The sequence below is a fragment of the Sus scrofa genome, chromosome 1 (assembly GCF_000003025.6).
Source record: "Sus scrofa isolate TJ Tabasco breed Duroc chromosome 1, Sscrofa11.1, whole genome shotgun sequence".
In the NCBI taxonomy this organism is placed as follows: Eukaryota; Metazoa; Chordata; class Mammalia; order Artiodactyla; family Suidae; genus Sus; species Sus scrofa.
The window spans coordinates 185,390,981-185,679,338 of NC_010443.5; the positions used below are offsets into that span (position 1 = coordinate 185,390,981).

At 40.6% G+C, this 288,358-nt stretch overlaps 1 protein-coding gene across 1 annotated transcript; it reads left to right on the top strand.

Annotated features, from left to right (window-relative positions):
- Nucleotides 6,827-213,180, top strand: PELI2 (pellino E3 ubiquitin protein ligase family member 2). Its single transcript, XM_013993445.2, is given in 7 exon segments — nt 6,827-7,196; nt 59,270-59,399; nt 179,421-179,522; nt 187,096-187,293; nt 187,667-187,855; nt 208,235-208,427; nt 208,430-213,180. Coding segments are annotated over 7 exon segments (1,260 nt in total). The 5' UTR covers nt 6,827-7,119; the 3' UTR covers nt 208,801-213,180.

A 288,358-nucleotide genomic window follows, 5' to 3' on the forward strand; every position in this document is an offset into this window, starting at 1 on the left:
AGTTAGCAGAAGGAAGGCAATAAAGATTAGAGCAGAAATAAATAAAATAGAAAAGACAAAAACAATAGAAAAAATCAATGAAACTAAGAATTGGTTTTTTGAAAAGATTGACAAAATCAACAAGTCTTTAACCAGACTAAGTAAGTAAAAAAGACTCAAAAGGGGACAATATTACCACTTCCACAGAAATAAAAAAGATTATGAGAGTACTATGAATAATTGTATACCAACAAATTGGATAGCCTAAAAGAAATGGATAAATTCCTAGGAACATATAACTTACCAAGACTGAGTCATGGAGAAGTAGAAAATCTGAACAGACCTATTACTAGTAAGGAGATTGAATCAATAATCAAAAACCTCTCAACAAAGAAAATTCCAGAACCAAATGTCATCACTGGTGAATTCTACTAAACATTTAAAGAATTAATAGCAATCCTTCTCAAACTCTTCCAAAAAACTGGAGAAAACACTTTCAAACTCGTTTTATGGGACCAATATTATCCTAATTCCAAAGCCAAAAGAAGACATTACAAGAAAAGAAAACTACAGGCCAATATTGCTCATGAATGCAGTTGAAAAAAATCCTCAACAAAATACTAGCAACTGAATCCAGCAGCCCATTAAAAGTTTCATATTCAATGACAAACTGGAATTTATCTGTGGGATATAAGGATGGTTCAACATAAGAAAATCAACAAATGTGACCATATTAAAAGAATGAGGACAAAAATCTCATGATGATCTCAATAGATACAGGAAATCATTCAACAAAACCCAACACCCTTTTGTGATTTTTTTTTTTAAAAAAGCAACCCACTCAAAAAAGTAGGAATAAAAGGAAATTGTCTCAAAATAGTAAAGGCCATATATGAAAATTCCACAGCTAACATAATACTCACCAGTGAAAAACTGAAACATGTCCCTCTAAGATCAGAAATAAGACACGGATGCTCACTCTTACCACTTCTATTCAATGTAGTACTAGAAGTTCAAGCCAGAGCTATTAGGCAAGAAAAATTAAAAGCATCCAAATCAGAAAAGAAGTAAAAAGTCTCTATTCACAGGTGACATGATCTTATATGTAGAAAATCCTAAAAAATTCCACAAAAACACTACTAGAACTAATAAACAAATTCAGTAAAGTTGAAAGATCCAAAAATCAATATGTACAAATTTGTTGTGTTTCTATAAACTATCAAGGAACTACCTGAAAAAGAAATTAAGAAAACAGCACCTTTTACAATAGCATCAAAGAGAACAAAATGCTAAGGAATAAACTTAACCAAGAAGGCAAAAGTCTTGTACACAAAAAGCTACAAAATATTAATAAAAATATTAGTGAAAGACATGAGAGAGGACACAAAGAGAAAGATATTCTGTGTTCATAGAATGGAAGACTTAATATTGTTAAAATGGCCAAAGCAAATTTGACCCAAAGCAATCTACAGATTCAATGCAATCTCTATCAAAAGCCCAATGACATCTTTTATAGAAATAGAAAAATAATCTTAAAATTCATATGGAACCACAAAGGGCCCCAAATAGCCAAAACAATCTCAAGAAGAACAATGAAGACCTCATACTTCCTGATTTAAAACATACTGCAAAGCTATAGTAATCTAAGCAGTATGGTACTGACATAAATATAGACATATAGACAAATGGAACAGAATACAGAGCACAGAAATAAACCCACACATATACAGACAACTGATGTTAAATAAGGCTGCTAAGAATACACAATGGGAAAGGACAACCTCTTCAATAAATGGTGTGGCAAACACTGGATATCTCCGTGTAAAGAATGAAATTGGACCCCTATCTCACACTGTACACAAAAATCAACTCAAAATGGATTGAAGATTTAAACATAAGACCTGAAACTACAAAACTCTTAGAAGAAAGCCAAATGGGAAATCTTTGTGATATTGATCTTGGCAAAAACACCAGCAATGAAAGCAAGGATAGACAAATGGGACTACATTAAGCCAAAAAGCTTCTGCACAGCAAACAGGCAACCTACAGAATGGGAAAAATATTTGCAAACCATATATCTGATAAGGGGTTTATATCCAAAATATATAAAAAATTCATATTACTCAATAGCAAAAAACTAAATAACCCAACTTAAAAATGGGCAAGGGAATGGAATAGACATTTGCTAAAAAATAAGCAAGTCACAGAAGGACAAATACTCTATGATTCTACTTGTATGAGGGATCTAAAGTTGTCAGACTTAGGCAAGTAGAAAGTACAGTTCTCCAGGGGCTACAGAGAGGGAGAAATGAGTCATTGTTCAGTGGGTACAAAGTTTCAGTTGTGTAAGATGAAAAAGTTCTAGAGATCTGCTGTACAACATTGTGCTCATACTTAATGATACTATACTCTAAAATTTTGTTGAGGGTAGATCTCATGTGTTTTCTACCACAGTTACTTTAAAAAATGAGTGCACCTCATACTAGCAATCAAAGAAATGCAAATCAAAATTATCACCTGTCACATTAGGGAGGGTTTAAAAATGCTAGTGAGACTTCCCTGAGGCAGGCTTTCTCATTTACTACAAGTTGCAGTATAACTTGGCAGGCGTGATCATTTTGAAAAATGCTTAGGAAATATGCATCAAAGGATCTTAAAAATGTTTATGCCCTTTGATGTAATAATTTTGCTTGTAGAAAACTGTTCTCATGCAGTAGTGGCAAATGTAAATATGTTTATTGTTTAGATGACCTCAAATTCAAAATCTTCCCAATGTTTCATAAGAGGGGGATGGTTAATAAATATTGGTATGCATGATGAAACAACAAAAATGATTATGAGGTTTTAGTAACAAAACCATTCACATTGTAATGCTAAGTGAAAAAAGGAAGGATAACAAAATGTGCAAAAGGTGAATATATGCAGTATTCTCACTACTGTGTAAAAAATTAAAAATAAAAAAGATGAAGGAAATACATCAAACACATTGTATAGGTTTGTTTCTGGGTAAGGAAACTATGGATGATTTTAAATAAAATAAGATTTTTAAAAAATACTTTTTTCAGTGTTCTCCAAACTTCTAACAAGGACCTTATATTACTTTCCCAATTAGGAAAAAATGTGTGAGTGAGTGTGTGTGTGTGTGTGTGTGTGTAATTTTAAAATTAAATGCCATCTAAGAGTTCATGAAAAAAATAATTTCTCCAAACATACATTTTTGAAAGTATCTTCTTACTCTTTGGTCTTTGCAAACATAAACATGTAAGGTGACTGCAAATTAGACTCATTATTCTAGAAATACTGGAAGGTGTTTGATTGATTTTATTTAAGGTATGGGTGAGACATATAAGCTTCACTAAATCTTTTTTTTTTTTAATTGTTATTTCCCCATACAATGTTTTTTTTTCGACTATACAACATGGTGACCCAGTTACACATACATGTATACTTTTTTTTTCTTCTCTTTTTTCTTTTATTTCTTCTTCTTCTTTTTTTTTTTTTTTCTTCTCACAAAATCTTTTCATTCTAACTCGAAAGCTACAGACCTAGCCAGGGGGTGGGCCGGTGGGGTGGAGGTGGGGGGGCAAGAGAAAGTCTTGTTATTTATTTGCGATGTTAACACGTGGCCTTAGGTACCCCAAGAAGCAGCATAACTCCCTCTGGGACACCATGGGTGGGTCATCCTCTTCAGGAATGTGGTTTAGGAGAGACTCTAATGGGATGGCAAGCAAGGAGCGAGGGTGTGTGAGGGGGTGGGGCGTGGTCTGCCCTGGCAGCCAGGTCAGTCAAACCCACCCTGGCTTTCAGTGGGTTGGCAGATGGCACAGCCAGATTGTCCCACCAGCCTGGAGCTACTAACTAAAACAATTACATTCAAGAAGAGATAAATTCACGCTACAATCAGATTCCTACTATTAGCAGGGGAGGGTGGGGGTTATGTTCTAATCCACTTAAGTTGTGAACAGGAAACTCTAATGAGGGATGGGCAAAGAAAAGTGCAAGCTGGCTTCAATAGGGACATAATTGATTCTCAGAGAAAACTGATCTTATGCCCCACCAACCTATTCTCCTTCTGGCCCTGCCATTTGATTCTACTTCTAAGGTGCTTTTGTTTGTTTGTTTGTTGTCTTTTTTATTTTAGGGCTACACTGAAGCATATGAATGTTCCCAGCCTAGGGGTCCAATCAGAGCTACAGCTGCCAGCCTACACCACAGCAGGATCTGAGCCTCATCTGCAACCTACACCACAGTTCATGGCAACGCCAGATCCTTAACACACTAAGCAAGGCCAGGGATCGAACCCACATCCTCATGGATGCTAGTCAGATTTGTTTCTGCTGAGCCACGATGGGAACTCCTGTTTTTGTTTTTGTTTTTTTAACCTTCACTTATATATTTCTTTGAAACCAGACAAAGCAAATTTGGGGGAAGGAGGGCCCAATCTAGAAAATAGACATGGTTTTGGTGGGTCCATTCTGTCTTTAAAACAAACAAGCAAACAAACAAAAAAACTTGAACGAGTTGCCTACAGTTAACAGTTGGGAAGTTTGGTATACAAATCAGGATTCGGGCTTTTTAAAAAAAGTTAAATTTAGCAACAGTAAGTTGTTGTGTTCACACAGCAACTATTAGCTGGAGAGCAGTGACTGCGCCCCTCTGAGATGGCACAGTCTCACCAATTTGCCACAGTCTTCACTCAGCCCTTTTGCTCGTTTGGATTTCCATTCCTGGCCCCTGTATGCATGAGGTTTTCAGGTGTCAGAGTGATTCCCCAAAATGCATAGCTCTGAGTTGCCTAAGATAAAAATCCTCTACTGCTACAAAAACTCGATTCAAAGCAACACTTCCTGTAAATAACTCTGATAACTGATTAAGCACTTTAAACAAGCTCAAAGACATCAGGCAGAGCAAAAGAAAGAGATGGCCCTCTGGAAGTCAGAGGTGCCCTGGGAAGTCAGAATGGAGGTCCTGCAAAGACCAGGACATCCTATGGGAAACTCTCCGCCTAATGTTTGGAACTTAGTAGGAGGTTAATAAATGTTTGTTTCCATCTTCCTAAGAGCAGATGCAGAGCACAGCAAGGAGGAAATGGAACCAGAATAGTGTAATGCAATGCACAAAAGCACAGCATGCCAAGAGGGAAGAAGGGAGGGGGTAACTGTAGCCTAGAGAGCAGTAGTAGCAACAGAACAAGCCTGGAGAAGTTAGAATGACGGAGAAGGGTACTATAATAACCGGGGCCTTTATACCTGCATCATGATTCTGGTAGATCTTTGCTAGTCTTGCTGTATGGTAAGTAAGAGCATAGAGTAGATAGATGAAGACAAAGTTAATCAAGCAGAAGTTCAGGTAGAAACTCACCAAGATACTAGTGATGAGAAAGTATTTAACACTTTAGTGAAGGATTGTTAGTTAAAATTAACAGAATACACACAAACATACGCACATTACAGAGAATATGTAAAATATGCAGAATAGCTATGTGCAGCTGAAGTATAGAATTTCTATACTTAGATGAAATGAGTTAATTGTTTAACATGTTTTTGTGTGTCTTTGACTAACCAATGGTGTGGCTTTAGTTATTCTGAAATAATTTATTTCTAAAGGCCTAATTAAAAAAAAAACAGTTATTAAGTAAAATTTCCTGCAGAACCATGTCACTACAGTAATAACCTGCCAGAGAATGTTAGAGCGTGATACAGTGCAATGGAAGGTTCCTGATGCAATTATTTATTTTTCTAGCCTTTTACTTAGGGTCATAGCCAACTACTCAGTTTTTTATACATAGGGTAGCTTTTGCAGTATTTATTTCTTTAAATATTTAACGGTCTTGAGAGGCAGTGACTGACAATAATATGGTAGAGTTTCCAGCATGCACGCTTAATAAATGGTAAAACAATAAAATCCTGCATGATGAAAAACAGCAGTCAGTAAGCCTTTTACACTCTAAAATATTTTAAAGCCCTAGCAGTAACTATTTAGAAAAGCATAAAAAGCAAGCATAATGCATTGGCCAAATTATAATAAAGAAACATATTCACTAAAAAGTTCAATTTCCTCTTAAACTCTTTAGGGGATTGAGAGAAGTGTATAGGAAAGGGGACAGAGTATGAATTTAAAAAACAACTTTTTTTGTTTGAACCATGTGGAGCTCTGCTGACGACAAACCGGGTTGCTATATCCTACACAATGGCAGGGTGCTCCTAGAGCCTTCGAAACTTTTTAATTCCCTACCAATTGTCAAAGCCCTCCAAATTTCTAGACTACCTCAAGATTTGAAGGACCTTTTTTTGGAAGAGGGGGCACCCAGGTGTGCGTGTGCGACACCTCCGGATGTGTGCCGCTACACAGTGACACCGGAAAGCAAATGCTCTTATACTCCGAGAGCAAGTTCTTTATTTACATCCAACTAAAAGCGGGAAACTAGGCTAGGCTTGGGAACCTTAACCGCGGTGCTTGCAGGATCAAGCGCAGCCTTCAGCCGCTGGAGAACTCGGCGGCCAGGGCTGAGGACCCCGCGCTGTTAAGTTTGGGGAAGGAAAGGAGGAAAAAAAAAAAAAAATAGAGCTGCTCCTTTAAGAACTTCCTTTCCCTTTTACTCTATGTTTACATAACACGGGGGCGATCCACCAAGGGGCCCGAGGGGGGCGGGGAGTGGATGCTGGCCGCCCCCACGCGCCAGGGGAGGGGGAGCCGGGTGGGCGGGGGCTGCGGGCGTCTCTAGGAGGGAGGGGCAACTCCCACCTGCCCGTGCGCCTGCGGGGCGGCTCCGTGGTCTGGCCCCCGCCCCTCCCCCTCCAGCTGCCCCCGCCCCTCCCTTGCACGCTCGCTCCCTCCCTTCCTCCCTCCCTCGGGGCTTCCGCGGCTGCAGCTCTCGGCGCGGGTAGGTCCCTCTGCTGCCCGGTCCCATTTGTTGCCGAGTCCAGTGCGGGGCGGCCGCGGCGTGCGGAGCTCCGGAGAGCCCGGCAGGGCAGCCTCGCAGCCACGACGGAGCAGCCGCGGGACTGGCCGCCACGCGCCCCCTTCGCCGCCGTGCCCTTCCCCGGCGCGCTCACCCCCTTCTCGGGATGGGATTGTAGCGGCGGCGCGGACTCGGCGGGGATCGCGGCGGAGGCGGCGGCGGCGGCCGAGCGGGGCTCCATGTTTTCCCCCGGCCAGGAGGAACACTGCGCCCCCAATAAGGAGCCGGTGAAATACGGGGAGCTGGTGGTACTTGGGTGAGTCTGGGAATCCCTGACCCAGGGAGCTTGAGGGCGGACGGCGAGCGCTTCGGGCTGAGTGGCCGCCGCGCGCCCGCATCCCGGAGTAGGGCCAGCGGGGTGGCTGAGGAGCTCTCTGGGGATCGCCAGGGAGCTTGGGCCGGCGGGAGCGACTTGGGGGGCCGGGACTGCGGGTTCAGGGGAAAGATGCCCCCATCAGGGCGCGCGGGGCGCTGCGGCGGGCACCAGAATGCGCTATCCGTGCGGAGGACGGTGGCGGCTGCTGTGGCAGGGACTGGGGCGACCCCGCGCCCCGCGGGGCGCAGCGCTCGGGGATCAAGTCCTCGGCGGTACAGGGGCTCTACCTTCCCGCGTGCCCTGGCAGGGAAGTCGAGGTAGGGGCCGATGCTGAAGCACTACCGTCTCATGCTCCTTTCACTGTCGGAGGACACCCCCACCCCAAACTTGGCGAAGCTGCGCGGCTCCTCGGGACCCTCTGCCGGGGCTTACTGCGAGCCCCGGGCGCCAGAACTCCGAGCGCGGCACCGCTGGCTCTGCGGCCCGGGGCAGCGGGATCCGCGCGGGAGGCGTCTGCGGGCAGCGCTTTGCATGTTGTTGTGGTGATCGCCGTGGGCAGCCGCAGCTCGAGGGCAGTGAACTGTCTGTGACCCGGGCGTGCAGGCCGGCCCTCAGCTCTCCCTGCCGGGAGTGTCCTGAAGCGCTCAGGAACGCTGCTGCGCCAGCCTGGGCTCCAGCGCGCGGGGCCGCATCCCCTCCGTCCGTCTGCCCCGGGATTCGGCCTCGCAGGCGTCCTTCCAGTGGTGGGGAGCGCGCCCGCCTCGGCTCAGGCTCCGGCTCCCTCTCCGCTTGTGAAAACCACATTTTGAAGATAGTAATTATCTACAATCGTTAAACAGCAGCAATTAGAGACTTCATCTACTTCCTGAGTTTCCTTGTGACATTTCTATTGTTTACCCTTAATAAGCCAGGAGAAAGGCTTCGCTGGGATTAAAGCAGGATCAAGTGGGCAGTGAAAGGGGAGCAGAATGGGGAGGGGGAGGTGCGGGAAACTTGGGAGAACCAGCAACTGAGCAACTTGGGTTTAGTGTTGGAGGAGAAAGGATTATTTTTTTTCTTCTGGGATCTGTCACTGCCCGCAACCGGGAACCCGCGCTTTTGTCCTTCTCTGTTGAAAGACCTGTCTTCTTAACATCATGAGTGCTGAAAGGTAGACTTAGCACACATTTGAAGCGTCATGGGTATGGAAAAACTTGGGCACTCTGAAAAATGTTTTGAAAACCTAATACCTTAAAGTGAATGCCGACTGAAACATAATTTTAAAGAGAAGAATTTTTAATAGAAGCTTCCAGACACAGTACAGCTCAAAGTTACCTAGTCTTCCTTTTTCTTTCTTTCTTTTTTTTTCCTTTTTTTGCTGCACTATTAAGTGGAGTATCATTGGGAATCTCCTTATCTATTTTGAAGCTGTTTGCAGTTAAGCGTTTTTTTCTCACCTGCATCTAGTTGCACTTATCAGGGTTCGCTGGGAGGAGAGAGGAATGGCAGGAAAAAAAGCCAGAGTTTAGCTTGTCTTATGTAACCTAAGTCCAGCCTAATTTTGTGCAGTTTGGTTTTGTTGGTGTGGCTGGCTTCAGAGTATGTTTAACATTGTGAACCTGACATGAAAGATTAACTTAGGCCAGAACTTTATTTCATTATTTCCTTTTGAGGAAGTCGTGGCTGAGATGTTTCATAAAAGCAGTGTGTGAGTGGGCCTGGAGAGGGTTTCTGTGTTCATAGCTGGAAGTGCAGGACATTCCAAAGCCCCAAAAGGGATTTATACCCTGGATTGTCCTAATATCACAGGCTTACTCTGAAGTAGGCTGTGTAAGTGTGTTGCCAATTGCAGGTGCTCTGTCCTTTACTAATGGTTTTCCAGGAGACACTTAGTATGACATAGTATGGCACTTACATTAATATTTTGGGCTACTCAGTGGTTATTTGTGCACCTACTATGTGCTAGCACTGTTTGGCATGGAGGATCCAGCAGTAAACAAGGAGCTTTCATTTTACTTTGGAGTGGTGGGTATAAACAGAAGAAAACATGTAAACAAATGAATAATAAATGGCAATTTCAGGTGCCACCAAATTGTCAGCATTAGTTAGCTTAGGGAGTGTCTGCTGTAGGCAGGCCTTGCTTTCTTTAGCTAGGAGGTCAGGGAAGGTCTCTCTGAGGAAGTGAAAGGTGAGCTGAGACCAGGCTCTTGAGAAGATGCTAGTCTGGCTTCTGAATACTTGACAAGAATTATGGTCTTTTTCTGTTTCTGAGAGTAGGTGTCAGACTCTAGCGATACTGAACATTGAATGAGGGATGCAGCGGAAATAGTGGGAAGGTAGGTAGACTTCACTGAATGAAATATGCAGGGGAAATACTGAGAAGGTAGGTAGACTTTAAAAAGAGTCTAATTAATCATTATCCCACCTTTAGAGACAAGGCCCTCCCTCTTAAAACAACAATAATCAAATAAAAAATTATTACCAACTTTGTATGTCTGATCATCCAGAACATAAAGGCAGAGAATTTTTAGTAAATTTTCATTTTGGTAAAATTAATCTTGAGATCTAAAAATGCACAGTATTGATACCGATAGGAGTTTTTCTTTATAAAATACAGTGCATTTTCTCACTAAAAAAATGTTGGAGCTCCCTGGTGGCCTAGCAGGTTAAGGATCTGGTGTTGTCACTGCAGTGGCTCTGGTCACTACTATGGCATGTGTTCAACCCCTGGCCCTGGGAATGTCCTCATGCCATGGGTGCGGATAAATCAATAAACAACTAACTGTTATGTGCTTGTTCTTTTTGTTCTCTCCTGAATTTCATAGTAAAATGTTGATAAATCCTGAAGAGCAGTCTGGGGAGCTATATAAGTATATGTCTATATCCCTATACAAATACTTCCGTGTCTTTTCACGTGTTACACTGTGTTAAGGCAATTGCCAGCTAGTTAGGATTTTAGTAGGGTCATCAATTTCTCAGCACATTGGTAGAATTTAATTATTTCATGATTCCAACCAGTGAATGCATCATAGCCACAACTCTTTATGCCTATTATGTAATTGAAGGTGGAGAAAATGGCTAGTCTACCTGTTAGCTCTCTTTTGCTGTTAATTTTAAACCTGGCTAAAATGTTAAAGTTGAGGTGCCTCAGGATTTGAGAGGCAGTTTGGTCTAGTTCATAGGAAGAGGATGAACCACCAGTCAGGAGACCTGGATTGAATTCCTGCTTTGTTGCCCCACCGGCTTTGTGATAGTGGCTTAGTCCCTCAGTCTCTGCCTCTTTAGCTGTAATGAAATATGACTGGATTAGGTAGTTGTCAAGGACCTTTCTGGTCTGTATCCTGTAATATTGTTCATTGGCTCAAATGTGGAAAACTTATAGTTAACACAGTCTAGGTAGCCCAGCATATGTTGATTTTGAGAGCTGTGTTTTAATAGCAGAAAAGATTGATGCTGTGATTACTTTTTTGGAAGTAGACTTGTGGGAAATAGGCATTTTTAAAAGTTGTAACCGTATACATATATTTGGCACATCAATGTTAGATTGTACATGAGGGTGTTCAAAATTTCATAAAACTTTCTGTTCCACGTTGAAGGAGGCAGTGATGTTTTGAAATTAAGCTTAGTAGGTGAATAAAACTAGCATAAGGAAGAGATAATCTGATGATGAAATTTTAGAACTGAAAGGGCCAAAGAGGTCTTGGTACATGTTCAGCTCTTTAATATTACTGATGGTGAAACTGAGGCTCCCCAGAGAAAGGAGATTTGTTCAAGTTCGTAGCTGAGCAGGATCACCGTACTGCTGGCCACTGTTTCCCCACTTCAGGGCAGATTCCACAGGGCTGTCAGTTCCTCATAGCTTCAGTTTTTTTGGTAACTTGGAAGAAGGGAGCTGAATCTCCTTGTGCATTCAATTTGAAGCATGCAGCTTTCTTGCTGACTAACATCCTATCTTGGTTTTTGGAAAAATATTGCTTACTTTTAGTTTCCCTCACCTCACAGTTGAATGGATAATGCATTTTGCAAGGCTTTCTTTTTCACTTGATGCTTCACCAAATGTATTTTCATTGGCTCTCTCAACCAGAGGTTTTTAACCTGGGGTCCACAGATGGAATCCAGGGAGTCCTTGAACTTGGATGGGGAAGGAAATACATCTTTATCTCTATTGTACTCAGACTGAGACTTCGCATTTCACTCTGTTATGTGTCTAGGCAACAAATAGACCTGCTGCTAGACTTGTTCAGAAGTACATAATGTTATTGTATCACAACGTAAAACGATCTTGATAACTAAGTATAATTGATTTCATTTTTAATCGTTTGTATGGTATTGTATGCATTTAAAAATATATATATATATATATATTTTTTCTGAAAAGGGCTCAGACTGCCAAAGGGATCCTTGGAAGAAAAAAAAGGTTAAGAATTTCTCGAGCTGTGGCTCAAAAATGAAATATTGTAGTAAAAACAGATCAAGGTCTACGAAAGGCTGGAGGTCCAGGGGACCATCTCCCTTTTCCCATTTGGATTGTATAGCATGTTATAGATTAGACAGAGAGGATTGTTGCTGGAAGAGTTTATGGTCTTTATTTTCTAAACAAGCAGGTTCCAGTTTCTAGATGCCAATTTTTGTCTTAACGATGGCACTTTGCCTTGACCCTGTCCCCTTGGTAGTAAGAAACCTTAAAAATATACCCTAACGCCTTTTCTTTTCTCATCCTCCTCTCTAATTTGGGTCTGAAGACCAATTAGTATCTTTTATAGACTTTATAGGTCTTTGAACTTTTTTTTTTATTCAATAAAACCAAGTCCTTATTGCCACTCAGCATGCGGGGTGATCCTAAGAGCTCAGATCTGTGTGTATGGATGGAGTGCCTAATTTTGTGGGCTATTAAGGGTCATGATGTGACTGGCTTTGGGTTGCTATATTTTCCTTTACTAACTTTAGCCTTGTGTGGAGTATGCGGCTGTCTGTGTGGTTTCTTGTCTGACTCTCTCAGATTTGTTTCTCTCTTTAACACACCAAGCCTGAAACCTCCATTAGGACTTTTCATTTTTGGTTGGATTTCACCTTGTGATCAATATTTAGGGATGCTTTAGGTAAACAAAAATAAAATCAGATTGATTCAGGTTCCAGCAACGTATTACCCAAACATCTTTTATCAAAAGGCTAAAACGGAAAGCATGCCACTTGGTATCTTTGAGAGAGACCAGTGTCGTCATGTTGAGGCAGTGGTTTTGTGTCTGCTGTGCAGGGGTTAATGACGTGGCCTCCCCGAAGTTAGCATGCAGGCCATAGATTGGCCCTTAAGTGGAGACAGCAGCCTTTGATGGACCTTGTTGGTGTGGGAAAAAAATAACTGAAAAGGAATTTCTAAGATCATTTGATGTAATTAAAGGTTTCTCCTGGGGTGGGTAGAATTTCTTGTGTAAGAAGAAAATCGAGGTAGCAATGATTCCGTTATTCATACTGTGCTTATTGCCACCTTCATCTTCTGGAAAATAAAATGAGAGCAGAAAGTGCTTCCAATTTCTTAGATTTATCTAAATCAGCTCTTCTCAACCACTGTCTCAGCCACCTCGTATGTGATGATCAGTTTTGTGGACAGTAATTTATGACATGTAATAAAGTGTGGCTCTTTCAAGTGATTCCAAGATGTCCCGTTAATAATGTCGTTTTACCCACTTGCATTCTGCTGTGTTTCCCCAAGTGGGAAAGAAAGGGGTGCAGTTACATCAAGCAGGCCAGGAATTTATTCATTGGACAAATATTTATTGGGGCGGTACTCTTCCTGGTGCGGGGGATACAGCTCGATGAGACAGACACGCGAATTGCTCTCTTATTCTCGTCACAGCCCTTTAGGAAACAGTTATTACAAATATGCAATTCATTCATTTATTCCACAAATATTTGAACATCTGCTGCCTGTCGGATGCTGTCCTTGGCACTAAGAGGTGCAGTGGTGAACAAGACACGTATCCTCTGCTGCCATGGAGCCTATGTAGAGTGCAGTTTAGAGCTTCAACTATGATGGGGGACACATTGGCCAGGTCACCTAACCCCATGCCAGGATGGGAAGGGGATAGCCTGCTGGGGATAGAGGGAAAGCATGCGCTCGGAAGAGGATATACAATCTTCTTAGACCCAGAGGTGAGCATCCATGCTCCCTTGAGGACTGGAGAAAAGCTCCGAATGGCTGGAAGAGAGTGGTTGGGTGAAATAATGCGAGAGATGAGGATGGGTGGCAGGTCCGGCAGGATTTGGGACTTGATCCTAAGGGCCTGGGAGACTCTAGCAGGGTTTTCAGTTCCGAGATGAAGTGGAGGGAGCACTTCTGAAGAGAGGGCTGCAGTAGCAGGGGTGGGGGGAGAAGCTCAGACAGACGGGGGATGGGTGGGGTGTGTGGGGAGGCAGCCAGCTGCTGTGCAGATCCAGTTGCTGGTTCCTGTCCCTCATGAGATCTTGTCATACCCACTGCCCAGGGTTGCGAGAGACTGGCTGTTCATTCAGTGACTCAGAAATATTGGCTGAGGACCAGCACTGCCCCAGGAGCTGCTCTGCATACAGAAGCGGGGAGAGAGACACGGCTGCCTGCATGGAGCTTACCTTTCGTTGGGAGACATGGGTGGTGCAATTGAGCCAGTGCTGCAGGTAGATAGAGCACTTAATTCCAGTAAGTGCCAGGAGGATGATAATAGGATCTGGATGGCAGGGGTGGCGGGCTACTCAGGTCAGGTACTGGGGATAAGGTAGTGGGGGCCCTTGTGGACAGAAAAATCAGGGCAAACTTTTCTGTGAATGTAGTCCTGTATCCTCTGAGAGCCCCCACCTTTTTTCAGTTTTTTTTTTTTTTTCCTGTTTAAGTTGCACAGAGTGGGTTCTACTCTTAACAGCCAAAGGATTCCGAGTATTCTCTTAGTTAAGGAGGCAAACTGTATAAACAGTTACCAGAGGAAAAATAGAAGTGTAAACAAATAGAAGGACGTATATTTAACATCCTTAGACACAAACAGGGTTCAGTCTGCTGTGCTGCTTGCTGCGTGCCCAGAGTGGTAATTGCATCACACTAGAGCATTTTGAAAAGATCTGCTCTTCCCTCCAAGGAGACGTTCAGCCCTTGAGGACGCTGACCTCCCCCTGCTTTTGATGTGCGAGGTGTACCTCTTCAGGTGCACAGGAGGTGTCATGAAGGAAGGGACTTCTCTGGCACACTGCAGTGCCCTGCTCAGCTCAGAGGTGTCCCCAGGGCTCAGTGACTAAAGTCACTAAATGCTGTAGCACAGCTGCAGGTTTGTAAACAGTCCTCCCAACCTTAAGGGCTCAAGTGAAAGGCTCCCTGCAATACTCAACATGTACTTTACTGACACCAGATATTCCAGGTTCAACGTCTGTTTGTTTTTCTTTTTGTCAGTCACCTAGCAGTCGTTTTGTCACCTGCAGAAAGTTCTGCCTTGCAGGGAATCAGGCCATCTGTTCCCATCCCACCAGCTGCTCCGAGCCACACCGCAGTGCGCCAGGGTGGTGCCGAAAGGCCATGGTCATTAGGGGCTGCTAACGATGGCTGGAGAGGCAGTGGCGGTCAGGCCTCTTGGATGACAGACCTAATAAATATGCATCAGGGGCACGTTCAGCAGCAGGTTTAAGACGACTGCAAGTCATTCTCCATCAAGGTTTTATTTCCAGCCATCCACATAATGCCTCTCCTTTGCAAACACTTAACTCTGTTCATACCCTGCCTTTTTGCTCAAGCAGAATCTGTGCTTAGGATAAGAATCGTTATTTCAAGCTTTGTGCCGCGGTTCTCATTAGTACTGGTGTAACAGAATCCAAGCAAAGCAGGCAGTTGTGTGTTTGGCTTCCAGGCTGAGGGTGTGAAAGGCCTGTTTTCTGTTATCAGGTGCCTTTGAGGAGCCTCCCAGGCCCCTCCCACTCTCCAGTCTATGGCCTTCCCCTGCTACCTGCTGCATGGCTATAGTGCGCTCTGATATAATCAGAAGTTGTGATGGGTGAGCAGTGAGGGTTTTCTGGAGCACGTGACTGATGGATTGGTGATGACCTTGAGGAAAGGCCCTTTCTGCACAAGGACCATAAACACAAAGAAGAATGCTTCTTGCCAGATCCCAGAAAATCAGATCTTTGCTCTTGGGCATGAGACTACATTAGAGTTTGGATGCTCTTGTTATTACACGCTCTTGGATAGAATTCAGAATGGAATCTGTAGTTTTGCTCTAGAGCTATACGTGGAAGTTACGTGGAAGAGATAGAGAACAGATAACTGTTTGTCAGGAGTTTATGCTTCTCAACATTGTTTTCATATTCTTAAACTTTGTTCGTATAATAAGCATTCAGTTGTTTGATTCCTTAAACCGTTCAGTGAAAGAGTTATATCTAAAGGCCATGATGTTGAGGTAGACAGGACTCAACTGTCCCACTCAGACTTAGGACCAGTTGGAGATCAGAGAGCTCAGGGTTTTAACTTTGTCTCATGTCCTTCCCTTGTCATCTTCAAATACAGCCAGTGTGCTGGACCTCCCTAGGAGGTGAATCCCTTCCCCTTGAATCTGGGATATTTTGGATTTACTTTGACCAGTGTCTGTGACAGAGGCCTGTGGTTGTAGCTTCCTTTTTTGTTCTCTTTATTAATCTGCCGGGGCTGCCATGACAAAGTACCATAGGCTGGGTGGGTTGAACAGCAGAAAATGACTTTCTCTGTTCTGGAGGCTGGAAGTTCAAGATCAAGGTGTCTGCAGGATGGGTTTCACCTGAGGTCTCTCTCCTTGGTTTGCAGACGGCCATCTTGCTGTGTCCTCAAGTGGCTTTTTTTTGGGTGGGTTGCCCATCCCTGGTGGCCTTTGCTTTTCTTGTAAGCAAACTAGTCACCTGAATTAGGGCCCACCCATATGACCTAATTTAACCTTCATTACCTCTTTCAAGACCCTGTCTCCAAGTCCATTCATACTCTCAAGTGTACTGAGGGGTAGGACTTGAGCACAGGAATTCATTCTTCAGCATCTTCTTTAGAAGGCAGCCTCCATATGAAGAAGTCTGACTCCCTTGATGGAGACGGTGGCCCTGGTGGGTGAAAGGAGAAGAGGCCCGGCCAGTCCCCAGTCATTCCAGCCACCCAGCTGAGGCAGCTGACTGACTGAAACCATCCCGGATTCCAGCCCACCAAGCTGCCTCCAGCCACATGGCATGGAGCAGACCTGAGCCGTTTCCTCCAAGCTCTGCCTGAATTCAAGAATTATGAGTGCCAGTTGTCCTTTGAAGCCATATGTTTGGGGGTGGTTTGTTACCCAGCAGTGGACACGCAGACACCACAGTGGTACATTGCATGTGGCTCACTTGTCAGATCTGACAGACTAATAGGAAATAATTCACCACGGGTTTTTGTTGTGTTTGTTTCCTTCAGGTTATTGATTATTTTAATAAGCACAATTTCAGCCTTTCAGATGAGTTATTCCAACCATTAAGTACTGTCTGGCCTGAATATCTTAGCTAACAAAAGCATTTGTTAAATAACTTTATCATGCCTAAGTCATCTCTGAGTCTCTTTGTGTTCACTACTCTTCATAATCAATATCGTCTCCTGAAATTCACAGAGTGCAGGCAGTTGAGGAACGGCCCCACTGAGCTGAGAACCATGCTTCTGGTAGACCTGAGCATAAGCAGCTTTAACCCAAGGCCACTAATGCGTGACACAGATTTTCGGGCTTTTAAAGGGCCACCTGACATGAAACAATAGAACGAAGAGAGATTTGAGGCGGGGAGGTCATCTGTCCTAGCATCGGGCAAGTCCTGGGTGACGAAAAGCTCTTTTGTATGGGTTGTGCTTGTCTGTGACTGCTGTCTGTGTGACTGCTGTCTGTAGGAAGGAAGTCTGGTTTCCGAAATAATTCCTGGGTCACATTTACCTCACGGAGCCAGGTCCACACCAGGTAGGAAGCAGGCACAGGTGGAAGATGGCTCCAGTGTGGTGCTGTCAGGGCTGGGCCAGGGTGCTCCCTCCAGGAGACAGTGTGACAGTGGCCGAGTTGCCAGCCACGTGCCCCGTCCTCAGGGTGGAGACAAAGAACCACAGGCCTCGACTTCCAGTCACTGCCTTCAAAGTGAGCACCTTGCAAAAGAGAACAAGACTCCTGCAGTCTCTGCAGTGAATGTCATGTCTTAAAATGTCCTCAAATTCTGTTTGGGAAATTTTAACATTTGCCGTTTTTAGAAGAACTGAAACATGTACAATGAAAACTTCTGCATTCAGAATTTGTAAACTCAGCATAAAAGAAATTTAAATAAACTCGCAGATGGTGTATTTTGTGTGTAGCTTTATTTTTTTATTATTTTTATTTTTTGTCTTTTTAGGGCTGTACCCATGGCATATGGAAGTCCCCAGGCTAGGAGTCCAATGGGAGCTGGAGCTGCTGGCCTACACCACAGCCACAGCAATGCCAGATCCGAGCCACGTCTGTGACCTGCACCACCACTCATGGCAACGCCGGATCCTTAACCCACTGAGGGAGGCCAGGGATCCAACCTGAAACCTCATGGTTCCCAGTTGGATTCGTTTCCACTGGGTCATGATGGAAACTCCAGTATGTAGCTTTTAAAGAATTTTTGTTTTATTGAAGTATAGTTGATGTTCGTACATCAGAGTGATTCAGTTATACGTGTGTATATATATTATTTTCAGGTTGTAGCTTTTATAATTTTGTAGTTTTTAAAGCTTAAAACCACACTAAAATTTTTGGGAGACCAAATGTATAGGTAGATATAGGTATACATGTTTTATTACCTATGTATTCTGTATGGCTATATTTAATTAAAAGTGGGGGAGTTCCCGTCTTGGCGCAGTGGTTAACAAATCCGACTAGGAACCATGAGGTTGCGGGTTCGGTCCCTGCCCTTGCTCAGTGGGTTAACGATCTAGCATTGCCGTGAGCTGTGATGTAGGTTGCAGGTGCGGCTCGGATCCTGCGTTGCTGTGGCTCTGGCATAGGCCAGGGGCTACAGCTCTGATTCGACCCCTAGCCTGGGAACCTCCATATGCCACGAGAGCGGCCCAAAGAAATAGCAAAAAGACCAAAAAAAAAAAAAAAAAAAAGTGGGATTCACTGTACATACTAGAAAATTAGGCAGTATCTAAACATATGCACTAGACATTAACTACTCAGTATGTGTGGGGTGATGCTGTTATGGTTGTTGTCTTGACGATGCTGATGATCTCACATTTAGGCACCCACATAAGGGAATGCCTTCCGGGGGCCTGCAATCCAAGGCAAGACAAATAACCAAGCAACAAACTGTACACGGTGTCAAGCAGGAGTGGGTAGAGGCAGCTGTTATTTCAGGCATGCCGTGTGCCTATTTCTTTTGTGTTTTTCTCAATCAGTTCTAGGAATTCGATTTTATTAGTTGGAAAGCCAGGCTTTGGTTCAGGTAACTCTCCTTATCAGTGGCAGGGCCAGATCAGAAGGTGGGTTTGTTTTTGCTGCAATGCCTGATTCTTCCCACCAAGGTGAAGGTCAAAGGCATGCATGTTGCTGGGAGTTTGGGAAAATACCTTGGAAGAGGTGGCCTTGAAACGAAGTTTTGAAAGTGGCCTCAGTCTTTGTAGAGCAGCAGCAGTAAAGAGTGGGGTTTTGGAAAACTTGAGATGTTTGGCTAGAGGCTGAAATTCTTGGGGAAAGAGATACATTTGGAATATCATCAGCTGCTCAGCATCCATTTGTGCTGGGGATGTTGGGGGTAACAGAAGAGGTGTCCCTGCCTTCATGGACCTTGTCACCTATCAGGAGTGAGGAACTTGAATCAGATGCAGACTGGCAGGGTGCTGCTGCGAGGCACCGGGTTTCCTGAGGGTGTCCTGCAGTGCACAGAACTTGTTTCTCTGCAGAGGGAAGGATCCCATTGAAGCTGAGATGGGAAGGGTGAGGAAAAGTTAGCTCCAGTCATGGGGTGAGAGCGTTATGTGTGGAAGCTGAGGAGCTGAGACATCTGGTGAGTTTGGAAATTGTGGGGCTGGAGGCCAGTGTAATGAGGGAGAGTTAGGAGGAAGGCTGGCCTGGGCCCTTCCTGTAAGGTTGAAGCCTCTGGGACTTGGAAGGCTTGACCACATTTCCAGGAGTTATTCTGCATGGAGGTAGCAGGCAGGGACTCAGTATTCTAATCCGCAGGATGGATCTCCTTTGAAATTTGCAGTTAGGTCTGCACTTTCTCTTTTGTAGTTCATTTCCCTTATCTTTGTCTCACTTTCCCGCCCAGGACAGTGGCTTGTTCTGGCACGGGTCCTTTCTGAAGAGATGGCCCTGGTGGAATAAAGCCATTACTTGTTCACTAGTGTATTTTGGAAACTTGTGCTGGAAGCAATGAATATTATAGGGTCAAACCCCACCTGACAGAGCAGTTAGAGATTATAGAACCTTTACACTCAGCCATCTGTCCTCTAGAGCCTTGCTTTCCCCAGACACCCAAGCAATGGCATCCTGCGCTCATTGTGCCCTGGATGGAGGGGACCTGCAGCCCCATGCCCCTCTCCGCCCTGCTTCCCAGGAAGCAGAGTGTATGACTCATCTTAGGGAAGAATACTGGGCGTTCTTCCTCTTGGCTGTTAGTGAAGAGGCCAAGAGCCTGGTCTTGGTTGCCTCTGGCTGAGTTGGGCCAGCAGTGGAAGTGTGGGCACTGACTGGCATTGTTCATAGAACAGTTGCTCTGGTTGCTGGAAAGCAGAGCAGATCGGAGGTAGATTCTTTTTTTTTTTTTTTTTTTTTTTTAAATGGCCACACTTGTGGTCTATGGAAATTCCTGGGTCAGGAATTGAATCCTGGCTGCAGCTGCGACCTATGCTGAAACCACAGCAATGTCAGATCCTTTAAGCCATGGTGCTGGGGCTGGCAATCGAACCCTCACTTCTGCGGAGACCCAAGCCACTGTAATTGGATTCTTAGACACTGTGCCACAGCAGGAACTCCTGGACTTAAGAATCTTGTGATGTTTGCAATAGGTATGAATCTCTGATCACTGCCTGCTTGCCCCTCGCCCCCATCTCAACTTCTACCTTGTCCTCAGTGTGTTCCCTCCTTTTGAATTGGAGGTCCCTGGTCAGACCCCTACACAGTTTAAAATCATCCTTAAAGAGAGAGCATCAGGATCTGAGGTTTTTTTTTGTTTGTTTGTTTGTTTTCTTTTTTAGGGCTGTTCCTGCAGCATATGGAGGTTCTCAGGCTAGGGGTCTAATTGGAGCTACAGCTGCCAGCCTATGCCAGAGCCATAGCCTTGCCAGATCCGAGCCGCATCTGCGACCTACACCACAGCTGACAGCAACACTGGATCCTTAACGCACTGAGTGAGGCCATGGATGGAACCTTCAACCTCGTGGTTCCTAGTTGGATTCATTTCCACTGCGCCATAGCGGGAACTCCAGGATCTGAGCTTTTTAATCTTTTTTTCCCCTGCAAAGATGAGGAAATTCTAGCTAGGCTCTTCTACTTAGTGACTGGGTTCCTGCCTTCTTTGGGGGAGGTACTCAGAGGGCCATTGCCAGGGTGGTGATGGTGGTGTCTCAGCGTCCTGCACCGAGTGCTGGCTCTTAGCCAGTTCCTGTGCAGGTAATCATGCATGGCCTGTTTAAGTTCTGACCAAGGGAGGTGGGTACCATCACTCATCATTTTATAGATGTGTAACGTGAGCCATGCATGAGGTTGAGAAACTCATCCAGGATCGCTGGACTGTTATGTGGCAGAGCTTTGATTCAAACTCAGGCCTTTCTGACTCCAACACCCTGTTCTTAGCTCCTGCCTCTACTGTGTGGTACAGTTTTGTACCTTTTATTTATTTATTTTTTTTATTTTTTATTTTTTTAGGTATACCCATGGCATATGGAGGGTCCCAGGTTAGGGGTCTAATCAGAGCTATAGCTGCCATCCACAGCCACAGCCATGCCAGATCCGAGCCACATCTGTGACCTACACTACAGCTCACAGCAACACCGGATCCTTAAACCACTGAGCAAGGCCAGGGATCGAACCTGAAACCTCATGGTTCCTAGTCGGATTCGTTTCCACTGTGCCACAGTGAGAACTCTCCTTTTTAATTTTTAACCAAACCCTTTCTATATTAGGTATTCTCATTAAACACCATAACACAAAAGTTTCCTCTTTTATGTAGTTACCAGTAAGGTTGAATTTTTAATATATTTACAACTTGTGTGAACTTTTTTTGAGGGGGGGGTTGCATACATCTGTGCTTTGTCCACTTACGTGTTTTTTTAAAAAAATCAAATGTATGGTCACCAGGGAATAAAAACATGAATCCTCATATCTGTCTTCTTATTTACCTGACTATATTACAGTTCAGTTAATACTTGGGTTTTATAATCTATAATAATTCAAAGCTCATTTCTCTAGTTTTGAAACTGGTTCATTGAGTTATTCTTCTGATCTCTCATCTTATTAGTTGTGGCTTGAACCCCTGAAATCTTTCTTTTTCCCCTTGCCATTGTTTATGATGACTTAGGCTTGTATTTGCATGTTGTTTACAGCTTGAAAAAGGGGTTTTAAGCCCTCCTGTTGCGTGAAGGTCTGCCTTCGTGTTCTTGCGTGTTGATTTTTCCTTTGCTGTCTCATGATTTTCCTGTTAGTACCTTCCCACTCCCTCCATCTCCTCCCTCACAGCCCTGAATACAACCTGTTCCAGCAGTGGCCCTAGTTTAGCTAATCCGAAAAGCAGAGGCCAACAGCAGGGCAGGAAAAGTGCCTTTTATTTGTTTATTCTGAGTGTCATCTTCGTTCAGATGCCAACTTGAAGGCTTTGATGAAACAGTTGACTTAGACCCCTCTGATAGCTGATGTAGTTTGATTCTGGACTGTTTTGACCTTCGTGTGAGGGCGGTTAAGCCTTTTTGACTGCAGATGTGGTGAGCTGTGCACGACCTAGGGGTTCTAAAAAAAATGTCCTTGGTAAACAGGCGTCCTAAGATATCAGATGGTAAAATACCAAAGGACAAATGTAGCCTCCTGATAAGCAGTATTCAGTGTTACATGGGGGAAAGGCAGAGACATGGAAGCTCTGCAGGGGAGTAATTCAATCAGGGGGTTCTGATAATGTAATAAACTCACAGGGTGAAACTTGAGTGGTTGACACACTAGAATGCCCTTCAATTGAATTATTGTCTTATAATGGTTGTCTGCCCATGGACGACTGTTTTAAATATTAAAAAATAGCACAACTCATTTTTTCCCCCGGATAGGAGAAAAAGGACACCTGTCATCGTCACCTGAATAATTTGTGTGCCCTCCTGCCACCCTCACCCCCACCTCCCATGACTGTGCAAAAGCTCCTGTTTGGGGTTTATTCGTTGGAAATCCTGTCCTGATGATTGAGCACACAGACTCCATAATGTGCAAGAAATGCCCCAGCTCCTTGCTTATGCTGGGTACCTGTTAGCCATGGTGGTGAGCCTGAAGGCTTCTCTGGCTCCGAGGGGACCCCCTGAAAAAGAAGTTCTCCCTTTATTTGATTTTATTTTTTGGCTGCGCCTGTGACATGCAGAAGTTCCTGGGCCAGGGATCGAACCTGTGCCACAGCAGGAACAGTGCCAGATCCTTAACCTACTAGGCCACCAGGGAACTCCCAAGAAATTCTCCCCTTAACCCGTTCTCCAGGCAGCTGAGGGGAATTCCTTCTCCTGTAGCAGAGGTCTCAGACTGGCTTGCCCTGTCCTGCCTTGTCCCGCTGCTGCACTTGCACTGCAGGAGGCAGCAAGAACTCTGGGTCCCTGATAGAAGATAGTATGAGAAAAAGAGTGTATGTAATACATATGACTGGGTCACTTTGCCGTACAGCAGAAATTGACAGAACATTGTAAATCAACTCTAATAAAAAAATAAAAAATAAAATGAACATTAAAAAGAAAAAGATCTCTGGTTCCCTTGTGTGCTGTGAGAGGCCTGCACAAGGGCTCCAGCACCCCGTCACCTGCCGGGCGCTCAGTTTCCCTAGGCCTCAGAGGAGGTGATGTCACTGCCATTGGAGAGATGGGGATGTGACGATGCCTGGGGACTGAGGGATACCTGTGAGCCTGCACAGTTCCTAAAGGATGTGGAAGCTCAGGAATTTGAATCCAGGTCTCAGATTCTAAAGCCTCTGCCTATTGGACTTCTTCAAACCTGTGCATTAAAATGTATGACATAAATATCATTCCCAGTAATACCTTTGGATAGGGATCAGAAGGGTGGAACTCTTAATGTTGGGCACTAGATTCTGAAGCTGTGATAATAAGATTAGGAGGGCCGGGTTGGGGGTGGGGGGGAATGTACTGGTGCAGGCAGTGCAGGCGATAGCCCGGAGTTGGCCCTGCCTCCTGCTCCCGGCGTGGCCTCTGACACATCCCTTTATGTTCCTGTCCTTCAGGAAAGGGTCAGAGGATGCCTGTCCCCACTTTTCCTGTGGCCTCCATTCAGCTCCAACTCAGACAATAGAGCTGCATTCTCTCAGGGGAAGGGCTCCCCATGGCCCTTCACTCTCAGATGAAATGAATCATCTCCGATCTAATTGGTTTTTTTTTAATCCACTTGAATACTCACCATGTTAGTTACCAGAAGTCACGTACTCTTCACTTTTGCTTTTGTGATTATTTCGCTCCAATTTCTCCTAGGGTTAAACCGGTTTGTGTGTCATAGATTTTGTAACTTTTAGAGGTTAGTACTAATCATTCATACTAATCATTTAGCTTTCTCCCACTGATAAATGTGTAAATAGCATTTTTTTTCAAGGCAGACCATGTATATTCAGGTAATATGAAGTTAATTTAAAAAGCTGTATGCTAAAAAGATGATACAGAAAGAATATTGATGAAAATTTCAGAAGAAGGAAGAAGAACCATCCCTGATGCTAATGTTATTTTCATTTTTTTATATACTCACTTCTGACATTGTGTCTGCAGGAAAATATTTTATATACTTCATTTTGTATGTAGTATATGTGCTGCTTTTTAAAGTATTAGCTAACCAACCTTCATTTTAGGAGAATAGTTAGGAAGACATTTACAGTAAGCCAGATATATATATATATTTTTTTTATCAGAGTACATATGTGTTAATTCTGTCCCTCACCCTTTTTTTTTGAGGTGGGTTTGTAGCATCAGACTTGCCACGTGATTTCTAAGGTTTCTCTCTGGGAGACGGAGAAATTACAGGGTTACGCTATCCACTGTTTGAGGACTTTAAAAGGTCTCTGAAAGATGAGTATGTAGGCTAAGGGCATGGCTCTTGACAATAAGCTTCTTCGGTAAGTAGAGAAAAGGACACTTTGAAGGATATTAAATTCTACACTTGAAGTGCGCAGTCAAGCCCGAGGTAACTTACTTCCTTGTCCTTGGAGCCTAGTTCCCAGCCCCCCATTAGGCATTCATAGAACTCTCTCCTCTTTGCGCAATTTCTTGCCTGCATGTGGTTCCCTCTGCCTGTTGCATCCTGCTCACCTGCTAAGGCTGAGCCCAGGTGTCATTTCCAGCAGGATCCCCTTCCTGACTCCTCCTCTTTTTCCTTCAGGCTGGAGCAGTCCTCTCTGGTGAGCTGACTGCACCCTATAAATGTCCCTTCCTTAAGGACCACCCCTCAGGGCAGAGCCTGGGTCTCCCTCACCTGCACTCTGTCCCAGCACCTGGTTAGAACCTGGCACTTGGTTGATGCTCCAGGATTTGGATGAGGAAAGGCTGCCCTGGAAATCTGAGCAGGATTCTAAAGTGGATGGCCTCTTCCCCATTTTTTTTTTTTGCTCCCTGCTCTGATTTTTAAGAACCATCCATTCTTAGGATTCTTTACTTTCCTGTAGATACTTTGCATGGTTATATTTCTCTGATTTCACTTCCTAAAGAGTTTTCTCCTGTTTGCATCTTCCAAGGTAAATTGCAGTGTTTGTTCTTCAGTACGTGGATGTGATGATGAACACTCATTTCCAGTTGACTCTTTGGCCCCGAAATGAGATGGTGGTGAATTTAAAGTTTTCCTTTTAAACTTGAAGAGAGAGATGGCGTTAAAGTGGATGCGTACAGGGATGTAATCTGAAGCTTCAGTAATTTCAGCTTTAAAGGTAGCATGAAAAACCTCCCTAGAAAAGTCAACGCATCCTAACACATTTTGACAGTGATAAATCTTTACTTTTACTCAAAATTAGTTGCTCTGGTTTCTTATCTTTCCACTCTGAAGTCACAGATAAATATTCTTTCCATTATTTTTTTTCCTGATATTTATCACAACTGGCTTTTATGTTCACATGCTGGCTGGGTTTGTGTGCTTTCTCTGCATCTTCTATGTCCCAGCTCCTTTCCTTTGATTGTTTAGAGAGCTTTATGCTTATAATGTATATGATGTTTGCTGTTCAGCCAGTTTCGCTGTGTTCTTTTTCATATGCCTACAAACTTCTCTGCTGTTTGTTGACTTTTCCTCTATTCTACTATGTTGAGTACAGCTCGTTGTGTATTTGAAGAAAGACAGCTGGGGTGCTCTGGAAGCCAACTTGGGTTTATTTTTTCATTCCTCTTTTTTTTTTTTTTTTTTTTTTTTTAATCATTATCAGGAAGAACCAGAAATCTTGTCATTTAACTCTGTTTCTTTTGCGGGAGAGAGCTTTGGATAGCAGGGGAATATAAGCCATTATTCTTCCCTGGTTTTCTTTTATTCCGCCTCCCTCCTCCCTCCTCTTCCCGACCCCATTTCCACCGTGCCTTCAGTCTACAAGTTAGAATTCTCCAGTGAATGTTTGTCTCCTTTCTCCATCCCAACTTTCGTTCTTAGAGGGATCATAGTAGATAATGAAATGTCTCAAATTCAGGGTTATTCATAGGATTTATAACAAATAGAAAGGGAAATGCAGTGATATTTTTTAAACATTACATTGGAGAGCCATGTGGTGGTCTGCATTATTCTGAATTAAGGTCCTTCTTTACGGTGTCTCTGCAACCTCAAAGCCGAATTCTAATTCTCGCCACACACATCTGGTTCTGTGAGCCTGTGTGCTGACTCTCAGCTTCCCAACAAGGAGAAAGGAAATGGCCTCCTTCTCAGTGAGTCTTTGGGAGTAAGCTGCAGTCCCTATGACTTGTGAATTGTGGTTGTATAAAGTTGCTTAATTAATTTGTTCATTCAGTCTTGATTGGATTATAAGAGACTGTATTATGGTGAGTATTTGGTTGATTATTTCTGCCTTGTAGATTTTCTTTATTGTGTATTATTGGGCACCTGCTCTCAATAAAGAAAAAACTGATCTAGACATTGGAGGTATTTCCTCAAAATGAGGAATAATATTTAAGAATGGTAGTCCAGAGATCTTGGTGGAATGTTGGTGGTTGATGAGTCAGTTTATTACTAAAGACTTGTCTAAAGTGAGGTTTTTCCCGGAGCCGAACATTTTTGGCTTTCGGTTATAAATGTATCAGCCACACGTGGTGACTGTTATTAAATGGAAAACAGCCTTTATTTTTCTAATAGAGTATATTCCGAAACTGGAACACTTGTCTCTTCTATACCAGAAGTAACTGGGTAGAAATAAGACTGACAATATGCTGCTTTTTCTCTTTACTGAGAAAATTGAGTCACGTGGTTAACAACCTCAGCTTTGTACAGTAGAGATCTCCGTGAAACAGCGCTTTTCAGGAGTGGCATACACATGGACCATTGAAGTATTACAGTAACTGATAACTAAGCAGAAGTCTCTGTAGAGGGTTTTTTTTTTTTTTTTTAGTGCAATATAATTGACATCTAACACATTAGTTTCAACTGTGTGACACAATGATTTTTTGTCTGTATTGTGAAATGATCACTGCAGTTAAGCTGGTTCCCATTCATCACTATCCATAGTTACCATTTTGTTTCTTGTGATGAGAACGTTTTAAGATTTGCAGAAGATTTAAACTAAAACGACAGACTATGATGAAGCCTTTCCAAATAAAATATGTAGAATCTGTTTGAGTCTGTCTTTGATGGGTCAGCTTTTGCACAGTTGATCCTTCTCCGTATTAGCAGTCTTTGAATAAAACTGTTAAGTTTACAGGGTGGAAAACAGGACTCAAGGGAATCCTCTGTAAATCCTTTTCAAACATTGTATTCCTATAAGTAGGATTTTTAAAATAAAAATCATGTTAATGATAACTAAGTTTTCTCTAAGAACCGATTGTAGGTACTTCTGTTGGCTGAGGGCTCCGCTGGTGCCCTTCCTTCTGCATTTTAGGGTTTTCCAGCATCTCCTAAGGTGAGTGGTGGAGCACTGAGGTCCACAGCATCTTTGATCAAGCCCCAAGGCTCTGGATTTAGATAGCATGGCAACAAAATAAATGTATTTGCTTCTGTGGAGCAGGTAATTTAGAAGCATCACCGCTGACTGCCAGCTTATATTTTTAACCTTTTAAACTGGGGGTTTCTCTTAATGCACCGGGCTGTTGAAAATGAGATTAAATCAGGGTTTCAGTTGAGGAGAAAGGAAAGCTACAGATGTCATATGTGATATATCATTCTCCAGGCCGTTTGGTTACAGGGATGCCTTTTGTTTAAATAAGAATAAAAATAATAATTGAGCACTCCAGCTCGCTGACCTTGGTAATTGTGACATGCCTGGATGTAATTTATGGAGTGCCAAGTGTTTTTAATTGATGGGTAAAGCATGGAATTTATACGGGCTGCCTGCCAGTGGTCTCACTCTGAAGTTGAATGTGTGTCTTTCTTCTTCGCCCCTTTCTTTTTCTCCTCCTCATCCCCTTCCCCTCCTCCTCCCCCTCTTCTCGTAGGTGTGTGCTCTGAGATCATTCCTTTCCAGAGAGATCTTGGCCCTGTGCCTTTGGCAGCGTCCTCTAGGAGTCTCCCAAGAAGAGCCTGCCAGTGTAGCCTGTGTTCCAACACCCCCTTGAAAAGCTGCTTCACTCTTCCCTGCCCTCTGGCTGGAGGTGATTGATTTGCAGAGCTGATCCTGCAGCAGCTGGGAAGGTTTGGTTGATTGATAGCATAGCAAGGTGAATTTACCCCACCCAGGAGAAACTAGTTTTCATCAGCTGCTTACTGCACTAGAGGCGAGGGCATCAAGTTTACAAGCCAGGAGCCTAAGATGGGGTCTGCAGCCTCTTCTAAAAGGTGATTTATGGCTTTCCTTTCTCCCTCCCTCCCTCCCTTCCTTCCTTCCTTTTTCTCTCTTCCTTTCTTTCTTCTGCACGTGTGGCATATGGAGGTTCCCAGGTTAAGGGGTGAATCAGAACTGCAGCTGCCGGCCTACACCACAGCCACAGCAACTCAGGATCCAAGCCGCGTCTGCGACCTCACGGCAATGCCAGATTCTTAACCCACTGATCTAGGCCAGGGATCAAACCTGAGTCCTCATGGATACTCATTGGGTTCATTACCGCTAAGCCACAACGGGAACTCCGTTTATGGCTTTTCTTAACACAGGAATCCCACAGTAATTGCAGTCACTTTTCTTTCCTTGTGAGCGGCTATTGGCTCTGCCTAGTAAGGTGATTTGGGTCATCTTACTAGGGCGAATACTGGATCTTTAACCCGCTGTGCCATGAGGGAACTACCCCTACAACTTTTTAATCAAACCAAGTGCAGATGGTTCTGAGGATTTTTTTTTTTTTTTGGTCTTTCGAAGACTGAAAAATATTTGTGGATTATTGTTTTCTATAATTTCTGTAGAGAAAAAAACTATGACATGGCAACTACTTAACAGGAATACCATATAACAGGGTGTTTACAAAGTTGAATTTGTAAAGCTCTAACCTTGGAAACTTTGATCTATTTGGCACATTGAGAAAAAGTGGGCCTTATTATTAAACAGTAACAATGATGAAATATTAAAATTGTAAAGATTTGATCCAAGTTAGAGGAGAGAGCATTCATTTTATTTTCAACTGTACTTGCTTTGTGGCATCACATAAGATACGGTGAGCGCATTGTTTTCAGTATCTTGTCTGTCTAGTAATGACTATTGTTCACTCATCCACTTGTTTGAAGTCTCTATAGCGTGATTATGAAAATACTTAGTTCATGTTGAAACAATTATTTCTTCTGTGTTGTTGGTGTGTTTGTTTTCTCAGGTGCCTTTTCCCAGCCTGGCTTTCCCTTCTTTCCTGCTGACAAAATTGATGAACATGCGGGGAGGCTGTGGGAAAGAATAGGGGTTACAAGTGATTCAAGCTGGTCCCGCCGAGAGGGAACTAGAGGGATTTTCAGGATGTAGGCAACACAGTTGTAGGGACAGCTGGGTGGAGGTGGACTCATTGGATAAGCCACAGAATCCTTAATTATCTAACTGCAGGCTTGCTTCTCCAATACCCTAAATGACAGGGCTTTATATACCCAAGCCTTTTTCTTGGTTTGGTGCTGGTAGGGGGAGGGAGAGGGAGGCAGATGGGCAGGGGAGGTGGCTGAGAGGTGGCGGGGGGGCGGCGGGGGGGCTGTGGGGCTCCCCAACAGATTGAAAAATCCTGGGTTTTCTTTGCATTTGCTAGTTTCAAGATTTAATTGTCTGGGATCGGTTATGACACTGTTATGAAAATTTGTCCATCTATATTTTGTATGCAGTTGCTTATTTCTAAGCAGTAAGCAGAGTTAAGCAGAATACCCTGTAGTTTTTCGTGTATCCCTGTGTTAAAGTTCACTTCTTCTTGAACCAGTGCCACCCCCTCCCTGTTCTTCCTCTTTCTGTTGTTTGCCTTTCCTTCTTTCCTCTTCTTTGGGTACCTTTGCCTTTCAGTTTATTTTTTAAATCGTAGGTATACTTTTGAGTCACATGCCCAAGGGCCTTTTAAAAATGCTTACTGCCTTTTGTGTTTCTGCTTGCCTTTTTTGTTGTTGTTGTTTTTCTTCCATGTTGCAAATTTTTTTTTTTTTTTTCAAGTTAAGTTTCTAAAAATACGGTTCTGGTAACCAGGGATACTCTGCTAGCACAGATGAAAAACAGAAAAGCTCGGCCAGGAGAAGTCCTGACAATAATCACTTTACACACACTTCCCCTTTAGTTTAGCAAGCTTTCTAGTTGGTAAAATCAGGCTCTTTGGAAAGGGTGCTGCAAACCAGCATCCTTGTTAAAAAGGAGAGGTTGGATTTCAGTCTTTGAGATTTGTTATTGGCAGGGCATGTCACTGCTGCTTAAATTGGCTTTCCTCAGAAATGCATAATTGTCTGGAAAAGGGTCCTTCTCCTTACCACTTTCTCTTTGCTCTCTTGTTCACATCTTAGCTTGTGTCTTCGTGAAATGAAGGTGCAGTCCTGATGCTATCACTGAATCAGGCATCAGCCTCCAGTGTGTACTTCAGAGTGTCCCCTAACTTCAGATGTAAGTTGAATGTACTTATATCTGACAAATTTGTAGTTTTACAGAACTGATGCATCGTTTCCATTAATGTCTTCAGGACTTGTAGTAAAGAACAGTTAATAACAACCCTTCCCCACCCCAAATACAGACAAACTCCTTCTAATCCCGGGAATCTATTTTTAGTGATTTAAAATGGTACCAGTGATTGCTTTAAATGAATCATTTGAATATATTCTTGTTAGGTGCAAAGTAATCTAATTTTTTGAAAGTAGCAAATGCAACAGTAAATATGACAGTAATGGATCCTTAATTTGTATTTTACCTTTAGAGTGAGAGCGAAAAAAGAGGACATTAAGTTTAGGCAGATCTTTGAAAATGTCTCCTTCTTTGGAAAGAAGTTTCTTTTGAAAGTTTCTAGGTAAAGACTGTAACTTTAGAGCATTATGTGCACATGCAGCACAATCATCGGCAGGACCACCAGTTGGCTTTAGGAGGGTCTTTGTCAACCCCACAGGAGTGGAATGACAGCAGGAAAAGATAATATTTGAGGCTTAAAATTATATTTGGTTTTTAACTTGATGCCGAGGAGTCAGTAGTGTTTTCAGTTTGAGATTTTGGTTCGGTCACAAGACAGAAAGAATTGATGATGCACAAAAGAGCTGATGGGTCCAGTGGACAAGCGTGGGCTTGATTTGTTCTCAGGAGATGACAGTTCTTCCACAGCGAGGGTGGCAAGGCCAGGAGAGTGGGCAGATAGATGCAGGGAACTTGGGAGGTTGCTGGCCACAGCATGTGGAAGTCGACAGCAGCCGAGTGTTCGTTTTTGTCCTCCTTCCCCTTGTACTTTGGTCATTACCAAAGAATGTTAGTTCAGTAATGAAAGAATGACAGTCTTGTCTGGTTTGGTTGGAATCCAAGATACTGGTGACCAGCTTGGACCATCAGGCAGTGATGTGTGGTGCATAGTTCTGAACTGTTTGCCTGTAAATCTGGGGCTCCCAGGATTGAGCTAAAAGTAGAACTTGGTTTTTGTTGTTGTTTGTTTTGTTCTGTTTTTTTGAGATATAGTCAACATACAGCCTGTGTATGTTTAAGGTGTGCAGCCTAATCACTTCCTCTTTTGCAAAGAGATTACCATCGTCCATCATCTTGTTTTAATCGACTCATGACAAAACAGTAATATGATTCAAAAATGGAATGTTTAGCATTTTTCAGGTGTTATTATGTCTCCTACGTGTAGATCTGCAAAAGTAAATACAGAGTAGGTGTGGTCAGACCAGAGTCTCGCGGGAGCCTGCAGCGCCCTGGCTTCAGGAGCGTGTGTGGGGGACCAGCGGGTGTGGGAATGGCCAGATAGGCAAATAAACACCTGTTCCACTTCTGTAACATTTTCCTGAGGCGGAATTTGCCTCCCAGTTTTAGGATGTAATGTGTTTCATGGGTTATATTCATCGATTTCAAGTACTTTATTATGAGGGAAATGCCTTGGAGCCTCATGCAAAGGCCCTGGCCTACACAAATGCGCGGTGTGTTGTATCCAACCATTTGGTGCAGCATCAGCATGTCCTGGTCCTTTCTGGTTCTAGAGAGCTCTTTCAGGAATGAACATCTCGAATTTACCATGACTTGAACCCGCCCATCCCTCTTTAGTGGCCTTTGAAGTAGCAGGTAGCTGTGGGCTTGTGATCTGAACATCACATGTTGACAGTGTTCTACCTTCTAAATTTCTCCTCACCCTTTAAACTCACATTTTCTTGAAGTAAATAAGCAATAAGTATATCATCCATTTAAAAATCTGTGGGGCAAAATTGGGTTGTGCTACATCTTCAGTGCAGTAGTCTCCAAGGTGGGCTTTGTCCCCACCACAGTGCTGAGACAATGTGGGAGTTTGCTTCCCTTTTCCAGTGGTTGTCCTCAGATGTGTCACAGTCAGCGTTGTGGAGAATTAGGAACTTAATGCATAGAAGTGACAGCTTCTCCACTAACTCTGAGTTGCTTAGCCAGAAGATAGTGGACTTTTGAAACTTTTGGAGTATGTTTCATACAGAGCCAGGGCTTCCCATACATGAAAATGAAATCATTTTCTGACCTGTCGTTTTCCTGAATGCCATCCTTAGAAGGAAGGGTTACAATGGGACATCTCAAAGTTACTAGAAAGCTGCAGACGCAAGTTGAGGTACCTCCTAATGTCTTTTTAAAGATAATTGCCTTTTCTTGAGGAAGCTCCTTGTTGAAGATGTGGAATATACAGATGGGTATGAAGGGGAAAATAAAGTACTCAGGGGCCCCGCGGCATGGCAGCAGCCGCTGCCGGTGTGGTGTGGTTTCCCTTGACCATCCCAGGCCCCTTCCTGCACCTCTGCCCTGTTCCCTTGCTCAGCGAATGGAGAAACATGAATCTGATGACATGCCTGCTGCAGTACAATGTGAGCTCTGTGAAGCACGAGGGCTGTGTCCCCATACCCCTAGACCAACAGGTGCCTGGAATATTGGGCGGGGGGTGGTGCTTAGAAACTTGTCATGCAGTGGGTGAATAATGAATCTTTCTGGCCCTTTTCTTTGCTCACTCATGTACACGTAATTACATAGACGTTTGTCCTTTACAAAATTCTCAGTTTGACTTTTTTCCAGATTAGTATAGTTTCTTTTCATTTTAAATGAAGAGGATGAGATGATGATGGCATGGTTTTTTTGTTTAAAAAGTGCTAAAAATGGATATTGATGATATTTTTAGTAAAAATAGGAGTATGTAATCTTTCTATTTTAAATTTAAAAGATGCAGACTACTACTGCACTAGGCTTAATGTAGAGCTTTTTTTTTTGACCTGTAGCTCTTTAAAATTTTTTTTTGAGCAATTTTAATCTTCCATAAAAATTGTAAACATAGTAGAGTTCATGAACATTCTTCACACTCTTCCCTTAATGTCAACTTTCGTGACTGTAGAACGATATGAGAGCTGGGGAATTCACACGGGTACAGTACTAGACTCTCAACTACAGACCATATACATATATATATATATATAATATATATAATACATACACACACATACATATATATATACACAGTTTGCTTGATTTTCCGCTTATGTCTATTTTCCATTCCAGGATCCAGTCCAGGAGCTCCCATGGCGTTAGCTGTCTTATCTCCTTACTCTCCCAATCTGTGACAGGTCCTGAGTGTTTCACAACCATGACTCTTTGGATGAGTACTGGTTAGTTGTTTTGTAGATGGTCTCTCACCTGGGCTGGTCTGATGTGCTCTCATGAGTAGATTGAGGCTTTGTGGTTTGGTTAGGAAGTCCACAGAAGTAATGTGCCATGCTCATTGTAGCCTGTCTGGAATATGCAAAGGTGACCACTTGGCTAAGGTGATGGCTGCATAATTTCTCTTCTATACAGTTATTACTTTGCCTTTGGAGGTTTTTTTGTTTGTTTGTTTGTTCGTTTGTTTTTTGCTTTTTAGGGCCGCACCCATGGCATATGGAGGTTCCCAGGCTTGGGGTCCAGTCAGAGCTACAGCTACAGGCCTATGCTGCAGCCACTGCAGCTTGGGATCCAAGCCGTGTCTGCGACCTACACCACAGCTCCCGGCAGCGCCAGATCCTTAACCCCTGAGTGAGGCCAGGGATCAAACCCATATCCACTGAACCACAAAGGGAACTCCTGCCTTTGTAATTGATCAGTCTCTTGGGGAGACACTTTGAGACTAATTTTCACATTTTCCATAAATATCTTGCATCCAGCCTGCATGCCGCAGTTAGTTCTGTGATGTCTGTCTGATGGTGATTTTGTGTTTTCATTATTGTTTACATTTATTAATTGGAATTCTCCCTCGGAAGGGAGCCATCCTCTTCTTTATGTGTGTATTATTCCTATCAAAATGAAGTCATGGATATCGTATTTTCTGGGTTATAATCCAGAAGTATTATTGTTTCTTTTATTGCTCCAGTTGTTCCAGCTGTGTCCTCTGGGGGCTCCTTCAGGTTGGCCCCTGTGTCCTTTTGCCCTACCCCAACCTTTGTCAAGCACTTCCTTGTTCTCTGGCACCACAAGATGTTTCAGGCTTATCTTGTGTTTCTCTTGCCCTAGCTTTGAAATCAACCACTTTCCAAGGAGCCTTGGTTCCTTTTATTGGAGAAGGATATTTAGAAATCAAGATCTTTGTGTTGAGTGAGTTTATTGTCCATGGTGTATCATTGTTCCTTTGCCCTCTTGGTGGACAGAGTGAGGAAAAACATGTATATATACTAACTTATGCTTGCATATACATCTATATTTCTATATCTTCTGTCTGTATAAATACATATATCAAGAGCCATTTGTCTATACTGGCTCCTCTGATTCCAGTCCAACACCACACAGTTCATTCTAGCCTTTCCTCTTACCTTAGAACTTTTTTCTTAGGCAACAAGAAACCTGGTTCTCATATCTACCAGTGTATTTAGTTTTTTGTTCAAAACTATTGTGTCACTGAGGTTTCAACTAGAGAAACCGAACTGTAGAAAATATAGTAAAAGATTTACTGCAAGGAATTGTCTTATGTGATTGTGGGCTTGGCTAGGTGAGTCTGAAATCTGTAGAGCAGGCCATCAGGGAGGGCAAGCTGGCCCTTCCGGGTATGAGCTGAAACTGCTGTCCACGGGCAGAATTTCTTCTGTAGGGAAGCCTCATTTTTGCTCTTGAGGCATTTCAACTAATTGAATCAGTCTCATGCAGATTGTCTGGGATAACCTTCCTTAAATTCACCTGATATGAACTTGAATCACATCTACAAGATACCTTCACAGCAACACCTCCATTACTGTTTGAGTAGGTGGGAGTTATAGTCTAGCCAAATTGATGTATAAAACTGACCATCATACCTTTTATGTGAGTAAAATATTTGCAGACTTGCTAACCCATACCTGTATGAGAAAGAGTATTGCAGCATGGTTTTTAAGCACTCTGTTTTCCGAGTAAAATTGATAGACATGATGGTGAATATAATAACATTTATTGCAACCTCCATGTATCCCTGTTATTTGTAATCTTGTTTATTGTTTGTCTTCCTCACTGTACCCCTGTTCATTTGTGGCCTGTATCCCCAAGAGTGTGGATGGTGCCTGGCACAGTGACTGGCTATTGAATGAACAAAATGATCATCTCTGCTAATAATTCCTTTGTTAGCGACTTCCATCCTCATATTTCCTTATTAGCAAATTTCCCTTTCCCCATGTTGAAGAGAGAAGAGTGAAGAGGAAGACCTGGTTTGGAAGGGGGGTAGAAAGAGACTAAAAGATGGGTGTTAGGTTAATAAATCCTGGGTTCCAAGAAGTGTTTTACAGACGTTCTCTTTACATTGGGTTAATGGAGAAGTAGCTCACTGGCAGAACTCCCTTCTCCTCTCACTCCTTACCCTGCTCCTTTCTACCTTTGGGAAAAGAACAACTTCCATAGTTTAAAGCCTCAAAATAGATGAATTGAGGGCATTCCCAGACAGCAGCAATTCATGCTTTTGCCATTTAGTAGTAGCATCATGCAAACTAGCATTTTTTTCAACCATATATTATGAGTGTTTTCTCCTATGTCGTGCATTTGGGCTACAGAGAGGAAAAGATATGGACTCTGCTATTAATGTATATACGTTCTGGTGCCGTCTTTTTCTAAACTTCAGTGATAATGGTTTTATTTCAAAGGGCAGAAAAGGATCTGGCATCCCCAGGGCTGACTTACATTACTTTCGTGATAATGTTTCTTAGGTTTGTACAACCATGTAACTAAGGAATAAACACATTATGCTTCTAGCTCTTAGATCACGATGAACCAAAGCTAATTTGCAGGGAAATATGAAACTACAGGGTCACTTAAGTCCAAATTAACTGTATTAAATTAGTGTGACAGATGATGTTTTGCTGAAACAAAAGCACCATGTGAGATTAAAAAATAGTGCATTGACTCATAAGGGCCCAGGTTTTGGAGTTCAGTGTGCTTCTGTTTCCCACCAGTAGTTGCCTTTAGGAGCTCCTCAGTCTTTGTGCCTGTTCAGTGCCGTGTGATTTCATTGGGCCTTCTGCTGACCCAGATGCATCATCTGCATAGTAGGTCTGCCTCTGTTGGTTTCTCGTTAGTGCTAGACAGTGAAAATGGTCATGGTTTGCACCATCTTGATTCTAAATGCAGAACAAACTGGGACACTGAAATTAGAAAATATGCTTCTTGATATATTATGGACCCTCCAAGAATATGTCCCTGAACCCTCATTAGAGATACACTAGTTCAGTAATGGAGAGTTGTGCAAACATGGTTCCCGTGTGAGCATAGTGCTGTACAGGAGTTATGTGGAAGGTGCACTGGGAGGGTAGGAAGAGGTGTTAGTGTTTTGAGGAAAACTTGGAGGAGAAGGAGGAGGATGAGTTAGGGAACTAACAGCGTGCAGAAGGTCGTGGGGTGTGGTAGCACGGGTCGCTCAGTACTGTTGGAGTGTACACACTGCACAGGAGAACTTTCCAAGTGGATGGTGGCATTCTAACACAACCCCTACTAGGGAATTCTGGTGTTTACATGCTTACAGATAAATTTTGCTTGGGTGATAACACTCTGAGATTACAGTCTTCCTTTTTTTTCCTGTTGATGAGTAGTCTGTTTTTCTTTTTTACAGCTTTATTGAGGTATAATTTATATACCATTCCGCTTACCTCTTTCAGTGTGCAGTTCATGCTTCAGTAGGTTTATAGATTCATTTATACATTCAGCACCAAAATCCAGTTTTAGAAGACTTTCATTCCCCCACAGTTCCCTCATGTCAGTTTGTCGTGGATTCTTGCTCCCACCCCTGGCTCTAAGCAACCTCTGATCTGCCTTGTGTCCCTATAATTTTGCCATTTCTAGAAATTTCACTGGATCATAGCATAGGTAGTCTTTTGTGTCTGGCTTATTTCATTTAACATAATGCCTCTGAGCTTCATCCATCTTGTAGCACACATCAGTTCTTCATTCCTTTTTATGACCCGGTGGCATTCCATTGCGTGGATGTACCACATTTTCTTTGTTCATTCACCACTTGATGGACAGATGCGTGGATTGTTTTTTAGTTTTTGGCTGTTATGAATAATGCTGTTGTGGACATATGTTTTAGTTTTTCTTTGGTAGATACTTTGGTGTGGAGTTACTGGGCCTTAGGATAAATGTATGTTTGGCTTTTGAAGAAACTGCCAGCTGTTTCCCAAACACGCTGTACTACCTCACCAAGCGTTCAGTCCTCCTGGCAGCCTGTCACTGTGTATCTGGGGCAGAGGGATGGGCAGGATGTGAAAGTCGCTGAGGTGGGCTGGGTGTTTCTTGTCTCCCACTTTATGTCCTGAATTCCTACACGAGCACCAAATTGCGCAGGATGGCATTCGGAGGCTACTGGTTTCTTTCTGTCGGATGTTAATTTCTCTCTTTAGGAGCTCTAGTTTTCTTTGAGCGGTTGGTCAGACACTGGAATCTGGAAAATTACCCCGGTGGAAATCACTCACTGGGTCAAAACAGCATCCTCATAGTTTTTGGCCTTTCGGTAGACTCCTCTGGCCCAGCTTTTAGGAAGTTAGGGAGAAGCCAGCAATGTGTAGGAGGAAGAGTGGATGTTTGTAAGTGTGTGGTTTGGGTGTGTGTGGAGAAGGAAAGCTAGAGTACGCTGATGTCACTAGCTGTGCGGTAGGCTGATCACAGCATTGTTAGAGTGGGCAGCTTGTCTCAGAATCACATTCAGTACCAGACTGGATGTTCCAGGGTAAAGAGCCCAGGGACAGACACAGGTTGGGTTTCAAGATCTGAGAGCATGAGACGTGAAGTACAGGTTGTTTCATACCTTTTGGTCCCAAGACGAAGCTCAGCAGCCAGATCACCGTCTCTCTTCCCACTTAAGCCTACCACCTTCCTTTGGCCTCTCACTGCGAGTAAGCTGCACCTGAAGTCAGCTTTGGTTCTTCCCTCACCTCCCACATTGTATGGGTCACTAAGTTTTTAAAATTGTCTTCCTTACACCCAGCCTAACCCCTCTCTCCTGTCCCCACTGTGCCTGTTGCCTCCTAATTCCTTTCATCTCCCCTCCACTGCAGTTCATCCTTTGTTGTGCTACCTGAGATCTGTTAGCAATGGGAAGGAATTTATGTGACCCTATTAGGGCTTGTGTCAAAATGTGTGTGCGTGTGTGGTTGACTCCAGGTTGAAGTGTGAACCCTGCATGGGATGTGCCCCACCCAACCCCGGCTGCCTCTGGTCCCACACAGCCTGCACCCTGTGGACCTGCTCCTGGCTCCTCAGGTGTCCCTGGCTGGCTGGGGCTTCCAGCCTGTCCAAACTCTGCTCCGGTGTCTGAGAGATACTGTCCTTCCCCACCTGGCTCCACCCTAAGCATGCAGGTTCAACCTCCCAGGACTCAGTGGGGGTTCCCAGGCTGCCCGAAACCTTCCGAGACGCTGTTCCCTCACTGCCCTCTCTTCCTCGTATCTCACAGCACTTTCTGTGTATTTGACTTTGTCCTAGAGTGCTGTGACCCTGGTCTGCCTTGTCCTCTGGGCCGTGGACTCCTTGGTGCTGGGGCTTTTCTTGTAGGTTTGTGACCCAGGCCTCTAGTGCAGTGCATGGCACCAGGTGTGCCCTCAGGGGGGCTTTGCAGATGTGAGGGCTGAGGAGTCTGGGCTAAAGGTGGGGTGGGGGGAGCAGCGGCTACTTGCAGGGAGTGAGAAGCTGTCCATGCATGTGGTGGGGCCAGGCTGGCTCCATCACTGCATCTTCCCACAGGTTTAGACCTAGACCCACCCACTGGTTGAAAGAGCTTCACAAGAGATGCCTTCTCCTTATATTGTTTCATAATCAAAGCCCTATTCCTTAGGAAATAGGGACTTAGGAGTCCCCATTGTGGCTCAGTGGTTAAAAACCTGACTAGTATCCATGAGGATGCGGGTTCGATCCCTGGCCTAGCTTAGTGGGTTGACGGATCTGGCATTGCTGTGTCTGTGGCATAGGCTGGCGGCTACAGCTCCAATTTGACCCCTAACCTGGGAACTTCCATATGCTGTGGTGCTGCCCTAAAAAGCCAAAAGCCAAAAAAAAAAAAAAAAAAAAAGAAAAGAAAATACAGACTTGTACTTTACCCAAATCCTTTATTGTGGGCTTAAGTCCTATGTTTTTTTCAGCCTTAGTATATGTGGATTCCTTCTATGAAAGTAAACAAAACATTTAAACCAGAGTTGTAAGAAAATTGAGACAAGGATTGTGAGGTTAGTTGCTGAAGTGTGCGACCCTGTTAGACGGGCTTTAAATTGCATGTATCCATGATTACTGAAAAGTGAGGGCTTTGCATACAGTGTACCTTTTCCCGTTCAATTTTCTCTTAATGCACCGTTCTGCTTTATCCTCGTTAGATATTCTGGATGTAGCAGTTCATTCTTTTATCTCTCTCTCTCTTTTTTTTTTTTTAATTTCTACAACTTGCCCAGTGGAATCACATGTGGAATCATGCTGTATGAAATAGTGCCTGCTCTCAGGAACTTGGGAGTCTGTGAGGACAATGCTATGAAGGCAGAAATGGAAGAAGAATCTATCTCATCACTAAGTATTTCTCCACTTGGTTTCAATATTTCTAGTTTCCTTGGAGATTGGAGCCCACCTTTTTTCTTTTAAACTTCATCATAGTTGGGAAGAATCTTTTTGTCATTCTGCTAGATTAATTTTTACCTCACCTTTAGGAGTTGTATTGCTTCAGTTCATTTCCAGATTATATCCCTCTCATACCTTCGTAGCATCTGTGAATAAGGGGTTCAGATCTCTATTTAAAATACTGTGGGCTTTCTGGTTTTTTGTCCTTGGTTTAAGAGCTCAAGTATCTTTCAGGGGATAATGCAGAAATTTTGTGTTTTACTTTTATCATTTCTAAAGGAGATTTAATATCTTCCATGCACAGAACATAGATTTTTCCTGCCTTTTTCCTTTTCTAGGTGACGGTGGAAGGCTTAACAGCTCCTGCTTCCCTCTCACTTTCTTTGCTGGACCCAGCTCTGGTGTGAGCAGGATTGATGACTTTTCTAGAAATCTGTGGCACAAGACATTACCAATATTGTTGAGAGAAAAACTTTAATACCTTAGACTTGAGTAATTATGCTTGTTACTTTCATGCTCAAGGCAGGTGTAAGAATTAATAAGGTAAAGTGCTTTGATCCCCTCAAAAGCAAAACAGTTTGAGGAGGAATTATTATGGGAATTATGTCCTTGGCAAAAAGCGCTATGTGACTGTCAAGTGTCTAGTGGTTAACATTAAGATCCTGCGTTACCTGCCAAAACGCCCACTTGAAGGAAACCATTTCCTCACATGTAGCCAAAGTAAAGAAATTCATTTAAACTGAGTTAAGAATGAAGATGGATTTTAATGAATGCCATGCATGTTGACTGATCCAGTTTAATCTTATAATTGATCCCATTACCTATTACCTTATTTTAGTTTTTTTGCCCCTTTTACCACTTTGAGTATAAACACATTAGTCACAAAATAAATTTTTTTTAGGTTAGTATACAACATTAGGTGGTTACCCAATAGTAGATGGTGGACTATTTATTAATGAATTTTGGGAATAGATATTGTCCATAGATAAGATTGTACAGTTAGGAGTTCCCCTTGTGGTACAGCAGAAACAAATCCGACTAGGAACCATGAGGTTGCATGTTCGATCAGTGGGTTAAGGATTCTGCATTGCTGTGAGCTGTGGTGTAGGTCGCAGATGTGGCTCAGATCTGGTGTAGCTGTGGCTGTGATGTAGGCCGGCAGCTGTAGCTCTGATTCCACCCCTGGCCTGGGAAATTCCATATACCATGGAGTGGCCCTAAAAAGACAAAAATAAAATAATGTAAAGTTAAATATCTATTTACATATATTTTGAAGTGTTTACAATAGTTGGGAAATATGTCACCTTTTACTTCGAGAATTCTGAATATTTGAAAGGCTCTCTGATAGAAAAGGAGGCCAAGTTGTATTGCTTGAACAGACTTGTTAAGGATAACATGATCAAGAAGCCAAATTTGACTCACTGTAGGGAAGACTTTTATGGGTCCCCCTCACAACACACACACACACACACACACACACACACGCAGCCTCCCCTGTGGCTGTGTTCCACACACACACACACACACACACACACACACACACACACAGCCTCCCCTGTGGCTGTGTTCCAGTAGTGGACAGCTGGGTGGCCCTCTGTCTCAGACACAGCAGAGGAAGCCGTAGCTGGCAGTGGGGAGGTAAGGTGATGCACAAAGTTCCTTCAACCCCAGATGCTGAGAAATCTCATAGAACTTGACAAATAAGTTTGAAGTGTTGGGAGAGTAAATGATTTTGCCGTTTGGTTGTAAGAACATAAGGAAATGAGAGGTTTAAGCAAAGTCTTGGTCATGTTCACAGCTGGTAGTTAGAAAGGTGAGAATGAGACTGAGGGTGAATTGGGTGCTGCAGACTAGTTTCTGGCAGTGATGTCTGCCCACACCCACCCACGGTGCCCTGTGTTGCCTCTCTGAAGCGTCTCTGGGAGCAATTGCAGGGATTTAATGCCACATAGTTTTTAAGGCATGTTTTAAGGCAGATCAATCCCCTCTGCTTTTCCCCGCTTCCCTCCGTCTGCCCGCCCACCTGGTGCATTTTTACTTCCCATGCCATGCATTGCTCTCCAGCTTTCTCCTCTGTGACCTCTCTTTCGACCCCTGTGGCTCTTTAGCCCTTTTTGACTGGCCCAAGTGCTCCATCTTTGGAGCTCCCTTGGCACTTTATCCAGATCCATTTTAGAACAACACTCTGCATTGTAAGTGTATGTTTCTCAGGGGACTGAACCTCTTTCTTAACCGTGTTGCATGAACTTGTTAATAAACCTCAACTATGAAATGTCCCTGTCCTGCTAAGACTTAGAGTGTTCGGGTTTTTACCCCAGCTCTGTGATGGTGGACAGCTTGCTAATTACTGGTACCTCAGTTTCTCATCTGTCAGGTGAGAGTGTGAACAGTTCCTCACCTCCCCAAATAGGTTTGTTAAGAAGATTAAATGAGTTAATATGTGTGCTTAGAACAGTGTCAAGTAGGCATTTAATAAGTTATAGTTATTATCTGGACCAAAGCTGAGAACCGAATTATTAAGAAACAAGTTACTAATACAGTTTATTTAAGTAAACAAAGAGAGTCCTGGGGCTAAAACAAAATGAGGTTAAGTTTCTCTTAATAAAGATACTCCAAAATAGACCTAAATAAAATAGCTGAACTTTAATAGCTGTTTTCCTCTCTCATGAAGTAATCCGAAACAGTGTGGTCCATGGTTGCTGAGGCCACGGGGTCATTCAGAACTCTCGTTCCATTCATGTTGTTGCCCTTGGAGAGCTGGTCTCGCAGATACACACTGTCCTGTCTCTCATCTGTGTTCCAGTTAAAGGAAAGGTCAGGGGAAGTGGTTTCAACCTTAAAGAGAGGAGCCAGAAGTTTTACATAATTTATGGCCCTATTCCTTTGTCCCAGACAGTCGCATGACCACACCCGGCTGCAAGGGAAACTGAGGGGTTCCCCACCCCACACCATGGGCTGAGCCCCAGCTTTGCCACTGAATGGCTGTGATGCTTTGGGGAAGTTGCTTAAGCTCTCTGTGCCTATTTTCTTGTCTTTAAAACAGGGGTAATAGAAGCACGTAACTCATAGAATTATGGTGGGGATTCCATGAAGTCAGTACATGGAAAGCAGTCAGGATAGTGCCTGGCACAAAGGAAGAACTGCATGTGTGTCAGTGATTGTGATTATCATTTTACTAAAAGATAGAAAGGAGTATGAGTGTTGGTGGACAGTGAACAGTCTCTTCCATGGCCAAGGTTTCTGGATGGCCACAGCTTTACTGTAATTGCTGTGGGTCCCAGGAAGTTTGAGCCGCCTGTCTCACACAGGTCTTGTCAAGGTTTCCCTTGGGTCAGTAAGGTTTATGAGCTGTGTTTATGGCTTTGACCTCTCAGGTTCTCATTTCTTCAGTGTGGCATGTCATTAATATGCCCAGGAAGTAAACGAAAGGAAACATTCTATTTATAACAGTATTAATTTATAATAACATTCATTCTTCCTTAGAGTAGTTACAGTAGTAAATAGACAACTGGGAAGTGAAATCCATTTCTAGTTGATGTTAGAAAATGTGTATAAATGGGAAAGGCAACGTGCAATCCAATTGTTTGTTAAGTCCTTCTGCTTTTACTCCAGAACACTGTCCCACGTGTTTGTAGTGACGGTGGGCTGCATGGCAATGTGCACATCTGCCTTGGCAGTTCCCAAACTGGCTTACTTGGAGCGCTGGTCTGGGAAATGATTGTTCTGCACGTGCCATGAAGGGGGTATTAGGCCAAGTAAAGGGGAAATGCTGCATGCTGTTATCTTCAGCTGGGAGAGTGATAGGGCCCATTAGATATTAAAAGCCATGCAAAGAACATAAGCAGAAAAACCTGCTTAATTTTCTTTAATTTACTTGATAAACTCACTTGAAAATGAATTTTTTGTAGTTTCCGTTGTGGCTCAGTGGTTAACCTAGCTAGTATCCATCAGGACACAGGTTCAATCCCTGGCCTTGCTCAGTGGGTTAAGGATCTGGCATTGCCATGAGCTGTGGTATAGGTTGCAGATGCAGCTTGGATTCTGTGTGGCTGTGGCATAGCCCCGTGGCTACAGCTCCAATTTGACCCCTAGCCTGGGAACCTCCATATGCTGCAGGTGCCGCCCTAAAAAGACAAAAAAAAAAAAAAAAAAAAAAAAAGAAATGAATTTAAAAAATGTATTGATTTGAGTAGTGATGGCTCTATAGATACTGATTTTGACAGTATAAAAAAATCCTGATCTACCTCGAAGTTTAATACAGATCAGGCTGCTAATTGTTTGGGTTGTGAGGAATTCCTGCCCTTAATTGCATCAGAATCAGGAAACTTTAAGGCCTTAATCCCTCTTCATCTGGAGAGAAACCATCAGAAAGACATGCAAGTTTGACATTGCCTGATTAGTGATGCTGAGAATTCTCTTTTAGTAATTACTAAAATCCAGTAACAGATGTTTCAGATTTGAAATTTTCAAAAGTCTATGTCTTCAGGCCCTGGAAACCACTTCTGTACTCTAATGATAAATTACATGAATTAGAAGTTTGACTAAGATTGTGCATAAAATGATTGTGTATCTATGTCAAGACTAGTAGAAGTAGAAAACGTGGGTATTTAAAAAAAAATTTAAAAGTACAAGTAATGATAGGTGTGAAGAGTTTTTGGTAAAGTAACAGCTTCCCCAACTTCTTCCAAGTTCTTCTACTTTTGTGCCAGAGATGATATATGCATAAACAGTATTTTCAACTCCACCATTTAACAATTTAGACACATTCTGGCCTTTTCTTGAGTATAAATTTAAATCCTTTCCCATCTTCAGGGTTGGTTCTGTTTCTGAGTCCTGTTTCAGATCTAAATTGATTAATACTATACAATTATAAATTAAAACAAGTCCACGTTATTTAATGAAATACACGCTTTTTAGAATGTTTAATTCTGATTTTAAAAAGTTTACTCAACATAGATGTTTAGAACATACCAAAAAATATAAACAAGAATTAAATCACATGATGCTTTCTAGCAGTAATCACTGTTAATATTTTGGTGTGTTTATCTCACTTTTTCCTATAAATATTAAGTAGTTTTCACCTGTTAGAGATGATACCACTTTTTTTAATTCTCTGGTTTTCATAATCCTTTGCCATTGCTGTTAAGAATTCAAGGAAATATAACTTCATTATGTAGAATTACATGATCTATTTAAACCATTAGCGAACATTTAGGTTATTTGCAGTCCTTTGCCATTATAAATAATGATGACGTTAACATCTTTTTGTATAAAACTTGACTTGCATTTCAGAATTACGTCCTAAGGATAGAGCCCCTCAAATTAGAATTATTAGGTCAAAGAGCATGAGTACTTTTATAAGGGTGTTGATACATGTTGCTAAATTATTTTACAGAGATATTATATCAATTAACATTATTCCCCAATGGTATATTAGAATACTGTGTCATTTCAAAGGTTTGGTAATTTTCTTGGCAAATCATGAAATCTTTCTTTAATTTGCATTTTTGATTACTAAAGAGATTAAACATTTAAAAAATATGTTCATTAGCCAGTGTTGCTTTTTGTCTGTGAATTTTCTGTTCAAGTTCTTATTTTTCTATTGTGTGTCTGTGGCAATGTCTTTTTTTCCCTTTACTTGTAAAAACATTTACCGATTAAAGATAGTAAGCTTTTGTCATATTATTACCTCTGTTTTTTCTAGTTTTGTTGGACATGTAATTTTATAATTCTTGATATGCAGAAGTTTCAGATTTTTACATATTTAAGTGTACAAATCTTTTTCTTTTACTAAGATTTTTTTTTTACTGAGTTTATGTTTAGAATATTATTACTGACTCAGAGATATGATAGTCAACTTTGTTTTCTTTAGTTTATGACCATTTTTCATATTTACCTTTTGAGTATTTTAGAACTTGTGGTAGAATATAACATGCAGCTCCAAGCAATTTTTTTCCTTTCAAAGAAGATAATTGGTTTCTGTATGCAATTGATTGAATAATCTAATTTCCTCCCATTGACTGGTGGCCCTTTCTTCATCTTTTATTACTTATATAGTCAGGGGTCTATTTCTGGGGTATCTCTTCTCCATTGGTTTGTGGTTTTTGTTCTCAAGTACTACATTGTTTTAATTATTAGAGCAATAATAATAGTTTTTTATCTTCTTTTCCTACAGTTAATACCCCTCATTTCTATTTCAATGTTTTTGGTTAGACTAGGATTTTTTAGGAGAGTGTTTATTAGTAAAAACGATAATAATAAGCATCCTTGTTTTTTTCCTTATTTTTAACACAACTACTTTTATTTTAGTCTTCCATCTTTAAATAATTATGGAAAGGAAATAGTCTTTATTTTCAGCTCTTAAAAACCTTAATCTGGAATGGATAAAGAATTCTATCAAAAGCCTTTTCAGTATCTGTACTAAGTCTGAATTTAGAAGTTGTTTGTTTGTAAAGTGAATTTTTGTAAATGTGTCACACTTTTCTGGAACTTACATTGCAAATTCCAAAATGTGTCCCTGGAGAAAATGTTGCAGCCTCAAGCAAAACTAGTTTTTTTCGATACCAGAATGTTTTCCTTTTTTTTTTTCCCCTTTAAAAGGCAGTAGGGCATTTTCTTAATTACCAGATAGAAACAAATCTTCAGGCAGAGAGATGGAGTTTGAGACTGTCTTCTAGACCCTGGCATTGCTCTGAGGAACTCTTTTAGAAACACAGTGTCCAAAGACTTTCAAATTCTAGAAATCCTCAAGACAAAATTGAGCTAGAGTCAGGATCCTACTACTGATTGGCTGGGTGTGTCCAAAGACTTTCAAATTCTAGAAATCCTTAAGACAGAATTGAGCTAGAGTCAGGATCCTACTACTGATTGGCTGGGTGATCTGGAAGATGCTCTCGATTTGACTTGCTTGAAGTCTATGCCAGCACCGTCCAGTCACACTTTTAGTGATAATGGAAATGTTTTGTAGCTCTGCCTGCCATCCACTGTGGTAGTCTCTGGTCACGTGTGGCTCTTAGGTACTTGAAATGTGACTTGTGTGAAGGACTGACTTTTTAGTTTTATTTTAAATTGTGGTTAAAATTTAAGCAGCCTTACATGGCTAGTGGCTACCCTATTGGACAACACAGATCCTTACAATGAATCCGTATGTATCTAAGGTCATTTGCAATTGTCAAACTGTGCTTCTTGGAATATGGCTAGGAATTTCCTAAGAATCTTCTTATAATTAGGAACTTGTAACTTGGGACATTTGAAGTGGAAACCTCTGCCGTGTGCTAATTCTTGAAATCTGGATAAGGTACTCCCTATATTCAGGTTATGTACATGGCTCTTGATTGCTGTATCCATTAAAAATAATGTATTCTTTGAGGTAATCGACAAGTTAATGTATTTTCATGGTGAATATGAAGTTTTTCTTTTTCCATGTGCAGCCGGTGGGCTAATGCACCGAACCAAAATTAACTTCTAGATAACAAGCTTCTGTAGCACTGAGGAATTGGCTGTTACAAAAGTCATTTACTACAGAGAGGCTCAGAAACCCTTTTGTGTAATTGACCTGATTTACCTACTACTTTGCTGTTACAAAATGAGGTTTTAGAGAATGCTTCCACTTCTTGAAATAAACTTGATTTTGCACACATTTTTGTTTCTAAGGTCTTCTAGTCTTGTGTTTCAGCTGTTATGTGTAAGAGTTCTAGATATGGAACAGTCTTCTTTAGAAAAGTTATATGAAGAAGAGTGCATCTATGTAGCATCAGTGTGCATGATGTCAAGCCACAAGTGTATCTTTGCTTTTTAGGTCCTTAAAAAGTAGTTGTATATTTGCTATTAAAATCATCTCTGCCTGCCCATATCTGCTCTGGATAAGTGAATAAAGCTAATGTATTTTATAACAAATTATCTTGAGAACTTGATTGTTGCATACAGTATCAATTATGTATCTCTTTAGTAAGTAATTTGTCAGTGTGTTACCCAGTAATATTCAAAAGTTGGATTTGCTTGCTCTGGCATATCTATTTCCAGGAATTTCCCCAGATTCCCTATGCATACTCTTAAAGTGTAAAGTAAACATGTATTAGTGAAGTGAGACATATGGTAGGAGTTCTCATTGTGGCTCAGCAATAAGGAACCCCTGTCATGAGGATGTGGGTTCGAACCCTGGCCTCGCTCAGTGGGTTAAGGATCCAGTGCTGCCATGAGCTGTGGTGTAGGTCACAGATGCAGCTTGGATCTTGCATTGCTGTGGCTGTGGTATAGTCTGGCAACTGCAGTTCTGATTCGACCCCTAGCCTGGGAACTACCATATGCTGTGAGTGTGGCCCTAAAAAAAGCAAAAGCAAAAAAACAAGACATATGGTAGTGTGATTCTTTTTAGATATACTAAGAGAGGTATACCATGAAATTTTAAAAAAGGAAAAGAGATTGGAAGTAATAATTTTAGTAGTTAGGAATAGTTATATTAAATTGTCATAAAAATATATGTCATAAGTTATGAAGAGATTCCAGTGCTTGTTTCTATTTCTGGCTTTAATACTTACTCCCATAGTATTAAAGCAAGAAATAAAATTTCTTTTTACTATTGAGTTCTTTATTTCAAGTGCCCATAGGTTAGTACATGTTAGATGATGGGCCCAATACTAGTTTAAGATGCTGTTTTTTTTTTTTTTTTAGGCACCCTTTGAGGTGCTCACTTTTTAGAGACCTCTTACTATAGTAGAAGTTAGGTACAAACAGTTTGAAAGGACTCAGTGCTTTGCCAAATAATTAGTAATTTCATCCTAATTCTTTTATATCTATATTTGTTTTTAGAGATTGAAGCCATTTTATATACACATTAGCTTATTTGAGGGATCACAGATTTTAGTTGACATAATTTATTTAAAAAAAGATATGCAATTTGATATTGCATCTCTCGTTAAGAAGTTTGCATTAAAAAAAATCCCATTTTTTATGGCCAATTTCAAATGGGACACTTTTGGAATTATCTCTAATTTTAGCCTTCCCTTCAGAATGAAAGAGTATTCCTAATTTTAGAAAACTTTCAATGGATATATATTTATATTTTGTGTTTTTAGCCCAAAGTCTATAGGGACTGAGGAAGGTATTTGAGTTAATTTGCTTTTGAAATGCAGAGGATATTTAAATTTTGCCATAAAATGCTATGTAATGCTGTATCATCTCTGAACTCTGTGACTTAAAACAGCAGTCACTCATTCTCATGGATGAGGGTTGGTCGAGGTGGCTCTGCTCTGGGTTGAGATGGAGTGGCTTTGCCTCATGCTGCATTTGTGTAGTTTGGATCCCCTCCAAGTGTCACTTGTCCTCCCTGGCAGGCTGGCTGGGACATACTCTTCCTATGGCCATGGCAGAGATGACAGAAGCTAATTCCAGCTGCCAGGCACAAGTCATGCCCTTGCCTGCCTCCCATTTGTTAACATCCTGTTGGCTAAAACAAATCACATGGTTCACCCCAAAGTCCAGAGCAAGGAAGTGAACTGGAGCTATAAAATCATGTCAGAGGGCGTGTCTTCAGGGAGGAGTGAAGAACTGGGACCAGTATTTCAGTCTGCTGTGTATGATGTATGCACCTGTCTTACTGTAGGTGATGAGAGGCTGAAATAAGCAAGTTGGAATGATGAAAAAGGAATATGTGGATTTAATTCATTTTTTGAAATTACTAATTGGGTGAACTATTTGTAAAGCAGTGCGGAGTATTAAATAATACTTCTAGAGATTATCATATTAAGTGCAGCGAATCAGAGAAAGACAAATACCATATATCACTTATATGTAGTATCTGAAAAAAGTGATGCAAATAAATTTATTTATGAAACAGAAACAGACTCACAGACAGAAAAAAACTTTATGGTTATCAAAGGGGAAAGGGGGTGGGAGAAGTAGGAAATTAGGAGTTTGGGACTAACAGATAAATACTACGATGTATAAAATATAAATAACAAGGACCTATAGTATGGGGAACTATAGTCAATATCTAGTGATAACCTATAATGGAGAAGAATGTGAAAAATTATATATATATATGAATCACTTTGCTGTACACTTGAAACTAACACAGCATTGTAAATTAACTATATGTCAGTTTAAAAAAATGGTTTAAAAAATCACATAGCTGCTAATGGCAGAGCTGTGACTCAGATCCTGCTCCTCCCCCCAAAAGAGATGGTACTAATTCAGGAAAAAGATAAAATATTAAGTCTTTACCTGGTTCTTGAATTGTACAAATCTTGTTCTATATCAAATTCATTTCTTGCTATACTTTTTTTCCCCTTTGTGCAATATTTTCTCTTTTAGGAATCAGAAATTACTTCAGGGTAGTATTTAAAAAGTAACTTTCACCCACAGGGTAAAAAAATAGATTCTTTGACATAAATCACTGATGTTATATTACTACATATTTAATCGAAGCTGTTTTGGACTGTTGGAGCCAATGGCAGAATAAAAGACCTAGTCGTTAATGTTTTAAGAGTGATATAAATAGCCTTTCCTGTTTCTGATGCTTTGCCTACCTTCAGGTATTTGGTGGAAAAGGCTCTGCCGTTGCCCCTCCAGCAATGCTCAGAAATCAAAGATTCAATTCAGTACAAAACTTTATCCTGTGTGACTTAGTGACAGTACCGATTTGAAATGAAAAAGGGAGGAAAAACATTTCAAAGAAGCAAATGGCTAAGTATTAGATAATGTTATTCTTTTCATAAGCAGTTCCTCTGTGTCTCAGGGGCACTGGATTCGCTTTGCCCGCTGGTCTGGTTGAAGAAAGGAGCAAGTAGGGGAGTATGGCTTCCCAGAGTCATAAGGGCTGCATGAATGCAGGGAGAGAGCAGAGTGACCACAGGCTCTGCGTGGGTGTGGTGCTGATGACACTGGGCTCCAGGCCGCTGCTGTGCCAGATAGCTAGCTTTGCCCTCCCCTCTCCTCACAGCACTCTTCCAGAATCTAGGCTGTGAAGGTTAGGCCTTCTTCCTCCTTTATGGGGAGGGAAAGTGAGGTTCTGAGAATTTCAGGGACTTGTGTGAATATGATATTGGACGCAGAGCCAAGATGAGGTCTCCAACTTGCCTGCATGCTATATGCCTTTTGCTGCAAGGGGGCTGGCTGGGTGGGGGTGGGAGTGTGTGGGGGTGCACATCAGTCCTGGAAGAATGGCTTAAAATCTACTGAGTCTGGGGGCATTATTGTGTTCCTGATATAAAGAATATTTTAAAATGTGACCTTGGGAAATATTTTGACATGGGGAAGCTAGAAGACCTCAGGATAAGGAAAGGCAACCTATAAGTATAACTGCCACACTTCCACTGCCTTAAAGATTTGAAGGGTCTTTGGAACTGTAGCAACAGAAACAGTCATGAAAATAATAGCTATAAGCTTTACCCTTTTTATACTGAGTCCTGGTATTTTAGTTGGGTGAGATACCTCCTCTGTCCATATTGAATCGACATGTTTGCAGGAGGTTTGGGAATCTCTTTTTAAAATTGAAATTGTAATTGTGTGTTGCTGTCTTTGTAGCTGAGGAAACAGTTCCATCTTGGGTAAGTTCACAGCACCAGCTTGGCAAAGAGTTGTAGCTAGAATTCCTCTCCTGATCCCTTGCAACTCTGTCATTACTCATACTAATGTGGTGACTGTTTCTTTGAGCCCCGGCTCAGTTTTAAGGTCCCAATCTGAGGTGCAGGTTGGCTCCACAAAAGAATAGGAAACTTCTCTAAGAGCATCCAGCCCAAATGGAGTAAGACACATGGAGGACTGACTGGTGGTATCCCACAGGGTTTGTGTAGAAGACTTTAATAGGTTCAAGTCCCATCACTCTTGAATTACACGTATAAGATGTGCCAAGGCTTGTACCATGTCCTGATGCAAAAGTCAGTCTAATTTTTTCCATTGTGCTTTCTAGCCCACTTTAGTTAGCATTTGTCAATATTGTCCTATAGCTGTCTGTTACCTGTCTGTCTTCTTCCCCTAAGTCTATATGAGACAAAATGTCTTTTTATCTCCCGAGCCCCTCACCACACAGCCGTGGGCCTGGCTCACCCCATGTACTTTGCTTGACGCATTCTTGAATGACTATATATATGTATTTTGTGTATTTTTTCTTCTTATGGTCACATCCATGGCATGGGGAAGTTCGCTGGGCTAGGGATCAAGTTGGAGCTGCAGCTGCCAGCCTATGCCACAGCCACAACACCACCAGATCCTTAACCCACTGACTGAGGCCAGGGATTGGACCTGCATCCTCACAAAGACAATGTTGGGTCCTTAACCTGCTGAGCCGCAATGTGTATTTTATATATAAATATATTTCCGTATTCAGTAGATCTTCAGTAGCTACTAGGGGCAGTGACCGTTTCCAACCAGAAGTGGGGCATTAAGAATTTTCATTTTAATACCAAGCCTGGGAAGATATTCTGAATGAAATGATGTTGAAAAAGCTCCAGCAGGTTATTCCCAGAGGGGACAGACTGTCAGAGTGCTGCCGTAGTTAGTTCTGGGGCTGGAAACGAAAGTCTACTATTCTTGTATGAGACCCTACAATACACAGCGTTTGTTAGGCACAGGGACCTATGTATTTTTGTGTCCCTGGGCTTAAGGTATAGAGTTCACTCGGGCAGTGCGAGTCCAGATGCACATGATAGTTTAAAAAGGGAGCTGGGACTGTAATGGTGGAAAGCCGGTGTCACGCACTTGCTAGTTCATGTGATCTTACATGCATTGCGACAGTGTGTTAGGCGTTCACTATCATGATGAACGGATGTACACAGCCTTGAGCCAGGGGCGGAGAAGCAGGGCTTATCAGACTCTGTGCTCTGCCCTCTCTTGTCTCTAGTGTCACTGCCCTGTGCATCTGCCGTGTACAGCCTGCCTTGGTTACAGCAGTTGCTTGTGATTTATCTGTGCGAGTGACAGAGATGTTGCTTTCGAGGGAGGGCAGAGCCTTCAGCCCGTAACAGGAAGGCTCTGGAGTGTGGCTGATGATGACGACACCTCCGCTCCTATAGCCCACATCTCATTTCCATCCACACGGATGATGCTCCCTGCGTTCAGGCTAGTTACGATCACATGTGATGCCTCCCACGTGTGACTGGCAGCCCCTGGCACACCATCTCCTGCTGTTCTTTCCTATAGAAAATTCTTTTTGACAAAGACATTTTTAGGTGGCAGACATCAGACATCTCAAAAGTGTATATGTGTAGTTTGCCAAGAAATGCCTTGAATTTAAAAATTGTCACTGTTGCCTACTGGAAAGAGTATGAAATTTGGAGTTAGACAAAAGCGGATGTGGGTGTTCCCACACTGGTGCAACAGGATCAGTGGTGTCTCTGCAGCACCAGGATGCAGATTGAGTCCCTGGCCCGGCACAGTGGGTTAAGGATCAGCATCACCACAGCTGCAGCTTAGGTGACAACTATGGCTCGGATCTGATCTGGGAGCTCCATATGCCATAGGACAGCCAAGAAAAAAAAAAAAAAGGCTGGTCTGGATTTGGGTCCTGTCTCCTCCTCCTTCCCAGCCATGTGGTTTGTGTGTTCTGGTCATTCAAGCCTCTCAGCTGTCCCCTAGGAGCCTCCCTCACAAGGTTCCTTGGCACATAGTTAAGTGTATAGCAGATGCTACTTAAAAACATTAAATCATGAACTCTGAATTTTAAACCAAAAAAAAAACCCTATATTACTTGGTAAGGCTTGCTACAAAGATTTTTCATTGTCCTTTGCACTTCCAAATACCTTTATTATTAAGACCAGCTAGTTGCCCTGCATATAGAAAGAGCCATATTTTCATCACACGTTTACTAAATAAGTGGATTTTTTTAAGTCTCCAGATTTTTTTTTTTTTTTTTTAAATGTGGAGCTCGAAAAGCAACTTGTGGGTTTGAATCAAAATACTGCTGTTGGCAGCTGAAACAGATGTGCCAGCAGCACTGGGAAATCTTATTTCCACAAACTTACTGGCCGAGAAGTTTGCCAAGCCAGAGAACATTCTGACCTTTCATAGAGTAGTCAGCTTCTTCATCTCTGTGAGCAGAATCTCATCTTTATGTCTGGGCTCTACTCTGTTATACAAGACCCCTCTGTCACATGGTCGGCTAGGGGGGTGTCAGTGCCTGCTCTGTATCCAGCCTCTAAGCCAGGTGCTGGAGGCAGACTTCCCGTTCCTCAGAGGGACAAAGGACCAGATGGGGAGGCGAGAAGGGCCAGGGGAAGATGTGGCAACAGTATTCAGGAGGAGGTGACAGTACTTGCCTTGAGTTAGATCAGGGGTCAAAGGACAGGCTGTGAAGCATGGGAGGGAGGCCATGGCTGAAGGGCTGGGGTTTGCCCGGGGTGTCTGTTCCATGTGACCATTTATGCCTAACTTAGCAGCATAGAACGATCACCATCTTACTTATTGAACCATTCCATGGCCAGGGATATTATGGGCAGTGCTCAACCAGGCAATTCTTCTGTCCCATGTCACTCGGTGGTAGTCGGCAGGCAGATGGACTGGTCTGGAGAGTCCACAATGGCTTCGGTCACACACCTGGTGCCTGGGCAGGGGGTTGGAAGGCTGGGCTCAGCTGGGACCTCTGGCTGGAGCCCCTCCATGTGGCCTCCCCAGCCGCCTGCGGAGGAATCCCACCTGGGGTCCCATGTTTCTTTGGGCAGCTCAGGGCTCGCAAGAGACTTGGGCATAAGCTGCAAGGCTTTTTCAGACCTGGCTTTGGAGGTTTCATCACCTCACTTCCTTCCCATCCTCTTGGCAAGCCAGTCACTCAGGGCAGCCCAGGTGTGGGGAGAGGAGGTTCTGCTCACCCTCCTGGGAGAAGTGATGGGAATTTGTGGCCAGGGTTAATTGACTACACTGTGCTCCTTGATAGGAGACCCACTGAGAGACTAGGGTGGGGAGGAAGGATGGGGCGGTGGTTAGATGATGTGGCCACATGTCCTTTTAGACTTGGAAGCAAAGGTCAAATGATTGTGGGCTGAAGAGTCAGCAGTGGCTAGAAGGGGGACAGTGGGTGTGACAAAGTGACCCTCTGTCAAGGTTCTTGGCTGTGCGAAGATGGGAAAGAGGGGAGGATCAGAAGAGAGGGGCTCATCGTTGGAGGGCTTTGCTGGTTTTTATGTTGCTTGTTTGCTTCGAAGATGGGTGAGGTCACCAACAACCTGTTCTTTTCCAAGTCATACTTGTGTATTTCTACTGACTGGCCTCTCCGCTGATGAAACACTGTTGAAAGTCTCTCTTCTCCTGTCTTTGGTGATTCAGCTGTCTCCTGTTCCTGGTCCTTCTGCCCATGACTAAGAAGGGTTCATTTCTTTAGATGGTTGTTTTTCCCAGGGTCTGTCCTTACGTTGTTTATTCTGTACATCTTGAATAATCTCATCTACTCTCATGATTTTCACTTCCACACCTGGACGGTGAAGGCACTCAAGTTTATAACCTCCCTTGCTTCACACTCATTTTCCCCTGAATGTCCCTATCACTCCTATTTCTAATAATACCATCATCTTGGCCTGGGCCAGAAGGCATGTGACATTCCCTTCCTCCGTCCCTCCCTTCGTGCAGCCAAATGGGTCACCAAGTACTATTGATTTTTGCCTTTAAAATTAAGGTTCTCAACTCTGGCTGCAAGTGAGCAGTACCCATGGAACTTTTAAAAGTTCTGTCCCAGAACTACTGAATCAGCATCTCTTGAGACTTAGGTGTGCATATTTTTATGAAGCTTCCCTGGTAATTCTCATGTTCATCTAGCACTGAAAACAGCTCTCTCAAATTGTCTAATATTCCAGCTCATTTCCACCGTTTGGCCACGGCTATTACAGGTTCCCATAGCAGTTGTAACAAGTGACCGCAGGCTTGGTGGCTTAAACAGCAGACTTTCTCTCTCACGGGTCTGGAGGCCTCAAGTCTTCAAGTCAAGGTGTCAGTGAGGCTGTGATGCCCCTGAAGACCCGGGGGAAGGGTTCCTCCTGGGCTCTTTGCGATTCTGGTGGCTCCTGCATTCCTTGGCCTGGATTGTCTGACTCCCATCTCTGCCTCCATCTTCCCATGTCATCTCCTCTCTCCCCATGTGTCACTTGTCATTGGATGTAGGGCCCTCCGGCAATCCAAGATCTTCTCATCTCCAGATTCTTAACTATATCTGTGGAGACCCTTTTCCCACATAAGATCACATTCACACATTCTGGGGCATGGAGACATCTTTTGGGGGCCACCATTCAAGTCACTGCATTCCTCCTCTGGTTAGCTAGTGTCCCATCTGTTGTCCTGACCCTCATGTGGTTTTGCATCTTGCATGTGCTGCCCTAGCGATGACTTTAGTTGCAATCATGGCTTTGCTTAAATCATCCCAACTCCTGTTCCTCTTAGGGTGAAAGACCATGCCCCTGGCCAGCCACATCCCTCCTCTTGAGCCCTTTGTCCTGGAAGTTCTGAACCACTCCACTCCTCCTTGCCTCTGTACCTACAACTGCCCTCCACCCCTCATTTAGTCTTGTTCAGATTTCAGCACAGTTCACACAGCGTCTCCTCCACAAAGGTCTTCCCTAATGCTTCTCCTCACATGCTTTGTGTGGCTGGTGCATCTTGTTGAATCATTGTTTTATTATGCTTGTGCTTGTGCCTTTCTCTGCTTTTAAGTGGAGAACTCTGAATACAGGGTGGCTGACATCCATCATTGTAGCTTTATACTTGGCATCATAAATATTGAATGAATAACCTGATTAGAAACTTATCTCCTCATGCTGCTGTTTCTCCCCCTCTTACCTCAATTATTTCCGATAGGATTTTTCACTGGCCACAATGTAGATGTATTAATTAGGCATAGTCAGTAGGCTGGCACATTATTTGCTTAACCTGCAGTATCTGCGCATCTCTGCTCAGGCAATTTAAACATGTCTGCATATGTTATGGTTGACATTTCTGCTTTTTCTGTTTTCACCTTTATATTGGATATGGCTTTGGGGTTGCCAGTGGCAGAAACCAACCTGAGTTAGCTAAAACGAGAAAGAATTTCATGAATAAGGGTCAGAGTACGTCTGGGCCAGGAGAAGCCCTGAAAGATGCTATTTCCATGTCTTTTTATTGCTTTTGTCCCTGTTCATCTGCCTTGCTTCTCACTTCGCTGCTGCTTCATCATGTGACAGATTGTGACGTGCCCACAGCTCCTGCGCTTACTGTTTCCAGCTCTGGCCATCCACAGTGACTGGCCAGTTGGCTCGCAGTCCCAGCTCTGCATTTTCCTGGATGAGAATGTCATTGGCCAGCTTGGGCCGGATGTCCACCTCCAGCCATTCAGCTCTGGGGCGGTGTGGAGGGTGGTGGCCTGGCCTTTTCGTTCAAACATGCTGCCAGGGCATGCCTTAGGGAGTTCAGGGCTAGATTCCCAAGACGGAATGTCCTCGTGAGCAGATAGATCTCTTTAAAAGCCTCTGCCACTCTCTTACTAGGTTCTAATGGATTCTAGTGGGTTTCTAATGGTTGTTTTCTCAGGGATATGTTCATTATCGTAGCGATCACAAACATTATTTAAGACAATAATGTACATTCTTCTGATCCTGCCTCAGAAAAAGGAGAGGAAGAAGACTTGAAATGTCTGTATTCCAGAGACATTTCTATGTAGCTGCTGTTCCTTTGTGATGGAAGTGGAAACAGATTAAAAACACAGCAGGAGTGACTTCTGGTGATAATTTAAATCCACAGGCATACTGTGGCTACTGACGTCTACACCAAACACCACAACCCCCCTATTCCGACTTTTGCTGTGCTCAGTGGGCCTCGCATCCCCTTTGCCACCATGCTGTCTGGTGTGATGGAACAAAAAGGCAAGACTTTGTGGAGAGGTTGAAGCCACTGGAGGTGCTATTCCTGGCTTTGGTGTCCGGAGGGAGCCTTGGAGTGGTTATGTCTACCTGTGTAAATGTGAAACAATTCCTTTCTCTCTTTTGTTTCTCTTCTTGGAAAGAACTTCTGCCAGAAGGGATTTAGAGAATAGTCATGGCAATGTGACAACACGAGACAGCGGTTAGAACATACAGGGACCTGTCATCCAGAGTCAGAAAATGCAGGTGGAAATGGACATACTCCTGCAATCCTGCATTTCTTTTGGACACTGGTATTAGCTTAAGGCATTAATTCAGGAAGTCTGTTTAAGGACAATAACATTTCCCAGGTGACTTTTAAAGATATTTGATAGTGTGTGGACTACAGCTCATCTTTTTACTTTTGGGCCTTTTAATGTGCAGCCTTCTTGTAGAGTCATGTTTTATGTTTAATTTTTGCAGGCTACTTTTTGCTAACCTGACAGTAAGGGTTCAAATAGAAATGGGAATGAAAGTGGAGAATTGGGAACTTTTAGGAATGCTAGTAACTAAATTTGGTCTTCTTACAAATAAAGATCTTATAGCCATTAACATGATTTGAGCGTGAGAGATGAGGTTTAATTAGTATGCTATTTTCTAACTAGTTCATTTAAAAATATTTCTTGAGTGTTTCTCTGGGGTCCATTAGAACGCCGCTTGCTGAATTGAGCCAGCACTAATACGGCCTCTGCAGAATTCTCATTTGCTTATTTATACTCTGACTCTTTCCGAAAAGATTTGAAGAGTCTGACTTTGTAGAGTAAGAAACCCATAATTACTTTGTACATCACTCTTAAATTAAGTTTCTGGAAGTGATTTGAATTTCATTACAGCTGAAGTCTGTAAGTCTGTTTTGCAGCCTTTTCCTTTTGTGGGGTGTTTAATGGGCAATTCTTTATGAGTTTTCCTATCTTTTCCCTTATCCCACTGAACTTTTATTCTTTTTTTTTTTTTTTTTTTTTTGGTCTTTTTGCTATTTCTTTGGCCGCTCCTGTGGCATATGGAGGTTCCCAGGCTAGTGGTCGAATAGGAGCCATAGCCACCGGCCTATGCCAGAGCCACAGCAACGTGGAATCCGAGCCGCGTCTGCAACCTACACCACAGCTCACGGCAACGCTGGATCGTTAACCCACTGAGCAAGAGCAGGGACCGAACCCGCAACCTCATGGTTCCTAGTCAGATTCGTTAACCACTGTGCCACGACGGGAACTCCTGAGCTTTTATTCTTAATGCCTTACAGATAAATAAACCCTTCATCTCTGTTTATAGGTACAATGGTGCTTTACCTAATGGAGACAGAGGCCGGAGGAAAAGCAGGTTTGCGCTCTACAAGCGGCCGAAGGCCAATGGAGTCAAACCCAGCACAGTTCATGTGATTTCCACACCGCAGGCATCCAAGGTAGGGGCTCCTTGGAGTGGGGCAGACTGACGGTGACTCATGGTTACTCTGCATCAGCTGCTTTTTCCTTTGAGTCTCATTTCTCGATGGGGAAGTTTCTCAGTCTTTTGAGCTGGATAATCTTGCTCGTTGGAGGCTGTCCTGCGCTTTGTATGTTTGGCAGCCTCCTTGGCCTCTACTTGCTAGATGCCAGTAACACATCAGACCCTACCCCTCACCCCTAACCTCCCCCACCACTGGGACAACCAAAAGTGTCACCAGACCTTGCCTCATGTCCTCTGGGAGGTGGGTGGGGGGGCACATCCTTCCCTAGGTCGCCCCATAATGAATCACTGCTTTAGGATGTAGTGGAATTAGTATGTATTAATTGAGAATAGTTGTGGTTGAGAGAAAAATGATGTTCTTTAACTTGAAGAGAGTTTTGTTTTAAATCTTGGCTGTTTTCCTTCCGTTAATTGAATAGTAGGTGTTTTCACATAAACTACTTGGACATGCAATTGAATTTGTGTAATTAGTAGAAAAATTGTAAGTAAACAGATCTCAGTGCTGTAGGAAGTCTATTATTCATGTTTCCTGTTGTAAGTTTGAAGTATATAAAATGTTAATTTCTTTATGATGATTTCATTTGTTTTCTGATATGTAAGTGGAGGGGAAACCTGCATTTCCATTCTGGTTGATATATTCTATCTATTAGATTTATGATAGTTTTTCCTTTAATTAAATCAGTTAATTCATAATGTTTCCTTTTCTATAAAATAATTATATTTCCCTGAATTATTTCATTTGGGGTGTTGGCTGTATGTGTTTGTTTGTCATAATGGGTTTGGATCATCTGGAATAAGTAAGAGACTTGATTCCTATTTTTACTGAAAAACAATGGCTCAAGGAGAATAAAAGCCTCATGAAGCGCATGTGGTATTTATACTTCGTCTTAGAAGCAGATCATCCTTGTGAATGGTTTTATTTTAAAAGCTCCTGTTGTCATTTCTGCAGGAGCGCCATGGAAAAAGTTTGCTAGAATGTGCCAAGTAAGATCATCCTGTATTAGTGCGGGAATGGTTAAATCAGAAAATGTCAAACACCAAGGGAACAGGAAAGAGAAATATATAGCAACCAAGTTTTTGGCTGGAAAAAGGGAAATAAAGTAAAAGTTTTAGGATGGGAAGGACACTTGTAGGGAAAACAAAGGAAATCAGTCTTACAAAGGTTCTGAGAAAAGGAGGAAGTGAAATAGCAGCAGAATCTTGGAAGGTCAGAGAAGTATGAGAAACATTTTAGAGTCCAAAAATACTTGGTGAAGAAGGATCCTAAGACTAATGTTTTTAAGCATGTGGTGAGTGCCAAGAATATTCTAATGTAGAGGTGGTCCTTATAATTTTGTCTGTATGTTGATGTTTATCTTTCCTTCCTCTGGCTCTGTACATTATTACGTTTACTTTTTTTTTTTTTTTTTTTTTTTAAATCTCAGAGTTTATATTCACGCAGTGGCTTCAGCTATTTTAAAATACATTATGGAAATCTTTGAATACTCAGGCTTCATGTTAAGATAGACCATGAAATATATCTTCCAGTAGCTTCTGTTGGAAGACCATTGATGGCACTTTGTACTCATTTACCCACCTCCGTCTGTTCCAGTTTTAGCTTTTTATATTTTACCTTTATACCTAGATTTTACCTGAGGTTATTTAGATTTTAAGTTTTTTGGAAGCTGTCTGTCAAAATCTGTGTTGAGCAATATTGCTGACAATACTAATAGTAGAGAAAGTTGGGTTTTGGTTTTACAACCTGAGGAAAATAGATCGTCAGGGCCTCGGTTTCTTCATTTATAAAATGAATGAGGTAGCTATGGGCAGGGCCCTGCTGAATCAGGTAAGGTACTCTAGTTGTAAGTGACAGAAATGATTCTGGCTAAAAAAAAACAAAAAAAAAAAAAGAGAGAAAACATGGGGACATTATTAAAAGTGTGGGCGTTCTCCTTGTGGCTCATTGGTAACGAACCCAACTAGTATCGGTGAGGATGTGGGTTTGATCCCTGGCCTCACTCAGTGGGTTAAGGATCCAGTGTGGCTGTGGCTGTGGTGTAGGGCAACAGCTGTAGCCTGGGAACTGCCATGTGTTACAGGCCCTAAAAAGACCCCCCCCCCCAAAAAAAAAAGGTAGCCAGGACGCTTAGAATGAGTAACCAGGCTCTGTGGAAAGAAAACCACAGTAGCAACAGGAGTTAACATAGGTACTCTTTAAGGGTGTCATAAAGTGCCTTGACTCCAGCTACCTTCTGTTGCTTTTAAATGTTTTAAATTTTCAGGAGAGAACCTGATAGGTTTACGCAGGGTCATTTAAGCAGGACCAAGGGAGATGCGTAGATAAAGATTTAAGGTGAGCTGACCGGCCACCCCATGTTGCCTTTTCCTTATTCATCTTGGTACCTGTGTGTCGAGGACCTTGTACATAACATGTCATCCTTCCTGATGCAGCACCTCAGTCACAGATCCCTCATTTCTGTTCCCTCTCAAACTCCCACCCCGGTCTCTCTGCTGCTGCTGCTGCTGCTGCCACCTGGCCTGTTGTCCCCCTAGACCAAGTCTCTTATGTATTTAACCTTTCCTTCAAATGCCCTTCCTCATCCTCACCATAACTGAATCCTGGTTTTGCACCAGTAGACTTTTTTTTTTTCAGCTCATGGAACTAGAAATGATTTCATTTTGTTTCCATTTCCATCTCTTCTTTTGTAACCCTGCATTATTCACTTAAGCTATACCTTTTCTCCCTACCCCTGACTTTCTGGCCCTCCAGTGCACTCTTCTGTGTTGGAGCCACTTCAGTGACTCAGAACCTAGCCTAGCCTCTGTCACTCCCCAGGCCCCTTTCAACTATATATTAGCATCCGAGGTGCATGGCACTTTAACTTTCAATTTCAGACTCACTTCTCTTCCATTTTTTCCACCGACAGAGTGGACCTTATAGCACATTGTCACTTGTAAATAACCAGAACTTCTAGTTCATTCTGCCTGTTCATTCTATACATATGCTTTCCTTATCTGATTTCATCAATGCATCCATCCTTTTAGCCTGTCCTTATACACCATGGTTGTTGGCCCACTTGGCTTTTCCAGTTATATGTTAACGCCACCCCAGGTTTCCTTTCTCACCCTTTTTCGTGCATCCCTGGCTTTTGGCCCATTCCCAGGCCCTGCTGGAGTGTTGTTACCTTATTTCTCACTCGCCTGATTTCCCATCCAAATGCCAGTAAAAGCTGTTAGACCCTGAATTGCAGGGCCTTGCTGTGAAATTTCTGGTTCTGCAGTATTGATAATGAGAGAATTGTCTTTGATTGGAGTTGGACAAGTGAGCCCTAGAAGGGTTCAGGGTGGTTAACATGGTTAGGATTTGAGTGGTGGGCCTTTGGATTATGCTGTTTCTTCCCTCTGCCTCAGTCTTTCCCTCTGCCCCAGTCTTTCCCTCTGCCCCACAGTCTGGGGGCAGACCAGGCAGTCAGTACCCCTTTGCTGATGATGGTGACAGCTGGGAAATGGGACCACTTAGTCTTGCACGCCTCCCAGTGTCCAAGCTAAGTCAGGTGTGGGTGGCAAGTACGTGCCACTGTTGTGTCATTGCTATTTGTGTCATCTTCATTTGTGTACATATTTCCTCTTGGAATAGTAGCACTCAAAGATATTTCTCCTGTTACATAATGTGTTTTAAGAAAAATAATCCCGGAAGTGTTGTTTTACTTTTAGCAGTTCTGGTTCATGGACATAGAGCATTTAGTAATTTATTCACACATTCATACTCAATAAATATTTATTTAGCTCTTTTCTGTGGCCAGGTATCATGCTAAGTATGGGATGTACTATGAGGGGCCAAAACATGTACGCATGGAGCTAATCCTCTGTGAATAAAATAATGAGGAGTCATGCAGGTGCATTCTTATTGCATGTTTTGAAAAGCATGGTGCAGAAAGAGAGTAAGGTGCTGTGAGAAGAGGAGGAGTTTAGTCTGGGTGGACGGAGAAGGGACCTCTGAGGACTGTGAGGACTGTGAGCTGCAAGCTGGAGGGTAAGGAGGAGTTAGCCAGGCCAGCAGAGAGGTCTGGCCTCTTGTGGTCCCAGTTGGAGAATTTGGATTGTTTTCCAGGGGGAAACGGTGAAGGGTGTGAAGCAGGGTGGCATAATATGACTGAGAACTTAAGGAGATTTCTGCTCCTTTATTTACTTTTGAATGATGGAGGGAATAATGATTTTGCTCTCACTTAACCTGTAAATAGTCTGATGGCGGGGATGGGGATGGTGCCTGATAGGTAAATACGTTGCTGGTTACATGGTTTAAATTCAGCAGCATTGCAGTGGAAAACTCTTCAACATGGCTTTCCCTCTTAGATGGTGCTTTATCGAAATCTCCTTTTTGGGGTATTTTTACATTTAAAAAATAACTTAACTGTCACTTTGTTCCATTTGGCATGATTTCAGAATGGAAAATATCAGTGGTCTTGGAATGATAGTTGAGAGAAAAATTAGGACCGTTTTAATGGGATTGTTTCAACCAGGACTTCTCTTCAGCTCTTTGCACTGCAATGGCTCTACTGGAGGATAAGTTATTAAAACTCTTCCTTGTCGGTCAATGAATAATATGGTCATAACTGTGAGAAGTGGTGGAAGTAATCATATAAATTTCAGTGTGAACTCATTACTTCAAGCTAATTTCCTAGGCTTTAGTGAGGTCTGTTTTTGTATCACTCACTGTCTGTCCACCCCAGGTCTTCATGGCAATGGGTAATATATCTCTACTGTGCAAATTCATTGTGAAGCTGGAGCCTTCTCTGCTTAAAGAGATTCATCTGATTATCATTAGCCTCAGAGTTTCTGCTATGGCTTTTAAATAGTTGAGTTTTAAATAGTTTTTATTTGGGGAGTTCCCTTTGTGGCACAGCAGAAACAAACCCGACTAGGATCCATGAAGATGCAGGTTTGATCCCTGGCCTTGCTCAGTGGATTCCGGTGTTGTCATGAGCTGTGGTGTAGGTCACAGATGCAGCTCAGATCCCTCGTTGCTGAGGCTGTGGCGTAGGCACAGCTCCATTTTGACCCCTAGCCTGGGAACCTCCATATGCCCTGGGTGCAGCCTTAAAATAGCAAAAAAAAAAAAAAAAAAAGTTTTTATTGTGGTTTCTTTCCTTGTTATTGCACTATAATTCTTGCGTTAGTATGGTCTGGTGTTTTGATATTTATAAGTTCAGAATATATTATTTTATTATGAAGGAAGAGGCAGCAGTTTTATACTTTTCCGTATCATAAACATGAATCTGTCAGAGAAGATAAAAAATAGCAGTAAGTCAAAGTCCAGGATATCTCTTGACACCGTACAGGAATACAAACCTAAGACAAATCATTTGTATTTTTAGAATGAAAAACAACTTTTTTTTTTTTTTTTTTAATGGCTGCACCCACAGTATATGGGAGTTCCCAGGCCATCGATTGAAACTAAGCCACAGCTGCAGCAGTGCCACGTGCCTTAACTCACTGTACTGGGCTGGGGATCTAACCCATGCCTCCACTGCAACCCAAGCCACTGCAGTGAGATTCATAACCCACTGCTCCACAGCAGGAACTCCAAATTTGATTACGTTAACAAAAAATAGAAACGTAAACAACCTAACTTTATACCTCGAGGAACTAGAAAAGAACGAATCAAGCCCAAAGTTAGTAGAAGAAAGGAAATAATAGTGATCGGAGCAGAAATGAATGAAATAGAGATAAAAAGACAATAGAAAAGATTAATGAAACTAAGAGCTGTGTTTTTTTGAAATAGAAACAAAATAGACAAATCTTTAACTAGACTCAAGGAAAAAAGAGAAGAGAAAGTTAGAAATGAAAGAGATGTCACAGCTGATACCACAGAAGTAAAAGAATCATAAGAGACTGCTGTGAACAATTATATGGCAGCAAATTAGTCAACCCAGAAGAAATAAGTTCCTAAAAGCATGTAACCTACCAAGACTGAATCATGGCAAAATAGAAAATCGGAACAGACCAATTATTAGTAAGAGATTGAATCAGTAATCAAAACCTCCCCAAAAATGAAAGCTCAGGACCAGATGACTTCTGGTGAATTCTACCAGTCCCTCTTAAATTCTTCCAAAAAAATTGAAGTGGAGGGAATCCTTTCAAACTCATTTTATAAAGCCAGCATTACCCTAATACCAAAACCAGACAGGACCCCACAAGAAAATAAAAATGCATACTAATATTCCTGATGAGCATAGAAGCAAAAATCCTCAACAGAATTTTAATAAACCAAATTTTACAGTACATTAAAAAGATAATATACCATATCAAGAGAGACTTATTCTCTCTTGATATGGTACACATTAATAATATGGAGGATAAAACCATGTGTTCATCTCCATAAGTGCAAAAGAGACATTTGACAAAACCCGCTTGATTTGACATCTCTTTGTTATTAGAAAAAAAGAAACCTCAAACTGAACACAGATGAAATTTACTTCAATGTAATAAAGGCCATATAAGATAAATCCACAGCTGACATCATAATCAACACTGAAAAACCAAAAGCTTTTTGCCTAAGATCAGAACCAAGACAAGGATGCCCACTCTGGCCACTTTTATTCAACATAGTACTATAAGTCCTAGCCGGAGCAATTAGGCAAAAGAAAGAAAGAAAAAGCATCCAGATTGGGAAAGAAGTAAAACTATTTCTGTTGCAAATGACATGAAATTGCTTATACAAAACCTTAAAGACTCCACCAAAATACTGTTAAAACTAACAAACAAATTCATTGAAGTTTTAGGATACAAAAATCAATATACAAAAATCAGTAATGAATCATCAGAGTAGTGAAGAAAACAATCCCATTTTCAATTGCATCAAAAAGAATCACATACCCTGGAATAAATTTAACCAAAGACATGAAAGATCTGTTCATGGAAAACAAAATTCATTGATGAAAGAAATTGATAAAGACAAATAAATGGAAAGATACTCTGTGCTCATGGATTGGAAGAATGAGTACTGTTAAAATGACAGTACTATCCTAAGCTATCTACAAATTCAGTACAATCTCTATCAAAATTCTAAGAGCATTTTTCATAGGGATAGGACAAGCCATTCTAAAATTTGTATGGAATCAGACAAGACCCCAAATAGGCAAAGCAACTGTAAGAAAGAACATGATACTGGCAGTATCATGCTGTCTTATTGCAAACTATATTAATGAGCTATAGTAATCAAAATCATATGGTTTTTCAGACACAAAGATCAGCAGAACGTAATAGAGAACCCAGAAATAAACCCACATGTATATTGTCAATTTATGTCAAAGGAGTCAGGAATACTGAATGGAGCAAAGATGGGCTCTTCAATAAATGGTGTCGGAAAAATTGGACATCCACATGCAAAAGAATGAAACCGGACCACAGACACAAAAATCAACTCAAAATGGATTAAAGATTTAAATATGAGACCTGAAACCATAAAAAAACAGAAAAAACAGCTTTTTGACATTGGACTTGGTGATGATATTTTGGATTTGACACCAAAAGCAAAGACGAAACCAAAAATAAACAAGTGGCTCTACATCAAACTAAAAGGCTTCTGTGCAGCAAAGGAAACCATCAACAAAGTGAAGAGGCATCCTACTGAATGGGAGAAAAATTTACAAATCATGTATTTAATAAAAGGTTAATACCTAAAATATAGAGAGAACTCATACAACTCAAAAGCAGAACAAAAGGAAACCTAAACAATATAATTAGAAGATAAGCAAAGGGAAGTTCCTGTCATGGCTCAGTAGTAACAAACTCAACTAGTGTCCATGAGGACTCGGATTTGATCGCCGGCCTTGCTCAGTGGGTTAAGGATCCAGCATTACCATGAGCTGTGGTGTAGGTCACAGATGTAGCTCATATCCCGCATTGCTGTGGCTGTGGCATAGGCTAGCAGCTGCAGTTCTGATTCAACCTCTAGCCTGGGAACTTCCATATGCCACAAGTGTGGCCCTAAAAAGACAGGGGGGAAAAAAAAAGGGATCTAAAAGACATTTTTTTTTTCAAAGAAGACAACCAAATGTGCAACAGGTACGTGAAAAAGTACTCGACATCATTAATCATCAGTGAAACACAAATCAAAACCACAGTGATATCACCTCCTGCCTGTTAGACTGGATGTTATCATAAAGACATGAAATAACAAGTGTTGGGGTAGATGCAGCGAAAAGGGAACCCTTTGTGCTGTTGGTGGGATTGCAGATTGGTGGAACTATTACGTAAAACCGTATGGAGGTTTCTCAAATAACTGAAAATACAATTACCATATGATCCAGCAGTCCAGCTCCTATATATATATCCAAAGGAAAACAAAATCTCAAAGAACTATCTGCACTCCCATGTTCATTGCATCATTATTCACATTAGTCAAGGTATGAGAAAAACCTAAATATTCATCAGCAGTTGAAGTGATAAAGACTTGGTATGTGTGTATACACACACACACACACAATGGAGGCTTATTCACCCATGAGAAAGAAGGATATCTTGCCATTTGTGACAACATGGATGAGGACCTTATTATGCTAAGTGAAATAAGTCGCATAAAGAAAGATACTGTGCATCACTTATAAATAGAATCTAAAATACGGACTCAAACCCAGAGACTAGAATGATAGTTATTATCAAGGGATGGGGGAATTGAGGAGAGGTTGGTCAAAGTGTACAAATTTCCAGTTATAATTTGAATATGCTCTGGAGATCTCATGTACAGCAAGGTGGTTTTAGTTAATTATACTGTTTTATATACTTGAAAATTGCTAAGAGAGTAGATTTCAATTTTCTCACTGTAAAAAATGAAATGGTAATTTTGTAACATGATGAAAGTGTCAGCTGTAAGGATATGGAGGTTACCATTTTGCAATATAAACATATCAAATCAACATATTGTGTACCTTAAAGTTATTCAGTGTTATGTGTCAAACATATTTCATTAAAACTTGGGAAAAAAAGATCAGTTTCCCCAAAAAAGTCAGATAACTTTTCAAAAACATTTTATCAAAGAGTATTGCCAAAGCAAAGGAAAATATTTATGAACTACCAACACAGTATATTGTGTGGTCTAAAATGACTTTCTCACTTGAAGTATTTATTAAGACTTCAAAAAATAGTTTTTATACAAATGTATCATGGCAGTTAGAGTTATGGTCTTGATTGTTGCGAACATATCTATTAAGATGACAGAACAACTTTTTGGAAAACATAAATTAGGACAGTAAAATTTCAGTCATTTGCAAATCTCCAGCCATTTCACATAGAAGTGGTTTAATATACTTAAAATTCAGTATTCAGAACTTTGAAGGTAGGTAGTGGTTTTTGTTGATTTCATGACGTTGGAAGGAACAACATCTGAGATATATTAAACTTTATTATCATACTCAAGAAGGTGGTCTCAATGAGAAATATTTACATGAAAATTTTATGAATTTTGTACAAATGGGTATAAGTATAATGCTAGGAAATAAAAAAGTCTGAAATTCTAGAAAAACTTTGGATATTTTAATTTGATGTTTGACCTGTTACTTTCGTTATCTCTGGATCATGGCACAAAAATAAACCAAATAAGCATTTTTTTCCTGATCTTTTTTTATTTGCTGTGTAATTTAACTCTCTGGTGTTTATTTGATATATATTTCTTAAGAACTTGAAATAATGAAGTGCAGTTTAGAACTGTGCGGGTCCACTTACACATTCAATGATTTTTTTTTTTTTTTTTTAATAAAAACTGTAGTGTTACATGGTCCATGGTTGGTTGAATCTCTGGATACAAAGGAACCATGTAAATAAACGGAGAGCTGACTATAAGTTATACTCAAATTTTCTGCTGCATGGAGTGTTGGTGCTCCTAACTGCCCTGTTGTTCAAGGGTCATCTGTATTTGCCTTTGAATGGACAGCCTGGGTATGCAAATTCAGTTTGGAGATTATATAAATACTTGATTTTTGACTTTAATAGAAGTTGTGATTTAGCATTTAGAGATTTAGCTTTATTATTATACGCTCTTCTAACCATTTTTATTTCTTTGGTTTTAGAAGAAAATTTCTAATTATTAAAATGGATGGATTTCTTTGACAAATAATAGGTGATAGAACATATAAAATCGTAAAACACTGGAAACTGATAACGAAGCAGAAAATATTAGAGAAACAAATTTGAAATGAAGTAAAATATTCCATGAGAAAAATTATTAAATTATCCAACAAGTTACATGAAAATACACTTACCTGATGACAGATCTGAAGAATACAATTAACTTTTAATAACTTCTTTTTAATTTATTAGTTCTTAAAATTTGGCCAGTCGATGTTTTTAAAGTGCCGTAGATTGAACAAAATTTCGTAAAATTAAGCTAGATAATTAAATGTGACAGTCCAGTAAGTGATCTTCATAGTGGTGATAGAAGTAGTGAATATTATTAAGACTAGATAAAATTGAATTTAATTGACATTAGTTCAACATAAGATAATACAAGATTTGCCAGGAGCAGTGTTATGTTATGGGGAAAATCTGTATACCAAGACTCAATTCACCCATTGTCTTTCAGTTAAATAGGAGATGTTATTGGAAGAGTTTGGTTTGTTATATTAAATCATATCTCAGACATTGCTTAGCTGTGACAGATACATCAAACAGAGGATCATACCAGTATTTCCTAACAATTAACAGATGACTTAGAAATTATTAGCATGATTTGATGAGTAGTTGGTACTCTAACTTGAAGTTTTATTTATCCCTGAAGAATAAATGGGAATGTTGAAAATTTTTTATTTATATATTTAATTTTTATTATGATTCTGATATTTTCAGAATTGTTAAATATTGTCACTCCTAATGGGAATAATTTTGATATATCATAATTAGATGAATATCTCATGTTTTACATGAGTTTTAGTATCAATAATTGGTTATTATTATCTAATACACTTGTGTAAATATTGACTCAGTATCTTTACTGATTTTTTCCTCAATTTTTTGATCATTTTATTTATTCATTCATTCATTCATTCATTCATTTTTGTCTTTTGTCTTTTTAGGGCTGCACCCATGGAGGTTCCCAGGCTAGGGGTCAAATCAGAGCTGTAGCTGCTGGCCTTACGCCACAGCCACAGCAGCATCAGATCTGAGCCATGTCTGCAACCTACACCACAGCTCAAGGCAATGCCGGATCCTTAAACCACTGAGCTAGGCCAGGGATTGAACTCGCGTCCTCATGGACCCTAGTTGGGTTTGTTTCTGCTGAGCTCGACAGGAACTCCTTGGTAGTTTTATTACTGGAAATAGTGTTACGTGTAGCAATTTGTGAGTTGTTCTCTTCTTTTCCTTTTTTTTTTTTTTTGGCTTAGCTTTGGCTTCTGTTGTTGGCAAAGTAAGCAAAAGTAGGCTTTCTTGTTGAAGTACATTTTCTTTCAAATCATCTAAATAAAATGTTGAGAATTTTTACTGCTGTGTGTAAATGAGGCAGCTTGACTTGTACTGAGACTGCGTAATTAGCACCTTTTTTTTTTTTTTTTTTTTTTTTTTTGCCTTTTGTCTTTTGTTGTTGTTGTTGTTGCTATTTCTTGGGCCGCTCCCGCGGCATATGGAGGTTCCCAGGCTAGGGGTTGAATTGGAGCTGTAGCCACCGGCCTACGCCAGAGCCACAGCAACGCGGGATCCGAGCCGCGTCTGCAACCTACACAACAGCTCACGGCAACGCCGGATCGTTAACCCACTGAGCAAGGGCAGGGACCGAACCCGCAACCTCATGGTTCCTAGTCGGATTCGTTAACCACTGCGCCACGACGGGAACTCCTAGCACCATTTTTAATTCAGATTTGTGTGAGTGTCTTTAGGTAGGTTTTAAGATGCTTTATAGTACTTTTACAATTAAAGTTTGAAGCGTGATTCATTGGCTACCGAGAATAATTCCATAAAGTTGAAAAATACTACCTTTTTCTTAGTTTCTGCAATTAATATAGTGTGGCACTAACATTTTTGTTTTCTCTAACCCTTCTTCTAGCATGTGTGGTTTCATCATTTCAAGCAGTAACAACTCATGGGATTTTTTTTTTTTTTTCCCGTGTGTACAGAATATAATTACAAGGTCATTGCTGCCTTCTCTTCTTATAAACATTAAAAAAAATTTTTATTATAGTTAACACACCACACAGCAAAGCAGACGTTTAGATTAAATATCAATGAACAGAAGAAAAGGCACAGAGAAATGTTTAAACTTCTGCTTTGCTGTGTGGTGTGGGCAGAATTATTCATTGCTTTCTGGCAAGAGAGATACTTTTGTCTTCTTTTCTGTACATAGGATGTGGTTGGCTGAATATCTCTGCACCCCCACCCGCAAGATGCTGCCATGTTGTGATCTCTGGGACCTGTGCGTATATTGCATAGCAGAAGGGACTTTGCAGATGGAATTTAGGTCATGGAGCAGGGAGGTTATCTTGGATTATCAGGGTGGGTAGTGTAATCACAAGGGTCCCTAAAAGTGGAAGGCAAGGTAGAAAACTCAAAGATGTTGGAGGAGGAAGAACAGGAGAGTTTGAAGCATGAGCAGAACTCAGCTTGCGGTCTCCGGATTTGAAGATGGGGGAAGGAGCCTGTGAGCCTAGGAATGTGGGCAGTGTCTGGGAGCTGAGAGGAACAGTGGCCGGCAGCCCAGGGAGACGGGGACCTTGGTCCTATGGTCACACGGAACTCAGTTCTGACAACAACTTGAATGTCCAGAGGCAACTAAAGGAGCTCAACAGCCCTCCTGACCCCTTGAGTACAGCCTTACGAGCCTTAGGCAGAGAAACCGGCCAGTCCTACAGACCCACAAACCTGTGAGATAATAAATTTGTAGTTGTTCGTAGCTGCTTAGTTTTGGGATTTTTTACAGCAACAAGAGAAAACTTCCATATACTATTTCATGGGACATGAAATACACAGTACCTTGAATTATGGAGCAGCTCTTAAACTTGTGTTGTGGGGAAACAAAGAAAGAGGTGGGGAGCCATCAAAGAATTGGGAACCGCAGAAGGAGGTTTGGGGTTCCCTCCTTTTGGATCCAGATATTGGAGCAGGAAAGCTTGACTCTAGGATGCAGTGATTTAATTATTATTGTGATTATCTGCATTACTCTTCTATAATAATTATACTATTGACTTGATTCATGTATTAGTTGGAGAAATCAGATTTAATTTGTGTTGTCCTGAAAACATAATCTTATGAAAGAGTTGCTTTTAACATGTCAGTGTGGGAGAAAACTTGTATTTATACTTATAATTATGCCTTTGCTCAAACTTACTTGAATTATGACTCTGCTTCAGGCACTTACACCCATTCTGTCTTATTGGGGGAAGAGGAGACTCTCTTGCTATAACTTTGCTTAATAAAAACATGAAATATGAAAGTTGGAAGGACCTATATTCATACCGACTAATTTTACACACAGGAGACTTCAAGAAGTTTAGAGGAGCCCAGTAAGTCACTAAGCTGGGTGTTGTGTGTTGCTCACAAGCATTAGGCTCAGGTTGTAATGTGGAAAGTACCATGAAGGGCAGGAACCAAGATGGGTTTTGTTCTGATTCACGCCCCCCCACCATCAGGGGTGTGACTTGGAAAATCCATTTCTTTCCAAACTAGGACTGCTGTAATGATCAAATAAATGAATGTGATATTTGTCAGTAGAATAGTAGTTACTTTGTCGACTTAAGGATTACTAGCATTGTTAGGAGAAGCCATCCAGTTGGCAATCAGATGCTTTACAGGGAGAGCCTTTCGTACAGAAGGAACAGTGATGGAGACTTGAATTGAAGTAGCTGCAGTGGGAGTTATGGCAGCATGCAGCAAAAGGTACATCAAAATGAATTCTGTGCAGCTGAATAGAAGTCCTCGCCTTAGAGGAAGGGTCGCGGAGGTATTGTGGGCTGACCTGAACTTGCTGAGGCCTGTTTTGTTATACCTTTGCCTTTCACATTGAAGTGCACAATTGACCTTATCTTTTGTGAAAAAATACTTTGGCCTCTTTGAAGTCTTGTGCTGCTGGCAGATTCACACGGATGCCTACTTACAAGCTCTTTATTGATCATACTTGTGGCACGGGTGGCAGGTATGGCGTGCATGAGTGGCTTCAGGAACCTTTGCTTTTGTCCCACCAGAGTTTGAGTTAACAGGAAGAAGTGTGGTAGAGGGCTCCTGCTCATCCTGCTTTGCTCCTTATCCTGCTGTCAGGTGAGCCCTGCAGGACCACCCCCTTCTCCTTGTGTTTCAGCCTGATGTTCAAGGTTAATTCCCTGGGTGGCCATGTTTTCCCTCCCCTCCATGCCTCCCATGTTCTCATTTCTTGAAATGTGTTAAGCCTCGTATACAAACCTGCTCTCCTACCATCCTTTAGAACATAGCCCAGGTGTCATTTCCCCCTAGAAACTCTTTGACACCCCAGCCTTAGTCCTGCTGTCAACCCCCCTCAAGTTCAGAAAACATGTGTAAATCTCCATAAGGGCTCTGCCGCTGTGTTAGAGCTGTTGGCTTGCGCTCTCGAACTGTGGGGGCAGCAAGCTCTTTGAAGGAAGGGCTATCTTTCCTGTCTGTATTACCGCTGCTCCACATAGTTTGTGCTATAAGTGACCAGATGGTGTGACCTTGCTGGAGCATGAGCTGGGACAGCTGGCCATTCTGATGGGTCAGTGACTAATGTGTAGGGACCCTGCAAACCCATAGACACATGCACAGATCAGTTGAAAGTTCAGGCACATTTAGTAAATTAAAACAACCCTTTTCCTATCAGTTTCCAAGTTTTTTCTATTGTAAATAACATAGAGATAGCCAGTTTTGTACAAAAACTTAGGTACATCTCTGGTGTTTTTTCCTTCTGATTCTAGAAATCACGTATTTTTTATTTCAAAAAGAAACATTTAAGTTTGGCACAAGATGAGAATTGAAGGACACATGTGGGCTTTGGAGTTTTGACTTCCTGAATTCCTAGTTTCCCCCATTTACTAGCTGTAGACTCTTGGGCAGAATACTTTTCTGAGGCTCACTTTCCACTTTCCTAAAATAGAGATTTATATCAGTCAGCACAGGCCAGGTTGTCCCGCAGGACCAGACATCTCCCAAACCTCAGTGGGTTTACAGTGTCACAGCATCTTGATTATTCACACTTCATGCCTCTCGTGGATTAGCATGGAGGCTGTGTTCACTGTGGAAGTTCAGGGACCCAGGTGGAAGGTACATCCTGACTTGCATTTCAGAATTGTGGATGGAGGTAAGAGACCTAAGAAAGCTCTTAGAACTTGTCATACTTGCATTTCACTGACCAAAGCAGTGTCCTAGCCGAGTTCAGAGGTCAGGGATGCATAATCATTTTGCAGGGAAAGGCATCAAATATTTCCAAATAATATTGCAGTCTGCCTCCAGGTTAGTGACGCATGAAGGGAAACTCTTGGAACATACCAAGTGCCCCCTACAAAGGTAGTGATTGATGAATGGAAGCTAATTTTATTCGTGATTGGTTTCTCTGGAAAGTATTAATGATCTGTTGTAAGAAGTTATAAATGGGCTCAGGATATAATGAAACCTAGTGTCCATACTTAATTATGGGCAGTTTAAAAAAGAAAACTTTTATTGAAAATGCACCGACAGATGAAAAATTAAAACGGCAGCTTCATGGTTCAAAGGTAAGTTTCTCTGTAAACGTTACAATTTCAATTTATCATTTTCTTGAGGTCCCAACAACGAAGGTTTAATAACGAATAGTTTCTGAAGTATTGAATCCACTAACTTAGAAAATCAGTGTCTTTCCTCAGTGCAAAATGTACTTACAATTAGAACATTTTGGTAAGGCATTCTTATGTGAAAATGTTTCTGACCTAAGTTGTTTTAGCTCCTCCTGTGTTTAGCAGACTGCCAGCAGTAGTTTCACTCCTTGCTTTGTGAACAAAGGGGTAGTTCTGTGTTTTTTCAAAAAGGAGAGTTAAACTTTTCACATGAATATTTATATTTAACAAAAAAGACTGCTTTCCATGGTGTCTGGTTTATGAAAACTTTAATATGAATATCAGTGATTTCTGCCCCACCTCAGCATTTTAAAAAGTCACTTTTATAGTTTTACTCTGCAGCTTATCATCATAAATCCAAGAATGTAATTTTTTTAGACTTCAGAATACCATTGATGCATGTGCTTTATGAGCTAGGTAGAACTAGTGTTGTAAAATTTGTTTCCCTTAAAGTGCAGAAGAATGGGAATTCTGGTCAACAGATCTTACCTAGCATTTTTTATGTTAAGAAGATGTTCTTGGGAGTTCCCGTTGTGGCACAGCAGTAAGGAACCTGACTAGTATCCATGAGGATGCAGGTTTGTTCCATGGCCTCGCTCAGCAGGTCGGGGATCTGGTGTTGCCATGAGCTGTTGTGTAGGTCGCAGATCTGTGGCTCAGATCCTGTGTTGCTGTGTCTGTGCTATAGGCTAGCAGCTGCAGCTCTGATTTGACCCCTAGCCTGGGAACTTCCATAGGCGTGGACCTAAAAAAGCCAAAAAAAAAAAAAAAAAAAAAAAGATGTTCTCTATACAAATCATAAGCATAGCGTTGATGGATTTTAAATGAATGTACTTATTTAAGAAGTACCCAGATCAAGAAACCACATTGCCCGCACCCAAAGACCTCCGTCCTCTTCCTCCCAGTTAGTGAGCCCCCAGCCCCAAACAGGCACCAGGTGACCACCATGGAGACCTAACATCATATACTCGTTGTCCCTCTTATTGTACTTTATATACATTGTATCTGTATAGTAGGCATGTATTTATTTCTGATTTCTTTCATCCAACATTATTATTTGTGAGTGAAATATCCCACATTGGCTAGAATAATAGAATAATAGTTTGATCATTGCTACGTAGTATCCATGTGTAAACATTCATTCTGCTCTCCAATATGCTTTCAAGTTTGAGTCACACTAAAATCTCAGTTATGTTTTTGTAAATTATTGACGGTGTTTTTTGAGGTTAGCAGTTTCACTTTAGGATGTGAAATCTATAAAATGAGCAGAAGTCTCTCTCATAGCTACCAGCATTGGTACATATAGCCTGCAACAGTTTAAAACCTAGCTACTTGGGGCACACGTGAGAAATGTCTGTTTGCTTAGGAAACTGGTTAGCTTGCTAAAACAGGGATGATTTTACAGAATTGAGTATCTGGGGGGAGAACTCTAATTTTATACAAAACTTTGAGTTTTGTGGCGAGTTGTCTTCCTCTCCTGAGAAGCTTATAACCTATGTTACACCTAGGGACCTGCATGTCACATTTTTTTCACTTTTCACCTGTGCGAAATAGGGAAGCAGCCTGTTGCCTGAGATAGGAAGAACATAGAATATGTAATATGAACTTGACTCTTGACTCTTCTTGCTGACCAGGCAGCCAGGGCTAGCAATAGAGCCCTTGGGGTCTCACAGCCACTTTCCGAGTCACCTGAGGTTCCACAGGACGGCCAGTGCACACACACCCCCTGGCCAGGGTAGCGTGTCAATAGCTGTTCTTTTAGTGAAGGAGCATCGAGGGTGTGAAGACGAGGGTGTGAAGACGTAATGGAATCGTATGGTCCTTTGAACGCCACTTGGTACCCCTGCAGTACCACAGTTTCTGCTCAGCAGGAGCTAAACCGCCAACTTAATGTAATTAGTGAATTGAAAGGACTTTAGAAAATTCCCTCTCCAAGTGCCCTAGACACTCCTCAATGTGTAGTTGGATTTCAGTGTTTAAAAATGTAAACACGTCCTTAATATTTAATTCCTCACTTAATTGCACACTCAAAAAAGAGCATCTTTGAAACTTTATTCTAAAAGTTGACTGACTGTCCCCAGGTGCTCCCTTCCCTGTGGAATCTGTGTTCTAGAGTCACTCCTCTCCCCCAGCCCCCCTCATCTTGACAGGGAGGGCCCCTGAGGAGAATGTTCAGTTGCCTATGAAATGAACAGTAGTCATTCATGATTTTTAGAATCCATTGCTTCTCAGTTCATTTACATGATTTCATTGAAGCGCCAAGGTGTTTGGTAACTTTTGCCAAGAGACAGATGAAAACTTTTCTCAGAAAACGCTTACACGTGTTTTTGGTGGTTGTGTTGGTTAAAATACTTCCCTTTTTTGTGAAAATTAATCTTCATCTGACACCCAAATGGAGTCCTCCAGTGGGAAGGGAAGTGTGGCTGGTTGGTAGCAGAGAGTCACATGGTGGAGGACTAGGGGGAAGGGGACTTCCAGCAACAGTGGCCGCGACTCTGCAGTACAAGTGCCGACCAGGCAGACGTGCAGTAAAGAAGGTGGCAGAAGTCCTTAAATGCTGACATTGGACGTCTAGAATGGTTGTCTACAGCAGCTGGTGGAAGGACCCTGACCTGAGGGGTACCGCTGGTACCCATGAGGAGCCCTCTCTCCTTGTCCCCCTTTTTGTACCCTTGAGATCAGATAGACAACACTGAATTCCTTCAGCAGAGTCCTTACCCCATTACAATTGTCAGAGATTGGCACCCAGACTATAATTGAGGACTTTTCTACTTGGGCTGTGATACAAAATCAGTTTTCAAAGGAAGTTCTGACTGGTTGCTACCTTTCTTTGTTTTTCAGAATGTAAAACTTTTGTTTATTTTTTAATGGGAAGCCTTTTTTTTTGGCGGGGGCAATCTTTTTAGGGCCGCACTTGCAGCATATGGAGGTTCCCAGGCTAGGGATAGAATCGGAGCTGTACCCGTTGGCCTATGCCATAGTCATAGCAGCTCGGGATCCGAGCCACATCTGCGACCTACACCACAGCTCTTGGCAGCTCAGGATCCTTAACCACAGAGTTAGCCAGGCATTGAACCTGTGTCCTCATGGATGTTAATCAGATTCGCTTTCTGCTGAGCCACAACAAAAACTCCTGGGAAACTTTTTGAGTTTTTTTTTTTTTAATCGAATAGAGCTTTTAGCACCAATTTACTGACTTTTCTTCCACTGAGTCTTGTAATATACTGATGCATTTCTAGTGCTGTATGTTTCTTGTTCATTATTCCCTACGCTGAGTCATGCTGGACAGTGGTAAGGAAAAGAAGGGAGTATTAAGAAGTCCAAGAGTATCTGGATTAGGGTTTCTCAGCTCAGCACTCTTGACAGTTTGGCTGGATCATTCTTCGTTGTGGGCAGTGCTGAGCATTTGGGATGTTTAGCAGCATGCCTGGCCTCTAGGTACTTAATGCCAACACTCCCCCTTGCCCCCAGTAGTGACAACTGAGACATTGCCTCCAGACATTGCCGGTCCCCTACAGGGCAGAATGATCCTAACGAGGACCGCTGATTAGATTCTGGTCAGAATGTAGGCTTTGGGGTCAGATCCCCCAGGTTGAAACCCCAACTCTTCCTTGGCCAAGTGATAACCACGTTGAACCTCAGTTTACTCATCTCCAAAGTGACAGAAAATACTAATATGATTCAACTCGTAGGTTGGAATAAGCAAGTCAGTACCTGTCAAGTTCTTAGCTTTTAGAATGTCATCTGGCACGTTAGAAATACTCAATAAATGTTAATCAGGATTATTATTTCTGCTTTTAAGGAGGCTATCATATTACCTCCTTCCTTCCTTCTATTGCTGCTTAGTTTTTCATTGTGTCACAGAATGGTGACCTCAGGGGAAATCATAATTGAGAAAGTTTTTCAGCAAATTAATCTTCATTTTTAAAAGCTGCATGCTCTGGCAGGCAGTGTGGCCAAGTGAATTGATATCAGGTTCTTGTTCAGTGATTGCGGGCTACTTGGCAGAAACCACTGCTTGCAGATTAGAGGGGGATGCTTTACTAATTGATGTTCAGTATGGGGTTAATCTGCCTTTGGCCTGGATTAAAAAGGCCTTCCGGATGGGAATTTGGGCTGGAAGGAATGCTATTTTCTCTACCACCCTGCTCAATTGAGGCTCCCACTTTCTTGAATTTCATTTGTTATCTAGTCTGACAAGGACAAATTCATTTTGCGAAAGCCCTAATTGTGGCAGAGGTTGCTAATTTCATAGAATAAAGAAAGCAGGGTTGGAGAGGGGGTGGGGTGGGGTGGGGTGGACGGGGGGTGGGGAGATGGAGAAGGAACTGCAGAGATTTTGCGGAGGAAAGAAAAAAAAATCTCTAAAATCTGAGGCTGGAAAAGGAAGAGGAGGAGTTAGAGACAAGTAAGTAGTCATACATACCAAAAGATTCTTGAGATCATTTAAACCAGCACAGTGTCTCCTCTGATGATTCGTGCAGGTGAATTGCACACACTTTATAAGTTTAAAAAAAATCCATATAAATTAATCCCAAATATGTTAGAGTATTCTTTTTTTTTTTTTTTTTTGGCTTTTTTAGGGCCATACCCATGGCACATGGAGGTTTCCAGGCTAGGGATCTAATCAGAGCTACAGCTGCCGGCCTACGCCAGAGCCATAGCAACTCGGGATCCAAGCCACATCTGTGACCTACACCACAGCTCACGGTGACGCTGGATCCTTAACCCACTGAGGAAGGCTGGGGATGGAACCCGCAACCTCATAGTTCCTAGTCGGATTCGTTTCCACTGCGCCATGACGGGAACTCCCGTGTTAGAGTATTCTTTATAACATTTTATTGAGTTTTTCTGACTCTTAAGACAGTTTTGATAAGAATAGGAATTTTCAGTTTGGAAAAATATTTTAAGTAAATAGGAGGTTTTCAAAGGTAAGTCATCTTCCTTTTTTTGTCACAATAAAGGGATGTAGAATCTGTGCCTGATTGTGGTACCGTTTTTTATGTAGTATTACATTAGGAATGTTCTGGTTCATCCCAGCCCCTTTTCCAGCATGAAAACTGAGGCCTGAGACAATAGGGCCTTCCTGGGATTGCTTGACTAGCTTGGGCCTGAATTCTGAATTCTGTTAAGGCTCTGATTTCTGTTAGGTTTTTTGTTGTTAGAATCTTCATTTGGTTTTTGATAAGTTGATGAAAGCCTTTTACCACCTTATTCTTTATTTATTTATTTATTTATTTTTTTATTAGTCACTGTTTCTGCACTTCCTGGTCTCTCACATGGTAAAAGTACTGACGGAAATGCAGCTGATGTAGGATCTTTCTTACTGTGCCATGTTGCTCTTGGACCCTGGGTTCCCAGGGCAGCTAGTACCCCCAGGGTATCTCTGCCTCCCTTCCCTGTGGTACCAAGCAGGACCTCTGTTCCTATCCTGGCACTGGTTCCTAAACCCACATCTCTCGCTTCAGCTCTTCTTGTTTTATTTTGTATTTTTTTTTTCATTTTTTGATTTTTAGGGCTGCACCTGCAGCATATGGAGGTTCCCAGGCTAAGGGTTGAATTGGAGCTGCAGCCTCCGGCCTATACCACAGCAACGCAGGATCCAACCTACATCTGTGACCTACACCACAGCTCATGGCAACGCTGGATCTCTGACCCACTGAACGAGGCCAGGGATCGAACCCACATCCTCATGGATATTAGTCGGGGTTCGTAACCTGCTGAGCCACAGCGGGAACTCCCTCGCTCTGACTTTCTGAACTTCCTGTCTTTGGTCCTAGTCCCATCACCAGCTGCCTCGTGGTCTAAGTGAGAACTTTGTCATCCTGCTTCACCTTTTTTCCCCTAAGAATGCAGGCACCACCCCCCACTAGTGAGCCCTCAGATCCCACAGAACCGATATCTACACCATTCCCGAGCTCCCCTCCTCCCCATCACCACCTCTGATCCCTGATGTTGACGTTTGCAGTGGTTCTTGAACAGTCAGATGGAAGAAGCCCTAATAGTTTGCTCCTCTTCATAGACTGTGGGCCTTTCATGCCTGTTAGGTGCCGCCAAGGTGCTAAAATGCTTTTCAGGTTACGCGAAGTGCTCTCTCCTTCATACCGCTGTCTGCTCAAGGACATCACTTCGCCCCAGTGAATCCTTGAATCCTCTGTCATACACACAAGGGCCCACATCCACAGAGCAGCACGTGGAGTCTTTCACAGAGTGGCCTCCATACCTTTCTCACCACTTTTTCTCTCTTTCAAAATTCAGTCAGTGGGGCATTGTAAGGGATTGGCATGTTTAAGATCGTGTCCTTTACATATGTGAAAATAAGAACTGGGTGTTGGTCCTGTTCAGTAGAGTTCCAGGGCCAGCTGTGTAAAATTCAGATGTCCCTGCACTCACTGTGTACAGTCATGGCTTTAATGCACAAAGGAGCATTCGCTTCCCGCTGATGAGAATTAAATTGAAAGCTGTAAACTGGGTCTCATTAATTTAATGTTTTTCCTTGACGCATGTTTCTACAGCTTTCCATAAAAGCGTTTTCAAGCATTCATGCACATGCCAGCCATAGGTAAATCATCTAGAAGTGAACATAGTTCCTGTTTGCTAACCTGTTCCCTGTAACCATTCCTGTAAAAGCTGCCATCACCACCCCCCCAAAAAAACCCCAAATTTCTAAAAATCTCTGGTGGCTCAGTGTTCATACTGTTTACTTTAAAGTAATATTGCATAATTATGTTGGCTTCTTACCATTCCACCCTTGCCTGGTTTCAAGTAGATTATAGAGAGACAGACACTGCCTGTACCAGGACAGAGCTTGACCCACCCCCAACACAGCCCCCTGGCTCTTTTTCAGATGATGCTCCTATGTCCTCACCTCACAGCCGGTTTGAGGCTAAAGCCATTTTCAACAGTATCTGTTCACTAAGGCAGTTACGAAGCTACTTGGGCATTTTAATGGCCATAAAACAGAATTACTGTGTGAAAGATCTTTCAGCAATTTTGCGGAAGGCTTTAGAGGCACTGGAGGTATTTTCATTTATGAAAATTGGTGCTAATGAAACATGGGAATACCTCTCCTCAAAATGCCACAATTTTCTAGATCAAAATCCTGCAAACCACCCATCAGAAGAAACTTTCCCTCCTTTGCTCTTTTAGTTTTGGTTTTTAAACCATTTCTTAGATTTTGGAGTGGTGCCACAGAGATATTTAAATGTGAATCAGACCCAAAGTGATCTACAGATTCCGTGCAATCCTTATCAAAATGTTAATGGCATTTCTCAAAAATAGAAAAAAATTCTAAGATTTATATGAAACAACAAAAGACCCCAATAGATAAGAAAAACGAAGCTTAGAGGCACCACACTTCCATGTTACAAAGCTGTAGTAATCAAAACGGTATGGTATTAGGATTAAAAACAAACACATAGACCAATAGAATAGAATAAATAGCCCAGAAATAAACCTATATATATTTGGTTAATTAATTTACAACAAGGGAGCCAATAATATACAGTGGGGAAAAGATACTCTCTTCAGTAAATTCTGTTCGGAAAATTAAACAGCCACACACAAAGGAATGAAACTGTTTGTCTAGCTTATATATAACAAAAACCAACTCAAAGCAGATTAAAGATATGAGTATAAAGCCAAAAACCATAAAATTCTAGAAGAAAACACAGAGGGTGAGCTTTTTGACATTGGTCTTAATGATTTCTTGGATTTGACACCAAAAGCAAAGGCAACAAAAGCAAAAACATATGTGACTACATCAAACTAAAAATCTTCTGCACAAAGTAACCATCAACAAAAGGAAGAGGCAACCTATGGAATTGGGGAAAATATTTACAAATTATGTATATTATAAGGGATTAATACCCAAAATCCATAAGGAACTCATACACCTCAAAAAAAAAAAAATCCAAAAAAACCTAAACAAACCAATTTGATTAAAAAAATGTGCTGAGGAAGTGTATAAACGTCTTTCAAAAGAAGACATCTAAAATGCCAACAGGTTTATGAAAAAATATTTAATATCACTAATCATTTGGGATATGAAAATCAAAACCATATGAGCTATTAGAATGGGTAATAGCAAAAACACAAGAGGTAAGTGTTGGTGAAGAGATGGGAGAAAAGGGAGTTCTTACGCACTGTTGGTGGAAGTGTAAACTGGTACAACCGCAATGGAAAATAGTCTAGAGGTTTCTCAGAAAAGTCAAAATAGAACAGTCATATAACCCAGCAGTTCCAAGTATGGATATATTTCCAAAAGAAAGGAAAAACAGGATCTCAGAGAGAGATCTGCATTCTCATGTTCACTGTGGCATTATTCACAGGAGCCAAGACATGGAAATAATTGAAGTGTTTGTCACTGGATGAGTCAGTTAAGATATGTGAGTGTGTGAATGTTATTCAGCTATGAGGAAGAAGGATATCCTGCCATTTGCAGCAACAGATGGGCCTTGAGGGCATTGTGGTAATTGAAATAAGTCAGATACAGTAGGACAAAGTATATCACTTATATGTGGAATCTAAAAAAGCTGAACACATAGAAAAAGATATAGATAAGAATACCTTCTTTTATTGAACTTTGCTTTATCGTGCTTTGCAGATACTGTTTTTTTTTTTTTTTTAAACAAATTGAAGGTTTGTGGCAACCCAGCACCCAGCATGTCTGTTGGCACCATTTTCCCAACAGCATTTGCTCACCTCGTGTGTCTCACATTTTCATAATTCTTGCAATATTTCAAAAATTTTCATTATTAATGTATTTGTTTATACAGATACATTAATATTCTGAAGGCTCAGATATGGACACTGTTTTTAGCCATAATGCTATTGCATGCTTAATAGACTACAGGATAGGATAAGCCTAACTTTTATATGCCCTAGGAAGCAAAAAAATTCATGGCTTGCTTTATTGTGGAGATCTGAAACTGAGCCTGCAGAATCTCCGAGGCATATCTGTGCTGGAATGGTAGTCAGCAAGGGCTTGAGGGTTGGGGGAGTCAAGAGTGGTTGGTCAGCCATGCAGTTCTAAGCTCTGGGGATGTAGTGTACACCATTGGTGGTTATAGGAAACAGTGCAATATCATATACTTGAAAGTTACTAAGAGAGTCAGTCTTACTCTCATCACAAAAAAAGAAATGATAATAATTTGACACAATGGAGGTGTTAGCTAAAGCTGGGATAAGAATCATTTGGGGAATTCCTGTCGTGGCTCCGTGGTTAACAAATCCGACTAAGAACCATGAGGTTGCGGTTCAATCCCTGGCCTTGCTCAGTGGGTTAAGGATCTGGCATTGCCGTGAGCTGTGGTGTAGGTTGCAGGCGCAGCTCAGGTCCAGTGTTGCTGTGGCTCTGGTGTAGGCCAGTGGCTACAGCTCCAACTCAACCCCTATCCTGGGAACCTCCATATGCCATGGGAGTGGCCCTAGAAATGGCAAAAAGACCAAAAAAAAAAAAAAAAATCATTTGGAATCAACAAGTTTTACACCTTAAACTTACACAGTGTTCCATGTCAGTCACATCTTAGTAAAGCTGGGGAAAATCTGAATCAATTTTCCTGACGCTTAATCTGTCCTAGCTGGCAGTTTTGGATGCCATTCTTAAAGGCTGAGGACCATTGCAAGCTGCACTTTGCACGTGTAGTTGTCAGGCAGGATGTGAATGGTCCCTTGACAGGAGAGTCATTTCCGAGAGTATATTCCCACTTGGCAGGATGTATCTTTTGTTTGACTCCAAAATGTTAATTTAGGGATATCAGGGTGGGGTTGTGGGGATATTCTGATAGAATATGGCCTTTAGGCATCTTAAAAGATGAGTAAAATAGAATACAGAAATGCTTAAAATAGTAGACATGATTTTTAAATATGTTTTTCAAGATCGTAGAGGTTATATTATGTGAACAGAATTGATACCCAGTGAATCTAAACGCTAGAGAGAAACAAGAGATTCTTTAGGAGTAACTTCCCTTCTTATATCTGTTTCCTTTTAAAGCATTTGGGGGGTGGTGCTCACTGTGAGTCCTGAAAATAACGTGTTTGGCATTCATTTCTGAAGAGAGTACTTCTGAGTCTGTGTTTACTGAGGAATTCAAGACCCAGAAAAAAAATTTAGTCCTTGCTATTTTGCTATCTGGTGATAAGACTATAATTATGTCACTGTTTCTGGGTTGGTGATCTTTGCTTTGGAAAATGTGTAATCCTTTGCTTCAGACGGACTCTGCATGGATTCATGGCAGATGTGGCTGTAAGGGAAAAACATCTTCAGCTCCCGGTTCTTCCACATTCCTTTCTCTCTCTGAAGCTGTGAGGCCCATTGCACTGAGATTGTAAGCAACTGCCCATTTGAAAAGTGACCAATAGAACCATTTTAAAATCATCTTCAATCTTAAAAAACTATTTTTTATTTTGATTTTTAAGATTTCAGTTAATGTTCACCATCTGAAGGGTTAAGATGAGAATTTCTGCTAATATCCTGGCATTTATTAAATCTAATGCCTAATGTTTACGTTCCTGGCCTATTTTTGAATTGTATTTGTTTCTTCTTTAATTTGTAAGACCTCTTTGTTCTATGTCTTTTTTTTTTTTTTTTTTTTGCCTTTTCTAGGGCCGCTCCCACGGCATGTGGAGATTCCCAGGCTAGGGGTCTAATCGGAGCCGTAGCCTCTGGCCTACGCCAGAGCCACAGCAATGCGGAATCCGAGCTGTGTCTGCAACCTACACCACAGTTCACGGCAACGCCGGATCCTTAACCCACTGAGCAAGGTCAGGGATCAAACCCGCAACCTCATGGTTCCTAGTCGGGTTTGTTAACCACTGCACCACCATGGGAACTCCCTCTTTGTTCTATGTATTGCATATATTTTAGTTGTCTTTTGACTTTGTTCATGGTAATGCAATCACATAGTTGAGGTTTTCAACCTTGGTGTAATGTGTGGATTTTTTTTTCCAGTTACGATTGATATGTTTCTTGTTCGGCTTGAGAAATACTCTATCTCCAGGTTGTATATCTCCGCTTTTTTTCCAAATACTTTTTCAGTTTTGTTTTTTATGTTTAGATTTTGCTTTTGTTTGAATGTGTTGTTACTTTAAAATTATTGATTGGCAGTGATGAATTAAATGAACATGGTCCTTGCGCTATTGAAGGTTAGCGTAGTAGCGCCAGGAAGTGAATAAGTAGCTGAACAAATAAATATGCAATGTTCATCTGTGCTCACTGCCATCAAGGAAAAAAACAGTGTTGGAGAATACTGTGGGGTCCAGGGTCATAGCCTTAAGTTGTGCTGAGTTATGAAGGGATTAGTTGACATTAGCTTTGCAAAAAGAAAGGGGGAAGTATCACTGGCAGCAGGTTCCAAGACCCTGAGACAGATTTGAGGGTTGGTGAGTGGAGAGTTGGAGCTGGGAGTGAGATGGAATGGACCCTTCCGGTCTTGGACAGGGCGTTGGTTGCAATCTAGGTGCGGTCAGAAGCTGTTGGAGGTTTAGGGAGAGATTTATGAAAGAGAGCTTCAGGGCTTTGCTATGAAGGGCAAGGGTGGACGCACAGAGACAAGTTAGGAGGCTGCTGTGGTAGGTCAGCCCAGAGATGAGGTAGCTTAAACTAGAGGGACGGTTAATTTTACGTGTTTAACTTGGCTATGCAGCCCAGATATGTTGTCAGACATTTTTTTGGATACTTCTTTGAGGATGTTTTTTGGATGAGATTAAAATTTTATCAGTGGACTCTGAGAAACAGACTACCCTTTATAATGCTGGTGGGTGGGCCTCATCTAAATAGATTGAAGGCCTGCCTAGAGCAAAAGGCTGACCTTCCCAAGCAGGAGGGAATTCTAAGGCAGGTAGCTTTCAGACTTGAACTGTAACTTCAGCACCCCCTGTAGATTTTGGACTTGGCAGACTCTGTGATCACACGAGCCAATTCCTTTAAATAAACAGACAAAGAACAACAAAACCTCCTTCTATACACACACACATACATTGGTTCTTTTTATTGGATAATTCTGACTAATACAACAGAGGTAGTAGCAATGGAAGTGAACCTATTTTAAGGAAGAAACAGTGGGACTCACTGAGAAGAGTAGGTTGTAATTGAACAGATGGCGATGCCATTCATCCAAGTAAAGGCAGTAGAGAGGGGAGAGAGGAGGGAGAAATTTAAGAGTTTGGTTTGGAACCTATATTGTTTTGTTTTTCTTTTTCTTTTTTTTTTTTCTTTTTAGGGCTACATCTGTGGCATATGGAGGTTCTCAGACTAGGGGTTTAATTGGAACTACAGCTGCCAGCCTACCCCACAGCCACAACAACGCAGGATCCTTAACCCACTGAGTGAGGCCAGGACTCAAACCCATGACATCATGGATCCTATTTGGGTTCATTACTGATGAGCCACAACAGAAACTTCCATTTTGGGACCTGTTTAGTTTGAGGTACCTATGAGAGATGATTGGAAGGGTTGAGGGCACAAACTGAAGAGTTGATTCTGGAACTCAGCAGTGCAGAGAGGGGCAGAGGAGCACTGGAGAACCCAGCGTTTAGAAGACTGACAAGGGGGACTCAGAAAACTAGAAAGAGAACCAAAAGAGCCTGGTATCCTGGCAGATGGGAGAGGGAAGGGAGCAGAAGGGAGTCGCCAACAACATCAGAGGCTATTGAGTGGTACAAGAAGATGAAGACTAAAGAGAAGTGACTGCTAGATTGGACAGTTTGCAGATCGTTAGTGACAATGGCTAAAGCAAAGAGGATGGAGAGCAGGAGCAAAGTGGAGGATGGAGTGGGCTGTGGAGTCAGTGGGGGATGAGGACCAAGGAGCACACCTGTGGTTGCTCTGTAAAGTTGTGCAGTCATGGGGAGCAGCAAAACCAAGACATCAGTAGTTGAGGGTAAGGTGGTCAAGAGATGTATTTCTCTTTTACTTCTGAATGATAGATGAGAGGAGGGCATGTTCACATGCCGATGGAGATGACTGAGGAGGAGAGAGAGGGTATGTAGCTGAAGTAACAGGTCCTTGGGGAAGGGAAGATGGGTCTCAGAACACATCTAACTGCCAGTAGATAGGAGGCACAGGAAGAAGGGGAGGGAGGGAAAGGGCCCAGCTGCAGGCATGTGTCCATGTGTGTGGTGGGAATGGGGGTGAGGGGCTTCCATGTGGTGAGTTTTGGTCACCCTTATAAAAGGGAATGGAGTAGTAGAACGGAAGTTTGAAGAAAGAGTGAAGAGGTAGACTGGGGAAGGACAAATGAACTTATTTGCAGAACAGAAATAGACTCACAGACTTTGAAGACAAACTTAGCGTTACCAAAGGGACAAGTGATGGGGGGAGGGATAGACTAGAGGTTTGGAACTGGCATATGCACACTGAGGTATGTGGAATGATTGGCCAACAGGGACCTGCTGTACAGTGTAAGGAACTCTACCCCGTATTCTGTGATAATCTGTGTGGGAGAAGAATCTGAAAAAGAATGGATGTGTGTACATGTATAACTGAATCACTTTGTTGTATAGCAGAATCGATCACAACATTGTGATCACAATATGATTTACAAATCAACTATACTTCAATAAAACTTTTATTTTTTTTAATGATTTTTATTTTTTCCCCATTATAGCTGGTTTATCGTGTTCTGTCAATTTTCTACTGTATAGAAGGTGACCCAGTCACATATACATGCATATATTCCTTTTTCTCACATTGTCATGCTCCATCATAAGTGACTAGATATAGTTCCCAGTGCTGTACAGCAGATCTCATTGCTTATCCATTCCAAAGGCAATAGTTTGCATTTCTTAACCCCAAATTTCCAGTGCATTCCACTCCCTCCCCCTTGGCAACCACAAGTCTTTTCTCCATGTCCATGATTTTCTTTTCTGTGGAAAGGTTCATTTGTGCCATATATTAGATGCCAGATATAAGTGATAGCATATGATATTTGTCTTTCTCTTTCTAACTTCACTTAGTATGAGAGTCTCTAGTTCCATCCATGTTGCTGCAAATGGCATTATTTCGTTCTTTTTATGGCTGAATAGTATTCCATTGTATATATATACCTCATCTTCTTGATACATTCATCTCTGAGTGGACATTTAGGTTGTTTCCATGTCTTGGCTATTGTGACTAGTGCTGCAATGAACATACGGGTGCATGTGTCTTTTTCAAGGAAAGTTTTGTCCGGATATATGCCCAAAGGGGGATTTCTGGGTCATGTGGTTGTTCTATATACAGTTTACTAAGGTACCTCCATACTGTTTTCCATAGAGGTTGTACCAATTTACATTCCCACCTACAGTGCAGGAGGGTTCCCTTTTCTCCACACCCTCTCCAGCATTTGTTATTTGTGGACTTATTAATGATGGCCTTTGTGACTGGTGGGAGGTGGTACCTCATAGTAGTTTTGATTTACATTTCCCTAATAATCAGTGGTGTTGAGGATAAAACTTTTAAAAATGAAAAAAAAAAAAAAAAAGAAAACAATTGCTAGGTAGTGTTGAGAGCTCACTTGAGAGTTGAGACTGATTTAAAGTGACAGTAGTCTCTCTGTGTTTTTCCAGTGTAAATATTTTGCTGCTTGGCTGCAGCTATGGAAAAAGAAGAAAACTGGGTTAGAGTCTGACAAGCAGGACAAGAGAAGGGTTTTTACAGGAGAGATTAAAGTGATGGCTGGAATTTCAGTTTGATGAAAGGGTACTAATGGATAATTAGAGACACCTAAGAACTGTGGTGAAGGGATTTGATGAGAGGTTTTTTATGTATATATGGTGTGAGGTAAGGGGTCCAGCTGTGTTGTTTTCAGGGGAAGCATTTTTGTCTCAATCCTTTATTGAACAGTGCATCTTTTCCTCACTGACTTTACTTGCCACTGTTGCCATATGATACATTTCTATATAATAATACTTGGAGCCCTCTTTACCTCTCTGGTCTGTTCCCTGGACCTCTTTGGCTCTTGCTCTGTGGGCACACAATTTTTCCTTTGGAGTCTTGTAGTTAATTCCCTTTAGGCACATGTGTAATAGTTTCTTCGGACCCACCACCTGGATGGAGTTGCTTGTTAAGAAGTAAGTTCATCCTCTGTCATAAGCTATTGCTAAATTGTTTGCAAGATGTTTGTAACATTTTACCCCTTACCAGCCATATATGTTTCTATTTCTCCACATTCTTACAGATACTTGATATTGTCAGACTTGCTTTTGGGGAGACTATTTTGTTGACCTCCTCACTCCTTCATGCTGGAAGTCAGAAGTCATAGATTTTAGATAACAGATGACAGATAAATCTGTTTCTGCTCCCCCTACCTCCCACCTTTTTGTGGCTTGTGCTTTTGTGTCTTTTATTTAAATACTCTTTTCCCTGTGCTAGTGCCATAGACATTGTTTTTGATATTGTCTTTAATACATTTTAAGGTTTTGCATTTAAACCACCTAGAATTGATTTTGTGTAAGTTGTAAGCTAAGTAAAGATCCAGTTTGGTTTTTTCCGTGTTGACATCAATTCTCTCTGCTCTTCCCCCATTAATTTCCTCAGTTAAATACTAAATTCCTATGTAAATGTGTGGACCCATGTATATAGCTCTGTGTTCTCTTCTATAGGTCTCGCTGTTCCCTATACAGGCATACCTCAGAGATACTGTGGATTTGGTTCCCGACCACCACAATAAAGGGAGTATGGAAATAAAGCAAATCACACAAATCTGTTGGTTTTTCCTGTTCGTATAAAAGTCATGCTTACACTATACTGTAGTCTATTAAGTGTGCAATAGAAGTATGTCTAAAAAAATGCCCATACCTTAATTTTAAAATACTTTATTGTTAAAAAAAAAATGCTAAACATCATCTGAGTCTTCTGCGAGTTATAATCTTTTCAGTAGTAACACCCAAGATCACTGATCACAGATGACCAAACAAATATAAAAATGTGAAAAAAATTGAAGTATTGCAAAAATTACCAAAGTGTAACCCAGAAACACAAGTGAGCAAATCCTGTTGGGAAAATAGTGCCTTTAGACTTGCTCAATTCAGGGTTGCCAAAAACTTTCAATTAAAAAAAAATAAAATAAAGCAATGTCTGTGAAGTGAAATAAAGCTGGTATGTACTAACTCCACACTTTCAATTACTGCACTTTTATGATAAATCCTAATGTTTGGTAAGATAAGTACCATCTACTTTGTTCTTCAGGACTATCTTCGCTATTCCTGACTTTTCTTTTTTTGAGGTAAAGGTTGTGTAGTAGTCAGTCTTCCTATCCGTGAACATGATTTTGTTTATTTAGATTATTTTTTATGATTTTTAATAAAGTTTACTTTCACAGAGAGCCTCTCTTTTTAAAAATTTAGTCCTCTGTAACTTTTGGTTATGAGTACCACTGTAAATATATCTATTTTAAAAATTATGCAGATTTCCTGTTGTGGCTCAGTAGTAACCATGAGGTTGAGGGTTCAATTCCCTGGCCTCACTCAGTGGGTTAAGGATACGGCATTGCCGTGAACTGTGGTATAGGTCGCAGACGTGGCTCAGATCCTGTGTTGCTGTGGCTGTGGTTGTGGTGTAGACCGGCAGCTGTAGCCCAATTCAACCCTGGGAACCTCTATATGCCAAAGATGCAGCCCTAAAAAAAGGAAAAAAAAAGAAAAGAAAAGAATGTTTTATAATTCTTTGCTTGTAAAATGGAGTGCTATTTATTTTTATATAGCCATGCATATAGTTTTTGGCTCCTGTTTTCCATCTATTTTTTGATCAGTTTTAGGGATTTTATATTTTCTTTGCATATCATTCCTTTGCTCTGGATTTACTGACAAAATTATACGTAATATATACTTATATTTGTTTTAAATCATTTGGATCTATAATTATATTCTTTTGCATTCCTAATATTATGTATTTTGGGGTTTTGTCTTAAATACCTTTTATTTTATTCGTATTTTCAAATAGTCAGATTTTTACTTCACTTGTATTTTCTGCCGATACTTATTTTCTTAAATTTCATTAATTTTAGCTCCTATCTTTCTCTTTTCACAGTAATTATGTAAACAAAAACAAATTTATTACTGTCATGTGTGAGCCAGAAGTTTCTGTCTTGAGGCTCAAGGCCTTTCTCATGAGAATGATCACATGATGCCTCTGAATCATCTTTAGTGACTGTCCTGAGTGTCCCTACTTATCCATGTTTGGAAGCTGAATGTCTCAGTTCTCTGTGGGCTCTACTAGAAGCCATTGACTTCTCTTTCATTCTTGTGTTTAGTATAAACAGTGTTTAGTCTGGGGCATTTCTTCTCATAGGTTGCTGCAGAGGCAGAATCCAGTTAAAGAACTAAGAACAATGCAAATGCCAAGGTCCAAATGATCATCTAATCTCAGATGGCAGATGCCCAAATGGAATTAAAACCATTCTTTATTATTAGGAATAGTGAAATGGAAGATGATATTTAAAGCAGTATTCTAATTAAATCTATCCAACGCTTCATGGTCCTTCCTGTTGATTTCTCAGGGTGTGGTTAGCAATAAACCAGGGTTTATACCTGGGAAGTATGAGTGAAAACCCTGTTATAAACAATTAGATCTAATGGTCACTTTAACATAATTATTCTGATTAAACCAGAACCCTCCTGGTTAAGGAGACGGGTAAAAGTTGTTTTGGTAAATTAAAATATGTGAACATACATGATAAAAACAACCTTGCAGCTATTTCTCCAAAGTGTATTTACGTATAACTTGCACTCAGTTTCCCGGGATCCAGGATTGCATTTTGCTCCACTGTAGGTTCTATGTATGGTCCCGCCATACACACAGATGGCGCCTCATGACTTCTGGCTGACTTGATGTTGATGGAGTGTACCTGCAGGTTACCATCCCTGTAGAATCCACCTTCTATGTGTGGCAGCACTCGATGTGTTCGCCTGGTAGACAGTAGGTCTGTATCAACTTTCCCAGTCTTGGCAGTGAGCAGTTGAAGTAATTAACGAAAAGAGTTTGTACAAAGTAGGGAGCAATGATTTAAAGCCAGAATTCAAGGCCTTAAAATAAATGTTTGTATTCTTTGCGGTCTAGTTCGTAACTCATTTTCCAAATATTTGTTGTTGTTTTTGTTACTTGAGGAGAACGGAATGTACTTCTAGCTCCTTTTCCTTTTTCTGCTGCACCACGCTACCATACTCATAACGAGGACGCAAGTGTAGACTCTTTACTCTCTGCCAGGTTATTTTGCTAAGGGCTTTTCATCTATTTACTTACTTACCCTCTCAGCAGTCTTATGAGGTAGGGCTTTATTATCTTCATTTTTTTTTTTATTATCTCCATTTTTAGGGCGAGGAATCTGAGTCAGAGAGTGATTAAGTAACCTCCCCAGGACCACACAGCTGGTGACAAGTGGAGTGGAGACTCACACCTGGTCTGGGATAGCCAAGCCCACTTTCATAACCGTACTCCGTATTGTTACTGCATACGGTACAGTCCAGACCTGGACATGATGATTGAGAAGGAAAGAAGTGTTGTTAAAAGGGGGCAAAATAATCAGTATGAGCACTGTTCATCCAAAAATACAGTCCTCTGAATTGAAATCTTAGATGTTGGATTTTTGGGATGTTGATGATTGTGAGTGAACAGCCTCCAGTTTGGGCAAGGATGATTCTTCAGGAGAAAAAGAGTAACGGGAGTTTCTGACTCAGTTTTCCTCATCAAAGTTCCTGCTAGACTAGTTTTTAATGTTGAACCAGGCTTTAGCCAAAGAAACTATTGGCATTTTTATTAATTATCTTACATTTGCATTTCAGACATTCTGATGGTTTGGCTTCCAGATTTGGCCTGGTCTGGAGGTCCCGAGTGATTATTGTTAAATGAAACAGCTTAAGGATCTCCCAAGTATATTTGGATTTCACAGGCCAAAAGGCACACATGGTCATCTTTAATATTAAAATGCGTTTGATCTAGGCATAAAACACCAAATAAAAGAACCTTAAGCTTCGGTCTTTAAATGTGCACCTAAGGCAGAGCACTGGCCTGTGAACTTGGAGCCCTGGAACTTGCTCCCTGCTTGGGCCTCCAGATAAAGGATTCACTCAGTAAGGAAGCTGTAAAGTGGAATTGTTAGGAAGCCCTATTTCCTTCAGCGCCTCACATTTCATTATTCCATCAGAGGATGATTCTGGATTTGCTGGCTATTTTTCTATGAGACTGTTACTTAGGAGAAATGTAGAAAATAGAGAAAGATAAGCGAGAACCTGTGACAGATTCCCCCCCCCCCCCCCACTTTTCTTTAAGTAGGCTTGCAAGGTACCTTCTACATAATTTAAGATAGCCTTTCACCCTGGGAACGTGGGCAGTAATGCATCCAGTGGTGACAGTTATCCTGCAATGGTCTAGGGATTTAAAAAAGTAGAGTGGGGCACTCTGCTTTTAAATTTATGTTCCTCTGTACAGTGAATTTTATATGCATTCAGCCAACATTTCTTAAAGGCCTGCTATATAGTTGTTTTTTTTTTTTAAGAAAAATATACTTCTCTCTGTATAATTTGGTGTAATTTTATTGTCAGACTCCACCTAAAATGCTTTAGTTCTAACAGGCACTCATCCATTTAAATTGCAGAGTCCTGTGAAGTGAAGTGATGCTTTAGTGTAGTGGGTGGCTGAGTTGCACTGTGGTTTACCAAGATGCCATGAGGAATATTTACCAAGAATTCAGCTAGCTAATTACTGACAATAATCTCATGAACCCATGGTCAGTCAGTTCATAATCTCTTTCTGTAAAAGCTGAGTTCTATTGCTGAGTCATTTTAAAGTTAAAACAGGCTTGTCTAACCTTACATAGTACCAGTCATATTCACTATGGTTGCAAAAATGTATTGAACAGGTATTATGTGCTAGGTATTATTCTGTGCACTTGATGTTAACTCTTCTTATTCTCACAACCCAGTAAGCTAAGTCCTGTTTATTAGCCTGGTTAATTAATTAATTAATTTTGCTTTTTAGGATAGCACTTGTGGCATACAGAAGTTCCCAGGCTAGGGGTTGAATTGCCGCTGCAGTTGCTGCCCTACACCACAGCCAGAGCAATGCCAGATCCAAGCTGTGTCTGCAACCTATGCCACAGCTCATGGTAATGCAGATCCTTAACCCACTGAGTGAGGCCAGGGATTGAACCCGCATCCTCATGGATACTAGTCGGGTTGTTACCACTGAGCCACAACTCCTTACCCCTGTTTTATAGATGAGGACTCTGTGGCACAGACACACATGAGGTAGCTTGCTGGTGTCATACAGCTGGTGGGTAACAGTGCTAGGTCTCCAAAGCCCACAGTCTTGTGGGTTTTTTAAAAATTTATTAAAGTTTAATTGGGGAGCTATACTCAATATCATTCAATAAACCATAATGGAAAGAATATAAAAAAGAATGTATGTATAAGCAAATCACTTTGCTGTATAGCAGAAATTCACACAACATTGTAAATCAACTATATTTTGATTTTTCAAAGTTATGTATATATTCGATTTTAAAAGATTATTGGAGTTCTCATCATAGCTTAGTGGTTAATGAACCCGACTAGTATCCACAAGATCATGGGTTCTATCCCTGGCCTCCCTCAGTGGGTTAAGGATTCAACATTGCCATAAGCTGTGGTGTAGGCTGTAGACATGGCTCAGATCCTGAGTTGCTGTGGCTGTGGCCTAGGCCCGCAGCTGTAGCCCTTGATTCCACCCCTAGCCTGGGAACCTCCATATGCTGTGGATGCAGCCCTAAAAGGACAAAAGACAAAAAATAAAAATTAAAAAAAATAAAAAGTTATATATATATAAAAGTTTTATATTTATTCTTTTACATATTTCTTTGCATTGTGGTTTATTACATGGTATTAAATATAGTTCCCTGTGCTATACAGTAAGACCTTGTTGTTTATCCATTCTCTATATAAAATAGTTTGCATCTGCTAATCCTTAACTCCAAGTCCATCCTTCCCCCACCCCCCTCCCCCTTGACAACCACAAGTCTGTGATCTATATCTCTGAGTCTGTTTCTGTTTCATAGATAAGTTCATTTATGTGATATTTTAGATTCCACATAAAAGTGACATCATACTGTATTTGTCTTTCTCTTTCTGATTCTTACTTCACTTGGTATGATAATGTCTAGGTCCATCCATGCTGCTGCAAATGGCATTATTTCATTCTTTTTTATGACTGAGTAATATTCCATTGTATATATGTACCACATCTTTATCCACTCCTGTCAGTGGACATTTAGTTGCTTCCATATCTTGGCTATTGTAATAGTGCTGCTGTGAACATTGGGGTGCATGTTTCTCTTCAAATTAGAGTTTCATCCCAAAGCCCATACTCTGAACCAACTAAAATTACCCAAATGGGAGCATGTGAGGTATTTTTATAAAGAAATATTCTTATTGTTACCAGCTAACAATGAGTATGATTATAAAAATGGAAGAGAAAAACAGATAGAAGATCACCCCTTTAGCATGGTATCTGTCTATCTATCATCTATATATAGAGAGATTTTTTTTTTTAGGAAAGTTTAAAGTGTAAAAATAATCTTGCAGTTAATAATTGTTTGTTTTTGCCTAATTTTCGGTTTTTCCAGTATGCCTTCCTACTGCCTCTCTCCTGTAGAAATGTAAATCTCCCTTTAGACCATGGCACTCATCAGTTACCTGTCAGTTCTGTTTTTCTTAGTGGAGACAACCCTCCTGGAACCTCCACTCCATCACTTCACTCAGAATTTGTTGCTCTCCAGGCCTACTCACTCACTGCCAGCAGCCTGCTTGCTGACTCTGTCTCTCTCATTGGAGGCTTCCTTAAATGTATCATGACACCTGATTGTCGGTTCTCACGTAGGGCTGGGATCTACGTGGAGACTGGGTGTGGGGCAGGGGTGGGTGTCTGTGGTCTGAAGCTGTGGTAGATGGAGATGGAATGGGGCCGTGCCTTCTGGGGGCTCTCTCTCCCCAGGTGATGCAATGCCATCTGGGACACACTCTTGACATCCTTAACCCCAGTCCGATCACTGAGGAACAGCCAGACAAATCCAGACCAGGGGCATTTTACAAGATACCAGGACTCTCCGACGTGTCCACCTTTGAAGACCAAAACCTTTTTAGAAATGAAGGTCAGGGCACCTGTTCTTTATTAAAGGAGATTAAGAAGCAGGACAATCAAATGCATTGTGTGATTATTCCCTGGATCCTGGATTTGTAAAAAATGCTATTAAAGTGCAATTTTCAAATACTTGGAGAAGTTTGAATATGGGATGAAGTAGGTAATTGTTATACGAAGGTTAATTGCTTGGGTGTGGTAATGGTACAATGGATATGTAGGAAGTTGCTAAAATATCTAGGAATAACAATGTCTGCAACTTATTCTGAAGTTGTTCAGCCAAAAAATGAAGTATACTTGTGCATATGTGTACCTCTTTTTCTCTCCAGATGAAACACACAGACTATATCTATAGCTCTTTCTGTGTATATAGATACCACTGTCTGTCTATCTTCCTCTCTATCTATCCATCCATCTAGAGAAGGGATACACATGAGCAAATGTGGCAAAAATGTTAACAATTTTGAACCCAAATGCAAAATATCTGTAGGTTGGAATATGTCAGCATGAAGGTAGGTGGAGAATCAGCCTAGCATTTTTGTTATGCTGAGTCACATGGCTCTTACCCTCTGGGTCAGCTCAGAGATTAAAACTTTTTCTAACTTGGTGAAACACATATAGGAAGGAAATCAAAACACAACTTTCTGTTAAAGATGAAGAAGAATTAGAGTATGAGGTTAAAAGAGGAGATGTTATTGATTTTAAGAGAGTTTTTTTCCCATTTTAATAACTGAAATTAGCATATGATTTTATAAAATTTCACATCTGTATTGCATTGTAGTTTAATTAATAGCACTTCTTTTTTGTGTTTTAGTGTCACATTGAATTATGAAGTGTCTTACAAGAAACATGGTAATTAGATTTGGAATCTAGTATTTGGTGGCAGACCCGGTTTCTGGACATTGGAGGACTTAGGGATGGGAACTGTGTTTGTGTGTGTGTTGCTCCTCTTTTTAGCTTTTTGTGGCCGCACCCATGGCACATGGAAGTTCTCAGGCTAGGGGTAAAATCAGCAGTGCCATATCCTACCCACTGAGTGAGGCCAGGGGCCAAACCCACATCCTCATGGATACTAGTCGGGTTCATTACTGCTGAGCTACAACAGGAGTTCCTGTTGCTTCTGTTTTAATGTCTAATCCTGGTAGCGGGGCCTGGAGCCCAGAAAATGCTCAGCAGAGTGTTAGGAAGAAGTCAGTGAATGGCGTGTGTTGATTTCATGTATGCTATTTGATTTCTGCAGCTTTTTACTATGAAATGGCTGACATATGTTGATTAATGAGACTTTCTCGATTATAAGACCCAGTCTGATTTTTGGTATAAAAATGATCACTCAGCTCAAGTTGTTGGTTGAACTTCATTTCTCATATCCATTTGTAATTGAGGGAGGACTCTTGTTAATTGAGATCTTCGGTATCAGTTTTTGATGTGCACTTCAGTGGTTTTGGCTTTCTAGAGTTGTGGGCCATTCCAGCAAATAGATAATCTGATTTTCTGGATAATAAGGTGGGGACTTGCGGGAGCCCTGGCATCAGGCTGAGTGAGGATCAAGGGAAGGATGTGGGCATTTTTTTTTCTAATTGAAAGAAATTGGGCATGCTGGGAGGGTTTCAGATTGCTGATTTGTACTGTTTTGATGAGTGTATATGTAATACATGTCTATAAACTTACACAATATGTGTATTTATCTATGAGATACAGCATGTGTGTGTGATATATATGTGTGAATAACCTGTATATCTGTCAACTTCTGGGGATTATTTGATTTATTGTAAAACAATGTTTCTTTCTCAGGGTTGGACAGTGATGGACAAAGAAATGATTCAAAATTCAGTGAAACAGTTCAAACTCGATGTTTATGAGCCACTTAATAATTTATTGGGCAAAGATCCCTTGGGCACCTGCTCAGGGAACCTGTCCCATGCCAGCTGCTTATGCTAGGTCCAGTCCTCACCATCATTGACCTTGCATCCTGGGGCAGGATCCTATGAGTAACTGTGGGTGTTGTTTCTGAAAGGGATTGTGCCCCCTTTGGCCCCCATCTCATGTTTATAACAAGAGCTCCCATCCTACTCTGAAGAGTAGAGAAAATCAGCTTCTCCAGAAAGTGACTCTTCAACTGAGTCTTCTGAAGAAAGATGAGGAGTGAATAAGTATCTGAAGTGGGGAACTGGATAGAAGGATGGAGAGAAAGTGTAGGATGAAGAATAAAGAGCCAGTGCAAAGGCTTTGGGTCTGGAGCAGATGTGGGGCTTCCAGCCTTTAGGAGGCGACAGGTACAGAGGCCTGAGCTGCGAGCAGGGCCCAGCTCCCCAGGGCACATGTCAGCCCACATATCACACAGGCACTCGAGGGCTTTCAACAGGGGACTAATGGGATCAAAATTCTATTTCAGGACAGTCACATTGGTGATCTTCTTGACATCATAGAAGTGATCAGGGATTTCAGAGCTTGCAGCAGTCAGTCCAAGCAAGAGGATGTGATGTTTTAGACCAAGTCGGTGACAGTGGAAATGGAGAGAAGGGGACAGATTAGAGTGATATGAACATAGTAGATTAATTGGATGTGGCGGGTAAAGAGAGCAAGAAGGCTGGGATGACTTCTTTGCTTCTGACTTGAGCACATGGATGGATGGTGTGAGTCCTGGAGAAGGCGAGGGTGTTTTAGTTTTGGGGGGAGTCGGGGGAGGATAGGAAGAGATGATTTCTGTTTGGGATATGCTGAATTTGAGGCATTGTGAGACTTGCATGTGCTAGTATTCAGAAGGCTGTAAGATGCATGGGTCTGAGGGCAGAAGTGCAATTGGGACGTGATGAGGGAGTTTGCATAAAGATGGTATTTACAGAGAACAGGCACCCCCCTGGGAGAGCCTTTAGAGAGGGGGGGGCTATTAAAGAGGATCCAGAGGGTGGGAGGGGAATTGGAGGGCCTTCGAGACCAGGGTAACAGGCACTGAGACTGCAAAGAGGTCAGCCAAGAACGGACTGAAAAAGCCCCAGGAGATTTACCCACATGAAGGTCTGGGGGACCCAATGGAGAGCTGGGGTTGGTGTGGTATAGATGAGATCAAATGGACTGTCAGGTGGGGGGTGGGGGCAAGCATGGAAACTTGTGCAGTTTGACTGAACAGGAGATAAGGGTCTGCTGTTGATGTGGGAGTGGAATCAAAGAAGAATTTATTCAAAGTTTTAATATGGAAGAGTCTTGAACATGTTTAAATGCTCAGAGTTATGAACCTGTGGGAATGGGAGATTGAAAATATGGGCAAAGGACAGTAAGTGATTGGACAGGCTCCTAAAGAGGGCAAAAGGAGGGGCCTGAGCAAGTGCAAAGTCCTCTTCCATTAGAAATAGGAGGAAGGTAGGGTTCCACCTGGTGCAGCAGGTTAAGGATCCAGCATTATCTTTGCAGTGGCTCAGGTTGCTATTGAGGCCTGGTACCATCCCTTGTCTGGAAGCTTCCATATGCTGCAGGGTACAAGCCAGAAATACCAAACCAAACCAAAACAAAACAAAAAAAAAAACCAGGAGGAAGGAGGAAAGCAGGGAAGCATAAAGATAATGACTCAATGGAAGAAGAAAATGAATATGCAAAACCATTCACTGGTTTCAAAAGTAAATAAATTGTGTACCTTCAAATGGTATTCACATGGAGCCAAAGATACACCAGATGCTCCTGTCCAATACAGCAAGGACTTCTGATGGCTGTTGGGGGCACTTGTGCCCCAGGACACCCCCGTGCTTGGTGTTGAGAAGGAGTTGGGGGTGGGGGAGCGGTTCATTAAATGCAATTGAGGTAAAAAGATACTCTGAGTACTGCAGGGGTTATTGGAGAATCTGATTTTTTTTTTTTTTCCTCTTGTGAACTCATCAGTAGCCATTCCTTTGATGCATGAAAAGACACTGGCCCAGCAGAAAGCAGTTAGCTTGCCAGCAGAGTTCCCCCGCAGGGAGCGAGGCAGCTGGTTCCGAAGGTTACTTACTCTCTGGTGGGGGTTGAGTCCTGAAGTGACACACTTCATTTACCAGGGTGTTTGCCATGGGAAGGTGACCTAAGTAGAACAAATGAAACTTCAGGAACTTCCTAGTCTTCTGATTGCAGGCCCAGTGCCTTGGCTTACTTCCCTTTACTTGATTTGAAACGGATTGTGACTTGTTACCAGAATTAATCAGCAAAAAAACCAGTGGTTATAGTCGAATGTGGGTTTGCCTGTCACCCTCCCATGTCTCTTTCGAGGAAGTTTTGTTAAAAGGTTGTTCTTAGTGGTCGAAAAAAATCTCTTTTGCTTTGTCCTCTTTTTACAACCTTCTCCTTCACCAAATGGATTATATGCTTTGTAAATCTTTTAAGAGCCTCCTCCCAGCTTGACGTCAAGGCTCTGGTCACGCCAAGTGCTCTAGTAAATTGTCATGTCTTCATGTGCGAGGCCGGCTATGATGTTTCTATTTCCAGAATTCCATTTAAGGCCACTTGTTTTTCTGACAGTTCCACATTCCTAGAATACACAGAGTGGTTTCCCTTCAGATGTTTTTAAAATAACATAAAAAATCCTGGCGTTGACCACCAGCCCGGGCAGGACTCTTTGACTTTGCCCAGTCCTCCTAGAGCATTTTTCATTATTTCCGGTAGTTCAGTATTTTATCAAGCTAGTAGCAGTTTCCCTCTCAGTGTACAGCTCCCATACAAGGGCTGTTAACCTTTGCAGTGAAACTCTGTCAAGTGTTTGTTGAAATCGCACCGTCACGGCCACTGCTTTTATTCAAGTTGTTTGCCATGTGCTCTGTGAGAATGGCTCGCTGTGCCCGGAAGTGTGTTCCTGGGCTTGATCAATATGTGCTTGACCAGTTATCAAATTGGGGCCCTTGCTTTCCACTGATTCCACAGCTATCGGATGGTGAGTCGGTGGTGAAATCCTGCGAAGACCGAGGAGAAAGGAGTACCGAGAATTACCATCCAGGAACAGGGCGAATGTGGGGTTTTAAGATTCTAGAAGTGCCTCGTTTCTCATGGCACTTAGACACATGCGAAGAGGATGAGATCCTAATAAATAATATTCTTTGCACATCACCTATGAGGCCAGTAGAGCAAAAAATTACTAATTTGTGTAAGACCTAGTATTGTTGTCACTATCATCATATCAGAATTGGAACAGCCTCTACTGATGGCCTCTGTATCCTAGTCACTGTGCTAAGAATCTTCCACATGTTTTCTCATTTAATTGCCTTGGTAGATGTTTTTTGAGCACCTGCTCTATTCCAGGTACTGGGGATATTATGCTCAGTCACCTCCAGAAATTTATAATTTATTAGAAGGTCCCAGCAAGAAAATCCTCAGTCCCACTGGAACATGATATGGCTGAGATACATTAGGGAGAGGAACTTATTTTCTAGCAGGTTCACTTTCCTCCAGCAGACTATTTCCCTAGACACAAAGTATCATACAGTATGGATAAAACACAGTGAAGCTTTATTGTCACCTAGACCCAGTGAGAGGAAAGGGGTGGTGGCATTGGTGATGGCTAGCATGGCATCGCTCCCATGGGCTTCAGCACCATCTGACAGCCGAAGTGGGGCAGCCGAGGCCTTTCTTATCTGGCCAGAGGATAGAGGGTGCCTGCTCTGGCAGGGTCATTTGCAGAGCAGTGGCCCGACCACGAGTGGACCCTGTTACCTTTGCTGACCTGGGGAGATGGCTGTTACACTTTCCCTCTGGAAGGAGCCCGGACCCTTATCTGGATCACAGGCACAGTGGGACTTGCCCAGCACACATAAAACTCTCATCTTCTTCAGACTTACAAGCAGTAAAAGGCAGATACCTTTTGCATGTCAGGCCTGACCTTGATGCCCACATTCAGAACACTCTCTGTGCTATCAAGTTGCATCAGGCAGCTTTAGAGAGAGAGAGCATTCATTTAGGTTTAGTTGTCAGTCTGGTGAGCAAAGACTCACTCTGGAGTGCCTGCCAGGATGGGGGGCAGGCGCCCTTGGGGAGGGGGTCCTTTGGAGCTCTTTCCTGACCTCCCTGACCCTGGCGGACAGGCCAGGAGCTATGGGAGTGCTGAGCAGGGCAGCCTAACCTGTTCCAGAGGAGGTGGCTCCCAGGCGTGAAAAATAAACTAATGAGAGATGGGGAAGTGACTGTTGAGGTAGGCGCAACAAAACCTGCTCCAAGTACTGGAGGTGTATTTCCATTTGACCCAGACAGCGTCGAAGAGAGAAGAGGCTGTTAGGAACCTGTTGTGATTTGCCCTGGCCTCTGTGTTGACATTTGCACTTACGGGGCAGAAGCAGTAGTGGGTAAAACTGCTAGCACCTTAATGTGAATCCAGGCACTGGCTCCACACTGTAGTCATTTTATTCATGGCCACAAAGCTCCTACCGTTTTTTGGTTTTTTAAATGCAGTTTTACTTGTTGAAGCAGTGAACGTTATTTTTATTAAATTTTGCCCCCTTGAGTGCACACGTCGTCTTGGATTATGTATGAGGAAGTACAGATAAAGAACTTCTGTCACCTAGTGCAGGATCATAGTCGTCTCTCTGAAGAGCGCTGGTGCCGTGTGGATTTGCACGCCAGCCTCGCCACCCTAAGGGAACGACATCTTTACCTGAAAGAATGACACATACACATTCAGACTTGGGTATTTGGCAGCTAGATTCTAAAGGAAAGTATGTTGCCTGTGGCAGCTTTCAAGCACACATTAGGAAATGAGGAGATTGTACCTGCCACCAAGTCTTAATAGTTCCTAATACGTAAGACTTTTCTGATGAGCTTAGTGACAGTATTCATAAAAGTGGATTTTGAGAATATGTAATGAAACGTGTCAACACGTGGAATAGCTACATAACTCAGTGAACTGATACTTCCCAGATGACCAAAGCATGAAGTTGCATACATAACTCCTGTGACATATATTACTCACACAGAGTTAAAAGATCTATTCAGTGTATAAGTTAGACTGGTGGATTTGAATGTAACTCACTGAGAAAAGCTCATTGGTGTGATTTCAGAGTCCAATTGCAACTTATCTTTAAGAAACAACCAGTTCTCCAGTTTTGGTGTTGTATCACAAGAGTGTGATAATAGTGTCGTGATGAATGTACTTGTTTATTAAAGCATTTTAAAACGGGGGTGAAATGTCACATTTCCAGTGGTTTGGCAAAAGGAAAAAAATGGATGCATTAAAAGAGTGGGCACATGTGGTGTAATGTTAATCATGGTAAATTTAGGTAAAGGGTACACGTGTAGAGATGGTCGTGGTACTATTTTTTAAAACTTTGTTTTAAACACGATATTATTCTTTTTTAAATTTTATGTAATTTAGAAGTTTTTTCAAAATAAAATGCTGAGGAAAAATATAACAGCCAGGATAAAAAAATAAATCTATCAAAGGTTTGGAAAATAAAAATAATATCCTAGAATGTAGGACAGAAAAATAAAAGTGATGGACACTAAGGAGGGAAAAAGATCAGCCTAGGATGTCTAACAGTGAGTTAGTGTGAATCTTAGAAAGCAAACTGGAAGGAAAGAAGTTTTCAAAGGAATAATGGGATAAAATGAAATAAAATATCCCAGAACATGGGTTGGCAAGTGCATCCTAATTGCTCCACACAGTGAAGGAAGAAAAGCCACATTAAGGAGTTTCACTGGGGAAGTCAGGAGACCCAACAGTGGTTTTCTCTGGGATGGGAAATCAGTATTGAAGAAGGGATGGGGCTGAGGGTTCCGTGTTTTGTTTTAAGTCTTGTAGAGTGATTTGACTTGTTTTTTGGATTTTTTTAATTTGTTTTTTTTTAAGACTATATGTGTTTCTTAAAAGCAGGAGTTTTTGATAAGATTAGTTCAAATTTAAGATTTCCAGATGTAAACAAGTGATGAGACCCAAAGAATGGCCTTGGTAATGGTGAAAATCTTTACTATTAATGAAGTCAGAGAATTGAAAGGTTAAGGTTCCATCAGGCCTCCAGCTGTGTTGAAGTCGCCTATAATAATGGCAGGATTGGGCTGCTCAGGGTCACAGTCTTTAGTCTGGAGCGCATGGTCAGTAGGTGGAGCCTCTAGAGTTCAGCTGTTTCTGTCCGACCTATGGCTGGACATCTTCAGGGTTTTCCCTTCATACAAATGGGAAATGAATCCATATCTTTCTAAATAACGAAAAGTAACTTGAATAAACTTTGGTTGTTTTTGGTGGTGTGTATTGCTCATATCCTTGGTTTTAAGTAACTACCAAAAGTGTTGGGTGCAGCCCATGCTCTCTGAGCATAGTGTGTGTGTGCAAGGTTTCTAAGCTGTTTAGAAAGAAGCTGTGAAAGCCTTTCTCTAATTCCTTATCCTACAACGCAACCAACCAAAAAGCCACCATAAGGGGAGATAAAAATCTCAGGCCTTTGAGCATTTGCTCCATCACCTCTGCCAAGTTCTTTTTTCCTTCACGGCAGTGGAGAAGGCAGCTCCCAGCTTGGAAGCAAACCCTCTTGATGACCATGAGTGCTGCCAACTGCATAGTTGCTGGCTGGCTTGCTCTGTCGAAGGGGAAGGTCATCACAGAGTCACAAGGTGATTGGATTTTCTTGTTTGGTAGGTGGTCCTCTGAGTTGAGATGTCACAGTGTTGCTGGGGCTGGGCACGTCCTGTGAAGCCTGCATTCAAGTTGCCACCTCTCCTCCCCTGAAATCCATGGTGTTAAATGCCCACAGTGTACACATCTTGTAGAGTAGCTCATGTTTTGTATTGTTTTCCAACCTTCTTAGGATGGAGAACACATTTTATTGATATCTATATCATCAGCTCTATTTTTTTAGTGATTTTTTTTTGTATTAAACTATAGTTGATTTACGGTGTTATGCCAATTTCTGCTATACGGTAAAGTGTCCCAGACACACACACACACACACACACACACACATATTTCTCTTATATTATCTTCCATCATGGTATGTCCCAAGAGACTGGATATGGTTCCCTGTACTTTACAGTAGGACCTCATTGCTTATCCGTTCTAAAAGTAATAGTTTGCATCTATTTCTGTTTTTGTTGTTGTTGTTGTTTTGGCCATAACTGCAGCATGTGGAAGTTCCCAGGCCATGGATCAAACCCTCATCACAGCCGTGACCTGAGCCACTACAGTGACAACACCAGATCCTTAACGTGTTGCACTGCAAGGAAACTCCATCTACATCATCAGCTCTAATCAGAGACTTAGCATCTAGTGAAAAATATGTGTCCTTGGGATGGATTGATGAATGAATATAAATAAGATAGGCATTTAACTTAATATCAAATATTATAAAAGTATTAAAGGTATTATTTTTGTGTTTATTATTACCAGTAAAGTTGCCAGGTGGCTGGGTTCCAAATTGGAGGTAGTATGGGGATACTATTAAAAAGGCTCTTGAGTTTTTTGTTTTGTTTTGTTTTTCTTTTTTGTACAGCTAGCAAAGTCACTTCCTTTTTTTTAACAGGAAAAAAAAAAAAAACACATGTTTTCAAAATTCAGAACCCATGCAAATGCATACCTACTGGCCTTTCCCTGGGAGTACAAGTGTAATTCTGTGGAACATTGACATCAAAACCCAAAGTCACATAGCTGATTAGGACCTTCATTTAGTCAGCAGCGGTGTATTGAGAAGGACCTGTTATGTGCTAGGAAGAGCCCTGTGGTCACTGTTTGGGGCAAAAAGAGAAACAAGTAACCCAGCATCCAGATCACCAGCTATAGATGTCACCCAAAGAGAACATGGCTGTAAAATCAGCTGGAGGAAAATCTAGGAGGATGATTTTCATTAAGTCCGTGTCCAAGACAAACTGGTGGCCTGTATCTGATCCACAAAACAATCCTGCCTCTCACATTGTCAGGTCCTGAGAAGAAAAGAACACATACTTTTTCTCACATTATCCTCCATCATCAAATTCTACATTCCTTTGCTTTTCATAGGTATTACTGGGCTGTATTTTATCTTTTCACTGAAAAAATTCTCACTATTTCCCTCAGAACCCTTGCCAGGACTGACTTTCAGTCGATCTCAGACCCTGAGTCTCTGCTCCCTGAGGAGCCCTGGTGCAGCCACCGCTCATCCTGGGCGGCTCCCCCTTTCTCCCCTGGCCCTCCCTTTCTTCCCCCAGCTCCTGGCCCAGCTCCCACGGGGGAGGGGGGAGGCTGGGAGACACCACAGATGGGGTAAGGAAGGGGTGTGGGAGATGGGGTTTCTGAGAACACCTGAAGCTCTTCCCTGCTGCCTTAGTGATCTGGCTTTTGGAGAAAGAGAATTCTGACCTGGAGGAGTCCTATCCTAGTCACACAGGAGGGAGCTCCGAGACCAGGCTCTTAAACATCTGAGGCTGTTACAGAGAGCGTAGGTCTCACCATCACTCCCGTCTTCCTGCAGCACCTCCTTTCTTGCAGGTGTCCTGGAGGCTGGAACAGAGTAGGGACACATGTGTTCCAGTGGCCATCTGGGCTTGTACCCAGGGGCTGAGCACACACCTGTCCTACAGGAAAGGAGGCATGAGCTATGGCTACGAAGTCAAGCTGAGGCCAGTGGCCAAAGGCCCCAGAGGTGCTGGGGGTGAAGACAGGGATCAGGAGGAGGGTCTTGTCTGTGCATGCTGCGTGGGTCCTGTTGGTGAGCCCTGAGGTTGGTGGTGGGGGCCCTTTCCCAGACCTGTAGCCTGCCAGTTCCTGCCCTTCACAGATCTTATGGCTCTAAAGCTGGAAAGTGGCTTGCAGGCAGACTGGGTATTAGATGATAAGGTGCAAGAACTCTTGCCTTGGAGGCATCCTTGTCACTTCCTCAGGAAGCCTGCACAATGATATCTTTTCTCCTCCAGACTGAGTAGGTGAAGTTACAGTTTGTATCATTGTGAGTTCATTTTAAAAGCTGCTTTGCATCCCACCCACCTTTTGGGCCCAGGCACAAGTTTTGCCCCATGGAAGCAGGAGATTGGGAAAGGAGTTAGCCGGTTGGAAATCCAGGGAGCAGCATACTTCAAGGGCATAGAAGACAAGGTCAGAGTTAGCAGCGGGAGGGTGGGGACCAGCCCAGTGCAGTTCCCAGAGAGAGGAGGCAAGGAGGCAAGGGCCAGATTGCAGAGAATAAGGGAAAAAAGAGCCAGGCTTGGAGCAGTGGGTGAACTATTGTCCATAAGAGTTTGGCAGTTTGATGATGAAGGGAAGAATAGGGGGTGGTGGTGGTAGTGGTGGTGGTGGTTTGAGGATGGATGGGGCAAAACTTGAGTTTGTGGATGATGTTCATAAGCCACTGGTGGGGAATGGGGGTTGAAGTAGCCAGTGGGCTCAGGATGGACATTATTGATAATAGGAAGATGCCAGCAAAAAGCTTATCCTTATTTATTTTGTCGCTTTTCTCCTGAGGGATATATCAATTTTTATGAACAACAAACAAAGGCCTCATGCAGTGGTAGTTTTTAAAGACTCATTTATAAGGCTTAGCCTAATGTCACTATGGTATAGTTTACTCAAACTCATAGATCCCAAATTGGGATCCACAGGGAAGTTTAGTCTTAAATTAATTGGGATTCAGAGCCAGAAAATTTGTCTCACTTTCCCATGCAGGCTCAGGGACCAGGGAAGCCAGCAGACTGGGGATCTGCCACTGTGGGGCATGGAGCTTGCCGCCGGTGAGTGGGAGAGGGGCTGGGAGGCATTGTGACCTTGACAGATGCCCAGCTGAGTTTGGGATAGAAACTGATGCTTATTTTTCCCCTGAATTCATTTACGGATGTTAAAGGCACTTATTGGTTAGACTGATTGGTTTGGAGAGTATTTGGAATATCCACACATGATAACTTGCCCATGGTCATTGCTTTTGTACAGTATCCTCATTTTCAGTCTCTTCCTCTTCCCAGCCCTCCTCCTGAGTGTGTCTAGTGAGATGAATTTTGTCAGTTTCTTCTTGGCTTGTTCTCTCAGGAGGGAGACGATTTCAGACCCACATGTTAGCGGAAACTGAACTTGGAGTGGGCTACAGCTATGCATCCAGGGCAGCCTTGGAGAAGGCTGTGGGCACGGCAACTTGTGGAGTTCAAGAGATGGCTATTCACCTTTTTTAAATGGAACATTTAATATATATATATTGCATCTTTAAGATAGTCACATACTGAAAGACACAAACAGGATTTTGCAGTGCTGTGCTTGATGAGCAGGCGAGGAGGTTGGTATGAAGAGTGGACCTGGGGGGAAGACGTTGAGAATGTGTTGGATGCCACACATTCAGACATTGACTCCCCTCTGTGGTGTATTAGGAGGCTGGGGATGGATAGTCTAAAAGGTCTTACCCTCAGGGATTTCACAGCCTGGGGAGAAATGGCCCAGGAGATCAGCAGGGCAGCGCTGTGTTTCTGCTTTGATAGGGGAGCGTATAAATGGAGTTGACTGCGTGGGATCAGTAGTCTTCCTGGACACCTTCCTTTTCTCCGAGTCCCCCCCACCACCCCTTTTTAAGGCTGTACCTGCAGCACATGGAAGTCCCAGGCTAGAGGTCAAATCAGAGCTGTAGCTGCTGGCCTACACCACAGCCACAGCAACACTGGATCCGAGTCTCATTTGCCATCTCTGCCGAAGCTTGTGGCAATGCCGGATCCTTAACCCACTGAGCGAGGCCATGGATCGAACCCACATCCCCACAGAGACTATATCAGGTCCTTATGCTGAGCCACAACAGGAACTCCTGATTTTTTTTTTTTTTTAACTTAGAAATGCTGGGTATTTTATTAACTCATTTCACTTAATGCTATATGTTGAAACTTTTGGAGTAATAGTCACACACACACAGTTGACCAGTAGCTGGAGAAGAGGAGCTGTCAGTAGTGAATATCTGCCTTTTGCTTAACTGTAAGGTGCCGGCCCATCTCATTCATGAATCACACACTTGTTACGTGGTGATACAGATGACATCAAAATAGATCTTTATCCGTTTTATTTATTTTAAGGTGCAACAATTGAAATTGTTCTCTTTCTCATCCTCAGAAGTGTCCTTACTCAATAGGAAATGATCTCTAGTGGTAGACATTAATGTGTCTTGTGGGCTAACCCCCTTTCATGGAGCATCAGGGGTTTGGGGAGAGGGCATCTGAGGTTACATACCCTCCCATACTGTTGCTATGGCAATGCATCACACAGAAAACCAACTGAAGGGAAATGTTGCTGATTGCATTGTTAGTGAATTTACTTTGGTGTTGTTTTCGCACAATTTTGGGTTTCCTCAGATAGGCAGGCAGAAGGAAACAATACTTGTTTTCTAGGTTTTAGACTTATTTTGAGCTTTTTAAAAGCATTTTAAGTTCATGAACCAAGACTAAGAAAATAAATCAGTTGTTGAAATTTCATGTTAGGTGTCAAACTATAATACTATTTTAAATGAGGTCTACATTTTGGTAGCAGAATGCAGGTTAAGGAGGGTTTTATTTTTGAAATTAACTGGGTCTTCAGAATCAGTCTTGAAATGTAGCCCCAGTTTTGTAAATAAAATTTTTAATTGAAATCACAGTTGTTTAATTACACCTGTCAGCTCTTCACTGTCACCAGTGATGTGGAATTTAGGTACCTAACATTACTGAGCCTCCATCAGTGCCTTAAAACATAGTGTTAGCTGCAAAGTAATGGCACTGTGGTGGTTTATAGAAATCATGCAGTTTTATTTTGTACTCACATATCACACTATTATGATGCTGCGGAATACATGTCACATTTGTGCCAATGTTACCATTTTATTTTTCTATGGGAAATGTGTGTCAACACGACTCATGAACTTGCTTAATCTAGCTTATGTTTTGCAAAGATGTCATCTCTAAGCTTCCAAGATAGGGTTTCATTTTGCTTTTCTGTTTAATCAGCATTATGGAAAAATTAAAAAAAAAAACAAAACCTTGTATCCAGTGGCTGATTAATTTGAGTTTTATGTACCTACGAAATGGTTAGTCTTTTATTTGGTTTGGATTATGTGTGCATGTAGAAGGAGGGGTTTTTGACTGGGATGGGCTGAAACTATTACAGGTCTTGGAGGCACGTCGAATTGCATTTGTTTGGTTGTGGTGGTATTTGTTAAGGTTCTTTTCTGTTTTTTGTTTTGCTTTCTGCTTTATAAGCCAGTTGTGGAGGTGCCCTGTGCTCAATCTTCTCTCGATTCTTTTCCAAGTTTATTATAACAGTATATTAAGCTACTTGTTCAGCAGAGTGTGAACTCTCATAGTTAGATATTCGGGGAGGAATATCTAAAACACACATATTCATACCCAACGAGGCATAGGCTCTTTCATGCCACAAAAACATAGTAGCTCCTAAAGGCAGATACTTCACAGAATTGGTAGCATTTTTGTCAGATGTATAATTCTCTGTCTTAGTTGGGACATCTGAGTTTTCATACATTTGATGACAGTTTTTCAGTGAATACTCATAAGTGGTTATAAACCAATTGTAATCGCATGCATTTAAATCTAATTCAGAGGGGAGAAAAGAACACAGTTGCAGGCAGGGGCCGTGTTCAGAGCCCCACAGCTGTCAGGATTCATGACAACGAGGCTCAGTTTTCTGGCTTCTCTGAAAAAGCTAATTCAGTTTCTTTAGGCTTTAACTTACTCCACGGACAGGTGGCTCTTTGCCAGGAGCAGTTGACAGTTACTGCTTCTTCTGAGGCTGATGAGCATGCAGTGCTACAGTGTCCCGAAGAATAATTTTGCTTACCTATATAATAATTTAAGGGTTTAATCATTTCTGAACATGTCCTAAGTTATTCAGTCCTTTGTCAGCATCTCATTTCAGTTCTATAAGTTGTGTTTTTTCTTTCTTTCTTTCTTTTCTTTTTTTTTTTTTGGAGCATCTGCAGTTAATACATTAAGAAAAGTATTTCCAAATAAGTAGTTGTTTCTAATAATAAAATTCCTTACATGCTTTTGCTACTTTTTAGTTTCATGCACACATCACATGATGGAAACAGCAGTCTGTGAGGCAGAAATATAGTGACATTTTCCTTCTTTTCTTTTTTTGTCTTTTTAGGGCCGCACACTCGGCATATGGAGGTTCCCAGGCTAGGGGTCTAATCAGAGCTGCAGCCTCTGGCCTATGCCACAGCCACAGCAAAGCAGGATCTGAGCCATGTCTGCCGCCTACACCACAGCTCATGGCAATGCCAGATCCTTCATCCACTGAGCAAGGCCAGGGATTGAACCCCCGTCCTCATGGAGTCAGGTTTGTTAACCACTGAGCCACGACAGGAACTCCTCCCCTTTTTTCATAGATGAGGAAACTGAGGCTCCAGAAAGGGTAATGGTTTTGCCCACATCCACACAGCTTGCAGATGTTGCAGATCAGGTTGCAGCCCAGCTGGTCCTCCTGTGCCAGTGAACTGAGGAAATAAGAGGAGCTGTGCTTTGTGTTAGGAGAAGGGCTCCTGGCTTTGGAGGGAGGACGTCCAGCTTGGCCAGGGCCCCACTGGCTGCTGCCACTTTTTGAGTGACAGCAGAGGCCGGGGTCATTCCTTCCCACCTACACTGCCCCAGGAAGCCTTTCACATGTACCATTTTTGACGTTTGTATTAAAGCAAACACTTGATACCCTTTTATTCTGCCCCACACCAAAAGCTAAACATATACTTCATTCTAGGAAAAATAAAAAACAACAACAATGAAAGCGTGTACTAGAAAAAGGGCAATTGATTTATTTTTATCATTGCCTAACCTTTGAGACTGGAAGATTCTGTCAGCCACCTGTCTGTTCTCTTTTGCTGTCACTGATTGTGTCTGATGTGGTGGCGTTTCTCCTTGGTAGGCTTGCCTCTCTCCCTCTGCCGTGCCCTTTCCTGGTGGTTACCATCCCTGGCCCATGTGTTAAGAGACACTGTCGCTGTTCTCAAGCCCATGCTCAGTGAGCCCACAAAGAGCTCCTACTTGTTAAGGGTCATTTGCCCGGCAAGCATTTTGCTAAACACATGTCACCCAGCATCTCATAAAACTCCTCCATCACTTGGTGTTCTAGCTCATCCCCATTTTAGATGAGAAGAGTGTCGTGAAGAAACCTGTTCAATATCATACAGCTAATAAGTGACCGAGGTGGGATCCGCCTATTTGATCTGATGCCATAGCCAGTGGTCTGGGACATGAACAGACAGATGCCGTCTCTGCCTTTGGCAGGTTCAGCGGCTATCGTATTCATTATTTTCTGGGCCATCTCTCTTCATAGAACATAATCTGGGGGTTTTGTTTGTTTGTTTGTTTGTTTTAATAGCTAGCTGGTTTTGCACTGTAGGCTTTTTTTTTTTTTTTTTTTTGGTTGTTTTAATAGTTAGCTGATTTCACACTTAAGAGATTTTTCTTTTTCTATTCCAATACAAAATTAGTCTGGTATTTAAAATACAAGCCAAGAATTTCATTTTCTTTTCATTTGTACCTTTACAGTTGTAGCACTGAGTAGTTATTTCATGTAGATCTCGTGTTAATAGAAACAATTGGTGTTGAAACCCGCTTTGCTCCTTCTTTAATTGTTGCCCATTTGGACATATTTGAGGACTGTGTAGGAACCTTCCGTTGTATAGAAGTTAATGATTTGTGCCAAATTTTAAGGCTAATTTATTACAGCCTACTCTACCTTCCTGAAGTTTTCCTTTATTTTTCCCCGAGATGGAAATGCTATTCTGCTTTGTCATTGTAGGTAATTCATTTAGAAAATCAGATCCAAGACATGGTGTGTGTGTGTGTGTGTGTGTGTGTGTGAGAGAGAGAGAGAGAGAGAGAGAGAGAGAAGGAGGAGGAGGAGGAGGCAGGGAGGGAAAGGAAAAAGAGAGGAGGAGGAGAAAGGAGAGGAGAAAGAGGAAGTGGTGGGGTGGGGGGAGAGGGAGACAGAGAGGATTTGATTTACCAAGAAGATTATAAACAAAGCTACAAAAAGCGCTTGGTCCAGAGCGCTTTTTGTAGCCATGTCTGTAGCATGTAGCACAACTCACACACAGAAAATTTGGTCAAAATTAAATGTGATGAATTTGTTTTCAAAGATAATAAATACAAAGAGGGCAGCCATGTGCTGCTGTGAGCATAATAGAGCAGTGGACAGCATTCTTGTGCTGCTTCTGCCTGGACTCTATGAGATGCCTGGTCCTTACATTTTCTTGGGCATCACTAGGTTGATTTCTCCTTCTTTCCCTCCACCTTCTTACTCATTTTAAGCAGATTCCTAAGAAGTTGAAGGTATCTTCAGACCCAAGCCATTTAGGGTATCTTTGTCTCTTCAGTGTTTTTTCATTAATGTTTTCATTAATGTTGACTTTGCCTAAAGTTAAAAACCTTTTTCAACTCGAGTTCAACATTCTAGGTGTTTTTAATGTTCAGGCTCCCACCCTTTTATTATCCTTGTCTTCCCCCAGTAATTACAAGACGATTTGCTTTACCCCTTAGCACTTAGCTCCTACAGACCAATCTCACCCTCTGCAGCCACCTCTCCATCAATTTGGAACAAGCTGGAACATCAACAAGGAAGTCCTCAAGGGTCTCTGAGCCACCAAATGCTCACCAGGGACTCCTTAGCCCTGCTCCTAGGACACGTTGGTTGTTTCTAGACTATTCTTAACTGACTGATTATTCCATTGCCATTTCTGTTACCTGTTCAAAAGCAGAAAACTAGATGGAGGAAACCATATTTACAAAGTGACACGGCATACATTCATTTTATTCAGCTAGAGTCATTTGTTTATTTCTACATGTTTATTCTCTGCCCAATACTGCTGTGGATGTGAGGCCGCTGAAGTCCTTACAGAAAGTGTCCCTTGTTGTGTCTTCAAGGGATACAGGCTCCTTAAAAAAACTTGGGTTGAAAAAAACTCCTGCCGCCGAACAGATAACTTAAGCGTTCTGCTAACACTTTTTATTGCTCTGTGAATGCTTGCCAGGGGAATCCTATCACAAGCAGTCCAGGTAAACAGTGAACTGAGAACTTTCCTATTTCACCAGCATGTTTCTTATCTGCAGGCTGCAGACATTCATCTGTAGTGAGTTTCTTGCATCCACTCTCTTCATAAGGCATGGGACAAGAGGCACCCCATAGACATGTCCCAGCTGCTGGCTCCCAGTAACAGAGCACAGCACCAGCACCAGGGTGACTGCAGTAATGATTTCACTCTCTGCAGCTGGAAAATCAGATTAATTTCATTTGTGCACAGGCACGTGGGCAGGGAAGTATTTTCTATTGGAACACACAGATGACAGTCAGGCTGAAAGCTAGCACTGGGTGGGGTGGGGGGAATAGCTGAAAACAAAATGGTAGTTTTGAAGCAGTGTAGTTATAAGACACAGCATGTATCTAGAGTTTTCCTCAGGAAAAATGTCAAAATTTTCACCTTGGAAAAAAGCCCCCAGAAACCACATGGTACCCTCCGAATGTTTTGGCATTTATGGAACAGTTTGTATTGAAGGACAAAACTGTATAAAGGGATTCCAATATGGCTCGTTAATTTTGGCAAAACCATGAGAGGAAACAATTCATTGTATGTTTGTGCTTTTGATTTAACAATTTTTAAAGAGTATGACAATATAAAGGAGGGAGGGAGGGCAAAACCTGCCCTGTGATGGCAGAGGACAGTCACTGCTAGGTGGGCGCACAGCTTGAAAATTCAGCTCCCTACATGGATGACTGATAGGGCTGCCGGCGGGGCATAAAATGAGGAAGAGGAGGAAGGTGGAAACACCCCCTGCTGGTGCCAGCCTCAGTGACCGAAACCCAGAATCCCATAAGGACTTCTGGAAAAGACATACAACTGCATAGTTGAATTTATGCAGGTATCACACTTCTTCCAAGTTTTCAGAAACACATGCCCTGCCGTGGAAGCGCCGAGACCCATGCCACCTGGCCTGTGAATTAGATGGACAGTCAGGTGGGTCTCTGACCTGGACAGCAAAGCAGTCCCAGACAGAGGCCGCCGTCACCTGGGCTGTGCTTTCTGGGAGCTGAAGCTGCATCTCGGAGGCTACACCCACGACTGCTGACCTCTGTTCTCAACACCCACCGTGTGAAAGCCTCCCTTAGGCTGCTGAGGAGGGAGGGCTACCTAAGAGCCTAGCCCCTGAGTTTCTGAAAGGAGTGGCTTGGTGACCAGGGCAAGGAGTGACAGGCAGGTTGAGGTGAGGTGGCCGTAGAGGGTGACATGGAGAGTGTGGTGAGGTGACCTCCGTGCCTTGGCTCACCCAGCCCATTGGTGTTGGCAGCAGATCCTCAGGGTCTGCTTGCTACCTGCTGAAGCAGAATTGGGAACATGCACACTTTGTTTTTTGTTTTTTGGGTTTTTTTGAAGCACAAGGGCCAAATGTTCCACCTTTATTTACACATGAAATGTGTTCAGTACCATTATGATAGATGTGGTTAGTGCATAACACTTGACAGCATCAAGATCTTTGGAGGACCGGAATGTGGTCCTGGGAACTGCCCGCATATGCTGGGCATGACGAGAAGCAAAAATGGGTGTATGTGTGTGTATACCTGATTCACTTTGCTGTACACCTGAAACTAATACAACAGTCTCTGTCAACTAAATGCCAATAATGTTATTTTATTATTATTATTATTTTTTGTCTTTTTGCCATTTCTTGGGCCGCTCCTGTGGCATATGGAGGTTCCCGGGCTAGGGGTCGAATCGGAGCTGTAGCTGCCAGCCTACGCCAGAGCCACAGCAACGCAGGATCTGAGCCGCATCTGTGACCTACACCACAGCTCACGGCAACGCCGGAACCTTGACCCACTGAGCAAGGGCAGGGATCGAACTCGCAACCTCATGGTTCCTAGTCGATTCGTTAACCACTGCGCCACGACGGGAACTCCAATAATGTTATTTTAATTGCATGTGCCCTTTCTTTCAATGTCCCCGTCTCCACCTACCCACATTACTCAGGAATAATTATTTCATTTTGTAAAGCAAGCCACAGAAGCCTCCCATTTGCCAGATTCCAGACTGGAATAGGTACCTTCTCCAAAACATCTCTGCCAGGAGAGCAGAACCTTACAGCCTTCAGGGACACTGAAACCTGAACCCAGGGCTCCCCAAGATAATGCTGTTTAAGAGTTCTCCCTCCTTTCTTTTTCATCTAGATGAGCAAAGGAAAATGTTCCTGAAGGATACCTTTGGTTATTGAAACCATCAGTGACGAGCGACTCTGTGTGGATGAGTTTTACAAGCAGTCGGTGGTGTCTGTGTTCACATTTTATTTTATTCTTCTTTTGGGTGGGCATCATCTCCCTTAAGATGTCATTCTTACATCTTAACAGTGTTCAGAGAGTAGAATTGTGATGAGCTCAAGGTAGACATCCTCACAGTGTGTGGGGGTCAGAGGAGGCACCCAGCGATGTTCAGCTCCCTGCCTCATCCCTCCCACAAGGAGAACACAGAGCAGAAGTCGAGGGGTCATGGGCGACCACAGTAGCAGTTGCTTATGTATATTTCCTTTGGGCAGTGGGGCCCTAGGCTGCTCTCTTTTTTTAGTTTCAGACTGCTTTAAAATTTTTCTGCCTTCTTACCTTAACTTTGTAAGCAAGTTAACCAAGCTTCTGCTCTATTATGCTCAGAGCTTTTATCTGTGTCACCTCATTTCATTTTCACAGCAAGATGTCCTTTTCATTGGTCTGCCTATGTGCGGCTTAATGACTTTTTGGAGCTGTGATACATTTTCCCACTTCCAGCAGTTATTTGCCTGATGTGGATCCAGAGGCAGGAAAGACTCCCTTCTTTTAATTCATCTCAGGTAAATCTTTCTCGCATATCACTATAGACAGTATTTGAGTTGCTTGGCGAAGCCAGCATTGAATGGCGCTTGAAAAGGTAAGAGTAACAATGTCTCATATACTTAGTCGGAGCTTACCATGTGCCAGAAGCTGTTCAAAACCCTTTATTTATTCATTTATTTCAGTTAAAACAGCTCTGTTTGACTTAAAGAGGAACTTTGTCCATGGGAAAAAACACACTAATGCAATATTATGCCTTAAAAGGAAAAGTATTTTTATCAAAGATAATTCAGAAAGAATTTGTTTTGAGGGAAGATCTGTCTTTTCGGTTCATGATGATGACCTAAAGAAGCAGGGAGCAGAGCCAGGCTTAGTCCTGTCAAAGAGAAAATGATGTCCTCTTTGGGACGATACCGTCCTTGGGGCTTGGTACATGGGTGGTGCTTTTGTGCAAAAGAGAAAAGGCCTCCTTTTCTCTGTTAGACACAGTCCATCACCAGGGTGCATACAGGCTAGCCTTCTGCCCCTTGTGTGTTACACAGCTTGGCCTAACTGCATGGCAGCCCGAGTGCGTGCGTGTGTGTGTGTGTGTGTGTGTGTGTGTGTGTGTGTGTGTGTGAGTAGGAAGAGGAGGAGGCAGCAAAGTTGTTGATGGAGAAAAGGGAGGGAATAGATACAGGGGAGAACAGGTATATGACAAATGATACATGGTTTACTGGTTCCCAGTTAAAGGATTCCATTCAAAATGAGGGCAGGCAAGAAGGGCTGAGACCACCTCTGCTCAAGGCATGTAAGGCAGTGTGGTTCTCGAGGTGACCCTGGATGCCATGGCCTCATTCACCTCCAGAGCCTGTGGCCAAAACCCAAAGGAGGCCTCGGCAAACCCAGGAAAGTCATGTTGCTCTTATCAGCCCCTGCCCCGAGGGAAATACTTCTTTCCTTTGCCTTAACTTCCTTCCCTTGTTTTAATTTCTCTTAACTGCAGAGTTTAACCACAGAGCTTACTTTTAGCGGGCTGAGCTTTTTCTTAAGGGGTAGGACTTGCTTTTAAGGGGTAGGGCTTATTCTTAGTGGTGGGACTTATTCTTAAAGGGTGGGCCTTATTCTTAAGGGCTGAGCTTTTTCTTAAGGGGTGGGACTTATTCCTAGGCTCCCAAGGCTTTCAGGGGGCTGAGGAGTTAGAAATACTGGAGGGATGGTGTGAAGTGCAGTGGCTCTTTGAATTCTCCCCCTTGGGTCATAGGTGGGGCTCCCCAGAACAAACTGACTCCCTGCTTGCAAGTTTTCCTCAGCCCTGAGGTGATGAGAGCTGGCCCTTGGTCTCCCCCCAACCCCCAGTATTATCATGTTCCCCTGTGGATTGCAGATGTTCAGAGAAAGGCCAGAATTGTGGGTTGGATGCAGTGCTAATAATAGGAAAGCAAAATATGAAAGCAGATGTGGATTGGATGTGGAGAAAGGAAAATCTAGTTGTAAAATAGGCTGTTTATAAGAGGATACCCATCTTGATTATTTTACTTCTTTTCATACTAGAAAATATTTGATCACTTGTTATTAGCTTCCTTGAGGGCCAGATGCAGATTTCAGTACCACTGCCTCCTTTCGAAAGCTGCAATAGGCTGCAAGAAATCACAGTAGGGCTCTTAATTTTTTTTTCATGTTTGGAAATCATTTACTTTAATTTCACCAGAGTTTATACTGTTTGCAACAATACTGGAAGATTAATTTGTCAGTTTGTGTCATAAAATAACCCATTTTCCTCCTCCCACCCCACATTTTGGCAAATGGAAATGTATGAGGGTGGTGAGAGCAGTGTTATTTCTGAGAAAAAAATAACTTCATAGTCTGCAAAATAGTGGGGCAGTATAAAGTGGCCTTACGTGAGTATGTCTGTGGTCATGGCTTTTAAAAGGAGAAAAAAGGGATAGAGGAGTGTGTATCTGCATTTTAGAAGTTCTGGTTTAGAGCTCAGGACAGGTTCAGAAGTATCCAGAGTAATACCAGGATTGTTTACTGATATTTGCCTGGACTGGTTTCACGCAAAGGGCTCCATGTTCCGTGTTAGGAATAGCACTTGCTTCAGTAAAGTGATTGAATATTGCTTTCAGACATGGAGACTGGTGATTGATTGATTGATTTGCTGTTAAGGGCCACACCCATGACATATGGAGGTTCCCAGGCTAGGGGTTGAATCAGAGCTACGGCTGCCAGTCTATACCACAGCCACAGCAACCGAGATCCAAGCCACATCTTCGACCTATACCACAGCTCACAGCAACACCGGATCCCTGACTCACTGAGGGAGGTCAAGGATTGAACCCACATACTACTAGGATTTGTTTCCACTGTGCCACAACAAGAACTCTGAGACGTGTGATTTCTACTCGGAGAAAAGCAGATTCTCTGCTCTGGCGTCTGTTTATTTATTCTGTCCTATGTCCCACCAAGGGGTAACTGTGGCTTGGTGTTCTCTGCAGTATTTGTTAGGTTGGGATTTCCTAACCTGGAAAGTCCACTGCTATCTTGCCCTCTAGTGGCTTTTTAAAACTTCAGTTTTAAATTATTAAAACTTTAATAATTCACTCTGAAACTTAGCGGATCAGTTGTTGCTCTTGAGAAAAGAGTCATCTGTTCAAAGTTCCGTAAGGATGGAATTCCTATAACATAATATAACGTGTCTTGGATCTTTCTCTCCTTTCAGAAACTGAGCTCGTGGACAAGTTCCACCCACTCTAGTTTGTCAGGATTTTGTTTTCATGATTAACCTGCGAAAGCAACTCCTAATTTCTGTAATGTGTTTTCTGTTGAATAGTTTAATTTCTATATTCATTAAGTGGGATGACAAGGTTTTACTACGTTTGTGCAGAGTTTGTTGTGTTATATTTTAAGAAGGTAATCTTTTCTTCATTGGACTCAGGAGACTCATGAAAACATCAGTATGTGAAGAAGGTAGAGTTGAACCAAAATTTTAAAAGGCTGGCCCCTCATCCTCCCCTCTGCCTCTGCTGCCTTCTCTGTACCTTCTCCGGTCCACACAGCAGCTGCACTGTCTATCTGCTGGCCGGTTTCTCTGCCTTATTCAGGAGGTGCAGATACCTGTGTGTCTTCAGTATGTGCATCCCCAGAGCCCACTATCATGCGGGGTGTTTAGTATACGGAAAGTGAATATACTCATGTGCCTGTAATCAGTGTTGGGTAAAGATGACCTTGGGAGGCGGGGGAAGGGTAAAGCCTGTCTAAGAATCCTGAGCAGCTGTGTGAACTTGGGCTCTGGAGATCCGGGCCGAGTTGGATATCAGGTCATGGTTAGGAGAACAGTTTTGAAGCAAGACCGTGGGGCTGGCTTCTCCAGAAATCTGGTGTCTAAGAGCTCAGACTGGGCACCAAGCCTGGGTGGATGGAGGTGACAGGGATCTGAGGCTCTAAGGGCTAGAGGAACAGTTGGAGATGAGAAAGACAGCCTGGATGAGGCCCAGTGGGCTGGGCCCTTCCTGGCGCTCCCTGGGTGATCATTGACCTGAGCTGGTGCACTTTGGGGCAGAGCTAAGTGTGGGAAATTCAGGGTCCAGATGGTCTCCAGGGGCCCGGCAGGAGGGCTGTGTTGGAGGAGGGGAAGGTGCTGTGGGCCTGGCCCTGGTATTCCCTTGCCTGCGTTGAGTCTACTCTGCTCCATTGCTCTTGTCCTAGAGGAAACGGAAGCTACCAAAGAGGAGCCCATCACTGCGGCCAAGTCCAAGGAGGGCAGCTGTGTCAGGGGAAGAGGGAGCACAGCTATGGCTGAGGTTGGGGTGAAGAGGGCAGCCTGATGTGGGGTGTCATACTCTGAGGGGTAAGATGGGTGGGACCTGGGTAGTGTGGGTGTGGCAGTATCAGCCTGACTCACAGTGTTCAAGCCTGAGTAGAATGTGGAGGGTACCCCTCTGGGAGCCATGTCAGCAGTCAGAGACTAGATACATATGAGGAGGTTGACCAGATATCAAGGAAATGGCAGCCAGATTTCTCACTTCCAAGAAGGGAATTAGAGTTATGGAAAGGAAGAAAACTAGAATGAATGCTGTGGTGTCAGGTTGAAATTGGAGATTCCAATATGAATACATGGATTTCAATAAATGTAGACATACAGAAACCCATAGGTGTATCTTTCCACTTAGGTGCAGTCCTCAGCTATGTTGAATGACAGCCCAAGGGCAGGAACACTCCAGTGGCACTGAGCACACCTAGCATGCAGATCTTAGTTGCTAAATACCATTCTTCCCTGAAAAGAACTCTGAAAAGGACTCCTTGGAGAAATGACCAAGTCTAGGGCCCTGGGAGGGAAGGTACAACATTCTGTTGTGCAAAAAAGTTAAGGAAGTGCTCAAAAATGATAAAGACCTGTCAGAGCAGATGTGGACAGTATGAACATCAAATTAAGTTCCCTCAAAGAACTGCAGATGCAAACTGTAAATCTGTGCTGTGGCTAGGACTGTAACTAAAAATTGGGTTGTTTCCTCATCATTGCTGCTGGGATCCAAAATAATTCATCACTCCTAACAGCTTTAGTCCAGCTTTTTAATAATCTGACCTGAATTTGAAGCCCCTTTTCCAATTCTGTAAAACTGTTTCATATCAATAAATGATAGACAAAACAAGAGTTGTGTGTAAGATACAACATTTTAATTTAAAATTGGTATCTAGGAGTTCACATCATGGCTCAGAGCAGGTTAAGAATCCGACAAGTATCCATGAGGACGAGGGTTCGATCCCTGGCTTCACTCAGTGCATTAAGGATCTGGCACTGCTGTGAGCTGTGGCATAGGTCAGAGACGCAGCTCGGATCCCGAGTTGCTGCAGCTGTGGTGTAGGCCAGCAACTGCAGCTCCGATTCAACCCTTAGCCTGGGAACTTCCATATGCTGCAGGTTCGGCCCTAAAAAGAAAAGAAAAGAGAGTTGGTGTCTGACTTGTTTCTGGATTGTGAGAGGGACATTTATGCTTGTTAGTCATAGTGCCTGATCCCTGCGATCTGTGCCCTCCCTATGTCGGCATCATGTGGCCAGTGGTTAAGGCCACCTTTGCAATCCATGAGTTGATTCACACACGTGGGGGAAAAAAAAGACTAGTTAAAAAAAGCTGAAAAGTTAGACTTTTATTCTCTATATCTTAAAAAATCCACAGTTTTTTTCCAAGCCTAACTCTAATACCCTTCATTTAATTTTATTTCACAGTTAATCCTGCTGTTATAATTGAGTAACTAAAATACTCAAAACTTTATGTATGATAGGAAAATATAGAATTTTAAACTTAAACTTTGAAAAACTGGATTTAAAAAGTGTAATTTGCTAAGCATATATTGAGTTTGGATTTAAAAAGTAAATCCAAAAGCACCCTCCTTGTCAGGCCTGGGAGGGTGCTTTTCAGTCAGGGAAATTGGAAGGGGCAGTGAACAAGACACTGGAGGGCAGGGCTGGTTTGGGGTGAGAAGAGCACAGGGATTGAACCGGTTCCCTTCTGGAGCACTCGCTGTGGAGTGTTTGCAGGGGCCTTTCATTGCCCAGATTTGACAGGAGACTAGGAAGCATAATTTTTTTTTCCCCCAACAGAGATTAGAATGTATGCATTTTCCTTCCCATCACTTTACTTCCTTTCCTGAGAGTGTCTTGTTTGTTTCACATCTAAGAAAGCTGAGATAAGGATTAGAAAAGAATAGCAGGAAAAAAGTGATCATCTCTACCCCAATGTTAGGTAGTTAATATCCCTTTCCTATAACCTCCTGACAGAAAGCTAATGTACTCAATGAGATATTACCTTCTCCAGAAGACCAAGACTTTAAGAAAAAATGTTACTGGAGTTCCCACTGTGGTGCAGCAGTTAAGGATCTGGCATTGTCTCTGAGGTGGCAACAGTTTCGATCCCGGACCCGGCAGCAGTGGGTTAAGGATCCAGCATTGCTGCAGCTCGGATTCAGTGCCTGGCTGGGGAATTTCTATATGCCTTGGGCATGGCCAAAAAAGAAAAGAAAAAAAAATATTATTATAATAAATATAGTATCAGAATATATCTCTCAAATATTTGGGCACTTTCATAGAAATCTTTTAAATGCATTTTGTTCTTAAAGGGAGACAGAAACATTATGATCTGTCAGTGTACCTGGTCAGCTCTTCTCACTGGTGCCCTGGTGACTCTGACAGGGCTTTCCTGCTTTAGGATTGGTCGTAGAATCATCTCCTATGTTCTCAGGGTCCTTTTCCCAGAATGAACTATCCTGTCTTAGCTGAAAGATAACATGAGTATTTTGCTTTTGATTCCCAGCAGTTGACAATTTCCTGCATTCACTGAATGAAATATTCGAGGATTCCTGCAAGTACTTATTCTGACCCTTCTCTCTCCTTCCTTGACTAAGATCCTCTGTCTGGCATCTGTATCCCAGTTGATGATGATCTTGGCCTTTGTGATGGCCAAAAACAGGTCGGATTTCAGGGAGGGTTGCTGTGCTGTGATTAGGACTCTTTTGATGCCACAAGAAACATACTAGAGTAGATGAGGTGGGATTGGCTGGCGAGAAGGAGCTGTGAGGTCACCCCTGAGAACTCTCGGGCAAGTTGAGGTGCACCTTTCCTTTCTCTAGTTCTTGAGGATTGTTTTTCTGAATCTGCTCGGGTCTCCTTTCTCCCTCTGTCTCTCTGCTTATGCAGGTTCTCCACTCTTGTGCCTTCAGCCTGAATGTGGCCCATCCAGTCTTCGGAAACCCCTGTTCACCTTGCCAACTTTCCTCTTCTCTCTGTGCGGAGGGGTGGCATGTATGTGTGTCCCTTAGGTGACTTTTGAGAGCCCGGCCTAGAGCCACTGGCCAGCCTGCAGACTGACTGCCCTAGACTTGGACTGCCAGCCCAGCTGTGGTCCCCCGTGTACAGGGCTGGGCCTGCCAGAGTCATGCAGCCCAAGCCTCAGGCATCAGTCGGGGAAGCAGGACCTGTTCGTGGAGCATCCTGTTCATGGCAGAGCTAATAAATCTTATAATTTTATAAAAGGATGGAAGATTAATGTTTCCATTTCATGGTGGCATTTCTAATATATGAGCATCTCCTCTGCAGAAGAGAGCTACCTGCCTGGCCTTCCTTTTGGCTCATCCCATGCCTGCTTCTAAACCACAGAAAAGACACCAAAGGGAGAGGCATTGCTGCATCCTTTCAGGTGCAGGGGCACAGCCTGTTTCTGAGATGCTGGGGTGGGGTCTCCTATGCCAGTATGTATGTGTTTATATGTGTTATAGTTGTTGTTGTTTTAGTTTAGTTTCATTAGCTTTATGATTACAAGAATCAAATTCAGGAGGAAATAGATTAACTCTTAATCCTTGGATTTTGCTTCTGTTTTGGTGCTAGTGGGATTCCACCCCCTCACACCTCTTTTGCTGCATTTTTTTAGATATTTAGTGGGACGTTGGAAGAGGTTGCATTAGGACCTTTAGCTGGAAAACCTTTTAAACTTGATGGAACATTTTGGCAGGTTTGAAGCCCAAGCGTAACATTAGTTCTCATGTGTATTGCATCAAACAGATAGTCTAATAAACCTACTTTTACTCATCTCTCTGATTCATCACCATCGGACCATGACAGACCTTTACAGGGAAGGAAACATAAGAGACAGTCCGAGGATCCTGGACTTCTAGCAGCATCAGATGTCTTTTTACGAGGTCATTGAAAGCGTTGGAATGAGAATGCTGCTCACCTTGGATGATTTTGCCTGGCAGGTGTTATATAAATGCGCATTAGCAGAAAACTGTAGAGCTAAGGAAGGAGCATCAGATGATGGAGAGTCCGCTTTAAACCTTGGTTAACCTCTCCATTTGGTAGTGAAATTTCCCAGTGTGAAATTTTTAGTCCCACATTCAGTTAGGGACTAAAGACTCTGACTTGGAACCCACACCAGCAGGACCATTTCCCACTTTTTCCTCGATTGCTTTTGGCAATGAAAGCAGCACAGGATTTTAGAGTGAGGATTTCAGTTTCCAGGTGGCAGCATCTGCTACAGAATTTGGGTATCACTTTAACACATTTTGTGTTGGCTGCGATTTTTTTTTTTTAAATCAACTCTTTTGTGAGTTTGATGGAATTAAATTTTTAGAGTTTATAAATTGGACCCCCTTTACCTATGCTAGTATGTTTCAAAATAAGCATACATTGTGTTAATTTAAAACACAGGTACGTAGGCATGTATGGAAAAGAACTTATATAGCATAGTTCTAAAGCTCTTTGTACAGAAATAAGCTGTAGTCGTGAATACCAGGAAGAGACTTTTATGCTCAGGTTTTAATTTTCTTAATTTTAATTACGCTTTATATATTACCTTTTACAGCAGCTCTAATAGTAAGATGCTTTTGAAGAATGAATGAGATTTCAGCATATACAGAATCCTATCCATACATGCCTGCTGTCTCACTCTTTTTTTGATAAATGCAGTAGCGTAACTTTTATAATTCTGATTCTACACTTTGCTGTTTTTGCTGGCTCTTACTTGTGGTGCTTTGCTTTTGTGTGTATGTGTGTGGGCTTTTTTTTTTTACATTTTTACTGTGAGTTCACATTTATTAGATTTTATCTGTGGGAATTTTCTGCCACCAGAGTTGAGGGTGGATTTCCTTAGAGAAAAATTGCCTTTGCTTCTCTCAGATAGGTGGAGTCACTCCAACACCACAACCACTGGAAACTCAACTCTTAACTAGAGATCCAAGGGACCTCAAGTTATTTCTGGCCACAAACTTGTACAAGGTCTGGCTTGTGGTTCTGTATTGTTGGAGGTGCAGGAATCTCCCCCTTTCAAGATGTGAGGCAGGTGATTGCTTTTGTAGCCCTGAGGTGTGACTTTAATGCTATTTCTCCCAAACACTGAGGTTCTCTGGTAGGTCCTAATAGATGCTCCACTTTGGGAGTTTGCTTGTTTGTTTGTTTTTTCCTGCCTCAATCAATGCTATGAAGCTGTGAAAACAAAAGCTAAAGTTCACCCAGACCAGCAAATGCTTCCAAGACAGAAAACACTTTTAGTCCCCTCCCCCTTCACATCTTTCAATTTCCTGCTTCCTTTAATCCTTGGCTTCTTATACTCCTTGCTAAGCATCCAGGTCCTACCTAGCTAACTATTTTTAATACTTTTCCCAGCATTTTTAGGTTTCAATGTAAGGATCAGTCAGATAGCTACTTGGAAAGACCCCCAGAAATTGATAGAAATCCTCAGTCAATTCTTAAGATGGCTTTGAACCTTTCTCAATTTAGCCTGTGTACTTGCCATGGCAGGGCCAAGCATCCCTTTTACAGAATTCATGACAGACAGGCCTCCAAACCCACTTTACTATTCAGTGCTCACTACTTGTTCAGAATCTCATTCCATTCAGACAATTCCGATTTTTAGCCCCTTTGTTCTTACGTGGAACTAAATTCTAGCTCCCTTTAATTCCTCCCAGTTGTTTAATATTCTACTCTTTGAGGCAACACAAGATAAATCTTCCTTTTCCATATGGCATGATTTGAGATCTCCATCCCCAAGTGTCAGAACCGTTGCTGACTTCCCTCAGTTTGGTACCTAGTTTGTCAGCTCCGTGGGCATTGAATATTCAGAGCAGCATCAGATATTCCAGATACGGCCCCACCATGTCACAATGCACGGATACTCTAGCTCTTCCTGTGCTCTCTGTGGCTTTCTGTACTAGCTCTGTCACATGGCTCATTTCAATTCACTGAGCTAAGCAATTCTTCCCTCCACTCTCTTCTGCTCCGACCCCCTAGTCTGATCTTTTTCATGTGAACTGTTTGAGGCCAGATCTTAGTCATCCTGAAATTATAGCTAATACGCATTTTAAAAAGGTAAATTGATGGACTTTTATCCGATTCCCTTTAGAACAAGCATATTAAGCCCTGATATGATTTTATTATCTTTGCTGAAGAATAGTTTCCTTGAATATAAAATAATCTAGGATCTCAAAAACTCCTCAGTTTGGTTTAAAAACCTAGCACTTTGACTTGATATATTGCCAGTCAATTCTGTCTGCAGATGTTATGCACTTGTAATTAATAATAACTTAATCTATTGAATTAATAATAAGCCTCTTGCAATTATAGTGACTCTCAAAAGATTTTATAGAGGCATTTCATTTACAATCATAGGGAAGAGATTAAAATTCTTGAAATTTAATTTTGTCCACATTTGATGTCAGTTGCTCTTTTATAATGACTGAATTAATTAATTTCCTGCTGATTTTAGTCTTAGAGTACATTATATATCAAAAAAAGCCTATTAGTTATAATTTAGATTCTTGTCATAAATATTTTCAGGAGGCTCTTCCAGCAATGGTAGTAGCTGTTTGAGGTGTTAGAGTCTTCTTAATCCATTTCTACAGTTATTTTGCTCTTCTCAGAATAAAATCTTGGTCCCTCTTTTTCCTGTTGTGATTTCTTGACTTCTGACTATGGGGTTCACTAGTTCTGTGCAGATTTACTGTGATCACATTTCTGACATGATATGTTCTAAATTTCCAGCAATGAATTTGGTGTCTAATACTAAGATGATTCATGAAACTAATTGTACAGGGACATAAAGCATGTCTAAAAGACAATGAGTGGCAATTTTAGTGCCTGTGAACATACTTGACAAAGATTAACCAGGAGAATTTGTAGGTTAAAGTGATTTTAAGGTTCACATGAAAGGATTTGTTTAGTGAACTAGAAAAAAAAAAAAATCCTTACCTAGAGATAAGAGATTAGAAAGTAACAAGTTAGGAAGGTAGCTGAAAACTTCTTGAAGTAATTAAAGCAATTCAAGCAATAAATTAAACATGCTTTATTGTTAATGGTGAAAAATGTTTTTTTCATTGATTTTGATTGGAAACATGAATTAACTCTAAACCTTATCTATTTTTTGAAAAGGACGTGTTATGTTGATAGCTGTTAGTGCGTGACCTGGAGATATTATTTTAAAGCTTAAATTCATCTTAATAAAAGGGCTAAAATCATAGAAAACATTAGTTATTATTCCACAAATGACAGTTACTGCCAGCCTTGGTCCGTCTGTATAGCTTCAGAGCTGCAAAACAGTTTGCCTTAATCGGTGTGAGATACTCTAGAAAGATGTAGAATATGTGTGCTTTCTTTGATGTTGAGAATCTCCTAGAATATCTACTGTTTGGTGGGGGGGGTTCCCATTGTGACTCGGCAGGTTAAAAACCTGATAGTACCTATGAGGATGTAGGTTCTATCCCTGGCCTCGCTCAGTGGGTTGAGGATCCATTGTTGCCATGAGCTGCAGTGTAGGTCCTAGATCCCGTGTTGCTGTGACTCTGGTGTAGGCTAGCAGCTGCAGCTCCTATTTGACCCCTAGCCTGGAAACTTCCATGTGCCCCAGGTGTGGCTCTAAAAGGACAAAAAAAAAAAAAAAAAAAAAAAAAAGAGCGAGAAAGAGAATATCCTGAATATCTACTGTTTTATTCTTGAGCGGCTCTATAGGAGAAAGCCTACTTTGCGTCTTTTGAGTTTGGGAGTCCTGCCTGACAGGCGAGAGACAACTTATTAAAGAGAAAATACCAATGCAGTAATGCTCTCTTTGGTTAAGCATGTCTAGACTTTTAAACATGCTTTTGTTAGTTCTCATAACATATTTGTAGAGTCCTTTCCTGTTTCTGTCTTCTCACCTTGACTTCCACAAGAGCTCTGAGAGGCAGAGTAAGCATTACGTTTGTGTGTGTATGTGTTTGGGGGGGGGTGTACATGTATACACACACACACACACACACACACACACACGATGGTATTGCGTCTCCATTTAACAAATGAAGAAACCAATACTCAGCCAAGAGAAAGGCTTGACTAATTACACACAATTGACTGGAGCCCAGGTCTTGTAGTTCTGAGTTCAGTGCTCTGTAGATGCCACCCCCTCAACTCTGCGTGTTCCCGTGGGGAGGAGTTCCCCTCCCCCCACCGCAATTTGGGAGCCCCTCTCAAAAAGCAGTTGGAGCACAGAGCTCGGGGTGGGTCATGCTGGGCCCCTGAGTAACTGGATGACCTTCACCAAGTTTAACTCCACCTTTCTTCATCTGTCGTCAACTCTTGGTCCCATTTCTTAATAGAAGTGACAAGGAGGATGGATCATGTAGAATAGATAATAAAAGAACTAACCTATCGGTAGCAGAAAGAGGTAGGCTTTAGAGATGAGGACCCGGATTCAGACTCTGCTCCCAGAGCTGGTGAACCAGCAATTGCAGCAAGTCTCCTGTCCCCTTTGAACCACCAATTTCTTACCCTTTAAGACCACTGGGCCAGATCATGAGGGCCTTATAAGCTGTGTTAAGGATCTGGAAAGTAATTTCAAGGGCAGTGACATGCCACAGAAGTGATTTAAGCAGGGGTGTGATGTGAGATCAGATTTGTGTTTTAGGAACGTCACTCAGGGTACTGTGCCAAGGGTGAGACCCTGGTTTGAGAGATCTCTTAGAGCGAAATGATGGAGAGGAGTGGATGGATTCTAGAGATGTGAAGGAGGTGAAATTGACCAGCTCAGTCAGTGACCAGATGTGGGGGGTAAGGAAGAGGGAAGAGACAAGGTTCTGACAGCGTGGACAAGCTTAATAGTGATGTTGGCTAGAACACTTTCCTTGGAGTTACGGGGATGGATGCCATATTTTAGAGAACTGATGGGAGAGGGTAACAAAGAGGAGAGAGTACAAGAAGACTACTCTAGGATTGGCTTTTGAGATGTTGTTGGACAGGATGGAGTGACAAGTGAGGGAGATAAGAAGGTTGAGAGCAAGTTTGTAAGACACGTGAGCCCTATGTGTGAATGCCAACCTAAGAAGGTGGTAAAGGAAATAGAAGCTACCAAAGAGCAAATTAGTGGGTAAAGAGATTTTGATATCCAGGAAAGGAAGGGTCCAGAGCTTGAGTGGAGTGGCTGGCCTTGGATGGACTCACCTCTCTCAGGCAGTGTGCTTGTATGTAAGAGTCCAGGTTCTAAAATCTGGCTAATTGGATCTAAATCCTGCCCCCACTTTGTTAGGCCCATTTCCCTCTCTGTAAAATGAATTACTAACAATAGTAAGACATGTATTATTATTACTCTTATTAATATTATTCTTTCTTATTCTTCCCTGTTTTCTACTGTTACTTACAATTTTAAATCAATACATATTTCTTAGAAATAATAAAGCAGAAGCTGGAGTTCCCGCTGTGGGCAGTGGGTTAAGAATACAACTACAGTGGCTTGGGTCACTGCAGAGGTGTAGGTTCAGTCAAGCCAGCGCAGTGGGTTACAGGATCCAGCATTGTTGTAGCTGCAGCTCAGATTCAATCCCCCTGGTCTATACAACCCATATGCTATGGGTGTGCCCATTAAAAAAGGAGGAGGAGAAGAAGAAAAAGGAAAAAGGAAAGCTGAAACCAATGAGGATTTTTTTCAGAGTCACTGCTAATTAAAATAAATCTATTTCAGATAAGCAATCTGTGTTGCGGCATGCTATGCATATTTTTATTATGGACCTTTGTAGTTGTGAACCGTACCCTCCTAGGACTTCTGTGGACGATCTGCCTCAAAATGTGTAGTAGCATCGTGTGTACTCTGCAGCTGTCCTGTGAAGTTCTCAGGATCCTCACATAGTTCTCTCATTAGATGGCTTTGCAGTTATGTTTTTAAGCCATATATTTATACTGTTTTAAATTTTAAAAGGAATACAAAACATACACAGATTACTTACCAGCAGGAAAAAAATCACTAGCAGGACAGAGTGGAGAGGCACGAGAACAAGATGCTGTCTCTTGGCACAGTGAGCCGTTTCTGGGCACGTGACTTGGGCCATGGTATGTGTTTGTCCAGGTGTCTCAGAGTCAGATGAGGCTGAGGACTAAACCTTTCTCCGGGCAGAAATACTGATTTTGGGAGTTTGAAGGTTTCTGGAGAAGAGGTGGACATATTTTGCTTATAGAGAGTAGAGGCCTCATGGGAGAGAGAAGCTAAGTCCATCCCTTGCCTCCGCCCCTCAAAGCCATGGAAGTATGTCAGGGTGACCATGTGACATCGTCAGGGTGTGCCAGTGACCATGGCCCATAATCCCTTGGTGGGGGGGCAGGGAATAACCCTGGCCCAAGGACAAGCCCGTGGTCTCCTTCAGGAGTGTTTGCTGAGAACAGGAAAATGACACATTCTTGAAAATTGGGGCTCGAGTAAATGCCCACGTGTTGAATGGTGAAATCTTCAAACCTCTTATCTTGCTTGGCTCCTGGAACAGTGGGAGTGGGACCAGTCACAGCCAGGAAATCTGATGATTCTTCCCTTAGAGAAAGAGACCTTACAGATGCCAGGTTATGGGATTCTGGCCCCTTCATCAAACAGGGCTCTTGGTTACTTAGAGTGATGCCTGCAAGAAAGGAAGGATGAAAACTCAGTATTTGGTAATCAGAGGCTAAAGCAGCTTTCAGTGATAGGAAGGTGAAGGCAAAAGAAATCTCCCAGAAGGTAGAACAATGGAGTTGGATTCTCAATCAGCTTAAGAATCCAACGCTTAACTAATGTGAGTTCCAGAAAAAGCAGTGGGCCTCCAGATTAAAAAGGCCCAGCAAGTACAGTCAAGCCTTGTCCTCTGTTCCATCTAGATTTATGGGCACCTAAGACAGCAGTGTTTTAAAGGCACTGGAGGTGCAGGAGTGTGGGGGGAGGCAGATGAAAACCTGTGCCATGATGAAGTTTACATTCTTTTGGAATTACATTAAAAATAAAATATGATTCACACCAAGACACTTCATTGTGAAATTTCAGAACATCAGGAATAAAGAGAAGGTGGTAAAATTTTCCAGAGAGGAGAAAACCAGGTTATATTTAAAAGATCAGGACTCAAGTAGCAATGAACTTCTCAATAACAAAGCAGCGTGCTACTTCTGAGGGGCAATGAATTCCAGCCTCTGGTTCCATATCTAGTCCAAACTATCCAGTTGGGGAGTTGAGCTAAGACACTTTGAGATATACAGAGAGTAAAAAATGCACCTGCATGGGATACGTTCCACAGAAATGCAGGAGGAAAATGAAGAGGACAGATGTGGTACATATATACAGTGGAATATTATTCATCCATAAAAATGAATGAAATAATGCCATTTGTAGCAACACGGATATACCTAGAGATTATCGGGCTGAATGAAGTAAGTGAAAAACAAGCATCCTATGACATCACTCATATGTGGAATCTAAAAAAAAAAAAAAAAGATACAAATGAACTTATTTGCTGAACAGAAACAGACTCACAGACTTTGAAAACAAATGTATGGTTACCAAAGGGGACAGGTGGTAGGAGGAGAGATGGACTGGGGGTTTGGGATTGGCGTATGCACACTGTGATACATGGAATGACTGGCCAGTGGGTACCTGCTATACAGCACAGGGAACTCTACCTAATATTCTGTAATGGGCTATAGGGGGAAAGAATCTGAAAGAGAATGGACGTGTGTGTGTATTACTGAATCATTTTGTTGTACAAAGAAATGATCACAACATTGTAAATCAACTGTACTTCAGTAAAACTTTTAAAAATGAAAATTAAAAAAAGGAAAAGAAAAGAAAGGAGTTCCTGCCGTGGCTCAGCAGAAACAAATCTGACTAGCATCCATGGGGATGCAGATTCAATCCCTGGCCCACTCAGTGGGTAAAGATCTGGCCTTGCCGTGAGCTGTGGTATAGGTTGCAGACGTGGCTCGGATTCTGAGTTGCTGTGACTGTGGTGTAGGCTGGCAGCTGTAGCTCCAATTCAGCCTCTAGCCTGGGAACTTACATATGCTGCAGGTATGGCTCTAAAAAGAGGGGGAAAAGGAAAAAGAAAATGTGTGATCCAGAAAACAAGAGTCCAACACAGTGAGAAAGTGAAGGGAACTGGCAGGATGGTGAGAGGTCACACTGCTGCATCATGGTCCTAGAGGTCCTCCTGCCCAGGTGGGTAGACCTCTCTGGGAGGGGAATGAGGGTCAGGAGGACCCACTGGGAGATTACCTGATGGGTTTCTGTAGGGAGGGATGTCATCGTCATGTCAGAAGCTTTGGGGAGGCGTTAGTGATGAGAAAATAGAAAACAAAGCAAACATCAATAAGTTATTATTCATTCCAGAAGAAACAAAGTTATTAAGAAGGAAATATACTCATGGTTTACTATAGACTCAGCTGTGAGCCTTATGTAGATAGTCATAACCATGACAGCAGTGAATAGCTATTTAAGAGAATAATTGTATTAATAAGATGAGGGAGGGGAGTCTGTGTGAGAAAGCTAAAGGCTCACGAAGTCAAACCTGACATGTAACTGAAAGCCAAGAGAGAATAACTTGGTCATGTAACCCTGAAACAGCTTGCCAAGGAAGTCTGGGTAGTTTCCACCCAGGTGTGACTGAAGGGACAGGACGGAGTGATCTGCCAGCCCTGTGGCCAGTGACTCCTGTAACCAGATTCTGTCTCTTGGGGAGGGGGATGGATGTCCCTCAGCATGGTTCCTGAAGGTGCTCTGCAGACTTCTTAGGGCCAGCTTGTTTTATCATACCCTTTCTAGAAAATACCATTGGGTTACGAGGCCTCAGTGCTTTCATTTTACCTGACAGGCCTGATCTCTGCAATAATGTTTTCTCCTCTTTGGGAGCGAGCAGAGTATGGAAAGAATACAGGCTTCCAAGCTGGACTGCCCGGCCCCAAATCCTAATCCTTTGTGACCACTGTCAAGTGAAGTCACATCTCAGTATCCCCCCCGTAAAAGGGGATGATAATACTACCTCCTTCCTAAGAACAAGGTTGTGAAGAGTAAACCAGTTCGTGTATGCTTTCAACTGGTGCATGGCACCTAGTAAGTATACTGTTGTACCTGATTTTATCAAATTTTTTTGCTATCATATATGTCATTTTCTGTATTCAGTTCACCAAAATGTATCAATAATTCAGAAGTGGTTTACTGACTTATAAAAAGAGTGACAAAAATAGGAATAAAATAGTACAGCAACTCAGTATAATATCATGAACATCAATAGTGAACAGAAACCCAGGTAATTATGGAATGTGAATCTCAATGTCCAGAGACCAGGGAATCTGTCAGGTTGATAGTTTCACTCAAGTAACAGAAAAAGAGAAAGTAAACCGAAAGTACCGCAAAGACTGTCTGAACATTGGATTTTACTTGGCTGGAGATTTATTTGTCCATGGTCTCCAGTGCCTTCTCTGTTATGAAACTATATCAAAAATTTGTGGCATGAAACCCTCACTACTTTTGAGTCAGGCAAAGTACAGCGGTCTTTCTAGTAAACCGGTTGTGTCCTCCCAGATCAAGTACAAAATAATGTTTTCCAGGTTGAAATTGATGAATTTTGTCGCTCAGTACAAAACCTCAAAGGTGTGGTTCAGATTTCCATCCGTTCCAGCAAAGGCAGATTTGCTGCGAAGTTTGCCACATCAACCTCAAAGCTGATGGCAAACATGCTCGAAGGGAAAGAGGAACAAGCTTTTGGCATAATCCCTTTATCAAAGGCTGCTGCTGCCTATCCCAGAGTATCAGTGGTGTGTGGTACGGGGGCACAGTCATGTGTGTGAGAACAGATACTTTACTTTATAGTGTGTTGAAATCACTGAGGCACAGGGTATGAGTCAGTGCTTAGCCTGTGTCTGATATCAGATATCAGGCAGGAGGGTTCAAGGGCTTTTCATTGAAAACGTTGGCTTCAGACAGAGATTTTTTTTAGGTGCTCATTTTGTAAGCTATGATGTCTGTTGAAAGATTCTTTGACATTCCTAATGACAGAGCAACAGCCAAGGAAGTAGCCAGTTCGATGTTGCGTGAATGCTTGTCCTCGCTGCTCTGCTTTCCCACCAAGGGGTGATGATGAAAGCTCCATCACTGAGCTTTGTCTGCCACAGGGCTTCATCAAGAACTCTCCAGCAAGTAAATATCTCAGCTTTTCTACATTGAGGTTTGCTAGCTGTTGAGGAGATCTTTTATGAAATAAGATAGAAAATAAAGTATTTGTTCATAATCCTGTGGTGAGTAAAAACCATCTCTCTGACATCACTTGAATGAAGTGGCATATCATGTATTTTTTTTTTACTTTTCTGATTTAAACTGTCTCTTCCTGGTCAATGACAAAAAGAAGATACTGAAATATTTTAAATATGGATGATGGAGCTGGTAAACTTGATCACCAAGAATTTGACACTTGACTTACATAATACTGATTTTCATAAAAAAAAAAAAGAAAAAAAAAAAAAACAAGGAAGTCTGGGGCATGTGTAAAAATCCACAGCAAGTGCACTCAAAAAGTGAAGAATCCATTCACCACTTCCCAGGGTAAAGCATTCCATCTTCCTGCTTTTAAGGATGACTTAGATTCTAATAGAAGCTTTTAATGAGACGTTTCTCCATGATACCTGGGTTCATCCTTAATGCAAATGTCTGTACTGCCTATTAGAACAAGACATTGCAGGAGTTCCTGGCATGGCTCAGCAGAAGCAAATCTGACTAGCATCCATGAGGATGCAGGTTCAATCCCTGGCCTCTGCTCAGTGGGTTAAAGATCCGGCATTGTCGTGAGCTGTGATGTAGGCCACAAATGTGGCCTGGATCTAGCATTGCTGTGGCTGTGGGGTAGGTCAGCAGTTACAGCTCTGATTCGACCCCTAGCCTGGGAACCTCTGATGCCTCAGGTATGGCCCTAAAAAGACAAAAACAAACAAAACAAAACAAAAAAACAAACAAACAAACAAAAAAAAACAAGACATCGCAGCCCTTCCAAGCTGTCTGTACAACATGAGTTATGACTTTTCCAATTTATTTAACCTAAAAATATATATGTATATATTTTGTCTTCTGTCTTTTTAGGGCCGCACCCACGGCACATGGAGATTCCCAGGTTTGGGGTCTAATCGGAGCTATAGCTGCTGGCCTATGCCACAGCCACAGCAACGCCTAATCTGAGCCTCCTCATATAACCCTCAACCTCATGATTCTTAGTCGCATTTGTTTCTGCTGCGCCATGACAGGAACTCCTAAACTAAAATATATTAATCAACTTCATTTGCTCAAGTTAAATACGTCTTGGAACCCAAATATAAGAAAGTGTTGATATGGAATACTTACTAATTTTAAAATACGTGTTATTGATATTCAAACAAATGAACATTTTTTATTACAACTCATCTGTGTGTTTATCATATGTCTGTTGAGTGAACTCATGGCTGGCAAAATTTGAAATATCTTGCCTTGAAGAGTTATTATTGTGGTCTGATGTTCGAATGTTCGATCTGTACTATTTGACCTACACAGAAAAGTTTTCTTACTTTGGGAACTATTTCTTCATCTGTAAAAATGAGAACAGCCAGACAGTTTCACTTGTTATACCAGAACTTGCTGGATTTTTTGAATTGGATAGCACCTGTGAACATCGTGGAGCTTATAAATCTGAAAGTGACAGGAGATTTTAGGATTATCTGGTCTGTCCATCCTCAGTAGGCTGAAATTGCCTCTGTGGCACACCTGACACATTTCCTCTGAGGGTCGAGGCGGGGATGTGCAGCCTCTTTTGACCTGGAAGGGATGCAGGTCCAGTGCTATGCAACTCAGTTCCATTTTCAATAGCTGTAACTCTTAGAAGGTTTGTCTTTTTTGTACCTGAATCTGATCCCTCTCTCCTGTAACTTTTATGTATTGGTTTTGGTTTTGTCCATCAAAACAAACAGGGAAAGTCAAATTTGTCTTTCAGACTTATAGTCATTTGATTATTTAAAGTCAGCTACTGATCCGCCACAAAGACGTCACTTCTAGGGCACATTGTTCCAGTTCTTTGAACCCTTCTTCCTGTCTGTTTCCTTCTCCGTTTCAGCCTCTCTATGAGTTGGTGTTTGGGGCTCTTCAGGACAATTGCAGTCTACCTGCTTTGGTTAGAATGATTTTTATGTTATGTAAGAAGCAGTGTTTACCAAGGGAGGCCAACAGTGTGCCGGGAACTATGGACTTGGCACAATCTTGTGTCATTTAACCCATATAACTTTGCAAGTAGGCTTGATTATCAACAGTATACTGATAAGAAACCCAGACTCAGAGGTTAAGTAATTTGCTCAAGGTAACTTACCCAGAAAGTAGCAGAGCTGGGCTCCTGTTCCCTTTTACTATTTCATTGTATCATTGACTCACATTACACAACCCATCTCATATTTACTGCTTTGGCCACATGCCTTTTTTTGAATTAAAGAAGTACTACATGCTCTCTGAAAATCTTTAAACTATGCAAAAATGTCTGAAGAAAATCTTTCCCCACTCTGGTAATTCTGCTGGTAGCATGAAATGTGATTGATCTGTTACATTCTTGCTCTACCGTTTAACTCTGTACCTAAATAAAATGGAAATATGCCCATGCACCTTTTTCATTATAAGGACTGAACAAAGCAATGTATGTATAAAGGACATACAGAATAGTGTCTGGAACATATTGCTCAAGTGTTAGTTGTCTTATATATACAAAGACACAATAGTTGCAAATTCTTGAACATGAAAATAAACAGATAAATGGTCAACTAATATTTGACAAGGAAGCCAAGAATACTTAATGGGAGAAAGATAGTCTTTTAAATAAATGGCATTGGGAAAACTGGGACAGCCACATGCCAAAAATAGAAAGGGAAGGAAAGGAGCTAGACTCCTATCATACACCACTGACAAAAATTAACTCAAAATGGATTAAAGACCTCAATATAAGACCTGAAACTATAGAACGCCTAGAATAAAACAGAAAATCTCCTTAACATTGTCTTAGCAAAAAAATTTTGAATATGACACCAAAAGCACAAGCAATAAGAGCAAACAGGTGGGACAGCATCAAACTAAAAATCTTGTGCATGGAAGTTCCCTGGTGGCTCAACAGGTTAAGGATCCAGCATTGTCACTACTGTGGCTTAGGTCACTGCTGTGGCTCAGGTCACTACTGTGGCACAGGTTCCATCCCTGGCCCAGGAACCTCCACATGTTGTGGTATGGTAAAACAAGCAAACAAACCTTGTGCACAGCAAGAGAAACAACAACATGAAGGAGTTACTCTTCCAAATGTATGAGGAACTCATACAACTCAAAAGCAAAAAGACAAAAATCCACTTTATAAATAGTGGACCTGAATGGACATTTTTCCAAGGAAGACATAAAAAATGGCAACAGGTACATGAAAAGATACTCATCTTCACGGAAATGCAGATACAAACCACAATCAGGTATCACCTCACACTGTGAATAGCTGTCATCAAAAAGATAACAGATAACAAGTGTTTATGAGGTTGTAGAGAAGAGAACCCTTGTACTGTTGATGGAAATGTAAATTGTCACAGCCACTATGGTATAGGTAGTTATTATTTATTCAGTCATAAGAAAAAAAGAAGTATGAAACAATAGAGGTGGACCTTGAAGGCGTTGTGCAGTGAAATAAGTCAGACATATGATGTCATTTATGTATGCAGTCTAAAAAAAAAGCCAGACTCATGTAAGTGGTGGTTTCTTGGAGCGTGGGGTAAATCAGGAGTTGTTGGTCAAAGGGTAACTTCCAATTATATGTTGAATTAGTTCTCAGGATCTAATGTAGAGCATGTGGCTGTAGTTAAAAATATATTATGCTTGATAAAAGAGTAGACCTTAAATGTTCTCAGCAAAAGAAATAGGATGTGATCTATATGTTAACCTTGTTGTGGTAAGCATTTCACAATTTATTGTATATCAAACCAGCACGTTTTGTACCTTAAACTCATCCAATGTTATATGTCAGTTATATCTCATTAAAACTGAGGGACGGGGAAGAGAAGGTCTTCCACATCAGACTAATAAAAAGTTTCCTTTTTTTTTTTAAACCCGCAAAACTCAATGGAGGAGCTTAAGAATAGTTTAGAGACAGGTGAGAGAAATAATAGCTCAAAATAAAATATGCAGAATGAAAAGAAATCATAGAAAATTTTAAAAGCTGTTTCATCCAAAAAAAAAAAAAAGCTTTAAAAGTTACTTAAAACAGGAATATGCTACAAGTAGGACAAATAGAAAACAAGGAGTAAGAAGATAAATAAGACACAACTATATATGTAACTATAATGAATTAAATTCTATGGTCTAGATGTTCCAGATTTTAAAAAAAGAAAGAAAACACATACGTGGAATTCTTTAAAAACAAAACAAGAATGGGGCCAATCTATATATAATATGCCCAACCTGCTTTTATCACCCAAAATTGGTCATTCTTCCATATCATTATATTTTGGTCTCCTGTAGTATTTTTTTAAAAATAGCTACAGAGTATACTATATTTAGTTAAAGTACTTAGCTCTCCCCTTGTTGATGGATGTTTAGGTTGGCTTCTTGCTATTATGAAAAATGGTATAGGGGGCAATTGCACACATCTTTATTTATGAGACTTGACTGTGTGAACTTATGCATATAAATTTATACTTGTCTCTTTCAAAATGTTTTATCTTGTTAGATTTGTCATTTTTATAATGTCTTGTCAGTGTATAGGTTTTGACCCTATCAGCCAGTGGATTCACCATCTTTGATTTTACTTCATTTTTATTATGGTGATCAACCTACTCTCCTTGACATCTTGAAAATCTTGAATTAAAAAAAGTTGAATTCAGCAGAGTTTAGGATCGAATTCTGTAGTTACCATCAGAGGGCTCCTGTTAGGTTTAAGCATAATCTTTCACCCAGGTATAAATTATTTTCTTATTTCCCCTTCATATGTACAAAAATGTCACTACAGACCTTGTCAGATGCCTTTATGGAATCTTGTTAGGAAAGTAGTCATTTAGTGAGTAGTCTTTGCTACCCAGTTTGGAAGGATGATGCTTTACTCTCTATTTGGGGAAACTTGAAATATAAACAACAGATGTCAGTAGTTTGGGAAATGTCTGAAAAATGTCTAAAAATGTCCGCAGTTTTATTGCACACACACAGAAAGTATGAATGCTATTTTGATTCAGTTAGGCTAGCTGCCACATAACTGACATCAGTGTTGATGCTCCATTTGGAAATTTTTTAGCAAGATCAAATTTAATATAATCAGTTAAGATGTATTTTCAGAGTATTGGGTTGATTTAAACCATTAAAATGGTTGCATGAATGTGAAACAGAGTACAGAAATAATTTTCAGTCTCTTCTACTCTATTAGTATGCAGCAACCATGTTCTAGGAGCCAACTAAAAACAGGGCTGCATTGAACATAGTAAACAATGAGAACATTAAGTTCCGTGCACATTTTTATTCATTCTTCGACTCTTTAAGATTTTAGAGATTAGAGCCACATACATCACCTCATTTGAACCTTTCAGAAACTCTGAAGTGACAGAATACAGATCATTATTCCCTTTTTTAGTTGAAGGAATTGAAGTGCAGAGAAATGAAATAAGTCCCCAGGAGAGGGAGCAGTTCATTCTGATCATCAGGTCATGGAAACCTTCACCCAGGAGGTGGCCTTTAACCAGGGCTTGACCTTTCATTAAAAAGTGATTGAGCAGTGGAGAGAGGCAGAGAAGAACCAAGAGGGTCTGAAAAGGAGACGGGAGGCAGGCATGATATGAGGCCAGACCTTCCAGTGTCCTGAGTGCCAAGCTGAGGAGTTTGGAGATGCATCCATGCCAGGCGGAAGCCAGCCTCCAGGATGAGGTCCAGAGACAGAGCAGAGACCAGAGGGGGATGAGCTGCTGGCTGTTCTGAGGCTTGGTTGACTGAAACCCACAACCATTGCTTAAGTGTAGCAGGAGGGCCAATCAGTTGCAGTGTTGCCCGTGCCCAACGTAAGAGGTCTATCCTCTGACTGCACACCTCCTAAGCCTGACTCGTTACCAACTCAGGAAGGAAAAGCTCTGTCTTATCCCCCACCTGTGGTCTGGACTTGGGTGTTCATTCACAGAAAGGTTGAGCACTTTTGTCCCTTCACCCCATGGGGTTTTGTGCCCCAGCCAGAGAGCTGGATTATTTGGTGCTCAGATTGTTCATTAGCTTCAAAAGATCAATGGGGTTCATTAGCTTCAAAAGATCAGTCACTTTCCAGAAATGCACATATGAGCATTCTAAGCTTAAGGAAGTAACCTCTATGGAAATTCAAACTATATTGAGCATTTACTCTGTTCTGGGCACCTGTAGGAGGAAAAAAAAAGTAAGGCCCCCAGGCAGTTAATTGTTCCCGTTTGCTGAGCATCATTTACTTAGATTATATATTTGTCTATCAGCCCTTATCAGAATTCTTGGTTTCTCTTACTTAAAAATCTTGTCTCTGTCACTGAGTGCCTTCTCCTCCCCCAGGATACCTTTTCCCCTTGTTCTGTCTAAATCCTGCTACCTCAGCATCAAGCTCAGGGACCCCTTCCTCCATAAATCCTTATCCAGCTCCCCCAGCCACTCTCAGTGTCATTCAACAAATCCACCTGGAACGACTGTCAGGTACACAGTCCTGTGCAATTAACTTGCGGACAAGAACCGTGCCTAAGGCAGTTTTTATAACCTCAGCTCTGAGCCTGGTGTAGACACATAGTCGGGGCTTCAGGCATGTCCCCTATGGAAGTAAGGGGCTCAAGGGACCTTGAGGAGACAATATGTACACACACACCAAAAACACACAGCAGTGTGTGGGGTGGCATCCTTGGCCTGTGTGTTGAGTTTGGTGGGAATTTCAAGGGTGGAGATGGGAAATAGCGGCATAGAGCCTGTCCCGCTGCTCTGGCCCATTGGAACGTGTGCAGTGACTTGGTCAGAGGATAGTGAGTGCCTGCTGTGGGCAGCAGCTGTGCTGGGTCTCAGGATGTGTGGGTTCAGATGCTCTGGAGGTGGGGAAAGGATTTCAGGGAGACTTGACTTGGAACAGAATGTGCTAAGGGTTGTCTCACACAGGGAGTCAGGTAGGTGTCTCTCTTGTTCTTCAGGGAACCGAAACCCCCTTGGCCCATAGATTTTGCAACATCCTGTCCTCCTTTTTTGAGGATGCTCTAAAGGGGATATATCCCATCCCAGCTGTACTACCTTGTGCTCTGCCCAGACTTTGGCATCTGGCTCATTTCCAATAGCCACCAGCCTTGGCTGCCCTTGGGGAGCACTCTCCTGATGTGCCTTGGGCCCTCAGGAAAGCCTGGGCCATCCTAGAAAGAGTGCTGAAACACTGCCAGGCAAGTCAATCCTGGACAGCATTAGTGGTTTCTTAGATGAGGTTCTGTAGACACAGAGCCTGGGGCCATGGCTTATTGAGGAAATGTCAGAAGAAAACAGTAAGGATGTGAGGGAAGCAGGAGAGAGAGAAGAAGCTGAGAAAATGTGCCGTGCACCAAGGTCTGGCCTTAGCCTGATCCCTGGGCAGCTCTGAAGCATGGGACCCCACAGTCACCCCACCTTTCTTGTTCCAGGCTGCAGGCTGCTCCCGGAGGAAGAGCATCCCAGATATATCTGGGCTAGGTGGGCAAAGGGACCTTTCCCAGAAGGGGTCCAGTTGTGAACCATCAGTAGCCCACACTCAGCCACTCACAGTCTCCACAGTGGGCTGGAGAGGGAGGGGGCGGGGAGGTAGGCACGCTGGCCCTGGAAGTCACCAACAGGCCCTCTTCATAAGCAGAAATTGGGAGTTCCCGTCATGGCTCAGCGATAACGAACCTGACTAGTATCCATTAGGACATGGGTTCAATCCCTGGCCTCAGTCAGTGGGTTAAGGACCCTGCATTGCCATGAGTTGCAGCGTACGTCGCAGATGCAGCTTGGATCCCACATTGCTGTGGCTGTGGTGGGCAGGCAGCTGCAACTCCAATTCACCCCCTAGCCTGGGAACCTCCATATACCAGGGTACAGCCCTAAAAAGACAAAAAAAAAAAAAAAAAATAAGAACAAATAAACAGAAGTTGACATTTATACTCCTTATCCTCAGTGTACCTCTTCCATTCACACATGGAATTACCGTCCTAGGAAAACAGTGGCATAACGTTTGTGTCATGCTTTGAACTTAAAAAAAATCAAGTTTATTTTCTTGATTTATCCCTGTGAGGTAGGTCAGGTAGTTATTGATGCTTTACAATTGAGAACATTGTAATAGGTGAGTGACTTAGGGTCAGGTAGCCGTGTTTCCACAGAACACTTTGTCTCACCCTTACAAACAGTTCTCTGAGGTGGGTATGATTGTCCCCAGGAGTTGTGATGCAGAGAGGTTACATGATGTGTGTCTGTCCTCAGAGCTGGTGTGCAGTGGACCTGTAAGTAGCCTACTTGTCTGACTCCATACCCTGCCTCAGTCCCACCATACCCTCAGCTTCTGTGACTTAGGCAAAACCAAATGCAAGACCCAAGTTTTTGACACCTATACTTCTAGGAAAGAAGCCTCGAAGTGTAAATGATGGGGTCTTTTGGATGTGAAATGTCAAGTGTTAATTGTTTAAAGCTAGTGTAAAGTGTCAGGATGAACTGTCAAAGCTCTGGGGTTGCCACGTCAAGGGTAGCCACATACGTGACACTTACTCCGTTTATAGTCATCTGCTGTTCCTTCTAGACTGACATGATGACGTGAGACTCCACACGTTGTGTACCACAACTCTCTGGGTTTTGTTCATAGGGAGGCATCAGTGGATGATGAGGTAGCATGTTCAGAATTTGCAATTAACTTAATTTGAGATTAACACAGGGTAATAGTGTCCCGGCATCTAGAATGCTTGAGAGGATAGGGTATTCTGGTTCAAGAATGTACCATTTGGCAAAACCCAAGTGTTCTCTGTGCCAGATGTCATGCAGCTGGACAGTAAGGAGCTGTCAATTTATAGATGAGTCAGTGGTCAACCATAGCACAGGGTAAATCAAGTAGCCAGAATTGAAAAAAGGATGTATAGGCATTTAAGATTACTTGCATAGTTAATAGTCAACTAGCCCCGTTTTAAAGTGAGATTTCCCAAAGCAAAAATGTTGCTGCACTGTGTTCATTAATACAGCAAAGTTGGAGTTTCCATCATGGGGGAGTGGAAACGAATCTGACTAGGAACCATGAAGTTGTGGGTTCGATCCGTGGCCTCGCTCAGTGGGTTAAGGATCCAGCATTGCCATGAGCTGTGATGTAGATCGCAGATGCAACTAGAATCTGATGTTGCTATGGCTGTAGTGTAGGCCAGCAGCTGTAGTTCCAATTTGACCCCTAGCCTGGGAATCTCTATATGCCGTGGGTGCGGCCCTAAAAAGAAAAAAAAAAAAAAAAAAAAAGGCTATAAAATACAGCAAAGTGTACTAGAACATCTCTTCTGCCTAAAGTACTATAACCCAGTCCCATCACTTGCCAAGTCAACAAATTTTGAAAGAAATCTTGGAAAATATGATGAAGTATAGGAAAACACATCTAACCTGTAACCTGTTATAAGCTGTGTATTGGTGGTCATGGTGGAGGCAGTTTGTGTTAGGGAAGACAAAAAATATCATTCACTTCAGAATAAAAACTAGCCAAAATGTCAGAAGCCAGGTGTGGTTCTGGAGAAAAGAGGTGTCTAGAAACACCTACTGAGATCTGATTGAAAATATATGTAACCTTCAATTTGTCCCTTGACTTTTAAGCAAAGATTTTATGTTGAGGCTGACTGCTTTTTTCTTACTTAACACAAATTATAGTTAGAAAGCAAAAAACTTCAGAACTTCTTGGAAAGTAACTAATGTATAGAATAAATGAAATCACTAATTAACCTAGCCTGTAACTTCTTAAATGACAAAAGATTTTATCACACATAAGTTTCAGATGTCTCCCCTCTTTCATCTCATATGCTCTGATTATATAGGTCATACCTTTGTGTGCATATACTCCGTTCTCTGTAGGTAGGCTTCATTTTCAGACTCATACTAGTATATGCTGCTTAAAGGTGCCAGATGCCGGGAATTCCCGTCGTGGCGCAGTGGTTAATGAATCCGACTAGGAACCATGAGGTTGCGGGTTCAGTCCCTGCCCTTGCTCAGTGGGTTAACGATCCAGTGTTGCCGTGAGCTGTGGTGTAGGTTGCAGATGCAGCTCAGATCCCGCGTTGCTGTGGCTCTGGCATAGGCCAGTGGCTACAGCTCCGATTAGACCCCTAGCCTGGGAACCTCCATATGCTGTGGGAGCAGCCCAAAGAAATAGCAAAAAGACAAAAAAAAAAAAAAAAAAAGGTGCCAGATGCCTGAATATTTCCATAGGATGGAAGATGACAGATGCCTGAATATTTCCATAGGATACTCCACGTTCTTAGGTACTCTTTACTTTGACAAACATTTAGGTATTTGGCGTTTTTCTTTCAAAGTATGAATTTGAGTTATTTCTTCATAATATTTGCCTGTATATAAACATAGAGCCCTATTTTAATATATATGGTGAAGGTCAAGAGCAAGTAGGATATGATTTAACCAAAATTAGCTTTATAAACAAATATGTATGTTTTCTGCCATGAGAGATACCTACCCAGTGAAAGAATAGATGTACACATTGTCTTATAAAGTAGTTGTGTACTGGCAATACACAACTACTTTATAAGACAATGTGTACTTATCAATAGTTAGGTACTCCATGTACTGGAGATAAAAGCAATGAACAGTGTAGAAAAAAGTTCCTACTCTTTTAGAAATTACTTTGTAATGTGAGCTAGGAGAAAGACAGTAAACAAACAAAAAACATATATCAACAATTAAGCGCTCAGAATAAAAAGAAAGGTTAGCAAGAACTGGATTGGAGTACTACTAATACTTAATGTTACTAGGAGTGTTATAATTCAGGAGGTTGAATTAAATCTAAAATTATCATCACTTCAAGTGTGCAAGATTCCTCCCAACCCCTCAAGATTTTCTAAATGTATGTAAAACAGTTCTCTTTATACCCATCAAGAATTATCTCCTACAGAAACTTCCTTTCTCCCCTTGTTGTAAACAGTGAAACCCTGGACAAATATATTAAATGACTGTTTTCAGACCTTGTACAGATAATCAGGGCTACTCCCTAAAAGAAGGGAAATAAGTGAGGCAACTCCCACCCTCATCTTAATTGCCTGAAGGCAGTTTCCAGACCCAAACACAGGGATGAGGAACCAGACAGCCCTGTGAGCTCACTGAGTTGAAGTACCAGATGTTTCAGCTGAAGAACTAGAATTTGTGAAGGAGATCCCAGAGATGAGGGCTTCGTAGGGAGACAGCTCCTGAGAGTTGCAGAGGTTGCCCTTGAGGCCTTGGCGGAGCACAGCTTTGCTCACAGGTGGGGTAAAACTCCACAGGGTGGGAAAGAAACCACTGGAAAGCAGTGGGTCGAAGCATTTCTGTAGCTCAACAAAGGCCTGGGGATTAGTTCATGTTCTCACCTGCAGAGTGGAAAGACTTCATAATACAGGGGAAATAGGATATAGTCTACAGATGAGTAGTACTTAATGAGGCTAAATTACCCCTAGATCAAAGTCTGCTCTGGACTTGCTCTAACAAAGCTTAAAAGCAAGCCTTGAGAGAGAAAATTGATCCAAAATAGAACTGCCTGCCAGAACAAGTTCAACACCTTTAACAAAATATAGCACCCCAAAACATAAAAATAACAGTGTCTAGCATCCAATCAAAAATGACCAGAAATGCAGAAAAGCAGTAAAAGTCTGACCTATACTGAGGTGTGGGTGGGGAGACTCAATCAATAGAAACAAACCCAGAAATTATAAATGTAATTAATAGACACAAAGAGTAAAGCAACCGCTACAGTTATATTCCCTGTGATCAGGAGTATAGAGGAAAACATGAACATGCTGAGAGAAGTGGAAGTACAAAAAGGAACCAAAACTTCCACACAGAAAAATGAAATACCTGAAATAAAAAACATACCATCTGAGGTAATAGCATTTTAAAAACTGTAGAAGCAAACATCTGTGAACTGGAAAACATGGCAATAAAAAGTATTCAATAGAAAGCAGAGAGGAAAATGGCTGAAAAAAAAAATGAAGAGAGCCACAGTAAAATAGGGAAAAATATCAAGCAGACTCAAATCTCTGTAACTGGTGTCTTAGAAAAATGGAGGTAGTAAAGGAATGAAAAGAATGGCCAGTGTTTTCCAAATTTGATGAAAATGTTAAAGCCAAGATTTTAGATGCTCAGTGAACCCCAGAGGGAAGAGGCATAAGGAATACTGCTGACAACTGATAATGAAAAGAAAATCTCGAAGACACCCAAAGAAAGAAGAGGCCATATGTACAGAGGAATGAAGAATGAAAACAAAAAACACTGCAAACCAAAAGACAATGGATTGACTTCTTTAAAGTACTGAAAGGGAGGAAGAAGGAGAGAGAGGAAAAAAGGGGACACTGTCAACCTAGGATTCTATATGTAGCACAAATATCTTTCAAAAATGAAAGGAAAATAAAGACCTGTTTCAAAGAAACAGAACTGAACATAGTTATTGGCAGCAAACAACAAACAGCACAACCACAAATGTTGAATATTTTTAGGCAGAAAAAAATATATATACCAGAGTGGAAATTTGAATTTGGATTTACGAAGTACTTTGGATATGGTAAAAATGAGGGTAAATATAAAGAGTAGTTCTTTTTTCCAGTCTCTTTAAAAGATAATTAACTAGTTAAAGCATAATTCATAATAATGAACAGGATTTATTATATATATGTAGATAGAATGAAATCCTGTTCATTATTATATATATCATATATGTATATATGATATATATATATGTCAAATGCATAACAGTAGCATCAAGGGTGGGAGGGGGGAATTGGAAGATTTTTGCATAGTTTATTCCAGTAATTCAAGATTGGTTCACTATTCAAAAATCAATTACTGTAGTTCTCCGTGTCTACTGCCATGTTCATAGATTGGATGATGTGCTGTTATTGAGATGTCAAAGATCGATCTATAGATTCAACACAATTTCAGTCAAAAATCTCAGATTGCTTTTCTTGTGGGGAAGAAAATTTTAAGTATAAACTTGGCATATGTGACATTATAAGAAATACATGTTGACCTCTGCTCTAATTCCTGCTAATACTTTGACCCCAGTTGCTGAGTTTTCAGTTTTCCCAGTTTTTAGTTTTCCCAGTTTTACTGCTGTAGGATGCAGAGGAGGGCATGATATTCTGATGGGCCTTTGACCTGGGCAATAGAAGACGTCCTTTCCCTACTGAGTCTTGTCACTGACTGTCTGTCCCTACCCACCAGCTCCAATAAAATGGTTTAACCTTCCCTGCTGTGTCTTCTGTGAATCAACTATCCTGGGTGATTGGAGTGTCTTTTATTCTAATAAAGCCAAGGCCACTCTTGGTGGGCTCCTACATGGAGGCTGGTCACCAGAAAGACCAAGCCAATGATGAGAAGTTTAGAAGTTTTAGCCCCAACCCCCATTCTCCAGAGAGGTGAGAGGGGCTAGAAGTTGAGTGAATAATCAATCATGCCTCCATGATGAAGCCTCCATAGAAAGTGTGATTTGGGGAGAGCTTCTGGATTAGTGAACAAATCCATGTGACAAGAGGGTGGCCCAGCCCAACTCCACCAGAACAGAGGCTCCCACATACATGACCCTTCCAGACCTCCTCCCCTGTGTTCTTCATCTCATGGTTCATTTGTGTCCTTTAAAGTACCCTTTGTAATAAATCAGCAGTAGTAAGGAAACTGTTTTCTTGGGTTCTGTGAGCCACTCTAGCAAATGATCAAACCCAAGATGGTGGTCACGGGAACCCTCAGTTGTAGCCAAGTTGGACAGAAGTTGTGAGGAACCCGGGGGCCTACGACTGGCAGTTCATGTCTAAAGTGGGGAGCAGTCTTTACAGAACCAAACCCTTAACCAGTGGGATCTGTGCTAACTCCAAGCAGTGATAGAGTGACGAGGTGTAGAAAACTCACACTTTGGGTTTGGGGCATGTTGTGAGAATGAATGAAGAAATAATAGAAAAGAGTTTTTCTCTTACCATATGATCCAGCAGTCCTTTCCTAGGTATTTACCCAGGGGGAAATGAAAACAACATCCACAGCCTTTTTCATGAGAGCCAAACACTGGAATTAATGTAAACACCCATCAGCAGATAAATAGATAGGCAAATCATTGTCTGTCTATGCAGTGGAATACCACTAATCAAGCAAAAGGAACAAACTGCCTATGCACACAAAATAGACAAATCGCAAAAGGCTTTGGTAATTTAAAGAAGCCAAATACAAAGGACTACACATTAAGTTTTCATTTCTATGATACTTTAGAAAAGACATAACTATATCAACAGAAAGCAGATCAGTGCTTGTTGGGAAAGAGAGGAGGAAATTGGCTGCAGAGAGTAGTGCGGGAACTCTTTAGGGGTGATGGAACTGTTCTGTGTCTTAATTGAAGAGATGGTTACATGACTGTATTCATTTGTCAAAACTCATCAAATTGAGCACTTAACATTGGTGGACTTTATTAAAAGTAAATTAGACTCAAAGCTGATTTTTAAAGTATGCAAAACAGATTTTCATAAACTAAATGTGAGGGCTTGATGATAATCCCAGTGAGAGTAAATCATGTGATGAGGACCTCAGGAGGCTGACACAGTCTTATGCTGAAGTGATACAAACAGGATTGCTTGCTTGTTGTCATCAGCCCATGTGCACATTGTGGAGACTTCAAAATGGATGTAAACCGACTGGTCTATTCAGGCTTGGATAACCAGGGAAGAAAAGAGATTGGAAGCCATGTGTTTTAAGGAAAGAAGAGATGAGGGATGTTTCACCCACTGAGGGAAATACTGGAAGTGAGGTGGAAACTGGCTGCCTCTAGATGTTTGGAAGTCTCTTGAATAAGGATGGGAATTTTTTTTTTTTTTTTTTTTGTCTTTTTAGGGCCACACTCAAGGTATATGGAGGTTCCCAGGCTAGGGGTTGAATCGGAGCTGCAGCTGCCAGCCACAGCCACAGCCACGCAGGACCTGAGCCACGTCTGTGACCTTACACCACTGCTCATGGCAATGCTAGATCCTCAAGCCACTGAGTGCGGCCAGGGATAGAACCTCCATCCTCATGGATACTAGTCAGATTCGTTTCCACTGAGCCACGATGGGAACTCCAATTTTGCGTTTTTTTTTTTTTTTTTTTTTTAACCTGAATGTTCTGGCTACATCAAATAGGTTTCTACACATCACAAAGCTTCTCAGGTTATTCAAGTTCGACAGTTATTTGAACTAGGTGGTATTAGTGAGGATGGTATGCTGTCAAGAAGATTCTAAGAACTTCTGAACAGTATTCCTAAATTTCCACTTGTGTTAATCATTTTAACCTACACGCAGTGATTTCACAAATTACTTAAATTCATTGTCCTCCTCGATGTCTCCTGCTTAATCTCTCTGTCCCAGTTCTGATTATTTCCTATTTTTATACTCATTCTTAACATTTTACTAGCATGATGCCATACTGTTCTGGTTCTCCTCTCACGTCTCTTATGGTTCTTCCTTTCCAAAGATGGAAAGAGGATTTGATAGATGACTGAACTGCATTGCTTTCAAAGTGATTTGCCAAACTATGATCTCAAACATTATGCATGATTATGAAAGCTTATATAAATTCCCTCCCCCAAAGCTGGAAATTGTTTTGTAAAAAAGCAATGAAGTAGAATGAAGAGAGTTTGCAGTTCAGTGTAGACTCACCCATTCACTAAGGAAATCACTTACCCTCTCCAAGTCAGTTTCCTTATTTTACAACACGGGGATAATTATATCCACATCATGATGGTTGCTTGCGCCAAGTGATCCAGTAAGATAATGTACATGAAAATGCTCTACCTTGAAAAAGCACTATATATGCAGAAATCATAACCATTTTGGTTATTAAGGTGCAGATGTTTATCTTATTTTATCAATCTGTTTTGAGTTTCTTATTTTTAGAGTTTTATCCAGGCAGAGGATGTTATGCATGTAGATTAGTAACTGAATTAAACTGAACATGTAAATATGTGAAAGAAGGGTGCTGACTTTACTAGTACTATAAATGAGGCCTGCCTGCTCTGGTCACATAGGTTTATTCTTGAAGAGTTGCTTTGATAGGCGGCATCTTTAGGGTTTACCATTCAGCATAGGCTTCATCCACTAGATAGCCACACATTTATTTGTTGAATGTATTTATATTCAGTCTCTTGCCCAGAATAGTAGAGGCAGCACTGGTTTATTTTAAGCAGCACTCTGCAGGCAGAGTCCTAAGGCACATCTGTCCCTTCATTTGCCTTCCTTTAGCTAGATGGCAAGTACAATAACCCTGTGTTGACCCTGGCCATTTTTAGCTGCAGTTCTCAGAGTTTAGTTCCATAGCATCACCCAAGGGATACACATTGTTTTATCTACTGCATGGATAGATCTTTGCATCAGTGGTAATCTTATTGATTAATAACCAAATCAGACCTGAAGCCCCACAGCCTCAATATCAAGCCATTTTACTTTCCCATTGCTCTTTTGATTATGTGTAAATGGATTATCTACAGATTTTTCACATCCAGCTGTTTTCTCTGAGATGTCCCTTAGCCCCATTTTTGTCTTGCAGCCCTTAATTTCTCAAGGAGCGTAAACTAATTTGAATCATAGCTGAGGTTGGGTAGGGGGTATAATGATAATCCTTCTCCAGACATAGAATGTATTCTTAGAATGGAAAGTGGCATTTAAAACCCATGCCATTGCTTTCCTCTTTTACCAGATTTGTAGGGTTTTTGTAGCATGCTGAAGGACTTGGTTAGTTGGTGTTGGGCCTGAGTGTCAAACTAAATGTCTTGCTCCTGACCTGCCATTCTTTGCACTGCAATGTTATGTCCCGGTGCTGTTGTTGTCCCTCTCGATTCTTGTTTTATATAATATCTCTGATTTCTTTGGATGATATTATCACCACAAATCGCCAGATTGTAAAAGTCTTAGAATATGCGCAGAGGAGAGCATTATTGTGTTATAAGACCTTTCATCCATTTTCATTAGTGACTCATTTCATCTCAAGGTTGTTTGAAAGTCATTGCACGAGGCTGGATGCTTAGGGGGTTTTTTTGCCCAAGGACTTCATAAGCTAGGGACCCAAGATTTCTTTACTTACCACACATTTCTTTTGCACATACAGCTAACAGACAATACTGATGAACATGCAAGCACTCACGATGTAGAATTTTTATGATCCCTTACTGAAGAAATGACCAAAAGACAAATTTCACCCAAATGGGGGATACATGGGGAATCATTGGCAAAGACACTGGTTAAATTAAACACTCCCTCTAGGACTAAAGTAAAACTGATTGTCACAGAACAGAATGTATGTTATAAATTCTGTAATGTAGAAATAAATAATAAAACAAAGGTGAGAGAGGAAGAGGAGAGAAAAGTGAGAGGTAGTATATGCATCCTTATGTTTTATAACTGGGCGATAAAAATTAATCATGTAAAACAAAAAGATATAGGTGTGTTTTAATGGCTTTTTTAAAAGCAAACAGTAGTAAACATTGTAAAAGCAGTTAAAAGTGTGTGGGGGAGGATCATAGAGAGGAAATGAAAATATTCTCATTTTTCATTGCCCTTATTAGAGGGTTAATGAGTGCAACCATGTTTATATACTTGTATAATAAAAGCGAATAGAAATATAACCCTTCTAAGTAATCATATAAAATAAAGAACTTAAGGCAAAGAAAGCACAGACCATAATGTGAGAGATTTTTTTAGAAGACACTACAGAAGTTCAGAAATTGAAAGTTTAAAAAAACCCCAAAAACTTAAGACAGCTTCAAAACGTGAAATACAGTTGATTTTCATTATTTCAGATGTCATATATGTACAATCACCTATTCACTCAAATTTCTGGTGATTTCAAAATCAGTTCTTGTGGCCCACTCACAGTCATTTGTGGGCATGAGCAGCATGGTAAAAACTTTGAGTTGCCATGTGAGATTGAACAAGGCAACAGCCTGTCTGTTGGACAATTAATTATTCGTGAGAAGCATGTATTAAACAAGGTGTCTTTAAGCAGAAACACACAAAAAACAAGGTTATGTATTGATGACATGACAAAAACACTGTGACCCAAGAGCCAGAGGAGCCTAGCCTGTATTTCTCTTAGGTATTCATGAATTCAGTGTTTGCAGCAACTTTATAGAACTCAACTGTGGTGAATAACAAGAATCGAATGTATAGAAGAATGAAGCTAAGACATACAAGACTTGTACACCAAACACTATAAAACATTACTGGGAGGTGCATCACACATCTCTAAATATGTGAAGAGATAGTCCATGTGTATAGGTCAGAAAACTCAATATTGTTGCCAGTTCTTCCCAAATTGATTTATAAATTCAACATACTCACTATAAAAATTCCATCAGGCTTTTTTTAAAAAAGAAATTAATATTTACTTGAAAATGCAAAAACCTAAAAAAGCCAAAACAGTTTTGCAAAAGAACAGAATTGGAATATTCACACTAACTGACTCCAAGACTTTTGTTAAGCTACAACAATTAAGACAGTGTGGTATTTCTGTGAAGATAATATAAATAGATCAACATAAAAGGATCTAGAAATAAAGCTGCATGTACATCAACAACTGATTTTCAACAAAAGTACAAAGAATTTAGTTGAAAAGGATTGCCTTTTAAAACAGGTGGTGCTGCACCATTTGGATATGCACATGAAGAAATATGAACTTTGATCCATTCCTTTTACTGTAAAAATTAGCTTAAAATGGATCATAGACCTAAATATAAAACTTCTAAAAGGAAACACAGGAGAAAAATCTTTATGATTTTGGATTAGGAAAGATTGCTTAGATACACAACCAGACTATGATTTGTAAAAGAACAAATGATATATATAAAAATTAAGAACTTCTTTGAAAGAAATTGTTCAGAGAATGAAAAGCTACACCAGACTGTGAGAGAGAGTTATAAATTATATATATCATAAAGGATTTGTATTCACAATATGTAAACAGTTCTCAAAACTCAATATTAAGAAAGTAACCTAATTTTTTTAAATGGGCAAAATATTTGAACAAACATGTCACCAAAGAAGATATATAGATGGCAGATTAGCGCATGAAAAGATTCTCAATGTCATTACTCATTAGAGAAATACAAATTAAAACCACAATGAGATATCACTAGATACTCATAAGGATGGCTGTAATGAAAAGATGACAATAGCAAGGGCTGGCAAGATGTGGAGCAGTTGGAACTCACATTCATTGCTGATGGGAATACAAAACCAGTTTAGAAAACAATTTGGCAGTTGTTGTTTTTTTAATTTGTATTGTTCGTCCATGCCCACAGCATGCAGAAGTTCTTGGGCTAGGGATTGAACCTAAACCTCAGCAACATCAGATCCTTAACCTGCTGTACCACCAGGGAATTCCTTGGCAGTTTCTTAAAAAGTTTAACATGCACCTATCGACATCCAGCTATTCCACTTCTCTAGATATTGACCAAGAGAAGTGAAGGCACACATTTATACTAACACTTGTACATAAATGTTCATAACAGTTTCATTTGCACTAGCCAAAATCTAATAACCTGATATCCATCAACAGATAAATGGACGAACAAACTGTAGTATATTCCTACAAGGGAATACTGCTCAACCATAAGAGTAATGAATTATTGATACATGCAACAGCATGGAGCAATCTAAAAATCATGATGCTAGATAAAAGAAGCCAGACTTCAAAATAGTATGTAGTGTAAGGATTCATTTCTATAAAATATAGATGATGGGAGTTCCCTTGGTGGCACAGGGGGTTAAGGCTCTGGTGTTGTCACTGCTGTGGCTTGGATTCGATCTCTGGCCCCAGAAATGCTGCATGCCATGAGTGTGGCCAAAAAATTAAATAAATAAAATACAGAAAATGCACTCTGGTCTACAGTGATAGAAAATAAATCATTGGCTTCCTAGGCATGACAAAGTGGCTGGAAGGGAAGGATGAATTGCAAAGGGGACTGGTGAGGAAACTTCTCTGGGTTTTAGATATGTGCATGATTTTGATTATGATGATTTTGTAGGTATATAAACATGTCAGAACTTAACAAATTGTACATTTTAAATAGATGCAGTCTATGGGGTCTCAGTTATGCCTTAGTAAAGCTTGTTCTATGATAAAAGGCAATAATAGCAATACCAGCAAGGAATACAGCTTACATCCTGTGCCTGTCAATAAATGTAAATGTTCTAAACTTGTGTATTAGAAGAATTGAATCACAGGAGTTCCCACATGGCACAGTGGGTTAAGGATCCAGCCTCGTCACTGCTGTGGCTCTGGTCTCTGCTGTGGCACAGCTTCAATCCCTGGCCCAGGAACTTCCACATGCCACAGGTGTGGCCAAAACAACAAAAAAAGAATTGAACCACATAGAAAAATGTAGTTATAGGCTGTATGTAAGACACATCTAAAACAGAATTACTTAGATTTGGGGTAAAACTGTGGAGCATACCAAAGAAATGCACACAAAAAGAGTCAAAGGGGGAGACGGGATTAAGATGGCAGAATAGAAGGACTGGAGCTCAACTTCTCTCCTAAAAACAACAAAATTCACAACTAAAGACTGAGCTCACTTCACCAAAATGAACCGGAAACCTTAAAAAAGATACCCTACTCCAGAAGAACAAGAGGAGGCCACATCAAGAGGTAGGAGGGGCGATTTCACGATATAAACAACCCCATACCTCCTGGGTGGGAAGCTCCACAGACTGGAATCTAACTGGTTCACAGAGACTCACCTACAGGAGTGAGAGTTCTGAGCCACACATCAAACTCTCACGTGTGGGGATCTGGCACAGGGAGAAAGAGCCCCGGAGCATCTGGCATTGAAAGCCAGTGGGGCTTGTGCGCAAGAGCTCCACAGGACTGTGGGAAACGGAGACCCCATTCTTAAAAGGCACACACAGACTTTCACGTGCACTGAGTCCCAGGGCAAAGCAAAGTCTCCAAGGGAATCTGGGTCAAGCCTGACTGCAGTTCTTGGAGGACATCCTGGGAAAACAGGGATGGAAGTGGCTTGTTGTGAGTGAAGGACATTGAAAGCAAAGCTCTCAGGAATATTCAGCAACAGTGCTTTTCTCTGGAGGTGGCCATTTTGGGAAAATCTGGCCCCACCCATCAGTCAGCTGCTGAGAAGCCCCAGGGCAAACAACAACCCAGGTGGGATCACAGCCCCGCCCCTCAGTAAACAGGCTACCTAAAGATCCCTCAGGCACACAGATGCCTCTAATCCCAACCAGAGACTAAGCCCCACCCACCAGAGGGAGTAGAATCGGCTCCTCCTACCAGGGAGGAGGAGGCAGGCATGAGCCCCTCCCATCAGGAAGCCTACACCAAGCCCCCATACTGACTTCAGCCACAGGGGGGCAGACACTAGAAGTAAGAGAGGCTACAACTCTATTATCTATAAAAAGGTCACCACACCAAAAACCTATAAAAATGAAAAGACAGAGGACTATAACTCAGATGAGGGAGAAAGGAAAAGCCCCAGAAAAACAGCTAAGCCATGAGGAGATTCTCAGCCTCCAGGAAAAAGACTTTAGACTGTTGATGCTGAAGATGATGCAAGACATTGGAAATAAACTGGAGGCAAAGATGGATAACTTACAGGAAACACTGACCAAAGAGATACAAGATATAAAATTTAAACAAGAAGAGATGCAAAATACAATAACTGAAATAAAAAATTCACTAGAAGCAGCTAACAGCAGAATACAGGAGGCAGAAGAACAAATAAGCGAGGTGGAGGACAGACTAGTGGAAATTATGGATGCAGAACAGAAAAGAGAAAAAAGATTGAAAACAAATGAAGAGAGTCTCAGAGAACTCTGGGACAACATGAAATGCACCAACATCCATATTATAGGGGTGCCAGAAGGAGAAGAGAGAGAGATGAGACAGAAAAAATATTCCAAGAGATAATAGCCGAAAACTTCCCTAACATGGGGAAGGAACCACTCACTCAAATCCAGGAAGCACAACGAGTACCATACAAAATAAACCTAAGGAGGAACACCCTGAGACACATATTAATTAAACTGACCAAAATTAAAGACAAAGAGAAAATCTTGAAAACAGCTAGGGAAAAGAAACAAATAACATACAAAGGAACCCCAATAAGGCTATTGGCAGATTTTTCAGCAGAAACTCTGCAGCTCAGAAGGGAGTGGCATGATATACTCAACGTGATGAAAGGAAAAAACCTCCAACTAAGATTACTCTACCCAGCAAGGCTCTCATTCAGATTTAAAGGAGAAATCCAAACCTTCTCAGATAAGCAAAAGCTGAGAGAATTCAGCAACACTAAACCAGCCTTACAACAAATACTAAAGGAACTTCTCTAGGCAGAAAAGAACAAGAGAAGAAGGAAAGGAAAAAGAGCAGCAAAAACAAATCCAAAGCAATTAATAAAATGGCAATAAGAACATACATATCAATAATTACCTTAAATGTGAATGGACTAAACGCCCCAACCAAAAGACATAGACTGGCTGAATGCATTCAAAAACAAGACCCATATATATGCTGTCTTCAAGAGACCCACTTCACTTCTGGGGACACATACAAATTGAAAGTGAGAGGATGGAAGAAAATATTTCATGCAAACGGGAATCAAAAGAAAGCTGGAGTAGCAATACTCATATCAGACAAAATAGACTTTAAAATGAAGAATATTTTCAGGGACAAAGAAGGACATTACATAATAATCAAAGGATCAATCCAAGAAGATGTTATAACAATTTTAAATATCTACGCACCCAACACAGGTTCACCACAATATATAAGGCAACTGCTAACAACCTTAAAAGGAGAAATCGATAATAACACAATCATAGTAGGGGACATTAACACCCCACTTACAGCAAAGGACAGATCAACCAGACAGAAAATCAATAAGGAAACACAAGCCCTGAATGAAGCATTAAACCAGATGGACTTAATAGATATTTATAGGACATTTCATCCAAAAGCAAAAGAATACACATTCTTCTCAAGTGCACATGGAACATTCTCTAAGACTGACCATATCCTGGGCTACAAATCCAACCTCAGTAACTTTAAGAAAATTGAAATCATATCAAGCATCTTTTCTGACCACAATGCTATACGACTGGAAATCAACAAGAAAAAAACTGCAAAAAACACAAACACGTGGAGACTCAACAACATGCTACTAAACAACCAATGGATCACTGAAGAAATCAAAGAGGAAATTAAAAAATACCTAGCAGCAATGACAATGAAGATACGACACTCTAAAACCTATGGGATGCAGCAAAAGCTATTCTAAGAGGAAAGTTTATAGCAATACAAGCCCACCTCAGGAAACAAGAAAAAGCCAAAATAAACAAGCTAACTTTACATCTAAAGCAGCTCGAGAGAGAAAAACAGACAAGACCTAAAGTTAGTAGAAGGAAAGAAATCATAAAGATCAGAGCAGAAATCAATGAAGTAGAAACAAGGAAAACCGTAGAAAAGATCAATGAAATGAAAAGCTGGTTCTTTGAAAATATCAACAAAATTGATAAAGCCCTAGCCAGACTTATCAAGAAAAAAAGAGAGAGGACTCAAATCAATAAAATTAGAAATGAAAAAGGAGAAGTAACAACGGACACCACAGAAATACAAAGGATCATAAGAGACTACTATATGCAACTATATGCCAATAAAATGGAAAACCCAGAAGAAATGGACAAATTCTTAGAAAAGTACACTCTTACAAGACTAAACCAAGATGAAATAGAAAAGATGGATGGACCCATCACAAGAACTGAAGTTGAAACTGTGATTAAAAAACTTCCAACAAACAAAAGTCCAGGACCAGATGGCTTCACAGGTGAATTCTATCAAACATTTAGAGAAGAGCTAACACCTCTCTTTCTGAAAATATTTCAAAAAGTTGCAGAGGAAGGGATACTCCCAAACTCATTCTATGAGGCCACCATCACCCTGATACCAAAACCAGACAAAGACTCCACAAAACAAAGAAAACTACAGGCCAATTTCACTGATGAACATAGATGCAAAAATCCTCAACAAAATACTAGCAAACCACATCCAACAATACATTAAAAGGATTATACATCATGATCAAGTGGGATTTATCCCAGGGATGCAAGGGTTCTTCAATATCTGCAAATCCATCAGTGTGATACACCACATTAACAAACTGAAGAATAAAAACCACATGATCCTCTCAATAGACACGGAAAAAACCTTTGCCAAAATCCAACACCCATTTCTGGTAAAAACCCTTCAGAAAGTGGGCATGACGGGCACCTACTTCAACATGATAAAGGCCATATATGACAAACCCACAGCGAACATCATTCTCAATGGTGAAAAGCTGAAAGAATTCCCACTGAGATCAGGAATAAGACAAGGATGTCTGCTCTTGCCACTACTCTTCAACATAGTTCTGAAAGTCCTAGCCACAGCAATCAGAGAAGTAAAAGAAATAAAAGGAATCCAAACTGGAAAGGAAGAAGTAAAACTATTGCTATTTGCAGATGACATGATACTATACCTAGAGAATCCTAAACACTCTACCAGAAAACTGTTAGAGATCATCCACGAATTCTGCAAATCGCAGGATACTAAATCAATACACAGAAATTGATAGCATTTCTATATACTAACAATGAAAAAGCAGAAAAGGAAATTAGGGAGGCAATCCCGTTTACCATAGCATTCAAAGAATAAAATACCTAGGAGTAAACCTACCTAAAGAGACAAAAGACCTATACTCTGAAAACTACAAGCCACTGATGAAAGAAATCAAAGATGACACAAATAGATGGAAAGATATACCATGCTCTTGGATTGGAAGAATCAATATTATCAAAATGACTATACTACCCAAGGCAGTCTACAGATTCAATGCAATCCCTATCAAATTACCAAGGACATTTTTCACAGAACTTGAACAAAATATTTTAAAGTTTGTTTGGAAGCACAAAAGACCCAGAATAGCCAAAGACATCCTGAAAAAGAAAAATGGAGCTGGAGGAATCAGGCTCCCAGACTTCAGACTATACTACAAAGCAACAGTCGTCAAAACTGCATGGTACTGGCACAAAGACAGACATATAGATCAGTGGAACAGGATAGAAAGCCCAGAATGAAACTCATGCACCTACAGCCAACTCATCTATGACAGAGGAGGCAAAAATATACAATGGAGAAAAGACAGCTTGTTCAACAAGTGGTGCTGGGAAAACTGGACAGCCACGTGGAAAAGAATGAAATTAGAACACTCCCTAACACCATACACAAAAATAAACTCCAAATGGATTAAAGACCTAGATATAAGACCAGACACTATCAAACTCCTAGAGGAAAACATAGGCCAAACACTCTCTGACATAAACGACAGCAACATCTTCTCAGATCCACCTATCAGAGTATTGACAACAAAAAGAAAAATAAACAAATGGGACCTAATCAAATTTCAAAGTTTCTGCACAGCAAAGGAAACCCTAAACCAAACAAAAAGACAACCCACAGAATGGGAGAAAATCTTTGCAAATGAATCGACTGACAAGGGATTAATCTCCAGAATTTATAAACACCTTCTGCAGCTCCATACCAAAAAAACAAACAACCCCATCCAAAAATGGGCAGAAGATCTAAACAGACAATTCTCCAAAGAAGACATACAGATGGCCGAAAAACACATGAAAAGTTGTTTAGCATCACTCATTATTAGAACAATGCAAATCAAAACCACGATGAGGTACCACCTTACACCAGCCACAATGGCCATCATCCAAAAGTCTACAAACAATAAGTGCTGGAGAGGGTGTGGAGAAAAAGGAACCCTAGTACACTGTTGGTGGGATTGTAAATTGGTGCAACCACTGTGGAAAGCAGTATGGAGATTCCTCAGAAAACTAAACATAGAACTACCATCTGATCCAGCAATCCCATTCCTGGGCATCTATCCAGAGAAAACCACTACTCACAAAGACACATGTACTCCAGTGTTCATTGAAGCACTATTTACAATAGCCAAGACATGGAAACAACCTAAATGTCCATCGACAGAGGAGTGGATCCAGAAGATGTGGTATATGACACAATGGAATATTACTCAGCCATCAGAAAGAACGAAATACCAGCATTTTTAGCAACATGGATAGACCTAGAAACTATCATGCTAAGTGAAGTCAGCCATACAATAAGACACCAACATCAAATGCTTTCACTGACATGTGGAATCTGAAAAAAAGGACAGACTGAACTTCTTTGCAGAGCAGATACTGACTCACAGACATTGAAAAACTTATGGTCTCCGGAGGAGACAGTTTGGGGGGTGGGAGGATGTGCTTGGGCTGTGGGATGGAAATCCTGTGAAATCAGATTGTTATGATCATTATACAACTACAGATGTGATAAATTCATTTGAGTAATAAAAAAATAAATAAATAAGGGTCAAAGTTGCAATCTTAATGTTAAAGAAGATTGAATTCAAGGCAAAGAAAAAAGTATTAAGTCAAAGAAGGGCTCTGTATAATGAAAAGGAATGCAACCTGAAGAGGGCCTAAGAGTTGTGATCATTATGTATTAAATAATAGTATCACTTTCTCTGAACAAAATGTATAGGAAATACAAGGAAAAAAGAGAAACAAATTTTGTGGTATGCATGTAATAGGACTTTTATGGAGTTCCTGTTGTGGCTCAGTGGTTAATGAATCCGACTAGTATCCATGAGGACACAGGTTTGATCCCTGGCCTTGCTCAGTTGGTTAAGGATCCAGCGTTTCATGAGCTGTGGTGTAGGTCACAAACATGGCTTGGATCCCACATTGTGGCTGTGGTGTAGGCCGGCAGCTGTAGCTCTGATTCAACCCCTAGCCTGGGAACCTCTGTATGCTGTGTGTGCGGCCCTATAAAGACAAAAAAAGAAAAAACAAACGTCTGTATAAGCACTCATGACTGTTCACATAAGTCTTTAATATTTTTAATCTTAAAAAGTAAAATCATAAATGTGCTAAAGAAGACTGGAAAATTGTTTATTTGGGATTGAGATAAACCTTATTAATTATGAAGTAAAATATGGAAACCATAAAATTCTAAATAAGATATATAGGGCAAAACCACCATAAATAAAGTCAAAATCCAAATGAGTGGGGGAATTTGCAACAGGTACCACAGACCATGAGGTTAATCTCTTTATTATATAAAGAGCAACTACAAATCAATAAGAAAAGACCAATAACCCAAAAGAGTAATGGACAAAGGATATAAATAGTTCATAGTAAAGAAAAAGGGTAATTTTTTTAAAGAGATGACTTTTAAGCATTTTAAAACATAATCAACTTCAGTAATGATAATAGTAATGCTTAAAGGCACAGTGACATCATTTTTTACATACCATACAACAAAACTATAATATTTAATAACTCTGTTGGTGAAAACAGCAAACACACTCTCATATACATCTGGTGAGATTTAAATTGGTATAACTCCTATGAAAAAGTACTTTGACAGTAACTGCCAATATTAAAAGTATGCATATTGTTTGATCCTGGAATTTATCCTGTAGATATATTCCCCTATATGCAAATTTAATACATGGATATGCATTGTAACATGGCTTGTGAAGTAGAAAAAAAATGATCTTAAGATTTTTTATTAAAGAAATTCAAGAGATTGATAAATCGGCTATATCTGTACATCAGATTGGGATAGACCATGATGGAAGAGAATATGAGAAGAAGAATGTGTGTGTGTGTACACTGGGTCATTGTGCTATATGGCAGAAATCGACACAACACTGTAAATCAACTCTAATACAATTTTTTTTTAAAAAAAAAAAGAATGAGGTAGCTCTAATGACCAGATATACAGATGGTTGTGCAAGTTGCTTTGTTAAGTGAGAAAAGCAGGTGATAGAACACTGTGTGCAGTGTGCTCTCATTTCTGATACCTATGCTATGTTAGCATAGATGCAGATTTTCCTGGAAAGGATATTCATGAAACTGGTAATAGAGGCGCCCCTTGTGATCAAGGACTGCATTTGAAAGGAGTACACTTTTCATGGGTAACTTTGGTTACTCTGTGCACTTAGTACCTAATTCACAGCATTCCGTGCCTTCCAAATCAATAATCTGGAGGACCCTATAAAATTAAGTATTAAATTAGCTCATGGGGGTTATGAGTGTTTTAATTATAAAAATAGCTGACAGTAGTGGTAATTATTATGGCTCGTACACCACACTCTGGGTCCTTTACAAACATCATCTAAGTCTTTCCAACAACTCTTCAGGCAGTCGTAGTACTTTGTAGGTTAAGAAATAGATTCAGGATATGGCCCAAGGACACACAGATAACAAGGACCCTTTGAAAAAGTTCAGTTGGATGAGGCTTGAGTACCATTCAAATAATCACCAAGCTTTTCACCAAGAGCGTTTATGAATGGCTGGTATGGAGACGGTATATGTGTTAGGTACCTGCATGTTTCCTTGACCTTCCAAGCAAAGACAGCCATTGTCTTACTCAAAGTTTTGGAGATTAGGATTGGAATTTGCATGATTCCAAGCTCAACATCTTAAAAATACCAAGTGCTGAGCTAAATGTTTATTTTGAGAGTAAATATTTTCATGTCTCTACACATCTGTGATATGGTCTTATTCAGCTGGTATTAGTCCATAGAGAAAATGAGATTCTGTAGCAGATGGACACATTTCAAATGTAGGCCAAGCCTTAAAAATCCAAGTAAAATGAGGGAGAAAATTGCGCACACACACACACACACACACCACCCTTTAAACATCTTTTAAATAAGGGCTTTTGCTTTTATCACTATAAATAATCAACAGGGTTTTTTGTTTTATTTTAAGCAAGGGCAAATTTCAGGCTTTTTATTCTTCAGTACTCAAGGGATCATTTTGACAGCTGATAAACTGGCCTACATATTAAAATAATTATATAGCAGGTCTTTGGGTATCTTAGTATAAAATCAATTTATGTCATATTAAATTTATAGCATCTGGAAGTTTGCCTGCTCATGGCAACGAATTAGGGCTTACATTTATTGTTGACTCACTGTAACACAAAGTCTGTGGTAGATACCTACGTATTTTCTATCCAGTGCTCTTTTGAAACAAGACATAATTTATTATACCCTATAAATGCAATATTTATAGAAAAAGTGTATAAATAGAATTATTAAACAATGAATTTTACTTTTTCAACTTAGTCATTTTGCAGAATGTTCTGTTTTTATTTATAATTTGTATCTGTTGGGGTTTACTCTTGAATTAGCCTTATCTCTATGGAAAGTAGCTCAAATGTTTAGAGGTGCTTAAATATTTAGATAATATTAGCTGTTGCAGCAGGCTGATTTGCACACCACCTTTAAAGCTTTGTGCATTGACTATCTCCCCATAAAGTTTACCAACTCTGGAATTCCCATCATGGCACAGCAGAAATGAATCCAACTAGGAACCATGAGGTGCAGGTTCAATCCCTGGCCTTGCTCAGTGGGTTAAGGATCCAGCGTTGCCTTGAGCTGTGGTGTAGGTCACAGATGTGGCTCAGATCCCGCATTGCTGTGGCTGTGGCTGTGGCCAGCAGCTGTAGCTCTGATTGGACCCCTAGCCTGGGAACCTCCACATGCTGCTAGTGTGGCCCTAAAAGCACACGTGCGTGCACACACACACACAAGTTTACCAACTCCTATTCTTATGGGAGACCACAGGTTTTTTTTCCTCTTTCTCTTTCCTGGTCTTAAGGTGTACGACTAAAAGGTGTCTCATGTTGTTTTAGCATTCACTGTAATACGTGGCATTTCATAAATACATTGTGTCTTCCTTCTTTCTTCCCACACCCTTTCTTGCTCACATCTAGAACCATAAAATATTCCAAAGCAGACCCACTGTTTTGAGGAATGAATTTGTTAGAGGTCATTTTTTGCTACCTCCTTCCAGATGTGTGTGCCACCCCCTGCCCCCACCCTCGTCCCTCTCTAGGTGGCCGTGGCAGTCCTTGCTGCTGAGGTGGTCAGCAGCTCTGACATCTGGTGTGTGTGCATTGAGAGGGGGGATGTTCCAGAGCCTGCACTGTCAGGGCTGCACCCCTTTCTTCCTCATCCTCTGCTGTTCTGGGGAGCTGCTGTGCTGTCAGTGGGGAGATGTCTTTGAAAAGTGTGCACTTTCCAGGTCACCATTAGACACAGACCGTCATTGATGATGATGTGTGTGCAGCAAGTGATGGCTAAGTGTTTATGTGTCTAGATGTGTGTCCTAGTCACAGCATTGCTCTCTGGGAAGGTGCATATCAATCACCCCTGTTTTCCAGAAGGCATGAGACAAGATAACTGAAAGAGGAGATTGCACATTAGGTTAGCTGAATAGGTTTTAAATGTACAATGATGTCATCTATACAGACTTGAATCCAAACCTTTCACTTGTTCAGCATTTTGTGATGAACTGGGTGGATATAGAAGTAGCTGAAGCATCTTTGCCCCCAGACAGCATTGACCTTACTGGACTCAGGACCAGCCCTTGTTGGATGACAAAACTGAAGCACAGAACAGTTAAGTAACTTTCCCAGAGCCCCACAGTTGGCCACTGGTGGGTTGGGAATCCAGCCTGATCTGTACTGTTAGCCATACAACATACCTCCTGACTCAAAGGCTGACTTTTCTTTTCTTTTCTTTTCTTTTCTTTTCTTTTCTTTTCTTTTCTTTTCTTTCTTTTCTTTTCTTTTCTTTCCTCCTTCCTTCCTTTCCTTTTTTTTTTAGGGCTGTACCCATATGTATGGAGGTTCCCAGGCTAGGGGTCGCATCAGAGCTACAGCTGCCGGCCTACACCACAGCCACAGTGTGGGATCCAAGCCATGTTTGTGACCTACACCACAGCTCATGGCAACGCTGGATCCTTAACCCACTGAGTGAGGCCAGGGATCAAACCCTCATCCTCATGGATACTAGTTGGGTTTGTTAACCACTGAGCCACAAAGGGAACTCCATTAGTCAGATTCTTTTTTTTTTTTTTTTTTTTTTTTTTTTTTTTTTTTTTTTTTTTTTTTTTTTTTTTTTTCCACTGTAGCATCATATTAGTGAACTCCATTAGTCAGATTCTTAACCTGCTGAGCACAACAGGAACTCCTGCCTGAATTGAAGGCTGATTTTAAATAACAGGAGTTCCTGCCCTCAAGGAGTTTTCCATCCCAGGAATGTAAGTACTGAGATTTCCTGAGCACAGATCTCTGCAAGGCACTTGGACTTGGTCCTGCACAGATCTCTAGCCCCAGCCCTTGGGGTGTCTTATTCTCCGACCATGTCTGGTCATCTCTTGTGAATGGTACCAATGACCAGATCCAGCTTCGGGGTAATCAGGAGTGACTCCAAGTTAGAAGCACGCTGTCTTCAAACATTCGTACCTTCACTGGCATCTGGTTTGCTTATTCAATTGATCGCGTCTGTCCCAGCCCTGTGCATGCACTAGGTTCTCTGCCAAGGTTTGTGGAATAGCTCAGTGAGCTGATCCTGGGAGTGGCCCAGTGCCAAGATCAAAGCCATTGCCTCCAACAAATAGGCTTATCATTTTGATTTATTTGTTGTGCAAAAGACTGTTGATTTTGATGAAATCTGAGTTAGCACTTTATGACTTTCTATGGCTTGAGCACTCATTTGAAATATGGCTCCTTGCAAAGATAGAATATTTTAAAGGATATGTTTATGCAAAATAAATTACAAATTCCTTTAGCCACCTTCTCTCTTTAGAAATAGCACTCATACATATTTTATACGTAAATTGACAAGGATGGCCGAGATCTCACCTTCCCTGCAGCAATTTGAACCAGACTGATTGAGAATTTATTGCCTAATCATACTTGTCAGGCTGACATAAAAGTCATTAGTTCTGGAAAAACATGTTTTTTATAACAGGATTATCTCTAATTAATATAGTCAATATCTAACATATTTAAAGCTAAACAGAGTAGTAATCGCTAAAGCCTATGTTATGGTCTTTGAGGAACTGATTGTAACCCCCTTGGGTCAGGAAGCAGGGCTCTTAACTACAGGTTTGCATTTGAGGAGAGACAACACCATGTTATGCAGTGTTCCCTGTGCTTTGAAGACAGTGAAATCAGTGCAACCAACATCGAATCCTTCTATTGATATTATGAAGATAACAACCAGACTCCTGTGAAATGGTTCCACTGGGTGAGTGCCTGAGCTAGGATCCAAACCTGGGGTCCAGTGGGTGGTTTTCTCAACATCACAATCCACTGGCCATTGATCTCTGCAGTGTCCACACATGGTCTTATTCTCCTTGGTTTAAGTACATGTAAACTTGAAGCTCAGCATAATAAACCACATGGTTATATTGAGACAACCATCTGGCATGAATATTGTCTTTTGCCCAACGTCAGGCATGTGCTGGATGATCATGGATGCTGCAGGGAGGCAGAGCAGTGCCAGAGACCTCACAGGGCAGCTCAAATGTGCCCGTATGTGCTGATACCCTCCCGCATCACAGTGGACATGGTGCTCCAGGCAGTAAAGTTAGTCATTAGTTATTTCCCATAGGCTGCAGAGTTCACCGCAAACTCATTCATTTGCTCATAAATGTGTACATTTCTGCTATAAACCCGAACACCAGAAGTAGTTTTTGAACAAAGAAGGTTCCATTCATCAGTCCTGTTCAGTCCTACCCTAAAACAGATCCCATTATTAAGTTTTCCCATACTAATTAAAATGTTGCTTCTCTAGCAATACAGTCCATTGCAGAAGGTTTGTATTTATAACAAGAATGACTGTGAGAGGTCAGTGTAGTTATTTTCCATTTTGTCAGGTTCTTTCTGCAGTAATAGTTTTGCACAGTTATTTATTTAAATTGTATGATGGGCTGAAATATTCCCTTACAAATTATAGTTAACAGTTAAAATGACAATAAACTTGCCTAAAGCATGCAGAATAATTGGCTGGGGAGCCTGTACGTACACTACTGTGCCTCCTGAAAGGGTGCTGCATTGTGGACATCATTTAGAAGGCTGTTGAGAACACAAGCTTATATTGTGTTTCTCAGCAGAACCTAAAAGACAAAGGGGTCACTAGTTCTGCAAGTAGAGTGTCCAGGACATGTCCTAGGACTGCCCCCATCTGATGAGCTGCTGGAGCCTCTCTGATTTTGCCCTGGGATGTTTCCTTGGAAACTGAAAGATGGGGTGTGGTGAGCAGCATCCCAGACTGCCCCCATATTTAGACACATGGTGCAAAGTCCTTCAGAGTAACTCTGTGAAAACTTGACATTTATCTGGAAGAGGTTCCTTCTGCACATATGCCACACCAGGTGCCTGGCCCTCTCTTGGGAAGAGCAAAAACAACATTAATTCTATGTACTCAAAAGGAGAGAAAGCACACAGGGTGCTGCTCTTTCCAAAAACACAACCAATGGCTTTAGTCTGACACTGTGTGGAGTGGGAGCAGTCACCGCGATTCTGAAACAGCCTCAGCCTGGACGTCTAGATGAGAGGGACTGTTAGATTCTTGAGTCATTTGGTTCTCAGATATAGTAAGAGAAATACAGTGGAGATGTGAAAAAAAAAAAAAAGAATTTCATTTCATTTGAAACTCAGGTACACACCACACACACACACACACACACACACACACATATTATGCCCTCTTGAATGAGGCTGGCTCTGGTTTGGTAAGGCAAGCCCCACTGGTGTACATAGCACATGTGGATTGCCAAAGTTTGATGTCATAGCTTGTAACATACCTGATTGTTTTCTTCTCCTGTCTTCCTGGTACCTCTTCTCTCCCTGCTCCACATATGCAGAGACGAAAAATTGTTCTTGTGACATACTTCAACACATCTTTACCTCTGAAAAGCCTTTGAATGCTTTGTAGATTCCTTTTTTATGTTAATCTATAAATACTAATTTGAAATACTCTTACAAAATTTTCTTCTCAGTCATCCATCAACTGAAGATGGTTACAGTAAAAATATTTGCTCGTAACTACAGACAGCCTCTTAGCATGTACTCCAGAGCTCATGAAACTGCCATCAGAAACACAATCCTGGGATAGTAGATGCAAACTAGTACATTTAGAATGGATAAACAACAAGGTCCCGGGATAGATCATGATGGAAAAGAATATAAAAAGAATGTATATATTTGTATAACTGATTCACTTTGTTGGATAGCAGATACTGGCACAACATTGTACATCAATAATACTTTAATAAAAAAAAAAAAAACCCTGCTAGTAAAGGCACCTAGTTTACCTGTCCCATGTTCCGGCGCATAAGTAAGGTGAACACACAAACCACTGTGACGTCTTATGTGATGAGTAGCATAAAACTGGAAAAATATTTCAGCACCAGTAGGCCTTGAAATCTGATTGGTCGTTTGTGTCTTTAGTGGGTGCAGCTAACTACTGCAAAACTTGGGGGCTTGGCAAAAACCATTTGATTTTGTTTGTAATTTTGTGGGTCAGGAATTTGGGAAGGGCTCACATGGGCACTGCCTCTGATCCATGCGGCAGATGCTGGGGCAGCTGGAATGGGAGAGTCCGTTTCCAGGGTGGCTTTTCCCTCGCAGGTCTGGGTCTTGCTTCTCTGTGGCTTCCCGCTCCCCATGTGGCATTTCAGTCTCTAGGGCCCTCGGTATCGCTTGGGCTTCTTGGAGTGTGGTGGCCTCTGTCTTGTCTGGCAGCTCAGGACTCCAAAAGCAGGTGTTTGAAGGCAGCCTGGGGAAGCTGTGAGCCCCCAGGTCCCATCTGTCACTTCTGCTGCCTTCTGATGATCAAGCAAGTTTTTAAGGGCAGCCCAGATTCAAGGGAAGATGAATTAGATTACACTTAATAATCTCCAAAGCAGGAAGTTATGGGCTGTAAAGGACCTGGTTGTAAAACTCCTTTGGGGAATAAATCAGTGTTGTAATTACTGATTGCCCAACAACCACTTTGTGTTTGAGGAGAAAAAGTGAAGTGTTGCACATTGTTTCTCCTACTTTGTATTTGATTTGTGCCTTAATGTAGTAAGGTCCATGAGCTTGGCTTTGACTCACTCTTAGATTTTAAGTATGATGGTAATAATTAACTGTATAGAGACAGCAGTAGAAGACTCAGAGATGACACAGAGGTTCTAAGTGTGAATGGTTGGAATATGGTTTTGCTGTTGACAGAAATAGGAAACTCAGAAGGACAAAAGGGCTAAACAATGTAATATAATGATGCTTTAGACAGCAAGTAACAAAGTACCCAACTGCAAACAGCCCACACCCCTCATTTTTCTCACAGAAGTAGCCTGGGACGGATAGTTCCAGATTCAGTTCAACTCAAAGATGCCAGGGCTCAGTTTGCTTCTCTGAGAGTCTTTTAACCTTCCCTTTGACCATGCTTTTGTGTTGCATGATAGCCACCTTATCTCCAAACATCCTTTAATCATCAGTAATGTCTTTCATTGAGAGAGTTAGGAAAGAATCTCTCCAGCTATCTCCCATCCCAGGAGCTCCACACCGCATTTCTCTGAAGTCCCCTTGGTCGGGATTGGGTCACCTTTCCTCTCTGTGGCTTCAGAGGAGCCTGGGAGAGCTAGCGTTTTCCTTTCCAAGCTTTTTCATGGGCATCCAGCTCTGTGAGCAGGGTGTAAGTCATCAGATAGGTAACCAACGATGTCTGCCATGATGACAGATTGCATTTTCTCTCCCTATGCAGTTGATAAAGGCTCACTTAGCAGCCTGACAGAGCTTGAATTAAATGAGCTAAATCATAATTCTAATAAATTAGTATTTTCTAAAAACCCGTTAGTTTCTCATTGGCCTTTTTTCTCTTTTACTTTGTGATTGAATACTAACCCCATTGCTTCTTAATAAACGGTTATATTATTTCCCTTATACTTTAAAAAATTGCTTGAAAGCCCATTGGCTTCCCCGAACACATGCGTCAATCTCATTAATGCATCTTGCAGGATTGCCTTTCTGATATCATTACATGTTAGATATCTTTATAAGTGCCTTTATGTATTGCAGGTGGGCTTATAAAAGGGAGAATGTTCTATCGACATTATGAACCCTGCTTGTTTTAGAGTTGGGAGGCTCAGAGAATTCTGTCATTTAGTTGAAGTTGAACCAGGACAAACAATTCTAGCTGTTCCTTGAATGGCAGAGGTTGGCTTAAGGGAGCAGAGCCTGTGCCACAAGGAGAGTGAACCTAAGAAAGTACAGATCTTCAGCTTAGAGAAAACTGTCCAAGCTCAGAAAGGACCTGGGTTTGAGCATTTGAGATGACAGAGCAGTGCTTAGCTGCCTAAACTGGATAAAGTTGGAATTCTTCATTCTGTGGATCTTTCATTGTTATTGTCTAGTCTGTAATTGTCCAATTGTGATATTTTTAGCCCACTAAAATTCACACATAATAAATTTGAACTGAGCACATACGTGTTGGTACCCTTTTTTAAAAATTATTTTTTCTATTTTTAAGGCTATACCCACAGCATATAGAAGTTCTCAGGCTGGGGGTCGAATTGGAACTGTAGCTGCTGATCTACGCCATAGCCACAGCCACACCGGATCTGAGCCACATCTGCAGTCTACATCACAGCTCACAGCAATGCCGGATCCTTAACCCACTGAGCAAGGCTGGGGATTGAACCTGCTTCTTCATAGATACTGGTCAGATTCATTTCTGCTGGGCCAGAGCGGGAACTCCAGTGTTGGTACCTTTGCTGATGACAGGCAAAGGAGAGAAGGGGAAGACCTGAGGAAGATGCTCCAAGTCTCACTGTGTATCTGTAGCAGTTGATTCACTCACCTGACTGTCCTCGAATGCCTGCCACGCCTTTGGGGGTAGAGACCAGAAAAGACCAGACCTACCTTTGAGGTGCTGGCAGTGATGAGGGTCAGCAGCCCTGCCCTCCCATCACAGCAGGACCGTGCATATGGCAAATCAGTACTGTTTACCAGGCAGGTTGGTGGTGCTGGTTCTCCTTACTATTTTAAAGCACTTGGTCTCCAAATTTGAGGTAGTATCATAAAAAAAATCACGTTACATTTCAGTAACTATGTTTGTACTGAATTCTGTCGAGTGCCAAGAAGTCCTTACCTACTCTCCTTACTGATATTTCAGAAATAGATTACAGAGCAACTTGGTGCCTTGGGGAAATGTTTATTTCCAAAATACCGGAAATGATTGACTCAAGTCAATGAATCTGTAATTTACTAGAAGCAGTATTTCCAAGAGCTATATTTTAAATGTCAAAATTATTGCTGAAAAATTGATAATACTTCTGACACCCCAAAGCTTAATGCTTCCTACACTTGCCAGAAAGAAAGCAAAAAATGATGTCAAGCTCAACCTTCCCCCAAACCCCCAAATCTGGCCCCACTCTAGATTCTGCATGCACAGACAAGGTCACCTGAGCCCTAATCCATGGCATCACAGGGAAGTGGGCGCCTCTCCATTTGTTTTTGAGCCCATAGGTGGCCCGGATTTGACTGCCACCTTTTCCTCTAACACCCAGTCCTGGCTGGGATCCCGGTCTCCTGGGGCCCACTCATTTGCGTGCCTTGCCTCTCTGTGGGTGCAACCTGTTCAGGCTCTTTACAGGAAGGCCCCCTCTCCTGGCTTAGGGTTAACAGAGGGAAACCCCCTGTAGGACCTCATCACACTTCTCCATCCTCCCCAAATTCAGAGGCTTCCAAAAACGTAACCCTTGGTTAAGACTTTCTTAATCAAAAAGTCTCAGAAAATGTGTTTTAACCTCACACCCCGCCACATGTTCTAACCCCAAAGCACTCACCTTTCCTAACCCTGGTGATCCACTCTTAACCATGTTTAAAAAACTGGCAGAAGTTTGAAATTGTAGATTGTCTTTTTTTTAATGATTATAGCAACTTTGTTCATAATTGCCAAAACTTGGAAGCAAACAAGATGCCCTTCAGTAAGCGAATGGATAAATAAACTGTAGTCCATCCAGACACTGAATATTAATCTGTGTTTAAGAAACAAAAAACAAAAAAACAAGCCATAAGCCTCAAAAAGATAAAATAAAAACTTAGATCTGTATAACTAAGGGAAAGAAACCAACCTGAAAAGGCTACATACTGTACCATTCCACTATATGACATCAAAGAAAAGGCAAATCTATGAAAACAGAAAAAAAAGGGGGGGAGGGGACTCAGCATTTACGGTGCCCTGGGTCCTGCGTCCGAGGCCTCTGGGCCCTAACACTTTCCTCCCTGGCTAGGGGCCCAGGCCAGGGCTGGCCTACATCTTTGTGCTCCCTTCACTGTGGGCAGTTCCCAGGTGTGGCTCTGGGCTCCCTCCCTGTGGATAGTATTTTTCACACTTGATAGAGTCGGGGTCACAAGAGTAGTTTTAGAATAAAACCCTCCATGAGAAATGGGCTCACTAACAACTTAGGGCCTATCCAAGGACTGTTTCCAGTGACTTGTGCCCAGGGCTGTGCTAGGTTGTAGGGTAGCCAAGCACTCTTCCTGAGGCCCTGATTTCCAGGCAAACTAGGAAGAAATGTTTAAATGTTAAAACTACAAGCATGTTAAGAAGTAGAATACACAATTTAGAATCACTTCAAGATAAGATGTTTTAAGCATGAGAAACTTCACTCTAGACCTGCTCTCAGAACAATCTCTAAGGGATCACGTAACTCTCTTCCAGTTCAGGCAACTCTGGTAGGAGTTTGAGAAAACTGTACTGAAGAAGGTACTGTCATACAAAAATGTCTAACTTTTTAAAAACATTTTTTAATTAGAGTTGATTTACAATATTTCTTCAACTTCTGTTGTACAGCAAAGTGACCCAATCACACACAGTTCCCTGTGCTGTACCATAGGGCCCCATTGCCCATCCATTCCAAATATTACAGTTTGCATCCAAAACCCCCAAACTCCCCATCCATCCCACTCTTCCTGCCTTCCCCCTGGGAACCAGAAGTCTGCTCTTCCTGGCTGTGATCTGTTTCTGTTTTGTAAATAGGATCATCTGTACCATATTTTAGATTCCACAGGTAAGTTATATCATATGGTATTTGTCTTTTTCTGAGGTAACTTCATACTGTTTTCCACAGTGGTTGTACCAATTAATTCCCACCAACAGTGTAGGAAGGTTCCCTTTTCTCCATACCCTCTCCAACATTTGTTATTTGTTGACTTGTTAATGATGGCCATTCTGACTTGTGTGAGGTGGTACCTCATCGTAGTTTTGATTTGCATTTCTCTAATAATTAGTGATGTTGAGCATTTTTTCATGTGCCTGTTGACCATCCATATGTCTTCTTTGGAGAAATATCTATTTAGGTCTTCTGCACATTTTTCAATGGGGTTGTTTGTTTCTTTGTTGTTGAGTTGTATGAGTTTTTTAATATATTTTGGAGATTAGACCCTTGTCTGTTGCATCATTTACAAAGATTTTCTCTCATCCTGTGGGTTGTCTTTTCACTTTTTTGGATGGTTTCCTTTGCTGTGCAAAAGCTTTTGAGTTTAATTAGGTTCCATTGGTTTATTTATGTTTTTATTGTCATTATTGTAGGAGGTGGATCAAATAAGATGTTGCTGTGATTTATGTCAAAGAACATTCTGCCTATGTTTCCTCTAGGAGTTTTATTGTATCTGGCCTTATATTTAGGTCTTTAACCCATTTTGAGTTTATTTTTGTGTATGGTGTTGGAGAGTATTCTAATTTTATGTTTTTACATGTAGCTTTCCAGTTTTCTCAGCACAACTTATTGAAGAGACTATCTTTCTTCCACTGTATGTTCTTTCCTCCTTTGTCATAGATTAGTTGACCATAGGTGCTTGGGTTTATTTGTGGGCCTCCTATCCTGTTCATTGATCTATATTTCTGTTTTTGTGCCAGTACCATAGGATTTTGATGACTGTAGCTTTGCAGTATTGTTTGAAGTCAGGGAGCCTGATTCCTCCATTTTCACTTTTCTTTTTCCATATTGCTTTGGCTATTTTGGGTCTCTTGTGTTTCCATATAAATTTTAAAATATTTTGTTCTATTTCTGTGAAAAAATATCCTTGGTAATTTGATAGGGATTGTATTGAATCTGTAGGTTGCCTTGGGTAGCATAGTCATTTTGACAATACTGATTCTTCCAATCTAAGAGCATGGTATATCTTTCTCTCAATTTGTGTTGTCTTTGATTTCTTTCATCAATGTCTTAGAGTTTTCAGAGTATTGGTCTTTAGTCTCTTTAGGTAGGTTTATTCTTAGGTATTTTATTCTAATTGATGTGATGATAAGTGGGATGGTTTCTCTGATTTCTCTTTTTGATCTTTCATTGTTAGTATATAGAAATGCAATAGATTTCTCTAACTTTTTAAAAAGTATTCTGCTCTGGAACTTGTTAACTCTTTTTGCAGATAGCTGGCATACTACAGACATTCTTATTTAATACAGTGTATGTGCCAAGAAGTTGTGTTTGAGTTGATATACTTGTAAATGGAAAACTTTAAAATGCAATAGATACTTTTTAAGGAACCCTATTATAAGTTATTGTATAAATAATCACCCCCAGGTTATCTGTTATGGAAGTTTGAGTTTAATAAAATTATTAAGTGGGTTTTTTCACTTAACTGTAAAGATAAATAAACATCCACTTACATTGAAAATAGTTCTCTATTGACTTTCAGAAATGTTGCTTATATCAATAGCACTGAATTTAATGAATTGTAAATGGAAATTTAAGATTATATTTGTTACTGGAGTTGAGTAGTCTAAGAAGTATTTTTTAGATTCCTAATGATATTAAATATATAAATTATTATGTCTAATATTTGTATTATCTTAATGAAGCATGTACAACAGAACATTACTTCAATCTGAAGTTCCTGAGGGCAGATGATTAAATAACCATAAGATTAACTAGGCTAACTTCAAAGTTGATTTGGAATGTTGTACTATTTATTACTCTAAGCAATTATATTGGGCAAATATAAATGTTCAGAGTATATGCCACCAGTGCAGCCCTTAAAGACCAAAAAAAAAAAAAAAAAAAAAAAGGATTTCCTGTCATGGCTCAGTGGTTAATGAACCCAGCTAGCATCCATGAGGACACAGGTTTGATTCCTAGCCTTGCTGAGTGGGTTAAGGGTCTGGCATTGCCATGAGCTTTGGTGTAGGTTGCAGATGTGGCTTGGATCCCACGTTGCTGTGGCTCTGGCATAGGCTGGTGGCTATAGCTCCAATTCGACCCCTAGCCTGGGAACCTCTATATGCTGCCAGTGTGGCCCTTAAAGACAAAAAATGTATTGAGAGTACACTGTGATTAATGTGCTATATATGTTCTACCTATTCCAAATGCTTTCTTGGTCTTTATACGGTGTCATCATTCAATAAATATTTAGTAGATAGGTTTATTAAAGTTTTATTTATTATGTTTAATATAAGAGTGGAAATGAAGGTAAGCTAGGTTGAAGTAGAATGGATAAAGTATAATTGAAATAATTTGGAGTATAATTTAAATAAACTTCTTTGTTAATTTGGAAATTTAAAAATATGTGACCACAACTTAAGATGTGTTCAAATATATCATTGTGGGGGAAATAAGAACAAGAATATTTGTTTCTAGAGTCTTTTAAAAAGACTGTTAGCTTTAGTCTAGTCTAAAAATAGAGAAGATAAAACTAACTTAGCTACCTTATTTATTAATTAAATAAATATCTGGGTTAAGCAGCTGCTTACATGATGTTTAAAAAAGATGTAGAACAGAATGTAGGTATGAGTCTCATTGGCTAAAATAGTACATTATTACACAGAAGTTTTTATAGAATATTTCCTTTGTCCATAATTCTTTTACTTTGATTATAATCTCTATCATCTAAGAAAACTACTATAACAAAATGTTATTGACCTAACCAGTTTCAGTGTAAGATAAATTAAGAAATTTTTTTTTTTATTTTTATTCACACTTTTTTTTTTTTTTTAATTATTTTCCCACTGTACAGCAAGGGGGTCAGGTCATCCTTAGATGTATACATTGCAGTTACAGTTTTTTCCCCCACCCTTTCTTCTGTTGCGACATGAGTGTCTAGACATAGTTCTCAATGCTATTCAGCAGGATCTCCTTATACATAAATTAAGAAATTTTAAATCTCCAAGTCCATGATTTTCTTTTCTGAGGAGATGTTCATTTGTGCTGGATATTAGATTCCAGTTATAAGTGATATCATATGGTATTTGTCTTTGTCTTTCTGGCTCATTTCACTCAGTATGAGATTCTCTAGTTCCATCCATGTTGCTGCAAATGGCATTATGTCGTTCTTTTTAATGGCTGAGTAGTATTCCATTGTGTATATATACCACCTCTTCTGAATCCAATCATCTGTCGATGGACATTTGGGTTGTTTCCATGTCCTGGCTATTGTGAATAGTGCTGCAATGAACATGCGGGTGCATGTGTCTCTTTTAAGTAGAGTTTGTCTGGATAGATGCCCAAGAGTGGGATTGCGGGGTCATATGGAAGTTCTATGTATAGATTTCTAAGGTATCTCCAAACTGTTCTCCATAGTGGCTGTACCAGTTTACATTCCCACCAGCAGTGCAGGAGGGTTCCCTTTTCTCCACACCCCGTCCAGCACTTGTTATTTGTGGACTTATTAATGATGGCCATTCTGACTGGTGTAAGGTGGTATATCATGGTAGTTTTGATTTGCATTTCTCTTATAATCAGCGATGTTGAGCATTTTTTCATGTGTTTGCTGGCCATCTGTGTATCTTCTTTGGAGAAATGTCTATTCAGGTCTTTTGCCCATTTTTCCATTGATTGATTGGCTTTTTTGCTGTTGAGTTGTATAAGTTGCTTATATATTCTAGAGATTAAGCCCTTGTCAGTTGCATCATTTGAAACTATTTTCTCCCATTCTGTAAGTTGTCTTTTTGTTTTCTTTTGGGTTTCCTTTGCTGTGCAAAAGCTTTTCAGTTTGATGAGGTCCCATGGGTTTATTTTTGCTCTAATTTCTATTGATTTGGGAGACTGACCTGAGAAAATATTCATGAGGTTGATGTCAGAGAGTGTTTTGCCTATGTTTTCTTCTAGGAGTTTGATGGTGTCCTGTCGTATATTTAAGTCTTTCAGCCATTTTGAGTTTATTTTTGTGCATGGTGATCCCCTTGCTATACAGTGGGAAAATAAAAAAAATTTTAAAGAAATTTTAAATCACATTACTCTGAGATTTGTATGACTAAGTTAAGGTAGCATAGAGAAAGTTATGTTTTTATAAGACTATGATTAAATTCATCTTGTAAACTAGTGAATTAACTTTGGTTTGACTTAAGTGAAATATTGTTCACATCAAGGATGAATACTTGGTAAACCTAATATTATGATTATTGACTCCTCTGTAATTCAGGGCACAGGGCAGGAACAGGCTGTGACCATTAGGAAAATGCTGGCTTGTGTTAGATTTTGCTGGTAGAGTGATGTCTCAACTACAAATAGAACTGTGGTAAGTTGTTGAAATGAAACTGTAATAAATTTATTTTTTATTTCATTATTAGGCTATCAGCTGCAAAGGTCAACACAGTATATCGTACACTCTATCAAGGAATCAGACTGTGGTGGTCGAATACACACATGATAAAGATACAGATATGTTTCAGGTAACATCCTTTTTTTCATGAATATTTTTAGCCCATTTTTCTTTCAATTCTATGTTTTGATATGTAATCAGAACTTCTAACACTGTTGTGTTTGGTGATGTCCAGGGGGAAGGAGATGAGAATAATATAAAAATTATTCCTATTTGGTTTTTGTAAGACTAAGGACACAATTCTAAAATTGAAAAAAAAAATCATAAGGGCTACATTCTCAGACCTCAATGCATTAAAAATAGACTTTAAAAACAAGAATAAAACTGTTTATAGCCAGCCACTTTTAAAAGCCAACATGTTCAAAATAAAACACTTGAAACAAAAAGGACATCAAAACAACAATTACAGGCCTTTTAAAAAATAACTATGGGAACACTTAATAGCATAAGTCATGAGATGTGACTGATACCGTTGTACTCAGAAGAAATGTAAAAACTTAAGTGCTTTATTATTATTTGGAAGGAAGGAACCCAGGGAACTAAACATTTATCTCAAAAGTTCCTTTTAAAAAATGACAGTAAGAAAATAGGGGACAGGCTTGGGAATATTTTTTTGTGGCATATAATAGAAAGTCCAGACATGGGGAACAGACTTGTGGTTGCCAAGGGGGAAGAGGAGGGAGTGGGATGGACTGGGAGTTTGGGGTTAGTAGATGCAAACTATTTCATTTGGAGTGGATAAACAATAAGATCCTACTGTATATAGCACAGGAAACTATATCTAATCACTTGGGATGGAACATGACGGAGGATAATGTGAGAAAAAGAATGTATGTATGTGTATAACTGGGTCACTTTGCTGTACAGCAGAAATTAACAGAACATTATAAACCAATTATAATAAAAAATAAATAAAAATTTCAGTGAAAAAAAAAAGTCCAGAAACATATCAAAAGAAAGAAGGAAATAGTAAAGGAAAAGATTAACAATTAATTTTATTTTTGTCTTTTTGTCTTTTTTAGGGCTGCACCCACAGCATATGGTGGTTCTTGGTCTAGGGGTCCAGTCAGATACAGCTGCTGGCCTGCACCATAGCCACAGCAATGGGGGATCTGAGCCATGTCTGCGACCTACACCACAGCTCACAGCAACACCAGATCCTTAACCCTCCGAGTGAGGCCAGGGATCAAACCTGCGTCCTCATGGATGCTCGTCAGGTTCATTAACTACTGAGCCATGATGGGAACTCAATTAATTTTAAAAGAAGAGAATTAATAATATATCCAAGATTGGAACTTTTTTATTGAAGTAGAGAGTTGATATGCAATGTTGTGTTAGGTTCAGGTGTATAGCAAAGTGGTTAAATTTTGTAATATATGTAATTTATGTATAATTTATATACATAAAATATATATATACTTTTTTAGATTCTTTCACATTATAGTTTATTGCAGCATATTGAGTAGAGTTCCCAGTGCTACACACTCTAAGTCCTTGTTGGTTATTTATTTTATATGTAGCAGTGTGTATATGTTAATCGCAAACTCCTAATTTATCACTCCCCTGATTCTTTCCCCTTTGGTAACCACAAATTTGTTTTCTGTGTCTATGAATCCTTCCAAGATTTGGTACTTTAAAACAACAGGAAATTAAAATTAAGGCTACTAAAGGAAAAACACAAACACAGATAAAACCACAAAGCTTTGCATTTCTATATGGAGAGTTATTAAATAAATGATGTTGAAAGAAATGTCAAAGTATCATAGATGCTAACATCAAAAAAGGAGATATACAACTGGCTTTTAAAAATAAGAAAATATGCTCTGGAGTTCCCATTGTGCCTCAGCAGTAATGAACCGGGCTAGTATCCATGAGGACACAGGTTCCATCCCTGGCCTCACTTAGTGGGTTAAGGATCTGTCGTTGCTGTGAGCTGTGGTATAGGTCACAGATGTGGCTCAGATCCTATGTTGCTGTGTTGTGATGTGGGCTGGCAGCTGTAGCTCTGATTCAACCCCTAGCCTGGGAACTTCCATATGCCGTGGGTGTGGCCCTAAAGAGACAAAAAAATAAAAAATAAAATATGCTCAGTCTTATAAAAACACAAATGTGAATTCAAATCAAACAAGATACCATTTTTCACTTACCTTTGGCAAAAATCTAAAGGTTTTGACATTCTCCTACATCCTGTAAATTGGTCTGATCTCAGTGGGCCGGTGATTTGTAAATACCTAAGAAAAATTCACAATGCTTGCAATCAGCTCTTCTCTTTCTAAAATCATCTTCTTTGTAGAGATTTAGCCCAGAGATACCCCTACATACATGCAAAATGACATTTTTATGAACTTATTGCTAAATGCATGGTTTAATAGCGAAAGATTACGAACAACCTAAATGTCCCTCAGTAGGGAGAGAACAAAAAGAGAAGGGAAGGGGGCTATTTACCAACTAGCTTGGAAGGGTTTCACTATTTTAATACTAGGTACAGATGTACCAGGATATGCCAGCTGATGATAAGCCATGAAAACCTCAGCAAGGTGGGTTCGGTAGAACAGTGCCGAGAGCAGCCCTGTTGGAGTGGGTTAGGAAGGGGGTTAAGGGAACAAGTGAGGAAGCAGAGGAGTAACTAGTGGCAGGTTTTTCAAGAAGTTTTGCTATTAAATGAGTCAGAGAAATGGGGCTATAGTTTGAGAGCCACTTTCCAGGAAAGGAAAACATTCTTAAAGATGAGACACTGGCCTATTGCAGTGCTGTTCAAATGCTGCTCAGCCAAGCAGTGAAACGTCCATGAACAATTCCTGATGGGAGGAATAAGGAAGTTGAGAAGGAGGCCTTTGGAAACTTGTATAGCCATTTGGTTCCCAAACATCCAAGGCGGTGATCCTTTGACACAAACACTCAAAATCTATGGGATGCTGCAAAAGGAAATTCATGGCAATACAGGCCTTCCTCAAAAAAGAAGAAAAATCTCAAATTGACAACTTAACTCACCACCTAAATGAATTAGAAAAAGAAGAACAAACAAAACCTGGTTTATGATAACCAGGCAGTTTTAGTACTATTCATATTTTATTTCTCAGCTTCATTGGAATAGAGAGAGGTTCAGGACATTTGTTTCTGAGTTTGGAGTAGTCTGTATATTTCTCTATATTTGGGAAATAATAAAAAGGAAGGAAATAATAAAAATCAAAAAGGAAATCAATAAAATAGAGATTCAAAAAACAATAGAAAAATTCAATAAAACCAAGAACTGGTTCTTTGAAAAGGTAAACAAAATTGACAACCCCCTGGTTAGACTCACCAAGATGAGGAGAGAACCCAAATAAACAAAATAAGAAATAAAAAAAGGAGAAGTCATAATGGATACTACAGAAATACAAAAAACCATGAGAGGATACTATGAACAATTGTTTGCTAACGAATTTGACAACCTAGAAGAAATGGACAACTTTCTAGAGACTTACAACTTGCCAAAATAGAATCAAGAAGAAATAGATCAAGTGAACAGACTGATCACTAGAAGTGAAATTGAATATGTCATAAAAACACTCCCTGCAAATAAAAGTCCAGGACCAGCTGGCTTCACAGGCGAATTCTACCAAACATACAAAGAGGAACTTATACCCATCCTCCTTAAACTTTTTCAAAAGGTTGAAGAAGAAGGAACACTCCCAAAGACATTCTATGATGCCACCGTCACCCTAATTCCAAAACCAGACAAAGATACCACCAAAAAAGAAAACTGTAGGCCAATATCTTTGATAAATATAGACGCAAAAATTCTCAACAAAATTTTAGCCAGCCGAATCCAACAACATATAAAAAAGATCATACACCACAGGTGGGATTCATCCCAGGTTCACAAGGATGGTTCAACATACGCAAATCAATCAACGTTGTACACCACATTAACAAAGAAAAGTCAAAAACCACATGATCATCTCTGTAGATGCAGAAAACATTCGACTTTTGTTAATATCTTTTAAAAGACACTCTGTGACAAGTTGAAATTTAAAAACTAAACAAAAAAACAAACAAACAAAAAAAAACCTGGTCCTTTACTGCACACAGACTTTGAGAAGCTCCAGAATGTTTGGTGTCTGATGCCAAGATCCACTATGGAGAGAAATGGATGATTCAGGAGCAAGAGGGGTCAGTGTCAGGGACAGGATCCTTGGGAAAGGGAGAATGTTGGGGCGCCAGCACCATGAAGCGATGGCTCTTGGATAGGAACAGCAATATTCCATCCTTGTCATAGGAGGGAAGTCAGAAAATAAGGTTACAGATGCAGGGACATGTGGGCAGACTTGGCCTGGGGAAGGGGAAGGGGAAGCCCTTTCAGGTACTTCTGTACCGTTTGACCTGTGCCGACTTTGACAGCCGGGCAGACTCAAACTTCTCTCTTATATATACACAGTTGAAAGGACCCCAAGATGCTGTATACATGCCTGTCAGCAGCAAGGAGTTAAAATTCTCCCCGTGGCTGCCTTATGATTGTTAGGTGAAATCCAGATACATCTTGAATGGGCCACATGACTGCCCTTAAAATAATGTGGAGTTAACCCAACAGTCAAAAGCAAGCACAGGCTCCAAGTCTTCCACATTCAGTGAGTTTTTATTAGGAAAGTGGCTTTGATTTTTTTTCCTGGCAAAAGCAACATGAGGTTTGTGTATAGAAATATATAGATACTCTACAGATTAGACTTGAACCAATAAACCTTGCATGTCCAGTCAGATAAGTATCATGACTTGAAATAATTGATCCTAACACTATGTTCCAGTTGAAATAAAATGTCACATTTTACAGGCAATTTCAGTTAATTCATCAAGACATTAATTTAATACATTGGGATGAAATCGGAATAGCCTTTCTTGAAGAGAGTAATCTCTATAGACAAGGAGCAGTTGTGTGACATTCTATTGGAGTATGGTTTTAGCTTTGAGCTTTTAACAGAGCTTGAAAAGTCTTTGCCCTCTCACAGAGGTGACAGAAATTAGGTCAGCCTGTGTCTTTGTGAGAGCTCTGGGTTTTTTTATGATAACCAGGCAGTTTTAGTACTATTCATATTTTATTTCTCAGCTTCATTGGAATAGAGAGAGGTTCAGGACATTTGTTTCTGAGTTTGGAGTAGTCTGTATATTTCTCTATATTTGGGAAATAGTTTGCAGTGCATTTGTTACTTTTCTAATTAAGAAAAAACAACTTGAGACACCAGCATCAAATGCTTTCACTGACAATGTGGAATCTGAAAAAAGGACAGACTGAACTTCTTTACAGAACAGATGCTGACTCACAGATATTGAAAATCTTATGGTCTCCAGAGGAGACAGTTTGGGGGGTGGGGGGATGTGCTTGGGCTGTGGGATGGAAATCCTGTGAAATCAGATTGTTGTGATCATTATACAACTACAGATGTGATAAATTCATTTGCATAATTAAAAAATTTTTAAATAATATAGTTGATAAAAAAGAAAAAACAACTTTTTAAAGTGAAATAAACAGAGAAAGACAAATGATGTGTGATATCACTTAGATATAAAACTTTTAAAAAATCAAAACCATAAAAACAGATTAGAGTGGTAGTTACTAGGGGCTGGGGAGAGGGGGGCATGGGGAGATATTGGTCAGACAGTACAGACTTCCAGCTGTAAGATGAATAAATTCTGGGGCTGTAATGTACAGTATGGTGATTATGGTTAGTACTATATTATATACCTGAAAGTAACTATGAGAGTGGCTTAAAAAAAAAAGGCTTCAAAAAATTAGAGTGGTCTGAGTCAGTAGAGCTTCTGATTTACACACCCAGTTTTTAAATCTAGAAGAGGGAAGATTCTGCAACTTCTAGAAGATTAGTCATATGATGTGATTTTATAATATCTCTAATTTAGATTTTATGTTGCATTTTTAAACAAGTTATATGTTTTCTAAACCCAAAATGCATACATTCAGGCAATATGCAATTCAAGGTGATGAGTTTCGGTAAACCCAGTGGTTTAGATTATTCCAGGCACATTTCATTAGGATAAGAAATTAAGGGTTGTAAAAAACAAGAGAAAATAGGTTGTCTGTTGGTTTGACAGAGATAGTCTATGCATGAGAATGTATATGTGAAATTTACAAAAGAAATTTAATAATAAATATTGTTCCACAAAGCAGGCAGACCTAAATGATGCAAGGTATATTTTTTATATTTATTTCACCTTTATCTATTTGGATTAAAAAAAAGTCTTACATTGTTTATGTTTTAGATAAAATTTTGAAAACAAAATAAAGATACCTGGAAAATTGACTTTTGGGGGCTTTATATGTATACATCTGGGCGCTCTGTGTGTTCCTTCCATTGAAAGAATCAAAGTTGCTATTGTTAGGAGAGAACATTAATATCATTTAACAGGGAGTTCTCCTTTGGCTCAGCAGTAACCAACCCAAATAGGATCCATGAGGACGTGGTTTCAATCCCTGGCCTCACTCAGTGGGTTAAAACAATCTGGCATTGCCGCGAGCTGTGGTGTAGGTCGCATGGGTGGCTTGGCTCTGGTGTGGCTATGGCGTAGGCTAGCAGCTGCAGCTCCAATTCAACCTGTAGCCTAGGAACTTCCATATGATGCAGGTGCAGCCCTGAAAGGACAATTTGTACATATATATATATTTATATTTATATATACATATAATTTAAGAAGAAATGATTCATTTACCTATAAGTTATAAGAAATGTCTTTGGCATATGTAACATTTATCTGTGTATTTCGGTTAGGGATTCATAGATCATTACATAGACGTTTAAATGTTTTGTGATAGGGATTTCCTTACTTGTAAACAAATACTTCCCAGTTTACAGGACACAGCAGTGCCCGTCTTACTTGGATTTATTGAGTATGAAGAGCTTTGTTAGACCTCTAAAATCATGCTCCTGAAATGTATCTTTCAGGCAGCATTTAAACTTACCAAGGCAAGTAAGCCAGTAAAATATTATTGACAGCTTTTTAGAGTTTCCCAAGGAAGTTTAAAAATCCAAAACTGAGATGTTAAGAGCAGTGTTTTAAGTCTGTCATGGGACTGCATCTCAGACTTGGGACTTCCCTGGGCTGACTTGTAAACCCTTTACGTCACTCTCATTTATGCTGAGTAATGGAAACAGGCAATGTGTCTGTGTCTTGGTTGGAGCTCTTCTTGCTCTGTGCTGTGAGTCACTGGTGGATTCACTCAGTGGGGAAAAACCAGTCCCTGGAGCTGGGCAAGCACCAGAGTGGAGTAGATAGTTCTTTTGTTTGCTGGCTTCCTTTAAAATCTTGTTTTCTCACTGGAAATTAAATTGGAAAAAAAAAAAAAGTGATTTGTTGAAAAAGTAGTAATGTTTCTACCTGATTCAAGATAACACCTATTTGGGGTGAGATCTGTTTTCCTCCAGAACACAAAATTGAGCTTTTCTCTTAACATTGACAATCTGACGGTTGGTTACCACATCATCTTTAAAAAGAGAAAAGGAGCAGAACTGCAAATTTTTTCATTAGGTCCTGAGTCCTGACCTTCATAGTAGAGATAAGGAATGTTAAAGAGATCCTCACTACTCACTTCATGTGAACAAAATACGGTTGACAGCATGTTTTTCACGTGGATCATGAGTATTACTTGATTTTTTTAGGTGGGCAGATCAACAGAAAGCCCCATCGACTTCGTTGTAACAGACACAATCTCTGGCAGTCAGAATAATGATGAGGCCCAGATCACACAAAGCACCATATCCAGGTTTGCCTGCAGGATAGTCTGTGACAGGAATGAACCTTACACAGCACGGATATTCGCAGCCGGATTCGACTCTTCCAAGAACATATTTCTTGGAGTAAGTACTGTTATTAAGTATATTGTTTCTAGAAAAACACCCATTATTATCATATATAACATTTAATTGTGGCCAAAAGGTTTGCTTTGCCCAAGGCTTCTGGTTCGATTTTCGTTTTCAGCATCTCTGAGGGAGAGGCCCACGCATCAGGTTTTGTTTTTGAAGCGCCCAAGATAAATATAATGTGTATCCAAGCACTAAGTCATTCGTCCATGTTTGCACTTCTTTCATTTTGTCAGACTCATTGTATATTTAGCTTCAAGCAGAAAATGAAAATTAATCACTTGCTGCCCCTTACCCCTCCCCAGTCCTTGAAAGCGATTCTGGAATCCCTTCATGCTGAACATAATCTTCTCTGTGATATGCTCTCCAGGAAAAGGCAGCAAAGTGGAAAAACCCTGATGGCCACATGGATGGGCTCACGACCAATGGCGTCTTGGTGATGCATCCAAGAGGGGGCTTCACGGAGGAGTCCCAGCCCGGGGTCTGGCGCGAGATCTCTGTCTGTGGAGACGTGTACACCTTGCGAGAGACCAGGTCTGCGCAGCAGAGGGGAAAGCTGGTGAGTGGGCTTCACGCACAAGTGGCATGAAACTACAGAAACCTAACTCCAGGACTGTCATTTTCCTCCCTTTGAAATTCAGGACCTTTGTACAGACTCACAGGCTATGTACCAGTGACCCAGGAGAAGGAGAATTCTCTGAGCCCTGGAGAGAAAGGGGGAAATGGCCCAAATTCCTTTCATAATTAAGCTTTTCTCCAAGAGTGGAAGAAAATTTATCTTGTGCTCTTAACTACTTTAAGAGTGTAATCTTATTATATACTTCACCACAGAATTCTGCTTAAATTCACTTTCAGAAGAATAAAATTATTTTTACTATAAAACTTTACTAATTTGGAAAAATCCTGAGCAGTCCCAAGACTAATTAGTGAAAATTAGGAATTATAGAATTATTTTCTGGTGCTAAAGAATAATTAAGTTAGCTTTTATTTCTTGAGTTCATAGGAAGAAATTAATATATAATTCCCTATATAATTCACCAAAGGCACAGTTGCAGCTTTTTACTTGAAATAGTTCATATAGTACATTGTCTCGGCATGTTAATATTTTTCCTATAAATACTACTCCTTATCCCAACTGCCCTAAAGCTGTTGTGTTTTTAACCCTTTCTTCTGTGAATAATAATTATAATACCTTAAATGGGGAGCTTTTAGTTTCTGACCTTGCAACAGCCATGTGACACAGGACTAGAAGGTGTTAATAAACTTTACACACTCCAGTACTTTTAATTAATTGTTAGGTAGAAGACAGAACAAGAAGGAACAAGTGTTTTCTTCCAAACTACCTTAGAAAAAATATAGGGAGAGAAGATGTGACCTAGCATTTTTCAGAGAGAAGGATGATACCCAAATAATTCTAAGATGGAAAAAGAAGATGGGGGACTGTTTTACTAATTGGTTGGCTATTCTCTACTGGATGTCTGTGTTTAGGAAATTGTTATTTTTATTTCTAGTTTACACTTAGGTACACCATCTGCATTTTATAATAAAGCTCAGTCTTGGAGCATCATGGCTGAGTAAATATGAGAAGCATTTTCTAAGAAAAGCCAAGCAAATTCAGTAAGCTTTGTTTAAATGTTTTTCAAGAACTTGTTCACCGGGAAGAGAATAACTTTCATTTCTGATCATAGGATAATTTTACACAAAGTTGACTCAGGTTGGCCAAACTTCTTATTGATCTTTTACAACAATAAGAAGTCAGTGCTGGGTCCAGGCACTGCATTAACATTTCAGAGTCATGGGCTTATTTAATCTGCACAGCAGCTTTGCCAAGGAAATGGAATGATCCCCATTTTATGGATGAGGGAGGTGTGGCATGGAGAAGTAAAATATTGCCCAAGTACAGAGTTAGGAGGTAGCAGTAGGTAGGATTGAAACTTAGGTCCTCCTAATTGGATGTCTGAAATCCTGGCCCCTGCTCAGTACCATCTTTAGGGGTTCACATCTGGCTCTCACCATCACCAGAGTAGATGGAAAGCATGCGCTGGAATCCAGGAAAGGCTAGAGGGCACATCACAGGCTGACTTTCTTGCCAATTCTGGTTCACATATTTTGTTCACAGATAGAGCACATAAGAGGGAAGACAAGAAGAGGGAAAACAAGCTACTGTATGAGCAACCACTATGTATTAATCGTTCTGAAGTCAGGCCATAGGTCCAAATGCTGGTTCACCGCTAAATAGCTCTGTGGTCTTGAAACAGTGACTTGGCTTCTCTGTACGTAGCCTCACATCCATGTAATTGGAGTAATGCTGGTACATATCCTTTAGGATTACTGTAAGTACCAAGTATGGACTGGACCGTTCTGTACCAAGAACAGCCCATAATTGGTTGCCATGTCTAAACAGAAGCTGGGAATCTGGCAGTGACCAGGATGCCCAGGCTCTGCCCTCAATTTGTGAAGTCTGAAAAAGGTTACAGGTGAGGCGGCAAATCATTAGGATATTGTGTGATGAAGACCACCATAGAGAAGGTATTGGAATACACAGGGGTCCCTCAGAGGGATAAGAATCCTAGACATGGGAGTGTGAATATGGGGAAAGTAGTTGAGCATAGACTCAAAATTTATAAGACATTTACCAAGAGCTTCCCTGCAGGAAGGAAAAGAGAGGTTCTTCAACAGCATGGCTCAAACTCCACTTTCATACTACATCAGAATTCTTCTGTAGGCATAGTTACATGCAGAATTACCTGAGAATTAACTGTGGTTGGGAAGGGAAAAGAGGCTCCTGACATCCAGCAAGAGGGTAGGAGACCAGGAGGTGCTCAGGGTAGCAGTGGGTGGGAGGAAGCGTCAGCAGGCTTACATAGGCTATTCAAAAGGGGTCATTGTGTTTTTCTTGTAAAGTATCACCACCTGGGGGAATTTTAACTTTTTGTAACTACAAGTATTTGATACTTTATTAAGGAAGGACTGCTTTTGTCATTAAAGGACAACTTCCAGGCAAGTGCCATCCAAGTGAACCCTGAATGATGAGTGAAAGTCTGCCCAGGCTCAAAGGTAGACTAGTATAGGGTGAGCCATGATAGAATTCTAGGCAGAGGTCACTCATTCACATGCCAGAGGGCAGTTCAACTGAGTGCATCCATAGAGCACAGGTGGCATGTGGAGGCAGGGGTCAGGTTACTACAGACCACATCCAACTGTGCTTCTTGTCAGCTGTTGTTCAGTCTTTTAAGCACTTTAGCACTTCTGAATGCTATTCCGAAGCTAATCGTGAACACTTCTGCTCCACACCTTGGGAATGCAGGATAAATGATAAATTGTGTGAATCTGAGGGTCACTAGGAATGGTTGGGACCACTGGAGTATTTATTGCAAGGTCCCACAAGCGTCTTCTAAATTGGTTCTGGTCAAAATGAGTATGAATCTTTCACAGGTGGAGTGGTGGGATATCTCCTGTCCCTTAAGAAAGCAAGGAGTAGTTGAGTTATTGACTTAATAAGGAGGAAATATAAAAATCTAAGGAAATTTCTGAAGTTTCATTAAAATAACCACGTTATTTAAGTCCTGAAAGAGGAGACAGAATGGCAAAGTAGAAGGACTTGAGCTCACCCCCTCTCACAAAAACACCAAAATCACAACTAACTGCTGTACAACCATTGACAAAAAAAGACAAGAACCTACCAAAAAAGATATTCTATGAAGACCAGAAACCACAATAAGATGGTAGTGGGGAGACTCTTGTGGTATAATCAAATCCTATACCCAATGGGTGGACAACCCACAAACTTGAAAATAATTATATCACAGGGGTTCTCCCACAGAAGTGAGAGTTCTGAGTCCCATGTTAGGCTCCCCAGCCTGGGGGTCTGTCACTGGGAGGAGGAGCCCCCAGAGCATTTGACTTTGAAAGCCAGCAGGCCTTGTGTACAGGAGCTACAAGTCTTTCTTGACTGGGAAAAAGAAAGACTCCATTCTTAGAGGGCATACACAAAGTTTTATGTGCACTGGGACCCAGGGTAAAGCAGTGATTCTGTAGGAGCCTGGGCCAAACTGACCTGTGGGTTTCTCGGGAGGTGGGGATTGGCTGTGGTTCATGGAGGGAGGGGTCAAGGATACTGGTAGCAGAGGCCCCAGGGAATGTTCATATATAGTGGGGGATTTTAATACCCCATTTACAGCAATGGACAGATCATCCAGACAGAAAATCCATAAGGAAACCCAGGCTTAAAATGATGTTAGACCAGGAGGACATGATATTTATAGTACATTCCGAAAGAAACAGAATATATTCTTCTCAAGTGCACACAGAATATTCTCCAAGATAGATCACATGCTGAGCCACAAAGCCAGCCATGGTAAACTGAAGAAAATTAAAATCGTGTCAAGTATTTTTTTCTAGCCACGGCACAATGAGACTAGAAATCATCTACAAGATGATTAAACCACCAGTGGATCACTGAAGAAATGAAAGAGGAAATCAGGAAATATCTGGAGACAAATGACAACAAAAGCATGACAATCCAAAACCTATGGGATGCAGCAAAATCAGTTCTATGAAGGAAGTTTATAATATAGTCTTACCTCAGGAAACAAGAAAAATCTCAAACAACCTAACTTTATACCTAAAGCAACTAGAGAAAGAACAGACAAAACCCCAAGTTAGCAGAAGAAATCATAAAGATCAGAGCAGAAATAAATACAAAGAAAATCATAGAAAAGAGCAATGAAACTAAAAGCTGATTCTTAGAAAAAAATAAACAGAACTTATAAACCTTAGGTAAAACTTATAAACCTTTAACCAAACTTGAAGAAAAAAAAAAGGGGGGGGGAAGGATCAAGATGGCAGAGGAGTAAGATATGGTGCTTACCTTCTCCCACAAACACATGAAAAAAAAAAAAAAACCATCTGGGAGTTCCCATCATGGCACAGCAGAAACGAATCCGACTAGGAACCATGAGGTTGCAGGTTCAATCCCTGGCCTCACTCAGTGGGTTATGGGTCCAGTGTTGGCCATGAGCTGTGGTGTAGGTCACAGACGCAGCTTGGATCTGGCATTGCTGTAGCTGTGGCATAGGCCAGCAGCTACAGTTCCAATTCGACCCCTAGCCTGGGAACCTCCATATGCCTTTTTAGTGTTGGCCCTAAAGAGACAAAAAAAAAAAAAAAAAAAATCCGCATGTAGAACAATTCACACAGAACATCTACTGAATGTTGGCAGAAGACCTTGGACCTCCAAAAAGGGCCACATAACTGGGTAGAACAAAAAGGAAAAAAAAAAAAAAGGAGGAAGAGAAAAGGAATCAGAGTGGGACTGGCACTCTGGAGAGGCAGCTGTTAAAGAGGAAAGGAACCCACACCCTGGAAAGCCACCTAACTGATGGGGAGATCAGCTGAGACAGAGGGACCTCAAGTCGGGGAGAAAAATGCAGCAGCTGGGCTGGAGAGGGCAAAGCAGAGTGCAAAGCATATAGATCATCTGACCGCCTCCCTGGACACCACAGCCTGAGATGCTTGGGCAGGAGCTGGGCACTGAGACTCAGGCTCTAGAGGTCAGTTCCAGGGAGAGGACTAGGGTTGCTGTGTGAAGACAAACTGAGGGGCTAGGGAGCAGTGTACCAGTGTGGCTGAGCACCATAACTGAGGGAACCCTGGAGGAGATCTAGGCCTGCAGGAGAAGCAAGGCACAATTGTTGGGGAGGATAAGAGGAGGAGGGGCAGACCACCATAGGAATATTTTTCCCTGCACACGAGCAGACTCTCAGAGTACAGGCTGCCTCTGGAGCAGACTATGGGTGGCAAGGTGCCACTTGCACAGGCTACCGGTGTGAGCTGTGGGTGGGTGGCTGGGCACCTGTAGTGTGGGCTAAGGGCAGTGGGGGGTTAAGCGTGATGTGGTGCCTCTTGTGTGATCTACAGGCAGTGGGGACGAACCACAGCAGTCAGACACCAGAGGTGAGCACTGCCCACCACCACTAGAAGTCTGTGAACAGGCACCACCTGCGGCCCCAGGCACCTCAGAGGTTGGCAGAGAAGAGGGCACTGCAATTGAGCACCACCCATTGTTGCTCTCACTCCCCTGGGAATGCACTCACCCTGCTGCTGCCACTGCCAAATGATCTGGGCAACACCTACATCTGCCTGATCACTGTCACTCCTCAGGACCCAGCAACTAGGAGCACTGGGGGGTCCACTTTCCCACAGGTCCTTGCCACTCTCAATGGCCCAACAACCAGGCACTAGCTACTAGCTCTGCCCATTGCCTCCTCCCTGGAACTATGCACAGCACCATAAAAATAAAAAGCACGCTCTCATAAAATACCCAGGGATGCTCAAGCATATAATAGATTCCAAGACTACAGTAGTTGTTTTCCCTAAACTCACAGAATAAGAAAAATATAAGCAAAATGAAGACACTCAGTAACTATTCCCAGTTAAAAGAACAGGAGAATTCACCTCAGGGAGCAAACATTAAAACAGTCCTCAGCATGCTAACAGACACTGAGTTCAAAAAGGAGACAGTAAAAATACTGAAGGAATTAAGAGTGAGTATGAAGGAATTAAGAGCAGATATGCAGGTTACTTTAGAAAGGAACTAGAAAGAAGAAAGAGGAGCAAGAAAAAATAGAAAATTCATTTGCAGAGAAACAAGCTGAGTTAAAGGCACTGAAGAGTAGAATGAATGCAGAGGATCAAATCAGTGACTTGGAATATAGAATAATGGAAATCGCTCAACCAGCACAGCAGACAAAAAACCAAATTAAAAAAAACATGAAAGCAATATAAGAGATCTATGGGATAATATAAAGTGGGCCAATCTACATATAATAGGGATTCCAGAAGGAAAAGAAAAAGGAAAGGGGATTGAAAATATATTTGAGGAAATGATGGCTGAAAACTTTCCAAATCTAAAGGAAACATATTTCAAAATACAGGAAGCACAGAGGGCCCCAAACAGGCCAAAACCAAGACATAATAAAAATGACAAAAGTTAAAGAGAAGATTCTAAAGGCGGCAAGAGAAAAACAAAGACTTAATTATAAGGGAACCCCCATAAAGCTATCATCTGATGTCTCTCCAAAGACATGATAGCCAAAAGGGAGTGGCAAGATATTCAAAGTTCTAAAAGAGAAAAATTTGCAGCCTAGAATACTCTTCCCAGCAAGAATCTCATTTAAAATAGAAGGAGGAATAAAGAATTTCTCCAACAAACAAAAACTAACTACAGCAACACTAAAACCATTCTAAAAGAAATGCTGAAAGGGCTCCTCTAAATAAAAACAAAGTAAGAAAAAATAGGATGGAGGAAATCACAATTGGAAAGCAATCTCTTAAATAAACCAGTATACAAATCTAAAAGGGGGAAAAAAAACCTATTGTAAAAGCAATGGTAAACACAAGAAACAGCAAAAGGACAGATATGAAGATGTTACGAAAGGACTTCAAATCATTTTGTGAGGAAGGAAAGTAAGAAAATCTAGATCCTTTTTTTTTAAGACTGTGTTTGAGCCTGTATGACACTCAGGCTAAAGTAAGCAGATGCAGGAAGGGGTTAACATACTTAAAAAAAACAGGGCAACCACAAATCAAACATTACATCCACACACACAAAAAAAAAAGAGAACACAAGCATAAAATAAAGGGAAATCATTCAACCAAAAGAAAAAGAAGAAACATAGAACAAGTGGAAAACAAGGTTTAACATGGCAATAAATACATATTTATCAATAATTACCTTAAATGACAATGGACTGACTGCTCCAATCAAAAGACACAGAGTGGCAGATTGATTTTTTTAAAAAGTAAGAGCCTACAATATGCTGTCTACAAGAGACTCACCTTAAGGCAAAGGACACATGTAAATTGAAAGTGAGGGGATGGAAAAAGATATTTCATGCAAATGGAAAAGACAGGAAAGCAGGAGCTGCAATACTCATATCAGACAAAATGGACTTTAAAGTGAAGGCCATAAAAAGATAAAGGACACTATTTAATGATAAAAGGATCCATTCAAGAAGAGGATATTACAGTCATCAATATTATATGCCCCTAAAGTAGGAGCACCCAGAAACATACAACACATACTAACAGACATAAAGGGAGAAATTGATGGGAATACAGTAATAGTAGAAGACTTTAACACCCCCATTCGCATCGCTGGACAGATCCTCTAGACAGAAAATCACTGGGGCAACAGAGATCCTTAATGACACGATAGAAAAGTTAGATTCAATTGACATTTTCAGGACATTACATCCAAAAAAAATCAGAATATACATTGTTTTCAAATACACATGGAACATTCTCAAGGACTGACCACATACTGGGGCACAAAAATAACCTCAACAAATTTAAGATTATAGAATTTATTTCAAGTATCATCTCTGACCACAATGGCATGAAATTAGAAATCAACCTCAGGAAAAGAAATGAAAAAAAAAAAACTGACTACATGGAGACTAAACAATATGCTATTAAAAAACCAATGGGTCAATGAAGAAATCAAAAGGGAAATTAAAAAATACCTTGAGACAAATGATATTGAAGAAACAACCATTCAAAATCTACGGGATGTTGCCAAAGCAATGCTTAGAGGGAAGTTCATAGCAATACAGCCCTTCCTCAAAAAAGAAAAAAATTTCAAACCAACAACTTAACCCACCAACTAGGAAAAGAAGAACAAATAAAACCTAAAGTCAGCAAAAGGAAGGAAATTATAAAGATCAGAGAGGAAATCAATAAAATAGATTAGAAAAACAATAGAAAAAAATCAATAAAACCAAGAACTGCTTCTTTGAAAGGGTAAACAAAATTGACCAACCTTTGGCCAGAATAACCAAGAAGAGGAGAGAAAGAACTCAAAGAAAAAAAGAAATGAAAAAGAAATCTCAACAGATACTGAAGAAAACAAAAAGAGAATACTATGAATTTGACAAAGTAGATGAACAACTTTCTAGAGACTTAGAGCCCACCCAAACAGAATGAGGAAGAAATAGATGAATTAAACCCAGCAATCACTAGAAATGAAATTGAATATGTCATAAAAACCCTCCCTACAAACAAAAGTCCAGGACCAGATGGCTTCACAGGCGAATTCAACCAAACATACAAGGAACTCATACCCATCATTGCTAAACTTTTTCAAAATGTTGAAGAAGAAGGAACACTCCCAAAGACATTCTATGAAGCCACCATCACCCTAATATCAAAATCAAAGATACTACCAAAAAAAATTATAGGCCAATATCTTTGGTGAATATAGACACAAAAATTCTCAACAAAAATCTAGCCAACTGAATTCATCAACATATAAAAAAGATCACACACCGCAACCAAGTGGGATTTACCCCAGGTCCAGCGGGATGATTCAACATACACAAATCAATCAATATCATACACCACATTAACAAGAGAAAAATCAAAACCACATGATCAGAGTTCCTGTCATGGCTCAGTGGTTAATGAATCCAACTGGTACCCATGAGGGCACATGTTCAATCCCTGGCCTTGCTCAGTGGGTTAATGATCCAGCATTGCTGTGAGCTGTGGTGTAGGTCCAGACATGGCTTAGATCCTGCATTTCTGTGGCGTAGGTCACAGATGCAGCTTGACTCCCATGTTGCTGTGGATGTGGCCAGCAGCTACAGTGCCAATTCAACCCCTAGCCCAGGAACCTCCATATGCCATGAGTGTGGTCCTAAAATCCAAAGGGGGAAAAAAAAAAACACATGATCATCTAAATAGATGCAGAAAAAGCATTTGACAAAATCAACATCCATTCATGATAAAAACTCTTGCCAAAGTGGGTATAGAGAGAACATACCTTAATGTAATCAAAACCATTTATGACAAACTCACAGCCAATATAATACTCAAAGGAGAAAAGCTGAAAGCCTTACCACTAAAATCTATAACAAGACAAGGATGCCCACTCTCACCACTTTTATTCAACATAGTATTGAAAATCCTACCACAGCAGTCTGACAAACAAAACAATTAAAAGTTATCCAAATTGGAAGAGAAGAAGTAAAATTGTCACTCTGTGTGATGACATGATATAGAAAACCATAAGGACGCCACACCAAAACTACTCAAACTGATCAATGAATTCAGCAAAGTAGCAGGATAAAAGATTAACATTCAGAAATTGGTTGTATTTCTGTATACTAACAATGAAATATTAGAAAAGAAATATAAAAATATAACACTTTTTTAAAATCGCACCCCAAAAATTAAATACCTAGGAAAAAACCTAAGGAGGTGAAAGATTTATATGCTGAGAACTATAAGACATTAATCAAATAAATTAAAGAGGATTCAAAGAAATGGAAAGATATTCCATGCTCTTGAATTGGAAGAATTAATATTGTTAAAATGGCCATACTATCCTAAGTAAACTACAGATAGAATGCACTGCCTGTCAAATTACCCAGGATATTTTTCACAGAACTAGAATAAACAATCCAAAAATCTATATGAACCATAAAAGACCCAGAATTGCCAAAGCAATCCTGAGGAACAAAAACCAAGCAGGAGGCTTAACTCTCCCATACTTCAGACAGTATTACAAAGCTACACTGATCAAGACAGTATGGTACTGGTATCAAAACTGACATACAGACCAATGGAAAAAAAAACAGAGAACCCAAAAATAAACCCAGACAACTATGGTCAATTAATCTTTGACAAAGGAGGCAAGAATATAAAATGGGAAGAAGACAGTCTCTTCAGCAAGTTGTGCTGGAAAACTGGACAGCTGCATGTAAATCAATGAAACTGAAATACACCCTCACAACATACACAAAAATAAACTCAAAATGGCTTAAAGACCTAAACATTAAGACAAGACACCATAAAACTCCTAGAAGGTAATGTACAAATGTTTTCTTAGGTCAGTCTCCAAAAGGCAACAGAAATAAAAATAAAAATAAAAATAAACCAATGGGACCTAATCAAACATAGATGCTTTTGCACAGCAAAGGAAATTTTAAAAAAAGAAAAAAAGACAATCTGCGGAATGGCAGAAAATAGTTGCAAATGATGTGACCAATAAGGGCTTAATCTCCAAAATATACAAACAACTTATACAACAACAGCAAAAAAACCAACCCAACTGAAAAATGGGCAGAAGACCTGAGTAGACATTTCTCCAGAGATACGCAAATGGCCTACAGGCACATGAAAAAATTCTCAACATCAATAATTATTAAGAGAAATGCAAATCAAAACTACAGTGAGATAACACCTCAAACCAGTCAGGATGGCCATCATTAACAAGTCAACAAATAACAAATACTGGAGAGAATGTGGAGAAGAGGATACCCTCTTACACTGTTGGTGTGAAGGTAAATTGGTACAACCACTATGGAAAACAGTAGGGGGGTACCTCAGAAAAGTAAATATAGAACTACCATATGACCCAGAAATCTCATTCCTGGGCATATATCCAGACAAAATTTTCATTGAAAAAGACACACGCACCCCCATGTTCATTGCAGCACTATTCACAATAGCCAAGAAATAGAAACAACATAAATGTCCATTGATAGATGAATGGAATTAAGATTTGGTATATATATACAGTGGAATACTACTCATCCATAAAAAAGAACACAGTAATGCAGCAACATGGATAGAACTAGAGACTCTCATACTAAGGTAAAGTAAGTCAGAAAGAGACAGACAAATAACATATGATACCACATATCTAGGATCTAATAAACGGCATAAATGAAGCTATCTTCAGAAAAGAGGTAAACTCATGGACTTGGAGAGCAGACTTTGGTGGTAGGGGGAGGGAGTGGGGATGGACTGGGAATTTTGGATTACTAGATGCAAACTATTACATTTCCAATGGTTAAGCAATGAGGTCCTGCTGTATAGCATAGTAAACTATGTCCAATTACTTGTAATGGAACATGATGGTGAATAATATGAGAAAAAGAATGTGTATATATATATGACTAGGTCATTTTGCTGTATAGCAGAAATTGGCACAACGTTGTAAATCAACTATATTTTTAAAAATAAAAAATAAAAACTTTCAAGAAACATGCTGGAGTCCAGCTCCAGTAGGTCCAGGGTTTCCTGAAGGATGGGCAGCATCAGCGAAAGAATGGACACAGACCCAGCATTTATGTGGGACTGCTCATTTATTGATTTCACAGGCTTAGCTTATATACATTTTTTATTTCCTGTTAATATGTGTCATACATCCTTTGATTTTTTTAACTTTCCAATCCATCAACTCTGTCCTCATGATTTTGTGAATCATGGGGACATTCACAATGGTTTTTTTTTCTTGCACTTTCCACTTGACTTCTCAGTATTTAATGTACTTATAACTATGACCTAATTCTTATGGAACATAAAAGAGCAAGCTTGTTACCTATAGAAATCTCTTTTTTAGCTCTAACTATTTTTCATTAGCAAAGTGAAATTATATTATCAAAGGTTTCTAAAGAAGATCTTTTTAGTCTTTGTGGTCAGATCAAAGGAACAGATCACAATAGAAATAGAGGCCATGACATCTACACTGTTTGGGGTAGGGCTAATAGACTGACATATCAGTTCACAATTGGTTGGCCTTCTGCAGCAGCCCCATATTTTCCTAATTTGTTTCTAGTTGCTAGGTATAAACTGTACCAGCATTCCTCATGTCTATGCCCAGTGCCTATTGTATTTATCTACCATTCCCTGGTAGGGAAAACAACTTCACACATTGGGGTTAAATGGCCCATGTCTTGGCCTGTTGTCAAACCTAAACATATATGCCCAACTCACAGCTAACATCATACTCAATGGTGAAAAGCTGAAAGCACTTCTGCTAAGGTCAGGAACAAAACAGAATGTCCACTCTCACAACTTTTATTCAACATAGTTTTGGAAGTCCTAGCCATGCAGTCAGAGAAGAAAAATAAAAGGAAACTAAATTGGAAAAGAAGAAGTAAAACTATCACTGTCTGTAGATTACATGATATGATACATATAAATTCCTAAAGATGCTACTGGAGCTCAATGAATTTGGAAAATTTGCTAGATATAAAATTAATATACAGAAATCTCTTGCATTTCTACACTTTTAACAACAAAAAGATCAGAAAAAGAAATTAGGGAAACAATCCCACTTAACAAAAAGAATACAACACCTAGGAATAAATCTACCTAAGGAGGCAAAAGACCCATTCTCTGAAAACGTAATACAGTGGATGAAAAAAGCCAAGATGACACAAATAGATGGAAAGATATATGTCATGCTCTTCAGGTGGAAGAGTTAGTATTGTCAAAATGACTACACTACACAGGGCAATCTACAAATTTAGTGCAATCCCTATCAAGTTACCAATGGCATTTTACACAGAACTAGAACAAAATTTTTTTTAATTATATGAAAATACAAAAGACCCCAACTAGCTAAAGAAGTCTTGATAAGGAGTAACAGCTGGAGGAATCTAACTCCATGGTTTAGACTATACTACAAGGCTACTGTTATCCAAACAGAATGGCAATGGCACAAAAACAGAAATCTAGATCAATGGAACAGGAGCGAAAGACCAGAAATAAACCTATGTACCTATGCCCAATTAATCTATGACAAAGATGGAAGGATTATACAGTGGAGAAGAGATGGTCTCTTCAATAAGTGAGAAGGAAAACTGGACAACTGCATGTAAATTATTGAAACTAGAACACACCCTCAAATCATGCACAAAAATAAACTAAATAATGGCTTAAAGATTTAGACATAAGACATGACACCGTAATACTCCTAGAAGAGAACATAGGCAAAACATTCTCTGACACAAACTGTACAAATGTTTTCTTAGGTCAGTCTCCCAAGGAAACAGAAATAAAAACAAAAATAAATGAATGGAACCTAATCAAACTTACAAACTTTTGCAGAGCAAAGGAAATAAAAAATCAAAAAGACAGCGTAGGGAATGGGAAAAAATAATTGCAAACCATGCAACCAACAAGGGCATAACTTCTGAAATGTAGAAACAACTCACTCAACAATAACAACAAAACCTAATGGAAAAATGGGCAGAAGACATAAATATAGACATTTCTCCCAAAAAGACATACAGATGGTCAGTAGGCACATGAAAAGATGCTCAACATCACTAATTACTAGAGAAATGCAAATCAAAACTACAATGAAGTACCACCTCACACCAGTCAAATGGCCATCATTAATAAGTCTACAAATAACAAAGGCTGAAGAGGGCATGGAGAAAAGGGAACACAACCACCTTGGAAAATAGTATGGAGTTTCCTCAGAAAACTAAATACAGAACTATCATATGATCCAGCAGTCCCACTCCTGAGCATATACTCGGGCAAAACTGTAATTCAAAAAGATACTTGCACCCATACGTTCATAGCAGCACTATTGACAATAGCCAAGACATGGAAACAATCTAAATGTCCATTGATGAATGGATTAAGAATAACCATCTGCCAGATTCATCAAGGAAAAAAGGGAGCGGGTTCAAAGCAATAAAATTAGAAATGAAAAAGGAAATGTTACAACTGACAGTGCAGAAATACAACAGATCATGGGAGACTACTGTGAGCAACTGTATGCCAATAAAATGGACAACCTGGAAGAAATGGACAGATTCTTACAAAGGTACAACCTACCAAGACTGAACAAGGAAGAAATAGAAAATATGAATAGACCAATCACAAGTACTGAAATTGAAAATGTGATTAAAAAACTTCCAAAAAAGCAAAAGTCCAGGACCTAATGGCTTCACAGCTGAGTTCTATCAAACATTCAAAGAAGAGTTAACACCTCTTCTTCTGAAACTTTTCTAGAAAATTGTAGAGGAAGAAACACTCCTAAGCTCATTCTATGAAGCCACCATTACCCTGATACCAAAACCAGACAAAGATACTACAAAAAAAAAAAAGAAAGAAAGAAAACTATAGGCCAATGTCAATGATGAACATAGATACAAAAATCCTCAACAAAATATTAGCAAACCACATAAAAATATACATTAAAAAGATCATACACCATGATCAAGTAGGATTTATCTCAGGAATGCAAGGATTCTTCAATATCCACAGATCTATCAATGTGATACACCACATCAACAAAGTGAAAAATAAAAACCATATGATCATCTCAATAACCACAGAAAAAGCTTTTGACAAAATTCAACACACATTCCTGATAAAAACTCTCCAGAGAGTGGGCATAGAGGGGGACTGCCACAATATAATAAAGCCATTTATGATAAACCCACAGCTAACATCATTCTCAGTGGTGAAAAACTGAAAGCATTTCCAGTAAGATCAGGAACAAGACAAGGATGTCGTCTTTCACCAATGTTATTCAACGTAGTCTTGGAAATCCAAGCCATGGCAATCAGAGAAGAAAAAAAAATAAAAGGAATCCAAATTGGAAAAGGAGTTCCCGTCGTGGCACAGTGGTTAACGAATCTGACTAGGAACCATGAGGTTGTGGGTTCCATCCCTGGCCTTGCTCAGTAGGTTAAGGATCCAGCATTGCTGTGTGCTGTGGTGTAGGTCACAGATGCGGCTTGGATCCTGCGTTGCTGTGGCTGTGGTGTAGGCAGGCAGCTACAGCTCTGATTAGACCCCTAGCCCAGGAACCTCCATATGCCACAGGAGCGGCCCTAGAAAAGGCAAAAAAAAAAGAAAAAAAAAAGACAAATTGGCAAAGAAGTAAAACTATCACTGTTTGCAGATGACATAATACTATACCTAGAAAATCCTAAAGACACTACCAAAAAACCATTAGAGCTCATCAATGAATTTGGTAAAATTGCAGGATACAAAATTAATACACAGAAATTGATTACATTTCTATATACTAACAATGAAAGATCCAAAAGAGAAGCTAGGGAAACTATCCCATTTACCACTACATCAAAAAGAATAAAATACCTAGGAATAAACCTACCTAAAGAGACAAAAGACCTGTACTCTGAAAACAGACATTGATGAAAGAAATCAAAGACAAAAATAGATGGAAAAATATACCACGCTCTTGGATTGAAGGAATCAGTATAGTCAAAATGACAGTATTACCTAACGCAATCTATAGATTCAATGCAATCCTTATCAAATTACCAATAACATTCTTTATAGAACTGGAACAAAATATTTTAAAATTTGTATGGAAACATAAAAGACCTCGAATAGCCAAAGCAATATTGAAAAGAATAAACGGAACTGGAGGAATCAGGCTCCCTGACTTCAGACTCTACTACAATGCTACAGTTATCAAGATAGTATGGTATTGGCACAAAAATAGACATACAGATCAGTGGAACAGGATAGAAAGCCCAGAAATAAACCCAAACACCTATGGCCAACTAATCTATGACAAAGGAGGCAAGAACATACAGTGAAGGAAAGTCTCTTCAATAAATGGTGCTGGGAAAACTGGACAACTGCATGTAAGAGAATGAAATTAGAACATTGTTTAACACCATACACACACACACACACTCACACACAAAACCTCAAAATGGATTAAAGACCTAAATGTAAGGCCAGGCACTGTAAAACTCCTAGAGGAAAACATAGGCAGAATGTTCTTTGACATAAATCACAGCAACATCTTGTTTGATCCACCTCCTAGAATAAAGACAATAAAAACACAAACCAGTGGGACCTAATTAAAGTCAAAAGCTTCTGCACAGCAAAGAAAACCATTAAAAAAACAAAACGACAACCCACAGAAGGGGAGAAAATTTTTCAAATGACTCAACCGACAAAGGTTTAATCTTCAAAATATACAAACAACTCATACAACTCAACAACAAAAAGCAAACAACCCAATTAAAAAATAGGCAGAAGACCTAAATAGACATTTCACCAAAGAAAACAGACAGATGGCCAACAGGCACATAAAAAAAGCTCAACATCACTAATTATTAGAGAAATGCAAATGAAAACTACAGTGAGGTACTACCTCACACCAGTAGAGTGGCCATCATTAACAAGTCAACAAGTAACAAATACTGGAGAAGATGTGGAGAAAAGGATACCCTCCTACAATGTTGGTGCGAATGTAAATTGGTACAACCATTATGGTAAACAGTATGGAGGTGCCTCAGAAAACTAAATATAGAACTACCATATGATCCAGCAATCCTACTCCTGGGCATATATCCAAACAAAAATTTAATTGAAAAAGATACATGCATCCATATGTTCATTGCAGCACTGTTCACAATAGCCAAGGCATGGAAACAACCTAAATGCCCATTGATGGATGAATGGATTAGGAAGATGTGGTACATACATACAATGGAATACTACTGAGACATAAAAAATGACAACATAATGATGCCATTTGCAGCAACATGGATGGAACTGGAGACTCATACTGAGTGAGGTAAGTCAGAAAAAGAAAGACAGACATCATATGCTATCACTTATGGGTGGAGTCTAAAATACAGCATGAATGATCTAGCTACAAAACAGAAAAGATTGTGAACATGTAGGACAGACCTATGTTTGCCAGGGCAGATTGGGGAGAGTGGGATGGATTGGGAATCTGGGGTTAGTAGATGAAAACTCTCATTTGGAGTGGACAGGCAATGGGATCCTGCAATGAGATCCTATTGTATAGCACAGGAAACTATATATCTAATCACTTGTAATGAGACATGATGGAGGATAATGTGAGAAAAAGAATGTATATATGTGTATGACTGGGTCACTTTTCTGTACAACAGAAGTTGACGGAACATTGTAAATCAATCATAAAAAATTAAAAATTTAAAAATAAAAACTTCAAAAAAAGGATATATGATACATACACACACACAATGGAATACTTCTGAGCCATAAAAACAAATAAAATAATGCCATTTGCAGTAACATGGATGCAGCTAGTTCTCATACTAAATGAAGTCAGAAAGACAAAGACAAATACCATATGGTATCACTTATATGTGGAATCTAAAATAGGGCACACATTAACCTATCTATAAAACAGAAACACAGACATGGAGAACAGACTTGTGGTTGCCACAGTGAGAGGATAGGGAGTGTGATGGACTGGGAGTTTGGGGTTAATGGATGCAAACTGTTACATTTAGAATACAAAATTAATGTACAGAATAAAGTATGATAGACAATAAAGTCCTACTGAATAGCACAGAGAACTATATCCAATCACCTGGGATAGGCCATGGTGGAAAATATTTTTAAAAAGAATATATGTATGACTGGGTCACTTTGCTGTACAGCAGAAATTGGCACCACATTTGTAAATCAACTATGTTTTAATTAAACAACTTATACAACTCAACAGCAAAAAAGCCAATCAATCAATGGAAAAATGGGCAAAAGACCTGAATAGACATTTCTCCAAAGAAGATATACAGATGGCCAGCAAACGCATGAAAAAAATGCTCAACATCGCTGATTATAAGAGAAATGCAAATCAAAACTACCATGAGATATCACCTCACACCAGTCAGAATGGCCATCATTCATAAATCCACAAATAACAAGTGCTGGAGGGGCTGTGGAGAAAAGGGAACCCTCCTGCACTGTTGGTGGGAATGTAAACTGGTACAGCCACTATGGAGAACAGTTTGGAGATACCTTAGAAATCTATACATAGAACTTCCATATGACCCCGCAATCCCACTCTTGGGCATCTATCCAGACAAAACTCTACTTAAAAGAGACACATGCACCCGCATGTTCATTGCAGCACTATTCACAATAGCCAGGACATGGAACCAGATGTCCATCGACAGATGATTGGATTCGGAAGAGGTGGTATATATACACAATGGAATACTACTCAGCCATTAAAAAGAATGCATAATGCCATTTGCAGCAACATGGATGGAACTAGAGAATCTCATACTGAGCAAAATGAGCCAGAAAGACAAAAACAAATACCATATGATATCACTTATAACTGGAATCTAATATCCAGCACAAATGAGCATCTCCTCAGAAAAGAAAATCATAGACTTGGAGAAAAGACTTGTGGCTGCCTGATGGGAGGGGGAGGGAGTGGGAGGGATCAGGAGCTTGGGCTTATCAGACACAACTTAGAATAGATTTACAAGGAGATCCTGCTGAATAGCATTGAGAACTATGTCCAGACACTCATGTTGCAACAGAACAAAGGGTGGGGGAAAAATGTAATTGTAATGTATACATGTAAGGATAACTCGATCCCCTTGCTGTACAGTGGGAAAATAAATAAAAATAAAAAACTAAAAAAAACCCACAATAAAATGTGCACCGCCAAAAACAGAAGACATTCCTCCAGAGAACATATACAGGTTGTCAAAAAGCACATGAAAAGTTGTTCAGCATGGCTAATTATTAGAGAAATACAAATCAAAACTGCATTAAGCTATTGCAGTCATAATGGTCATTATTTAAAACTCTACAAATAATGCTAGAGAGTGTGTGGAGAAAAGGTACCCTCTTACACAGTTGGTGGGCATATAAATTCGGTGTAGCCACTATGGAAAACAGTATAGAGGTCCCTTAAAAAACTAAAAATAGAGCTACCATATGATCCAGCAATCTCACTCCTGGGCATACATATGGAGAAAACCGTAATTCAAAAAGATACACTCACCCCAGTGTTCACTGCAGCACTGTTTACAATAGCCAAGACATGGAAACAAGCTTAATGTCCGTCGACAGAGGAATGGATAAAGAAGATATGGAGCATATATGCAGTGGAATATTACTCAGCCATTCAGAAGCCAAAAAATAATGCCATCTGCAGCAGCGTGTATGTACCTAGAGATTATCATACTAAGTAAATTAAGTCAGAGAAAGATAAATACCATATGATATCACTTATCTGTGGAATCCAAAAAAATGATACAGATGAACTTAACAGAAACAGACTTGAAAGGAGCACAGCCTTCAAAAACAAGCATGGTCATCAGAGGGGAAATATTGAGGGAAAGCATAAATTAGGAGTTTGAGATTAATATATCCCCACTACTCTATGTAAAATAATCAACTGGGAGTTCCCTTCGTGGCCCAGTGGTTAGCGAACCCAACTAGCAGCCAAGAGGACATGGGTTTGATCCCCAGCCTTGCTCAGTGGGTTAAGGATCCAGTGTTGCCATGAGCTGTGATGTAGGTTACAGACGTGGCTCGGATCATGCATGGCTGTGGCTGTGGCGTAGGCCAGTGGCTACAGCTCTGATTTGGACCCATAGCCTGAGAACCTCCATATGCCTTGGGTGCGGCCCTAAAGAGACAAAAAGACCAAAAAAAAAAAAAAAAAAATCAACCGCATAGCATAGTGAACTCTTCAATATTCTGTAATAACTTCTATAGGAAAAGAATCAGAAAAGGAATGTATATATGCGTATGTGTAACTGTATCACTTTGCTGTACATGTAGAACTAACACAACATTGTAAATCAGTTATATTGAATATAGGAGATTCCTGGTGGCCTAGCTGTTAAGGATCCAGCATTGTCACAGCTGTAGCACAGGCTCTGTCCCTGACCCTGGAAATGTCTGCATACTGTGAGCACAGCCAAAACAGAACAAAACTATACTCCAGTATAAAATAAAAGTTAAATTTTTAAAAATATAGATTAAAATAAATGCTTCTTTATATCTGAAATGTTTATAAAAGAGCTTGTCCTTAGCCAAATTAATAAACATTTTTAGAAATTTTAAAAATAACCACTACATTAATTGAACATGTAAAATAAGTATATTGGTGCTTAGGCCTTTGTATGTATAGAGTGTATGATTTATATCAAGTGTTCAGATGAGGAAAGGAAGGTGCAGGGAGGGTTAGCTCACCTACCCTCATCCTGTTTTTCAAGGAGGCCATGGGATAAAGTGCCCCCCATGTTTACTTCAAAGACGATGTGTGTGTTTAAGAGGGAAAATGTGATTTGCCAAATCTTGCTTTTAAAGGGCATGTCTTTCACACTTGTAGGTGGAAAGTGAGACCAACGTCCTGCAGGACGGCTCCCTCATCGATCTCTGCGGGGCCACACTTCTCTGGAGGACGGCAGACGGCCTCTTTCACACACCCACCCAGAAGCACATCGAAGCCCTCCGGCAGGAGATCAATGCGGCCCGGCCACAGTGTCCAGTGGGGCTCAACACCTTGGCCTTCCCCAGCATCAACAGAAAGAGGTGGTGGAGGAGAAGCAGCCCTGGGCATACCTCAGCTGCGGCCACGTGCACGGCTATCACAACTGGGGCCATCGGAGCGACACGGAGGCCAATGAGAGGGAGTGTCCCATGTGCAGGACTGTGGGCCCCTACGTGCCCCTGTGGCTGGGCTGCGAGGCGGGCTTTTACGTAGATGCAGGACCGCCCACTCATGCGTTCACCCCATGTGGGCACGTGTGCTCAGAGAAGTCTGCAAAATACTGGTCTCAGATCCCGCTGCCTCACGGAACTCACGCCTTTCATGCCGCCTGCCCTTTCTGTGCCACGCAGCTGCTTGGGGAACAGAACTGCATCAAATTGATTTTCCAAGGTCCGGTTGACTGACGCCCCCTTGACAGCCATCTACAACTTTATTAACAAGTTACTGTGAAGGTTTTGCCACTAACTCTAGATTTTACCCTTTTGTAATGCCGTTTATTTAGTGGAGGGTGTTCCTGAGGCTGGGAGGAAAGAGGGGCGCGGCGCCTAAACATGGCAGGCAGTGACGAAAACAGTGGTGTGTTGCATGCTCCAAACAGCTGCATCGTCAGTGACGTCTGCTTGATTAAACCCTAATGTCTTTATTGGATTTAAAACACCATGCTTTTATTTTAACCTTTGGGTTCTGGCAGAAAGTGTTCTTGGTTAAACTTGGACAAGACTTTAAATCCTCTTTTACAAATTGTAGAAGTCTGTTTATTCAAAAGTCGTCGGTTCTTAATTGCAACCTTCAGTGCTGCGTGGTGCGTGTGTTCGCCATGCCCAATGTCTGGAAATACTTGATAGAGGTTAAACTCTGACCAGATAGGGGGCCAGCTCTACAAGGTGATGTCAGGGAACAGGAGACCTAGGCACGGGTGGTTGTTTTGAAATCCGGGACTTTTTTCTGATTTTCTTTTCATATGTTGCCTTTTTTTTTTTTTTTTTTTTTTGGTAACTTTGGTAGAATTTAATTACTTTATACACATGTTCATCAAATACCTTGGCATTTCAAACAAAGAATTTTCCATACCTTTTTAGCCTGCCTTTTGTTATTTTGGTCTCTGATACTCATCATGCATGGCCAGAATTGTTTGGTTGATTAAAATGCCACAAGTCCTAAAAATCCATTAACTGAGGGTCAACACGGCCCAGATATTAATAACATCAAGTTTTATTTGCTTACTGGATTATTTAAGATGATTAAAATAAGATATTACATTTTAAAACCACTTGTTGGGGTTTTCTAAGTTGTTTTTTGTTTTGTTTTCCCCTCAAGAAAGCCAAAATTCTGGGAGCCCAAAAGCAGCATATCCCAATGATAGTCATTTTTGTTCCCTCCCTTTCTGCCGTCTGTCACCTTCCTTTGCAGCTTACGGAGCCCTGTTAAGTTTTGAAAATGTTTGCAAATAAAACTAAATTTAAATGTGATCATTAGGTATATACAACACCAAGTGGTACAGCTGCAGAGATCATTTGAAATTCCTGATTTCAAGAGAGCAAATGAGTGTTTACTGAGAAATAATTAAATCAGAATTTCATATGAGCGCCACCATCCCTCTCTGTTAGTTTCATTTCATTGTGAATAGTAATTCTTGGATATTCGTTCTCTGTGCTTAGTACCAGTGTATGCCTGTTCCCAGAATATAATGATCCTTTAGGACATGCAACTGCCAGAGCTGGCTAGGATGAAATCGGTTCCTGCCACATGGAGCAAGTATTTATTTAAATTAACATCCTCTTAAATTGACCGTGGCAGATTTGTGCTGCATTTTTTTAACCTTTGTAATGATATATAATTTATATGACCCTAATATACTGTATTCCTATTTGAATTGGTTTTTTCCATGGTTTGCCTACTAGCAAATATTTTGCCTATTTTCAAATCGTTCTAACCCATTTTGAAAATCCTTTTCCTTAACGTGATAAGATCGATCAGTCGTGACTGCTGTGTTTAAGTTGACTTCATGTCTAAAAAGTTCAGCCTCTGTTTTTAATAGCTTTACTTTTCAGTGGAGATTATTGTTTATGATGAGGTGTTTTGGCAGTTTGAAGTGACGTGAAAATCCAATAACAGTGCTCTTATTAATAGCTTACTCTATTCTGTATAGTTTGCTCAACCTGCAGACAGAAAAGGAAAGAAAAAAAACGAAGTTGGTCCTAGCATGTATCAAATGCCTTTTGATGTAGTTAAAGGTTCCCATGATTAGCTTTCACCAATAGCGTGGCTTTTCAATTTGTGCTGCTTTAGGTTCCATAAAAATGATAAAGGAAGCACAGGGTCCCTTTTCTTGCTCTGTGGCTTGAAGGTGGGTTGAGAAATCTTAGTACCCTAAAAGTATCTTGTAAATAAATGGTCTTGCATCTAGAAAGGCTGGATTTTACCTATCAAAAATTTTTCTAAGAAAGTTACAATCGGTATACTTTTCTATTTCAAGGACTACAGAATGTCAGGGTCTAGTAGTTCTACATGCAACATGTGCCCCAAAATAAAGTTAACTTCCAACCTGAAAAATTCCTGACTTTCAGTTTTAGTAAACTTGTGTAATCTATTCCAAGCTCTTGGAAGGGGTAACAGTGACCCACCTCCTGTTAGTGCCATACCTTTTTCTTTGACTTCCCAGTGAGGTCTCCTCCCACCCTGCCTAGGGAACCATAGCAAGCTGGCAAGTCTGCAGAAGAAAACCAGGCTCCTCTTGGCCACTTCTAATAAGATCTTCTTATAACTTTGGCTAATGAATTTTTCCCCCGAGTTGAGAGCAATTTCATTTATGAGAAGAACTCTAGCTCAGAGTAGAGTAATACAGCTCAGAAAAGGTAACTTCTCAGAGGTCATGTCTGTTTTTATGTCTTACTGATGTTCAAGGGCAAATCCCACTCCCCAGGTGTATACATAGGAAATTGCAGACCAGTTATCCTGATCTCAGCCTGACCAAAATGCCTTTTGTGACTAGGTTTCCAGAAAAGCCCCAGTGATATATTCCCATAGGTTTGGTTTTTTTTTTTTTCCAGATGTTTATGCTAGTTTACTACAAAAAAAAAAAAAAAATTCAGAGTGATGGGATAGAACTCTGAATATTTTTCTAGTCTGGAATTTTTTTATTATTACTAATCGGTGCTGCCAGGTCATGCATGCTGCAACTCAACAGTTCCCTTATTTCGTTTCACTTTTTGCAAAAAGGGCTACAGTTCACACTGCAGAGTAAGTATTAAGCTTTCTGGGTTTTTTTTTTTTTCCCCAACTGTAGCCTAAAAGAATTAAAATCTTTTAATATAAATAGCATATTTATCATTCCTTGATAGTTAATTATAGAGTTTGGTACCTTTGTGCCTCAGGGAAGCCACGTGATATAACTGGTTATAGAATTTCAGGGTTAGGGTTTAAAGAAAGGAGAAAGCCATTGGAAAAATGATGGGCTCCATTAAGGAGACTAATGAATCTGGATGCAGAAATATGCCAGCAACTGGCATGCATACACATGATTGTAGTAGAATTTACTTCCAGTATCAATAGGGAAATTTTTTTAAGTTATTACATCTACTTTATCAGCAGAGTTGAGGAGAACTCTTCATGAAGCTTCAATGCTTTATTTTTGCATACATTAAAAAAAAAATTGAAACCCCTGTCATTTGGGGAGCTCAGTATTGTTATTTAGGCACTTTTTGAGAATTTAAAAAGGAGAATGTTTTCTCCTTAATTTAACATAGATTACAGAATTATTACCAGCAGTTCTATGATTTTGATCAACTTTTCTGTTTAAAGCCATTCTGTTCTTTGGATTTGCATGAAGTATATGATCACAACATTGTTAATGCTGGCTATCCATGCAATCCTGCCTTGTAACAATGGAATTTCTGATAGATAAACCACAGAACTTTGATTTTAAGCCAGATCCAGCTCTGGTCCCTTGGCTGTAGCTCTTACATCGCCACAGTTTGGCCTTCATAGGCAGAGGGTATGAAGTTCCTCCTGTAGTGCTACACAGCTCTGTTGTCATTTCTTTATGACCCAGTCAAAGGCCAATGAGACAACTCCAGGATCTATTTAAAAGAACGTAAACATTACTGAAGCAGTAAAACAAAAGAAGGTTCAGTATTTCTTTTAGTAAAACTTGTATCTTCTCAAGTTTTCACCCTCACGAAGAACCCCTGGAGGAAAATGGGGAAAAGTAAATATTTTTCCAGTTCTACTTATTTCTAAACAAAAGTAAACTCAATGAAAGGGAAGTTGTTTCTTTTTAGCTGAGATGACAGATTTGTTTCTCTGTATTAAATAGTCTAGAAGCTAAGAGAGTAGTCATATTTACCATGTATAGTGTTATGAGCAGTTAAATTTTATGGCTATATTTGTAAAATTGTTCTTTTATATTTCATGTCAAATTGAAAAGTTTATTTCTTCACTATTGTATCTGTGGAAATACAAGCCATTTTACAGGAAAAGTCTTCAAAAACTATTAAACGGATCTCAGTATGTTTGTGAGTCATTGTCTTCAGACTCTGTGGCTGTCACTGGTTCATCAGGACACACAATAGGAAGTTGATACAAAAGTAGATTTGATTTTTTCATTTTCAGACTCCCAGGTTGATCCCAAACAGTTGAGCTTATCATTCTTTTATATTCTGCACAATGCTTATTTAGCTTCTGAAAAATCTCAGTTTTTTTTTTTTATTTTAAAAATTCCATTGGTGTTTGTATTTGTGACATTACATCATTGTCAAATAAACCTAATTTCCAGGAAAATTTAACCTGGCTTATAGAATTAATGGATTTTATTCATGGTCCTTATAGTTATCTTGCTACCTTTGTGACAATCTTCATTCACTTTTAAGAACATAAGCATTATGCGTAATACTCCAAACTTCAAACTAGTACATCTCTCATAAGAAAAGGCAGTTGACAGGTTTTTTTTCCCTCATCACGTAAACATTTGCGGAATCTTAGTATTGTTAAGACAATAGATTTTTCATCCCCACCCCCGACCAAAGAAAGAAAAAGAAAATACATACTTACATAGCTTTTATTTCAGGATAAAGTATTCTGATACTTTAGCAAATCTAAGATGCCTTGAATTGTAAGAAGCATTATTAAAGAAAAAAGCCAGTTTCAATTGTGAGATTCATTCCACTTAAAAAAGGGTACCAAAACTATTTAATGGGGAACAAATACTATTTAATGAATGGAGCTGGGATAACTAGATAGTCACATGCAAGAGAATGAAGTTGGCCCCTACCTCATACAATACACAAAAGTTAACTCGAAATGGACCAGAGAGCTAAAACTATAAAACAGAGTAAACCTTTGTGACTTTTGAATTAGTCAATGATTTCTTAGACACTAAAAAACAAAAGCCACAAAAGAAAAAAATATGTTAAGTTGGACTTCAAAATTAAAATGTTTTGTGCACCAAATGACACCGCCAGAAAGTAAGAAGACAACCCACAAAATGTGGGAAGATATTTGGAAATCATAAATCTATTAAGGGAATCTTATCCCGAATACATGGAGAACTCATAGGTCATCAAAAGGACTAGTGACCCAGTTAAACAGTCAAAAGATTTGGGTAGATGATCTCCTGAAGATATAAATGACCAATAAGCACATAAAAATTCCCAACATCATTAGGCACCAGAGAAATGGAAGTTAAACCATGAGATACCACTTCATACAAATTTGTTTCTCTGTGTTAAATAGTTTAGAAGCTAAGAGACCAGTGTTGACAATGTCTTGAAAAATTGGAGCCCTTTGCACACTGTAGAGTGTGATACGGTTTCTGGACAAGAGTCCACCTCCTCCCTAGGTTGCTGACCTAAATAAAGCAATATTTCCTTTTTAACCAACACTTATATCTTAAGTATTAGCTTTTAAGCAGTGAACAGCTGAATCTGAGTTTGGCAACATAGGATATTTTCCAACATGTCTTCTTTAGAACTTAAGTCTCAGAAAATGTACTACCAAAAAAAGGCCATATAATATAACCTTGAAAAGTAATATGGTATATTCTAGATTTATTTAAAAAGATTTCCCTTTTTTCTCATATAATATATTTTAAATAATTGAGGAGAGCTTTTAATTGAAAAGTGTTAGCCATTATGGACTTATTGTTACACATTTTCAAGATTATTTATTTTAAATGAAATAAATGAACATGAGCCCAATATTGGCCGTTGTTGTTCATGTAGTTCAAAACCCTATTACATAAATATACTGTTGTTGCTTATGCACAGCTCTGTATCATAGCCTCGATGGCTTAAAACATTTTAACAGGTTTCATGTTGGTGACCACTTAATGGTAACATTATTTTATGAAAAATTATATAGCAAATATATTTGTGACTATATATTTGAGAATAAGACTATTGACAGCTATATGCTACTCTTTCACTTGGTAGATGTTACTCAATTTTAAGTGCATATATTTTTGATAGTCTCCAAGTCTCATGCTGTTTATTAGAATTTATTAACATGGAAAAGTGTACCTTATGGATTGAATGGACACCAAGCTGAATTATCACTCTGTATTGCATTAGGATATTTGACTGGTTTTCCAGTTAGTTTCTTGTAGAGTAAGAGTGTAGAATTATTTTAAATTCTACAACTGGGAGAGAAGACAAGATGACAGACTAGAAGGACTTGATCTCACTTCTACCCTCACGAACACCAAAATCACAACTGATTTTGCTGCTGAACAACCATCAGTAAAAGAGACTGGAACTTACCAAAAAAAGATATTCTACATCCAAAACCAAAGAAGAAATCACAATGAGATGGCAGGAGGGATGTACTCGCGATATAGCAACCCCATAGCCTCCACCCCCACCCCAGTGGGCAACCCACAAACTGGAGAATAATTTTGTCACAGAAGTTCTCCTATGGGAGTCAGAGTTCTGAGTCCCATGTCAGGTTCCTTAGCCTGGCGATCTGGAAATGGGAGGAAGAGCTCCCAAAGCATTTGGCTTTGAAGGCCAGTGGGTCTTGATTGCAGGATCTTCACAGGACTGGGGAAAACAGAGACTCCATTCTTGGAGGGTGACAAAAATTCTCATGCACACTAGGGCCTAGGACAAAAGCTGTGACTTCATAGTAGTCTGAGCCAGATTTACCTGCTTGTCTTAGAGGTTCTCCTGGAAAGGCAGGAGGTAGCTATGGTTCTATTTTTGTATATAAAAGCTGATGGAAAATATATCCTAGAGTACTCATCTGAAGGTTGACATCTTTCTTTGGACATTAGTACCAAGACCTGACCCCATCCAACAGCCTCTAGGCTCCAGGATGGTGGGCTTTAAGCCAAATAACCAACAGGGTGGGAACACAGTCCCATAAACAGACAGGCTGTCAAAAGACTTCCTGAGCCCACAGCCACTCTAGAAATACCCACCCCTTGACATAACCCTGCCCACCACAGGGCAAAGGCCCACTCCACCCACCAGTGGGCAAGCAGTAGCCCCTTTCAACATGAAGCCTGCACAAGCCTCTAGACCAGCTTCGTCCACCAGGAGGTAGCACCAGAAGGAAGACTATGTATAGTCCCATAGCCTGTGGAACTAAACTGAGTCCACAAACACAGGTCAGAACCTACCCTGGGACTTGGTCCCTGGCCATTGGGTGACAAGAGGGGAGTGTACTACTGGGATACATAGGACATCCTCTACAGGGCCACTTTTCCAAAGTCAAGAAACTTAACTAACCTTCCATATACATGAAAATACAAATAAAAGTTTAGACAAAATGAGATGGCAGAGAAATATATTCCAGACAAAGGAACAAGATAAAACTCCAGAAGAAAAACCAAGTGATGTGGAGAAGACAATCTACACAAAAAAGAGTTCAGAATAGTGATCATGAAGATGATCCAAGAGCTCAGAAAAAGAATGGAGGAATAGAGTGAGAAATAACAAGTTTTTTAGATAAAGAATTAGAAAAAAATAAAGAACAACCAAAGAGTGGAAGAATACAATAACCAAAATGAAAAGTACACTAGAAGGAATCAATAGAATAATTGAGGCAGAAGAATGGGCAAGTGAGCTAGAAGACAAGATTGGTGGAAATCATTGCCATGGAAGAGAATAAAGAAAAAAAAAATGAAATGAGGACAGTTTAAAGAGACCTCTGGGACAATGTTAAATGGATGAACATTCACATTATAAGTGTCCCAGAAGGAGAATAGAGAGAGAAAAGGCTTGAGAAGGTGTTTGAAGAGATAATAGCTGAAAAACCTCCCTAATGTGAGAAAGAAAGCAGTCCCCCAAGTCCAGTAAGCATAGAGAGTACCATGCAGGATCAACTCAAGGAGGAACACATGAAGGCACATAGTAATCAATCTGACCAAAAATTCAAGATAAAGAGAAAATATTAAAAGCAATGAATAACATTTAAGGGAACTCCCATAAGGCTATGGGCTGATTTTTCAGCAGAAATTCTGCAGGAGAGGAGAGAGTGGCATGATATATTTAAAATGTTGAAAATGGGAATCTATAACCATGAATACTCTACCTAGCAAGTCTATCCTTCAAACTCAATGGAGTATCCAAAAGGTTTGCAAGCATGCAAAAGCTAAAAGAGTTTAGCACCACCAAACCAGCTCTATAGCAAATACTAAATGAACTTCTCTAGGTGGAAAAGAGCACAACTACAAACAAGAAAAATTATGAAATGGGAAAGCTCACTGGTAAAGGCAAACATATGGTAAAGGTAGAAAATCATCCACACACAAATATGAAATCTAAACAAATCATCATGAGAGGAGGAGAGTACGAATGCACGATATCGAAAATGTATTTGAAATTAAGAGGTCAGAGATATGAAACAATAACTGTGCTACTCTGCTGATCACATGAAATGAACAACATTGTAAATCAACTATTTCAGTAGAAATATATAAAAATAAAATCCTACAATCTATACTATTAACTTCAATGAATTTGCCAAATTTCAAGTACCTGCAACCCACCAACATTTGCATTGGTTGAGAACTCCTTATTTACCAGAACCAATTGTTTGTAGTTTGATTTTTTAATAATTTGATAGTCTTCTTACATTCATAAATATTTAGGATGAAATCTGCTTTAGAAAATGAAGGATTTCCATGATGAATCAAGTATGAATCAATATAACTGAAATTAGAAAACAAAGCCAATGTGTTAAATGAGAAGAGCATTAAGTTAGGTGTAATTTCTGATAATTTTGTGACCTCTAATTAAGTGTGTGATCTCAGGCAAACTGCTTAATCTCTGTACCTATTTTTTCTCATGGGAGATGATGAAATTTGCCTAAAATCAATCACAGGTCATAATACAAGTCTCAATAAGTTTAAGGGATTGATATTATGCTAAGTACTTTTTCTTACTGTAATAGGATAAAACTAAAAAATAATAAGAGAAACTAGAAACATCACCAAAAAATATGAAAATTCAACAGCACACTTGAGCAACCACTGGGTCAAAGGGGAAATTAAAAAGGAAATTAAGGAGTTCCCGTCGTGGTGCAGTGGTTAACGAATCCGACTAGGGACCATGAGGTTGCGGGTTCGGTCCCTGCCCTTGCTCAGTGGGTTAACGATCCGGCGTTGCCGTGAGCTGTGGTGTAGGTTGCAGATGTGGCTCGGATCCCGCATTGCTGTGGCTCTGGTGTAGGCCAATGGCTACAGCTCCAATTAGACCCCTAGCCTGGGAATCTCCATATGCCGTGGAAGCAGCCCAAGAAATAGCAAAAAGACAAAAAAAAAAAAAAAAGGAAATTAAAAAATACATCAAGATGAGTGAAAATGAGATTACAACATATCAAAATTTACTTAAGAAATTCATAGTGCTAAGTGCATACATTTCAAAAAAGAGAGAAGGAGAGAGATCTCAAACAACTTAATTTTACACCCCATAGAGTTAGAAAAAGAAAAAACTGGGCCCAAAATTAGAAGAAAGGAAGTAAAGAACAGAAAATATTTTTAAATAGGAAACAAACCAAGGGTTGGTTTTTTGAAAAAATGAAACAACTGACAAACTCTTAAGCTGGACCAAGAAAAAAAAATCAGAAATGAAAGACACTACAACTGATGACAGAAATAAAAAGGATTATAAGAGACTACTATGAATAATTATTCACCAACAAACTGGATAACCTAAAAGAAATTGATAAAATCCTACTAATTTAGGACCTAGCAAAATTCAATAGGCCTAATAGACCCATACCTACTACGGAAATTGACTCAGTAATCAAATTAGTAATCACCTCTCCCCCACAAAAAAAGTGCAGAATCAAATGGCTTCCTTGGTAAATTCTACAAAACATATGACGAGAAGAATTAGTGCCAATTATTTCAAACTCTCCCTAAAAATTGGAAAGGTAGGAACTCTTCCAAATTCATTTTATGAAGCCAGCATTACTCTGATACCAAAGCAAAATTAAGACTTTACAAGAAAGAAAACTGCAAGCCAATATCTCTGATGAATATGAATGCAAAAATTCTCAACAAGTACTAGCAAACTTAATCCAGAAGCATGATAAAAGGATCACACATCTTAACAAAGTTGGATTTATCCCTGTAATGCAAGGATGAGTCAATATATTAAACTGATTAATGTGATATAATGTGATCATAAGAATAAAGGATAAAAATTGCATGATTGGTAGAAGCCAAGATGGAAGAATAGAAGGACCCTAAGCTCATCTCTTCTGAGCACACCAAAACCACAATAATCTTCAGAACAACCATCACTGAAAAAGACAAACCTACCAGAAAAAAAAAAAAATTCTCTACACCTAGACATAAAGAAAGAACCACAAAAAGGCTTGTAGGAAGGGCAGACTCATAATATTGTCAAATCTCATACCCCCACCCCCCAGAGGACAAACCACAAATGGGAGAATAATTATATTATAAGGTTCTCCCACAGGCATGAGAGTTCTGAGCCCCACATCAGGCCCCCAGCCCAGGGGTACAACACCAGCAAGAGGAGCCCCCAGAGCATTTGGCTTTAAAGGCCAGTGAGGCTTCATTTTGGAGGCTTCACAGGATTTAGATACAGAAACTTCACTCTTAAAAGGGTGCACACAATATTTCATTCACACTGGGACCAAGAACAAAAGCAGCAACTGCATAGGAGCCTAGAACAGACCTATTGGCTGGTCTTGGAAGGTCTTTGAGAGAAGGTGGGGGAGGGGATTCTGGACCTGTGGACCACGCTGGGGACATAGATACCAGTGGTTCATATATGAAGAGTATGTATCTGCCCAAGATCTTGTGGAGGCTAACATTTTGGCACTAAGATCTGGCCCCACCCAATAGCCTGTAGCTTCCAGTGCAGGGATGCCCCACCAATCAGCAGACAGGCTGCTTAAAGATTTCCTGAACCGACATCACCTCTAGATATGCCCCTGGCCACCAAAAGACTAAGATCCAGCTTTACCGACCAGGGGGCAGGCACCAGCCCCTCCCACCAGGAATCTGCACAAGTTTTTAGACCAGCCTCACCAACCATAGGACAGGTACCAGAAACAATCACAGTCTCACAACCTTCATACCAGAACAAGTCTGCAAACACAGGACAAACCAAAAGTTTAGGAAGTCACCCATGCACAAAACCAGAACAAGTCTGCAAACACAGGACAAACCAAAAGTTTAGGAAATCACCCATGCACAAAGTTAGTAGGGAGGTTAAAAGAAAAATAGTAGTAAAAATCATTTGTATCCACAATAAGTAGTTAAGGGATATACAAAACAATTAGATGTAAAATACAATTATCGAAAATAATAACAGTGAAGGGGGGAGAGTACAAATGAAGGGTATTTGAATTTGAGATCATCAACTTAAAACAAGCACATATATAGCCTCCCATATAAAAACATCATGGTGAAGTTCCCGTCATGGTGCACCAGAAAAAAATCTGACTAGGGACCATAAGGTTTCAGGTTCAATCCCTGGCCTCGCTTAGTGGGTTAAGGATCCAGCATTGCCATGATCTATGGTATAGGTTGCAAATGTGGCTTGGATCTTGCATGGCTGTGGCATAGGCCAGCAGATGTAGCTCCAATTAGACCCCTAGCTTGGGAACCTCCATGTGCCACAGATGCAGCCCTGAAAAGAAAAGAAAAAAACTCATGGTAACCACAAAATGAAAAATCTATGATATACAAACTAAAATAATCCAAACATAACACTAAAGATAGTCACCAAATCACAAGAAAGAGGAAAAGGAAAGCTACAAAAACAAAATGCAAAACAAACGAACACAGTGGCAATGGGAATGTAAATATCAATAGCCACTTTAAATGTAAACAGTCTAAATGCTTCAACCAAAAGACACAGGCTAGGTGAACTGGATATAAAAACCAGACCCATATATTTGCTACAGACAAGAGAATCACTTCATATCTAGAGACATATACAGACTAAAAGTGAGGGGGTAGAAAAAGGTACTCCATATAAATAGAAATCAAAGGAAAGCCAAGATAGCAATACTCATATAGAAAACATAAGACTCTCAAATAATGGCTGTGATAAGAGCCAAAGATAGTCACTGCATAATGAACAAACCAAGAAGGATCAAACCAAGAAGATATAACAATTGTAAATACATATGCAACTAATACAGGAACAACTCAATATATAAGATAAATGTTAACAGACATAAAAGGAGAAATTGACAGTAATACAATAATAGTGGGAGACCTTAACACCCCACTTACATCAATAGACATATCAACCAGGCAGAAAATCAATAAGGAAACATAGGCCTTAAGTGACACATTAGATCAGATGGACTTAATTGATATTTGTAGAGCATTCTATCTGAAAGCAGCAGAATACACTTTCTTTTCAAGTGCACACAGAGCATTTTCCAGGACAGATCACATGCTGAGCCACAAAGAAAGCCTCATTAAATTAAAAAAAAACTTAAATCATATCAAGCATCTTTTCCAACCGTGTGCTATGAGTTCAGAAATCAACCACAAGAAAAAACTGTAAAAAACACAAACAGATGGAGGCTAAACAATATGCTACTAAACAAACAATGCAGCATCAGAGAAGTCAAAAAAATAATGAGACAAACACAAGGAAAACACGATGATTCAAAACCTATGGGATGCAGCAAGTGTCCTAAGATTTGTCAGGAAGTAAGACAAACCTCAAATAAACAACCTAACCTTAAGATGTGGTACATATGTACATTTTCATCCATAAAAAGAATGAAATAATGCCATTTCCATAAATATGAATGGACTTAGAGATTATCATACTGAGTGAAGTCAGACAAAGACCTATACCATGTGCTATCACTTATATGTGGAATATAATTTCAAAAACGACACAAAGAACTTATTTTTAAAAACAGAAACAAGTTGGAGTTCCCATTGTGGCTCAGCAGTTAGCAAACCCAACTAGCATTCATGAGGATGTGAGTTTGATCCCTGGCCTTGCTCAGTGGATTAAGGATCTAGCATTGCCATGAGCTATAGTGTAGGGTCACAGACACAGCTTGGATCCTACATTGCTGTAGCTGTGGTATAAGCCAAAAGTTTTAGCTCCAATTGGACCCCTAGCCTGGGAACCTCCATGTGCCACAGATGAGGCCCTAAAAATACAAAAGACCAAAAAAAAAAAAAAAAAAAAAAAAAAAAAAGAGAGAGAGAGAGAGAGAAACAAATTCATAGATTTCAAAACCAATCTTATGGTTACCATAGATGAAACCACTGGCAGGGGGAGGGAAGAATTGGGAAGGTGGGAACAACATGTACACACTACAGTATAAAATAGATGGTTAACAAGAACCTACAGTATAGCACAAGGAAATCTACTCAATAGTTCATAATAATCTATATGGGAAAAAGAATGGATATATTTATATGTATGACTGATTCACTTTGCTGTACACCTGAAACTAATATTGTGAGTCAACCATACTCCAATAAAATTCTTAAAAAACCCAACTTAACCTTAACACATAAAGCAACTAGAGAAAAAACAAAACCAGTTAGTAAAGAAACCATTATTATAAGAACAGAAATAAATGAAATAGAGACAAAAACAATTAAAAGATCAGTGAATCTAAAAGATTATTCTTAGAAAAGATAAACAAAATTGATAAACTTTTAATGACACTCTTCAAGAAAAAAGGGGAGAGGGCCCAAATCAAAAAATCAGAAATGAAAAAGAAGTTATAAGTGACACCATAGAAATATAAAGGATCCTAAGACACTATACAAGCAACTGTATGCCAATTAAATGGACAAATTCTTAGAAAAAAAAAATCTTCCAAGACTGAATGACGAATAAATAGAAAATACGAACAGACCAATTACAAAACAAAAATTGAAACATAATTTAAAAACTTCCAACAAAAAAAGCCCTGCACCTGACAACTTCACAGGCAAATTTATCAAACATTTAGAGAAGAATTAACACCTACCTTCTGAAAATATTTCAAAAAACTGCAGAGAAAAGAATATTCCCTAACTCTTTCTATGAGGTAATGATCACCCTGAAACAAAAACCAGACTAAGACACCACAAAAAAAGAAAACTACTGGTTAAAAGCACTGATGAATATAGATCCAAAAATCCTCAACAAAATACTAGCGAACTGAGTCCAACTGGTACACCATGATCAAGTGGGATTTATCCCAGAAATGCAAGAATTTTTCAATATGTGCAAATCAATCAATGTGATAAACCACATTAACAACCTGAAGAATAAAAACCATATGACTGACTCAATAGATGCAGAAAAAGGTTTTTACAAATATCAATAACCTAACAAAATACTAGCAAACCAAATCCAATAATTCATTAAAAGGATTGTACATCATGATCAAGTGGGATTTATCCCAGGGATGCAAGGATTCTTCAATATCCACAAATCAATGTGATACACCACATTAACAAACTGAAGAAAAAAAACCATATGATCCTCTCAATAGAAACAGAAAAAGCCTTTGACAAAATCCAACACCCATTTCTGACAATAAAAAAAAAAAAAACCTTCAGAAAGGGGCATAGAGGGAAGCTACTTCAACATAATTAAGGCCATATATGACAAACCCAGAGCTAACATCATTTGCAATGGTGAAAAGCTGAAAGAATTCCCGCTGAGATCAGGAATAAGACAAGGATGCCTGCTCTCACCACTACTATTCAACATAGTTTTGGAAGTCCTAGCCACAGCAATCAATGAAGTAAAAGAAATAAAAGGAATACAAATTGGAAAGGAAGAAGTAAAACTATCACTGTTTTCAGATGACATGACACTATACCTAGAGAATCCTAAAGACTCTACCAGAAAACTGTTACAGCTCATCAATAAATTTGGCAAAGTCACAGGATACAAAATTAAAACACAGAACTTGATGGCATTTCTATATACTAACAATGAAAGGTCAGAAAAAGAAATTAGGGAAGCAATCCCATTTACCATCACATCCAAAATAATAAAATACCTAGGAGTAAAACTACCTAAAGAGACAAAAGACCTGTACTCTGAAAACTATAAGACACTGATGAAAGAAATCAAAGATGACACAAATAGATGGAAAGATATACCATGCTCTTGGATTGGAAGAATCAATATTATCAAAATGACTATACTACCCAAGGCAGTCTACAGATTCAATGCAATCCCTGTCAAATTACCAAGGACATTTTTCACAGAACACAAACAAAATATTTTAAAGTTTGTTTGGAAGCACAAAAGACCCAGAATAGCCAAAGACATCCTGAAAAAGAAAAATGGAGCTGGAGGAATCTGTCACCCTGACTTCAGACTATACTACAAAGCAACAGTCATCAAAACCATATGGTACTGGCACAAAGACAGACATATAGATCAGTGGAACAGGATAGAAAGCCCAAAATGAAACCCACGCACCTACAGTCAACTAATCTTTGACAAAGGAGGCAATAATATACAGTGGAGAAAAGACAGCCTGTTCAACAAGTGGTGCTGGGAAAATGGGACAGCCACATGTAAAAGAATGAAATTAAAATACTTCCTAACACCATACACAAAAATAAACTCAAAATGGATTAAAGACCTAGATATAAGACCAGGCACTATAAAACTCTTAGAGGAAAACATAGGCCAAATACTCTCTAACATAAATGACAGCAACATCTTCTCAGATCCACCACTTAGTGTAATGACAGTAAAAACAAAAATAAACAAATGGGACTTATTAAACTTAAGAGTTTCTGCACCGCAAAGGAAACCCTAAACCAAACAAAAAGACAACCCACAGAATGGGAGAAAATCGTTGCAAATGAATCAACTGACAAGGGATTAATCTCCAAAATTTATAAACACCTTCTACATCTCAATACCAAAAAAAAAAAAAAAAACAAACAACCCCATCCAAAAATGGGCAGATGATCTAAACAGACAGTTCTCCAAAGAATACATACAGATGGCCAAAACACACATGAAAAGATGTTCAATATCACTCATTATTAGAGAAATGCACATCAAAACCACTATGAGGTACCACCTTAGACTAGCCAGAATGGCCATCATCAAAAATCTACAAACAATAAGTCTGGAGAGGGTGTGGAGAGAAAGGAACCTTATTACACTGTTGGTGGGATTGTAAATTGGTGCAATGTGGAAAACACTATGGAGAGTCCTCCTGAAAACTAAAAATAGAACTCCCATTTGATCCAGCAATCCTACTCCTGGGCATCTATCCAGAGAAAACCATGACTCAAAAAGACACATGTACTCCGACATTCATTGCAGTGCTCTTTGCTATAGCCAAGACATGAAAACAATGTAAATGTCCATCGAGAGAGAAGTGGATCAAGAAGATGTGGTACATATACACAATGGAATATTACCCAGCCATTAAAAGGAATGAAATACCAGCATTTTTACCAACATGGACGGACCTATAAATTATCATGCTAAGTGAAGTCATACAATGAGACACCAACATCAAATGCCATCACTGACATGTGGAATCTGAAAAAAAGGACAGACTGAACTTCTTTGCAGAACAGATGCTGACTCACAGACTTTGAAAACCTTATGGTTTCCAAATGAGACAGTTTGGGGGTTGGGGGATGCACTGGGGGTGTGGGGTGGAAATCCTATAAAATTGGATTGTGATGATCATTGTACAACTATAAATCTAATAAATTCATTGGGTAATTTAAAAGAACCAAATATCAATAAACTAATTATGATAAAAACTCTCCAGAACGTGGGCAAAGAGGGAACCTACCTCAACATAATAAAATCATATATGACAAACCCAAAGCTAGCATCCTACTAAATGATAAAAGCTGAAAACATTTCTCTAAGATCAGGAAAAAGACAAGGATGTCCACTCTCACCACTTTTATCTGACATATTTTTGGAAGTCCTAGCCACAGCAATCAGTGAAGAAAAAGAAGTAAAAGGAATCCAAACTGGAAAAGAAGTAACTCACTCTTTGTAGATGACATGGTACCATGTATACAAAATCCTCAAGATTCTACCAAAAAAAAAAAAAAACTGAGTTCAATGAATTCAGTAGAGTTTCTGGATACAAAATTAATATACAAAAATCTCCTGCATTTCTATACACTGAGAACAAAAGTTAAGAAACATAAATTAAGAAAAAAATTCCACTTACCATCACATCAAAAAGAATAAAACACCTAGGAATAAACCTACCTAAGAAGGCAAAAGTCTCCAAAATCTACAAGACGCTGATAAAAGAAACTGAAGATGACAAAAACATATGGGAAGATATACCATGTTCTTGGGTTGGAAAAATCAATATTACCAAAATGGCCATACTACTCAAGGAATGTACAGAATCAATGCAATCCTTATCAAATTACCCAAGGCATTTTTCACAGAACTAGGACAAAAGAAATTGTTTCATTTGTATAGAAACACAAAAGAACATGAATAGCCAAAGCAATCTTGAGAAAGAATAAGAGCTAGAGTAATTAACTTCAGACTATACTGCAAAGATACAGTCATCAGTATCTTACTGGCACAAAACTAGAATAGAGACCAATGGGATGGATAAAAAGCCCAGAAATAAATCCACACATCTATGATCAATTAATATGAAAAAGGTGTCAGGAATATACAATGGGGAAAAGGCAATCTCTTTCATAAGTAGTACTAGGAAAACTGGATGGCTAAATGTAAAAGAATGCAATTAAGAACGCTCTCTAAAACCATGTACAAAAATTAAACTCAAATGGATTAAAGACAGAAATATAAGACCAGATACCTAAATCTCTTAGAGGAAAACATAGGCAGAACACTTTTTGACATAAATTGCAGCATTTTTTTTTTGGATCTGTCTTCTAGAGTAATGGAAATAAAACAAAAGCAAACAAATGAGACAATTACACTTCAAGATTTTGCATAGCAAAGGAAACCATCAACAAAATGCAAAGCCAAGCTATGGACTGAGAGAGAATATTCGCAAGTGATGCTACTGACTAATTTCTAAATATAGATTATATTTAGAATATCTTACTATATCTCATATACCTTAATGTTAAAAAAACAAGCCAGTCAAAAAATGGACAGATCTAAGTAGACATTTCTCTGAAGAAAGCATACAGATGGCCAATAGGCACATGAAAAGATCCTTAACATGGCTAATTATTGGAGAAATGCAAATCAAAACTTCTTCACATTTGTCAGAATGGCCATCATTAATAAGTTTACAAATAACAAATGCCAGAGAGGGCATGGAGAAAAGGGAACCCTCCTACACTGTTGGTAGGAATATAAGATGGTAAAATCACTATGGGGAATACTATGGAAGCTCTGCAAAAAACTAAAAATGGAGTTGCTATATGATCCAGCATCCCACTGTTGGGCATATTCCCTGACAAAGCTATAATTCAAAAGGTACATAGATCCCTATGTTCATTGCAGCACTATTCACAATAGCCAAGACATGGAACAATCTAAATGTCCATCGACAGGTGAAAGATAAAGGAGATATAGCACATATATACAATGAAATATTACTCAGCCATAAAAAAGAATGAAATAATGCCATTTGCAGCAACATGTATGGACCTAGAGATTATCATACTAATAAGTGAAGCAAGTCAGAAAGAGAGCGACAAATACCATATGATATCACTTACATGCGGAATCTGAAACGACACAAATCAACACATCTATCTTCAAAACAACAACAGAGATATAGAGATCAGGCTTGTGGTTGCAAAGGGGGAAGGTGGCATGGGAGGGAAGTTTTGGGAGTTTAGGATAAGCAGACGCAAACTATTATATATAGGATAGATAAAAAAACAAAGTCATACTATATAGCATAGGAAATACAGTCAATAGCCTAGGATAAACAATACTGGTAAAGAATATGAAAAAGTATATGTATTGTATAACTGAGTCACTTTGCTGTACAGCAGAAGTTAACACAAGATTGTAAATTAACTAAACTTAAAAAATATTTTTAAAAGGAAAGAAATAATGCCATTTGTAGCAACATGGGCAGACATAGAGATCATCATATTAAGTGAGGTTAGATAGGGAGACACATATCATATGGTATTTATATGTGGAATCTAAAAAAAGATACAAATGAACTTATATACAAAATAGAAATAGGAGTTCCTGCCATGGCTCAGTGGAAATGAATCTGACTTAATATCCATGAGGATGCAGGTTGTATCCCTGGCCTTGCTCAGTGGGCTAAGGATCTGGCATTGCCATGAGCTGTGGTGTAGGTCACAGACATGTCTCAGATCCTTCATTGCTGTGGCTGGGGCAGGCCAGAAGCTACAGCTCCAATTCAACCCCTAGCCCGAGAACCTCCATGTGCTGCAGGTGCAGCCCTAAAAAGACAAAAAACAAAACAAACAAACAAACAAAAACAAACAACCCCCCCCACAGAAACAGACTCATGACATAGAAAATAAACTTCTAAGTTTTGGCATAGCAAAGGAAACCGTCAACAAAATGAAAAGACAACCTATTGACTGAGAGAAAATACTTGCAAGTGATGCTACTAATTTCTAAATATAGATTAATTTCTAAAACATAGGAATAGCTCATACTGCTTAATATTAAAAAGAGGGAAAGTGGGGGCAGGGAAGGGAGATAAATTAGAAGTTTGGGATTAACATATACACAGTACTATATATAAAATAGATGAACAATAAGGACTTACTGTAGAGCACAAGGAACTATACTCAATAACTTATAGTAGACTATAACAGAAAGGAATCTAAACAAGAATGTATACATATCTATAACTGAATCATCCTCCTATACACTTGACACTAACATTGTAAATTAACTGTCCTTCAATTAAAAATATTTTTAAATTGAATGACTGTCTCAATGAATGCAAAAAAACCCATTTATCAAATTCAATATTCATTCATGATAACAACTCAATAGACTAGAAGAAGAAAACTACCTTAGCATTATAATGGCCATAAATAAAAAGCACACAGCTAACATACTCAGTGGTGAAAAACTGCCCTTTTGAACATAGCAAGGATGCCCACTGTCACTATTTCTATTTAACATGGTACTGGAAGTCCTAGATAGAGTAATTAGATGAGAATAAAAAGCCATAGTAATTAGACAAGAAATAAAAAGCATCCAAACTAGAAACTAAGAAGTAAGATTATCCCTGTTTTCAGGCAACATGGTCTTATATGTAGAAAACTCCAAGACTACATTAAAAAATAATTATAATAATTGGGAGTTCCCATCATGGCGCAGTGGTTAATGAATCCGACTAGGAACCATGAGTTGCGGGTTCAGTCCCTGCCCTTGCTCAGTGGGTTAACGATCCGGCATTGCCGTGAGCTGTGGTGTAGGTTGCAGACGCGGCTCGGATCCCGCGTTGCTGTGGCTCTGGCGTAGGCCGGTGGCTACAGCTCCGATTCAACCCCTAGCCTGGGAACCTCCATATGCCGCGGGAGCGGCCCAAGAAATAGCAACAACAACAACAACAAAAGACAAAAATATAATAATAATAATTATAATAATTATAATAAATGATTCAGTCAAGTTGCAGGTTACAAAGGTCAACATACAAAAAATCAATTGCATTTCTATACTAACAATGAACTATCTGAAAAGGAAATTAGGAAAACAATCCCATTTACAATGGTACCAAAAAGAATAAAATACCTAGGAATGATTTAAATATTTATATACTGAAAACTAAAATACTGATGATGGAAATATGGCAAGAAAAAAAAAACAAATGGGAAAAAAAACCCACACATTCATGAATTGGAAGATTTAATATTGTTAAAATGTTAAACTACCCAAAGCAATCTACAGATTTAATGCAATCCCTATAAAATTCCAAGACTTTTTCTCAAAATAGAAATAGGAAAAGCAATTCTGCAATTCATATGAAACCACAAAAGACCATGAATATCCAAATCCATTCTAGGAAAGAACAAAACTAGGAGGTATCACACTTTGATTTCAAGACACATTACAAAGACACAGTAATCAAAACAGTATGGTACAATCAATAATACTGTAATTTTAAAAACCCAGTGTGGTACAGACATAAAAATACATATAAACCAGAGGGAGAGGTAGGATGTGGCACTCACATTCACCCACAAATACATAAAAAAAAAATCGTGTAGAATGATTTGCACAGAACATCTACTATACACTGGCAGAAGGCCTCGGATTTCCAAAAAGGGCAAGAGACCCTCCATGTAACTGGGTAGAAAAAAAAGGCAGAGAGAAAAGGGGTGGGGGAAGGATCAGGATGGGAAAAATACTGAGTGGGAGATGCGAGAGAGGGAGCTGTGAAAGAGGAAAGGAATATACACTCTGGGAGACCACCTGACAGAGAGATCAGCTGGGATGGAGGTGGGGCCTCAAAGCCTCAGAGAAAAGCACAGCATCTGGTCTGAGGAGGGCAAAGTGGAGAGAGAGCTGCACAGATGATTGGTTCCACTGTCCCCAGACACCACAGCCTGAGATGCTCAGTATGGGGTGGAGGGGCTGGGTGCTGAGACTTGAGCTTCAGAGGTCAGTTCCAGAAAGAGGACTAGTGTTGGCTGTGTGGAAACAGCCCAAGGGGTCTGGGGAGTGGTTCACACAGCCAAGGGATTGTTGGAGACCTGAGCCCATGGGAGAAGCAAGGCACCATTGTTGGGGAGTGTGAGAAGAGGTGAGGCGGGACTGCCATTGGAACTTCTTTGCTCACTCACAGGCTCTCAGGCAGCAGGGCATCTCTTGAGCAGGAAACAGGTGTGGGGAACTACTGCAGCCATCTTGGACTCCAGAGGGGGGTGCAGCTTACAGTGCAGCTTACCACCACTGAGTCCTATGGGCCCAGTCTCTGTAGGGTCACCCCTGTGGAGGGCCTTACAACCAAGCACTATCTTTTTCCCACACCTACCTGGGAATGCACACACCACACCCTTTGCCAAGAGCTCTGTGTACCACCCCTACATTGCTGAGGGTCACTGCCACTGCTGAGGGCCCTGCTACCAGGAGCAGCCTGCCCCCTCCCCGATCTGCCCCTCCCCCATAGGAATCCCCACCACTACCAAGGGCCCTGTGACCTGACGCTCCCTACAGGTACCACCAATTGCCCCCACGTCCCTAGAAGCATGTGTAGGCTGTAAACCTTCATACCCCTATCAAGGGGATAATGGCCTGCACACACTGAGGAAGGACATAGCAAGCATCAAACCAAAGCAGCCCTCAAGCAAAAAAAAAAAAAAAAAAAGCCTTCACAAGATACCTGCAGATGTTCCTGCTATAAACAGCCCTCCAGTACTACAGTAGATAATTGTTTTCCATAAACTCACATTGTAAGGAAAATAGATACAAAGTAAAGATGTATAGGAACCATTCCCAGTTAAAAGAACAGGAGAATTCCCCTAAAGGAGCAAACAATGAAACAGACCTCTGCAGTCTAACAGACACCAAGTTCAAAAAGGAGATCATGAAAATACAGAAGGAATTAAGAATAGATATCAACAATAACACAGATTACTTCAAAAAGGAAATAGAAACTATGGAAGAGGGCAGAAAAATTGGCAAATTTGCTTACAGATATGAAATCTGAGTTAAAGGCACTGAACAGCAGAATGAAATGCAGAAGAATGAAGAAGTGACTTGGAAGATATAATAATGGAAATCACCCAATCAGGATGGCAGACAGAAAACTAAATGAAAAAAATATGAAAGCAATATAAGAGAAATATGGGATAATATAAAGTAGTCCAATCTATGCATAATAGGGATTCCAGAAGAAGGAAAAGAAAAAGGATTGAAAATTTGAAAATATTATGGCTGAAAACTTCCCAAATCTAAATAAGGAAACAGATATCCAGATATAGGAAACACAGAGGGCCCCAAACAAATTGAATCCAAATAGACCTATACCAAGACATAGTATAATAAAAATCACAAAATTTAAAGATAAAGAGAAGATTTTAAAGGCAGCAAGATAAAAACAGACTTGATTATAAGGGAACTCCCATAAGATCATTAGCTGATTTATCTATAGAAGTGCTGCAGGCCAAAAAAAAGCAGCAAGGTATATTTAAAGTTCTAAAAGAGAAAAATTTGCAAACTAGAATATATTATCCAGCAAGATTATCATTTTAAATAGAAGAAATAAATAATTTCTCTGACAAATAAAAAGAATACAGCAATATTAAACCCATACTAAAAGAAATAATGAAAAGTCTCCTCTAAATTGGACAGAAATAAGAAGATACAGGATGAAGGAAATCACAATGGGAAAGTGATCACTTAACCCAAATACAGATCAAAAAGGAAAAACTTATTTGTGAACGTGACTATAAATATAAAGAACAGCAAAAGAATAAATATGAAGATATAAAAAAGGACATCAAAATCATAAAATGTGGAGAAGGAAAGTAAGAAAATCTAAGTTTTTTTTAGAATGTGTTTGAGCCTATATGGCTATCAGTCTAAAGCAAGCAGACATAGGAAGGGGTTAACAGGTAACATACTTGAAATACAGGGCAACCAAATCATTCAACCAAAAACAAAAAGAAAGAAAAAGAAACAAAGAAGAAACATAGAATCAACTGGAAAACAAGGTTTAAAATGGCAATAAATACATATTTACCAATAATTACCTTAAATGTCAATGGACTGAATGCTCCAAGCAAAAGATGGAGTGGCAGACTGGACCAAAAAAAAAAAAAAAAAAAGAGCCTACAATATACTGTCCACAAGAGTCCCACCTTAGGGCAAAGGACACATATAAATTGAAAGTGAGGGGATAGAAAAATATATTTTATGAAAATGGAAATTACAGAAAGCAGGAGCTACAATACTTATATCAGAGAAAATAGACTTTAAAACAAAGGCCATAAAAATACAACAAATGCCATAAAGAAAGATAAGGCAGGATGCTATTTAATGATAAAGGGATCAATTTAGGAAGAAGGTATTATACTTGTCAATATTTATGCCCATAATACAGGAGCACCTAAATATATTAATGGAATTAAAGGAAAAATTGATGAGAATACAATAGTAGGAGGCTTTAACATCCCACTCACCAATAGACAGATTCTCTAGACAGAAAATCAATAAGGCAACAGAATCCTAAATGAAACAAAAGAACAGTTAGACTTAATTGATATTTTCAGGACATTAAAAAAAAAAACAGAATATACATTATTTCCAAGTGCAAATGGAACATTCTCTAGGATTGACCACATACTGTGCACAAACTAGCCTCAACAAATTTAAGATTATAGAAATTATTTCAAGCATATTCTTGGACCACAATGGCATGAAACTAGAAAGAGACCACAGGAAAGGAAATGAGAAAAAACTGACTACATGGAAGCTAAACAATACACTACAAAAAATCCAGTGAGTCAGGAGTTCCCACTGTGGCTCACCAATGACAAACCTGACTAGTATCCATAAAGATGTGGGCTTGATCTCTGGCCCTGCACAGTGGGTAAAGGATCCAGCATTGTGGTGAGCTGTGGTGTAGCTCACAGAGATAGCTCAGATCTGTCATTGTTGTGGCTGTGGTGTAGGTCAGCAGCCACAGCTCCAATTCAACCCCTAGCCTGGGAACTTCCATATGCCATAGGTGTGGCTATAAAAAGACAAAAAATAAAATAAAATAAAAAATAAATAAATAATAAAAATCCAATGAGTCAATGAGGAAATAAAAAAGGAAATTACAAAACACCTTGAGACAAATGACAATGAAAACACAACCATACAAAACTACTGAGAAAGCAGCAGTTCTTCGTGGGAAGTTCATAAGCCTTCCTCAAAGAAAAAAGAAAAATCTCAAACAACTGGACCTACCACAAAAAAGAATTAGCAAAAGAACAATAAACAAAACCTAAAGTCAGCAGAATGAAGGAATCATAAAGATCAGAGAGGAAATCAAAGAAATAGAGATTTAAAAAAACAATAGAAAAACATCGATAAAGCAAGAACTTGTTCTCTGAAAGGCTAAACAAAATTTACAAATCTCTGGCCAGACTCTCAAAGAAGAAACAGAGAAAGAGAATAAATAAGAAATGAAAAAGGAGTAATCTCAACTGATACTGCAGAAAAACAAAAAATCATAAGGGAATACAATGAACAATTATATGCCAACAAATTTGACAAACGAGAATAAATGGACAACTTTCTAGAAACATGCAGACCACAAAAACTGAATCAACAAGAAATAGATAATTTGAACAGACTCATCACTAGAAATGAAATTGAAAATGTAATTTTAAAAATGACCTACAAACAAAAGTCCAGGACCAGATGGCTTCACAGGCAAATTTTACCAAACATAAAAAGAAAACCTGGGAGTTCCCATTGTGGCTTAGCAGTTAACGAACCTGACTAGCATCCATGAGGATGTGGGTTTGATCCGTGGCCTTGCTCAGTGGGTTGGGGATCTGGCATTGCCGTGAGCTGTGGTGTAGGTCACCGATGTGGCTCAGATCCCACGTTGCTATGTCTGTGGCATAGGCCAGAAGCTTTATCTCTGATTCGACCCCTAGCCTGAGAACCTCCGTATTCCACGAGCACAGCCCTAAAAGACAAAAAGACAAAAAGAAAAGGAAACCCTTATATACCCATCCTTTTAAACACCTCCAAAAGATTAAAAAAGAAAGAATACTTCCAAAGACATTCTATGAAGCCACCATCACCTTAATACCAAAACCAGACAAAGATACTACCAAAAAAGAAAATACAGGACAATATCTTTGATGAATATAGGTGCAAAAAAAATTCTCAACAAAATTTTATCCAACTGAATCCAAAAAAGATCATACAATATGACCAAGTGGTATTCACCTGAGTTCACAAAGATGTTTCAACATACACAAATTAATCAAAACACCACGTTAACAAAAGAGAAGTCAAAAACCATATGATCATCTCAATAGATGTAGAAAAAGCATTTGACGAAATCAAAATTCATTCATGAAAAAAACTATTACCAAAGCAGTTATACCTCAACATAATAAAAGCCATTTATGACAAACCCACAGAAAATGTAATACTCAATGGAGAAGAGCTGAAAGAAAGTCTTCCTGCTAAAATCTGGAACAAGACAAACATGCCCACTCTCACCACTTTTGTTCAACATAGTATTGGAAGTCTAGCCAGAACAATCAGACAAACAAAAGAAATAAGTGGTATCCAAATTGGAAGAGAAGAGGTACGTTTTTCATTCTATGCCATAATAACATATATAGAAAACCCTAAGGACTCCACACAAAAACACTCAAACTGATCAATGAATTTAACAAAGTAGCAGGATAAAGGATTAAATTCAGAAATTGGTGAATTTCAGTATACCAACAATGAAATATTAGAAAAGGAATATAAAAAATAATACTTTTTAAAAATTGCACCAAAAAAATAAATACCTAGGAAAAAAACCTGACCAAGGAGGTGAAAGACTTATATGCTGAGAACTATAAAACATTAATCAAGGAAATTAAAGAGGATTCAAAGAAATAGAAAGATATTCTTCTTGAACTGGAAGAATTAATATTGTTAAAATGGCCATACTAACCAAAGCAGTCTATAGATTTAATGTGATACCTATCAAATTACCCATGACATTTTTCACAGAAATAGAGCAAATAATCCAAAAATTTATATGAACCATAAAAGATCCAAAATTGCCAAAGAATCCTGAGGGGGGGGGAACCAATCAGGAAGCATAACTCTCCCAGATTTCAGACAGAATTACAAAGCTATAGTAATCAAGACAGTATGGCACTGGTACAAAGACAGACATATGGATCAATGGAATACAATAGAGAGACCAGAAATAAACCCAGACACCTATAGTCAACTAAACTTCAACAAAGGAGGCAAAAATATAAAATGGGAAAAAGACTGTCTCTTCAGCAAGTGGTGCTGAGAAAACTGGACAGCTTCATATAAATCAATGAAATTAGAACACACCCTCACACCATGCACAAAAATAAACTCAAAATGGCTTAAAGACTTAAACATAAGACATGACACCATAAAACTCCTAGAAGGGAAAAAAGGAAAAATATTCTCTGACATAAACCATATTTATGTTCTATTAAGTCAGTCTCCCTAGGAAATAGAAATAAGAACAAAAATAAACAAATTAACTAATCAAACTTACAAACTTTTACATAGCAAAGGAAATCATTTAATAAAAACCCCCCAAAAAACCTACAAAATGGGAAAAAAATAGTTGCAAACTGTGACATACATGGGCTTAATCTCCAAAATATATAAACAACTCATACCACTCAACAACAACAAAAACTGAATATATTGAAAAATGGGCAGAAAACATAAATAGACATTTATCCAAAGACAACATACAGATGGCCAGTAGGTACATGAAAAGATGCTCAACATTACTAATTATTAGAGAAATGCATATCAAAACTACAATGAGTTATCACCTCATGCCAGTCAGAATTGCCATCATTAACAAGTCTGCAAATAATAAATACTGGAGGGGGTATGGAGAAAAGGGAACTCGTATTCTGTTGATGGGAATGTAACTTGGTACAACCACTCTGGAAAACAATGTGGGGGTTTCTCAGAAAACTAAATATAAAATTACCACATGATCCAGCAATCCCACTCCTGGGTATATATCCAGACAAAACTCTAATTCGAAAAGATACATGCAGAGTTCCTGTCATGGCTCAGTGGTTAACGAACCTGACTAGTATCCATGAGGATGCAGGTTTGATCCCTGTCCTTGTTCAATGAGTTGAGGATCTAGAATTGCCATGATCTGCAGTGTAGGTCACAGACACAGCTCAGATCCTGCATTGCTGTGGCTGTGGCATAGGCCAGAAGTTGTAGTTCCATTCAACCCCTAGCCTTGAACCTCCATATGCCATGGGTGTGGCCCTAAAAAGACAAAAGACAAAAAAAAAAAAAAAAAAAAAGATATGTGCACCCATATGTTCATCACAGCCCTATTCACAATAGCCTAGACATGGAAACAACATAAATGTTCATCAACAGATGAATGGATTAAGGTGGGGTACATACACATGATTGAATACTACTACTCAGCCCTAAAAGGAAGAAAATAATACCATTTGTAGCAACATGGATGGAACTAGAGATTCTCATACTAAGTGAAGTCAGAAAGAAAAAGACAAATACCATACAATGTGACTTAAATGTGGAATCTAAATTATGGCATAAATGAACCTCTTTATAAAACAGAAACAGGCTGACAGGCATAGAGAACAGACTTGTGGTTGCCAAGGGGGAAAGTGAAGGATGTGGGGTGAACTGGAACTTGGGGTTACTAGCTGCAAACTATTACATTTAGAATGGATAAGCAATGAGGTCTACTGTATAGCACAGTGAACTATATCCAGTCTCTTGGGATAGACCATGGCGGATAAGAATGGGAATGTATTGATAAACCCTTAGCCGGACACATCAAGAAAAAAGAACTCAAATCAATAAAATTAAAATGAAAAGAAGTTACACTGGACATTACAGAAATAGAAAGGATCATAAGACACTACTATAAGCAACTATATGCCAATTATATGGATAGACAACCTAAAAGAAACAGACAAATTCTTAGAATAGTACAATCTTTCAAGACTAAACCGGAAAGAAATAGACAAACCAAAAGCACTGAAATTAAAACTGTAATTAAATAACTTCCCACAAACAAAAGTCCAGGACCAGATGGCATCACAGGCAAATTCTATCAAACGTTTAGAGAAGAGTTTAACACCTATCTTTCTGAAACTCTTCCAAAAAATTGCAGAGAAAGGATCCGAGGATTTTGAAGTATCTCAGATTCATTCTATGAGGCCACACCCTGATACCAAAATACAAAAGATAACACAAAAAAAGAAAACTACAGGCCAATAAGACATGAACATACATGCAAAAATCCTCAATGAAATACTAGCAAACTGAATCCAGCAATACATTATAAGGACCAGACACCATGATCAAGTGGGATTTATCCCAGGGATGCAAGGATTTTTCAATATCTGCAAATACTCAATTGGTATGATACACCACATTAACAAATTGAAGAAGAAAAACTATATGATCATCTCAAAAGATGCATGAAAAGCTTTTGACAAAATATAACACCCAATTCTGATAAAATCCCTACAGAAAGTAGGAATAGAGGGAACTTACCACTACATAATAAAGGCTATATATGACAACCCGTGGCTAACATTCTCAACAGTGAAAAGCTGAAAGAATTCCTGCTAATATCAGGAACAACATAAGGATGTCCACTCTTGCAAATTTTGTTCAATATAGTTTTGCAAGTCCTAGCCACAGAAATCAGAGAAGTAAAAGTAATAAAAGGAGGAGTTCCCATTGTGGCTCAGCAGGCTAAGAACCCACATAGTATCAGTGAGGATGTGGAATCAATCCCTGGCCTCACTCAATGGGTCAAGGATTCGGCATTACCACAAGCTGCAGTGTAGGTCATAGATGTGGCTCAGATCTGGTGTTGCCTTGGCTGTGGAGTAGGCTTGCAGCTGCAACTCTGATTCAGCCCCTACCCTGGACTAATTTTTTGTGGTATCTCTGTCTGATTTTGGTATCAGGGTGTAGCCTATGGTGTAGGTGCTGCCATAAAATAAAAGAACAAAGAAGTAAAAGGAACCCGAGTTCCCACTGTGGTGGAGTGGAAATGAATCCAACTAGGAACCACAATGTTGCAAGTTCGATCCCTGGCCTTGCTCAGTGGGTCAAGGATCCAGCGTTGTCATGAACTGTGGTGTAGTCACAGATGTGGCTCAGATCCTGCATTGCTGTGGCTCTGGCATAGGCCAGCAGAAACAGCTTGGATTAGACCCCTAGCCTGGGAACCTCCATATGCCATGGGTTCCGCCCTAAAAAGACAAAAAAAAAAAAAAAGACATAAACCAAATTAGAAGGAATAACTAAAAAAACTATCACTATTTGCAGATGACATACTATACACAGAAAATCCTAAAGATGCTACCAGAAAACTGTTATAGCTCATCAACGGATTTGGTAAATTTGTAGGATATGAAATTAATACAGAAATTTATTGCATTTCTATATACTAACAATGAAAGATTAGAAAGAGAAATAGGGAAACAATCCCGTTTACCATAGCATCAAAAAGAATAAAATGCCTAGGTATAAACCTACCAAAGGAGACAAAAGACCTGTATTCTGAAAAACTACAAGACACTAATGAAAGAAATCAAAGATGATACAAACAGTTGAAAAGATAAATACCATGTTCTTGGTATTTATTGTCAAAATGTCTATACTACTAAAATGTGTTGATGGGTTCAACACAATTCCTATCAAATTACCAATGGCATTTTTCACAGAACTGGAACAAAGTTTTAAATTTGATGGAAACAAAAAAGACCCAAAATAGCCAAAGCAATCCTGAGAAAGAAATTGGAGCTGGAGCAATCAGACTCCCTGACTTCAGACTATACTACAAAGCTACACTCGCCAAAGCAATATGGCACTGGCACAAACACAGAAATATAGATCAGTGGAACAAGATAGAAAGCCCAGAAATAAACCCATACACCTATGGTCAACAACTCTATGACAAAGAAGCCAAGAATATACAATGGAGAAAAGATAGTCTCTTCAATAAGTGGTGCTGGGAAGATCAGACAGCCACATGTAAAAGAATGAAATTAGAATGTTCTCTAATACCATCTAAAAAAATAAACTCAAAATGGATTAAAGACCCAAATTTAAGACCAGATACTATAATACTCTTAGAGGAAAACATAGATCACTCTCTCATATAACCACAGCAATATTGTCTCAGGTCCACTTCCTTGAGTAATGAAATTAAAAACAAAAATAAACAAATGGACCTAATTAAACTTAAGTTTTTTCACAGCAAAGGAAACCATACACAGTGAAGACAACCCACAGAATGGGAGAAGATATATGTAAATGAAGCAACTGCCAAGGGATTAATCTTCAAAATAAATACACACCTCCTTCAGCTCAATATAAAATACAAACCCCAATTAATCTCCAAAATAAATACACACCTCCTTCGCTCAATATAAAATACAAACCCCAAAAAACCTAGAAAGATCTAAATAGGCATTTCTCCAAAGAAGACATAGAAATGGCCAAAAAACACATGAAAAGATGCTCAACATCACTAATTATTAGAGAAATGCAAATAAAAAATACTGTGAGGTACCAACTCCAGCCAGAATGGCCATCATCAAAAAATTTCCAAAAATGAAAGTGGAGAGAGTGCAGAGAAAAGGGAATCCTCCTAAACTGTTTGTAGGAAGGTAAATTGGAGCAGACATTATGGAAAACAGTATGGAGGTTCCTCAAAAAAACTAAAAATGGAACTACGCTATGATCCAGTGATCCCACTCCTGGGCACATATCAAGACAAAACTTTAATTCAAAATATATACATGCACCCCTATGTTCATAGCAGCACTATTCACAATAGCCAAGACATGGAACCATTGACAGATGAATGGATTAGGAAGGTGTGGTACATATACACAGTGGAATACTACTCAGCCATAAAAAAGTAACAAAATAATATCATTTGCAGCAACATGGATGGAACTAGAGATTATCATATTAAGTGAAGTTAAGTCAGAAAGAGAAAGCCAAATACCACATGATATCACTTATATGTGGAATCTAAAATACAACACAAATGAACTATATAGAGAACAGAAAAAAACTCATGGACGTAGAGAACGGACTTGTGGTTGCCAAGTGGGTGGGAGAGGGAGTGGGATAGACTGGGAGTTTGAGGTTAGTAGATAAGCAATGAGGTCCTGCTGTATAGTACAAGGAACTATATCTAATCATTTGTGATGGAACATGATGGAAGATAATATGAGAAAAAGAATGTATATGTATGTATAATTGGGTCACTTTTCTATACAGAAGAAATTGACAGAGCATTGTAAATTAGCTTTAATAAAAATGTTTTTAAAAAGGTGCATGCACCCCAATGTTCATTGCAGCCTTATTACAATTACCAAAACATGGATACAACCTAATTATCTTTCAATGGAGGAATGGATAAAGAAGATGTGGTACATAAATACAACAGAACATTATTCAGCTGTAAAAAAGAATGAAATCATACCATTTGCAGCAATATGGATGGACCTATAATTATTATACTAAGTGAAATTAAACAGTGAATGACATAGTATGATATCACTTATATGTGGAATCTGAAAAAAAAAGGAATACAAATGACCTTATTTGCAGAACAGAAACTGAACAGACTCACAGACTGAGAAACTTATGGTTACTAAAGGGGACAGGATGGGTGTTGGGAAGGGTGAATTGAGAATTAAGGATTGGCATATACACACTGAGGTATATGGAATGACTGGCCAATGGGTTCCCGCTGTATAGCACAAAGAACTCTACCCAATATTCTGTGATAATCTATGTGGGAAAAGAATCTTAAATGTGTGTACATGTATAACTGAATCACTTTGTTGTACCACAAAATTATCACAATACTGTAAATCAACTATGCTTCAATAAAACTTCAAAAAATGAAAAAAGGGAATATATAAATACATATATATGTATCTATGACTGGTTCACTTTGCTGTACAGCATGAACTGGCACAATGTTGTAAATCAACTATACTTAAAAAAAAAAAAAGACACATAACCAAATGGAACACAACAGAGAGCCCACAAATAAATCCATGCATACACAATCAACCAATTTTCCACAAGGGTGCCAAGAATACACAATGGGGAAAAGATAGTCTCTTCAACTACTTGGTGTTGGGGAAACTGAACAGCCATATGTAGCAGAATGAAGTTGGAATTATATCGTATACCATACAAAAAATCAACTCAAAATGGATTAAAGACTTAAACAAGAGAGCTGAAAATGTAAAAGTCCTGGAAGAAAACACAGGAGAAAAGCTTTGTGACATTGGTATGGTACTGGAAATGATTTCATGGATATGACACAAAAAGCAATGGGAACAAAGCAAAAAATAAATGATTGTGTCTACATCCAACTAAAGATTTCATACAGCAAAAGAAACAGTCAGGGAGTTCCAGTCGTGGCTCAGTGGTTAACAAATCCAACTAGGAACCATGAGGTTGCAGGTTCGATCCCTGGCCTTGCTCAGTGGGTTAAGGATCCGGTGTTGCCGTGAGCTGTGGTGTAGGTTGCAGACACGGCTCGGATCCTGCATTGCTGTGGCTCTGGCGTAGGCCAGCAGCTGCAGCTCTGATTTAGACGCCTAGCCTGGGAACCTCCATATGCCTTGGGAGCGACCCTAGAAAAGACAAAAAAAAAAAAAAAAAAAAAAAAAAAAAAAAAAACAGTCAGCAGAGGGAAAAGGCACTCTACAAAATAAGATAAAATATTTGTAAACCATATATCTGCTAAGGTGTTAATCTCCGAAATATCTAAGGAAATCATACAACTCAAAAAATTTACTATCTCGATTTTAAAAATGAAGCCTTAAATAGATATATTTCCAAAGAAAACATACAAGTGACCACCAGGTATATGAAAAAAATGCTCTTCATCACTATTCATCAGGAAAAATCAAATCAAAACCACGTGGCTCAGATCCCACGTTGCTGTGGCATAGGCCAGCAGCTACAGCTCTGATTAGACTCCTAGCCTGGGAACCTCCATATGCCATGAGTATGGCCCTAAAAAGGCAAAAAGAATTTTTCTAAAAAAAAAAAAGTCAAAAATAGAATTACTCTATGATCCAGCAAATCCCACTATTGGATATATATCCAGAAACAATTGCTGTCAGGATCTTGAAGAGGTATTAGTACTCTTATCTTCATTGTAGCACTAATCACAATAGCCAAGATGAGGAAACAACCCAATGTCTATTGACAGATGAATGGTTAAAGAAAATATGGTATATACATACAATGAAATATTAATCAGCCTTAAAATAGAAGAAAATTATTGTACTGGGCACTTAAATTTGTTAAGCAGATAGATCTCATGTTAAGTGTTCTTACCACAATTTTTTAAAAAGGAAATTAGACATTTAAAAAACAATTGATGCAGTTTATGTGTACAACACTTTTCAAAAAAAAAAAAATCAAAATCTCATGCAGATTCCCAATGGGTAGGCAGAGAAAAGCAATGTTTTAATAGTATATATTTTGTTAGCTTAAATTTGTTAAATTACTCAAAAAAAAATTGAAATCTCAGATACCTAAAATAGTTATAATCTAGTTATAATATCAGTTATTTTGTGTTTGGTTAGTTGGAAGGAAAAAACAGATTCATAGTTCATCTTCAGTCTTAATACTAGTCAGTACAAACCACGAGCTTGAAAGAGAAATAATAGAAAATCTTTTTGAAGTTAAATCACTAACAACATCTAAAGATGACAACTATTCTTATAAATGCTCTTGTCAGACAAAAGTTACCTAATAGAGAAATGCAAAAACATTTCTAGTATGTTATCTTGGAGAGCTTGTAAGTGTAAGCACACACCAAGTGGATAGATAGGCCTGAGCAGCAATCCTGATAGAGGCATGAATTTAAAAGACAAAAAAAAAGATACTCATGAGAAATAGTGTTGGTGGTGTCCTGTGTACATGATACACACAGGATAGCTATATTCTTCAAGAACCTTCAGTCTAAAAGTGGCCTAATGTGCCACATAACTGCAATACAATTTGCAATCCATCAATTTGGAGCTGCTGATAGTCCAAACAGGATCAGATTCTGCCTATCAAACCCTTTCTTTGCCTCCTAAACTAATGAAGGAGGATACCAAAGGAAACTTTTAAACCTCAAAAAGATTGTTTTGAGCATGGTAGAAATATTATTTATGTTAACTATATTAATTAAACAGAAATGGCTATGTACGTATTACTAGAAATGTACATATATTGGTGATATATATATATATATAAATAGTTTTTTCTTTTCTTTTCTTATCTTTTTTTTTTTGTCTTTTTAGGGCCACACCCGAAGCATGTGGAGGTTCCCAGGCTAGGGGTTGAATGGAAGCCGTAGCTGTTGGCCTATGCCACAGCCATGCTGAATCTAAGCCACAGCAACCTACACCTCAGCTCACCACAACCCTGCATCCTTAACCCACTGAGCGAGGCCAGGGATGGAACCCTGTCCTCATGGATATTAGTTGGGTTCGTTAACTGCTAAGCCACGATGGGAACTCTTTTTTCTTTTCATTTTTTACAACAAAATTTTAATTAATACTTTAAGGTAGCATTACCTTACAGATTTGTTTTGCCCGATGTTGGAAGCTGAAATGCTGAGATGCTGAGGTTTGCGGCAAAGAGAGGGCTTTAATTTGCAAGGCAGCCAAACAAAAAGAGGATCAAACAACCAACCCACCTCCCTGAAGGCAAGGGTCGGGGTATTTAGAGGATAAGGAATTAAAGAAGCTTGGCCGTCTCAGGCGTGGGGGCCCTGGGGAAAGGTGATTGGAAAAAGGTACTTACTGCAATCCTGGTTCTGCGCAGGGTAGCTAACTACTAGCCTCAGTGGGTTCAAGCGGGGAGGCACTTAGATGACCTGGGGGTGGAGTTTCAGCCCTCTGACATCAAAAGGTCACTGAGAGATACTGGCGCATGCCCATTTGGAGGGTTGGCTCTTGGTCCAGTCTTAACGTAGCTCAGCTTGAGCTAGAGGCAGCTGAGACTCCAAGTTCCTAGAAAACAAGAGCAAATGTCTTGTTTAGGCTACATACACTTGGAGAACCTGCAAGTCTTAAATGACCTTGATTAGTAAAGGCAGGTGAAATGGATTTGACTCACAATTACCCATGGTTTCACTAGTTTAACTTCTCTAGTTGTTCAGGTATCACTTATTTAAATTATCTGGAATATTCCCTCTTTGCTAAAGAAAGCTGTTCTTCACCCTGAGCAACCCTTTCTGGAGATGCTTTCTTATCTGACCTTACAGGATTGATCTCCATTCTCCATTCTTTTTATGAAATACAGTAATAGATGCCTGCAGAATGCTTATACGCAGGGCTAGTCACTTGCTACCATCTACTAACTGCCACGGTCTTTTGAACCATCAAGATTGTCAATGGAGTTCCCGTTGTGGCTCAGTGGTTAACGAACCCAACTAGTAACCATGAGGTTGTGGGTTCAATCCCTGGCCTCAGTGGGTTAAGGATCTGGCACTGCCGTGAGCTGGGGTGTAGGTCACAGACACAGCTCGATCCCGCATTGCTGTGGCTGAAGTGTAGGCCAGTGGCTACAGCTCTGATTAGACCCCTAGCCTGGAAACCTCCATTTGCCGCGGGTGTGGCCCTAGAAGACAAAAAAAAAAAAAAAGATTGTCAAGAGCTCAGCTGGTTTCTCCACCTCCAATAACAGCCCTCTTTCCAAAGTCCAGATTCTTAGGCTGTTACTCTACATCCAAAATTTGCAAATGTCCCAGATGAACAGAAGCTGGAGATCCACAGCTCCATCTCTGATTCTACCCTCTTCAAAATATAGGCCCATCTAGTTGGGATGCATGGGCATCAGCAGCCCTCTTAGGCCTCTTAACAGAATTTATAAATTGATTATATTTGATATGGCCTTTCTAGTCACTCTCAGAGAGAGTGTTAGTCCGAGACGTGATATCCTACACAGGGCAGAAGTCCTACGCCTGGATTTGAAACCACAGGGCAGGAGCTTGTTCCACTGTGTAGCTTCTGTGTATCCAATTTCTATTTCTGGGCTCTAAAAATTTCTTGTCTGCTCAGAAAGTTGGTGCTTCTTAAAATTTGAGCAACACAGACCTAAATAATTTTTTTTTCTCCTTTTACTTTCAGATAATTTCTTACAAAAATGCTAAAACAGCATTTAATTATTCTTACTAGAAGTGTATCATTCAGCAGTGACTTATTAAGTCATTGATATTTGAAGGAGGTGTGCAGACTCATTGGAGCTGACCAGAATCCATTTTGGTAGGGAGATGTTTCCTTTCCCTCTGTCCTCTGAGGAAGACATTGTGTGTAGAAGCAGAGATAGATGGTCCAGTCTTCGCAGATCAGCTGAGGTGGGGAGGGCAGCAGTTTCACTCTGTGGTGCTTCAGCTGGTACCTCTGGTCACTTGTGCCTAAAGAGCTGGTGAGCCTAATGGTGGGGAATGTCAAGATCCCCAGCACCTGATTCAACAGGTCTCCTGTTGTCCTGGATGAACCTTCTCAGCAATTGACCTTCCTCTGAAGTGGGGACAACATGAAGTGAGGCCAAGCCAGGCAGACGTGGGGAACAGCTTTCCCACACCAAATCCCAAGTAGGATTGAGGACTTATAAAGACGTCTGAAGGGCTTGCTCCTTGACTAACCTCAATTTGATCTAGACCTTGAGGAGACCAAAGAATATGTTGGTTTCCACTAAGGGAGGAGAAATGCTTACAGAAACAGTACCACGTCTTTGCAAGTCCACCTCCCCTCTCTGCCTTCTCTCCATCTCCTCGGTTCGCCTAGCTATCATCTGACAGGAAGGTCTCCCTTAGCTGGCAGGGTCTTTTAGAGAGAAAGTAAGCATATCCTCTCCATAGATGACCTTTCTATTTGAAAAGCAAAACCCAGTGTCACCCCACTGCAGAACCATGCCACTATTTCAGTGTGTGTCCTGTGCTTCCGCGTGATGAGTCAGGCTTCTCTTTTTAAAAACACTTGGTATTCCTCAGAAGAAAGACACAGTTAATATTGCTCCTATTCCAATCAGCAAGTAAAGAGTTGCTCTTTTTCTCAGCTGCCCTCAGAGCAGTTTGGGTTGCATCCACCACCACCCACTCCTGCACCTCCCAAGACACTGCTCCTTTCTAAAGCAGCAGCCAAAGCAGATGCAAGGGAGATGCCTGGGTACTCATAAATTCAAGGAGCTAAATAGCAGCAGCTGTGGAAATTGCAGGGTTTCCGCAGCTAATCAAGTAACTAGGAGCTTCAAAGAGGGATTTGCCAGTTCTCCAGGGACTGGACAGAGAGCAGCAAGAACTCAGCTTCCAGGAGAATCTTCCTGGGTTATTAGCAAAGATGGTGGCATAACCCACTTAAGCAGAGCAGACTTTCCTGCCTTGGATTCCAATCTCATCTCATAACATTTGGCTCTTTTAAATATATTTACCTTATGTTGTATACTACAGTTCACCTGCGGTTTTTTTTTTTTGTTGTTGTTGTTTTTTTTTTTGTCTTTCTGCCTTTTCTAGGGCCGCTCCTGAGGCATATGAAGGTTCCCAGGCTAGGGGTCTAAATGGAGCTATAGCTGCTGGCCTACGCCAGAGCCACAGCAACTCCAGATCTGAGCCACATCTGCAACCTACACCACAGCTCACTGCAACGCCGGATCCTTAACCCACTGAGTGAGGCCAGGGATTGAACCCGCAACCTCATGGTTCCCAGTTGGATTCATTAACCACTGAGCCACGACAGGAACTCCTTACCTAGATATTTTTGAGTGAAATTTGTCCAGTGGTTTAAGAACGTCTTTCAATCAACTTACATACTTCTGAAAAAGATAGACATTTTCAGGGAGGAGTTATTGGGCAGATTTAGATGGATGCTCATGAGTAACATTTCTTCTGAAATGTTATTCCCAAGTCTAAAGGGCAGTAATTCTCAGATTCTCATTTAAGGCTAAATATGCTCTCTTGCTCACCTTTGAAGGTGAGAACAGGACCAAAGGGCCAGGGAGGCATAGGAGGTGAAGAAAGGAGAAGTGAACCTTTACCTTGTTGCCTTTTGTTATTAGAAATAATTATGAAAGACTTTCTCCATGGTGGGGAGAACCAGCCTCTAAGTATCAGTGTAGTGGCTAAAAGCACAGACTCGAGCCAGTCTACCTGATGCAAATTCCAAAGCTACCACTTCTAGGCTCTGTGACCTTCCAACAAGTTTCTTAGCTACTTAGCATCCCTGTTTCTGCATCTGTGTACTAATGCTAGCAATACCCACCTCAAATGATTTCATGAGAGTTAAATGATTCCTTACACGGAAAGTGTACACTTAGCACATAGTAAGCTCAGTAAAAGTTATTTAAATTAAATATCTCTTCAATATGAAGCATATATCTAACAGTTGGAACACCAGAAAATAGCACTATCAAGTAAAAATATCCCTTTGATGTTTAAAAACTGCTTTTGTATTAGTGAGTTTTGTTGGTTGCAATTTCAACTTAAATTAGCCTAATGGGACAAAAAAAATTTAATTTATTGGCTCTTGTACCTAGGAAGAACTGTTTCTGATGCCAGATATACTGTATCCAAGGTCTGATCTATACTGATCAAAGACTGATCCAAGGTCTCTGCCTCTATCTCTTGACTGAGCTCCTGTGGTATCTTCCACGTGATGAGAAGTTGGTTACCATCAGCCCTTTGCTTATACCCTTCTGGCCTGTCATTTCCAGCAGAAACAGTCTCCCCTGATGCTCCAGCATAAGAGTCCTAGGAAGGACTGTGATTGTTTCAGCCTACAAGCAGTTACTGTGAATGCAGGGATGGTGTAACCAACCAGAATCAGGTGCCTTCTACTGTAAAGCCTGGGGTGAGGCATAAGGAAGCTGAGGATGGGGGCAAGGAAGGCAAGCCTGGCAACAGCAGCTCCAACCCTACCACACACAAGGAATCAATTCTGTGCAGGAAAGAATTGTCCTGATATCAGAGAAAAGTGGCACAGGTGTGGGGTGGGTATGTGCAATCCAAAGTAATAGATGGCCATCTGAAGCTACATGGCTGGGTTAACAGGAGCCTACAGAGCACATTTTGTAAGTCAAAGATTCTTACTTAATTTTAATATAAATATTAATTTATATTATAAACATATTAAGATTAAATTACATCTTTAATTTTAACCAATAAACAATAATGTATTTGTTACCTTTTAATGGACAACTCTCTAAAAATTAATTATAACCATAGATAAGATCTTCATTCTTTTGTATAGAGATGGCAAATACATTAAGTATGTTTTATATCTCATGCAGCCTAAGAAAATTGATTATGAATTCCTAGAATGCTGTATTCAGAGATTCTGAGGTTGCATCCTTGCTCAGACAAGGCAATTCCAGTCAAGGGTATGATGTGGAGAGTGGTGGTCCCTGGGCCAGTTAACAACTGCCTGTGAGATGCCAGTATAAAAACCCTTATCCACAAACTGAGGACATTATAGATGGAGAGATTTTCAATTAGAGCTATGTATTAGAGCTGAGCTTCCAAACCATGCTAGAATTAATTCAAATGGCCAATTAATGCCAACATGGCTGTTATGCACTTAAGTGAGCAGCTTTACAACACCCCAAATGAATGTTGAGAGGCCGACTCATCTCTGCTAAGAAGGAAGAAAATGCTGATTTACCTCTTTCAAAGCCCCTTGGATCAACCTCTCACAAACCTTACTTCTAGATTCTTCATTATAACACAACAAATAAATAACGACAAGAAGGTACCTTAATATTTTCTTTTTGTATTAGCGCTCTTACAGTTTAATCATTTAAATGAAACAGTATATGTACTCTTTCACAAACTGCCAAACTTAAAATGTGTTCATCACTGATAGCTATTTTCATGATTATTTTCACAACTTTTCTTCTTTTTACTAAAGCATGTATTTTATCACTAAATAGTGAGAGATCTTTGTGCCAAGCTTTTTCTCCCCCAATTAAAAATTTGTTAATTATTATTTATTTATTTATTTTTCTTTTTACTGGATGACTAGAGACCCCCCTCCCATAGCCCAGAGCCTGCCAAAATTATTCAACCTGTCCAATCCTAAACTCTCTCAAACTTGCCTACCCTGCTTCACCCATTCCTTCCTGTGGAAAACCACAGCAGAGGCCTTGGGCCATGCTTTCTCATCATTCCTGCTTCCTGAATCACTCAGGTGCTTCCCCCTGTGGCCCTGCAAGGCATAGCCTGCCCCTTCCTCTCCGGAACTATAAGTAATCAACTCTTCTTTCAAAGTCAGTTTTCTCTGTGTCTGTCATTTACTATACTTGATTAAAACACATCCCAGGTACATTTTTAGACATTCCCATAACCACAAACAATAGGATTGAAGAATAATATGTGCAGAAAAAAAAAATACTCTCAAAATAAGAGCAGAAGTAGACACATGGGAAGAGGGAAAATTTGAATACAATATGTTAATATCATTATTTATTTTCTTTCTCCAGCTGCATTTGAAGAGAAACTTAAGTGTATACATATTGGAAATATGGAATTTCTATAGAAATAAATATCCATTTGCTGTAGGGTACTTGCCAGAATTTCAAAATAATTATGGACAGAAATAATCTCCTTTAGCAATATCGCTTTTGCAATTCAGCAAATAACTTAATCTCATTGAAACGTTCAAATTTGGGCCAAAAAAATTTTTTTTTGTTTTTTCTTTAATTTGCAAGAAGATTTTAAGTGATTTTTTTTCTAGCAAATTTTAAAACACCAAACTCTTAGTTTAGCGGTAACATGACCATGTATAAAATTAAGCATCAAAAGAAAAGTCAAATTATAACAGCTTCTTGGAATAAAAAATGAAGAGGGCAGATGTAGTAAGGAAAAGGTGGACCTGTGAAAAATTGCAGTGCACACACACAGGGGAGCAGCATCCGCAGTGACCATTCCAAGGACAAGATGGAAAAACAGCCACCAGCGCGTACCCTGCACAGAGAGGCTGTACTGAAAGGGAGAGAAAACAATGTGTAGTCCAAGGAAGACTTGGTCAGAATTATCCATTTGGGGAGGAGTCATTTGTGCTGAAGCCGTGAAAACTTCCTCGAGAACTATTTGAGGAGGCAGAGGTTTAGGGAATCTATGGCTGTTTTTCATTTCTATAACACCTTCCATCTAAGAGCTGTGGAGTGTAACACAAACATTAACTAATAAATTAAACCTTGTGGCACCTCTGCATGATTGATAGACCTAACAGCTGTGTTTACAGTGTGGGAAAGGCAACAGCATGCTGAGCAAAGGTATTGGGGTCTTTCACCCAAGGGCACAAAAGAGGAGAAGATGGCAGACTCTTTCCGAGTGAGTGCCAGTTCTCCCCACGCTCACACAAGGTGCTCTTCCTCACTTGGCAGGTCGGCAACTTCAAGTGCACATTTTCTTCCCTGGGACACTTAGCTGTAATGACGGGGATACAAACGTATTCCCCGGTTTCCAGTGATTGGCTCCAGGAACTGTCTCTTTAATTTCACTGGGAGATGATTTGAAAATCATTAAGTCTTGGATCAAAGCCTTAACTCCTTGCTCTCTGGTTTACCCAGGAATTAATTTGTGTGCTAATGCTGGTCTCTTTCCTGGAATGACAGTGGCCTTTAGCTCTGGAGTTATGTGTTCATGTGGCTTAATCCGATTATGCCAAGGACTTAAAACAACCCCAACACATCTGTGTAGACATTCATGTAATTATTTTTACTCCTATTTTAATTTCGGAAAAGACCATAAAATTGTCATCAAAAATAAAGTTTGACATCCGGGCAAAAGACAGTGCCACTCCTGAGCAGCATCTAACTGGCTTGTCAGTAAAACCTTTTTTACCCAGTCAATCCTCATGTGTATCTTCCTACATGCTAGTCCTCTCAAGCATCACAGGTCTGGCTTATTAACCACCTGTTCCGTAGTGGTATTGTCTCTCCTCTTTCTCTCTGATAACCCACATAATTCCTCTGGTGGAATAATCAGGCAGAGAGAAACAAAGCAAGGAAATCAACAATAAAACCTCAGTGTTCGTAACCCCTCTTACTCCTGTTACACGAGTGATGGTGACCTAAGCCAGGACTATTTCTGAGAGTAACAGGCTCACCTCTAAGTCACACATGCTCCTAATTACCATTTATTTTTTTCTATAGTGACAAATGAGGCTTTTTTTTTTTTTTTTTTTCACAGCCACACCTGCAGCACACAGAAGTTCCCAGGCTAGAGTTCAAATCAGAACCACATCTGTGGCCTATCTGGCAATGCCAGATCCTTACCCTACTGAGTGAGCCTGAGATGGAACCTGCAACCTCACAGACACTATGCAGGGTCCTTAACCTGCTGACCCACAACAGGAACTCTGAAACATTTTTTCTTTTTGTCTTTTTAGGGCCACACCCACAGCATATGGAGGTTCCCAGGCTAGGGGTCTAATCAGAGCTGTAAGCCACCGGCCCAGGCCACAGTCACAGCAACGCTGGATCCGAGCCACCTCTGAGACCTACACCACAGCTCATGGCAACATGGGATCCTTAACCCACTGAGTGAGGACAAGGTTGAATCTGCTTCCTCATGGATGTTAGTTGGGTTCGTTAACCGCTGAGCCACAAACAGAACTCCTAAAACTTTTTTTTTTTAACCGAAGCAAGGCATGATTTGGTTGTCGTTAACTATCAGCTTCCTTTCTCTTCCAGAGCCTGTCCTGCGCCAGCAATAGTGCTTATATTGGATAAGACTGTTACACATCCTGTTAACAAATTACATCTAGGCAGCAGTTTGTATTGTCCAATGTGCCCCACCCTGTTTTCTCCCTGATCATCACAACACCCAAGATGCAGGCAGCAACCCGGGGCAGGGGTGGGGGGGTGCAATGACCTGGCCCTGGGGTGACAGAGTGAGGATGGACCCTGTCTCCTTACTCACACCGCGTGCCAGGAATGCCAGAAATCACAGGGATGTGGAGGCAGGTGTGCTGGGTGCACGTCCTGTCCCCAGAACGAGTCATCCTGAAGAATTTGTCACACATGGCCCTGGTTGTCTTGGCAAAGAGTGGGTGCTAATCCAGATGGGGCAGTGTGCCTGTTTGGGGTAGGAGGCAGTGAATGCCCACAGCTCAATAGCACGTGGCTGCTGGTTTGTGTTGAAAGTAGACTGTCCCAAACCCCTGGGTTCAAGTGTGGCCAACTAACAGCACTGAGGTCCCTCCCCAGCCCCATTAGTTATTTCATAAATAATGTCCCAGTACAAAGTTAGGAAGTAGAATGAATTCCTCTTGTGAATCAACTCCTAATAAATAAGATTGTCTCCAGTGTAACGCCAATAAAAACTGGAATTGTCTTGGTAACAAAGAAGTCATTTAATTTACTTGCCAATATGTTATCTGGAGCTGCATTTGAGACACATCCATCACACTTAGCATCATCGAAGCAGAGAAACTCTCTGGCTGCCACATTTGTACCAATTATAACATCACTGACTTTGGAGAAAAGTCCCTCCCCCAGGATCCCCAGGCAGGGGAAAAGTTGGGGAACATAACGTGGGACCAGCTATTGCCGATAGTCATGCAATTGATTTCATGGCTACTAACAATTTGGAATTTCAAAAGCAAAGCAATTTACATCCCTGCCATTAATGATGCCCTCGGGGTTATTATTGTTTACATTTCTTGTCCACATTAGGCAAGTTAACTGTCCAGTAAATAGACCTTAGAATCCATCTGTTATTTTATTTTTTATCTTTTTAGGGCTACACCCAAGGCTAGGGGTCCAATTGGAGCTGTAGCCACAGGCCTACACCACAGCCATGGCAACACAGGATCCCAGCCGCCTCTGAGACCTACACCACAGCTCATGGCAATGCTGGCTCCTTAACTCGCTGAGCAAGGCCAGGGATCAAACCTGTGTCCTCATGGATGCTAGTTGGGTTTGTTAACCACTGAGCCATGATGGGAACTCCTCCATCTGTCATTTTAGACAGAGAAATTGGGACTGATGTATGCTTGGTGGCTGGGGGAGATTGTCTAAAAGAACCCCGATTCAGTGAAGTTTGAACAATGCCTGGAAGAAAGTGAAGAATTACACAAAAAGGCTAAAAAGTTTCCATCGATTGTGTCCTGCTTCACAAAACAGGGGGGTGGGGGTTGGGATGGTAGTACAGGATCAGAGTTAACATTCAACCCTGCAATTTCCAGTATATCATCAGCTACCCTGGAAGGCTGTAAGAACTCAGTGACCGGTAAAATCCAATCCCAAATACACAGGGCAGAGAGAGTGTGCCTGCAGGTTGTGAGCCTGGTACCCATGGCTTCTTCATTGTTCTAGCCTGTCCTGTAATACTGAGTTGAGGATGACTTCTAAATTGAGGATTGGACAGAATCCTGGGGGAAGCACCTGCTTCCTAGCAGCCAGAAGAAAGGATTCCACTTTCTCCTTCAAGGTCATAGTTTTATGACATGACTATCTCCCTGCATTCTCTTCCTACTTCCTACTCTGCTGAGGGTCAAGGTTTAGGGTGGAATTGGAAGTTTTAGGGAGCTTTGAAATGAGATCCTTTATGCCTTCTTGCTACCTGTTTTTCCTCCACATGGTGACTAGATGGCAAACAAAATTTCAGAGCGCTTACGACACAGATTCACTTGATTTCTGGTTCTGACATTTCCCCCAAATGGTTTGGCTTCTCCTTTCCAGAAAGATAGAGAACTATAACTCGACTCATTACCCTCCCACTCCTGTATGTTATCTGTTAAAGTTTCCAGACCCACAGAGCCTAATTTGATTGTAATTAATGACTTTTATGTTTTGTATAATAACACATTTTTAAAAATAATAATAATAATGAGTTGTTGGAGTTCCCGTTGTGGCACAGTGGTTAACGAATCCGACTAGGAACCATGAGGTTACGGGTTCGGTCCCTGGCCTTGCTCAGTGGGTTAAGGATCAGGTGTTGCCATGTAGGTTGCAGACGCGGCTCGGATCCCGAGTTGCTGTGGCTCTGGCGTAGGCCGGTGGCTACAGCTCCGATTCGACCCCTAGCCTGGGAACTTCCATATGCCATGGGAGCAGCCCAAGAAATGGCAAAAAGACAAAAAAAAAAAGAAAGAAATAATGAGTTGTAAACAGAAAAGGGTAGTGAAATGAATTTTGGTTAAAAAAATAGTTCACTTGTTTAGATAATGCTGCCTCAATTCATGCGGTTCAAATGACTGGGTCATATTTCAACCTAAATCTTTATCATGAGAAGGCTGGTTCCCACTTCTGCATCAGGTTACGATATTGGGACCCTTTGATGTGAAATTCATCATTAAGAAAATCGAGTAGAAATGGCCCTGCCACACTGGTGCCTGAGGGTGCAATCAATGATTAGTGAATAATTAACTGTATCAAGGAAGAAGAGCATTGGAGTTTTGTTTTGTTTCGTTTTTTGTTTTAGTTTTCTTTCTTTTTCTTTTTTTTTTTTTTAGCTTTTTGTCTTTCTAGGGCCACACCTGTGGCATATGGAAGTTTCTCAGGCTGGGGGTCGAATCAGAGTTGCTGCTGACGGCCACAGCCACAGCTACAGCCATGTGGAATCTGAGCCAAGTCTGCAAACTACACTGCAGCTTGAGGCAGTACCAGATCCTTAGCCGACTTAACGAGGCCAGGGATCGAACCCACATCCTCATGGATACTAGTTTGGTTTATTACCACTGAGCCACCATGGGAAACTCCAAGCATTGGCATTTTAATATGCCTTTTGAGGGAATCATCAGGGATTTTTCTTTTTTTGTCTGAACTTGATTGTCAAACATTTGCTTGTTAAGTGAGTTATTACATGGTAAGCACTTAGGACAGGGCCTGCCACCTTGTAAGCATTCAATGAATCCACATCATTGCTGTTTGCATTTTTGCAACAATTCCAGCATAAAAATCTTGAGCATCTTGGCCTCCTCACCATGTTGGGCTGTGTATTCTCACCACACTGTTAGGTCTTAGTCTTAACTTTCTCTGCCATGGCTCTTGATTCAAATGTTCCACATGCCCTCTCACCTTTAAGTTTGGATGGTTTTTAAAAGATTTTTGTTTCAAAGAAATTTAGGAAGAAAAGGTGTATCTTGGGTTGCCCTCTTAGTTGGTGGTCAAGGTGATTATAGCTTGAGTCATAAAAGTCACTTTTAGAGGAAACTTCACTAACCGAATACATAACAAAGAATTAGCAGCATCGTGTTTTTAGCTTCTGGAGTTTTTTTGCTAGTGCCCTCCAGGATGCCAGCATCCGTCCCACTGCCTCCATCCAAAATTGGTTTGAGGTAGAAATAAGCATAACTGGAGAGTGGAGGTGCCTTGGTGGAAGAAGAAACAACCAACAGTGGCAGCTCCCGTAGCTGTCTTCTTGTGGCATTAATGAAAAGAACCACCTAAGCACAGACCCCCATGGAACAGAGTCCCTCACCCCTCACCTGGCTCCTAGCACCTCCATCACCCCAGATACCCCCTGGGTATTGTGAAATGAACATAATGCCTAGCCCCTTCCCCCAGAAATCTCCACCCCTCCCCCAAAAGAGGTGTAGGTTCTCAGGCCCTTCCTCTGACTTGCAACTTGAATAATATCTTGGTGTTTCAACAGTCTTTGTTGGGGTTTCCTTTTTTGGGTGTTGCAAGCTCTGGAGGAAGATAGATTGTGATGGGCCCTCAACATTGATGAATGGGAGCTCTCCAATCCCAGACCAGGCTCTCTACCTAGGGGAGCTACAACTAAGATACACAGGAAAACATTAATTTGTTTTCTTAAAGTGAGAGCCTAATTTCATCTCGAAGAATGTTTCTTTCATGGCCATGACCTTGATCTTTCCCTTCTGATAGAACAGGCCCCACCATATGACCTTTTTTTACCCCATGCTCTACCACCTCTTTAGAGAAACAACTTAGTTGTCCACAGTTGTCTACTTTTCCATTCCTGGGTGGGTGGAGCCTGCCTGATGAGAGTATCTAGTTGTATCCCCATGGAGTAGTCATGATGGAGGGACAGTTGAGAATGCAGAAAGGTGATTGTCAGCTCATCCCATCAGCAGGACTAGAAGGAGAAATAAACCTATTGGCCTCCAGTGTTGGGAGGGAGGAAGGATGTACGAAAAACAGGGCACTCTGGTGAGAAGACTGTGCCCACAACACAACAGGGGCCTGATGAATCTTTCCTCTTTAAGTTAAACTACCTTCCTGGCATCTGATTGCTTTTTAGCACATCCATAAAATGGAATAGGAAAAACACAAAGAAGGATAATGTGATTTTCACTGACTTCTAAAAACAATGGGAAGGGAGTTCCCATCATGGCTCAGTGGTTAATGAATCTGACTAGGAACCATGAGATTTCAGGTTCTATTCCTGGCCTTGCTCAGTGGGTTAAGGATCTGGCGTTGCTGCGAGCTGTGGTGTAGGTCGCAGATGCGGCTTGGATCCCGAGTTGCTGTGGCTCTGGAGTAGGCCGGCAGCTACAGCTCCGATTAGACCCCTAGCCTGGGAACCTCCATATGCCATGGGTGCAGCCCTAGAAAAGACAAAAAATAAAAATAAAAACAATGGGAGGTTTATTTTATCAAACACTTTATGCACATTAATGGTTTGATTGTGAAAATGAACATAATGCATTTGCATTTTTTTTTTCTATTCTTGTCTTCATCTTCATCTTTGGCTTGCATCAGTTGACAGAATGATTTTCACCACCATTAGGAAACACGGGCCCATAGAAAAGCAACAAAGGTGTCACTTGCTCATAGATAACAGCTGGACCTATGAGAAGCATCTATTTTTTATAAAATGTATTCAAACTGTGTTACGATCTATGTCTCAGCAGTTACCAGAAGGTTTTTATCCATCTTGTCTGAGTCGGCCCTCAGAAATGTACCAAAGGGAAACTTATGCCAAACTTCACTCTGCTAGGATTTTGCAAGCCAAACTGACAGTATCGGGGGCTACGTTGTATCTAGTATGGAGCTTGTGGCACATGCAAATTACGTGATGAATAAAGCAAGACAACTGCAAATGGAGCTCAAAATGCCACCCTAGCTCTGCCTCTCTGTTGGGTCCCACCCATTCTTATTAATGGATGGCTTCCACAGGCTCCAGCCCAGCCGGGTCATTACCCCCAGCCTTAGCCACATCCACATGGGGGATGGCAATCCTGGGCCACTTCCATCCCAAGCCTAAGTGTGATGGAGAATTAGCCATGTGAGAAGCTGAAATTCAGCCTGGCCAGACCTTCCTCTCCAAGATCTGTTCTACAGGGGAACCAATGGGGGTCAGCTTCCAAGTTCTATCCCAACACATGGCCAAGCTGAAAAAGCCCTGGCAGCCCAACTGAGAGATGGTGTGATAGATGAATCATTTTGTCCATTAATTAATATAACAACTGCAAGCAATCTCCCCCATCCCCATAATCTTGCCAATAACATTGGTGGGTTCTATGTGTTTTTTGGCTATGTGTGTACTCTGTGTTTCAAAGAATCAATTAGATATAGGATTTTTGTCCCCAGAGGTAGAGGTTACTCTCTTCTGTATATTCACTAAAAAAGAACTTGTAAAATTTTGTCTATGTCAGATGTTCTGCAGACAGAATCATCTTCTGGTATTGAACTACAGCCAAAAGTTTTTATTGTCTTTATTATGTCATGATAATAAAGATTCATGGAAAATTTGGGACACAGTGGCTTAAAATATTTCCAGCTTCTCCTAATTTGTTTACTTTTAAAAAGCAGGCTGTCAATATTAGTGGTAATGATGTGCTGAATGAAGGTACATTCCTATAACAAGAAGGATTAAACTAATCCAGAGGCCAGAAATCAACTGAATTCCTAAATATACTATTCTTGGTTGAAGTTTTAAAGGAAAATTTTTAGGGGAAATTTGTTGCTTAAATTGCCTATTTCCTCTGAAGTGTTATTTTAATTATTTGAAATTACAAAATGTATATATGTGATATGTGTAACATCATCACACATATATCATACATAATATATAGAACATAGACAACTATATAAGACAATTCACCAAATTGTACCTGACACATAATAGGTATTATAGAAATATTCCAGTGAGCAAACTAAAGAAAATATGCTGTACCTAACAGGGTCATACCAGATTTCTATGGTCAAAAGATAAGGGGTCTATGAAGGTAACACAAAATGTGGCCAGATATGGCTGGGTAAACAGATCACCAAGTTGGATACCACTGCACAAGATGTGGTAAATATGTGTCATTCATTTGAGAAATTTGTATAAATCAAGTGAAATCAGCCACATGAGTATTTCTTGCATGAGGTTTAGCTTCTCTTCTTTAAGTTCTAAAGGGGCCAGGACCCAGGTCACTCAGGGCATTCCTATGACTACTGGGTACGGCCAGAGAGGTTGCCTGGCTGTCCTTGAATGTGGTCCAAAAAGCTTCTTCAGCATCCTCCTCCAGCCTAAATATCAGGGAGGCAGAAACAGGCACACTGAGTCTAGGGCCCAGAAAGCATTTATCCTGCTGCTCAGAGGCCACTGCAAAAGGTGCCAAGGAGGCAAAAGAGGGGTTTGCAACTGCTGATGGCAGTCTCCAGACATTTAAAGATGGGGAGGGGAACCCCAAAATAATCTCCCCTGCAAGAAACCATGTGAGGCAATTAAAGGACTATTAATGGCAGTAATGATCATCCAAGGAATTCTTGCCAAGTGCCAAACACTAGATGACCCCATGATCCTCCTAAGAAAGGGAGATGTAGAAACCACTAATACTTGCCTTCTGCCTTCAGGTCACACAGGAGAGAATAACTTGCCCAGGATATACCATTAGTGAGGTTCCAAACTCAGATGGTTAAACACCAGAACTGAATGAGTTGGTAAGAAAGCTCCAAAGATCTTACCATGACTGCACGACCATGGATCTCTTCACCACCCTGGCATTTCTGAGCTACACCCTAGCACAGGGTCCAAGTGCAACTGACTGCACTGCCTCAAGAAAACCCTAGACCCTCAAAATCTGGGGCACCTACCCTGTGGTACCCATTCTGCGTGCATGAACCACTGCATCTCCAGACTGTGACCCTCTCTGCCCCCTTGTATTTGTCTGCCTCATGCCCTTGCACAGGCCAAAGTGCCCCTTCCTTTCAGGACCACCTCTTCCTTGCTCTTCACCTATCAGAGCCCCACCTCCTTAAAACCCATGGAGGTTGTGCTAGACTGACCAATGCCAAGGATGATCCCTGAATTTTCACAGTTGTAAACATTGACCTGTTCAGCTATCAGATAATTACTGCTATGCTTTCATCATCAAGTTTCAGTAAGTCCATCTTAAACTGGTTTCAGCAACAGTGATACGGTTAGTTCACATTCCTGAAAGTCCACAGGGAGGGCCAACACTGAGGTTGCTTAGTCCAGAAGCTCCAGCTGTGATTTTCTGGGTCTCTTGACTCTGTATTCCCTGTACACTAGCTTCAGCCTTATTATTACAGAAAGAGGGATTCTGGGAGCAGGAGGCAGAACTTTTCTGGAAGTCCCTAGGAATCTTCTCCTTGATGTGATTTCAGTGGCATACCTCGCTGGGACTGCTCACCAGCAAGGTGGATAGAAGTACCCTCAGTCACATAAGTTGTGAGCAAGGTGGCATATAAAGTACCCCCTCTGCTCATGTGCACACTCCACTCACAACTGTCCCAGCAGACCTTACTAACAAGTCATAAGTTCAAAGACACAACTCTTAAGGATCTCAAGACGGTGATAGCAGAGCATGTAAACAAGCATGGAATCCTCTGAGCAGGAGGCCCAGTCTGACCAGACAGGTCACACATCCAGGAAGCCAGCCCTTGGATAGGTAGTATCTTAAGCAAACTTGGGGGGGCGGGGGGAATTGATATTGAATTCCAACTCAGCATTGTCCACCATTGGCATTATCTTCATTTCGCTTCTCTTCTCAGATGAGGAGTCAGGCACTCCAAGGTATCATCTTAGAGTTGTCGCAAAGTTCATACTCAAACCCACAACCACCTGCAAAACCAATGCACTTCGACCCCCATCTCCTACTCTGGTACCAATAACCTGTATCTGGGGATTGCTTTTTGCCTTCTGGTACTTGTGTTCCAGTGGCCCATCGCTGATGAGAAACCCATGCTCCTGGATCCTCCGCAGAGAATCATCAGAATTCTGCATAAATACAGACATTTCCTAATGGGTTCCATTGAGTGTGGGTTTATTTATTCAATTTGTTATCACTGCTCCTATTGCTAGGAGGCACGCATAAAGGGAAGATAGATTCAAACATTACATTAAGGAAAGCCAGTAAAATTTCCACTAAAGGGGAGCCAGATACTGACTGTTCCAATTGCTTAGTCTCTCACTTTTTAAATGGCTGGGCCTTAACTTTGGAGCTTCTGCTTCCCCTTCTCTGTGATAGAGTTTCATGGGACACAGTTGTAGGGCTGTGTCTCCCAGAATGACACTCAGGGATTGGGAAGTAAATGATGGACGGGCAGACATTATTTGGGCAATGTGGTTTTCAGACAGGGGCTGTGAGAGAGTCTATTTCCAAGTGCTTCTGGTGGTATTTAACTTGGAGACTGTAGTCACAGTAAATCAGGGAGGCTGATAAAACAGTGCAGAGGGGCATGTTTTATGTATGGTTCCAACAGCCTACAACGGCTGCTGCAGTGGGAGGGATGTGGATTTATAGCTCCGCACTTGTAGGGGGTGGCAGCTAATAGGGAGCGTGGCTCTCTATCTGTACCTGGGAGTGTTTACTTTTTGGTTCATCTCGAGGTAAATAAAAGTGTGGGCAAACTGCAGACTTTTTAACAAAAGCAATGCAACCTGGGCAGTGGCAGCCTAACTTTTAGAGGATAGAGAAATTGTTTAGATGCGACACATTTGTCCCTAGATCACTCCGTGGCTTATTTCTTGGTGGCAGCATCACCAAGCAGAGGGAGGTGTTTTGATTCCCCCATGGCTCACTCATGTTACTATATACAGGACTGCCATATTCAATAGGGACAAAGTGTTGGGGGCCCCTAATGCTGTCAGGGGTGCACAGAAGTGTCTTCATTTTAATTCCTTTTAAAATATGATGAAAAAATGAATATAGGGAATAAAGAATGATAGATCCGGCACAGATTATACTTTCTTTACATCGCCAAAGTTGTCAAATGCTTTTTAACTTTTTTTTTTTTTTAATGGAAGAAGAGGCACTCAAAGACCAAATTGCTTAAGGCCCATGAAAGTCATAACATGTCTCTAGGAAGTAACACTAGGCTTAATGTCTAACTTCTTTCATTTCCACAGGCAGGCTTGATCTGATTGTCTCTATGTCAACTATGCATAACCCTTTTCATTAGTAGGGTGGAGGATCCATTGCAGGCCAGCGTCAGAAGCATAGATGCTGAGTCTGGAATGCAGGTGGAGGTAGAGGGGAGGGTTTGTAGGGCTGGTACTGAGCCTGGGAAGCACTGAACAGTTCAGCAAGCCACTGTGGGCATGAACCGGTTTACTAATCAGCAGCACCAGCCCCTAGGACTCTTCATCTTCGTGCACACGTCACAGTGCACAGGAGTGTGTGCAGTGGGAAAAGAACAGGCTTGGGAATTACACAGGACTGAATTTAAATTCTAAACTCTGAGTCCACTGGCTTTAAGCAAGTCACTTTATCTTTCTGGCACAAGTTCCAACATCTGTAAAATGAGATATCTTCATCATTGTCATCTTTGTCATCATCATCATAACACCTATCCCGTAAGATTATTGGGAATACTAGATATATAAAGTGCCTGATAGAGTCCTCACACGTAGTAGGCAATGAATAAACAGTAGCTAATAATGGTGATTAAAGAGTTGGAGTAACTAAATGCCATCATTCAGACAGGCTATACATGTGAAGTTGAAATCAAGGCTTATAAGACATGGAAACAACCTAAATGTCCATCAACAGAGGAGTGGATCAAGAAGATGTGGTATATATACACAATGGAATATTACTCAGCCATTAAAAGGAACAAAATACTGGCATTTTTAGCAACATGGATGGACCTAGAAATTATCATGCTAAGTGAAGTCAGCCATACAATGAGACACCAACATCAAATGCTTTCACTGACATGTGGAATCTGAAAAAAGGACAGACTGAACTTCTTTGCAGAAGAGATGTTGATTCACGGACATTGAAAACTTATGGTCTCAGAGGAGACAGTTTGGGGGTGGGGGGATGTGCTTGGGTTGTGGGATGGAAGTCCTGTGAAATTGGATTGTGATGATCGTTATGCAACTACAGATGTGATAAATTCATTGAATAATAATTAAAAAAATAAAAAAAAAGAAAAAGAAATCAAGGCTTAAACTTCCAGGAATTGTTCCTTAGTTCTGGGCTTAAAGTGTACAGACAAAGTCTCAGGTATTATCTCTGGGTTAAAATTCTTGTCAAACAAGTGGATACAGGTTTTTTAAAAAGGACCAGGATGGCACTGGATACTTTGCCCTTGACTATTATTGACGGGGCGACTGCTCCGTTAGCTGCTTGGCACTTTGACCTCTGCTCTGCTCTCCTTCAAAAGTGAGTGGATATGTAATGATAATAATGACCACATCTGTGATGTTTACCATATGCCAAGTACTATTCTTTATATAATCCCCACAACAACCCTAGGAAGTAAATGCTTTTTATTATGTCCTCATTTTTGCAGATGAACATAAAGGTCCAAGAACACAAGGGTAAAGTTTGGCTCCAAAGTATTTTGTCATAGTCACTATACTCTGCTGCTTGTATAGTGTATCCCCTCTAAACCATGACTCTAAACTGTGAAGTAGGGTACTTGTGCGTGCGGGTGTCAGGGGCACACAATCCTTACCTCCCAGCCACTGTGCCAAAGATGAGGATGAGTTTCATTTCCACTATTTACTCTGCTTTTTGCAGGATTTGTTGTCCCTTGAAGGGTATTAATACAGAAAATGAATAAAGAGGGATTTCAAAGCAAAATTGAGACTAAGATAGCTCTCATCTGTTGCATATATGATAAATAAGCCTCCCAGTAATAAGCTCTTTTGTAGGAGACCTCTCTTCCTGGAATATTAATGCTCCAGCACGCTATAAATAACAGTGATGCTGCTCATTTCATGAGCTGTGTCCTGGCCATCTGCTCAAATATCTCCCTTCCTTTTCCTGGTTATAATAACACATCAACGCTATGGACTATTATGTAGCTATTAAAAATGGTAACTTTTTAACTCGAAATATGTCACAATGTGGGAAAATGTTTATAATATAATAATGAGTGAGACAGTGGCGACTAGATGCAGGAGCAGAAAAACATGTTTTCAGGGGGACAAGGTCCTGAAGGACTTGGGGGAAAAAATCATTTCCAAAAATTGCAAACTTCTTATTTCAATTTTTGTAGTTACTTTTAAAAAAGAAATGAAGCACGATGTTTACCTGTGCCATCAATTATAAACACAATAAGCACCTCTAGACTCATAGTTTTTTGGAGCTGGGAAGGCCTAAGATAGATAAAAATAGCTATTAAAATGATAAAGATTACACTGGATGTCGGAAAACTTATTATAGGATAAGCAATGTGCTTTCCTTATCCTGTTAGAAGTTCCTAAGTGGTTGGAAAACTTGAGAGGAAGGAGAAGATGAAGAGATGATCCTTCCTTACAGTGTTATCTCACAGCAGGAAAAGAGAATAAATGGGCAGACTAAATCCTTTGGGAAGGAAGCAGGACATAAATAACAAATAAAACACGGACTAAATGAAATATTACTTAAGAAATCTCCCGCGATACCATTTTCAACGAACCTGAAATCTATTAGGTGTTTTTTAGTTCCTCATTTTCTTCAATAACTTAAAGACTTGCTTGCCCTTCAGTTTACTCCCCAAATCATTTGTTGTCAGCTTTGGGCACTTGAGGTTTGCTGGAGTGAAATGAATTTTTTATACTTCAGTTCTGCTTATTAACAAATATGTTTAAAGGTAGATACGGCACATAAAAGAGGGGGTTTTTTGAAAAGTGCAATGTCATTATGCATCTGTGCTTCATTTGCTCTGTTGGTCTGGGTCAGCTAAGATGCCAATACCTCTTTAGTATTGATGTATCAAAGGACTTGGCAAAATTAATCAACTGCATTCCAGAATGGAGCTTTCATACCACAGGAAGTTTGGGTCATTAATAAAAGCTAATTTTCCCCATTTCGAAAGCTGTAACATAGAAAGGAAAATGAAAATGAAATGACTTGGAGAAAGTCCAGTCTAAGACTAATTTCCATTCAGTGTAAACTGTTAGCTTAGGTTGGAAATGGACAAATTGTCTTATGACCCTTGGAAGTCAAATCCAGACATATTTGTGATCATTGCTGTTTGCGAACGTCCCCGAAATGGTTATATGTTTCCTGATTCTCCTTAAAGACTTTGATACTAAGGAGATCCCTTGGGAAACAAGTGCAAATGATGTGTGATACTGGAATGAAAAAGCACTGAACTAGAACAAACAAACTCCATGAGGAGGCCTGAAAGGACCCATTGTTCCTGAATAAAAAGATTCTAAAAGATTATGACCAAGAAGTAGATCCCAATGGAGAAGAAGAATCAGAGTTTGGAAAAGTGTTAAGTTTCCATGCGCCTGGCCCTTGGTGTGGGAGAGAAGAGATTTGTCACTAGCTGACATGTGCTGCCTCTCTGGTCCTCAAGGTGTGGCCTTGGGGAGAGTGGCTATCAGTCTCAGCATCACCTGGAGGCCCGTTACACATGTGGATAAATGAGCAGATTTTTGTCTGTTCACTTGCATCCCTTTGTGTCTTTAACAGCGTTGAGCACATGTAATTGTTGGATAAATTCACTTCTTAAGCCCAATCCAAAATCAAGGAGTTAAAATCTCTGGAGGCAGGTCCCAAGAATCTACATTTTAGCAGAATCTCTATGTGGCTCTTAGGCACAGCTAAGTGTGCGAAACATTGCCCTTATGGACGCTTCCCAGTTACACTATGAGGTTAGAATGGTTCCCCTGAATACATCAATCTAGATGCCTAAAGAGAAAGGAACAGCCACATCTTAGTTTCTACTAGGGACTGTCCCCTGACATTGTGTAAAACATTTACATCCATTATCTCTGGGTGTTAGGTTAGCCAATTATTCTTATCCCCATTTTCCAGGTGAAGAAACTTAGACATATACAAGGTCTACCTATTAATAAAATAGGAATCAAAACCTACTCCACTAGACAGAAGTTAGGAAATTTTTCAGTTCCTTGGCACCAATCGTCAGCATTATTATACCCAATCCTTTGCACAGTATTAGATCACTTTCCTATAATCACTCCATTCTCTTTTATGAGACTTGAGGTTTAATTGGAGATTCCAATAAGAGACTTTATGTGTTTAATGGATTTTGGTGTAATCATCAGAGTCTGAAATGCTGGTCAGAAGGGCAGCCAACTACTAATGAAGTTGTACTTGAGGAGTAGGTTTTTTAAAAGACATTATAAGTCTATACTATAGAAGTAGACAGAAAAGTAGCTAGGGGGGAATATGTAAGGGTGTGGTTACTTCTAAAGCCTTGGATATGGACAGGCATGTATATTCCAACACCCATGATTGAAATAGTGTAAGTCATGATAGAAATTTAAATTGTGGATCGACCAACATCATTTTTAGGAAGGACCCTGTGGAAACAGCAGGGTGCTGCTTGGATGGTTTCTGCCATTAGCTGCTCCTGGGTGCCCTTGGGGGCAGGCTCCCCTTCCTGACTGCTCACACATTGCTCTTCCTCCAACACCCACTGCAGAATGGAAGGCAGACTTCGCAGCTTCCCTAACTCTATCTCCTCCTTGCTGTCACCAAAACATGTACTCCTTCACTTTTTTTTTTAATTACTTGTGGAATTTTTCAGCTGGGCACCATGAGGAAAATGGGATTAACAAAAAGAACAGGAAATGAGGAAATGATATCATAGGGGAAATCTTATATTTATAGCTTTATGGGAGCCATTTCCCTAGGAAATTTTATAGCATATTGCTAGCTAGGCATTTTCTTACATTCCTAGCTCTCTTGGGAATATTTGAAATACCAGACAAGCACTCTTACCACAGAGCTCTATTAAGCTGAATACACCTAGATTACTGTATAATACATAGATCAGACTTTAAGCACTTGGCCTACACATGGAATCCAGCAATTCATAAATGATCTCACTCCTAAAAATGACCCTTGCCCTTCCCAAGGTGGGACTGTGAAACAAGGATCAGCTCTACAACTCCATCAAGGCCACACAGCTTTGGGTTCTGGAACTTTACTGATTTTCCCCGCCTTTCACTAAAATGTAAACTAGCCTTTTTCTACCCATCTTTCTAGACTTGGTGATCAGTGGCCCTCAAACATGAATGTGCAGGAGAGACACACAAATATATATATATATATATGATAAAAAATAAATAAGTTCACTATTCTAGCTAGCTAGAAAAAAAAAAAAAAAAGAGAATTTAGTTTCTTGGTCCCTTGTTCCACAGGTCAATTCTGAGGCCTGAGCTGGGCCCAGGAATCTGACTCTGCCCCTATAATAAGCTCCAAGGTGAGTCTAGGGACCACTCTTTGAGCAGCTGAACTATGGATCCTGCCTGGAGAAAAACAGTGTCTTGTCCTGTCAGGATTGGACACTTGGACCACAGCTGCTGTCCTGAGAAACATGAGTGAGTCTCTGGGTCACTCCTGGGGACCCCATTCCTTCCAGAGCTAGTTAACTTCTCTCGGGTGGAGTTTTGAGCTTATGGATGAAGAAGTCTTCCCCTTGGATGGTCCCCAAAGCTTCCTTTTCATGGACTTCTGGGCATCCTGTATTAATAAGGAACATTAAATAAACTCCTTCACCTAAACTGGACAGTCTCAATTATTTCAAGTAAGTTGTTGTATTGGCTCCAATTTCTGACAGTAGGACTCCACTTCTTCTGGTGCAGGTAGTTTTCAAACTTCAGTGGGCATCCAAACCACCTGCACAGATTTTTAATCCTAGGGTGTCAGGCTCACCCCAGATCTACACAGTCAAATCTCTGTAGTTGAAAAATAGCATTTCTCCGGGATCTTTGTGATCAGGAATTCTGTGATTCTATATTTGACAAGCTCTACCCGGAGTCCAGGTGCCCCATCGAGCATCACTGCATAAGGAGTTATTCTCAAATGTCAAAGATTTGGGGATCACCCAAAGGACCCATTTATCCAGATCACTGGGCCCCACCCCCAAGTGTCTGATTCAGTAGATCTGGGCAGGGCCTGAGAATTGGGATTTCTGTCAAGTTCCCTGGTAATTCTGATGTTTATGGTCCAGGGTCCACACTTAGAACCATTAAGCAAATTATCTGAGCTAAGTCATACTTAGACCCACATGGAACAATCAAACTAAATCTCCAGTGACCTGAAAACAACTTCTTATCAAGACAGACATTTTCACCGAAATTCGTGAAATGTTACTTAAAGCCTTAGAGGAACGTCTGCTCTCAGATCATTGGCAGAGTAGCAGAGGTGGTTGAAAGATGCCATTTTCCAGGTTCTTTGCAATGTCTCTCCATGACTCCATTGGAGACTGTCCCTGTCTCCTGAAAATTACCTTAGCCATTGGCCATCATAACAATGGACTGAAGTGCAGAGCTAGCCCTCCCTCTTTGCTAATTGTACTATGCTGTCCAGTCAGGCTTAGCCCTTTGGGTGGCTTGGATCACTCACAGGCACTTTCTCAAAGACTGAGCCCTTCTGCACATTCCATTCCTCCCCCTCAATAGAAGAGCCAAGGTGTAATTAGGTAATGCTGATTTTACAGGTGTTTCGTGGGAAGATGGAGAGAAGATTACACCATAGTTTGCACAGCCAAACTTCATCAAAATCTCCGTTAGTCATCTCCTTCTCTCCTCTGTCCTCCCTGCCCCCTACCAGTTTTTTCTTAGTCTCTTCCTTCTCATTACTATGAAGAGTATTATAGGGCCTCCCCCACCAAGTAGCATCCTCCTACCTGAATCAATCCAACTCCCCCACCTTCTCTCAGCAACTGAGGGGCTCTCTTTGGGATCCTTCCTCTTAAGTAGGTGGGGCTTATAAAAATGCATTCCTTGCTCAAGCCCCACCTAGCCCTGACATAAGTCCCAGCAGATGTTCTCTTTAGAAAAGGATGTTTGCCTTTGGGGAGAGTATAGTCCATCCCTCTGGGAGCTCCTTCCTTCTCCAGGCAGAGCTAGCCCAGGCACGGGTGTGAGATGGAGAATTACCTTCTTCTCTTTCTGAGCTCTGTGAGGTTGATTGCAGATGGGCTCTGGCATCGCCATTGCCAATTGAATGCAACATGGACACCTGGAGCTTTGGGGAGGTGGGGGGAGATGTACTTGGAGATGCTACATGAACACAGGGAGCCTTCTCTGGGGCTGAGGGGAGGTGCCCTTGGAGATATAGTTGGACACTTGGAGTCTTTCCTCGGGAGGAGGATACACTTGGAGGTGCCATATGAACACCTGGAGGCTTTCTTGACCAGGAGAGAGTAGGGGATGTACTTCACAGTCCTCAAACACTTTGAGAGGCTGAGGTCCCCCCAAGCTACCTTGCTCTCAGCTTTGGACTATCCCCTTGAACAGACCACAGATCTCCTCCATCACTCCTGCTGTGGTTCTCGAGCATGATTGCCTGTAGCCACCCCACCCCTATGAGTTCACCTGGCAGCCAGCCATAAAAGGTTTAGAGCTTTTCTTTGGGGGGGGGGGTCTCCTGCTGCATTGTGACTCATCAAAATCAAGGGAGGGCAGAGAAGACAATCAATGGAAATCACAGCATTTTTTGAATGAACAGTGGTCATCATTAGAGAATGCCTACTACGCTTTAGTGGCCAAGGGCTTCAGTGCCACCTGCAGGCAGGGGAGCCCTTTAGTATTATTCCTCCATTGGCGGCATTTTAGAAGTTACTCTTTGGGCCCAAGAATGTCCAGGAACCCTAAGACCAGTTAGAGACCAAAACAAAGGAGGCTGTTCAGGGAGGCTGTCTGCTTGAACTAGACTTCAGAAGAGGTCATTTTTTAAGTCTCTCATGCCCTTACGGAAACTCTTTCTACCCTTGAGGAACTTCGATGATCTAAAACTCAGAAAGTTCTAAAGTTGTTCAAAGGTGTTGAAGAAAAAGAAAGAACATATATTAAACCCAGCAGCTAAAACATGTTCCTTTGTTGTTTTGCATGTGCCTAAAATTCTTTAAGCCACTGCAAAATGATCACCCATCAAATTATTAATGTTATTGTGTAGGTGGCCATTGTCCCTCCTTCATACCCCTGTTTGTTAAAGGCAGTCCAGCCCCTCAGTGGACTAATATAACTGTGGACTTGGCATTACCTTTCCTCCGTTTGCTTTGCCCTGCATTTATGGACACAAATGGCCTTTAAATTTGCTAATGAAGATGGATCCACATTTCAGGGAGAGCACCGTTGCAGGCTGATTATTTATCAAAGTGTTTCCAGCAGGGATTGATTCCAGGGTCATCAAGGAAGCAGAAAGACAGACATATGTTTGAAATTTGTCTTTAAATTCTAATACCTGTGACTAAAGACTTTACCGCTGTGTCCATTTCTGTGCTGCATGAGTGAAATAGTTTTCTACAGGCGGTAAAATTAACCTTCGTTCTCATCTCCTGGAAGTGTTCACCAGCTGGACCTCTGTTTAACAACCTCTGTGAAGCGCTGTGCTCTGACAGCCTGCTTGATGGATGGAGCTGTCAGCACAGCCTCAATGCAGAGATGAGGAGGATATTGGCTTGCCTATCAACTCTATAAATCAGACAAATAAAAATTAGCAACAAACCCAACCCCGGGATCCTTTCTCATTGTGGTAGGCTTCATAGATCATAATCTTTGGAATGTGCGCCAGGAAAAAAAAAAAAAAAAAAAAAGACTTTAATGTTGCTTTAAAGAATTAGCATTGATTTGCCCTACAAAAGAACTGCTTATAAGCAAGGCCTCTGGAAAAATCTGTATTAGAGGCACAAACCTGTCCTCTGTGGTCTAGAGTAATATCTTTAGGGGATGTTGGAGGTCTGATCTGAAGAGCAGTGGGGTAATGTATGAGGAAATATTAATACCAAACGGAATCTAGGCAGAGTGGCCAGGGCGGGGAGGAGAGGTCAAACTGAGACAACCAAGGATACCCAAGAAAGAGGAGAGCCTTTCCTTGACCACAGGTGTCCAGATACTTCTTTACAAATCTGCCTACTTGTTTCCATGTCAGTTTCCCCCTTATAGGCTCTGAACCCTTGATGGCAGGAACTAAGGCCCATTCTTCTCTGTGTCCCCAGGTTCCCAACCCTGTGCCCTATAACAGGGAATCAGTATAAGATTCATGAATGAATGGATGGACACAGATATTTTAGCAGAATAATTATAGTAATGAGGGGAGGGGATACCTCCCTATCCTGGCAGAAATATGTAGAAAACATCACCCAGATTATGAATATGTAAAAAGGAATTATGGGGAGTAAACTGCACCAATAAACATGGGCTCTCATACTTCACTTTCAGCTGAGAAAACAAAATTTGTACATGGCAAACAGATGATGCTGGGAGCATTATGTATCAAGTTCTTTATTGGGGAAGAAAGCATCAGTAAGGATCTACATTTTTCTAGGTCACCACCTTTACCATGTTGTCCCGTTCTAAGTTGGCATGCATTGAACTGGTATGCTTTCCTGTTTTCCTGACAGCTGCTGTCTCTCCCTTGGCACTTGGAGTGGTTTTAAGCCAATTGCAGTGAAGCTTCTGGCTCTGACTGGCCCTACTATGTTCATATTACTTAAGCTTCAGGGCCTCAGCCTTGATAAAATGTAAATGACAGGACTTGTGCCTTGGCTGCAAAGCAAGACTTGGATAAAAAGTAAGACGTTGGGGAAGTCTAGAAGGTATGTGTATGGCCTGGGGGTGGGGGTAAGGGGGAAAAATAGCCAAAGGGCAGATAAATGCAGTCAAATATTTTGTCATTTGCTTTACCTTAAAATTGTCATTACCCTTCCTGAAAATGGAAAGATGTCCTTTTGCACGGTGACAGCTGCTGTTGGTTGCAGGAAGCTGCTGCCCGCTACTGATAAACAAACAACAACTTCCCCTGAATAGGTCCATGTATTGCCTGAAGCAGATTTGTGATTAATTTTTTGCTGGCTTTTTTATTTTTATTTTTTGGCTGCTGAAATAGATTTGGCTGGAGTGGGGACATTTCCCTCTTGACCTAATCCTTTTGGTGTTTTGAAAACTTTCCAAGTGAGAAAATGAACCTTTTGACCCAGCTTGAGTCAGATGCCCAAAACACACAATAAAAATAGCTGCTGGGAAAAAAAAAAAAAAAAAAAAAAAAAAAAAAAAGCTGCTGGGAAGACACAGCACAGCTTGTACTGGCCCCTGGATAGTTAACCCCTGACAGAGCATTCAGTGCAATGAGCTCAATGAGCTGTCTCCCCTGGCTTCTGCTAGAGTTGTTCTGTCTCGGTTTTGATTTGGGATGTCCTTGTTATGACCTATGCAAAGTCACTGTGATTATGGAAAGGAAAGTTGGGTGTGATCCAAATGACAAAGCAATCTTTCCAGACCATCTGTGTTGAGGTGCTTTCTCATTGAAGGGATCAAATTTTGGACTTAACGCTCCCTATTTCTAATAGTAGTTTATGCATTCACTCCTCTCTCCTGGGTGATTTAGGAAATCTGATTAATCGACATGTCACTTGGAATAACAACAAAAATAACATTTTGATATTAAGCACTGATGTTGAATGGATACATGCCAGCTACTTTACATGCATATAGAAACATCATTCCATTTGATGCTCAGGACCAATTTATGAAATAGATGGTATTAATTGTCTCCATTTTACAGATGAGGAAAATGAGGCTAATGGAGGCTCCATGACTCGCCCCAAGTCTCACAGCTTGAAAATGGCAGGCAAGAATTTAAACTCAGGGCCATCTGCCCAGAGTCCAAGTCCCTAGCCAGGGTGTTGTGTGGAGCAGGTGGTGTTGGGTGTGGGATCCTTCCAGCCATCAGTATTGCAATTCTGGATCTCAGTATCTCCCAGAATAACCCTTTACATTTTGATTTCAAACAGATTACTCAAAGTTGAGACTTGAATGAATGTGAAGTCTTAACTGTAGGTGGTAGTAAGTATGAGGTTTAGGTGGCCTAAAATTGAGCCCCCAGACTTCCAGAAGTGCCAAGCTGCCTTACTGACCTTGAAAAGAAGCAGCTATTAAGAAGAACATAGGCCCGGGAGTCAACATTGCTGGGCTGGCTTTATTTTTATTTGCTGTGGAAATTTGCTCTGCCTTTTGGCTACTCATCCAACATCTGCAGGGATTAATTTATTCTTCTTAAAGTTGGGGGTTAGGAGTAAGTGAGGGTTAATCAAGCAACCCAATTGGCAGGGAATGTACAGTTTGGTAGAAGGATTAAAGTGCCTGAATCCTGTGATAAATAGAGGTTCAGAAGCAACTGGGAGGCAGACTGCTTTTACTCAGCTGTCTCTCAGCCTCACCCCTACAGTGCTTCTTTGAAGGGATGCTGCAAAGCCCAAAGGACAAATCTGCCTTTGGAAGATTTAGAAAGACTAGAAATCAGTTACAAGTCAGGCCACCCAAGGTTGAAGGTAAGAGCTGGTTGAAGGTAAGAAAGGACTCTTCTTCCAACCAGGGAAACAAATCAACTGGGTATGTGACACAGGGGACATCAGCCCTTGGAGAGTCACCCTTTGAGTCAAGGGGATCCCTGCTGAAGGCAGGTGACTTTCAGGGTCCCAGGAAAAAAATTCACACCCACTGTTGGATTTATCTAAACTGTCTTATTTAAATTTAAGTTTAGAAGTAGAAATATAAAACCTGTATTGAACTGGTGTCCACAGAAAAAATAGTATAAAATAAATCCACAAGGCACTGAGGGTTATGAGAGTCTGACAACCTTGGTTTCTTCCTCTGTCTGTCTTGGTCAGTCCAAGCTGACAGTGTTTCTGATGGTATAAAATTCTCCAAAACCTTCAACTCTGGGAAGTTTTCTTGTATTATTTCAGAAGGCAATTATCCCCCTAATACTCTGTTATGTCTTTCTTAAACTCTAATTAGTAGAATGTTGGAGCTCCTAGATTAAGCTGCCATGTGTACCTTTTCTGCTCATATTTTACATTTCTTTATGTATTTAGAAGGTGATATCCTCCCAAACTTTCCAATGAATCATTTCATTTTAGTAATAATACTCTTAGTTTCTAAGAATCTTTCTTGTTCTGTCATTGCTCTTTTTTTCATAGTAGTATATTCTTGTTTAGTTTCTAAGAATCTTTCTTGTTCTGTCATTGCTCTTTTTTTCATAGTAGTATATTCTTGTTTCTTATCTCTGTCTTTTCCAGAATCTGTCTTCATCTCCTTCCCCTCCTCCATTTCCTTTTCCTGCTCCTCCTTCTTCTTTAATCTTAATATCTCTTTTATTATTATTTTTAATAGTTATTTCCCCAATACGATTTTTTTCTACTGCACAGCATGATGACCCAGTTACACATACATGTACACATTCTATTTTCACACATTATCATGCTCCATCATAAGTGACTAGGCATAGTTCCCAGTGCTACACAGCTGGATCTCATTGCTAATCCATTCCAAAGGCAATATAGTTTTTATCTATTAACCCCAAGCTCCCCAACTGCCCCACTCCCTGCCCCTCCCTCTTGGCAACCACAAGTCTATTCTGCAAGTCCATGATTTTCTTTTCTGTGGAAAAGTTCATTTGTGCTGGATATTAGATTCCAGATATGATATTATATGGTATTTGTCTTTCTCTTTCTGACTTACTTCACTCAGTATAAGAGTCTCTAGTTCCATCCATGTTGCTGCAAATGGCATTATTTCATTCTTTTTTATGACTGAGTAGTATTCCATCATGTATATATACCACATCTTCCTACTCCAATTGTCCGTCGATGGATATTTGGGTTGTTTCCATGTCTTGGCTATTGTGAATAGAGCTGCAATGAACATGCGGGTGCATGTGTCTTTTTTAAGGAAAGTTTTGTCCAGATATATGCCCAAAAGTGGTATTGCTGGATCATTTGGTAGTTCTATGTATAGATTTCTAAGGTATCTCCATACTGATATCCATAGTGGTTGTACCAGCTTACATTCCCACCAACAGTGCAGGAGAGTTCCCTTTTCTCCACACCCCCTCTAGCATTTGTTATTTGTGGACTTCTTAATGAAGTCCAAAACTTACTACATGGAGACTAAACAACATGTGACTAAAAAACCAATGGGTCAATGAGGAAATCAAGAAGAAAATTAAAAAATACCTCGAGACAAATGGTAATGAAGACACATCCACTCAAAATCTATGGGATGCCTCAAAAGCAGTGCTCAGAGGGGAATTCATGGCAATACAGGCCTTCCTCAAAAAAGAAGAAAAATCTCAAATCAACAACTTCACCCAACACCTAAATGAATTAGGAAAAGAACAAAGAAAACCTAAAGTCACCAGAAGGAAGGAGATCTTAATATTTGCTCTTAATTCAGGTTGTTGACTTTCTCAAATGTCTGATGACATTTGGAAGGCCAAGTGGGTGTGCAGGGGTCCTTTGTTTGTCTCTTCTCTTGCTTTTCACCTTAGTGGTTGGGCTGACTGTGGGTCCCATGAAAGTTGAGGGGTAATGTCCACAAACCACTTCCATTTAGGGGGTCCAGGTAGAGAATGCCTCCACATTGGCCAAAAATAAAGTCAACTTTACATGTGTGTTGGAGGTGTGAGCCATGCTGTGGATCCCCCCTCCAGAGAGAACCACCATCTCTTTTGTTCCCTGTTGTAGAGCTCTGGCACTGCCTCAGGGTCCCTCTGCCTCTAGCCCCGTCCCTTTCCAAGAACACTGCCCATTCTGTTTATTTTAACTCCCTGCAGGCCTCTGTTTGGGCCAGGTGGGGAGAGGGCAGGGAGCAGCAGATGCCAAGAAGTAGAAAGAACACCCCCTGCCTTGGCTTCACCAACTTGGAGCCTGGCTCTGCCCAAAAAACTGCTCCCTTCTCCGCTAGAAGAAAAACTCTCCTCCCTAGCAAGCCTTCTTCAATACATATTTCAGATTTCTTTTCTACTACTTTGTTTATCCATCCATATCATCCCCATTTACTTTCTCTTCAGGAAATTTATTTCAAAAATCTCTGATCTGCTAATGATACTCTTATTCTTTTCAGTACTACCATAGTTTTGTTTTGATTTTTTTTTCTCTTCACTTTTGCTTTCCAATCAAATCTTGAGAGAACAAGAAGGAAATCACTATGATCAATTAGCCATCCAGAATTGGGAGATATCATTTGAACTTTGGATAGTCTTAGGGCTTTATATCTTAGGGGAGAAAAACATGGTTATAGTTCTGATTTTGAAAACTTAGAAGTACCTCACTATTTAAGATTTGACTGTAACTACTTGGCAGGATGTGACCTTTCAGCCTCTTCGATACAGATAAATTAACTGTATTATTTTTCTCCCTCTTCTTTCCTGCATTAGAGAGATGGAAGGTAAATATTCTGCCTTACCATGGCAGTGTTTGAAGATTAATCTCTTTCTGCCTGGAAAAGGGAGGAACAATTTTTGTTTGTCTCTTTGGTTGGTTGGTTGGTTGCTAATAATTTGGTAAAGAACAAGTAAATACATTTTCAGGTGAGGGTATGTTGAGGGATAGGGTCAAACTTGGAACTGAGAAAAGCCTGGGGAAGGCGGGGGCCAGGAGAGAATGAAATGGCTTTAAGTCAGAGCCTCAGACATCTGGGAATTGAACTGGAAAAGTTCTCTAAAAAAGGAGAGATCCTGCATGTAGGGAAGAATTGTGCGGTAAGAGGCCACTCAAAGCTCGGAGGATATTTCAATTTCCATAATATAATAACCATAGAAATAGACATACACAGTCATATAAATATTGTGCATTTTCTATCTTCCAGACACTGTGTCAAGGGGTTTACCCATATTGGCTCATATAATCCTTACAACAACCCAAGGAGGTAGGTGTCGTGTGCTAGGTGTGATCTCTTGCCATTTTTGAATCATTTGCCTTTCTTTCTAGGTCCCTTCCTCTATCGTTTGTTTGGGAAACCTAAAAACTACATTTTCCAGATTCCCTTGAAGCCAGGGTTCTCCAGGAATCTGAGAGAAGCAATGGCCGCAGATTTGGAAGGTGATATTGAGTTGGTGACTGTTTGCTCACTCCTGTTAGTGTCACCAAGTAAAGGTGGAAGAAAGTGAGTGTTTGCCAAACAGAACTCCCCATTTCAGTGTCTGGTCACCAGCTTGGGGGTGGGTGGTGAGAAGCATTGGTGGCCCCAAACAGAAACTTCATGGCCTCTGAAACTCAGCAGTAGAGGTATGCTCTTGAAGTCTATGGCCCGTTGGTGGCCCTGTGACTTCCACTGCTCCAGTCCATCCTACAATTCTGTAAGCACTATTTCCCTGTATTAGATCCATTTCTTCTTAAAATACCTGGAGTGTTTTTATTCTGTATTAAACTCATATGCACTATTTATCATCTTCATTTTATAGGTGAAGCAAATGATACTCCAAGAGTTTGTGTCACATCCAAGTTCACTCAACATTAAATGGTGGAGCTGGATTTGAACCTTGGTGTATCAGACTCCAGAGCCTATGCACTTAACTACTGCACTTTATCACATCTTGTTTCCTACCTGAAATTGCCTCATACTAATATGTTCAGTCCTTAACATTCAAGGGTGGTTTTAAAACTGGTCCACCAACAAAATAATATTTGCTTTCAGGATGACTGGATTGGGACTATGGCTATGGGCTCTACTTAGGTCAAACTTTCGCCTTGATTTCATTATCCAAGTTACTCTGAATGAGGTAACTCAAATCTCCAAAATCATTCCACCAGAGCTGGTTTTTCTATGGATCTTAAAAAGTAAAGTAAATTCACTTTGTATAATATGTGCAGATATGTAGGTAGGGACATATAAATTCTTTTTGAAATAAAGAGAATACTCTTGAACTTGAAAACAGGATACTTTTGCAATTTTCATATTCCCATAATCCACCCCTACTGATACTTTATTCAAACGTGGGTAAAAGTAGACTATCCCAGATAGTGCAAATGATGCAGAAAATACAGGGTTTGTTTGTTTTTGTTTTTGTTTTGTCTTTTTATCTTTTTTTAGGGCTGCATCTGCACCATATGGAGGTTCCTAGGCTAGGGGTCTAATCAGAGCTGCAGCTGCCAGCCTACACCACAGCCACAGCAACGCCAGATCTGAGCCACGTCTGCAACCTACACTACAGCTCATGGCAATGTTAGATCCTTAACCCACTGAGCAAGGCCAGGGATCGAACCTGCAACCTCATGGTTCCTATTCGGATTTGGTTCCACTGTGCCACCAGAGGAACTCCAGAAGATATGTTTTGAGAATTCCTATTTTCCCAGGACAGAATCAATTTGTCGCTACAAAGACATTTGTCATTTTAAGAAAAAGAACTTGTGAATAGCGGCTATTATATATTTGTTTAACTCAAATATTGATAGCAGCTAGATTGTTTACCATAATTAAAAGATATTTTTGTGGGGGATAATTGGGAATTTGGGATAAACATATACACACCACTATACATAAAATCAATAAAAAACAAAGACCTACTGTATAGCATGGGGAACTATATTCAACTATTTGTATATTTTTAATAACTTATAATTGAATAGAATTTGAAAAAGAATACACACACACACCACCGAATCACTTTGCTGTACACCCAAAACATTGTAAATCAACTATACTTCAATTGAAAAACAAAGTTTTTAACAAAAGAGATTTCGGCCTCATCAAAATCAGCTGTGCTTCCTCCTGTGATTTCTTCAGTCTTAAGAAAAAAGAGAGCTATAAGGATGTGGTGCTAATGGATGTCTCATTTTAGATGGAAGTGCTTTGTGTCTGCAGTAATGCACTCATGATTCTGTGTGCATTTGAGCTGCTGAGCTCAGAAAAGCCTAGGGATTACCTAGCTGGTGCTCTTAAGCTGTACATCCATTGCTCTATGAACATGTTAAATCATGGACACTTCACTTCAGATTGCAAGGAGCAAAGTAAGCCCCCTGTAATTGGGATGAGCACTGAAGTCTGGTGTAGCAGAAAACCACTTGTGGATATTATGGAGAGAACCTGAAGAGTTCTGGTTGTTATTTCCAAGCAGTCAAACTATTTAGCTAGTCTGGATGAATTGAGAGCACCCCAATCTAATTGAAAATCCTTGGGATTGGGAACATTCTGTGGCACCATATTGGGGCCTGTGTTGATTCAGATACTGGAGGAGGGGGGAATGAGATTCATACAAGGTGAAAGGCCTAGAATAATACACTTCAAGCAGGAACTTCATAAAAATCAATTTCACAGGCCTACCCTAACTATATCAGAGCTTCACTCCAATGGGGCCCAGAAAATTCTCTTTAATCAGAAAATCATCCAAGAGTATCAGATGCTCATATGACTGCCAGGTATTCGTATTTGAAAGAGTTCTAAATATAGTCACTTCCATTTGTCAGGGGTCTTGGTGTGTACAATGAAGCTATTAAGATCTAAGGAAGATAAATCTGTCTTAGCATTGAAAAAATAATTTGTACTCTGAGTTTGGGCTCTCAGCATAATGGTGTATAGAGATTCATTGTGAATTTTAGAAAAGCACTTTTCCATGGGAATGAGTCATATTTTTTTCCTAAAAGAAGTTAAAGGAAACTTCTAACTCAAGTATACTCCAAGGATACTTTTTTGTCTTGCGTTTCTGAATGATCATTTTTGGCAGACTCACATATGTGAAAGAGATAAGGATTTGATAAGCAACAATAAAAAATGCTTTTAGCAGCAATGTTCGCCAAGTCCATGCCCTCAAGGTCATGCACTGTACCTACAAAAGGTCATGCACTGTACCTACCTCTTAGATGCTCAGCAGAACCTCATCACTCTTATTTTGTCCACAAATCAATGAGCTTGATTATCTGTTTATAAAACAGATTTGTAGCAGTATTTAGAAGGGATTCAAAGGTAGCTACTACAGACACACAGTGAAACACTGGATTAGAAATAAATGTTATAAAATGTAGAAACCAGAATTCAAAGAGCTCAGTGGGCTAAGGTCATTGCATTGTATTGGAAAATAGCCAGCACCTCAAATTCCTTGAAGAAACTCCAAGTACATACGTTATTTCCTAGTACAACTATGTTCCTAATGACAGCCCTAAGGTACCAAGGAGATGTTTAGAATTCTTTTTTCAAGACGCAGGGAAGAGTGAAGCATATTTTAGAAAGGTGACTGTTCAGAGGACAAAACCTAAAATTGGCCACCAAAGAGAGAAACTCTTGATGTATTTGGGACTTCTCATGTATTCAGATGAATTTATTTGTCATGCGTGTCATATTGCTAATGTTTTACTAAGTGAGATTTTAGTTGGGAGAGAGGAAAATGAAAAGGTTTGTTATCTATTTACTGCTGCAAGGTATGTATATATATGAACATATGTTAGTAAATGTTGTCGACATGTGTGTGTACATATATAACCATACAACATTGTCATACTGTTTAAAGTGAGTACATATGGGTATGTATATGTGCTCAAGCCAAATCTTCCCATGACCAGAAGGTTTTCAAAAACTGTGGGAAGGTTTAGATCTCACAATCTGATTAAACACTCAATTTTGCCACTGCTTAATGACTCAGGCTAAGTATTACATCACCTGTGTGCCATGGCTTCCCTTTGCCCATTAGGAAATTGTGTTTTCCTCGTCTGTCTAAGATTGTTCAAATATTCTAAACACAAACTTTGGAAAATTGAGTATACAGTTTTTGAAGTTTATTTATTGATGGATTTCCCAGATGTAAGGATCTGGACTGAGAAGTAGGGCAACAGTCATAGTAACAATACCTAATGTTTAATAACTTGGCCATTTGTAAAGCGCTTTCACCTATATGTTCCATTTGGTTGATATGATCTTAAGTCATTTAAAATCCTTAACAGCTAACTCTCTTTTTTTTTTTTTTTTCAAGAAACTGGGTCATTTACCATGCAGTGGAATCCCACAAACTAGATTTGGCCAATGAGTCCACAGGACATTATTTAATGTATTCTTGATTCCCCATAATTTTGTTAACTGGTATTTACATCAAAAGGCTTGATAGATTCAGATTCAGTTTTCTTAAAGGATATCTTATAGGTGGGGCTATTAACTACCCATTGAGTAGCATCAGAAGGCAGGCTCTTAGTGTCTGGCTGTCTTTCTGTTAATGACTTTAAGACTGATCAGTCAAATCAGGTGTTATCAACTTGATCCATCCATTATAAAACCCATAAAATTTTTACCTAATGCTTTGAGCAGTCATTGGTTATTGCCTAGAATAGGCCCATTGTTTCACTGCTTGGTCCAATGGATGATTTTCTAATTCTACTATTTCTTATACATGCATTAGTTAAGATATCTATAAGGAAAAACTTGTCTTTGCCAACCAGTTGGAAGCCCTAAAATACATTTAATACAGGAAAGGCAAAATAGCCGTAAAGCCCATGCTTTTACCACCATGCCATCCTGGAAAAATATTGCTTTCCTACAAATGTGATCTGATGGATCAGGCCTAGCATCTAGTAGCGGAAGTCCTCATCCTTAAATCCCAAGATAGTCTATCAGATTGAGCAGGACTCCTGTTGGAAGATGGAATGAGAAATTGGACTTAGCTCCACAGAGAGAAGGCTGGGAAAATTTAGGCAAAATTTTCAGGACTAAATCTGGCAGGCTAATGCAGTAACAGAAGTGGAATGTGATGGGGAAACAGAACAAAAGATCCAGGAATATGGAGCAGGTATCGTGGGTGTGGTTGAAAAGGGAGGAAGAAGAACATCCATGGGCCTGAGAATGTGCTGGGTCTTGACCTAGGCAAGAAGGAAACTGAGCCCATGTGTAGCTGGACTTCTTGAAGGGGACAAAGAATGAAAAGTGAATGTGGGACCAACCTTGGAGTCAGTGTTCTGAAAGGTGTTTGAAGGCCTGAGTATGGGTGGTTGAAGAATGGTGCAGTTCCACAGGTCTGGAGATGACTATGCCTTAATTGGTTTGGCACCAGCCACTCCACATGGACCCTAGGAAACTCCATAATCTTCTGTGACAAAACCAAAAGGACCTGATTTCTCGAGGGACATAAACCAAGGAGATGAGGCTAATACTGGCTTTATATAGCCAACACATTCACCACTAATAGTGGTACCCGGTCAGTGACTCCTCCATCATCTTTCTGCCCACATCTGATCCTACTCCCATCACAGTCACATGAGTACTCAAAAAAGTGGAGTTAGAGTACTTGAGATTATAGAGCATTGCTTTCTGGGCCAGAATGACTGAGATGTATACATGCAAAAATTACCAGGGCCCCTGCTTCTCACCTCAGCACCTGACCCTCTGTCCACTTGGGGGCTTTCAGAGAACCATACCCACCATTAAATTTAGGACTTGACTGCTAAAAACTGAAGCATTCTAACCAATTACATGAAAATTTCTTTTCTTCCTGATGCATTACTTACACACAAGAGCACCAAGAATTATTTTTAGACTTAAAAAATAGCAGTTTGCTGGTGCTTGCCATCCAATTTGTAACAGATTTCCAGAGATTAACACTTGCAAGGTTTTTGGCCACGTTTAATCACAAAAGTAATTCTGTATTCTGTCAATAAGCTCAGCGCAGGGGATAAAAATAGCAGTGCAATCTGGTTGGGTTAGTTCGGCCATCGGGCTTTGCTCCCAGTTGCTGTTTTAATGTTGTTATGGAATTGCTGCCCTCCTTTAAGGGCATGTGTTTGCAAGCCAGCATTCGAGGGTGGTCTGATGATGCTGTTAGGCTCGGCGAGGCCCTCAGAATGCTGGAAACTAGATCTTTCCACAGAGCAAATGAAAAGAGTAATTCTGTCTGATTCTCTGGCCAGATTTTACAACTGAGAATCTATATAGCACATGCTTTTAAAAAAATTATTTTGATAAGAAGTTATTTCAGTAAGAGAAAACTACTCCATGACAGCCATCCAGGACCTGGTTTATCTTCTCCTGTGGCATGGATTCTAATCAACCCCTAAAAAGGGAAAGAAACACCAGTAGGGAGCGCATACAGCAGCCTGTCAACTTCTACGCTGATCTGGTTTTGTTTTCTTATATAACTCCTATTCGTTAGATCTGCCAACCTGAAGCTGTTAGGTCCCACCGGAAATAAATATCCCTGCAATCCATTTACGTTGGTCATCCCATGAAAGTTTGATTCTTGTTTTTTGGGTTTTGTTTTGTTTTGTTTTTTGTTTTTTTGCTTTTTAGGGCCACATCTGTGGCATGTGGAGGTTCCCAGGCTAGGGGTCAATCAAAGGTACAGCTGCCAGCCTACACCACAGGCTCCGAGGATAACCAGGATCCGAGCCACAGTAACCAGGATCTGAGCTGCATCTGTGACAACACCACAGCTCACAGCAATGCTGGATCCATGAAGATCTGATTCTGGGCCTAGAAATTCTGATGTTCCTGAATCTCCCTTATTCCTGTGGTAAATTTCAAAGAATAAAGGCCCACATCTGCCCACAGAGAGAAGGTGTGGAAATTCAAGTTTTTTTGTTTTTGTTTTTTTTAGGATTTTCAACCCTCTGTACTGCTTTTGCAGCATCTTCAATGATGATGAGTCCTTGTTCACCTGTGGAAGAAGGCTTGGTGGAAAACTCCAGAGCCTATAAGATACCATCTCCTTTTTTGACAGCCACCATCCCAGAAGACATACAGATCCCTGGTGCTCATAACTAGGATTTTTTAAAAACATGTGCATAAGCATTCTTGCCACTTGAAAGGCAAGTGAATTCAGCATCTCTGGAGGAATGACTGGCTCCTACCAGGGTCCTCTGTAGCCCTCCCTGCCCCCTTTTCCTTCCAAGTCCTCTTTTCTGTCATCTTCATGAAGCCTATCTACCAATTCAGGCAACGCCAATCCCTGACTTTTCTGACCTCTCAGGAAATATATTTTCTTAGTGGATCAGTTACACAATGTCTTATATTGGTTGATATAATATCTCATTAAATCATGGCATTTTAGAGCTGGGGAAAAAAAACCAACAACCTTAAAGAACATCTAGTTCAGGATTTACCCAAACCTTGAAACCCTATTCAGAAGAGAGACGTTATGGAGAAACAAGTCCACAGCTGGATTACGTTTCTAGGGCTGCCATGGAAAATACCACAGACTGGGTGCCTTAAACAATAAACTTTATTTTCTTACAGCCCTAGAGACTGAAGTTCAAGACTAAAGTGTCTTGTGTCAAGGAGATCTCTCTCCTTGAAGATACTCATTTCACCTGTGTCTTCACACCATCCTCTCTCTAGTTTTGTGTCTATGTCCTAATTACCTGTTCTCTTTTTCTTCCAGTTTTACTGAGACATAATCAACTGTATAAGTTTAAGGTGTACAGCATAAGGATTTGACCTACATACATCATGAAATGATCATCACAATGAATTTAGCGAAATTCCATCATCTCATATAGATACAAAATTAAAAAAAAGGAAAAAAAAGTTTTCCTTGTAATGAGAGCTCTGAGGATTTACTCTCTGAACAATTTTCATATGTAACATAGAGCAGTGTTCATTATATTTGTCATGTTGTATGCTGCATCCCTAGTACTTATATATCTTATAACTGCAAGTTTGTACCTTTTGACTGCTTTCTGGCTCCTATCTCTGGTAAACACAAATCTGATCTCTTTTTCTATGAATTTGCTTGTTTCTGAAGAATAATTGACCTATAACACCATGTTAGTTCCTGTTATACAACATAGTGATTGGATTTTTCTGTACATTTCAAAATGGCCACCACAAGAAGACTGGTTACCATCTGTCACCACATAAAGATACTACATGTTTTTTTTTTTTTTTGATACTACATGTTTTTTGAATATATTCCCACATGGTACATTTCATATCCATGACTCACTAGTTTTTCAACAGGACATGTGTACCTCTTAATCTCCCTCATCTATTTCTCTCCTTTCCCAACGCCCACCCCTCTGACAATCGCCTGTTTGTTCTCTGCAACTAGAACTCTGTTTCTGTTTTGTTGTGTTTATTTGTTTTGGTTTTTAGATTCCACATGTAAGCAAAATACAGAGCAAGACAAACACTAATTATTTCTTCTTTTAAAGATACCAGACAAGTTGGATTAGGGTCCACCCTAATGATATGATTTTAAGTTAAACTCTTTAAAGGACTTATCTCAAAATAGAATCAGAGGTATTGGGGGTTAGAGTTTCAACAGATGAATTTGAAGAAGGACATAATTCAGCCCATAATGACAATCAAACAAGTTTGGGGAACATTAATGTGAATTCCTGTGTCACATTGCCTAAATTTCAAAGGCTCTCAGAAACCCTTGGGACAATAAGCTGGTCTAAATATGCCTAACCCATTGCTTCCAAAGCATATATGATTTAGGATAATTTTTTCCCAGATACTTTTTATTAAGTTCCTACAGAATGTGATTTGGAAATGCTGATCTACTCCATTTTACAAATTAAAAAAACGAGGCCCAGAGATGCAAAGTAATCAGCTCTCTCTCTCTTTGGGCTTTTCCTATTATTTCTCTTTTTTTTTTTTTTTTTTTTTTTTTATTTTCCCACTGTACAGCAAGGGGGTCAGGTTATCCTTACATGTATACATTACAATTACAGTTTTTCCCCCACCCTTTCTCTGTTGCAACATGAGTATCTAGACATAGTTCTCAATGCTATTCAGCAGGATCTTCTTGTAAATCTATTCTAAGTTGTGTCTGATAACATCCAAAATGCCAGGAGAACTTGTCTGGCAAAGAAAAACGCTCCCAGGGGCAAGAGTGGAGGAAGGGAAATTGGAATAGCAACAGCAGGCTTCTTTTGGGCAGATTGTGGAAGATGGGCAGTCAAAGACCACTTTTGAGGTCATGATGCCTTTCTTCCTTTCTCTGTATGTGTCTCTTAACCCTGTGTGCTGTCAAGGTGGCCCTCGATGCTCATTTTTAACACACCCCGCAGGGATAGAAATATCCCTCTGGCCTCTACCCATTGAGGAATGGCCCTGGCTTTCACATTGCGCACCTGGTAATACCATTCACCCCACAGACAATGGCCCAAAAGGAATGTGGTTATTTATGCTAACACGCCTTACTGAAGCAGAAATGCCAAACATGTCACTAATGGGGACAGTTGACTTAGGCAAGAGTTGATGGAATACTTATTCACCTCAGGCCCTAACTGCGCTGTTCACTGCTCTCTTCTGTTCCTCAGGCTCCTTTACCCACACACTTTTTAATTTCAGAGCTCTATCCAGGAGACTAAAAGTAGAAGGAGAAATGTGACAACTTCTGGATGAAAGGAGCCATTTCAGGCTTTCCTGGAATATTACCTGTGCTGAGTACCCAGTCCATGGCCCTTGGTGTATGGTTTTAAAGATCTCCTTCCAGTATATGGGGCTTTTAAATCCATGGGACTCAGTGCCACTCCTTGTGAGCAGACACAGAATAAGAAAGAGCTTTGGAGAAACTAGTCCTGCCTCCTAGGAACTCATTCTCCCTTCTCCCCACCTCTCCTGCTCCATCACTGTGGCTAGCCAGTGACTCGACCTTTAGCCTTATCACCTGTCCTTGGCCCTAAACATACCCCTTCACGGATCTGAAGGCAGAGCTGGCCTGTCCTTTTCTCCTTTGACAAATTCCTCAAATCTCGTTCGCCCTTATGATCTGCCTCTACTGGCTTCCACTCTTCTGCTCACCACCCTGCCTCAACAAATAACGGACATCTCTGGACTTCAGGGCTCAGAAACCATCTCACTTTCCTAAGCGCCAAAGAATTTTCCTTCGGACTTGCAGGAGGGAGCCCCAGAGCTGCTGTGCTGCTTCTTATGGTGTCTGGGTTGATGACTGTGAAGGGCTTTGGAGGTCAAATGCTCTCCAGCAAGGGGCTCAGGTTATCAGGGTGGCGGGCTGCCTGCTCCAGAATGACTGCAGTAATCTGTACAGACATATCGTGTAAAGATGTCCAAGGCAATGATTTTGCCACACAAGAATTTCTTCTTTTCCCATCTTTCTATGCATTGCAAGACATGAGACATCAGATATACTAAATAAACCTGAGAATATTAAATGACAGGGCAAATCTGATTTTAAAAACCTCTGCATTAAAAAAAGAACTTACAACACCATACATCCCTCCCTCCAAAATAGCAGTCTTTGCATGATTCTTATCTCTAGCAATTTTTATGGAAGATGTTTCTGATTTGTTATTTAAATGGGTTTTCTGAAATCAGATGTGCTGCTCATTATTCTTGCATGGTTGTTTTATTCTTGCATTTCTCAAACAAACAAGTGAGCCAAGGGACCCCAGGGTTGATAATCCTTCCATATCCCTCACACCGTGACAGCAGGGCTTTCAACTCCAATATGGAAGTGGCAGCCAAAATATAACCCTGAGGCCTGACTGAGGGTCCTCGTGGTCATCAGATAAATGCTGAAACAAAGCCTGTCTATATTTAGATTAACTCTGCAGCAACAGATCATGTTTTTAGCCCATGTGCACAGTGGGGTTCCATTGTAGATGTGAGTCAGCAGAGACAGCCCGGATGTGAAAAACAACAGAACCAGATGCCCAGGGGATCACCTTTTCTTTTTGTTTTTCCTCCTTAATTCAATAATTTCCATGTATTAGTATACCCCCAGCTTGGGGCTGGGAGGATGGTTCTAAGGAAATGATGTGTGATTGCCAATGTATTGATTCCCCACCCCCATCTCTCACAGATTTATCAATTGCTCCCCTTATCCCTGTGATCATGCATACACCACCCCCGCCCAATCTGGCCAGCAAATAAATTAGATGAGGATCCAGCATCTAGAGAAGCATCAGGGGCTTGAAAGAGGCTCTTGGTGAGTTGGTATAGCCCATCCACATACCAAATGAGGCACTTGGAGAACAGCGTCAGCTAAAGAGGAAACTGAAGAATTCTGGCTGGTTTGGTAAACAGTCACTTCCTGGTCCTCTGTACAGTCATTCCAGTTGCCCCTCTTTCCTCCTACTCCTGCTTTCCTATCTATTCGTCCCTAAGTCACCCAATTTCCCACCATCCTTATTCTACGCAATTTCACTGATTATTGGTATGTTTTTTGTTTTTTTGTTATTTGTTTCGTCTTTATAAGGCCGCAGCCATGGCATATGGAGGTTCCCAGGCTAGGGGTCAAATCAGAGCTACAGCTGCTGGCCTACACCACAGCCATAGCAACACCAGATCCGAGCCATGTCTGTGACCTACACCACAGCTCATGGCAACGCTAGATCCCCAACACCCTGAGCTACCAGGGATCGAATCCTCCTCCTCATGGTGTCTAGTCAGGTTCACTAACCGCTGAGTCGTGGCAGGAACTCCTGAATATTGGTGTGTTTATGCCTCTGAAGCATGGCTCGTTCATGCAGCTAAATTCATGAATATCCTAACCATCCACGGTGGAAAAGGGAGAACAGAAAAACAGGGGAAAGAAAGAGATTTGCTCCTAAATTGTGAAGCTATGGTTCAAATGGTCAAAGAGGTCTGGACTCAAATCCCTGTCCTGCCTTTTAGTAGCTGACTGATTTTGGGAAACCTGCTGAACATCTCTGAGCCTTGGTTGCCTTGGGTGCCAAATGGGGATAAGAACACTTACATTTCAGCTCATAGAAGATGTTGAGGAAAGAGTTAATATTACCCAGAGTTATATTATATATACTGTCTGATGTCTGCTTTTCCCATTTAACACTATAATGTGAGCATCTC